Here is a 288,358-nt window from a genome sequence, read left to right as displayed (position 1 = left end):
AGACCGAAACGATGGAAACGACGTGATATATTAAATAAATCTGATCAAGCTTGTGATGATCACCGTCTCAAACATGAAAGTTACTCTGAGGTTGGTGGTAAAACGGAAGACACCAGAGATCATAATATTTATTATAAAGGTGCAAGGAAGATGGTGGTAGAAGAGAATGATTACACATCATGGAAAGATCCAAACATATTGGTTGACCGGCTAAGACTTCTACATGGTTCACTTTGTGCAGGAAACTATTCGTGCATCAAAGAAATATCCTTCATACTCAAGGAACTGAGGAATGCTGGCTACATACAATAATGGCTTGTTTTACTTGCATTTGTATAATGCAAAGCAATAAAATAAATAATTTAAATTATAACAATTTAATGTTTTTATTTCGTGTATTCTGATTTCTAACTAAGACTTAGATCTCGTAACTTGTGCTTCCTATTTGCCTTTTCGTTGTCGGTGCTTCCAAATGTGCTGCCTTTTCGTTGTCGGTGCTTCCAAATGTGTTGCCTTTTCGTTGTCGGTGCTTACAAATGTGCTGCCTTTTCGTAGTCGGTGCTTCCAAATGTGCTGCCTTTTCATTGACGGTGCTTCCAAATGTACTGCCTTTTCGTTGTCGGTGCTTCTAAATGTGCTGCCTTTTCGTTGACGGTGCTTCCAAATGTGCTGCCTTTTCGTAGTCGGTGCTTCCGAATGTGCTGCCTTTTCGTTGTCGGTGCTTCCATATGTGCTGCCTTTTCGATGGCGGTGCTATCTTTTCGTTGTCGGTGCTTCCAAATGTGCTGCCTTTTCGTAGTCGGTGCTTCCGAATGTGCTGCCTTTTCGATGGCGGTGCTATCTTTTCGTTGTCGGTGCTTCCAAATGTGCTGCCTTTTTGTTGACGGTGCTTCCTATTGTTTTTCCTTTTTTGATGGTGCTTCCAAATGTGCTTCCTTTTTTGTTGATGGTGCTTCTATTTTTTAATGTTGTTTTGACTCTAGTATTTTAGTAAATTGTTCTTGATTTGACTAGCGTATTAGTCAAGCCGGTTAATGTATACAAACGAGTCCTAGACAGCAGGACGCTCAGTTTGTTACTGCCGTCGACGGTGTACGGATCACCTAGTTTGTTTCTTCTGGTGCATAAGTCGTGTAATTGCCTGTTCTTGAGACTTTGATGGCATCTTTACCGACTTTAACGTCGAACGCGATGGAGGATGTACCATCGACTACGTGAACCATGACGTCAGCGCCGACGATGTTGGAGCAGATCCTGTTGGCAACGCCTCTGACAACACTGGAGGAGACTTTGATATGTGCTGTTCCACCATCAGCTGACGTTTCATCAGCATTGAATAATTAAATTAATGAAGAGTTTACTTCGCATCAGTGCAAATACTGTGGTGCATCATTTACTATCACCTCAAATGCTCGCAGACATGAAAGAAGCGGTTGTTCTAATAATGTTCAAAGAATACAATTTCAGTGCTATAAGTGCAATAAACTAATTTCACGTCTCGATAGCTTACATCGTCATTATAAAAATTGCTCCAAGACGTATAATGAACATGGTTATTGATTTGACTCATGTGATGTAGCGGCTAATGAGACTATATAAGTGATATGAACTTCAGTCCGTCTCTGGCTACGGTGATGAACGGCTCGGATAGACATTTAAAGTCATGTAAAAGGCTTAGTCCGTACAATAAGAAGACTGTTTGAATCGAGGAATCCAAAAAGGCTTTAGTAATTTGTCAGTGTTTTTTTTGTACTTGTAGTGGTGTATTGAATTAATGTAATAAAATTTTTTTAAAAGAACTTGTGGTGTTTTTATTTTCTCAAACCTAACACTTTTTTAGTATTTTTTTTAATTAAAGTTGTTTTGTATCGGCAAGGGATCGAACCAAGGACCTTAGTCGAGCCAATTGATCATTTTATTGTTTGCAAATTTATTTAATGAATTTGTAACTTTTTCCCGAATCTCTAGCATTACAATTACGAATTTCCAATATGGTGGTCTTGATGTTTGATAGGATGATGGTAGTAGATGATTCAAAGTCTCTTTACGAATGTTGAACATGGTTTATTGAAATTATTATTTTTTACATAGAATTAAACATTATTGCATCGATCGGGTATCGAACCGAGGACAGGAATCGATCGAATCAATATGTAAATTAATGAGTGATTTATTTAATGAATTTTGGATTTTTTCCCGCTTTTATAGCTACATTATTACATGATTTCAAGATGGCGGCCGAATTTCAAGATGACGGGTGGCACCTCCGTAATAAATGATTACTGTACTGTAGCAGGTTAGAATAAAATTATCCAGATGGAAATGTACTCTATAATACAAGTACACACACAAGATGGCGTACTCCGGCAGGTGGTGGCTCCTGGTAGCATGTACTGAACATAAATGTCGGATCCATGATGGTCGACAAGGACAAAGTCAAATTTCAAGGTCAAGGTTAAATTTCAAGGTCAAGGTCAAATTTCAAGGTCCAGGTCAAATTTCAAGGTTAAGGTCAAAGTTCAAGGTCAAGGTCAAATTCCAAGGTCAAGGTCAATGTTCAAGGTCAAGGTCAAAGGTGTGGTGACCAGATAATTATACTAACATGGTATCAACACACTCTAGCGGACGATAACAAGATGGTGATCTCCAGAGGACGAAGACAAGATGGCGGAAATGACGTCATACCATCTGACGATATATATGCTTTGAAAATAAGTGGTGGGAGTCAGTATGTCAGCATCCACCGCGGGGGAAGGATCGGTCATCATATTTTTTTTGCACTTGTCGGGTTTGAACCGAGGACTCTGAACTCCGTGTCGTAAAAGTATGTTTTTTCAATATTTTTGTTACATTTTATTAATCTAATTTTTTTATAATTTTTTTAAAAAAATTCATTAAAATCGGATAATAAATAAAAAAGTTAAAGATGGCGGCCGTAACGGAAATTGCAACGGTGACATCATCATCCAATATGGCGGAAAACACAATGCCGGAATGTTCGAGAACACACAATTACGTCATCCAAAATGGCTGATCCAAGATGGCGGGTCCAAAATGGACGCCGTAATCTACTTGTCCTGTTACGCCGTGTCCCGTTACGTTTTGTCCCGTTACGTTTTGTCCCGTTACGCTGTGTCCCGTTTCACTCATCCAAGATGGCCGCCGTGACATCACAATCCAAGATGGCGGACCGACAATCACAATCCACAGCCTTAAAGCCTGCCGCAGGACATACATTCGTATACTACTCTAGCGGTAAAACGAAAGATTAAAAAAGAAAACAGATTGTATCAGGAAAAGTCGGAAAATAATTACTTCATTGCAATCAACAATGGAAAACTGCAGTGTTTGGTGTGCATGCAAATAGTGTCAGTGCCGAAGGAATATAATGTGAAAAGTCATTACTCTATGTTGCATGAAGAAAAATATAAGAAACATGAAGGATAGTCTGGAATTGCATTGATTCAAGATCTCAAAAATAAACTCAAACAACAGATAGATATGTTTGATAAAGTAGCAAAGACACAAACCTTAGCCTTGCATGCATCATATGCGGTTTCCCTTGAGCTTGCTAAGGCTAAAAAACCTTTCTCTGATGGTAATTATGTTAAGAGGTGTGCTGTAGAACTGGTGAAGGCATTTAAGGATGCCAATATGGCAGAAAAATTTCAATCAGTGCTCCTTTCACACCAAACTGTGCAAATGAGGATTACGGAAATGGGGGAACAGGTAGCATTAACTTTGTCTGATATAATACATAGTAACTCACATTTTTATCTGTGTCTTGATGAAAGCACAGATCAAACTGATGTCAGCCAGCTTCTCATTTTTGTTCGTGTTACTGGGGAAGATTTTTCTACAAAAGAAGAACTGTTGGATCTTTGTTCTCTTCATGGAACAACAACAGGGAGTGACATTTATGAAGCAGTAAAAAAGTCAGTTGATAAAATCGGTGGTTTCGGAAAATGTTCAGTGATTGTGACATACGGTGCACCAGCAATGATAGGAAAAAAGGAATGGCTTGGTAGGACTTCTAAGGGAAAGTGGTGTAAATTGTCCCTTTTTTCATAACATCATTCACCAGGAAGCATTGTGTGAGAAATCGGTGAAACAAAATGAAGTTATGAAAACAGTGCTAAAAGTGATTAACATGATACGGGGTGGAAACAGAACACTTGTACATCGCCAGTTCAAACATTTCTTAGAGGAGATGGACTCAGAGCATGGGGACTTGCTTCTTTACAATCAAGTAAGGTGGTTGAAGGCAGGAAAAGCCTTAAGCATTTTTTTGGGCTGAGAATAGAAATTCCTGAATTTCTTCATCATTTTATTTCATTGGATACTACAGAACTGGAAAATGAGCTCTGAAACTCTTATTTTCTACGGCAACTGGCGTTCTTGATATTTATTACTGGTTATCTTAATGAACTCAACTTTAAACTTCAAGGCAAGGATCATTTGGTGTCAGATTTATTAAGCCACATAAATGGATTTTGCAATAGTTGAATCTTTTTTCAACAAATTTGAGAAAAATGACTTGACACACTTTCCATGTTGCAGGCAACTAACAGAGGAACTTGAAAATGACGAAGCACTGGATTTTTCTGAGTTCTGTGTAAATATTCAGAACATCATGGCAGAGTTTAAAACAATATTTCAAAAAAAAAAATTAAGAGCAGTATTGTGCTGTTTAACAATCCACTTGGAGTAGCAGTGCAAGAACAACCAGCAGATTTACAACTTGAGCTGTGTGACCTGCATGCTGATGCATTTCTTCAAGCGAAAACAGAAAAGAGAGCTGCATTGTTCAAACTTATTTCTAGCCAACGATTTCCCCAATTGTGTCATTTTGGACGTAAAATGACATCAATGTTTTGACGTGTCCCAGCAACAGCGTCCGGTGCTGGAGTGGCTTGAGGTGGGGTGACAACCCCCCTGGGCGTAGAGTGCTCACACGTCGTCGCCAAACAGCTCCTGCAGGCGGGCAGCACACCTGGCTGAGATGGGCTGGGGAGGGTAGGGGTCAGGTAAAGTACGGGTAAGGGGAGTCAGCTGGAGCCCTATAGCGAGCTCCCGAAGGCCACTCCACGGGGGGGGGGGGGGGGAGGTAGGAATCTAGAGCGAGCTCCCGAAGGCTGCTCCAGAGGAAGGGGGGAAAGGATTCTAGAGCGAGCTCCCGAAGGCCACTCCAGAGGAAGGAAGAAGGGGGGTGGGAAGAAAGAGAGAGAGAGAGATAGGATGAGAGCACAATAACTTTCCCACTGCAGTATTGCTTTCCAAGTTTATAAGCTAATTCACTTGGTGGGGAGCTCTGGCTAGGTCCCGCCGCCATTTCTTCATATGCTCAGCTGGGAGCGTGTGACAGCGATACAAGGAACTATTATGTTCCCATAACTCGCTAATACAAGATTGTGACCACATAACTTTATTCGAATCATTAGAAACGACGGCGGGGCGCGAAGTGTGCGATTTTAAGATTAAAGGTGGCTCACGGTCCAGTAAGAAGTAATTTAGCTGTCGCTATGGTGGTCGGCTTTAATTTATTTAGTGTAGATGTCAGGCGGGGGGAAGGTCACCCTTTCCCCCTCAGTTGGGTGGTTAACTGATTAATGGAAGTGTCATGATGTCTGTATTTAGAGGCTTGTAAATTATTGCATCAAAAGTGGCCTAGTTAATCTCGTTGTGTGAGTGTGGTGTTAAGCTCAAAGGACGCATGCGACAGCACAGTGGTTAGCACAGGTTAGGTGTCCCGCTGGGCTCGCGGGCTACTTCTGGTGCCGGTGTGACTGTCGTGTCTTCGTACACGGGCGTATGTGGTCGACTCTGTCCAGTTCGTCTTCATACCGGGGTGGTCTCGGGGGGCGTGTCTCCCTCGGGTGCTCCCCCGGTATCAGGAATCGGTGCTGCCCCCTTGTCGGGGAGGTTTTCCCCTGGTAGGCGGGCCAGCCACAGGTCGTCGCGTGTACCTTTCTGTCCCGTCGTCCATTGGTTCGCACTAGGAAAGTGGTCCTCCCGAGCCGTCGGCGTACGGGGTGAGGACCGCTCCACCTTGGGGCGAGTCCATCACAGTAGTTGCGAGGTGCATTGGAAAGTGGGTGCACGCAGATAAACACCTGGTCACCTACCCGCACTGTGGGTGGGGGGTGGTCAGTCGTTGGTGTTATTTCGTGGGTGTACCGTCTCTGACGTTGTCGAGCCTCGCGGTGTTCGGCGGCGCGTTGCTGGTCACGGTCGGCTGCGTCTTCTGCCAGGTGGGGTGCTCCATGTGCGGTCCATTCCCCCGGCAGTGGCAGGTTGTGTCCCTGCACCATCTCTGCCGGTGTGAGACCTGTGGCGGCGTTGGTGCGCCTTCGGACACAGAAAAGGGCGTCTGGTACGTGTATGTCCCACTGCGCGTGGTCCGCCCCCAGTCGTATGCGCAGTTGCGCCTTCAGTTCCTGGTTCCGCCGTTCGGTGGGATTTGCCCTCGGGTGGTCGGTGCACCAGGCCTTCCACTGGCGGCCCAGGAACTGACTGGCGTTGTCCGTTAAGATGGACTGGGGGTAGCCCCAACGTGATAGGAACTCGTTCGTCAGGATGTGGAGGAGAGTGGAGGCCCTGATGTTACTGCACGGGTATGCTTCGGTCCACTGTGTGAACAAGTCAGTCACGACTAGCAGGAAGCGTTTCCCACGGGGTGTGTGGGGGTAGGGGCCCATCACGTCCAACGCGATTGTCTGAAAGGCGGTGGTGGGTTCCCTAGGCCGTTGTTGTTCCTCCCCGTCCCGTCGACGTGCCTTCCGGCTTTGACAGACCTCGCACTCTCGTACATATTCCCGGACGTCATGGGTCAGGCCTGGCCAGTGGTAGTGGCGGCCCACTTCAGGCGGGTCTGGTCCGTCCCGGGGTGCCCGGCGAGGTCGTGGTCGTGATGAAATTGTAATGTGGCCTCTCGCGCCTCCGTGGGGATGTAGGTCCGCCAGTCGCCGTGGTTGCCCGGAGTCCACGTCATCACCACGCCATCCTGCACGCGTCAGGTACCATGCTCAGCCGCGGGGAATTGCCGACGCCGGCGGTCGGCATCGGGTGACGTCTCTTGGGCTTGGCATACGCGTCGGTACAAGTCGGCAGCAGTGTTGTACGGTCCCTCCTCGTCGTTGGCTTCAGTCGTGAGGCGGCCACACGTCGAGTCGCCGTGTTCGGGTGGGTTCGGTGTGACTGGTGGTAACATGGCGTCCCAGTCGTTGTCGTCCCGCAGTTCGGTGTTCTGGTCGGGTTCTCATGACAACAGGTCGGGCAGCTGATTATCGGTGCCGGGGAAATACTCCACCTCAAAATCAAATGATTGCAGAAACAAGGCCCACCGAATCAGCTTGCCCTTCCTATCCTGCAAAGTGTGTAGCCACGTGAGGCATCGGTTATCCATCCTAAGTGTGAAGTTTTTCCCCTCGAGGTGGGGCCGGTACTTCTTCATGGCCCAGGCCACGGCTAGGCACTCCTGCTCGTAACTATGATATCTGCGCTCTGCCGAGCCGAGCTTTGCACTAGCGTAGTCTGAGACCTCACACTCGCCGTTCGGGCCTACGTGGTATAGCACCGCCCCCACTCCGAGGGTACTCGCGTCCGTCTGTAGGTAGAGGCGACGTTCTGGGTCTACCCGCGTGAGCGTGTGGCACTGGGTGAAGGCCAGCTTAACCTCTTCGAATGAGCGCTGGGCGTGGTCGTTCCATTTGTACCGTGACTGGGGTGACAGGAGGTCCGTCAGGGGGGCTATTGTCCTTGAGAAGTCCGGGTTGTACAACCGGAGCCAGTTGATCAGGCCGACGAAGCGTTGGAGCGGTTTCCGCGTTCGTGGTACCTCGGCTTCGGCGATCTTTTTTGAGGTGGCCCGCTTGCGGCCGGTTACCCGCAGCGCTCACGACATGTCCCAGGAATTTGACCTCCTGTGTCCCGAGGTGGCACTTGTGGTGCGCCACAGTCAAGTGGTGGGTGGCGAGGCATTCTAGGACTAACGTAAGGTGCCGGATGTGTTCCTCCCAGTTCTCCGAGAATATAATTACGTCGTCGAGGTAAGCCAGCGCGAAGCGATCGACATAGCCCTCTAGTAAGTGCGTCATCATCCCCTGGAACGTCGCGGGGGCACACTTCAGACCGAATGGCATCGCTTGAAATTGGAATTTGCGGCAGTCGGGGAAGGTGAACGCGGTCTACTCGCGGTCCTCGGTCCGTATGGGGACCTGCCAGTACCCTGATTTAAGGTCAAGGGTACTGAACACCGTTTCTCGCCCTAGTCCTGCTACCGCATTCTCTACGCTGATCTGGGGTGGCGGGGCGCTAACTGTGATTGTGTTCAATGGCCGGAAGTACACGCAGAACCGTAGTGACCCGTCCTTCTTCGGCGCGAGTACAATGCAGGCGTTGTAGCGACTGTTCGACGGTTCGATAACACCATCCCGGAGCATCTCTGCGACCTTTTCCCTGATGGCGCGTTGCTCCTGGAAACCGTACCCTCTGGGGGGCTTGTACATCGGGTTGTTGTGGGTGGTCGGTATGTGGTGCTCGGTGACCGTAGTTCGTCTGAGTGGGTCGGACACCGTGAATATCTCTTGTCGCTCTGCTAGCACCAGGTCTACGGCGGCGCGGTGCTTGGGTGGGACATTGTGACGTATCTGGTGGAGTGTTACGGCTTCCGTAGTCCTTGCGGGTAGTGACCCGACCATATATACTACTAGCTGCTCTTGCGTGCCAATGTGTACTCGGGTGGCCTTGGTTTCGATTACGGCATCCTGCTCAGCCAGCCAGGGCTGTCCCAAGACTATCTCCTCGCGGAGGTCCTTGACCACGAGGGCGGCCACGGTGGTGGGGTAGCCCCTTATGCTGACCTGGAGTGTTGCTCGCCCCACGGTCATGCCTGGCCGGGTGTTTTTTGTGGCTAGTCGTAACTCCGCTTGTTGCAGTTGAAGTTTCCCGGATGGTACCAGGTGGGGGGCTACGAATACGTGACTCGTCCCCGTGTCGACTAGAGCAGCCGCGGCTCGCCCGTCGACCTCCACGGGGATGCGCTGGAGGCTGTCCCGGGGACGGGTCAGCTGGTACAGTTGGGGTGGCGTTTCCCCTCCCGTGGTAACCGGGGGGCGGTGGTTCTAATGGTCCGCCCCCGGACTGGCGTTTCCCGGCGGTTTATTCGTGCGAGGAGGTGGCAATGGGCATTCTTTGTGCCAGTGGCGTGTACCATTGGGGCAACCTCGCTGGCACAGTGGTAGTCCCGGGACGTCATGTGATGCCACCCTGGTGGATGTTGTGTTGGTTTGGGGTGTGTTCTCGATAGTCCATCGTCGGGTCGGTGGCTGGGCATCAGCTGCCCCCTGTTGTGGTGTTTGACTGAGGTGTTCCCGTCTCGTGCCCGGTGTGCCCCGTTGCCAGAGATCGCGCAGGATCTGCTCGATTGCGGCTGCCTGCTGTACGTATTCTTCTACCGACTCTGGGCGGCAACAACGCATGAATGGCTCGAGGCCGGTGTGGAGCAGAGCCGTCACGGTGGGTAACGCTGTCGTGGGTCGAGCGTGTGGGTTGATGCGCGCGAAGAGACGTAGTTTTTGTGCCACGAACTGTTCGGCCGTTTCGCCGTCTTTCTGCCGCTCGCCATAGAATTGCGAGGTGCAGTCGACCAATGCCTGGTCGGTGTCGAAGCGGCGAGTGAGTGCGCCGGCGAATTCTCCCCACGGCATGCCGAAACGTCCCCACAGGCTCCACCATTGGTGGGCTGCGCCTCGTAGCTGCCTGCTGGCCTGTCCCGACCACTCGTCTACGGGTATACCTGCCCGGGTTAGTCGTACTTCGCAGTTCTCCACGAAACCCCGCGGGTCCTCATGTGTGAGGCCACCGAATTCGGGTAGCGTGAGCTTGCCCTGGTAACCCTGGGGGCGATTGTACGTCACAAGATTCGGGTCAGCAAGTGGCGTTGGCTGCTGTGCGTGGCATTTCCCCTGTGTGGTGTTTGTGCACGTCTTGCATTGCGTTTCTGTCTTTACGGGTTGTGCGGGGTTCTTTCCCGGTAACTGTCCGTCCCACGGTTGTACCCATGAGTGGTCATGTGGGTCGTTACCGTGGGTGGTGCACTGACAGGTCATTTGCCATGGTCTCGACCCCGTTAATAGATTCGTTCCCTTAGGCCATAAGCACTGGGTGCACACGACGTCGGTGTTCCGGGTTTGCATGGTGTTCCGGTTATGTTGTGTGCCCTGCCGTGCCAGTTAGTTGGTTCGCTCGCGGCGCTATGCACGCGGGGTAAGTCCGCGCGCGGGGTCGCGCTTGCCGGCTGGGCAGGCGCCTGGATAGCCGCACAAAGCGGAGGCCGATAATGGCCACAGCGGAGGTGATGCACGGGTCGTTGTGCGCAGTGACAGCCGAGTGTGCCCGGACGACCGCACAAAGCGGAGGGTGAGAACGGCCGCAAGGGGGAGGGGTGGTGCGGATGGCCGTGCATAGCGACGGCCGAGGGCGCCCGGACGACCGCACAAATCAGAGGCCGAGGATGGTTGCTTAGGAGGAGGGGTTGGGCTGTGACATAGACTTCAGCATCGCGTGTGGCGCTGGAGATTCGAGCGTGGGGAGGGATGTGGAGCCCCTTTGTCCGCTTGCTTCGTCGCGCCGGCCTGTCTGGCCCTAATTCCCTTTGCCTGCGCAAAATGGCCGTCTCGTGTCCGTGCTGTGGCTTGGTGTGGCCGGGGGAAAAAATCTATCTTGATAATGGATAAAAATTTTCGTGTTTTCGTGAGAGTTCTTTGTAATTTTGTGTGAAGAAAATCTTGATATTTCCTGTCTTCGCCCCACGCAGTGGGCGCCAAATGCCGTCGTCCGGGGACTCGGGTTCGAGACCCGGTGTGGTTCCTAGCGGGAAAGGCCGTTATCAATGGAATGTTTCCGGGTGGGCGCCATACTAGCTCTGTTCCTAGTCGAGAGGTGGGTCGTGGAAGCGGTTGCCCCTGCGTGGCCCACTAGGACCGTCGGCAGTGTTGCGTGGAATATGAAGGATTCTCTACTTGGTGGGGGTTGGGAGTTTGTATGACTGATTAATTAGGCACTGAATTATAGTGGCAAATTACGTGCGCCGTTTATTCGTGCGACTGTGGGTTTGGCGTAATACAGTGAGTTACACACAACATCGTACAGAAGTTAACGTCACGCAATACACAAGTTACACATTACACAGAGTCACTCTAAAAATGTTACGTGAATAAGATGTTGCACAAAGTTACTAAAAATGTTATGTGAATAAGGCGTTGCACAAAATTACTAAAAATGTTACGTGAATAAGGCGTTGCACAAAATTACTAAAAATTTTACGTGAATAAGACATTGCACAAAATTACTAAAAATATTACGTGAATAAGACGTTGCACAAATTTACTAAAAATTTTACGTGAAAAAGGCATTGTTTGTGATTGGAGGCGACCAATCCCGTATGTCTTTGCTTCAAGATGGTGTTCACGCCCACTGTGGTGGAGCTCGGACCGCAATTAACTTAGTCCAAGTCCTACATTGGTGAGGTCAGCGCCGGGGCGCGCGACTTTAACAAAAGTTTAGGGTTTCGGGAGGCAGCCCGTACTGTATGCTGGTAAACTGCCCCGCGGACCAAGTGTGGTGCAGGGAGTTTAGAATTTACGCGGCCGGATTAAGTCCTAGACCGAAAGGTTGGACCGGGTACGCACGGAGAGCTTAATAAAAAAGGTTTCGGTGGCGTGACTATATTTACTAGGAGTTACTTCAGTGTAGACAAAGGATGCTGCCTCTCCGTGGGACGTGCGTCCGCCCCGGTCCACGAGTCGTGCTGTACTGCCGTGATGTCATGGCGTCCGGCCGAGGCTCTGTGTCCTCTCGCGCCGAGGTTGACCTCATTACGTTATTTTCCAAATTAAAAAGTTAACAAGAGATTTTAAGAGCGTTAAATTCTTACATTAATTATTCAAACTAAATTTAAACTACACATCCCTTCTAAGATTTAGATTTAGCATGTTTACGGATTATGTTTTTGAACTGTAAGTCACACCACAGACTGTTTGTCTTTTGCCGGACCGCTCTGGTGGGTAGTAAAAACCCAACATAGGGAGGTAACAATTATGTCACCTGAAACACTTAATTAATACAGGCAGAAGGCCGCCAGGGGGACACTCGGTCACGTACTGACACATTTTCACACATGAGTGTCCGGGCACTCCTACGTCGCATTTTCATTGAGAGAACGTTTAACCTATACGCAATGTTGTTTTTATTCTGCGTGTGATTTATCAGAGGGATTGACTGTAGTGTCGGTCTGGTTATTATGGGGCCGGATTCTACCTTGTCTTCCGCGGCGCTCGCCTGACTCGGGTGGGCCATGGCTAGGGGCGCGTTCCGTTAGCGGGGTCGAATACTGGCGGTTGCAGGTCGAGCTTTAGGGTGGCCTTCGGTCGGACGACGTCAACAAGGCGATCCTCGACGGGGACAAAGGGACATGGGGCGGAAAGACAACATTGTGTTTTTAACTAAATAAATAATATGCTACAAAAAATAAACTTCAGCTTGTATTTCCATCAAACAAATGTTACATATAATATTTTTTATGAAGAAATATTTTCAAATAAACTTTAATGTGATTGTTTTAAAATAAATATGTTTATATTCTAATCTTAAATTTGACGTCGTACCTCATCTTTATTTAATCTAAAACCCAGGTCACTATCCTGTCCGCGGCACAACATTCCGGCCATGGCCATTGTAGTGCCATCACTCGTCACCAGATGGCAGTTGTAAATATGAACAGACAATGTATTATAGTTATGTTAAGACATGTTATGATCGTAAATATTTATGAAGATTATTAAGTGTGTAGTGTAAGTATGTTTCATAACCTTGTAAATAACATTGTAAATGCAAAACATCCAAAGGGATAGCAATATGTAAAGTTTTAACACAAACGATTGTAGAAAGAAAATGTACATTCTCCCTCTTTCTAGTACCCAACTGAAACTGCGGGCATCCCTCTCTCCTACTTCCAACCTATCTGCTAGCGACTCTTCGTGAGACCGCGGGCATCCCTCCCTCCTACTTCCAACCTAACAGCCAGTGATTCCTTCTACCTTCCATCCCCGAAGACCCGATCTGCGCAAGAACGTCCTCGGTCAGCTGCATTGGGCCGAACGGTCAACTCCTGCCTCATAGTGTGATGCTGCTCTACCCAAGAGCTGGTGCTGGGCAAACACCACGACTACCGAGTGACGTCTACCCTGTTTCCACATCTTCATCAGAGACGAGGCCATGACAAATTAAATTATTAGTGTTTGGTTTTAGTAACAATTATATATATATATATATATATATATATATATATATATATATATATACATATATATATAGCTATGAAAGTTTAGAGTCTAGAATTATGTTTGATATACTACTTATCATTTGCATCTATATATTACAAGCAGATTTAAACACAACACAAAGACATTTTCATAATTTTATTTCAGCTAAGTATACAATTTCACCTAACAGATGAACCTAACCTAAAAATAACACTTGATAGCTAAAAAAAGTTTTTAAAATTTTAGTTTTGCCAAATAATTAAAATAAAGCTAACTGAAATTGTTAAAATAAAATAGATATGTATTTTGTTTTTAATTTTTCACAATTAATAAATAATACACCATTCTAGGTACCCGAATATTATAATATAATGCTCAACATTTCACTTATTTGTTACATATACCTATAAAACTTAGGTTTCTATGAACATAAATAATTTCAAATAATATTGTGTATGTTAATAAAAATATTTTTCATTCTTATGTACTGTTGTTGTAGACTGGTTGACTAGTCCCTTAAGTTGCTTCGGTATTGCCGGCTACTCAGGGGTTCGGTAGAGGGGGGTTCGGGCCACGTGGCCGAGGGATATAGTTACCAGAATTAAAAGAAAATCAAATACAGTTTCCAGGTCCTTTATACAGATTTGGGCAAACACTTTACATGGGGCTGCCGTGGATCCGCCTGTGACAATATCTATAGGGCGTAGCCCAGTTCTGCGCACTTTTATTATACTGAAATACGGAATGTCCCGCCCAAGTATCAAAGACTTAAACACACAATGACTCAAGTTCAATATGATATCTGACCAACTGTACAACATATTGACTGGGGAGACACGTAAGAAAACAATACTTGTGACGGCGAACGTCCAATTTACAAAAATACTCCACGACTCGCAAAACTTGAGTACAGAACACGTGTAAGAAAATGGCTATGACTAAGACGTGACTGGAAAACAATGCGACCGAAAAACTGAGGTTACTTCCGCACGGCACAGCTCAAAGCTACTGATGATACCGCGACCGTTCGAGTCCTCTCTTACCATCCCGGAGCGACGTCGCTCACACGTCCGCTGCCTCTCAAGCTGGGTCCACGACTGCCTGTCCCACCAGCGCGGAGCAACGCCGCTCCTGTGACCGCTGCCTCTCGAGTCCAGATGACGACTACTCTCCTCCTCCGCCTGGCGCGCCCGAGCGCCCGCATCTCTCTCCTCTGCCATGAGCCCGCAGAACACGCTTATTGGTCACAGGCGGAGACCACGGCCTAGGCGCCTGGTGAACAAATACAACTATGACACGTACATAAAATTCAAATTAAAAAAATTATTTACAATTAATAAAAACAAAAAATATATACAATAAAAATTTAACGTCAAATCCTTAACAGAAAGTTGCGCGTCGCACAGCACCACACTCCTGATGCACTTATAATGCAAGAGAGGGCGCTGACAAGGCATAACGGCCTGAAGGAGCCGGGGAGACACTTCGGTAGACGTCACACTGTATTTATTTATAAACTTAATTTAATATGAACCAAAAACGAAGAAAATAAAATGGCCACCGCTTTTAATTGAATTTTTAACGAACTCTCATAAAGTTAAACTATGCTTAGCTACCTGAAGTTAATGAAACACAAGAAATATATGGGAAGTGGACAATTTTAACAGTTTTTTTTAAGGGTTAGGTAACTTAAGCAAGTCTTAGTTAAACAGTGTTTAACGACAGCATGGTTAAATGGGCCCCTAGTATTAATATATTAAAGTTAAATATTCTCGATTCTGATTTGTGTATTGATTCTTGTTTACGAGCTGAAATTTTGAAAATTTTAACTTTCAAATGTAGCCATGTGTCTGGTTTTTCAAGTACAGTTGCATAACCCATTTACCCATAAATAAAAATGTTACACTAAATAAATTATTAATCAACAACGATTACAAATAGAAACCCATTTCTAAATGCAACGATACCTACGAATACAAAAATTAAATTGAAATAACATGGCTAACATGGCTGTTTTCTCGCCTCTTTTTATTAACTGTAATTAATGACCACTTATTCAATCATAAACTGGATATTACTCTAATATGTTCTCGTTGGTGTACACTTTAAGTTTTTTCAATTTTTAAACACACCTTGCAATGCGAGACTCCACAATTGAAAGAAGATCAAAACTTTCAGAATCCATTCTTAAATAGTGACGCTATCCCCGCTGCCTGTTTATGTTTTATAATTAAATATGAATGCTTGAAAAGATCTCAGGGTTTTTAACGGGGTTCGGCCTCGTGGCTGCAGGCAGGAATGTGTCTCGGAGTTTGAAAATTACGTTCAAAAATTACCTGGGCTGTTTAGGCCACCCAGGACGCCTTGTAAATGACTAACAAACAGATTACCGAAACACTGCACTTTATTCAACGTTGATACACTGATTGGTCCTGTTACTGGCCGCGTCCGTTGTCGAACCGCTGTGACACACGTATACACGTGGGCGAACAAATACGCGCGACCAGGGTAGATTGCAAAGTGAAATCAACGGGTTGAAGCGGTGGCTACGTGTCTCTGAGTAAGATTCAGCATACAGTCACAGAATTATGGTTGCAACAAATTATGTAGAAAAGTAAACGAATTGCGGAAACCCTGTGATTAGGGCGGTTTGCAGTCTAGCCTGCGACAAAAACTAAAGTCTCGAAAAGTTATGCGATCACGTTAGTGAGCGACGTACGCGTAAAGTCTCAATGCGTGGCAAGATAGTCACTTACAACACACGTTACCAATTACACTAAAACACGAAGAAAGTTACAATATGAAAGTTATTCAGTCTTTCACAAGATTCTCGACGATAACAATTAATTGGCTACTGAAGCCGAAAACTGCGTGCCAATATTACGCTGTCCTTCAACTGGACATGGCCTTACGTATTAAGTTAAAGATCCCTGTAGGGAATTATTATTAAGTTAAGAATCGCACGAAGTATCGTGAGATTGAAGTGGGGTCGGCGCCGAGCTGATTGAAAGGTTTGTAGAAACTTACACTATTGCTGAAATGTTGAAGAGAAACTAGGAGTGCTGGCCCGACGTTCGCGGAGCGTCCGACCCCTGAGAGCCCCCGACGAAGACTGAGCGCGAGACCGCCCGGCGGCCTCGCGCCTAAACGCGTGGAACGCGGGGAAACCGACCCGACCAGTTTTTGACTTAGAAACAAATTATACAACATATGCTTATAAGACAATTAGACATAATTTCCCTTACATGAACCCTTCTTTTAAATTGTTATTAATTTGGTTGTTCTAATTAACAAAATAATCAAGTGTTTAGTTAGGCGTATTGCCACACCCGGCCGGGCGCTGTCGTCGTCGCGGCGTTCGTTGCGGTGCACTTTCTTACACTTTGTGAAGATCACGCTCGGGCGTGTTCGTCGCACTTCGGAGCCAGTGTTGTTGTTGCATAACGACCTTTGCGGACCAGAGGGAGCACCGGCGGTTGGCGTCAATAGTTCTGAAATGAATCGGCATCTTCGTATCGAAGTTCATGACAAAAAGGGGTAAAACACCTTTTGTTTGCCGGGAAAGTATCCACTGTCTCGTCCACCATCTGCGTTTCCTTTTCTTAGATTTCTCTTATAGTTTACTGACACTTGCTACAATTGCATTTACAGCTTCAGCTTTTGAAACACTTTAATGCTTACTTAGTGCAGGCATTGCAAACACCTGGATAACGTAAATTTTAAACTGTATATGATTACAATATACCTAAATTTGAATATAACCTACTAAAAAAAGCCCACGTTCCTTGACCCAAATATTTATTTTTATTCTAAATACTGTCATTTACTGTTTTCTACAGAATGTTTGGTAAAACGAGCTCACTCAAAGAAAATTGATAGTGTGAAATGACTTCAAATATAATTTACAGTGCTCATCAAATAATATTGAATACAATATATTTGAAGACGTATTTCATCCAAAATCACCCTTCAAATTTTGTTGTCCAATATATTGGAGACAATATATTTGACAGTGTGACAGGGTCTTAAACGATAATCATAAATCATTCTATAAGTTTACATAGAGTCATACATGAATATTTCTTAATTCTTAATTCTTTATTTTGATTATAAACTCTGTTTAAGGTGCGGTGCTATCATGTGTTTGGGTCCCTAATAAGGCATGGGTGTGAAATTTACATGCGGATATATGATTGTTACCGGAATAAATATAGCGATCGCATACGAAAGAAATGAATCTGTTGCCGTGTGATTTTGCACCGCAGGCCATCCAATATTTCAAAAAAGTAATAAAAATATGTAGATAAATATTTATATTTGTCATTTGTTTTCGTTGAGATGTTGCATGCTGCAAGGAAGAATTTTGAATGTAATAATTATTTTAAGAACAGATTTTAGTCTGTGAATAATTGATATTGTAAGTATATGTTATTATTGGTTAGAATTAATAATACCATGCATAAGTCTTATTCGAAAAATTTTGTGTGTGCAATGGGGAATGCTTAACCTTGCAGAAAGAGTTTTTTTTTGTGTTATGTATTTTTATTACACTTGACATTGGTGTAATGTGTTGAGGAGGCTAAATGTTTGCACTTATAACTGAAGTAAATAGTTTTTAGGTGGGATCAGTTACATAATTTGTAAAATGGTTGTTAAAGTATTACAATTGCATGAAAATTCCTTCATAATCTGGACACAATTATGGTAGTACTCAGACATCATGGCTTTTTAGAACGGAAAGAAAAAATCGGAATACATGGTTTTTGCACACTGCACGTCCCTAAATTGACTCCGAAGGGATGGTTTCGTAATTCCTACTAGTTGGTGAAACAATTAATTTTTTATATCGTACATTACAATATCTGTGCTTTTAAATTGCTGCCACCATTCATTGCTTACCTCCAAAAAATAGGAATATATGTTTTCCATATACTTGAAAAGTTCCGGAATAAACCCGGAAAGGAAAGTTTCCTAATTCCTATTGGTTTGTGAAAAAATAACAGTTACAGCTACCATTACAATACCTATGTATTCACGCAATTGCCAATATTCATTCTTTACCCTGTGGGGGTTTTTTAAATTTTTTTGGAGAACTTTAGACAATTTAGATGTTTTTTCTTAATGAAATTTGTTTAGACAAGTACTTAATAACTATTACAATTGTAAGGAATTTTTAATGCTTATATTTCATGTTTGTTGTTTTATTAGAATAACTAATTGTATTACAAAATGTATGTTATTCCATGCCAGATCATTCAGCCAAGATACACATTGTCCACCCCACCATATCAGATTTGGATGAAATTTTGTACATGGTATCTTCAGGCAAACATAAGAACCCATATTCTTCATTTTTGGATTAGTGGCTCTAGTTTGGAATTTAAAGCCTTTCAAAGTTTCCCTCTGGTGGAATTCTTTTAATCCGCAACCAAATTTGAATGACACATCTTGCTTCAACTTACTTTTGTTATAAGAGTTATTAATGTAGAATCATGAAATTCACCATACTTATTCAGAATTTTACGTACATTTCAAATATCACTCTTAAAATGTAATTGAATGCCCATAAGTACGTGGAATTTATGTTAGAAGTGTAAAAAATTAATTACCAAAAATTGTCAACATCAGTTCAGTAATCCTATTGTAACATTTTTTTATTAATCTGTACAATCTTGGGCTTGAAACCATTAGAAAGAGCACAAAAATTGGTACAAAACGGTGAAATAAAATTTGAGTATAGCAAATGTGTTCGCTGAAGTCTTAGAACTTAAAAACTGTTTTTTTTTTCTTTTTTTTTTTCTACCTTTGGGGTGTTCAGCTTTTCACCCTTACCCCACCTAAAAAATTTTTTTGTTTTTAGAGTTTTTGTTAACTGTACATACAGTTTATATAAATAAAATAAAATTACAGAATTCCAGTAGTAAAAGCTTAGCCTGGTAGCTGTGCTAATGAAAAATGAATTTTTTATGATACCGGTGTCACTTGATGTTGTAATAACCTGAAGTAGGCCTACTTTAAGTTCTTTATCATTGTAATCTATGAAGAAGCTGATTCCATTTTGACCAGTTTGTTGTAATTTTTCTCTCACTCATGGATTTCAGTTTATAATGCACTCTTCCAACCTGAGTCTTAAGTTGCGGAACATCAACAATGCAATTAATGTTGACTAATGGCACCCAGCATGAATCTTCCTGGCCATAATTACAATGTTCTGGCCAGTAAAATAATTTAGCGGGCCAATGAGGATGCATTAACTTAATCATTGGATATTCATATTATTTTTCAAGCACTAACCCAATATTACATTTATCATCATAAAACGAACACGCATACGAATTGTTTTTAATTTTGAGGCGCTCTGTTTTTTCGGTCAAAGTGTAATCTAACGAAAAATTCTCATCAGAGCTAATTTGATTAACTGCTATTATAGTTTTAGATAGTGGGATGACATAGTGCAAGGGCCTTGTTCCAGACACAGTTGTGAACTCTGAGAAACGCTTGTTAAGCTTTTCTTCCACTGCGTGAACATCATCATCTGTGATCAGCGGAACTTAATTTTAGAAAAGTATTCATTGCAAAATTGAAACATCTGCTCAGTTGTCAAAATTTTATCTTTAGACGGTCTTTGCAAGCCCACACTAGATACTGTCCTTTTAACACATCCTCCAACACATCACAAGCTGTTTTACCATGACTTGTTGCATAAAAGGTCCAAGAAGCTTTTAAATCAATCTTCCAAGTGATAGCAGAGGTTGACCAAACTTTTAAAATTCTTGTATTGTGCTGCACAACCATCTGTGATGTACTCCACTTGATTAATGTAAGGAATTGTTTATGAATTAGTAAGCTCAATCTTCTTTAAATCTCATATACAAAGAAAATATTATGGTTTAGGTGATCTGAGATAACTCACAAAGACATATTACATGTTTCTCCATACTTTCTGAAGTATAGAATTACTGGATGTAATGTGCAAGCATAACGCACCCAATAATATGACAGAATTTCATCTTGGATAACAAAAGCAGCCAGTTTCTTCAAAAGCAGATCAATAAACTCACACAAAGGAAGGACCAACATTTGTAAATGGCTGTGATCAGTAGTTACCCATTGTGAAAACTGAATTTCATCAAAGTCAGTAAAAATGTTTCTTACGTATTTATTCTTGTACTTTTTCAGAATTTGGAAAGTTAGGACATATTTTTAACATGCAATCACAGTTTTCACTATCACATACCAATTGATAAGGTCTTTAGCTTTGATTTTTATTAATTCATAGCACTTAAAAGAAAGATTGGATTCTGGTGTATTGAGCAAACCCAGACCTAATGTGTATAGCTGTGACACACCATTTCGGCCGCAGCTAACAGAATTTAGAAAATCCTACTTTATCACAAGGAAATTTCTCTCTGTATGCTGTGCGTAGTTCCTTAAGATTGCAGGGTATTAGGCGCTTTTGTTCATAAAAATTTTTGTGTACACTAACCTTATCTTTGGCACCTGGCATTAGTCTGCTTTCATCTGCTTCATAAAAATTGGTAACTTTTTCAACAACTTCAACAAAAAAATTTTTGGTCCTTGCAAAGGCTCAGTATATGAAAGAGTTCCTTTTACTTTCACCAACTAGCATGATTTTCTTGCTATGTACTCAGAAACATTGAATTCTGCTGGAATTTTCTTTTGTGACCAGTAATTAGGTTCAACTGATAAAATGTGTTACTTCTTCCTTATGGATGTTGCATATTTCAATTTTTCTTTCATAAGACTGATTAGAAAAATTAAGTCACTTGCATTCCTCTTAATAACTGACTGCAATTCATCTTCTGGTAGCTTAAAAACTGCTGCTACTTCACTTTACTTTTGAATTTAGCTATTTTTCTTTTACCATACACTAATTTTGAACACTTTGAAAGTCCTTTTAATTTTAAGGGTGATACATCAAGAGTACTCATGCGTAAATTCATATCTTCCTTGTCAAATGGTGTAGTGTCACTAAGGTCTTCCTTCGTAGGTGTAAGCCTGTGAGGGTCTGGGCCTTCCTCTCCTTTAGAATTATTATGTAAATTTTCAAACTTTTGTTCTTGAAAGAACTTCGTCCTAAAGTTGGAATACAGCTTTTGTCCAGGAACTAACAAAACACTAGCTTTCCTTTTTATATCTTTGGCCATTTGAAGAGATATAGGTCTTATGCTACTTTGTATAGACCTTTTATGTTTCTTTGCTGTGTCACAGCATTTTTAAAAGCTTCCCTATAATATTTAATGTGGTGTGAACATATACTTGAATTTGAATGAAATGTGAATCCATCTATCCTCCAAAGCAGAATTTCTTTTTCTTCATTAGGAAGTTCAGAAATTATCTTCTTGTCTGTGTATGTATTTATATGATACACAGAATTAATAAAAAGACCTACACTAAACTTTTCATATAAACTGGTAGCCATTGTAGATTATAAAAAAAACTTTCGGTTTTACCCACTTCAGTCAGAAAATACAAAGCAAATAACTTATCAAAAATAAATAATCAAAACCAGCTACATGTTAACACTCAAACATTAACAGTCATAGATTAAAAAATCCCAGACAACTTGTTGAAGTACACAGAAAAATAGCAGCTGCTAAGACTCCCATACACTGGATAACCTGTGACTGGCTAATATTTTCTATGAGATCACCCTACAGTAAACATACAGATGATGCAATATATTACATCATCTACATTAAAACAATATTATGCAAACTGATTAAGTCAAAAAAACATTAATTGTACCATAACTATTCTTCAGACATTTTCTTCTCCCTTTCATTTGTATTTTTTATATATAGGCCTACAGTATATTAAATGTGCATTTCCAACAAGGCTAAATCATTATTTCAAACATTTTTGTAATAAAAATATTACTACATATTTGCTTTTACATATACAAATTATTTTGTATACATAACTGATTTATCTTAACCACTTCTTTCACAAAGATCTTACTTTTATAAAGAAGGGAAATAAATATTCACAAATTTTATTTCACTATTTTGTAGAAAATTTTGTACTCTTTCTAATGGTACCAGGCCCAAGATTGTAAAGATTAATAGAATAATTTTATAATAGGATTACTGAACTTATGTTTACAGTTTTTGGTAATTCATTTTTTCCACTTCTAACATAAATGGCACGTACTTCTGGACATTTAATTACATTTTACGAGTGATATTTAAAATCTACATAAAATTCTGAACAAGTATGGTGATTTCCACAATTCTACATTAATATAACTCTTATTACAAATGTAAGTTGAAGCAAAATGTGACATTGACTTAAGTTGTGGATTAAAAAAATTCCACCATTCAGAGAGAAACTTTGAAGGGCATAAAATTCCAAACTAGAGCAAATATTTAAAAAATGAGATATAGTTCTTATATTTGTCTGAAGATACTGTGTACCAAATTTATCCAAATCTGATATGGTGGGGTGAACAATGTGTATCTTGGTTGGATGATATGGCATGGAATGCCCCTACATTGCATTTAAAGTACCTACGTACTATTTTCAGTCACGCAACAGACAATTCTAATGGGAGGCAAAAATTTGAATAGAATTGCTAATATCGTACATTTTTATAAGGTATACGTGCTGTGCACTGAAGTTGCTGGCACATGGAATTTTGCAGTCTCTCCAAGGAATTCTTCGATTACAGCCGTTGTATACGAGGGAAAAGAAAAAAAAAACGGACTGAGAGCACGCTGCATTTCGTAGATAGACGTATTAGAGAGTTCTCCCATTAGATGGGGTTAGTAGATACCTTCACTAAACAGCTGCCCAGACGGCATCAGTTTGTTGGTTAACATTTGATCGTAGTATTGTTTTTTCTTACTGTTCTCGTGGTCCACCTTTGAAGTCATTAAAAGAACAAAGAGTTTATTTGGATTTTTGTTTCCTGCTTGAGGGATCGGCAATGGAAGCTTACCAAATGTGTCAACAGGCTTTGAAGGAGGATGCTAAGAGCCACATACAATTGTATGATTGGTTTGGGTGCTTCAAACGTGGTGAGATGAGTGTTGAAGTCCATGCTCGTTTTCTGGGCGCCCTTCAACATGTTGGAACAATGAAAACGTTAAAAAAATCTGCCAAAAAATCGAGGATTTTCTTTTCACCATCTATGAAATTTCAAAAGAGACATTTGAAGCAGATCAGCGTCGTGTTTAACTACACAGGTGTAGTTAAACGCGAGAACGAATCACTACGAACTTCAGAAAATGAAGGCAGCGTGCGGCGACGACTTTGCTGCGAATTATAAGGTTGAGAAATTCTCTTGTACCAGGACTCAGGTATGGCTGGCTGCACCATCATTTAGAGACGTTTGCACCATGAGTCGATAGCTCCGTCCCAGTGAACAATATTAAAATCACGCACGTAATTAGCGATTGATGTGTTTTTAATAATTTTGTTAGATACAACGAACTATTTCATCAAACTGTCGCACACAGGTCCAGTAGTCCTAGGAGTCCGAGTCTCGTGTCTGACTAGCAGATTAAATCGACTTTTGAAGATTAATAATCATGTGCCCAACGTAACTGAAAATACCTAGATTTGGACATAATTTGTTTTCTTTTAGACATATTCCAGAAATCTGTGTTTAGAGTCATGTTGATTACTATTGTTGAGTATTCTACCAAAATAAATATTGTTTTTATTTTATTGTGGTACTAATTATCACTAGGTTATGGTAATCATAACACAAGGCACCCAATCCCATTAAATATTTGTTTTTATTGTATGCTCATGATAATACAGAACAATTTGGTTACCATAACTTGGGGCATGTTACAGTGAGCCGTATGCTTACAGAGTTAAAGTGGCTACCCGAAGGTGGGGCCGTAAGCGTACACTGGGAAAAGGGAGGTGATTTAGGACATGTCTTGCCCTAAGTTCTTTATTGTAGAGGTTGTAGGCAGGCATGGTGAGGTAAGCAGATTGAGCGTCACACATCCTGGAGGAAAACTGCTGAACTATTATTTACCGTTAGGATGCCAAATTGTTGAAAATAAAGAATTTTTCTCTAGCCGATCTCTTGGAAATGAAAACAAATATAAAAAAACTATAAAACAATACCTACAATTCTGTAGTAATTCAGCATGGCTGTATCATAAAATCTTTTTGAAATTTTATTGTCCTGGAAAAATGACTTGCTTTATGTGAAAAAGCCATTTTATAAAAAAAATAATCAACAAAAAATCTACTCTAGATATTACTATTTTTAATGAACAAAGGATTCACTATTTGCTTCAACTGTGTAAAAAAAATAGTTTCGGGAGCATTATAAGAGGTCTTAATTACATGAAACTAACAAGATTTGCTGCTTTAACAAAATCCCAGTAGAATCGTAATGCCTTGTTTACAGAGAAAATAATTCAATTTTAATGATTTCTGTTTTTCGTAGCAATAAGAATGTCTAAAAATTTGGTTCTTTTTAAAAGTTGGGTAACGGCGGCTTTGTAAATTTCTGGAATGATGTAAGCTGAAAAACTCTGTTAATCCACAATTTTTTGTTTCAAGTACTATACTGACTGTTATGCTTCACATCAATTAAAGCTTGTATAGGACCTGGCGGTAGGTGTCAAATGTTCACCATTACATCATAATACATTGATAATGACTTAATGCTTTTGAGATAAATATTCTCTTTAGAGGAAGTCGCATAACAACAGTGCTTAATCGCCACAGCACTGATGTGGCCAGTAGTTGGTGGGGGTGGGGGGACAGTGAGAGGAAATCTTAACTTTTTTAAATGTGCCACGTGGGCAGTGTCACACCCTGGGTCGAGTGTAGCCAGTTCACCATGCCTGATAAATAACATTGCTCCACCAATCACCGAATGTAAGCTCTTCCAATGAGCCTCTTGTCATACCTTACTTTAACACTGGGTGTCTTAAAGCCAGCCTTACACTGCAGTCTCAGATAGGGCAATCCTCCTCCTTTACCTCAACATTATGCCTCGCACTACTCACTCATCCGCCACAAATATGATACCCAGATGTTTCTGTCCCCGATGCACCAATCTTCGCACACAGTCTGCTGCTCGCCGTCCACTATCGCTCGCCAAGGGGTCGCTCGACCTCTTCACTTCAATGTCCTCGCAGTTCGCTCCGAGTATCTGCTGGTATCGCCACCAGCCAGCAAACACACAGCACTCACAGTAAACCCACATCAATCACTACAAGCACACAACACTTACCTATCTCACTCCCACACTACTCACTGCAGGTTAGACTCCATCTTAAATACCTTTGAGTCCCGACCTGGAAAGATCTCAGAGCCTCACCAGAATCCCAGACTTACCACTCGAAGCTCCGAGAACAGTGACGTCCTAGTTACGCCACTTCATGCAGACTGGGCTCTGAGAATGTGCTGAACATTCGAGAGACGGGGAGAGAGGCGCAGCTCCTAATTGTATTACCGCAGAGGGATGGGCACTATCTGTCTGGAAGGTGGAATGCCCTCTGGATCTCTTGCTGCGCTGGCTGGCCTGCCTTGTTGTCGTTTCGCCATATTTAGAAAATTAATCTGTGATTTAAGAAATTAAGAATGTTTTTGTTTTGGCAATAAAACAATGGACTTTCAGTTGCTTCAGCTTTTCACAATTTTTTTTCTGTAAAACTACTGTAATAGGTCTACATATTGCCAGAATTACTTTTTAGGAAAATTGATTATTCCATGTAAATTTGGTTTTTGAAAACCCAAAAAAATTAAAGTTTTGTCAAATTTTTGAGTTTCCCCCCCTTAAAGATATTGTCATGGGGCTCATTGGAACTATACCACTCTGTAGTTCAATATAATAACTACAAAATAAAAATCAATGGAATCCGTTAAATAGTTTTTAAATGCCGCTCATTTGAAAAAAGTGCTTTTTTTCACCTTTTTTTGATTTTGAACCAACTTCAAAAGGCTATAACATGGGTAAAAAAAAATTTGTGACAAAATCCTTTTAGCACACTTCTTGTCTCCACTGGTGGTAACTGCTGTAATGTTTTTAACAAATCCTTGATGGTGACCTGACACATTTTCTTGCTAACTGCCTGAATTGAGGTGGAATGGCTCAGGCAAAAAATCATTTTAAAATGTTTTATATATAATTTTGTACTCTGAAAGAATAATATATTTTCCATACAAAATTTTTATTTAAATCTATATTGGTAATGAAAATAATTTTTTTTCCCTAAATTAGCTGGTTTAAAATTAAATGACTCAATTTTTAAGTAGTGTAATTTATTGAAAGATTTTTTGTTTTTGTTTTATGAGATGTGGTAACAGTTATGACTGCAGTAAAATTCACAGTTCACAGGATTTAATTTTTTGTTATTGGTAGGTTTGAAAAATTGTTCACTAGATATTTTTAGGGTTTTTTTTTTTGGGTTGGGGGGGGGGGGGGGGGGGGAGGCAAATTATTTGCCCCGAGCCTTTATTTTTTCATGACAGCCCGGTATAATTGTGTTAAATTGTAGCATATGCTTTATATTTTCTGTATTATCTTCAAAAGTGACCTAAGTGAACTTTAAGGCACATTCATGTCTTAAACATTATAATATTGACTATTGTGTGGCAGCACTTAACCTTTTATTAAACAAGTTGTGTCTTCTGACTTCTGAAATCTAGTTTCTATCAGATGTTCTTTGTGTGGCCTCACCATTTCCTTGTTGAGATTTCTGTCACTTATTATTATTTTTAATTGAGATGAAGACTTTTGTTGCTTAATTTTTAGAAATCTCATCACCGTTCTTGTAATTCAGCGTCCGCCAATGATAAAATAGTTGCCAAATAACAGTGTAAGGAATAACCATTAGTTGTGGTTCACACCAAGAAGTGGGTAGTGGATGGAGGATGGCAATTCTGTCAATGATGTGTCCACATACCAAATTGTCATGTGTTCAGTGTTTAAGATTCATAGTATCAGTTTTGTCTGTAATGAAGAGAGATTTAAATTTATTAATATTAGTGTTTGATTTAGCATATGGTAATAAGTTAAAAATTATGTTATTAATTTTGTCATCTATCATGATGATGATGATGATGATGATGATGATGATGATGATGATGATGATGATGATTATGATGATACCATTATATAGGGTTTACCCCTGAGCAAGCAGGGATAAATTTTTGGACTTTCTGTACTGTTAATTTATTTGCCATCTAGGTGTCTTGGATGTTAGTGAATATTTTACTTTTTTTGCATTCTTATATTCCCATTTATTTACACAATCACTAGAGATCTTTGCCAATTTGGTATGGTACTTGATATTCTTCTTATTCTCACCTGGATTTTAAGTCTGTATCTTATTTCCTACTTATGTTTTGCTAAAAAAAAGTCCATGTACCACTCAATAAGTTTGGTTGCATCCATTTATTTTTAATGGAAAATATTAAAAATGTGGCAGATATACAAACTCAACTGTCTGTGAGTGGCAAAATTCAAGCTTTTACCAAGATTTTTTTTTTGCAAATCCAAATCAGAGGAATTACAGAAAACTAAGTGGTTATCATAAATGTCTAAGAAGTTTGATTACTGCATGTGGTTGTGCAAGCACTGTTTTATTCAACTGCTTGGCCAAGTCTTAACTTTTGATGAATCTAGTAGTGTCCTTAATATTTATAAGCCAATGTTTGTGATTATTATAACATTGAGTGTTTATTTTTTTCAAAATTAAAAACTAGTTAATGGTTTGATGCTACTTCAATTTGTCACCTCACAGTTCAGAATAATTTAGAAAGTTTTAGAGTTATAGAGTAATGTGCTTATAAGTTAAAAATTTGGCTAACTTTAATATTGGTTGATTTGTTCACAGTGTAGGTGTCTGTAGTCATCAGTAGCTGGTCATGGGGGATATGCCAGGTGTTCGCACAAGGCTGCAAGAAAAACGCATGACCTTATCTGATTTATCACCCAAAAAATCTTTACGGAACACTGAAAAAATCATTAAAAATGATCGAGTGTTGCGTAGATCTCGTCAGTCCTCTTCTCCAAAGGCTATTGGTAAAAAAAGTAAAATAGATGTTACTGCACAAAATAAAATATCTGAAGTTGTGACAGATAGCAGTAATGATACCTGTGATGAAGAAAGCCAAGGAAACAAATTTGTAAAAAGCAGCCCAAATAAAACTGATTTGATTGAAAACATCCGTAAGTCTCCTAGAGGAAAAACAAAAAGCCAACCGAAAAAAGATATAATTCATGGATTTTCTTCAAATGAAAATCCTGTTCCAGCAAAGCCAAACACACCTTCTCGTTGCTCCGTGCGATTGCTAAGGGCTAGGTTGAGTTTATCAGAAAGTAAGATAGATAAAAAAAATACATCTGCAAATAGATCATCACTGCATACTGATGGTTCAAGAAAATTTTCTCATACTAGTATAAGCTCAATGAAAGCCAAACCCAATGAAAGGAAAATGCCAAGGAAATCTCAGAAAAGAAAGGTAAATTATACTTCTGACTCAGATAGTTTTGAGAAGAGGTCTTCTGAAAAAGAAAAAACTTCACCCTACAAAATTTCCTCAAGAAAATCACCAAGAAAAAATGACCTTGTACAACAAGACGAGATTAATTCAAGTATTGGGCCTTCCAATGAAAAACCTGTTGTGACAAGAAAATTATTTTATGAAAATTCTAATGCTTCAGACAACATGAGCATTACAGTGAGAGATGGCAAAGAAGAAACATCAGAAAAGCTAACTACTGATATTACACCCACAGGAACAGTTAGAAGACATCAGAAAAACCTCAACTATTCTCAGAGTTCAGATTCAGAGGATGGGAGAAATAGCCCACTAGACACTGCTACGTCAGTTGTGAAGTCGTCTACAGAAGAAAACAACTCCGTGACAGCATCACAGAGGCTATCTCCTGATAGTACCTCTGTGGGTAATACAGGAAGCTTGCAGTCTACTCCATGTAAGAAAAATAGTTCTGAATATGAATATTCTTCAGAAGGAACTTTTGAAGTAATTACAGAAAAGGCCTCGGAAGAAAGCAAAATTTCTCTGAGACTAAATCATGAGAATTCTGATACTCAAAAAAATTTTGGCAATGGAAACAAATCTAATAACCTAGAAATATCTGATTTTGATGATGCAATTAGTAATGAAAATCTTGTTTTAGGATTAAATAATGCACCCATGACAAAATGCAATATCACAGAAGACAAAAAGTTATGTTTAAATGAGGATAAATCCAGTATTCAAAAACAGGCCTCCTGTGAAAAAAATGTTTCAGAGGTTAATGAAAGTGATGAGGATGAATTAACTTTGCAATCTTTTATCTCTACGCGTGGTGCTAACAAACTGGTTGAAACAAGTGCTTTTGAGAGTATTGCGCCAGCAGAAAGTGGCCATTCAAAAGATAAAATGGCTAATGCTGACCAAGGTATATCTCATTCTCCAAACAGTCCATGTTTCACTCCAAAGAGTCCATTACAGTCTTCAAAGAGTCCATTACAGTCTTCAAAGAGTCCATTACAGTCTTCAAAGAGTCCATTACAGTCTTCAAAGAGTCCATTACAGTCTTCAAAGAGTCCATTACAGTCTTCAAGGAGTCCATTACAGTCTTCAAAGAGTCCATTACAGTCTTCAAAGAGTCCATTACAGTCTTCAAAAAGTCCATCCCCATTTTCAAAGAGTCCATTACAGTCTTCAAAGAGTCCATCCCCATTTTCAAAGAGTCCATCCCCATTTTCAAAGAGTCCATCCCCATCTTCACAGAGTCCATCCCAGTCTTTAAAGAGTACATCCCAGTCTTCAAAACCAGAGTCTTCAAAGATTCCATCCCAATTTTCAAAGGGGCCAAATAAATCAGATGATTCTGCATTGTATGTATCTTTGGATACTGGATTAGTAGTTGAACATTGTAATGAAAAATCATTTTTAAAATCAGACATTAGTTATAAATCTAAGTCTTCCCCTATCCAGAGCTCTAACAATGACCATTTAGAAAAAAATGAAGATAAGAATGAAGAAAGCATCAGTCAGGATGATTCAGATTTTGGTTGTGAAGTGATGAGAAGATTAATTGAAAGAAAATCAGTTGATGAGACTGCCAAAGTGACAAACTATGTCACTCTAGATTCAGATGAAAGTTCTGAATTCACTGTCATTGAGGTACAAACCCAGGAGATTAATCATAATAGGCTAGAAGCTGTGGCTGAAAGTGTAGAAAATTATATAGAAATAAAGGGCATGTCTAAAGAAGCAGAGGATGAGAGTACTGAAGATGAAAGTGGGAATGAGAATGAAGATGATGGCATTGAAATTATTGATACAACTGTAAAAAACAACAGGGTAGAGAACAAAGAAGTAGAAGTGGAGCCAGTTAAAAAATTTGATGGTCCCTCATTATTAAATAAAGTATTGGATGATGCAAGTTTAAGTTTGCATAAAGAAAAGAAGACAAAACATAAGTTGCTTATAAAGAAGTCTGTTTCACCAAAATGTTCAAATAATAACTTTCAAAATTCATTAACAACTGGAATTTTGGAAGCAAAAACTAATAAAATTTTGCCACAAAATCAGAGTGAAATTCATAAAAACATGAAAGATAATAAAACTAGTTGTACATCTTCAGTTAGCACCACAAAAGATTTAAATAGTACCAAAAAAATTTACAAAACAAAGAATGTTGCCACAAAATGTAATTTGTCACAAAACTCTGATCCAAATTCTAAAGTGCAAAACTATCTAGATTCATTCCACCAGCTAGCAAAGAAATTAAAGAAAAAAAAAAATATTGCAGCCTCTAATGTTTTGGAACCTATTATTGATATTTCTTCATCTGATAGGGAAGAGATTGTTGATTTGAACACAATGCTAAAGCATTCTGATACGAACACTATAAAATCAAAAGTGAACAGCAAATCGTCCGTAAGTGGCTCTAGAAATTTACCAGAAAGTGTTAGTGCTAAATCACATATTCAGGGTAAGCACGGTTTGGTCAGAACAGAAACAAAGTGTGTGGAAGACTTGGAGTCAGATTCTGATGCAGAATCAAGGAAGAGGATACATCAGAAGGCAGAGATGATGATTGCAGAGTACGTGGCAGAATCCGCAGGGTCAAACTCGAAGCATGCAACCAGTGACGATGCAGAAGTCTTTGCCAGTCTGCCAGGGAACGTTGGCTTCACTGCTCTCGGCAGGCCTGACTTGCAGTCGCAAGGGAGAATGGACAGCAGCTGGCAGCAGAAGCAACTTTTAAAAAAGCAGCGACGGAAACTTTTGGACCGGCTGAAGCAACAGAAGGAGGAGAAGGTAGGTTTTGTCAGTCACGGTGGCCATGCATTAGCATGAGCTTTCTGAAATAATTTCGTATTAAATTTCTTGTAGAATTATACTTCAGTACCACTTTTGGTTAGTTAAAATTGTTTTGAAACTTATATTGTGTGACATTGGTCCCTTGTTATTTTGTATATTTTAATCAAATGATAACAAAAACCATGCAAATACCTTTTTGGTAGACATATTTTATAGCCATTGCCTGCTATTGAATGATCGTTAAGATGGCCTCGATTCATAAAGTTACAGGCGCTCAGAAACGGTATTATTACCATAAGACAACTTATTATAGGAAAAACACTCTACAATGTTTTAAATAAAGTTTGTGACCTCCCCGGATGGTCAAATCACCATTTGATCCTCAGCGGAGCACAACTTTGACACACTCTGTGAAGAGTTGCGCTTACATAAAACAAGTTGCTAAACTTGCAAACTAAGTTTTATTCCAAAACACAGCAACTCCCCTGAACGCAGGTCCTAAATGCAAACAAAGATTGGCAGAGATACTATTAGGGAGAACTTTGTGGAACCAGGAGAAAGTGTATACTAAACCTTTACCAATTACAAGACCAATTTTAAATATTGTTATATCATGCAGAAGTTTATTAAAAATAACTCGCAATATATAAATACTTAAACTTAAATGGCTGCTACCATTAGTCATACAAATTTCTTTAAAGTCTTTAACAAAACCATTAAAATTATACATTATAATATTTTCCTAAAATATGCATTGCTAAAATACAAGTCTTGTGAGGAAACTCCCTCACACTTTGTAGTCAGATATGTGATAACTACACCTACATGTTTCACTAGATCTATTAGAATAGATGTGTAAATTTTTAGCTATCACATTGGACAACAGATTTATGGGACTTATATCATTACTGTAATATGAAATGGCATATAAGTTCATGTATCTCAATAGTAACTGTTCCACAGTTGTGTTATTCATCAGGTTGTAGCTGTATCTATCACCGAACAAATATTCAACTGAATTAATTATCATATATTTTTTGTTTTGTTTTTAAATTGAAGTAGAATTTGTACCTAATGTGGTTGATACTCAAAGAGTAAAAAGTGCATACGTTTTGACATGCTAACTTTTTCGATCTCTGTACAAGATTTACTTCCAGGCGATCTAGGTGCTCCATGTTTTAGTCACACCATCGAGCCACCGATAAGACCGCTCTGTACGTGACTGACGCTGCATCAAGATCTTGGTAACACAATGGAACGAGGTGTGGCAAGTGCGCTATCACTGCAGAAATAACCATGTATTCTGCTCAAGTGTATCAACGCCGGCTTCTGCCCGTGAGAGAACATGCCACAGCATACATAACTCTGTAGCAATATTGCAGAAAGTCTAGTTTTACACTTTCGACTCACCACCTTGAGTCAGCACGGCGATCATTTCAAGAATCTTTTCGTATGTGATCGCTTGGAGCTTTTCACGCAGGCTATCAATACAGTCAATAAGATATATTGTAAACGACGACCATTGCATTTTTACATATACGAAAGAGTTCGCGTTCCATCAAGCAGCAGTCGGATCAGCGACTGTGTGTGTCAGCTCGTCTCGAGCCTAACCCTACATGTTTAGGCATATCAAATATGGGACTCTATTTCGGAGTCGTCACTGGTGGCCCAGAAAATTCAGGACAGAGCTGGTCTCCAAATATGGTTTCGTTGAAGGAAAATGAGCAGTTACTGTGATATTTAATTTTTAATGAACTAAATGATGCAAACTGGCTGGAATTCACGAATATTTCCAGTTATATCATTGCAGTTAACAAAAATTATATTAATACCTGGATACCTTTTCGTTATTGTTGTCCCCATTGAACTACAGTATGATTACATTTGCCCTACCTACATTTAATTGTCACGCCAATCGGGAAATTATGCCGGATTTACGAAATCACATGGCAACCAGCCCGTGTAGTTATAGAACCCAAGATAAGGTGTTTGGAATAGTTGGTTGCTATGGTCAAGTGAGTATCTCTGAACATGAAGTCACAGAAGGGAAGTGACAGCGGTTTTTACGAACATACTTGCTGCCGCCTATTTTCACTGTCCAAGTAGTAGGACGATGATGGACACAGATTTCGTAATGTTTATGCAACATCACGACATCTATGTGTAGTGAGCATTGAGGCACATTGCAGCGCAGAGAACATATCAGATGTTCATACTTGCTGCTCAAGCAGGGCATTCCTAACATTACTATAATTGCTTACTGCTGGCATGTCAACAGATCGTAGCAAAGACTGTTCACGTCATGCTTAGTATCTTAACCTATGTCATGCTCGTGTTACATATACGAGAAATTAACACATACACACGCACATACAAGGACTATGATCTCAATATACATCATGAACGTTTCAAGATAAGGTAATGTGAGTAGCAAAGGTCTAAGAGCAGGTGAGCTTTGCCCAGGTATGGTAGATTGTTATTGAGAAGCTGGCACTAGCTTAGGATCGACGGTACATTAATAGAAGGCTAAGTTTTGCGACACGGGGTTCATCAGCTCTGCAGCAGTTATCTTGTCACCTTAGCAACACCTAGACATCTTTTGCAGCTATTAATGCCTAGAAACTATTCAGAAGCATGCCAGTAGGCTGCCAGGCCATCGTTTGCATTCTGAGGTCGGTTCATCCTAGTGCATCAGGTGCATATTACAATAGCAAAATTCCTACTCACACCTGAATCTGCATCTATTCTAGTAATTATGGCTCTAAGTTCTTGTGTTCAAGACAAAAAAACCAACTTAGGGAGAAATATCTGGGGTAGCTTCTAAAGCCTGGGGCTTTAAAACAATGTGTGTCTGTGAACAAAGTTTTTCTTGCATTAATTGTTGCAAATAACATTTCAAATTTTTCTGCAATGGCACCTAGGTCAGTCACGTTTGCATCCCCATGCAAAGTTATGCAAATAAAAATTAAACACTTCAAAGGGGATATTTAGGCGTCATGCAAAGAAACATTATTTACAGACTGCCTCAAAATTATTTAAAAAGGAAATATTATTCATCTACCATTCAAATTTCACAATAAAAGTTATGTTAAATTAATTACAATTAAAGACCATTTTACAGTTTGGTTCTCATGTGGAAGGAAACATTAAGTTGTAAATCCAAGTTCTTATGCGGGCTCACTACTCTCCGCTAGGAAGCACGGCTGATTTCAGGGTGAGTATTTGCCTTCGGTTGCGTTGCATATCTAGGCACCGCTCCTAGCTGACTTGTCCGCCGTCGTCCACCTCTGTGGAACAGAGCCCAGTGAGTGGTGGTTCCTGGAGAGCCCTGGTATGGCTCGTAGATGATCCCTCTAGTGGACTGCTCACTCACTTGCTTCACGAGTGGATGGTAGTTAGCTCTGGATTCCAATCAGAAACGTCCCCGGCTGCTCCAATCATCCAGGTAGTCCTCCCAATGTGTCTGATCTGGATTTGCAACTACCAGTGCAATGAGTTGTTATTCATGACTGTTTTGCTTGAAGTTGATTCCTCGGGTTGTGGTGTTGCTTCTCGCGAGTCACACGGCTTCCCAGCCTCGCTTTGTAGATGGCATTCATCCAGCAAGTCGTGGGTGTTGGACTGAAACCTGTGTGATGTTACTGGTAGCACCAGCGCAAACCCAGTGCCCATAGGCGAGTCCCTAGACACCCCTCTCTGGCGGCATCCGCTATGTTTCTTCGTCAGGCCGCCAGTGCCTCGATGCCCTCTGTGATGTTGGTCTGCTCTTTGGCGGGGTTTGGACGTCACACATAGATGCACCTCGTGACGTGACTTTTTATGTACTGAGTACCAGGCAGCCTACTTGGCTGCCTTATATAATGTCTGGGTGTAATGGAGAGAATGACGGAGAACATTCTAAGCTAGCTCTGCAAGTGTAAGGCTCACTGAACTTGGGTCTGTTTTATTGCATCATACTCGCTGCCGCATCACGTTCAGTGACTTGGAGTCAAGTAAGTCACTCTGCGACTCGAAAGGAGATGTTACAGGCATGCATACTGTCACAAACGTTTGGTGACAGTAAACTTAATTTATAAAATTTGTGCTTTGGCGTAAAACAGTGGTAGTTTTGAAAGGTCATAACATCTTAATTGCACATTGTACAACATTTTAAACACTGTCCACCTCAAAGTAGTCCCCTCCACTTGCAATACACCGTTCCCAATGTTTCTTTCATTTCTGGAAAGCCTCCTGGAACGTACTTTCTGGGATGGCGCGAAGGTCTCTTGTCCTGTTGTCCTGAATATTCTCTATGGACTGGAAACGACATTCTTTCAACGTGATTTTAAGTTTGAGAAGCAGGAAAAAGTGTGCTGGGACTAGGTCTGGAGAATGGGGTGGATGGGGCACAATAGTGTAACATTTTGCCACGTAGCTGCGGACAAAGAGTGACGCGTGAGGTGGTGAATTGTCGTAATGCAACATTAAAGACTGGTTACTCCACAATTCAGGGCGCCTCCTGCGCACAGCATCCCGCAAACGCAGTAGAATTCCCTAGTATATTTCTTGTTTACCATCTGACCGTGTGGTACAGATTCCTGATGGACAATGCCTTTGCATTTAACAAACACAACCAACATCATCTTGATCTTTGACCAACTCACGCATTTTTCTTGTGGACAAGGAGACCATTTGCCCACCCACTGTGACGACTGTACCTTTGTTTCAAAATCATAGCCATAAACCCATGTCTGATCACCTGTGAAGATGTTCTCAAGGAAGTTTTCATTGGCATTGGCAAGCAGTTCCTGGCTGATTTCAACACGGGTCTGTTTGTGATTTAAGTCAACAAACGCGGCACGAATTTTGCACTGACATGACACATCTCAAGTTTGTCACTCAAAATTTTATGGCAGGATCCTACGCTGATACCCACTTTATCTGCAACATCTCAAACAGATAAATGATGATTTTCACAAATCACACCACGAACTCTCTCGACATGGTCATCATCTGTAGATGTGGAAAGACGTCCAAGCTTGGGATCGTCACCAACTGACATTTTATCGTGTTCAAAATGCTTAAACCAATCATAGCACTGAATGCGACTCACAGTCCTTCCTGTATGCTTGGCTAAGCAATTGAAATGTCTCTGTAAAAGTTTTGCCAAGTTTGTAGCAAAATTTCACACACACACACGCATGCATGTGCATGCACCCACATAAACACACATGCACGTACATACACGCATGCTCATGCTCTTCAAGCTTTTCAAAGTCGCTTTGGCACTAATCGAATGAACGACTTGTGCATGCGCTGACTTTAGCGGCTGTTATTCTCCAACTAACAGTCATAGCAAAAATGCAATAATAAGTTACGTAAGAAAAATTAAAAAAAAAAAAATAATTAAATAATATATTACACAGGAGACAGGATACAAACCTGGTAATTTTAAGTCTGGCACTATGCATTTAACCACCGAGCTAAATAGATACATTAATATGATGTGGAATATTTTGGATTATGAATGATGTAATCAAAGTATTTTAATGCCTTTTAAAATTTGTATTATTTCTTTTTGTGATTAATAAAGTTTTTAAAATCTATTCCAGGAAAGTTTTGCTATCACAAAGAGTTATTTGCATACCGATATGCTTGGTACATCCCCCAATGTTCATGATACAACTATATACAGGTTAATGCCGCCACATGCTGTTCACTGTCTGGACGATTTCGTGTTGTTGGTAGTTTTATATTATGAATTGACAGACATTTTGGTGTTAAATTGTGTATTAACCCTTTAATTCACACTTTGTTAATTCATAAGATATACCTAGTTTAATTTTTTTTTTTTAACTTTTTAAATTTTTTGTGTTGTAATAATCTATGCCATGATTATAATATAAATGTATAATTAATTTGTAATAATTAATAAAAATATAATAAAATTTATTTATATTATAGCTATAAAGAAATAAGTTTACTAGAATGTAGGTACTTCTTAACCTACATCATACACAACAGTTTAAAAATAATAGTAATAAAAAAAATTAAAACACAGGAATTCACTTTTAAATTTACATTCAAGATACATGTACTCATAAAATATCACCTATGGAAATTAATGATTTATATTTCTGCAAGTAAATCACTATAGTTTTTTACATGCTACTATATTATTAAGTCAATACTACTAATTTTATGAGGATTCATAAAAGGATCAAACACTTTACTACAGTTATAGTACTAGCCACACAACGAATAAGCAATTTATATGACCGTGGTGAGTTAAATATCACATTGTTTCTGTGACTTTAGGCTGGAACTTTCAGGGATGTATGCTTATTTACCTCTTTACAGTTACATATTTTAAAAAAAAACTGTATGATAAAGTTTTCATCAAGGGCAGAACGTCTAGCTTTAAGAGAGAGTTATATTTTTGTATCATTTCATGATGATTAAAAGGCACATCTTTTGAATGAAATCTTTCAAAGATTGTTTTAAAAACTTTAATTTGTATTTTTTCTAAATGCTTAGAGTCTGTTTCTGTGATAAGAGTTCCAAACTTCAGAACCATATTCTAATTTTTATATTATGAGGACATAATAAATAGATATAATAGGAAATCATTGCTGCTAGCATATTTAGTAATGAACCTAATAAGCCCAAAAAACAGGATGTTTTACTAATTAGACTGTCTATTTGGTGATGAAGAAGTAGTTTTGAATCCAACACACCAGTACTTTTACCATAAGCTAAAACTTTAATGAAAATGTCCATTGGACGACTAAAACTAGGAGTCGGGTGGTCGCACTGCAGTGTTTGTGCTGCCCGCAGCTCAACCGCCTGAAGGAGCGCGTAGCCAGCAAAGAGGACGCCTCCTGTAGCAGCTCTGAGAGCAGCGCAGATGAGCGCGAGAGGAGAGACTCTGCACCACTCTTCCAGAACAGCTTCATCGTGTCTGACAACAAGGGTGAGTGGTCGCTGCTCCACTCCTGTCTTCCCAGGACTGTGTCCAACTCCCCGTGTTGAAATCACTTTTGAACCCTTCTCCTATTACATGGTGTTAACACGTTGGCTTAGGAGCCAGTCACCTCACGTCCATCCTAGGTGATCCGGGTTTGATTCCCTGCGAGATTTTTAACAAGTACGGGAAACATGCGCAGATGTTGCCGTGATCCAGTGGGGTTTTTCCCCTCATGCATTCATTCTGACATTTCATTCTCATCTCAAATCTATAATGATCTGCAATATGACAAGACGTTCAGCTCTAATTTACCTCATTAAACATTCTCATAAAAGTATCATCCAAAATGATAACCATCACCATTTGGTAAGATTGGTATTCGAGGATTGTCTGAAAAGTTTCCGACCTCAAACTAATGATGGCAGCACTCATCAACAAAAATTGGGGAATGTGTTTTGCTCATGCTTTGGAATGTACTCTCTGAAATTTCAGCCATTTTGAACTTGCATTTGTTTTTTAACAATTGTTTGTGTGTGAGTTGAAGCTCATGTTTTTGTGAGAATGGAAAATTGAGTATCTAGCTGACTTTGGAAATTTGTTTTTGAAAGGCAATACACTTGCGCTAAATTACAGATGAGTTGGGCGCTGTGTACTGGGACTCTGCACCATCATTTATCACAGTGAAATTTTGGGCATCTGAATTCAAGCATGGCCTACCTGCTTGAGTGACGATGAACTTTTGCGACATCAAAAACTGCGAAGGAAAAATCAGCTCCAAAAAAGTCAAAGACTGTTCCTTTGGCCTGGAAAGTGGTGGTGACAGTTTTCTAGGATAATCTTAATCATCATGAAAAAGGAAAAACACAACAGGTGCATACTATGCATCATTATGTGAGAAGCTGAAGGCATAAATTGCAGAAAAAAGGTCACATTTGCAGAAACAAACAATTTTGTTTCATCAAGACATGCACCAGCTCACACCTCAGCGGTTGCCATGGCGACAATCTATGAATTGTAGTTTAAACTGCATGACCATCCTCCTTACTCAGCAGATCTAAACCCAAATTACTTTTTTTTTGTTCCCTAGGCTAAAAGTTGCGCTCGGAGGACAGAGATTTTTTACAGAGACTCTCGCAAACAATTGTTAAAAATCAACTGTGCATCCAAAATGGCTGAAATTTCAGAGGGTATGTTCCAAAGCGTGAGCAAACACACTCCCCAATTTTTATTGATGAGTGCTACCATTTTCATGTTGAGGTCGGAAAATTTTCAGACAACCCTCGTATTTAATTGTGATCTTAGCTAGAGCATAAACATAATGTCTAAAAGAGAATTTTAAGATTTCTAAAAATACAGCATTTGTAAAGAAGAATAAAAAATACCTGAAATGTTATGTATGAGATCAGAACCAGAATGGGTGACAAAAAATACATTACAAACATTAATCCAGTACCATCAAATCAGTGACTTGATTTATTTACCTGTTATTTTAGAAAAAATGAAAAAATTTAAACAAACCTAAATTAACTCTGTGTAATTTTCCTTTTATTTTCCATTTTTTGATAAAGAAACAAATGTTCCAACTTTAATAACAGAAATTCCTAGGTATTTTCAAACATCACGTCAAAAATTTCTTTTAAAAAGGTACTTGTGAAATATGCAATAACTTTTATTGTTGGCAAAAGTAATTACATCCGCCTCCTGATAGTGGTTAGGCGTCTACCATTTTACAAGTTAGACAAAGATATGAAAATATAGGATGTAAAACTTTAGTGTTTGTGGTGAAAAGCAATACTATAGATTGCTGCTGTATTAGAAAAAAAAATGTAAATTTGAGACATTAAAATGTTTTCATTGAATAGTTGTCTGTTGTGTTACAGATCTCTGACGTACAGTTGGCCATTCTAAAATGCCGTCTTTTCCAGTGTTTTTAAATGTAAATAGCGGAAGAAACAATTTACATTTTTTTGTCAATGTAATGATTAACACTACTCAAAGAAAATTGCACAATTATAAATATGAAATTACTTTTGGAAGTGTTTGCAAAATATTGATAAGTGATTTTATGCTTATTGCACATGTCAAATATGTAATTAGTTATAAAAATAGATTGTTGTCTCGTCCTGTCAAGTATAAAGAACAGGAAATGGACATAAGTATGTTATAGCCATGAAAAAATTCTGATTCATTAAGACCATAGTTATGATAAGCTAAAATTTATGCATTGTTGATACTAGGTAGTTAAAGAGACCTCCCTCGCTTGTAAAAAAGTTCAGTTAAAAATGTATTTTTAGCACAGTGAATATTTCTTAGGAGGCAAAACTTAATGCTACTTAGCAACATATTGTACTTTAGAATTACATATATTTTGCAAGTTGCTTAATAATAATAATGCATCTAATTCATGTTTGTGATTTCATAGCATAGGTGCACAGAATAAAAATCTCAGATTTGCCCTCTTTGCGTAAAAGCAAAAAGAGTAAAAACTTTCATTCTGTTTAGTTCTGCAATTAACTTCAGAAAATGTATCCTCAATGTCAAAATAAAAATTTCTGTAAATCATGAAAGTGCATGACTCCTAAGTTTTCAGTCTCCTATGGGGATACATGTATACACACGTCCACATCAGTTTGAAGCGGACGTTTCTGCCGTCTTGTTTTCACACGCCATCCTTCCCCTCCTTTCCTTGTCTTGGTAGAACCCCTCCCCATTCCCCTCTTCCCCCTCCCTGCCAGCCTTTGGAGTGGTCACGAGAGCATTTAGCGCCGTGCGCCGATTCCCCACCCTTTCGTTTTGCGCACGCGCACTTGTTTTTGGCTAGTCTATATAAGGATCTGCAGAATGAATAGCAGGGTCTTATTCGCCTTAGTCGCGTTACTTGTCTTAGTTCTACTTTAGTCAATCAACCTTGTCTTAGTGAAGTGTAAGTTATGTCAGTCCAGTGTGATAAGATTTTCTGGAGATTGTCATTTTCCAGACTTGGGTTCGCGTAGCTGCCTAGCCTTTAATATTTCATTTCTGCAGGGGCACAGCAAACTTACGTGCTGCGCAAATTGATTTTTTTGCCGGGTCTAGTAGTGTTGCCTTTTAAATTTTCTGATCATGATATGTAGGGTTTTTGAGGAGGCTTTGCCTGGAGTACCCGCGGGTGCTCTCAGAGTGACGTTCGAGTCGGCCTTAAATGTGAGTCCTTGGCGTGAGCCTACTGGCCGTAAGTTGCCTTTGAATTGATGGAAGTGTTGACACGTGTCTAATTGTCTTTTGCTATGAACATTTGTTTGGGATTGGGAGATTTATCGTTTCATGAGTTAAGTTAATGTGGGGATGCATAAGTTCTTTACGTGTTTTGTGCCAGGCTCGCGTGTAGAGACTTTAGTAACTGTTTCAGGTTTTGGTCTCGTGTAAGCCAGCCCCTCTTAACATTTGTGCATGTTACTTAGCAGAATTAATTCGGGGCTTGGTTTATTGTGCCATGTCATGCCATGTTGAGGCATGCTGATTAGGCTCGCTTAAATTTTCTGAGCTATTTTTATCAGCTCGTTGACGTAACGTTACGTAGTTTTGGCCTACGTGTTTTTATTGAAGGAATAGTCTTTTTATTGCACGAGCGGGCATGTTAAGGTAGTTTGCTTTCTTTCCTTTTCTTAAAGAATTGTGTATTCTTTGGCAGTATATATATTTTATCACGTGTTCAAAGTAATCTCTCATATTATTTGCTATAAATGACCCGTAAGCATGCCCGAGTGGCTGTAGGAACGTATTACGTTGGAGGGGTTATGAATGTAAATTATTTGTCCTGTTGGACCCTTACTCTGTTTAAATGTAAAGGTAATTGTTTCACATGCTAGTGTTTGACTCTTTGTTTGATAACTTGTATTTAATTGTATTGATCTGGCTGACTGCCTACGTAACAAATTTATTATTTATTCTAAGTGTGTACTCAGCGATTAAGGTCTTTCTGTATTGAATTAAATTATTGCCTTTGAGCCTTATAAACAATGTAACTTATTGTGTTAGAAACTAGGGAAAAGAAATTAAGAAATTAAATCTGGCTTGCCAGTCACCTTGAGACTTGAGCCTTTAGCCTTTGTTATGTTTTGTAAGCATAGACACAACTTCTACTCCAATACTCCGTAGTGGAACGGAGCCACGTCTCTAGTCTATCTTAGTGTTATCTATTTGTTCTCTTACGAGCGCACATAGTTTGTAGTCCCTTAGTCTCCTCCGGGTCAGAAGCGGCTGCAAATGTGCTGCAAGAGTTTTGATTAATTACTAAATGAAGTGAATAAAGTACATACATACCTTTGTTGAAGATATTAAAATCATTAATGATTTGCATGGATTTTATCATCCTAGATATCTCAGGCTTGTGCAGCTCTATCTCTGTGGGGTAGAGGCCATTAGCATTTCTCAGGATTATTAGACTTCTGCCGAGGGAACCGATTGAAGGGGAACAGATGTTTGGTTCTCGCTCTCCCTTCTTTACAACCATACCTTCAAGGAACTATGACTGCTACCTGTAAGCAACTCGGTTCAGGTGTATTATTTTTGAATGAACATCTTTTGTTTACGATGTGTTGATGTTGCGACCATCTTTAAAAAGCTTGAACTGTTTGAAGTGTTTTGCCCATTTCAGTTTTTACAATCGTCAACAGGACCAATGCTAACAAATTTTACCTGCCGACTACTGTGAAAACAATTGCCTCAAACCGCATTCTCACAGATCATTTTCAAAAGTTATAATTTATGAGCTGTAGTCTGTGTTCACCAGTCACAAAGATTTAGGCACTCTATATTAAAAAAAAAACTTCTGTACATTAAGTATGTAGAGTAAGTCGAGGTGGTGATGTCATTAATGCATACCAAAAGTGCGTAATTAAAATTGTTGATGATGCAAACTGAATCAAATTATTTGCTTTAAAAATAGATGGCAGTGACTTTGCAAGGCCAGTCAGACAATGAAAATGGAAACTATCAGTTTTTACTTGTATCTTGGCAAACCAACATGAAAAAATAAGACACTTGAGCTTTAAAAAATTTTACGAGGAATTTAATAAAAATTTTAATGGGCCATACACTCATTAAGTTTATATAACATGGAGAAACCAGGTATGGGGTGACAAGTTTGTGAACTTTTGGCACATCTGGTCTGTGACTAGTGTACAGCAAAGTTGCTGACAGTGAATCTGGTCATACACTTTCGGGAACATTCTCGAAAGGTACTGGGACCATCTTAATGTAGAGTTAGGAGTCAGTGATGTGGTGTTCTAGACTGAGGTTCAGTGATCCTTGAGAATAGTTGAAAACATCAGAAAGAAACTAATGACAAATTGGCTGATATTGTGGGAAGGAGCTGGGCCAAATATGCAAACAGTTGAAAATCATTGGAGACTCAACTTTGTATGTGCAGATTGTCATCTGAGGATGTACATTATATTTTTGGTAATATATGGTTTATGCCTTTTTTACTACTAAAAGTACTTAGTTTTCTTTATTTTTTGGTGATTTGAATTTATAGGGGGTCAGGGGGTTATATTTTTGTGAAGAAGAATATCTTTATTTAAGCACATTATTCAAAATAATCTTTTTAAATTTTTTTCATATTTTTTTAAAAATATTATTTATGTAGTTTATATAGCTTATATAGAGCTTATATTGAAGATATTAGGGAATTTTATTTTAGTTTTACAGTGAAAATGTAATGTTTTGTTTAAACTATATAAATAGAAACTTAAACAGAGTTTAACCGTTAAAATAATTAGTTTGCAGATAATATTGATCAACATATTTTCTTAATTTGAATATTTATTCAATTTTATCATTGACAGTGATATACCTTATTTTGATTTCAATTACTAAATAAAGATAAATTTTTAAAATCTTTTTCTAAATGCATAATATGCTTCTTATTTGAGAATAATTGTCAAACAACTTTTTTATTGCAATTCAAATGTTGAACTGCACATCCTCAGTGAAACCGCAGAGGAACTGGTGGTCGTAGGTTGTCAGGTACCTTTCCGAAACTGGCAGTTGTATTTTGGTATTCATGAGGCAGCTAGAGAGCTTTAAACTTTAATCATTGTTTACTTACTAGCTTCCTAGATATTGACGACAGTCGTCGTACCCTCTCAGGTGCAGAGGCCGTACCTGGCCACCGACGGGGGCCTGAGGTAGTGTGTTTCCCCCCAGTGAAGTGCAACGGCCAGGGACGCACCCGCGTGCGCCCTAGCGGGCTAATGAGCCTTTTTGTGCAAGAGAGGATTCTGTGTTTTTGTATATTTTCCAAATGGTCACGGGCCTCAACGAGTATGTAAATATTGTATATAATTTATTAATTCTGTAAACTTGTTGTGATTAATGTTTCGTTTAGCTGTGAATATTCTGTGTTTCCGCAAGTATGCTAGTATGTAATTGCAGCCTGGCGCGCCGCGGGACGGGACCTCTCCCACGCCGGCCGATTTCCCCTCCCCTCCCCTTCCCGCAGCCCGCGGGCGCCGGCCCGCGGGCGGGCAGGGAGAGTCAGTCATGTTCAGGGCTCGAACGAGGACGGTCGTGTACGCCGCTCCGCGCTGCTCGCGAGGCGCGTACCCGGAGCTCGTGGCCAACCTTTCGTTTTCAGTTCTCGAGTTGATACGGCAGTCAAGCTGCCTCCGTGAGTCATTCGCCGCGTTACTGAATTTACGAGTCGTCGAGTGACGTTACTAGCAGAGTATTCTAGACCGTGGACGCGCAGTTGCGGAACTCAGAACTTCTATCGTCTTACGGAACGTTACGTAACAGGGCGCGCGCCCACAGCGCTTCTTCACGGTGTAACCTTAAACGGGATTAGTATTACGTATAACCACACTCAATCTGTGCCAGGACGTCATAACGGACCGTACGGTGTTACGGGAGTCTGGGTCGTCGTGGGAAGGGAGCTTGTTCCACGGCAGTTCCGCCAGGCTGCGGCAGGGTAATAAATCGTTAATAAAAGAGGCTCGTGAAATCGTCAACGCCAAATCGTTATTGGAACAGTTTACCAATATTCCTCTCCACCTAACTCCTCCCTCCAGGTCCCGCAGTTCCCGGTCCCGGCCACGTTGGCCTGGACCCACACCCCACAGAGCAGTACGGGCATAACTGGACAGTCACGCAAGCAGGGAATGGGCCTCAAGCCGAGGGACGTCAATATTATGTTGTAAAGTTTTGAACTCAAATCATATGACTGTGATATAATTAGTAATTAATTTTTGTTTATTGCTTCAAAGAAAGGATCGTGAGGCAAACCTTGACTGAAAGTTCTGCCTTGAAGTTACAAGTTGAATTGATGTGTTGTTACTATAATGTCAATAATAATGCATCCTTCATTTCCCCATGTCTTTGTTGTGAGATAATCAGTTTCTGCATACCTACCCACACAATAAAATACTTGCAGACTTTGTAAAATCATTAACAGCTGTTACTATTACATTTAGTCACGCAGTGATTTGTTTGGTTTTGTCACTATCCCGCCTAAATCACAGTACAGTGGTCCTCCATGATACTGCCATTTTGCATCTACTGCGAGGAACTGAAGTATTTTTCATTTAAACATATTTATAACAAGACACTATATCAGTGCTTAAAACATAGAAACAAGCAAAGGATTGGTATTAAATACTTTTTAAGTAATTGATTTTATCTCATTTCTTATCGACTATGGCACTGGAAAATATGAAACTTAGCCATTCTACAATCTTTTCCACAAGGAATTTGTTACAACTTCTCTCACATGGTGACATTTGATAAACACTCGTCATGAACACGTTTGGCTCCCTGTGGTAGACTTGATTGTATTGACCAATCACAGATTTCAGCAGACAACATACTTTAAAAACTACATAACAAAAGAATGTCAAATATTTTGCAACTATATACAAATGTGCATCAGAGTGGTACTAAATTTTAGTTTAATGTGTAAAATATTGTTCCAAAGTTTCCTTTGTATCATGCATTGCTGCTAAGTATACATGTGTTTTTTTCTTCCCTAACTTAATTTTAAATTTAAATGTTTAAAGCCCTGCTTGTTTTGGCACAAGTAGTCTCTTGATAGTTTTTAATATTAATTTTGATTAGGTGCTTTTAATTTGGTCACATCTGAATTTTTAATTGCGAATAATTTTTTTTATTTTCTCTGAATGTACATGCAAAATTATAGATGTCACTTGATTTCTGCAGATTCAAGAACACCTATGTGGCAAATAGCCTTTATGTGTCTGATTATAAAAGTGTTTATCCTTTAGTAGAATTTTTTTAGGAATACATATTCTTATTTTAATTTTTTTTTCTGTATAGTTGCAAGACAAGATGGTGGCAATTTCAATGTTACCAAGAAGAAGAAGAAGAAGAAGAATAAAAAGCAGATGAAAATTAACCAGCCTGTCAATGTTGTAGATGTCATTAAACTCCAGTGCAGGGCCACAACACAGGTAATACATTTATATGCACACATATATAAATATTCTTTGTTTTGTATAGTGTATGCATACAACATAAGTTATTGTTGCTGCATGAGACATAGCCTAGAAACACATGATGTACTCTGGCATTATAGTATGTAAGTTCTGAGCTGAAATCTTGGTTAAGTGTTTGTGTTATTTATTGAAGGAAATTTAGGTTCATTTCATTAGGCCATTTGTTATTCCTAGTTGTATAGTTTTCTCAGATTTATTTATTTACTTTCTTATTTTGTCATGATTACTATTTAATATTTCAAGTGACATAATAATTTTCTTCTCCCCCTCAATTTCATTAATTTTCTTTCCCTTCTACACTTTTTAGTATTTTTTTCTTCTTGTTAGTCAAAACTTTAAGTCTACTTATTACATGGTTCAGTAATGGTATGGAATGTTTGATATCCAGTATGTTGGTTTGATTTAGCAGATACAGAACTTAACTGTGTGGGGGGTGTTATGCTGTTTACCTCTCTGGTGTGCCACTAACCTTGTATCCTAATAATCCTTAACTGATTATATTGTGTAAAATTATTTATCAATTTGTGAATGTTTCTCGACTAGTGTTTAAATTTAGGAAATGTGTTAGTATGGGCAGAGTACTGAAATATTAGCGGGCACAAGAGAAAGAATGTGAAAGTGTGCCTTAATCATCATTAAGAAAACAGAAAGTATCTGAAGTTTGCTAGCAATAAACATAAACTTGAGAATGTTCTGCAACAGTACCATTAAAGACATCATAAGCATTTTAATGAAAAAAAATTACATATTTCACTTAGATGAGTATAATGAACAGAAATTACCTTATATTTTATTTATGTAACTACCTATATAACTAAATGACTTACCGTAAACTGGGGATACTTTGAACACGGGGGAAACTTTGAACATTTTTTCATAAATTGATATTGACGTCTATAGAAAGTTTTCCTGTCTAATTCACAGGTAAATGTTATGTTGGTATGTTTTTTGTACTATATTTAAGCATTTTGGTGCACCTGGCCTACAGAGGTTTTACTCATATCTCTTTGGTGGATATTCAAAATGGTTGCTAATTTTCACTAAAATTATTATCTGGGACAACTTTAATCTCTAAAAAGGTTAGTATATAAGTTAACCACTTTATTTATTGGTTTTCTCGTTTACAAAGATGTTGGTAATATATTTTACTCATGAACAGTGCATTGATTTGGAATATTTGCATGTTATGTTCAATGACTACAAATTTGAAATTTTCTAACCTAAAATGGGGTAACTTTGAACATTGTTCAAAGTTCCCCCAAGCCAAATAAATTATTTCATTCATTCCCTCTTCGCTATTTATGCTGTTTTACTATTCAGTTATGGTACTTTGTTGTTAAAATGTTATTTGTGTTGTGTTATATGAGTCTGTATTTTTTTGTTTGACAGATAATGCCAAGAAAACATTTTCGTAGGATAGATGCACGTGCATACCAGAATTATACCACACAAAATCTGGATCAAGCTCTGAAGAATGTGTTGCAAGGGAAAATGACATTAAGAAAAGCTAGTAAGCAATTTTCTATTCCATTGGGAACCCTAAGCCATAAGTTAAGAAATAAACACACAAATAGCATTGGACGACCATTAGTATTTTCTGCCGATGAAGAAAATAGTTTTGTTGACCACTTGATAAAGGTTGCTGAATGGGGATTTCCGTTTAACACATTAGACCTGAGAATGATGGCTAGTGCATATTTAAACATTAGAGGCCGCACAGTACCCTGTTTTAAGAATAACATTCCGAGTAGTGATTGGGCCTTAGCCTTTCTGAACAGGCACAGAGCCAAAATATCCAGACGTATGGGTCGAAACATCAGCATAAGTAGGGCTTCCTTATCTGCTGAAACAGTAAAGCAGTACTTTGACAATCTGACTGCTACACTATTAAATGATGATGGTACTGAAGTCTCGCCAACAAACATATTCAACTATGACGAGACTAATTTGTCTGATGACCCTGGCCAAAAGAAATGCATTTTTAAGAGAGGGGTCAAATATACAGATAGAGTTCGAAGCAGTACCAAAAGCTCAATATCCATTATGTTCTGTGGTTCAGCATGTGGTTCTATGTTGCCTGCATATGTTGTCTATAAGGCAGAGCACATATGGTCCACTTGGACAGAAGGTGGTCCACCAAACACTCGATATAATCGCAGCAAGAGTGGCTGGTTTGATATTGTTACTTTCAGTGACTGGTTTGAGACGGTGTTCGTTCCACATGTGAAGAACATTCCAGGGAAAAAAGTCTTGATAGGTGACAACCTGAGCAGCCATTTCAGCGAACGTGTTCTGAAGCTGGCACAAGAAAATGACATCGCCTTCACCTGTTTACCAGCAAATGGTACTCACCTGCTGCAACCTCTCGATGTTGCATTTTATGGCCCATTGAAGCGGTACTGGAGAAATGTGCTGGACGTTTGGAAGTCATCATCAAAAAAGAAATCCCAAACACTCAGTAAAGATCAGTTTCCACGATTACTTACCAAACTGTATGAGAAACTATACTCTAGTGTGGCTGATACTAGTAATAATTTGACTGCAGGGTTCAGAAAATGTGGAATATACCCTCTGAATCCTACCATGGTAATGGCAAAACTACCTGATGGAATTTGTGACCAGTCTACAGAAAAGGAACTTGCACCCAATGCAGTTGTGTCAGAGGCAGTCGTCAGCATGCTCAAGGAAATGAGAGGAGTTGATGAGCCAGTGAGAAGACAGAGGAAAAGAAGAATTAATGTTGTGCCAGGAAAAAGTATCTCTGCATATGACCTATTATTAGCAAGTAGTTCTACCCAACAGCAACAAAGCCAGAAGAGTATTGTAGAGGAAGATGACAATGGTACAAGCAGCGATGAAGATGTGTGTGCATTACAAGAAAATAGTGAACACAATCATAGTGAACATGAAGATGATGAGCATGAGTATGGGATGGAAATTTTGAATGGTTCCTCAGACAATGTTCTAGTAGAAGAGGCTTTTTGTTTGGTCAAGTTTCAAGTGAAGAAATCCGTAAAACATTATGTTGGTAAGATTATAAATGTGTCTCAAGATAATGTTGGATCAACATGTGATGTAAAGTTTCTTCGGCACAGTCATAAAATGGCACTGAAGTTTTATTGGCCCAATGTAGCTGATGAAGGAACAGTTTGCAAGGAAGACATAGTGAGGTCATTGAGTGCTCCAAGGGTTGATAGACAAGGATTTCTAATTTTCAGTGAGAATGAGCTAGATTTGTATCTAAAAACACTTCAGTAGATGCAGTTATGTGGTTTCAAACTCTGCAAAGTTGAAATTTCTGGACTAAGATAATCTGATATAAAAATAAGTAGTTTCTAAAAATTTACAAACAAAATTTGTGTGTTGTTGTGCTTTAAATTTAATGTTATGACATTATAAAAAAACATAATTTATTAATTTACTTAGTTTGTGAAACCTAGCAGGTGTTCAAAGTTGATTGTTAGCAATATTAGTTTGAATGCCAGTATAAAATAATGGTTGTTCAATGTTACCCCAATTGCAGGGAAACATTGAACACTGCATTTTTATTTAATTTTAATAGTATTTTTTTTTTATCTGACCAACTAAATTATGGTATCATTTTGGCTTCATGGTCCTCCTATTTTGGTGAAAAAATTTCAGTTAATACATTGTAAATATAAATTATATTTAATAAAAAAGTCAAAAAGTGTTCAAAGTATCCCCAGTTTACGGTAATGTATTTAATCTAGCTTTAGCATAAAATATTTTTCACTCTCACGTTGCTGCAAAATTTTTATTCATTTAGTGCTTGTAAGGAAAGCTAACACATGTGGTAAATTACTTTACAGTGGGAATTATAAGAATCGTAACAGAGATTTATTAATAACAATAAAGAACCAAAAAATAAATATTTCTATATATGTATTACTAAGTATAAGATTGAAAATGTAAAGTTTAGAAGAAACCTAGAACCTAAAAGAAAATTAAAAGAGCCCAGCCGATAAAGAACATATAAGCTTAAATTAAACTTGTGTGCAAATATTTTTAAATGACAAAATACTTTATGACAATTACTCTCACACTGTGCGAGTAGGTACCCATCATGAGTGTGATCATATCATATATAGGTATAAAATCCTTGTGGAACAGTTATTGCCAATATTATTTTAATTCTTCAACATGTTGAAATGAGAGTTTAATAATCAGTTTTGAAATATTCAGATACATACAATTGAACATGTGACCCAATCGGTAAAAATGCAGTTTGAGGGATTTTTTTGAAGAACACTGCAACTGATCTAACATAAACAACCTCTCTACCTTTGGTGTCATTACATACTTCATTGAGTTAAAACTTAACCCAAAAAATTGAAAGATTTTTGTAATATTCTAGGATTAATTAAAAGCTCTACCTAACCTAGAAAATAAAATGTTTGTATCTTATATCACATCAAATCTTATATCACAATACCCTTTTGTACACAATTTTAGAATAACTAAAGAAAATACCATTCACAGATTTTTATTGATTCTTTAAGAAAGCTCTTAAACTACACTTGTAAAATTCTTATGTCATGGCTTTTCCGAAAATTTATAGTAAAATTCTGAACATATCTTTTTTGAACACTAGTGATGGCCTTCTATTTACCCTAAAAACAGTGTTTCTCAATTCCTACTGGTTTGCTGGAAACACAGTTCATAGCTTATATTACAATACCTGTACATCGAGATAGCCACTGCCATTTATTGTTTACCCGTGTGGGTCTGTGTGTGTGTTTTAGACAACTGTAGTTAAATATTGAGAATGTTTGATAAGGTTATGTTAGCTACATTAAAAATACGGTAATGCTTCCGTATCACTTAACCAAGTTTATCTCTTGATCCTGTGGTTCATGATGCTTGCTGTTTTAATCTAGTATGTCGAAAGATCCTGCATATAACAAAAACTTGTCACATAAAATAAATTTTAATGGTAAAATAATTTTTTTTTATTCAACTTAAGATCATTATTCATTGTTATTTCAAAAGTTATTGGAGCTTTCGATGTATTAAATTAAAACAGCAAGCATCATGCACTACAGGTTCATGCCATCAGGATCAAGGGATGAACTTGAATACATGATACAGAAGAATTACTATAATTTTAATGTAACTAAGCTAACGTAATAAACTGTCAACAATGTTTAAAAGTATATTTTGTTCGTTACTGTATTGCTCAAAATAGTACTTTAAATGTTAAAATGCAAATTTCAGGACAAAAGAATTCATAATGCAATTATTTATTGACAAAAACAACAGACCGAAAATATAAACATTCAAATTTCCTTATAATGCAGTACAGTCATCATCAAAACTAATTTTATCATTAAAAGAACTCCATTGCTGACTAAAGTTCTCCAAACAAAACAAACAGACCCACACGGGTAAACAATAAATTACTGCGGTTACGTGAATGCACAAGTATTATAATGTAAGCTTTAGACAGTGATTTCTCAGTATTTACGAACACTGTTTTCGGGGTGAATTCAGGGACGTCTCTAGTGTTCTAAAAAGGTATTTTCAGATTTTTAAATTAAATTTTGAAAAAACCGCAAAGTAAAAATATTACCGTGCAGTTTTACCATGTGATCTAATATGATACGGTCTTGGTGTACTCCTTAAATAATTATTTACTAGTTAAACCTGCATAGATAGGCGAACTTAGGCACTTTGAAACACACTGTTAGCATAAAACATTTAGTACCTACTCAAAAAACAAATTTGAAAAAAATATATATTTAAAAGTACTTTTCACAAGAGTTTCAGAAAGTAAACATTAGTAGTAAACTGGTTCAGGGGAAAGTAGACCACTGGTACACAACTAAATCATACGTGAAATTAGTAATTTTCTGAACATTTCATAACTTTTATCTGCTCTCTTAACTACAGTATTGTTGTATTTGAAATTTCTTCAACATATAAATGGTAATTTGTTAGAAACCAGTAAGAATTTATAAATTTTTAGGTTAGAGGATCATCTTTAGTGTTTAAAAAAAAAAATTGTCAGAATTTGTTTTTTTATTTACAGAAAAGCCCCATTGTAAGCATTTTACCATTGCTATAATAGCATTTTACCATTGCTATAATAGCATTTCAACAGTTTGTTATGAATTACTGTTGTAAACTGTAGTTAACGTATCATAACCATTTGTCATTATTTGTGGTAATTTTAATGTACCCAACCTACCCTGACCAACCCAGGGTGGCCAGCCAACCGGGAAATCGGGAAATACGGGAAATAGCCAGGATTTCTTAAAAAAACCAGGAATACCTGGAATCAACCAGGAATTTTTATTAGAACCGGGAATTTTTTTTATGAAGTAACGATCGCAATAACATACGGCTGTTAAATGAGCACATTCATCACCCGTCAAAGCACGACAGTATGCTCGTGAGCTATATTTTGTAAAAGTTAATTTGTTAATATTGCATTTAAAAACTTTTGTAGTACATAAGAAACCGTTAACAATTCAGACTTCCATACTTATTATGTTTCTGTATTCAAAAGCAACAGCATTTTGGCTGAAAATGTTGTTGTAGGGTGGTAGTAATTTCTCGCACAGCATGTTGGTAGCACTAGTTTTGTATGTATATTTGTTTTTACTTTGCGTTCATGTTGTTGCGTCACGGTATCACGGATACTTTTCTCGAGTTTTTTTAAAAGTTTAGTTGTGCGGGACGTTGTTTTGAATTTTTTAATCTAACATGTAATTGGCGCAGACTATCAAAATGTCAACAAGTTCGGTCACCTCATACAATGACAAATATAATACGGAAGAGTTTGAAGATCCAAAGTGCAGGACAAACGCTATTTGCAATTTGTGTATGTTAAAATCAATATCGGTAGCATGGATGGGAAGAACAGCATTAGCCAGCCACGCAAGAGGGGCAAAACACGTGCGTTTGGTGTCAAGTAATTTTTGTGACGTGAGATTATAAATTTTTTTGTTGGTGGTAGGTTTTGTTTTAAGCAAGTTCATTGATTTAATTTTTAAGCCTATAGTTAAGTTGTCTATTGTTTAACACCAATAAAACATCATATTGTGTGTGCTTTGTGTAACAAAAATACAAATTGTATGCAAATATTGATAAAAACCACCCTTAAAAAAACCTGGAAAAAACCAGGAATTTTATTATCCCAGAAGAGTGGCCACCCTGCCAACCATTCACATGATTTAAAAATATTTTAATGTTGCTTTTTTTTTTCATTTCTAAGATGTTGAGCGACTTTCATTGACCTTGAATTCACCATTTCATAATTATGTATTTTTCATTTACATTTAAATTTCCAAGAAAAGGATGTATAGCTTAATTGAAAATAAAACTGGAGTTAAACTAACATCAATCAAGAGGCGATGCTGCAGATAGTTTAAGTCTCTGATATTTTTAATAGTTTATAATTCCAAATCTTAGACATTCCGCTTTCATTGTGGTCTTTAGCGGCTTTGTACAAAAAAAAAAATCAAATTATTTGTGTGTAATAAATTAATAAATTAAAATAATTTATGTCCTCTGAAAAAACTGAAACCTTAGATTATACAACCTATTATCGACGAAGGAAACAGAGTCTTTCTGAATTTTTAAGGAACGGCTAACACAGAGATTAATTTCAATGATTTGTGTGCTATATAATAAATTATTTCTTTAAATATTAATTTTTTTCATTTGTCAAGTGTCTTACAAACAAACTGATATTGCATGTAGTTTGTTTTTAGTTACTTATTACAGAATAGTTAACATACATTTTATTGGGTCTTGAATTAACACCAGTTGATAGAAGACTATTGAATGATATATTACTGTATATCGTGGGCTTACGAGGAAAAGGCACTAAGTCCAAAATGTATGTTTTGAGTAAAATGTATTTAAAAGTTTGAACTCTTCTCAAAAATCTAATTTTGGAAACCAACCAATAAACTTAAATTATTTTAAACATGCATTTATTCAACTCCTTTTAAAATGTTGTTGGAACTTACTAACTCAATCTTAAGTACACAGGAACTGACTTACTAACTGTAACTGTCTCTGTTTGGCTCACTTAAATGCTACTAAATAATAACTTAACACGATATTGCACACATTATTCTTCCTCGTAATACTCATTTTTAAGTTCAACAAAATCGGACCATTCTAATACAGTAAAAAGACACACAGAAAGTAAAAATGATAACTGTCACACTATTGAAAAATGTGTCACTTGATAGGTGTGTTCTTCTCAAATTTTGCACTCACTGCATTCTTAGCATTATTGTACATGTTAGCATAGTCTAGCTATTTTACTACGCTTTAAAGACACAAACTAAAAGTGTAACAAAGTGTGGCTTTTTATTACAATTCATAGACACAGGAATAACAAAAATGTTACAAAGGCTGGCTCTTTTATAACAATTTAAAGCCACAGGAACAATGACAACTGTCGCACTGATTGAAAAATGTGTCACTTGACAGTTACTTCACAAAACGTTGCAAATTACTGTATTAATTGGTATTGTGGTAATACACATTTTTACGTTTAACAAAATCTGGCTATTTAACTTCTATTTAAAGACGTAGGATCTGAAAATGACAACTGTCACACTGATTGATAAATGTGTAACTTGATAGTCTCACAAAACATTGCACAAACTTCCCTTTTTAGCAGTTATTGTAATACAAATTTGGAATTTAACAAAGTCTGGCTAAATTACTAAAATTTAAAGACACTGGAACTAACAATTTCAACTGTCCCTTAATTAAAGTACGACAATCACACTCGAGGCTAACTCGGCAAGTTTATGCACACACTCTGTCTTCCTAGTATAATCACTGTCATTTATAAAGATGAGTTTCTTCATCAGCTTCTTAGTGATCATCTTCTGAATCATCACTTCCACTATCTTCAACAGCAGGTCCTGGAAGTATGTCAGTTATAGTGTCAGATGTTGGTAAATTATTGTACCAACCATGTAGTTCTTCGGGAATAATACCAGATCGGCAGAGTTTTTGGAGATCGTTCTTCTTTGCAACACTGATTGGCAATGGGTTGGAGTATGCTTTTAACAACTGCTTTGGACATGCAGGCCGCCCTTTTCCAAGAACCCTGATTGCTTGATATTCACCAGAATGTTCGTACTTGTACTGTAAAACCCAAGGAGCTTCTTTAGAGTACTTGAAGCACTTTACTTGGAGCCATTTAACAGTAGCACCAGTAACATCTTTTGTTGTGTTTTTCATCAGCAACTGAGTCAGCTGTTAAATGTTGTAGAAATCAGAATATTTTAATTCCTTTACGATGTATGGCTCATTTCTCTTATTCCGAAGTCGTTTTGATCGAGCGATTCTGAATATTACCAACCAGTCCTGCATACTGTACACTGGGACGTATTTCTTAGCCTTTTCAATGGCACTGTGCATTGAATCTACTTCCATGTACGTGTGTCCACTCTCCAAGAACTTGTGTTCAATTTCTTGAAGATGCGTAGTTTGTACAGCATACAAAAGGAGTGCTGCAACATGTTTGTTCCTATTTTGGCCTCCACAAGTGTCCGAAAACAATGAGACCTCAGTTACCTGTTCCGGAAGGCCTGTCAAATAATCGAACAAACAAGTACCAATTTCTGTACTGCCCCTTTTGCCATTGATTTCTGTCCATGCAAAACAGTATGCCGAATTTGTGTTCGTGCTACACTCATAAACTGTGAAATTATAGGCACAGAGTTTTCTACTATAGTACAGTTGGCTGACATCTGAAGATGGAATTTGGAGCACTGACTGAAAATCAAATGTGGCTGACACAAAGCTTGGATCTGTTGTTGCTCTTTCTTTATCAATGGACTTGGCCGTATTGCATTCTTCTTTCCGTTTCTGATGTGCATGGTATTGTTCTTGAAGTCTTAACTTTTCTTCATGTGTGGCATTATCATATTTTGCACACAAACTGCACTGGTCCTTTTTCGGCTTATAAAATGACATGTTGTACTCGTTACCGAAAATTCTCCTGTATGTTATTTGAGAAGCAGGCATTTTCCCTTCGTTCTTGCATTTATCTGTGTATAAATGGTACATTTGTGCAATGCTAAGTTTGCTATCTAGGTATAAATGCTTTGTGGATTTCCTTGAATAATGTGATTCTACAACAGGAAAACTCTCAATATGGCATTTAACATCTTCTATTACTTCTGGTTTTGTCTTGTTTGCTGGTGGATGTTTTCCTCGCAAATCCTCACCTGAAAAACTGCCACACATGCTTTTGTGCTTAAATGCAGTCAGAATGACCTTGTTGCTAATGCATAGGGTTTTCAGGAAAAAAGCTTGGCAAACTAATTCTTTCTCCTTCTTGTTCAAAGAAATACTTTTTGGCATCTGTACGATGTGTGCCACTGTCCTGGCGGAGTCTCCTCCTCTCTGGTGTACTGCTCGTAACACAGTGAAGAATGAAGTCTTTTTGTCTTCGATAATCATCTAGCTTCCAGTAAGTCGAACAGATCTCCTTTCGTTTTTCTTCAGAAAACGTTTGAGCACATTTAAATCTACACATTAAACAGTTTACAGTTTTAGGAACTTTAGCAGCACGTTGCAAATGTTTTTTTATGAGGCAAACCACCCTTACGTTTTTCCTTTTCTACATTGCGCTTCCATTTGCTAGGGTTCCTTTTTCTCCACCTGCTTCCACTGCTAACATCTGCTCGAGCTGCGCATTTCTTCGGTGTTTTGTCATCTAAAACAAAGCAGAAGGGATTGATGGAATAAAATTTACTTTTAATTTTAATGTATATTACAATAATTTTCATACGCCTTATGTATTGACATTATAGAGTTACCTTCTGACATGTCAGAGTCAGGCTTGTAATCAGGATCCACATCTGAAAAATCACTTCCGAGAACATCATGACGTAAAGTGTTTGAAACAGCTTCTTGTTCGCTGGTAATTGATGAACTTTCTGGGGAATTTATTTGTGTGCTGCATCCTGGAACATAATTGTTGCAGTAAATTATATTCCAGTAGCCCGAAAACTATTCATTTGCAACACACATTGTCAATGTTGCAATTCAGTACGTAAGAATAGTTTTAATGAATTGATAATGGAAACTATCAATAAAATATTTTATCTACTTTTAATTCAGTGGTTTACTGGCTAAACAGGTAAACTCCAAAGCCATTGGTCTATTTACAAACATTTTTAATACATTGCGTGTTTACATGGGAATTCAATTGAGACTGTATTCAACACGATGCCAAATTTTGATGGATCAGTTAGATTTGATTTCCCATTTACATGAGCTAATTCAAAACAATAATCTCTTTCTAATTGTTTTGAAAATGGTAAAAATGGCAACTGTTTTACAGTTGCCACTAAGCTTTTTACTACACTATAACCTGAAATCATTAAACTTAATGTTAATTCCACAAATTAATGTTATTTAAAGAATTGCTTACCTGCTACTTCATTAGCTTGCTTCAAAGCTAACTCCACAATAATTCTTCCTCTATTCATTCTAGTAACACATTATTGTTCATCACCCATGTAAATTAACCTGACCTACATTAAACACTGTTGATCACTGCTTACTAGATCCCTATTGATCTATGTGATCGATTATTGACATAGTATCGATTATTGACTTAATGCATTCTGCTTATACAATTCATTGTAGATTTGAATTAAAGTATACAGACAAAAAGCATTAAGTGCACTTAGTGCTTTTTCTCTGACAATACGAGTCTACATCGGACTTAGTGATTTTATGTTTTTACATTGTTGAGGTGTTGTTATGAGATATGACTTAGTGCTTTTTCCCTGTACATAAAACACATACTTTTGGACTTATTACTATGAAAATATAATTTTCTGCATTTTTGGACTTAGTGCCTTTTCCTTGTAAGCCCACGATATGTGCAAAAATGTTTGAAACATAAATTAAGAATGTTTTAGCTTTGTCAAGATGCTATCCGAAGTCAATTTCGAAGACTATATTAGTGAATTGTTGTAATAAAATAAAAAGTTTTACTGTCAAAATATTTAATAATTTCACTATTTAAATGTTTTCTGAACAAAATGTCACCAAAGATGGTTATTTTTAATGCCTAACGTATACCCAAATAAAGCAAGAGAACCTATTAACACATAATATTTAATGAAAGTGCACTATGAGAAAGTTAAAATTATTCTTAATGGGTTGGAAATTAATTTTTATAAATATATCTTGGACATAAGTATGATCATGGACTCATGGTGTTAAATCACAAGCCTAAGCATTGTGTTGCACATGAGCCATCGTACAAATACAAGGAGTGCGATATTGGCATGATGTCATCTCACGCCTTTCAATCTGAGGAAATGTGTGCACTTTTTAGATATTGTTTGAGAATCAATCTTTGACTCTTAGAAAATGTATGCCAAAATTCTTAATTGAATGGAAAGTGTAGGTCTTATGCCCTAGTTTATAGTTTTTGTAATTATTTATATTAATGATGTTAATTTTGCTTTCTACATATGTTGATTTAGGCAGTTTGATTCTTTGATTACAGTAAATTATTATTGACCTACTCATTTAAATACACAGTAGAATAACATTTATTTTCAACACATTTTGGTATCATAATATGTTCGAAGTAACTCTTCACAAAAGGCTTGTTATTGACTTCAAATACTGAGAGAAAATCTCACGGTCCCCCTCAAAAAATAAGTGCTTTGTGGCACCCATGATAGCAAACCATAGAAATTACAAATACTGAAGCTTATATATAATTATTATGTCAGATGGAAAAACTGGAATGAAAGTTGACAAAACAACAAATCAGATGATTGTTTCGACACAGTAAACATAACATGTGGAGGGCTGACTTGCTTGACTGTGCAGTGGATCGTTGAAGACCTGGCGAAGAGCAGCAGCAAACTGAGGAGGCTGCCGGAGGACATTCTGAGCCAGTTGGACGGTGGTCAGCCGAGGCATTGCCTGCCTAAGGCGACCGCGGTCGTCAAGGACACGCACAAACAGACCAAGAGAAAACATTGGAAGGACACAGGTACAAGGGCTGGTTTGGTGGTTGATGTTTTCGAGGGACAGTAAAGCATGTCGTTGCTTAAGAAACAACACCGCCTATGTGACAAAATGCCAGTTTTTCAGGGGAGCTTAATAACTTTATGCGCCATGCTGAAACTGAATGGTAGCCGAAGTTAAAAAAAAAAAAAAAACATAGCAGCACGTTCTGTTAGATTTTCGGTGAATTTACTTTGTGAGAAAATTGCTGAATGCTTACGTTTAAATGGAGTAACAATAAACTAACTAATTTAAGAAAAAAGTCACTTAGGTGGTGGTGCTTCTTAAGTGATGATATTAACTCACACGGTTTAAACCTGTATTTTGATCATTAAATGGTTTCTTATGAAAACTTTTTTAGGTTTGTTATTGAAATACATACTAATTTTATTTAAACACAGTACTTATTATGAATAAATTGAAATTTAAAAAGGCTGTAAAATGTCTCTCATTTCCAAAGGAAGCATAATCATGGATTGGTGCCAATTTTTTTACAACCCACTAGCAGAAAGTCAATTTTCAGAAACTTGTTGCAAGGGAAAAAGTGATCTTTTTGATATATATAATTTATTTTACTGGCCATATAGTCTTCTAACAAAAGGTATCATAGAAGGTCATGTTAAATGTATTTTTGCACGAAAATCTAAGTGTAAGCAAAAAGTGACAAATTTTAGCTAAAAGTATGCACGCAATATGATTTTCATAGGCTTTTAATGGAAACTTCAATATAACATTTTATAGAGATTTGTATAATTACATTTATTTAAAAATTTGAGTTTTCTCCCAAGTATAAAAATTACCATAGAAGGGCAAAAATAACATTTAATTATGAATAGGGCTGTACATGTCTGGTTTATTGGTTGGCATCAAAATCCTGACTGCGGAGAATTACATTTTCTTATTTTCTGTTTCAACATTTTTGACAATCAAAAATTAAAATGTAATAATTTTTGTAGCCTACCATTTTGCTTACATGCTTTGTTTATATTGTAGTTTACCTTATTTTACAAATGGCCAGATATGATAACATTTCAGTCAGCAATAAACAGACAGTACACCCACCCCTCAAAGTAACACCCTAATTCATTCCAGGAAAACGAAGAGCTAATCAAAACAGTGCTGTTCAAATACGGTTTTTCCGTAGGAGAGTATTTTAATCAAAATAATTTGTTTTCCAATCAGGTAAGTGTGCTGGCTGACAAACATTTTAATAAAGACTCTAATCCCGTTAAAATCAATTTACAGTCTAAATACATTTGAAGTACATTTAAATAAATGTTGGTACATATTCTTTTTGAGGTAAAAAATCTAAAATTAGATTCAAAAAATTCATGGAGAGCATTGTTTACATAATAGGGCTTGGGCATAACATAAGCTCTAACAACATTTCCGATTTAAAAAAAAATAATTGTATTAATATATGAGATGTATTTATATTTTTATAAGATTTAAAAATCATAAACTAAATGTTTTCTGTTAGAAAAATAATTACACCTGTTAACATAATTCCTGACTCTTTTGTTTATAAATTTGTTTCGGCCATTATTTGTCACAAGTGCATCTTAGTAGCGCGAGGTAAAATAGCCCTGGAAGCTTAGAGATTTTCTCTCCAGAGTCTTTGCTGACATACGGGAAAGCGTAATATAAACGTTTGCTGAACACTTGGGCCTTCGTCAGAGATAAATATGCAATTAAGTAGTGGTGTACCGATGCGGATACCGATGAATCGTAATCGGCGATTATGGGTACTTACCGATTAATCGTAATCGGCGATTATCTCAACGATTACTTTGCCGATTATTTACGTCCCGGCGTAATTAAGTAGGTTTTTACCGTGTAATATTTTGTTACACATTTTAGGATGAAATACGGTAATATTTGTATATATTACATAATTCATATAACTGCGTCATATCATAATTACAGATATTTCGTTAAGTTTAATAAATCTCATTGCCTCAAACAATAAAAAAATGCATTTTTCTTACATGTTTATTTACGTTTCGTCTTTTGTTTAGTGGCCTTGTACATTACGTATAGCCAGAGAAGTAAAATAGATGGCACGCAATCAAAATACCACAAGCAGTTGCAGTGGATTCTATGACAATCGATCTTTTCGAGTCGTAGTAGTGGTTCAAATTCGTGGTCCCGATACCTTCTAGTTTGTATCACTGCGTTTTACAAACTCGTTATGGGCGTCTTTGGTAACATTATCCGTTTGTTATTTGTATGTGACGTGAAAAGTGAAAAAGTATTTATAATTTTATATATTCAGTCAACATAAATAAAATCACATGTGCTAGAATTGGTTTTTAGTCATTTTTATATAATTATAGTGAGATGGCGAGTAGGGAGAAAATAAGTGAAGTGTGGAAACATTTTTTCTATAAACTCAAGTGAACAAAATATAGCAGCATGTTTACATTGTTAAACGGTAATTTCTTGATGCAACCTGATGTGATAGACGATAATAATGCTGGTTTTCCGCAACAAAAACTTACCCATTGTAAATTACAATAATTGTAATTATTATTAGACTGTAGTTCAAGTTGTTTACAATAACAAATATTTAAATAGAATTTAATTTAATTTCCCCTTTTAATGACTTAATTGTGTATTTTATATATTTTTATACTGTTATTATAACTGTATTCTCAATTTTACTTAATCTTGTTATTAAATTCACATGGGAATAAAAAATTTTGTGTGCATTATTACACTTAAAAAAATTTCTTCATTATAATCGGTAACTGAATCGGTATCTGCCGATTATTGCTCTCATAATCGGTAATCGAATCGGTAATCGGTAAAGTCATATCGGTGCACCACTACAATTAAGGAAATAAATAGCTTTTATGGAAAGAGCAAAATATTTTTTTATTGATTCGTCACATTAATTTGTTATGTTGTATTTAATTTAGCACGACTAATGCCTTCCTAAAAATATTTTTGTTATCCAAAATCGCGTATTCTGAAGCGCTGGTCTCCATAAATAGCAAGGCTAATTTACTTAATGTTTTCCAAAATGTGTAGGGAAATATTCTTCACGTAATATAAATGCATAGAATAACACTCAATGATAAATATGTCACACCATTTATCTTTATAAGCCTACCATCGAATACTTTATATGACAAATTCGACACTTTGTAACGGAAGATAGTTATCATCAGTCGGCTGGTTGACTTAACGTGCGGGCATGACCTTCAACTCACGTCGTGTACCTTTCTGCGAATTTTCCAAACCATCCTTTCCTGGCAATGAAAATTATATTACTGTCCGGATATTTATATTTTCATTTTTAAAAAATTAAAGTGTTTATTCGTGTATCACCACGTGGTTCACATCAATCCTGTCAAGCCTGTGATTTATTTTCATTGTACATTCATTTAACAACCTTTTCCATGTGAATCATATGTTCATTTCTGTTCCGGTATCTAATGTCAAATATATTCCCACTAGTACAACCAATAGTATCAGACTTATATAAACGTTTTATAGAGTCCTTATTTTGTATGATTGTGCGCACAGTTGATTTGCTTAAAACTAAAGTGCGACAAACATAAGTGTGGCCTTCATGACATTCTGCATGCCATAGTACTTCTAGTTTTGTCTCAAATGCTTGAACACGATGCATTATGCTCTCACTTGGAAGTCATGATTCCACTATAATTCCCACTGCAGGTGCTTGCGCACGTACAGTTATCAGCAGACGAATGGGCTGACGTTTCTTTGTGTTATGCGAGTTCCCTGCCACTGGTTAGACTGAAGTTCATCACGGCCTGGTCTGTAGCTGGGTGATAATGGTGCAGGCACGGAAGCATACGTGTGGTCCTTTGCACTCCATAGCCCCAACTGAACTTGCCATAGCTGATGTTTGTACAACAGCCGATAACGTAGTCAGACCTGCACGTGAATCTCTTCCCCCCCTTGTATGGATAACTGTATGCCACGGCACATCTGTTGTTTACAGAAGTTGAAACAGACTTTGTGCCGTCATACCCGACTTTTTTTATGCCTGCAGAGATTTCGCGCTAACTTAAATTTACAGATGTGCTATTCAAGACTGGGGCAATAAAGTTAACATTGCGCTAAATGAATTCGGGCAATCTGAAGACGTGCTAAGTGAGGGATTGGTATACTCCATAAGTGCTGTTGCCATTATACGTGCATGAAAATAAAAATTCACGTAAAAGTAAAAAGCGCTACTTCGAATCTATTACCGCGCTTCTTCAAATCATGCCATAATTTATTGGTATCATTACTTAAAAACTGCGCCATTCGAACAGTGTTACATCGAGGAGCGGGTTTCTGCCAATGTATAATGAGAGGACTGAAAGTTACCATATTAGTTTCAACTTTGTTTGCAACTTTTTTTCTGTCTCTTTTGAGGCACCTAAGGCGCATTGATAAAATATGAATATAAGAAACACTTTAATTGAATATACTCAGAATATTTTTTTTAAAACTTAAATTTCTTTTAATATTGTGCAAATGAAAATTACTTCTGATATATATATAATAAAAATTTTTTACTATATCTACACTACTATTATAAAAAGGAAGTGTTTGTATGCAAAGGGTAATCTCTGTACTACTGATCCAATCCTGACAATTCTTGATGGTGATGACCCTAACGAAAAGTGCAACAGGAGTGATTGTATGTGTTGGCTGCATGGGTCAAGGTCATCTATGTTGGTCACCAAGATCATGGTCATTCAAGATGGCTTCCGGGTCCCCACCTGCAGCGCGGTGTCCCCATATGCCCTATAATGCCCTACAGCCACATTATTTACACTGATTGCACGCAACTAGCGACCACAGGAAGAATAAATATTATAATTTGTTACTGTACAGCCAAGAACCCAAACAATTTTAAATGGAGCTGTTTAATTTTTTCACATATATTATCTCACGTGCTATGTGTGTACAAGTTTGCAGACGTCCATTTAATGGCACAGAAAATATACATACTGAAATTATTCCACTGTAATAATCTGTGATAATTTCACTTTAATAAATTTTTTTTTTAAATTTAATTGTAAGGCATAGCTCTTTCGAATACGAGCATAATCACTACACTCAACCTCTGGGTGAAGAATGCAGACAACAATTTTCTGAATCAAATTTTAACATTGGGAATATGTACCAGATTTTCAATATTCTAGCTATAAGCTACAATTATTGTTTCTATTCTTATTTACCTTAATTTTATGACAATACATGGTGCTATAAATAATCAGTCCTGGAGCCGCATCAACATATAAACTTTCACCACTCAATCATTAGAAGTTTTTCCAACATTAACTTTTTTTTTAACAAAATGTTATATTTTATTCCATTCTTTTAAACTCTCCATAGACATACTGATTATAAAAAAAAATTATTACACTTTCTCCATACATAATTAATATTGCAAAGAACCATAATTTTTCCTATGTGCTAAGCTAATAATCATGCAACACTAAATTATATTTTGCCCAAAAAAATATAATTTCTTCTGTAATTTTACAATGCAGGAATTAGATGCTCATAAATGTACTAATAAGCTCTGTAACATATCAGTTACACAAGCTTTTAAGAGTTCTGTAAGTAAGCTATTTGAATGAGAACACAGAAAACAACTCTTTAACAGTAGTGTGTGTCATTCTTTAAAGACTGTTCTTGTTCTTTGTAAAACTTGAGATAGAGTATTTGTGGAAGGTTACTTTTCATTCCAAAATCTGAAGTCATTAGAGAGTAAAAGTAAATTTAACTAGACTTTGCTGAATGTGCCATAACAGTACACATAATTTTTTTTTGTTTGTTTGTTTAAACTCTATTACTGGATAGATAAAACAAACACACACAGTGGAATATATGATGTGTTTAAAATTAAACTTTATGAAACCATCATAAATTAACTTTTTGGGGCTGCTGTATATATTTTATTCAAATTCAACTCAAACTTTTTTAAATAACCCCTTAAACTCTGCTTGACTTGAGAAATCTGTACTCATTTTAATTTGCAACCACTTTTGATCTGAAAAGTGCCTAGCTCAGATTACAAGTATTTATTATTTAGTGTTGAGAAAGCTTTATACTGAAATATCATTTTAGTCTGAGCTATTTTTATTGTAAAACTAACCGTTTAGCCAAAAAGTTAAAAAAAAAAAAAAAAAAAAAAAAAACCTTTTTTGTGACCTCTGACCTTGAATAAAATTTTTTGCACACATGGGATCAATGGGGACTTTTCAGGATTTCATTAGAGTGGTATCCCTTACGTGCTTGTAAATTTTCATCTTGTGAATTAATGCAAGGGTACTCCTATTTTTTGGGCTAACTTGACCGGGCTAATATTCATTCAGCCATTTCCTTTTGGCTGAATTGTTTAGTTTTTGCAGTGGTTTGTTCGCTTTAACAAAAGCGCAAACTGTGTCCTCAGCTACTGTACGCCTTAACTTTCTTACGAAGAGATACTTTTCTTCTAAAGTAACTTTACGCTTAGTTCCAGAACCCAATACCTGGCATCTATCTTTGTTTACTTTGTGGAATTCTCTAAATTTACTTTTTTTTTTTCACTCATCTAATTTTTTTTTGCACCTTTTTTTTCCCAATCTAAGCGAGCATGTTACAAAACTTGCACATCATAATGCCTTTTTCTTTATTGAAAACTTTAAACCATTTGTTTTCATACTCTCTTAACTTTTTCAAAAACACAACATTCTGCATTTTGTACGCTTTATTAACACACCGTGAAACGATTAACTCTGGAAATGATCAAAGAATGCTAAAGAGATACACATTACATCAACTTGTAAATGTTAAAGAACTTATTGTTGTCAGCTACGCACTTATCTGAATAAACTCGTAGAGTATTTCTGTACCACTAATTCAATGTTTGACATTTCATAATAGTAACTAACAAAGCCAACTACAATTTTTCGAGAATGGCTGAATTGCTGGCATTTATCGCTATTCTTTACTCTATAGGCATATCAGAAAAACAAGCAATCAAGATGGCTGTGCGCGCATTACTGCTTTGTATTGGAAACCATGGTTTATACATGTTTCAGAATAATTCAACTTTTTTTTGCAGAAAAAAGTTAATTTCACGTAAATATCGCTATTCCACGTTATTTCATAAAACATTGCAAATTTTGCCCATCACAGCAAATTTTGTTAAAACGAATTGCAGTATATTAACTTGTAATCACGACCAAGTAAGGTTATTATTTGTATTACGTATCATGTGCAAGTGAATTCTTAAAATTTCACAATTTCATCATTAACAAAATTTGAACACCCCTACCCATTGTGAAGCAACATGCTAATTTTCTGTCGACATTCCTGTGGCTACACACTTTGTGAAGAAAGTTGTGTATGGTTCTCTTTTAGGCCACAGTGTGGATGGTTTCCACGTGACTACAGACGCCGACTTCATTCCATTGGAGACGGGCACGACCGTGCAGTTTGGGGTGATGCCCCTCAACAAGATGGGGAAGGCTGCACCGGCACTTGCAAAGGCGTCCGCCGACTTCCGCCAGAACATGCTGTACGGCAGTCGTATCCGGAGAGAGCCTGGTACGAGTGCTGCTTGTCGTAGATTATATTTCTGTTTTCGTAAGACTTCCTAGTAAAATGTTATCTGTTAGATTGGCATTTATGCCTTGATTGTGCTCTCAGAAAAAAAAATTGCAAGGAAAATACTTTTTTTTTTAAGATAGAAAACATATATTTTGTGCCTGCATTGTTATATTAGTTGCATTTATGTAATTTTTACAAGCTAAAAATGGTCAAAATAGTTTAAATAGCCTTGTTTAGATAGTATCTCTGCAGTTCATTCAAAGGTAATGAGACTAATATGTTATGGTATCCGTTGTTTACTTCTTGTAGCTTAAATAGTGTGTAATAATATTCTACCCTTGCACTCAGATGGATGCTGGCACATATACTTGAACACACACAAACATTTATACTTAACTGTCAGTCTGCCACATACACATACCTATTCTTACACTTAACTTTCTCACAAATCTCTCTTACCTACACTTTTACCTTTACTCTTCACACTTGGTCATGCTAGCAGATTTTCTCTTCCCCCCCTCCCTCATTAATGTAGCCTTTTTTATTATTAGATATTCACTAGAGCCAGGCAGGATGGAAAATTTTAGTTTGGTAAAATTTTGGGAAGGAAAATAAATTCCAGTGGGAAACAGGACTCGATTGTTAATTATTTGAGGTAACAAATTTCAGAAATTTACTCACTCTTTTAAAGGAAAAATGTTATCTTTTTTATTGCTAGGCCCAAATCTTGTGGTTATACATTGATAGAAGCAAATATATTTGAAGGACTGCAAGATACCATGAAATAAGACTAACGTTATTTAATTTTATAACAAAAAGCCTAATTTTCCAAAATAGTGACTAAATTAGCTCATATTTACCTTTTTAATTAAAGTTATTCACTCATTTGAGTTATTTACAATGACCACATACATATTTGTCAATATTATAAACACAGTTACAACATATTTTCTCTCAATTCTGGCACTTTAATTTACATTTTTTGATGTTGCTTTCAAAGTGCAAGTTGCAACCTGTATAGTGTCATAGTCTCATAGATAAATGCAGCAAGTAAGCTACAAGTGAACATGGTGGTAGACAGATTGTAACTATAGATTTAAATATTGTTTCCATTACCGTCCTCACATTTTGTCTATAGCATGACAGTTACAGTGGTTTTTTTTTTGTTGATTTAGTCCATGGTTGTAGCGTTTTTTTGGTCATCACTGGTACACAGACAAAACTGTTTCTTATGTGTTTAATATCTCTAAAGTGGGTTTTCTATCACATGCATGTATTGAATTATGATAAAATTAATTTTTTTAATATATATATATATATATTTGTATTGGATTATATATATATATGGATTATATATATATATATATATATAATTATATATATATATATATATATAAAATGGTTTGCTAACAAGTTTCGCATGTGGACATGCATCATACTACTGTAATAAAATTGGGAAAGGATAAAAGTAATTTCCTGACTCACATTTTGTGTAAGAAACTTCCTTGGTTTTTTTGTGAAAAAGCAGGGATCCCATCCAGCTTTAATATTCACCCATATTTGTGCATAACTAATAATATTTTCATTATTTGAGATGGCAGAAGCCAATTCATGTCCCATGAAATTTGAATGCAGAATGATTGTGTGTAGGCTGGTGGTTCTGTGGCTCCTTCCTCTTTCCACCATCAGCTAGTCCCCACTCGGGGTACTAGGCCCTCCGCCCAGTGCTTTGACAGACTCTGCCGTAAAAAGTTACTGGGAAGTCGAATTAAGCGATTGCACACAACTTGCAATGTTGTATAAAATGTTTTTACAGTTATACCTCTATTTACCTTAAAGACATAATTATTTGGCACATTGTGTTTATTATTCAGCATGGCCAAGTATTAAGGAAATCAGGCACAACAGGTCTTTGTGACGTCAATGCCACTCGCAGTTCTTAGAAACAAAATTCGCAACGATGCCAGTCTTACCTTCTGTCTTTACCTAAATAGCCTTTTAAAACATAAATATTAAGTTGTAAACTAACAAAAAAAAATAATAATTTTGCAAAAATAAACCAAATTGAACGTCTGAAAACCGTTGCCAGTGCGCACTGGCCACAGTCTTGTGGGTCCCTGCGTGATGTGAAGCACTGCTTACTGCTGTGACGGCAGCCATAGTTCTCAGCTCCGTCGCATGGGGGAGGTCCGGTCCATCTCTTGGTAGTGATCTTAATACTGGTCTAGGAGGTCTCTTGTGCTGGGGTGGTTTTGTTGGGCCTTGAAGAATTTCCACCCCCACCCCCCTCTCCGCCGCCGCCACCACCACTTTCCCTCGTGCTGACCTGGAGGTGTGTGGCATCATTTTGTTGGTGGTGCTGGTGTTCCTGGGTCGGGGAGACATACTTCTGGATTCCCCTTGGCTCTGTCTTCCCTGGGGGACTGGATGTGACATCTAGACAGAGACTTGGAGGGGTGGGGGAGGCTCACCGTTCGTCCTGGGGCAATGTTCAACTTGGAAATGGAACTCCCATAGCTGCCAACTCTGAGAAATCCAAAATCTTGAGGATTTTTAATTTGGGAATTTTTGCTGTGGTTTTCGTGAAAATGCTTAAATATATCTAACAAAATAAGATAGTACATATAGGCACTAATGTGCATAAATGCATATTTCACGTCAATCACTTAAAACTGTTTCCAACAATCAGTAGGAACAAATGCAAACAACTTACCTACATTAGAAGATCATAAATGGAAACCTTCACAGTTCACACAAAATGTTATTTTAACTGGGTTACATTTGTAGTGACTCTGCTGCTAGCAGTGCTTGATTTGTGTGATTGTGTTTGAAATGTGTGACTATGAAGAATTTTACTTGTTTTTTTCCAGCCAAGACCTTGTTGGATCGACAGTTGAAACTGAAAGCGGCCCATAAGGACAGTCTTGTCAAACGAACTCACTAATGAGGCTACACAGCAACCGGTAGACTAACATTGTTGTAAAGGAAGTTATTTAGAAAATTCTAATTGAATTTATGGCTGAATCGGGCCTGTCAGAGTAGAGCATGACTGTGAGTTTAATTTTCACACAATGTGTTGTGTTCATGAAGATTTTTCTGTGTGTACAACCAGAAATTGTTTTGATACTTTACTTTACCACCGTTTTTACTTCATGGCCAAATCACAGGTTAAAATGTAAATTAATTTTTTCATAGTGCAGTTAATTAAAGTTTAAGTAAAGGTCAATGCAAACAACATAGGCTTAATCCTTGCAATAAGCCGCAAAAATTATTTACTGTTGGAAATGTGTTATTATTGTCATTTTGAAATAAACATTCAGAATTTTATATGTTGATGATAAGTTATTGAGGTTTTATTTGTTTGAAAGTCATCTGATTTGTATTCACACACCCTGATAGTGTAATTGATCATTTGCATTATGCTAGTTGTACCAAGTTGCTGAAAAGAGTTTACACACATTCGTGATCTCTTTTTTTAAAGAGGTTTTACATAGATCTAACGAAGCTACTTATTTATTAAGGTTTGGGTTCACCCACCCAATAGGATTATTACATTTTTGTAGCATAATTTTTTTATCTAGACTATTTCTACAAATGTTCCACTTTATAAGTATTGCATTTTGTATTTCATTGCAAATGTTTAATACCATATATATGCGATTTGTTATCTGCTTTTTATAAAAATTCAAGCAAAAAATCATAATTAAAATTATGGTCTGATTGTGTTATTTTCCATGATGAATTTACAGCCAACGTTTGAGTGTCAGAAAGTCGGCCAAAGTTTGTAAATGTTGGAGGTTTTGAATTATGAAACAAGGATATTGTTTTGAAATTGGAGCAACCCTGCATTAAAGAATACCATAAACACACAGAACATAGGAGATACAATTACCGTATTTACGCATATAGGTCGCCATCGCATATAGATTGCACCCATAATTTGAGGTCTTGAATTTGGTATTTAAGATTCCCCCCCATGTAGGTCGCACCGGTAATTTAATGACGCGAACGGCCGGCGCGCCGTGCACGAAAGAGTTAACGGGTACTGTAAAACTTCGCTACTACGAGAGCTGATAATGGCGTGATAAATTATTGTTGTAACAACAAGTACTCGTAATAACCGAATATAGAAAATTGAAGTCAAGTTAGATTCCTGATTTCTTAAAATGTCTTAATTGTAGACTATAACTCGAAAACAGTGCTTTGTATTGAAAAAAGGAACAGAATAAAAGTTGTAGTAAATTTAATTATGAATAAAAAAGGCCTGTTATGATTTATTTATATCTACAGCGGTTTTCGTTATGGGTTCCGATAAATACTCAAGCTAAGTGAATTCAAGTCACGCGAGTTCGGCTATGCTAGCCGGCTGGTTGTTATTTTCGTTCAAAACGTGGCGAAGGAACTTGTGTGGATCAGGTAGAAAACATTCGGCTATAAAGGAAAGATATAAGAACAATGCTATCCTGAAATGCTATGACATGTTTTTGGAGTAGATAATCACAGCGACAGACCGGCAGGATGCGCTCCCGCCCTTGCCGTCAGCGATGTTTATTTTGACAGCTCACGCAATTATATTTTCCACGTCCCTTAACAGCGTAAAAAAAATAAATAAATAAATAAACAACACACACACACACACACACACACATTGGAATGCAGATGGAAAAGTAACTATGTATGCAGTAAAATAAATATATTTACGGCCCTGCTAAATTTTTCTATTCAATAAAATTCGAGGTATTAGTGATTTTTCAGCAGAAACTGCTGTGTGACTAATAAACAAATTGTATCATAATAACTTAAACTTACAAAGTATTTATTAACGGTGAAGGACAGTCGTATAAGCCCATAAAAATATTTATTTTACCGAGAATGGACTATACAACCTAGCTTTTGTCACACGCGGTGTGGGAGGGGAGGAGGATGCTGACAGTTTCTCACGCAGAAGGTTGAAATAAGGGAGGGAATGTGTTGAAATGTTAGTTGGGAAAGGGTAGGAAGGTGTTTTTACATGTTTTGTGGCTCTGGGAGGGATGAGCCTTGAAGAATTAGCAGGGAATGGGAAAGGTAAGCGTCGTGTCACGTCACGTATGACGTCAAGCCGCCGCTACCGCCAGCCTGGCCGGACGAGTTTCTTATGCTCTCGCAGAAGCTACCACAGTGGCTTTTCGTGCGGGCGGGTAAGATAACATGACAGCTGAGACTGCTTTTCGTGCAATAGTGGACGCGCCGAGCTCGGCTAGACACTGCCACGTGGACAGTCTAGAGGGGTGGTATCTATTTTTAGCCGTCTTTTGTATGCCTGCCTGCTTACAGTACAGCTCTTGCCAAGATAAACGTGAACACATAGCGCCCAACAAAGTGTAACAGACTTGTTTTTCAGCCGATTTACTCAAATTTTCGACTTTCTCTGCTCAAATTTTTCACAGTTTCTCAAAAAAAAGGTCGTATAAACGGAATGGACGCATCAGGGGGGTCGCATCGGCGAGAATATACTGTATTGCAAAAAAAATTCCTCAAAAATTAAAAAAAAATTTTCTTCACATATAGGTCGCACTTCATTTTTCCCCCATCAAATCTGGTAAAATTGCCGCGACCTATATGCGAGTAAATACAGTATATACTTTTTAGTCAATATTTTAACTCTCAAAATAATATTTATTTACAGTATTGTCCGATGGTATTACATTTATTTAATATTGTTTTGAAGTAATTTTTATCTTAAAAAAAAAAGAGCTGATTGGAAGTGTTTAATACATTATTTACACAAAAAAACAGCACACATATACCGTATATACTCGTGTATAGCACGCCCTTTTTTCCCCTCAAGTAAAGGAAAAAAATAAGGATGCGCGCTATACACGGAAAAAAAAAAAATTGGGGGGGGAGGCGGGGAGGAGTGGAAGTCGTTAACTGCCGGGTGACGGGTGACGTTTCTGGCCAGCCCCCACACATAGCACAAGCAACAAGGCCTCTCTTTCACACACACACGCACACACACAACCTGGTCTCTCTCTCTCTCTCACACACACACACACACACACACACACACACACACACACACACACACACGTGTGCGCGCGCGCGCGCAAGCTCGCAGGTCTCTTGTTTATTTTTAGACCTCACCCTCTACAGCTAGTAAAATAAAAGAGAGAGAGAAAGAGAGAGAGAGAGAGAGAGAAAATGTTGACACCAGTCCCCCCCTTCCACTTCCTTCGCTTCGTCGCAGCTGCTACCGGTGAGTCATCTAGTCCGTGTCACATTCCTGCCTGCCTCCCTTCCTCCCGCCCACGTACCAGTTGTGACGATACAGCGCTTCATTATCTTCCGTCTACACAGCAGAGTTTAAGTATTTTCCTGACGCATCACCACACATCAATTTAAATAATGAGGTACCACAAAATGTTAGTAAAATTTATTTATGGGAAAAAAAATTTCAAATTTTTTTTTCTTTGGAATTTGTTGCAAAAATCGTGGTGCGCGCTATACACGAGGGCGCGCTATACACGAGTAAATACGGTATATATGTATATATTTTTTTGTAAAATGTGTATTGAAAAAGCATAGTACACAGCTTATTCAGAAAATGACATCACCACAAGGCAATGCTGCATAGCACAAGTTCCTTCAAGCTCCAAATTTGGTTAATCTGTTGTTGCTAGATCAGTGTTGCCAACAACGTATGGCTTGCAGGGTAATTGCTAAAAAAAAATATACTGTAATTTATCATTAGTAGGGGCAAAGTGAATTGCAATGAAAACACAATAACACATGTTGATACGCCATATAACTCCGACATGCTTGTTAATACACTATAAAGCACCTCAAGGCAAATTATATTGTGGAATTAAGGCGATTGGTGCACGGTAAAAAACCGTCACAGGCCCGAAAACAATGAATTTTGTATCATATGACCACTAAAGAGTCTAGATGCCTATGTGGGTGACCGTTACTATGTAGGGAGGTCAGGAGCTTAGTTCCAGCTCGTCAGTGGCGAGATGGCCTTCATATGGGAAGGGTGTCGCTGGTGGTCGCTCTGCGGCCTGCCATCTAGCGGTAACTAACAAAACCTCGAAGATTGTATCTCGCTCTCCCTCTAACACACAGCCGATAAGGTTCTATCGTGCCCGGAAGAGGGGAAGGTTTAGCAGGTTTCTCTTTAACTCATCCTTCGCCATGGGCAGGCGGAATGGATTATTTTTTTGTCAGTAACTGCGCACGTGGCTGAGAGCTAACCTCTCCACTCCCGCACATTTTCTCACTCAACTCGCTCGTTCTCTCACACTATTTCAATAAATCTTTTCAAATCTTCAACATCAATACTTTAAACCATTGCGCTTCCTACGGATTAATTATATTTCATGCACGTGCCCAAATTCAGCTGCAAAAAAAATAAAACGGGTAGTCAATTTTTTTCTTCAAAAACCTTCCGAAACACTGTGTGTTAAAAAACATTCTGAAAGCCCATTTTTCTAGATAAATGGAAATTCTAAATCACCTACGCCACAAGGAAACATTGTGCTTTAATATTATGTAAAGAAAACACCTCTTAGTTTTATAGTTATGTAAAGGTGGTGTGATATGTTTTAGATTTCGCACCATCTTATCCATGTAGAAGAGTTACCCGAAAAGCTAACAAGACTATTGCCATGGAAATGGAAATATGGTTAAGGAAATATTTTTCAAATGTTTGTAAACAGTAAACAACATATAAAAAATCTTATAACTGTAAAATTAAAATACAAACAACCCTATGGCAAATTTAATTTCAATATGAAAAAGTCTACAATAATGTTTACAAGAAACGAAATTGCAATAGTAATAACAAAAATATCGCAATTTTGTTACATTGTTAACATATATATTATTTTTAACAAAGGCAATAAAAATGACATACTCAATATTTGGAATACAGTAAATACCTTAAGCCCTACATAATTGCTGCGATATTCACAATAAATGCTTTTCTTAAATATAGTAATTAAAAAACATCGTAAATAAATTATGAACATACATATTATGGTGAAGGAAAGTGGACACTATCACACTGAAAAATCTTAGAGGGTAGTTTTCCTCATCTTATTTCTTTCTTTGTGTTTTGGTCTTGTTCGTTAAAATATTTCATGTTCAAATACTTGATACGCATATACGTTCTTGTCCTGACAAAACAGTATATAACTTCTTCTGGATATTTATTTTCAGTAGTTCCGCAAATAATTTTAGTCAGTGATTCAAAAATCCGCTCTTTTTTGCACAAATTGTTGCCATGAACATTATCAAAACACATTTCAGCGATCTTTATTAATTCAAAAAATTCATTAGTGGGACATTTTAAGTTACCCTTTGATTGTACATGTATCCAGCTATCGTCCTCCGAATTGAAATCCGTAGTGCCAAGGTCAGGATATTTATTTCTGAAACGGTGAGCTATATAGCCAGAAACATATTTCAGCCCTTCAAGAGAAATTTCGTCACTTGAAAGGGGCCTGGCCTCTAAATCTAAGTCTATTTCTTCCATGTCAGCAAGATCTATTTCATTTAAAGGTGATTTCTCTTGAAATGTCTTTGTAAAATACATTTCCTTGCACAAAAGTAGTTCTGTAATTTCATTTTGATAAGCACTGTCCTGTTCCATTTCATTTGACGAAAAATCATTTACCAAACACATTTCGTCTGTCTTCTCATCCGTCTTCTCATCCGTGTTTTTCCGTTCAGCAAAAACTGCTGCAGAATGTTTTCACAATATGTAGTTTATAATTCTGTATTTAAAGTAAATGGGCGACAGATGCTTATTTTGATGTCCCATACCTCTAATATACAGAGAGAGAAAAAACCACTCTAACACATCTTAGTTCAGTTTAACTGTTAACAAATACTGTATTTACTCGAATAATTGTCGCCATCGCTTAATCGTCGCACCTATTGTTTGAGGTAATGAATTTGGTATTTAAGATTCTCCTCATAATCGTCGCACCCTAATTTATTGACGGCGACTGAGGCGCGAGGCGCGAATGGAACAGCCGTAAACACAATGGAACAGCCTGCTTTCATGTGGCGTGTGGTGCGATCGGAACAGCCATAAACACAATGGAACAGCCTGCTTTCACGTGGCGTGTGGTGCGATCGGAACAGCCGTAAACACAATGGAACAGCCTGCTTTCACGTGGCGTGTGGCGCTTCTCATTGGTCCAACCTTGAGCGGCATGTCCTAATTGGCCTTGTGGGAGGAAGGAATGTGTGTGGAAGATAAGATGCTGCGATGCCATTGTTTATCTCGTTTGCATTGGAGTGGAAAGTACCGCTAATTGCAGAGTTTGAGAAAGTTCATTTTGAGAAAATATGGGTAAATACTATTCGTATACTGCCGCTTTCAAGTTGCGCGTAGTCACATTTGCAGAAGAGCACGGAAATCGGGCCACGGAAAGAGAATTTTCAGTAAGTGAAAAACATGTTCGTGACTGGCGAAAAAAAAAGACAATTTGAATAACACGTGACGATAGCTGCGACTAAGATGACGTTGACGTCCCGGCAAATGAATCTGATACATCAGAATTTAGTTCAGACAATGAATAGATAAACTAGGTTAGTGTTCAGACTGAATGTTTTTTTAAATGTATTTTGTTTATTGATTTTTTCGCAATGTCGTGTTTATACTATATTTTTATTTTGCCAAACTTCTTGTAACCAAAAGTTGTTTTGTTTATTTTGCACGTATTGTAAATAAATATTACGTATAGGTACCATGTACCTAGATATTAACTTCTTTAATTTAGCATTTTCACGGGATTTACAAAAAATTTTTACTTAAAATTTATTTTTTTTTCAATTTTTCCTCAATGGTCGCACCTCAATTTTTCTCCTTAAAATTTGGTAAAATTGCTGCGACGATTATGCAAGTAAATACGGTATTTAGGTTAACAGGTCCTATACATATTTCCATATGTTTTACTGGCTGAGTTATACTGGACATTAATTAAATTGATCGCTGATATTTATACTTTTAAACGAAATTTTGGATTTATCATTTTACGTAAACTCTAATGCGTTAAAAAGTGTAACGCAACACTACACACTGGTAGTGATGTCTAGTGCACTGCCCTATGCACATTAGTTAACAAAAAAATAAAATGAAATATTAATTACTGATAAATAATACCTTGATGTCATGATACAAGTGCTTAACAGATGCTTATCTGATATTTATCTAAATTAGAATACGAAATAGGAAGACAAAATAATTAACTGATTTTAAGACTGATTTATTACTTACACAGTACAGTGCATTTTGAAGACAAATGGGTCTTTAGAAGCGAAAATCGTACTCGATTAAAGGATGGTATGGTGTTTGGTATATTAAGGTTTCCCTCAAAGTAACGGTTTCACAATGCTTTTAAGATATTAGTTACATCCCAACATAAGTTTAAACATTTCTCTTAAGAGTGTGCTTCGTAGCATTAAAAGATGTGCCTTAATTATTTTGCAAATTTATCATTGTTATGGTGACGATGTCAGGGGTTTTCGTAATTTTTTTTAGAAATATAGTACTGTATTAGCAACTACGTTAAGAACTGTTATTTTATTCACACAGAGAAAAGAAATACAAAATGCTAAAATTTGGCGTTTGTCTTTTTATATACTATATAGGTTTGTTATTATATGTGTGTTGTAATATGTATAAAAATGTTAAATATATTCAACAATATTTGGTAATTATATATATTAAAAAACTTTTATGTACACGACTTGAAACTACGTGAAAGGTTTTCAGTCTATAAAGGCCTATTCTATGATTTTTTTAAATTATTAATTCTTATGCAAACAATTAATAAAATTGAAAGTTTCTTACATTGTCAGTATATGCATAGCATTACAGTTATTCCAAACAATTCTCTACCAGTGTTTACCTAAGGTTTGCATGTTACGTTGGTTCTTCTACTAATACACGTATATTACAAGAGGTTTGTAATGATTAAATGAGGTAAGTAAGAATTCGTTTTTATAAACGTTGTGTATGAAATTATAAATTTTGAGACGTATAATAACAAAAATAAGTGCGTTCCGAAGACATATGTCGGTAGTGTTACCCACTGAAACATTATTCCCACTTCAACTCTCTGTAAAAATAAAAGTATGGGGTTGAATGCGTCAAAAGGGGTATATAAATAAAATTTGAGGCTTCTTCCTTATTTCATACGCTGGTGTCCCCCACTTATAATTGCAAACAAAAATTTTTCCTCGATGTTGTAATTTACTCTGCGTATTCACAAAAATTTTTGGCAGTAAATAGGTATTTAATTTTTAAAAATGAAAGCATTCATGTTTCGAAAAAAATATTAAAGCGATGTGGGGAAAAATGTTTACAGATACTCCAGTTGATAGTTTCGGAGCTGTTGCGAGTTTAGTTTGGAGGATTTTTCGGCCGCGCGAGGCAAGTTTGGCTCGTTTTCGTTTGCTTCCAGCGTAGGAAGCAGCGAACAAACGCCGATACCCGGCTTCACCTCGCATCCTCTGCTGGCCTTCCCTTGTCCTCTCCAGATGTATTACTGTATATTAGCTCCATGAGCACGACCTTGACAGACCCTTCGTTTCTTCGGCCTCCTCTCTCGTCTTCCCTCTACACCCCATTCTTCCCCCTCCCCACCCGCAGGCTGCGGCCAGCCGGCCGGAGCTCCGCCGGACTACCTGGTTCCGACAAGCGCCGCCCTCAGCGCCACGTCGCGGGGACATTCTTCCCGGCGGCAAGAGTTTTACACGCAGCACTAGAACTGTCACTCCAGAGGGCGTGTTTTGAGTCGGATCGTATCAAAAACAAAAGGATATGAAAATATATACTTAACTCAATATGTAGTGTTCTGCCAATTATGTTTTCATTTTCATTTAAATTTATTCTTTAAATCGCTCCAGAAGTAGTCCAGCAGTGATCAATGGAAATTGTCAATATTAAACTGTAATTTTGACGATGAAAATTTTTTTTCTTACTTTTATAGGTGCAGAAACCTATTCGTACACTTGTTTCTTGAACTATACTTAAGTTTAACATAATTATGTGTTTTATAAATAATTCTGGCTTGAAATAAAAATAAATGCATTTAAAATGACATAACTCAGTAAAAAAAAGTTTATTAAAAATATCCTAGGTATATTATGTCTTAAAAAGAAGCATCAAAAATAAATATGCACAGTTAAATTAGTTTTGTCGTAATATTTTCCATGCACCAATCGCCTTAAGTAGCATTTAACATTAAAAAAATGAATCTTTTAATTTTTTTAATTCAAGGAATTCTTTTATTTACAGACCAAAAAATTATTCTATATTGCATGGATTAGAAAAAATAATTCAATCTGTTTTATTGTGAATCTATTATTGAATCAAATTTAATTTAAAAAAAAAATTACTGTAACCTTCCACCATATAAATGTTCCCCCTATTTTGGTAAAGTATTACAAAACAACTTTTATAAAACTAAAACCATAAAATCTTGCCTCTAATCATTATATATATATGTTCATTGTTTTGCATAACACCTTTTATTAATTTTTTTTTCCAATTGTGTAATAAGTTAAAAAAAAATCTGTTACAATTCTAAACTTTGAGGTCGTCTTACTTTTTAGAGGTTGTGTGCCATTGCAGAGATTATGGAATTTCTAAGACGATAATGCACAAGCAGAAAAATTAGAATCACCTGTTCTTGAGTTGGTACAAAACGCTTTAAATAAATTGAGAGAGATTTAATATCTCAGAAATACATTCTCAAAATAAATCTGAATTCTTTATCATCACCAATTTTAAGCTCGGATTAAAGCTCAGTATTTAATTTTACTTTAGTATATTTTAGCAGTGTAAGTTTAATTTATTTTATTCATAACTTAATTTTAACTATAGTAACTTGAAACACAGTTCTCATGTTGATTAAGGTGTTGAATGTTGGGGGAAAAAAACAAGTGTTTTTGTTAGTCACTGACTAATGGCACATTTTTAGGGGGTGGGGTGAGTGTATTATAATTGTGCATTGACAAATTTTTGATCAAGGATGATGAACATCTTGCACATGGTTTCTGAGTGTGTGTTTCTGCGAGAAAGATGTTGCAATAGTTACCGAATGTATGCTGTCGCAGTCATCTACGGTTGCTGATTAAACCTAAAATGAATTTAAATGCTCAGGAAATAGAAAATTGTGCTGCGGGAGAAAGTACATCGTTGCGGAAATTTGTACAAATGACTAGAGGTCAAAAATAAGATCATTTTATGAGTGATTGTTAAAATAAATTTTTTATTTAAAGATAAAAATTTGTTGCCTGTGAATTTTCAGCAATCTTCTAATCTATTTCAGTTGTTATAGTCTTTGTAACATAGTATTCATTTCGGTGATTCGTGGCCAATATGTTAATGAAGCTTAACTGCATTAATCATTAAACAAAACCTTTGCGGACGGTAATCATTGTACATTTGTGATACTTTTTCCCTCGCATCACAGTAAATATGTTTACATTCACAGTTAATCGATAAATAAAATATTTACTGCCTGATATCTTATGACATTTATTTACATAGAGATTTTTTACAGGAAATAATGATAGATTTCATAGTACTCATGTGGCAAGAATAAAGAGTACTGAAAAAAAAAACTGGCAGACATCAATACCAGTAATGAGAATGCAATTTGTTTTAAAAAAAAACTTGAAGAGATATTATAATTTTTAATAGTTGCATAAGTTCAGAATTAAAATTTAATAGAAACTCAAAATATGGCCGCCTTTTCTTCTATCAAAAGTTTAGTGTGAGGCTTATTCAGGTAAATATGATACATCACTCTTGTTTAAAATACACATGGATGATGGGAATAAAACTGTAACATGAAAACTACAGTAGAACCTCATTTTTACGTACCCGCGATATACGAATTCCCGCGATTAACGTATTTTTTTACATGCACTGTCAATTTCCCTATACTAATAATGCATTCTTTTCCCGCCTTGTGCAAAAGCATTTCCCACTGTTTAAGTAGAATTAGTGCTGTATTTAGTGGCAAACCATCGGAAAATTTAGAGAAAACAATAAATTCTCAAAATGAATAGCGTGAAGTTTAATTATTAAGCGTTACTGCATGAGTGTATGGTCACCACAGCTTCGTTCGCCATTGTAAACAACTTACTTTTTTTTTGTGCCATGTGCTATTGTACACCATACGGCCATGTACCAAACGTATGGTGACATAAACATGAAAATTAATAAGTACTTTTCTTAGCGTTCCCCTTTAATCTTAAATGTATTATGCATGAAAATAAAGGTGAAAACTCACATTTTAAATACACAAAAGAGGGGATTACTGTTCCATTATTAAAATACGTTTTAAGCAACATACGAGTTTCCTAAAAATATGGCGTCTTCGTGCATATTCGGCGATGTTCATTTTAACACATTAGAAACATTCTGAAAAGTCAAATGGCTGCAATGAATATCCAAACAATGCAATGCCAATTTAACTTCTATTCCTCAACGTAAACAATTCTATTGATGGTGGTAGCTATCGTTTTATAGTATTATTTCTCAAAAAAATCTGAAATTAATAAAACTTTAACACGTAATTAAATACAAAGTTCAAAAATCAATTGTGTTACAAAATTTCAGCACCAAGTGGCTATATCAAGATGCTTCAACATTCTCATTTCTTACACAAGAACAGCAAATTTCATGTTTAACTTTCGGCAATAATGAATAACGGCGATATTGGATATATTTATAATTATAATTATGTGAGATAGTTAAGTTCTAGTTAATATATAAAAACGTAACCGTCTCTGACATATTATTTAGTGCAGTATATATTTTCTTATTGTTTCCCATATAGTGAGATGATAAAAAAAATTTGAACATTTCCCTCAATTTGCGTTTTCCCGGTTTTTACATATTTTATTCCTGGTCCCTTGAAATATGTAAAAATGAGGTTCTACTGTAATCTCTTGTCATTGCCACTGTTAAGGTGGGACATCCGTACGTATTTTACATGGAGAAATCTTACGACTTTCGTGACTTCTAGCTCAAAGCTGGATTATCCTATTAAAACGGCTTTTTTTCCTATCAAAGACAAAGGTGGGGAAAATAAAGCTATTGTCGAATTTTTAATATTACACAATTAGAGAAATAATAAAAAAATATCAAACTTGTTAAATTTTCAAGTAGCGAAAATTCGATTTTCGATACCATAGCTTCATTGGAATTCAAATTAACTTTTTAAAATATATACGTGATTGCATGTGTTTAAGTAACCGTTTTGATACAAACAGGCACGTAAAATTTAACTTTTAGTTCCAGGTTTTATCGGAAGAGAGCGCATTCTAAAGATGCTTCCCCCACCACCGGCGAGCTCATTCTCCTCCTGCGCTCTGTGGGGGTAATAAATTGGCCGGTATGTTAAGTTCGCGTTCCTTCCGTTCCTGGAACCGCTCGAAGGGAAACTATACCTTCACCTTGTCACACCTTTACCTAGATTCGTGATTCACAAAGCGCCCGTTTCATTTTGATCATACAGAGTTTTCGTCAGCTATCCTATTCTGTGCTTTGTTTTTCAATACTGAGTGTGCGGGTAATGAAAATAGACGGAAAACAAAATGTCTGAATCTCTAAAAGGGAAGACCACAGTTTATAGTCGTTGGTCGACTAAAGGTACACGGCAATTAAAACTGTCGACAAAACGGAAAAAACGTAGGCCACATAAGAATTTACTGGATTCTTGCAAGAGACGAAGGTAAGCTATAATACGGTTACGTAAAATAAACGTGCAAGTATCAAGTTTTATAAGCGGCAAAAATGTACATAACGCTATTCCAATTTTTTCAGGTTGTCAGATGAAACAAACACAGCTCATGGTAGACCCAAATGTACAGCTGTGAAAACAAACGAACTCGTGGAAATCCGAACGACTTAGGCCTACGTTAATTCGTCTCAGTAATTAGACTACGGTTTTATATATTCAGTGGAAAAGTATTAAACATCCCTACTAATATTATAAATGTGAATGTAAGTTTGTTTGTTACGCTTTCACGCGAAAACTACTTAACCGATCATCATGAAACTTTGTACACATTTTTTGGAGGTATTAAAAGTAACATAGGATACTTTTTATTAAAAAAAACAATACTTTTTTCCTAAGAGCAAAAAAATTGATATTTGTATGTATTATCGTCTGACTGCGAGTTTGAGTAATTTGAATCATATTTAACGCCATCTGGTGTTTCAATAAGTAAATTAAATAATTCACCAATTTAATAATATAATACCGGCGGTCAATTTACTATTCAATTTTATTTTTCTGTCACCGCCAAGCATTACTTAAACTTTTTAAATTTTTGAGGTTAGGTGTCTATTTTCTTCGGTGATTGTTGTTTGGACATTGATGCTGGTTATATTTTACTTTCAAGAGAATTTTGTAATTTAGTGAAAATGATGTGGATCTAATTACTCAAGTTTTCCGGACTTGCAGAAAAATTTGAATAGTGATCGGTGGTTGTACGCAAGAGCAATATTGGCGCCAAAAAATTTATATCGTTAATAAAATCTACACTTATATTTTAAAAAAGGTGCAAGGCGAAATGGAGTATTTGTCAATAGATACAATCATGAATACAGAACAAAGCACTTAATATCCTTCGGAGTGTTTTAATTCACTTGAACTTTCGGGTGTACCCTCACATAAACTTCAAATGAAACTAAATGAAGGCCTACAAGTTACGCTTATACGAAATCTAGATGCTCCTCGACTATGTAATGGAACGAGGCTTCGGATCACACAATTGGGGCAGAATATTAATTTTTTTATTATTCTACGTTAATACTTTGAACTTTTTAAAATGTTACGATTAATTTTTTTTGTAATAGTGAAACATATTTCAATAAAGCATGTTTTCAGTTTTTTAAGCTAAATCGGATGTTAGAATTTTTAAATACGGATGATTCCAGTCACGCAATAAAAAAAATTACCATATTATTTTATTTTCTTTGCAATGATCTTTGATACTTAAGGACATAACACGAGCGAAGCCATGGGTAAAAGCTAGTCAAAAATACAGTTGTAAGGGTTATTTAAATTTTTCATAACGATTGCAATTTTTATACACGTGTCCACACTTTTAAGTATTATTTTTGCTACGTTTGCTTGTAAATAAAACCTTGAGCCTACTCTAGCTAATTCTTCTCATTTGTGTTACCGTTTAAGGCAGTTTTTTAAAGTTAACATAAGTTGCCATATTCTATTCCCATCATTACTATTTGATCGTTAACAAAACTTGGGCACCTAGTAATAAATGAAAAAAAATAACAATTAGAACGAAACATTTTATGAAAAGTGAAAAATGCAAGATACGTTTTCGTCTTATTATTTTTTTTACGTGAGGAACACGCATGCAGACTTTGTCCCCCTATTTAAGAAACATCCTGTATATAAATGCTTATATATATATATGTGCTTATATATATTTATGCTTATACGTGTCTCTTGGTGCAGTTAACATCTTACTACACATCAGCTATATCATTACTTCCTGTGTACTTCTCGTTGATTTACATGACATAAGCATTGCAGTATTATATCGCTGACTGTATACAAATTGTTCAAATTAGGAACTGCAAGTTTACAACGTGCCATTATTTTATTTTTTATTTAACTGTTTTCTGTACAGATATTATTGAAATGTTAATTTGCAACGTACAACTTTTTCTTTATATTTTTGGTCGTTTGTTCTTGTTATATTTATCGACAACTATAAATTTTTTGTAGGCTGCTATTGTTGGATACTACACGAAGAAGGTGCTCTTCATTGGGGTGAAAAACAAGTACTGCACGATTTGCGATCGCCGCAGAGAAGAAAGGTGCAACTGCTGCCGATCATGCTTGTAGTAGGAACTGGGGTGTTCACCAAACATCAACAAGCATGGAATTGGCTATTATTCTTAAAAGTTTTCTTGCAAGTGAGGAAATGTATTCGGTGAGATACGCTAAAATTGTTGCAGATGGAGACAGCAGTGTATATAAAAATATTCTAGACGCAATACTTTACAAATCATTGACTGTAGAAAAAATTGAGTGCTCGTGCCACCTTTTAAGGAATTATTGTAATAAATTGAGACATATTTCAGCAACAAGTGATGGAGGCCGTTATCCTATTTGTCTTAGGAAGAAAATTGGAAATTATATTTTGCGACTTCGAATGGCAGTGAAGAAGGCTGCATAATACAGGAATAAGACCATGACAAATGATATTGAGCTAAGCATTTCCGAGCTAAGAAAGGATATTTTGAATGGGCCAAATCATGTATTTGGGAGCCATAGAAACTGTGCAGAACGGGGGTATTTCTGTGATGCTGCAAAAACAGAAGAAAGCTCCAATATCAATGATTTGATAAGCACTGGACTGTTTGAAAAAGTTATGTTGGCAGCAAAACACCTTGCCAGGAATACTCGTAGTTTGCTATACTGTATTGACAACAATGCTGCTGAACAGTACAATTCTTTCATTTCCAAATACACTGGAGGGAAAAGAATCAACTTTTGTAGAGGAGTTACCAAACAAGATGTGCTGGAGCAGTAGTACAGCATAACACAGGAACAGCTCACTACACGATACACAAGCAAATGTATGGCAGAAGTCCTAAATTTTTCTGTAAAAACGACCAACTTAAAAGGAAACGGACAGATTTAAAGATACATTCAAGAAACATGCAGAAGAAATATCCAAAGTAGTCCAAGAAATGCTCAAAGAAGTTGTTTTCGGGTTTTTGTGACAAAGATAGTTTTAATGGACCAAATGCACAACGACCAGACATGGATGATCAAGAGTTTGAGAAAGAACTCTCTTTATTTCTTGATTCACTGAGAAGAAGTGATGAACAAAGAAAAAACTTAGAAAAAATTACAGTAAGTACTTCAAAGTGGGAGTGGAGTGTGGTTGCAAGAACGAAGAAAACTACTCACTGCTTCACATTTTGGGTCAGTTTGTAAACGCCGAAAAACAACGAAATGTGACTCGCTTGTGAAAAGTATTCTGTACGGAACATCTATACGGAATGAAGCAATCATGCATAGTCGAGAAAACGATAAAGTATCACTAGAAGATTTGCATAATTCTTTAGGAATATCTATTCGTCCATGTGGTCTGTTTGTGGACGAGCAACTGGAATTTTTGGGAGCCTCTCCAGACGGTATCATAGATTATGATGTTATAGTGGAAGTTAAATGCCAATTTTCTTCAGCAGACTTACATCGAGAAGATGCGATAGCTCAGGGAAAGATCAAATCATTTACGTGCCAAGATGGAAAAATTGTACTAAACAAAAACCATGATAATTTCTTTCAAGTGCAGGGACAGCTACACATTACAAAAAGAAATTATTGCATATACATTGTCTGGAATAGGAAGGGTATGTATTATCAAAGGATAAAAAGGGACGACAATTACTGACATAAAGAAATGAAGGATAAACTTGTTAAGTTTTACATGGATTGCCTATTACCAGAGATAATTGACCCTAGGGCCTAGATACACACGTTCTATGACAATAAGAAATCCTGATTACATACTGAATGCTGGGAAGCAGTGCCCAGCTATTTCAGGATCATCACAGGATCAGCAGAGAGTTAAGTAAAACAAAACAAAACAAAAAAACTATATTTGTGATTATGGTGAGATATATTTCATAGTGACAGGTTTTCATAAATAATGGTAATAATTTAAAAGTTTTATTTTTAGATGTGCATACTTTCTTACTGTTATATGTTTATACTAGCTAAACCCGGCCACGCTTTGCTGTGGCACAGTTTAATATTAATTCATTGTTTAATTTAATATTTTACTGTGCATGGCTGTGGAATGTAATAGAAGAAATAAAAATGTGTTTAGCTTAAATATTTTTATTGTAAAGCTAATGGAAGGACTACATTCCTTGTTTTCCCATTTTTTGCATAAACATATAGATCAGATGGTTTACCGACTCTGGAGCACCCGACATATAACTGTCCATGAGAGAAGCATTCATTTTCTAAATTCAAACCGCACACTTGCAAAGATTGTCCTTGTGCTTTATTGATGGTCATAGCGAACGCAAGGCGTATTGGAAATTGAAGTCGTTTGAACTCGAACGCCATATCTGTCGGAATAAGTGGCATTCGTGGAAGTAATACGTCTTCACCTTTATGAAGTCCAATCAAAATTGTTGCTTCAATAAGATTATCCATTAATTTTTTAACTACTAATCGTGTACCATTACATAATTTAGGCTGACAGATATTTCGAAGCAATATAATTGGCACACCAATTTTCAAATTCAAAATATGTGGTGGTAATCCTGGAACATCGAGTGAATTGAGAAATTCCGTTGGAAAGTTCACTGCTTCATTTTGGTGCACTACTGAATCAATAGATTTGTATGTCATTGTTTCACCTTCGATTCTGTTTATAATACTATTGTTCATATCGTGTACGTCAACATTTTTAGCCGCTAGAATGGCTCTTTCGCTCAACCATGCATGATTTTTGAATTTTGTTTCGATGTTTTGGAATACCTTGTCTACTAATTCCTCTTTTGAATCTACGATGTTGCATAAATCAGATGATAAGCTGATTTTTCCTGTTTCTGGATTTGTAGGTACAGTGCCGTTACCAACTTCAATTAATTGTCTTGAAAATATGACTGCTGTTGGATCGTTCTGAAGTTTAACTCGCATATTCGTGGTTAAATGCATTTTTTTTTACTGTGCTCCAAAAATTTGAATATTTTTTAATTTAAACGTATTTTTATCAATATAGTCGAAAGAATATACTTTCAAATTAAATAAAGTTTTTTATTCTTTCTTGAAATATATATATATACATATTTGTGTAAGTTATAGTCGTCAAGGCACAATGGTCGAGTAGCCTGATGTGCTTGAACTTCGACAATATGGTACAGCATCGTCGAGCGTGGTCACAACTAATTTGGGTGACCATGATATTTAGTTATAGAAACTTTTTTTTCCGACTTTTCCGGTGGATTTTCCCAAACTTTTATTTCATATAAACACTCTTCTGTTAAGATGCAATGTTCTGTAAAAATTTCAATCCAAACCATCGTATACTTTCCGAGTTTTGCGGCCAAATACATACGTAAGCTAAATTTTTATATATATAGATAGGTACACATACTTATCAATCAACTACTTTGTTACTTTTTTTTTTCAGAATCATTAAAATAAATTTACGAATGAAAACACTTTAAAAACTTTCTCTAGTGCTTACTCGCATTATATTTACCTATATGGTTCTTAATATTTGTGGAATATAATGAAATTGAATGCACATGATGAGGTGCATTATACTTAAATCATGTTTGTGATAATTGAATTATATGTTGTAAATGTGTGTTCAAATGAATGCAATGTGCAAACTGAATTAATTTATAGAGTACTCCAGTGTTTGTATTATTTGCTGTAAATATGTATTGAAACGATGACTAAATATACAAATTGAATTTATGCTCCAACAAATTAAGGTTTATGTAGATTATTTTTCTAATTTTTCGGGAAATACGTGTAATATTTAGAAAAAAAATAATAGTATAAACGAAAAATCATTAATTATTTAATATAACAGAATTTTGTAACTACGAGTTGCAATATTTTTTTAAGGCAATGATCTTCAAATATCACATTTTTTGGGGGTATTTCATAGCAGACGGTATTGAAAATTTATTGTTGGTCATGTTGTTCCCAATTAGTTTGACTAAATTTTCCTATTCTTTCATGAGATTAAACCGTGGTTTTAACTGATTATTGAATGAAAAATGTATGACGAATTCAAAATTTGTCAATTTGTCGATTAGCCTATATCATTTAGGCCTAACCCTACATTGACATAGTTACAGTTATCGACATTTAAAAATTTGCTACTATGGAAAATCCGATTTGAAAGAACACAGTAAAATGAAATTTACAATATAGGCTACTCTGTTTGCGTTTTAAAGTTTCCTCGAAAACTGTACAAGTGTAATATCTTCGCCTTGAATGTATTTGTATTGAGTTTATTACAGTGTTCCTTTACTTTCTTTGAGAACTGAACCCAATGAGGCGTTTCTGTCGAATTTTATTTAGGTTCATTGTCATTAAAAGTATAAGTTAAATTATTTTTGGTTTTAACACGACACCAACGAATCTTAAAATACAGAGTAGGAACTGATATATGCTGTGAGAATTTATGTTAACAATGATTTCGTTTCTGTCCACAAATTTGCAGGCAGGTGAGTTTTAATATGTACAATACCAAATAAAATATTTAGTTGCAACATTGAGATAGTTTTTTGTTACTTTTATTTGTTTGTCTGAAAATTTTTATATTATACGATATTATATTACATGATTAAATATTATAATTAGCTGAAACGAGCACTAATCATAACAATTAACAGCGTATAATTACACTGTTATTGTTATGTAAAGTTCTGTTTTGTATTATGAATGAAACGGTATTTTACCTATCTCAAACAGCTCGCTAAACCTCTGAAGAACTTGCCAAGCCTCATATCTACGCTCCTATGCTTGAGATACACTGCATTTGCAATCATGTTTACAATATGAGTGAACATTATTACTAACTTATTTATCGAATGGTTTGCAGTTCGTGATTCTTCAGATTCCATGTATAGGTCAAATATTTTGTTACCTACTGAAACGACTTAATTTGATATGTTTTGTCATGAAATACAATGACGAACACTAACATATTCTTACCGCACCAGAACTTAACTAACTTTTGAGAAGTAGGTTCCTGTCAAAGTACACACAATAGCCTACATATTTCCAACCAAATTGATAGGATATCTATGTGAGATTATTGGTAAAATAAATATGAAAATAGGTAGTTTGGTTAATTACATTTAATTGTATCTAATGGTCAATCACGTCTTTAAATCTGTATTCAGTTTCAGGGCGAGTACAGATCAAAGCCTGCCTACAACCTACCGCTATAGTACAACAGACGCGGCCGACAAGTACTCTTACGATACAGTACAAAAATGCCAGTTTACTACTCTGCCTACCACAATGCACGAAAAACAACTGGTTTTGTTGCTGATACAAATGCTTAAGTAATTATTGTTTAAGGTATTCACACAATTATTTCCTACAAGTTGGACATTAACTTCAGTTTACACATTCATTTTATCAATTTTATTTTATGTATATTAAATACTTTGCGATGATATCGGAGCAAATAAATAGTTGGTTAGGATGAGAGAGTTTTACGGCTCCTCAATAGTGAGGTCTCGACAGTCGATGAAGGCAGAGATTCTGTTATTAACTTACCTAATATTTTGCGCGTTGCATTGAAAATCATACTCTTTACTTATCACCCTAAACAAATAACGTTTGTCCGCACGAATATGAGCTGCAAAGAATGTTTTCAAGATAATTAATTAAATAAATAAAAATTGTTATCGATGTTAATTAAACATTTATTTCAAAACTGATACACATTTTGTGTACGATAAATGCTCACTGACAGTTTACCAGTAGTTTGCAAGTAAACGCTCCACGGTCAGCTTATTGACGCAGCGCTTTCAAGGTCACTGGCCTATGAACAAGGGATGACTCCGCGTCTCCGCCTGTTCAAGGGACAGAGGACAGAGGAAGAGCGAGTCCACGCCAAATACCACACGGCCTCCTTCAACCCCCCCCCCCCCCCCCCCCCCCCCCGCGCGCTGCGATAGAATAACCGGTTTGGGGTGGCAAACAGCGTCTTCGTCCACCACCCCCGGCGGCTAGTAGTGGGGGTAGCTAAGAGTTCGGGTTTTCCACTTCCCCTCGCACCCTGTTCCACAGACACTGCGACAGCTTGCTAACGTGTGCCCGGATGTCCCACCTTAAATGTCTCAGTTATAGCGTAGGATACAAGAGGACATATTTACCACTGCAAGACACAGTGAAATACATAATCACTGGTATCCATACTCAATGTAGGTTTTCATTACTCTGTTTAATTTAATATTCAAAGTAGAAAAAGTAAAATATTTTGGGCTTTATCAGTACAAATTTATCTCAAAAAAACTGTTTGTGGCATTGAACACAATATTAGGTACATACAGTTCAAATTGTACAAGAAAGTAGTGTTGAACTACCTGTAGTGCTTTATCAGTTCTAACTTGCCACCGTGCAGGGCACAAGTTGTCGGCAGGGACCAGCCAAATTCGCAAGTTCATTCGCCTGCAGTCCTCGTAAGTGCTCGAACCTATCATCATCTGCTCATTTTCAGTGGCTGTTGGATCTCGACTAATTTGCCTTTGATTCAGTACTACTTTTGTGGTTGGGGATTGTTATTGACACAGCACAAAAGTTTCTACCGGTCGAGTTTCGGCCCGTGGCAAAATGAATTTGCGAATGCTCGCGATCCCCAGCAGTGAAGACTAGGAGGCGTACGTCTCGCGGAATCTCATCTGCAGGTGCTGGTACGCGGTGTAGATGCTGCCGTGCTTGGAGTGGTGCTTGGTGGGGCTGGCCGGGGGCTGGGGCGGCTCCGCGGCCTGCTCTTCCAGCACGGGGCTGCTCAGGGGCGCGATGGGCGTGTCGTTGTCCGGGTGCACGAAGAACGCGATGCTGTGGCGACCCTTGCAGTAGGCAGCCTCGTTCTCTGGCACGATCACGCGGTGCCGCTGTGAACAGACCGTGCACCTTACATTACCTACTTCACCTTTCATTGAACATTTTTATAATGCCTGCTGCTTAATATCTACATCTACATTCAATATTACTTTCATACAAAGCTATTTTTAACATAGCATGTTCAATAAGACAAGTTGAAATCTACTTTTATTGATTTTCTGCCAACTTGACAGTGAGCAAATTTGGCTGTATAGAGTCATTCTTGTTACGGACAATAAATTTTCCTAAGAAGGTGATTTTAAAAGTGTTTGGATAAATATGGGTATCCTGAAATTTCAGTAACAGGATATAAGGCATGGCTGGGCAAACCGCAGAGAAGTTTCAGAATTCAGCTAGCTCTGTACCCACCAGCCGAATCACCAAGAAATCACTGCCAGCTCTAGTATGCCAGAAACTGTCTTTGGCCTCGGTCTTACTCCTTCCCACAACCAGTTAGTGCTACACAGATTTGTCAAAATTCGAAACCAATTTCTGTGCGAACCCTAATGTATAAGCAATCATCATCCTCTTGAGTTACAAGACATGTGCTCAACCTGTTTTGCAATAATTAAACGCGTTAAAAAGGAAAAATGTTTGTACACTACTGTACTGGCTATTGGCTGCGAGTGTATAATGTTAAGGAACTTGCAAACTAAACTATAATTTTATAGTGTGATCCATGGCAGTGTGCGGTCGTATCGCTCGGAGTCAAGTGATACCAATCTAAAAATTTTATATGCATCTCTGAATGGTAATTAAAACAATGTTTAGGTAATATACTTCTTATACATGCACACAGTGAGGAGAGTTCTATTCAAACAACTCTTTTACCTAGTTTTTGTATACTTTGAATGTGGTATTTGGGTGCATAACTTTAAAATTCTCTATTAGTAATTTGAATGTTTTTGATTGTAATTTGATTGTTGATATTCAATTTTGATTCTGTTGTCATTTATGCTTGAAATGTATGCATTCACAATTATTGTGAATATTTAAAAATCATTAAAAATTTTGTTCATGTTATTGTTACAGGAAAGGAATGTTGTACAACCAGGTTCATATGTTTAAAATTTGAAGGAAAGTTTAGTTTGTCCTCAAAAAACGATTTTTTAAAAAGTGAGCAAGTCTTTCAGTATTAGCAAGTGATGTGTATCATGGGCGTCGCAACCGGGGGGGGACACACGTTCCCCACAATAATAAAAGTCTTCAATTTCGTCCCCTCCAATAATATATTTAGTTTCGTAGTTATATTAAAAATATGATTTCTGTGATATAACCCATATGTTGCGCACAATGCATTTAGTCCAATCGTGGTAATTTGAGCACTTTTTAATTCAATCTTCGTGTAAAATCAAAATCAGGTCCGATACCGAGGAGAGATACTATAATAATAGTGAATATAATCACTTTATTACTTATGTTTGTGTACATGTGTGAAATATTCTTAATACTGCTGCGGCATTTAAGTGTAACATTCAGGTTTCTCCTGAAGTTTAAATTAATGATTTTGTGTGGATATAGCACCAGCAGATAATGTTAACTGTGTTTTTACAAATTTGTTCTCTAAAAATATTTTTTTTTTTTCAAAAAATATATTATATATTGCAATAAAAATTAATTAAAATATTTAGGAAAGAAAAATGCCTAAAAACCACCTTTTCACTTCTTCAAACTCCAAATTTTTCCGGGGGAGGACCCCTGGACCCCCCGCTTTTTTTTTTCCAGGGGATGGATATTCCTCAACAACTAAATCAATTTAAGTCCCCCCCCCCCCCTCCCCCCCAAAAAAAAATATATCCTTGCGACGCCCATGATATGTATACATATAACCTCAGAAACAAGCAAATCCATGTGTTCTAATTTTGCAAATAAATTTATATTACAAAAATATGACACAAAAGTTAATGTAGAATTCTTTACAATAATGCCACGTGTGATATATTTGGAAAATTTTAATTTAAAACATAACTATAATTCTGTTTAAAAAGATCGTACTATTGATTTCTCAAGGCTAGCAGAACAATAGGAGTATTGAACACGTCGCATGTAAATGCCACCACATTGAACATGTGACATTTACCCCTAGACCGGAATTATCATCGTCAGCCTTTTTGAAGTTATACTTTTTTAGGCACGTCAAAGGTGAATTTTAGTACACACCAGAAATGCAATGAAATGACGCATTACACAATGGAAATTTAACAGGTTGAAAGTCCAGTCCACATGCATGCAGAAACTGCTATAGCCACAAACCAAAGCCGTCAAGATGGCAGACCCATGCACCCGTGCATGTTTTGCGAACATCGGAGGATGTACTAAAAGTATTGGTGTGCCAAAGTAAACATTATGGTAGTGAAACTACATATTCAGGAATATATTTTGTAAACTTGAGTAGTCATAAACAGATATAATCATAACTTTAAAAATACCTATAATTTATTAAACAGGAAAATTTTGTTGGAATAAACATGTCATCAAATATATTTAACATAGTGTTGGTTCTCTAAAGCATTACTAACGCGGCCCTATCTTTTTTTTTTTCAGTTTTTTTTAGTATTTTTGAAACCAAAAGTTGCAGTCCAATCGATACATTAAAACAAAACTAACTTGAAACATTTTAAACACATATTATAATACTAAGTATATGCATGTATATTTGGTTTTGCTTAAAAGACAGAAATAAATCTGTAAGTACCTCCTAGAAACTAACCTTAACTTAATGAGCTGTTTCAACATTTAAGATTTAACGGTAAAAATTACTTAAGAAATTCTTTTATTCAAAATGACATTGACTATATGTAGCCTAACAATTTCTCGTGTCTCTACAGTAAGACGAACACTGCACTAAATCTACATTTCAATATTAACTAAGGATTGTCAAAAATGTAATGCATATTTTTTAAGTTCTCATTATTTCTTAATTATACCATAAACTATTAAGGCTAGTTGTACATTTAGTATAAAGTTTCATTTGGCACACCAATATGCTTAATACATCCCCCTGATGTTCACGAAAGTTAATTTGTAGGGATTAAAAATTAGGGTCCAACATCTTTTCAAGATTTCAGCACCATGTTTACACATTTCCATTCCAATCGACTTCAGTTCCATTCACTAAGACTAAATTACTCCTACCAAATGTATACAGAGAGGTAAAATGTTTTTATATATATATATATATATATATATATATATATATATATATATATATATATATATATATATATATATCCTTTGTGTTGCTATCTAAAATAAGATATAAAAACTAGCGGCATATGTACTAATGCCAAGTCGCTATAAACAGAAGCTAGGAGTGAGTGGTTTGAAGTGATAAGGCTTAAATTTAATAAATAAGTTTTTTTTAAGTAATTTTTTTTTAAGTTGCACAGGGCTGCATATGTTCATAAACCTGTATTTAACCGTACATGTGCAATTATAACAGTGTGTCATAAATTTAGTGCACTGTTCCTGAACATTATTTTTGGCTGGAATAGTTGTGTTTCTTACTAGTACCCACAGTATTTTTTTTAAAACTACTAATTGAAGTGTGTTGCAAGTTGTTTTCAAGTATTTAGTTATGCTAAATGCCATGTTTTATCATTTTAATTTCTTGTTGAAAGGACATTTTGTTTTAACACTTATTCAAAATGGTTGTACTAGGTACATACCATTTAACATGAAATTGCAGACCGAAACAGGGTAAACAATCAGTGACTCCAGTTATACCTATACGTAAGCAAGTTCGCTGATATCACTGCCACAAATCATGTGGTGATCTGAGTTCTCCTGAGCAAATTTGTGATGTTTTATTACATTTAAAATTAACAGATTGACCCCTGATGCTTAAAAATAATCAAAAATTTTAATGGAAAATATTTAGAAATCATCCTTGTTGTTTTAACAACTTTGATTAACTCTTGTTACATTAGTATTCAGTCATGCTGAGAAACTGGTAAATTTCTTCAGAAAATGTATTTCAAGCACAGAACAGAATATCTGCTAGTTAATAACTCATCTCCATTATGTGCAAAACAGTATCTTTCAGTACGAAACAGTAACTTACAGTAATAACATTCTGAAAGTTATGCTATAATACCAGGTTAATGGTAGTTTCCTATAAACAGTATTTTTTGTACATACTTCAACATTTACCCAAATTAAAGCATAATTTGCATGTGCATAGTCATGGCCAAGGATGAACTATGGTGGTTGAAAAATCTGTACAAGTTTGCAGGTAGGATCATTCAAGCCAAATTGGAATTAAAATCTGCACACAGACACCATCTGAGTCAGGATCAGCATGGATGAGATGCAAGATGAATGCCACTCAGCATATCTGCAGACCAACCTGAGAGAAAACCCCACCATTTCTGCCAGTGAGATACAGTAGCAGGGAAATATATTAGAACTAGCTCCAGTACCCAGCGTTGCCCGGGCTGAACACAGGGTGAAAGGGACCTTTTTCGAAATCAGATGTAGTTAGTAATTGTCTTCTTAATTTGAATGTAAGTGTGCAAAATAATTAAACCGACAAAGTTAAAAAGAAAAGTGGGGTAAAAACTACTGAATCTGCAAGCTGATATTTTTAATTTTTGTAAGGCAATTAGCTCAAAATGATATATATTTGTTCATACATTATACTCATAGTATTCTCTGCTCAAGTAATTCTAGTTGTTTAAAGAAATACAGTGGAACCAAGATTCCACCACATCACAATTCTCCTAAATCTTTTGGGAGTATTGAGTTGTCTGTGAGAATCAGTACAATCTCTTCTAAGGGAACCTGACTGTCCCTATACCAAACAGATGTGGCAAGACTTAGGTCTGAAAAGCTTTCACAGTGTTTAAAAATGAACTCACCAGAGCAGGGTACTTGTTGCGAGTCCACGTCGCCAAGAGCTCCCCGGCGTTGATGAGGATGGAGCCCGGCAGATGGCCAACCCGACCCCACTTGCCGCCTATCAGCACCTGCACACAGGACAGAGGTGCTTGTCTGGAACTGTACACAGGGACAAGATTATATGTTGAATTGCGATAGAAACTAAGTAACACTGTAAAGCATGCCAATACACCACATAACACCAAAATGCAAGTTAATACACCCAGTGGCGTAGCCAGGATTTGAGTATGGGGGGTGTTAAGAAGCATGCCCCCCCCCCCCCCCCCCCCGTATTAAAGCGGGGGTTCCGGGGGCCCTCCCCTGGGAAAATTTGGATTTTAGGGTGTAAAATAGTGCTATTTTAGCAGTTTTCGATACTTAAATTTAAATATTGTAATGGTAAAAATTTTATTAATTTTAATATGAAATTTGTTTGAGTGATGAATAAGAAATTAATTAAAGATTTGGTGCTAGGGGGGGGGGGGGGGGGGGTTGAACCCCTAAAACCCCCCCCTGGCTACGCCCCTGAATACACCATATATCACCGAAATGCAAGTTATATAATGGAATCAAGCAGCATTTAACAAAAACTTAATTCAAATTATTATAAAAGTAGTCTTTAAATGTTTGAAATCTACGCCCCTGAATACACCATATATCACCGAAATGCAAGTTATATAATGGAATCAAGCAGCATTTAACAAAAACTTAATTCAAATTATTATAAAAGTAGTCTTTAAATGTTTGAAATTCAAGTAATGTCATTATTTCCGGACAAAATATTGTATCAAAGTGCTCAGATCAGGAATATGAATTTAAATTTTTTTATTGCTTACTTTGAAACCAGTTTATTACAAATTTTTTTATCGTAAAAATGTAACCATACCACTATTTTGTGGAATATGAACTACAAAAAAAAAATTTATTAAAATAAAAACAATGACACCGAAGTATTTTGAATTAACAACGAAATTGGGCTAAATATAAAACCATAAAATATTGTCCCTAGCGATTGGGTGATGCTGCTAATTAGCCTAACTTAAAAAGATAATGGAACACATACAAGAAAATTTTAATGTTGACTAACCTGCAAATTACGAACAATTTTATTTCCATGCGTGTGCGTGCGTATGTGTGTGTGTGTGTGTGTGTGTGTGTGTGTAAGGGGCCCCAGTTTTCTCGATGGTTTGTCACCAGCAATTCACTACTTTGGTTTTGTGGACAAGGGACAAGGAATAGCATGAGACCAGTAAGATATATGGGATGTTTCCTTGTGCTCCTTTTCACCCCCAGTACACAGATTCATTGAAGCTTCAGGAGATTTACTGGTACGTCCTCCACTTGAGAAAAAACTGGTGCCCTCTTAGTTGGCAACCTGCAACACTTGTTGACCACCCTTTTATCTACTGCAGACAGTCCACTCCACAATGTGATTGAACCTGAGAGTAGGAACGACAGTTCAGTGTACTACTGGTACAACTATGTGTTTGAACTAATTAAACAATTTTGATGATATATATTCCATCAGTGGTTTCAGCAAACAAATGAAACAATGAGAGTGAAATCACAATTGACCTGGTTGTTAAAAGAAAGTTTATGCTAAAATGTATTTATACAAGTCTTCAAAGAAAGACAGTATAGAAAAATGCAATATAGGAATTGAAAAATAAAAATTTAGATCCTGACAGTACCTACATAGTATGCAAAAACTATATTTTTTATTACACACAATTTGTGGTTTTCAAAATGAAAGTTATATTATAAATAATTAGAGATGGTGATTTATCGCACTTAAAATAATGACATTTAGCATTTTGAATTTGAAATTTAGCATTTTGTAGCATTTTTAAAAACACGATTTAGCCAATTCTCTAATTTTACATTACTGAAGAGAAGTATATTTTTAAAAAAGAAACCGTTGCTTGCCGTTTTAGCGACTTTTTTCCTTCAACCGACTTCTTGGTGAATCTTTTTTTTGCAGTCTGATGTCCCTCAGATTTAATGTGCTTTTCAAGTACATCTTTTTTTTTTCACTCCAGATGGCGATTACATAAATTGCGCATTAAAATATTTGTATCACTTTCGTAGAACTGTTCACTTTTGTATTCATTTATGCGATCGCGAATGGAAATGTCGTTTCGTCCCATTTTTACCTCGAGAAATAACGGTACACAACACATTCACGAGTATGCACGTATTTGTAAACAAACCACCTTCCACAGACTACACAAGAACACAGCTTTCACGTGAAACACAGCCAGAAAATGGGACTTACAATTGTTAGCGCGGGGAAGCAGAGATGTTGCAATATGGTGACCTAAAAATTTGTACTCTGCAAGATGACGGACAATCTTTCAGCTAGTTGTTCTTTGCTTTGTTTACAATCGCGAGGCACGGATGGCCATTCTTCATTCGTTATTTACGAACAATAGTTGTGAATGACGTGACAATAAGATACTTGTGCTGAATACGCCATAAAATGATGGTTTCTTTTGATACTGAACTGAAACGAAATACAATCAGTAAATAAATTGTGTAGAGTGAAGACGAATCTACGTTTTTTACCTTGATTTCGCATTTATCTCGGAATAGTATATATTTAGCATTTTATAGTGGAAAAAGTATAATTTAGCATATTTTCGCATCTATTTAGCAAAAACGAAAAAACACCATCCCTATAAATAATGAATTTAATGTGTAATTGAAACATTTTATTTCAATAGTAAGTTTGTGAAACTGTAAACTTACTGAAGAACATTAATGTTTTACAGTTACTCTACCACAATTAGCGATGAGCCACCAGTTTAGTGATCCGTGTAGGCCAGCACTGCAGGAGAACAGGTTTAAGTACACATGTTTACAAACGTGGAAAGTGTACGGTCACACGGCAGTTGGTATAAAGTGTGTTCAACTCCAAAAGCGACTGTCTACTGTCATCGAATGAATGTGTTGTGGATCCTATTTATTTGAGCAAGTGTACTTCTGTTTAGGCCTGTGCGAATAGTGTTTTTTTGATGCGAAGCGAATATCAAAATGAATACTAAAAATATTCGCGAAGTCGAATCGAATTGCGAATATATTTCTTGACAAGGCAATATTACACTTAAATTATGAAATACTGGATTAATAGGTAATAGTAAGGCTTTGATTCAAAGTTTTATCTGTATTATATTTTTAATAGTAACAAAGCAAAGTAATAAGCAAAAAATTGAATTCTAAAAATTACAATGAATAAAGCAAAACCTCTTTTTATGCAGTTACATTAGAACTACAAGTGTGCTTTGTTTTTTTAGGCAATTAAGTAAAAAAAAAATGAACTATCTAAAGATTTGTTATTATTGTTAAACATATCAAATGTCATTGTTAAACATATCAAATGTCATTGTTAAACATATCAAATGTCATATTTAATTTGCCTTCAAAAACACCAAATGTTCAACATGTTGAGGGAGAAGGCATTCAATTCTACTGGTAACAACACTACCTGCCACTGAAAACAGTCGTTCAGAACTCACTTGAGTGGCAGGAATCCCTAAATATTTTGCAGCTACAACAGACAAGTTTGGATATTTTTTATTTCCTTGATTTCTCCACCAACCCAGTAGATCGTCACTTCTTGAGAGACGCGGTTCACTGAGATAACTTCTTATTTCATCTTCTTTCTGGTTAGTGGCTGGTTGGTTGAGCAGTGAGTCAAGTGCAGCCCACAAAATAGATTTTTCTTCACTAGATTTTACAATCACCTTTTCATTTGCTTCTTTTGGTAAAATTTTTAATTCAGTACTGAGAATACTTTCTGCCTCAACATCAGACATCAGCACGCCCTTAAATCTAGGGTCTACTAGCATTGCAATGCAACTGACTTGCTCCTTCTTGAAATTTGGAAATCTTGACTTCAAGTTTTTGCACAATGCTTTGGCAAACAAAATACCATCTTTCTGCTGTTGTGCATGGCTCTCTAGGTTGGATGTTAGACAGTGGAGAATAGGTATTATCATTGATGTGGTTGGACAACTTTTGCCACTCATTTCTTCTGTTGCTTCAGCTAATGGTTGCAGCACCTCAACAATACTTTCTGCTTGTTTCCATTCTGATGATGACATTTCTGTACTACCACTGTTGGCATGTTCTGCAACCAAGGCAGCTTTTATTTGTAACAGCCGCTTTAACATGAGAAATTCAGAGCTCCTTGTGTCTACATTTTGTATTACCTCAAGCTGAGGCATATTTAGTTGTGCCTGGACTTTGTGTAGTCGTTTTCTAGCCGAACTACTCCTGTAGTGAGCAACAATACCTCTAGCCTTGCTCAGTAGAGTTTTCACACCGGGACAATTCTTTTTACTGTCTTCAATGGCTATTTGGAGGGTGTGGGCAAAGCAATATCGTGAACTTTCATGAAACAGTGAAGAGAAAGCCAGCTTAAAATTGGCTGCATTGTCTGTAATGGAAAATATGGGAACAGTACATGTTTCAGTACATATTCCCCACTCTGACAAATGAGACTTGATCGTTGTGCTGATATTAACACTCGTGTGGGACTCTTGCAAATGAAATGTAGGTAAAATCTGGTTGCAGGTAATGACACGTCAGGCTGACATAACTGTCAGTGGACCGAGATGTCCAACTATCTGATGTCAGAGACAGAGCTGATATTATAGGCAAATCATTCGAAAACTGGGACTTAAGCATTTCTTTGGTTTCATTGTACAAAGCTGGTATGTAGTGTTCTGAAAACGTTGTTCTGGAGGGCACTTGGTAAGTGGGTGCTATGTACTTGTTGCCAAGTAACTCCCTGAAACCTTTGCCTTCAACAAAGTCATAAGGCAGCATCTCAGAAGACAACATTTTTGCAATTTGTTCAGTGATGCTTTGTTCAGCAGGGTCACCTGGTTGCATTTTTTTGTGTTTGTTAACAAAATCGGAAATTTTTGGTTGTGTTAGGCCTACTTGAAGATTTTTTGATGTTTGAGACATATCTGAATTTTTGCATTCCTGTAACTTCGCATACAGCATCTTGTGTTTGTTTTGCAAATGGTTTTGCAGTGTAGTATAGTACCTAAAAAAAATATTAAATAACCATTTTCAGAAGTTTTGAACAAAGCTATTTAGTATGAAAATTTTAAGGTAATTTCTTAGAGTAGGTGCTTTCTGGAATAATTATAATTCTGCAAATATTTTTGAGTTCTACTAGGCCCAAAAAATTATATTAAGTATTTTTAATGTTGCTTACCTAACCTAACCTAACCAACTGTTCACAATCCATATCCTTATGTAGAAGAGATGTCGTTCTGAACTACTGTGCCAGGTTTAACGAGGAATGGCCTCAGACTGTGTGTAACCTGCAGTCACACCGACCTCCAGACCGCCCTCGCAGTCCTGCGTGAGGAGGCTGAACGTGCCGTAGTCGGCGTGCTCTCCGCAGCGCATCACGCCGGGCTTGGGCGGCGCCGTGAAGGGCGGGTAGTCCAGCAGCCGCATGCACGACTCGTTGCCTGGCTTCCACATACTGCTGTGGTTGCTCAGGAAGAAGTCCGGCGACAGTTCTGCAACCAACGTCAAGCTGTTAGTTCCTGGCGAGCATCGCCTGCAAGTGCACACATTCTGCTGTCTCGACTTGCAGCCAAGCATTGACCACTTAAAATACATGCACGTATGGTTACTAGCCTGAAGGGCTGGTTTGATTCTACCATGGATTGTAATCAATCTGCATTGATTCGAGCCCAAGAAGCAGTGGAAAGGACGAAACCAACCAACAGCTATATAAAAAAAACAATACACACACAAATAGGAAATGATACCAAGAAGGCATACTAAGTCAGTACGTAAAATATTAAGAGTTCTTAAATGGTGAAAATAAAAAAAAGAAGTAATTATTACAAAGATAAGCAATTGTTATTCTAAAATAAATATGTATATATAAATTTCAGAAGCTCCCAGTTTATGCATTACACTTGTAACAAGACATTACCAAATACGTTTCTTAGCTTACTGTCTTCTTCCATGCCTATATGCCATACAGAAATGCAGTATGTTATATTTTTAAATTGCTAGTTACAAAAGTGTTTAGATTAGCACGAATGCAATATAAGTGGTATATGTAAATTTTCTATTGAACCGTGTATACCACAATTTACTATGCAGCAGTGGTTGAGTGGCTACTGAATGGTAATGGGATAAAGCTAACATTAACATGACCTCAGTTTCCGGGATTGTGTGCATGTGTGTATGTATGTATATATATGTATGTATGTATATATATATGTATGTATATATATGTGTGTATATGTGCATATGTGTGTATATGTGCATATGTGTGTGTGTGCGCGCACATGCATGCATGGATGCATGCACATGTTAGTAATTTCTTTAAATTAGTAGGAGCCAGTAAACAAAAGTCAACAAAATTATTTAAGATCTTAGAGATGCATGTGATAAGATTTTATTTCATTGTTATATCATTGTGCAAGTGTTGTAATTTAAAATCTTCTATATTTTAATGCAAAATTATTACTTTGCAAAATTACTATGTTGCTTGACTTGGCATAAATATATATTTATTAACTTGGCTCAATTACCATTTGTATTGAGGTTACTTTCAGTAGCACCATTTTATATTATTTTTAATTAATTTATAACAAAACTGTGTTTTATATTCAAATTTAGTTCAAATAAATAAGTCAATTGAAGGACTGGGTTCAGTATATCTCTTCACCTCTTTAGCACATGGTGGAAAAAAATCCTATTTTGATTGCAATACAAGTGTTTGAGTATTTAGTTGTATCATAACTGTACTATATGGCAGATGCAGGTAACAAATTTCCCGAAGACAAAGCGAAAAAAAACAAAAAAAAAAAAGGAGTATTTTTTTTTTCCAGGACAGTGGGAAAATTTTGAAAAATTCTTAAATTCATCGTAACATTATAATAAACAATGGTGGTAACATTAGGCAACTTAAGATAGGCGAGACGCAAAGAATTGGCCTGTCAGATTCTTTCTGAATGTTTATTTACGAAAAAGGTATGAATGGGGGAAGAAAGTAAATATGAGAACTGTACAATTTTAATGATAAGAGAGTCTTTCCTACAGAAGTATCATGTTACTGTCTTTCTTAGTATCAATTTTACTAGTAATCAGGAGAAGAAAAAAACATGCAAAAACATGTGGTCTCCCCCAAGCACGTGCTCCTCACATGCAAATGCATGTGCACATGCATCCACACCAGGGGCGCAACAACAGGGGGGGATCAAGGGTATTTTGCCCCCCCTCTGAAACCTTGAAGTGGGGGCAAACGGGGGCAAAGAAAGTGCTGTGTAATCAATTTTTAGATAATAAAACTGCTTAAATAGCACCATTTTCCTCCTTGAAATACAAATTTTCCCAGGGGAGGACCCCTGGACCCCCCACTTCAATAGGGGAGGGATCGATGATTCTTTATAAAAAGGTATATTGCCCCCCCCCCCCCCCCTGGAAATTTAGTGTTGCGCACCTGATCGACACACATATATGTGCACGCACACCACACACATATGTGCATGCACACAGAAATATGCATACACAGAAATGTGCGCGCGCACACACACACTACACACAACACATACACAACACATACACAACACACGACATGTACACAACACACTACACATACACTACACATAAACTACACACACTATAAACAGACTACACTACCATAACTAAACACCTGGGAAGCAGCATTTTCTAGTAACAATTTTCACATCTGACTTGTACATGATAAAAAAACTTAATCCCCCTGCATCCACTTGTCTTGTTTTCCCCAAGCAGATAGTTTATGCGAGAGCCGAGAGCTAGAAACAGAGATAAGGAAACTTGAAATTATGAGTGGAGTAGTCATACTTTATGGGCTGGCGAAATTAGTCAGAGTAGACTCACTCTTATGAGTTGTAATTTGTGACTGTACAGTGAGTGCACACAGAATTGCTTCGCAGTTTGCTGGAAATAAATATCTGGCATTACTTAAGTGGTGTGTGTAGTGTATTTCATTGTTATATATTAAAAGTTAAAAGTATTATATTTTAACTCTGGATACCTATATTTCTTCTTTAGGAGCGGACCAGTAATCTAGACCTAGTAAATACCTGTTTATTACTTCAGAAGTCGTAATATCTAGTGCATATTTTAACCTTCTGGGGGAAGGGAGACGTACCTCAGTGCCCCCCCCCCCCCCAACTCTAAAGCTGCCACTGTTATTATTTACAGATAGTTCAAAAGCGGTCACACATCAAGAAACCATTCAAGTTAAAAGATGATGGAGGAAAAAGCACGGCAATTTGTACATACTGTAGAATTAAGTACAGCTTTCCTAATGCCACACGTATGACATACTACATTGTAAACATATGTATGTAAAGTCTCTTTGAAATTAAGAAACTGTTTTTTGGTTAAGAAGAGCAACACGGAAAGTGACAATGAAGCAGAAACTCCCTTATGTTTACATGAGCAGAATGAGCACTCATTTCAGCAATCTAATTAATTAGTATCTGTGACTGCAAAAGTAAGTACACTACTAGATGTAAAAGTATCCTCATTCTATGGTAATTGTGTTAGTTACTAAATTTAAAAAAAAAAATACTTTATTCATTTTTATAAATGCCAATCACTATTTTTATTTTCTTCAGGATACTGAATTGAGTACAAAATAAGCAGAGTATGCAAAAACAGAATCAAAATATCCATCAAATTCATCATCAGAAACAAACCATAAAAATCTACATTGAGAACTTTAACAACAACCCTGCCTCACACATCCACTCTCTCGTGTGTTGATTCTCACATTACTGGAACAGTCATGTGAGACTCAAACCACGTATTAATGTATGTAAAAATAGCTTACCACAAAAAGGTTCATTATCACAAAAAAAAAACCGTAAAGCAGGTTTAAGATTCTTTCTGGACAGAATTACACCAGATGAAATAAAACCATTAGATGAGAATATAGCACAAGCTATTTATGCATACTGTGCCCCATTGTCATTGTCATTGTTATAAAGTGTTTACTGGGATGAAGAAATGGAAAATTTATAGCCTTCTTATAAAAAACCTTCAACTCATGCTTTAAATATAATCCATATGCAAGAGTAAAGATTAATACAGATGAAATCATTTTAAATACACATTGTCTTGGTCTGATGACTAATGGTTGAACTAATATTTGTAGTGAGGGTGTTGTAAACGTCATCATTACAACACCTTCCCAATTATCTTTAAGAGCATTCAGCCTGGAGTGAAATGGAAAACTGGTGAATTCATTAGCAGTAAAATTGTGAAGGTGCTTGAAGAAATAGAAAATTGAAAATTTATATTGCTAGCAACAGATTAATCCCAGAGCCATGCACCTAGCATGGCAACTTATCATGGACAAATATCCTCACATGAGTTGTGTCAGCTGTGCATCTCATGGTCTTAACTTACTGTTTAAGGCCATAATAGAGCTCCATACAATGAAGACCCTTTAAAGGAAATTGAAGTATATAGTTGTCTATTTCAAAAACACGCATGTGATTCATGCCTTTATTGAAAAGAAATAAGTGAGGAGCAGTGGTAATTTGTTTTCAGAGCACCCTTGCAAACAAAGCTGCTCTACAACAAGCAGCTATCATTTATGACCTTTATAATATAAAACAATATGTTGTGCAGTCATAAATAATAACATATCTGGACACAGATAACAAGTCTGTCATAACAAAGTCTGAATCAGATAGTGCTTTACTGTCAGTAGTACCACACCTTTTATCTAGTGTAGAGTCCTAGTAACTAACTGGTGGTTCAAGTAATTCAGTAGTTAAACCTTTTAAATATATATGTCCACTGATAGCATGGTTGGAATGATGATCTGATGACGAGTCTGAGGACACATGGTTGGAGATCTGGTATCTGTGGCAAGTTCTTTGCTATGCTTACCTGGCCTTTGTTATTTGTTACTAAGAATGTTCCTCTGATGTTAATATGTGATCTGATCAGCCATATGCAAGAAGTATCTCTTTGTTTTACAATGAAGAGAATATTTCAACATTATGTATTAAAAAATATTTCAGTGGCATAAATTTAAATAACCCCAGTATTAACATCTGTTTTAACATCTTCAACAACCAAACTTCAAGAAGCCAAATCACAAATTTCTTACGGACACGTAAAGAATTTATTATGCAGCCCATACAGTGTGCTGCTAACTTGCAGTACAAATAAATTGGGTCAAATGATGAGAGAGAGTTATGACATTTGATTATATAACAATTATCATAGCATCTATGACTGGATGTTACATATGTTTTGTAGAATGGTGCCAAGTATAGGACTTATTCAGGATTTTGGAGCACAAAAACAATATGCAAAACTGCACAATATATATCATATAGTGGCATGGATAATACACCACACAGCCCTTATTCCACTTAGCAGCATGCCTGATGAACTTGCCACCATTATCAGTACCATGCGAAAGAAACTGGTCACAGTTTGGGGCGATTCACACAAAACCAGTATTTGCCACACAGCAGAAAAAGTGCATATATTTGTAGCAATAAGAAGCAGCCTCCATTTGAATAAAGTCAGTAGAAAATGGGGACAAAAAATGGAAAAATGGAACAAGAAGCAAGTGATATAGATGCGGTGAGCCCGACTGTAAGGCGGAGGTGAGCGCGACTGTAAGACGGAGGTGAGCCCGACTGTAAGGGGGAGGTGAGCCCGACTGTAAGGGGGAGGTGAGCCCGACTGTAAGGGGGAGGTGAGCCCGACTGTAAGGGGGAGGTGAGCCCGACTGTAAGGCGGAGGTGAGCCCGACTGTAAGGCGGAGGTGAGCCCGACTGTAAGGGGGAGGTGAGCCCGACTGTAAGGCGGAGGTGAGCCCGACTGTAAGGGGGAGGTGAGCGTGACTGTAAGGGGGAGGTGAGCCCGACTGTAAGGGGGAGGTGAGCCCGACTGTAAGGCGGAGGTGAGCCCGACTGTAAGGCGGAGGTGAGCCCGACTGTAAGGCGGAGGTGAGCCCGACTGTAAGGGGGAGGTGAGCGCGACTGTAAGGGGGAGGTGAGCGCGACTGTAAGGGGGAGGTGAGCGCGACTGTAAGGGGGAGGTGAGCCCGACTGTAAGGCGGAGGTGAGCCCGACTGTAAGGCGGAGGTGAGCCCGACTGTAAGGCGGAGGTGAGCCCGACTGTAAGGCGGAGGTGAGCCCGACTGTAAGGGGGAGGTGAGCCCGACTGTAAGGGGGAGGTGAGCCCGACTGTAAGGGGGAGGTGAGCGCGACTGTAAGGGGGAGGTGAGCCCGACTGTAAGGGGGAGGTGAGCCCGACTGTAAGGGGGAGGTGAGCCCGACTGTAAGGCGGAGGTGAGCCCGACTGTAAGGCGGAGGTGAGCCCGACTGTAAGGGGGAGGTGAGCCCGACTGTAAGGCGGAGGTGAGCCCGACTGTAAGGGGGAGGTGAGCCCGACTGTAAGGGGGAGGTGAGCCCGACTGTAAGGCGGAGGTGAGCCCGACTGTAAGGCGGAGGTGAGCCCGACTGTAAGGGGGAGGTGAGCCCGACTGTAAGGGGGAGGTGAGCCCGACTGTAAGGGGGAGGTGAGCCCGACTGTAAGGCGGAGGTGAGCCCGACTGTAAGGGGGAGGTGAGCCCGACTGTAAGGGGGAGGTGAGCCCGACTGTAAGGGGGAGGTGAGCCCGACTGTAAGGCGGAGGTGAGCCCGACTGTAAGGGGGAGGTGAGCCCGACTGTAAGGCGGAGGTGAGCCCGACTGTAAGGGGGAGGTGAGCCCGACTGTAAGGGGGACGTGAGCCCGACTGTAAGGCGGAGGTGAGCCCGACTGTAAGGGGGAGGTGAGCTCGACTGTAAGGCGGAGGTGAGCTCGACTGTAAGGCGGAGGTGAGCCCGACTGTAAGGGGGAGGTGAGCCCGACTGTAAGGGGGAGGTGAGCCCGACTGTAAGGGGGAGGTGAGCCCGACTGTAAGGGGGAGGTGAGCCCGACTGTAAGGGGGACGTGAGCCCGACTGTAAGGCGGAGGTGAGCCCGACTGTAAGGCGGAGGTGAGCCCGACTGTAAGGGGGAGGTGAGCCCGACTGTAAGGGGGAGGTGAGCCCGACTGTAAGGGGGAGGTGAGCCCGACTGTAAGGGGGAGGTGAGCCCGACTGTGAGGCAGAGGTAAGCCCGACTGTAAGGGGGTGGTGAGCCCGACTGTAAGGGGAGGTGAGCAGGGAACACTGACCGAGGGCCACGGCCAGGGCGCGCAGCAGCAGCAGCGCCAGGCGGCGGAAGTCCTGCGCCAGCGACGTGACGGCCGCCTGGAAGCCGGGCACCTCCGCGTCCGGCAGCTGTCCGTCCAGACGCACCACATTAAAGGTGTGTCGCACCTCCTGCAGATCCTTGTCCTCCGAGAACCTGTCGAAACCACCGCATCACCGCAACTTGGACGTGCAAATAGCAAACATTTAAATATTCTGGTTGCACATGTGCTGTTTACATGCAAATTTATCATGAGAACTGCGCTTAACATAACAGATATTTAACGACATAATTATTTAATCAGATGCAAATTCAAAAACTTTTAAAGGAGTGGCTGAAGAGGGCAGGGAGAAAGCTTGTATTTAGAAAGGAATGTTTTCCCAAGTATTTCTCTGAAAACTTTAATTTTGTCCAGGGTAAGTTGCGAGGCCATTTTGGCTTAAGAGTCTGAAATACTATACTTGTTTCCTTATCGCTAATTTTGTCAATTAAGTGTCATTAAGTTACCAACTATCACGCAAGGCTTGTTTTGTAAGCTTTAACAGTTGTACAGCTACTTTGGTATTTTCACATTTATTGAAAGACAAACATTGATTTTTTTTTAAATGCAAGCATCTGTCTTTCCTCCAAAACCACACATTTAAACACAAATAATGACATGAAATATATATTTACTTGGAGTAGTACGAAATACGTAGGGCATACGGATGCAATGTATTTATTATGGGACTACGGCTTGGTGGCTTAATCAACTGTGGCTTACCAATCGTCAGGAATCGACCATGTTCGGGCGTGTCCATCGTCCATTAACTATGATCGGAACCTCGGCTACCATCGTGGTGACGTCACATCCACCATCTTAAAATTAGCCATTTTGAAAATCTGTAATTATCCAAAATTATCGCTTATTAAAATAATCATTGATTCGATTGATTTCTGTCCTTGGTTCTATCCGTGACTGATGCAAAACAGTTAATTTCAGGTAAAAATAATAATTATTCAACCAAATATGACGAGAAATCATAATAACTGCTTAAATTCCTCATCCACCAGATGCCAGTAAACTACAGATGCCATCAAGGAAATTCGTAATGATTAACAAAGAAATTCAGGACAACTTCCCAAAATCATCAAAAACTAAGCTTTTTTAAAGAAATAATTGATTCGATTGATTTTTGTCCTTGGTTCGATTCGTGATTAATGCAAAAAAAAGTTAATTTCGCATAAAAAATTATTTAAAAAAATGAAGAAAAATCCTATAAACAGCTTAAATTCCTCATCCACCAGCTTTCAGTAAGTTACCCATGCCATCTTAGCTGGCATCTTGGAAATGAGTAATTATTAATCTAGAAATTCGAGAAAAATTCCAAAATCATAGAAAAAAATCATTTGTTAAATGACGTTATCCGTTATCTGACGTGGCTGGCCATAGACAGGAGGTGTCTGACCATTAACTACTGGATGTGCCTGGCCACTGAATAGACTTGCCTGGCCACCCACAGATCGTGTCAGCCTAAACATAGACAGGAAGTACCTAAACACCAACTGGACGTGTCTAGCCAGAAAACTGAATGTGGCTGACCACTAAATACGTGCCTTAGTACTACTGAATAGACATGCCTGGCCATCAACTGAATGTACCTGGCCGCCGATTACATGCCTGGCTAATAAATAGACATGCCTAGCTATGAAATGACGTGTCGTGCCACCTACTGGACTTACGTTCCTGGCCAGTGAATAGATGAGCCTGGACACCGAATGGACGTACCTTACCACCATCTTGATGTCTCTAGCCAACATCTGGTTGTGCCTTGTCGCTGACTGGACATGCATAGCTGATAACTGAACATTTCGGCCACAAACTGAATGTGCCTGGCCGCCGATTACGTGCCTGGCTACTGAATATACATGCCTAGCTACCAACTGGACGTGGCTGGTTAATCGAATGTCACATGGAGATGTCCTGAAAACACATGTCGAGGAATGCAAAGGACTCTCTTAGCCTTCTAAGAAGCCTTCGGAAATCGAGAAAAACTAATAATTTCCTTCTTTGTAGTGGTAGAAATTATGTAATAAATTTTTTTACTTTGTTATTTTTCTTGCACTTGTCACTTTTGTGGTAATTTTAATTAAGTTTTTTTGTTGTTGCTACAAGTAAGGATTAAAACAAGAGTTTATCGATGGTATAAATCATTATTTTAACAAACTGAAACTTATTTTTTTTATGATTTTTGGAATTTTTCTCGAATATCTAGAGTAATAATTACGTATTTCCAAGATGGCGGCCCAGAAGACATCGGTAGCTTACTGACATCTGGTGGGTGAAGAATTTAAGCAGTTTTTAGGATTTTTCGTCACAGTTTAATTGGATATATATACACACACACACCTGAAATTAATTTTTTGCATCAGTGAATGATTGAACCAAAGACAGGAATCAATAATTATTATAACAAGCTATTTATTTGTGGATTGTCGTAATCTTTTCCGAATTTCTAGCTAAAAAATTACAGATTTTCAAAATTGCAGATTCCAAGAAGGCGGATGTGACGTCACCACGATGGCAGCCGAGGTCCGGATCATAGTCAACGAGCGACGGTCACGCCCGAACCCAGACCCCTCCCAAACACACTTAGTTTTAATTTAGGTTAGGGAAAAAAAATTGCCCCAACATGTCCAATTCCTGACGATTGGTAAGCCACAACTGAGTAAGCCACCAAGCCGCAGTCCCATAAGAAATATATGGCACCAGTATGCCCTATTTCCTACTACTACTTGAGTTCATTACAATGAAATGCCACAAGCGGTGATTTTTAGTCATATAATAATCTTTTGAGCTCAAATAATTTAAACTTATAGTTCTAAAAGACGAGAAGATATAAAAAAAATTAAACTCTAAAAGTTAAATTGCTATAAAAATTCAAAAAATTATCAACTTTAGGATTATATAAGTGTTAAGAAGTAAGGTAATGAAATAAACCTATTAAAACTACTGTTCACTATTACGGGAACTAATCCAGCCATTTGTTAAGGTGAGCTTGCTGTATCACATGAGAATGTAGGTATAGCAGTTCGTGTTTAAGCACGTATCTGTTAACAATTATATTGTTACATGTGGGAAATAATGTTATAAAATGATAGCCCAGTTAAATAAGTACAGTTGTATTTATAAGATACGATTTGCAATATTAATTAAATTACAATACTTAAAATGACTGTCTCGAAAATTAATCACTCATTTAGACTGGTATTCCACAATACAATACAAAAAAGTGTTTAGGGTTGAATATGCTACACCTGTACTCTAACCATATTCATAGTAAACCATAGGACACGGCCAGTCCCTTATTTTCAGGGAACGAAATTTGGTGTAATATCCGTGACCTATCTGTTGCCCGAATTGCGCGCCTCCGCAGAGCTCACTTTTCGTTGATATCGTCCAGATGGCGGACCCGCATCTGACGCCAGTAACTCGTATATATTAAATTTCGTAAATATCAGTGGTTGTACCAAATGTATTGTTCTGCCAAATGAAATTTGATGGTAGCGAAAATATTCTGGAATTAATTTTGCACACTTTAAAACCATAACAAGAAATAATCGCAACTTCAAAAGTACTTGAGAAAATTCGTGTGATGGTGCTGCTATCTGTAGAATTTTTTCAATAAATGTTCTATCGACGGTTGCCAAGCGTTCGCTAGAATGCATTGAAACCAGTTTCTAGCCTCGCGCAGAGCACTGTTTATGAAAACGGTTGCCGATTTGATTCCGTACTGGGATTCGGTTGGATACGTTCTGGAATACGGCCCGCGAGTTAGGTTATGGTTGTGTCCCCACAAAACAGTGCTTATTCGCTACCTTACTCGAACGTCTTGGAATGCCGCCCTTAGTTCACAGTTTACTCTCCCCACTCGGCTCAACAGAGGTTCTCCCTATGCTCGTCTCTTACTGCTCTACTAACTCGTCCGTCGCACACAGCACAGACCCGCATGTTTCGCTCCCCGATGCAGCAGTCTCCGCACACGAAGCCCGGCGCTCATCGTCCTCTTTTGCTCACCAAGGGGCCACTCGCCCTCTTCACTTCACTTCTTCGAGGCAGGCATCGCCGTTTTTATACCTCTCAGCCCCCTTCTGGAATGGTCTCACACCCCTTCGAAGTGCTGCGTCATCAGGGTCAACTTGACACTCGAAGATTCCAGAACAATGGCATCCTACTTATGCCACTCCACGAGGCGGAGCTCTGGGAACGTGCCGAACCCTCCAGAGACGCATATGGTTCTCCGGTTTCAATGAGAAAGCACTGGGAAAAGGGTAGGGGGTAGTGAGGCACCATTGCTAATCGAAATAAGTGTGCAATGCTAATGAACCGCAAACACCCCCCCCCCCTTGCGAGTTAACGAGCCAAATGGTTGACTAGCCAGGCCACTAGCCTGCCTCATGGCCTCGCTTCTGGTATACTCGTAACTCTGCCCTCTCCTTAAACTTGTTCGTCCCGAACAAGTAGCAATTTGCTGCTGTTCCCCATGCTGTGATGCCATCCTGACAATCATACTGAATATGGCCCACTTCTTGACAGATGTAACATTGCAACTGTCCTCCAACTCTTCAGGTTCTTAGGTCTGCTTTAAAATCTTTTTGCACTTGTTGCCATGACCACTCCTTTTTCACCAGACAGTCCCTCTGGGTACATTCCCGTTACAGACACCTAAACAGAATATGCCCTAGTCCCTCGTAGGCGAAGAACCGAGAGCAAATTCCTTCTCTTCGAACCTGCAGATTTTCCTCATTTTTAACTTCATCTCATCGTTGTCCTTTCTTTGGTTTCCTCCCACGATTCGGGCAGTCGCGCTGAACATACCCCCATTCTCGACTTGTGACTATTCCACAGCTTTCTTAATGCCCCGAGGATATTTCCTTCATTAGTACTGGAACTGACATTCACATAGTGGTAAGGTTCTATCACAGTTCGTCTCGCCCTGATGCTCACATTTCTTGAAGCAAAGTAGGCAATTTCAATTTCCAGGTAATGAATTAAAAGCTTCACAGATATTTTTGTGGCAGGCCAAATGAAGGGTTCGTTGAATCTCTGCATCATTGAGTCCGTCTATACATGCACTGGTGGCTAGCTGCTGTCTGAACTCTGCAGGAGACTCTGGGTAGGCGAAGTGCACGAGTCTCTCGATGTCAGCCTCGAACTCCAGAAAGGTTTCCAAGGATCGATCTTGGGGTGTCTTCAAAGCAGTCTTGTACAATCGTCCATGTGTCAGTCGCCACACCTCACCTCAAGAGCTTCTAATAACACAACGTAGTCCAGGTCCGGAACTGGTACGGTCTGCAGTAGTTCAAAAAGAGGGGGAAGGGGGGTTGACTTCGCAAGGCCGAGACAAGTGCTGTACCTTTCTCTTCCTCACTACCACCATTTACTTCTGCAGCTGCATTGAAATGTCACTTGTACACCATCCACGAAGTTTAACCATCGAAGGCGGCCGGCTTGAATTTCAAATAATGGAATCAATATAGCTACATCAACATGTGTTAAATAGTTATATGACTTTTATAACAAAAATCTACAGTATTAAAATATAAATTAAGAAATGATCTTATTTATTTAAAAAAATCTCAAAATGATGTTAAAATATGTAATGATAAAAAAATATATGCGATATTTGTTTGAAGGAAACACAAGCTGAAGTTTACGATCCTTTAGTACATCCTTTATTCACTCAAAAATACACATTAAAATCGTTATAATCTCAATCATATTTATCTAATTTTTTTCTCGTATAAATTTTTAAGTAATTCATGTGGTATTGTTTTCGTCAAATAAGATGACACAATTGTGAAGCTATTTTGCTGTCTGCTGAACTTCGAGTAAGAAGTTAAACGACAATCGGGCGTGTTAAGTTAAGCTCTGGGTATCTATCTTAAACTCAAGTCACTAGTTTCTTTTTCTATTCTAACTAGTTGGTGAAATTCCCTGAACAAACAACGTACAATTAGGAGTTTATATGTTGTTTGTAGGTGTAGTCAGTACAGCTTTCTATAATAATAATTATACCAATAGTTAAATTTACAAAATTTAGACAATCATGCGTGAAGAACTATTCATTAAGCATGGGCTGCACACTGAAATATTTCTGCAGTTATGGTTCATAAATAATTTTTATTCTTGGCCAGATAATTAGAAAGACTATACTGCTATATATTTAAAAAAAAATGCAGTATTTGTAATATTACATGTTTGTTTTGTTTGGAATAGCGTTTAATAGTGTAATTGAATGGATTGCATTTACTTTATGTTTTAGGATTCATAAGGTGAAATTTAAAATTACCTTGTGTGTTATTTAAATAAAGCTTCGACTTTATTATTTTCAATATAGTATTAATCGTTAAAACACGTCATGTGCTGAGAAACAAACAAGTTTTCAAAAATGTAGTCTTAAACTAATACATATAGAAGAATCGTGGTCAAGATAGTTACACATCTCCCACTAACTGTCAAAAGTGAAAAGTAAGAGGCTGGATATAAGACCGTATGAAAACATTCACACATAGCCAAACACTTCACCATTCAACAGAACTGCCGAAACTCAGAACTGCCGCAACTCAGAACTGCCGCAACTTAGAAAAAATGCCGCAACCCAGAACTAACACAACCCATAACTGCCACAACCAGGAAATGTCACAACCCACAAATGACACAACCCAGAACTATCACAACTTAGAAGCAACAACTTAGAACTGTCATATCTTCGAAATACACAATGCCGAACCACATAACTCGGAAACATTATAACTTGAAAACACTCAACTTAGATTTGTCGTAACTTAGAAACCTACTACACTGAATCTCAAAACTTGTAATCATCGCAACTTAGAGAATAATAACTTAGAATCACACAACTTAGAAGAATACACATTGAAGCACACAACGTATAACTGTCACAATGTAGAATCACATTACTTAGAAGCAACTAATGCCGAACCACATAACTTAGAATCATCAGAACTTAGAAACATGAACTTCGAAAATTCTACAATATATTTTTCTATGTTAAGACAGCACCTCTATTTTCATAATAATTAATAAAATTGGAACTGGAATCCATAGTCAAAATAAAGTTTTAAATATTTATGGTAACGTTTATAGGCTTAAAAAAAACATTTTTGCTGAGGGTAATCCCTATATTTGTAATATCATCATAAACTTGCATACTATAATAATTTAAGAATTATTTGTACTCTATTGATTTTTTTTATAAAATCTATAATTAACACCTTAAATTAACATAGTGGAATTTTTATTTACTGTAGGTGTTCTTTGAAAAAGTAGCAATAAATTTCTGAAAATTAATGGGATTTTGTTCCTCTAACTTTATCAGATAGTTGTGTTAAATGGCATTACAATTTTTTTAGAATTTTTTCTGTAGTTTACAGTTTTTTTAATAGTTATTTTAACTACATTAAAAATACTGTAAATTTGTTTAAATTGTTGGTTAGATAAGCTACTTAAATGCCGTAAAATTATTTAAATGGTTGGTAAGGTTAGGTTAGGTTTGCTAGGAAACGTGGAAATACGTGTACAGTAAACGGTTAGGTTATGTTAGTGTTATTTAGAATACTTAAATGTGCTCTTCGAAGTTCTAAAACAAGTTTCTTCTTCTTATTATTCCAGAAGAGCACCTACTCAAGGGGATTACCAACTAATTTATGATTAATATCATACTCCATTTTCGAAAGCTGAGGTGTCCCGTGTCCATAAGTTATATAGGTAGAAGATGTGAAATAGATTCAATTTTTTAACCAATAAAATTAAGTATTGCCGAAAATTTTCAAGCATGAATAAGTTTTTCACAATGTTGGAGTAATATAAAAAATATATATATGCATGATTTAGAGTACTAGAGCAGCTATTTCAGAATTCAGAGAAAAGCCATTTATAAATCACCCATTAAAGCATACTTAAATTTTAATTATGCACTTATGTTTATAGCTCATGCAGTTTCTTCTACAGTATAAATCAGCGGGAAAAAACATATACATTATCAAATATTAGTAAAATGGATACCTACTGCATTAAGTAGTACATTGCAAATCCTGCACACGCCATAAAAACACTCACGATGAAAAAATAAAAGACTGTTGCAAATAATATGTTATAAAGCAAGAAACCAATTCTGCAATAACTAAAACGACTTGACAATCACAAATAAAAAAATAAAATATCCACGAAACAACTCTATCCAATAGTAGAAAATTCACACAAACAACCAAAACCTTACGCCTAACAAATCTGTCGAAAGACCATCAAAGGTGAACATGAACATCAACATGAACTAACGACCACACGATTTTAGAATATAAATAAACAAAATATCAAGAGCAACCATTCCCAGAGAGACAGATTAGTAACTAACAGCTCCTGAAGCCAGCAAGACAGACTGCGACCCTCCAACACAGGGGTCAGCTCCAACACTTTCTCAGGTAGACAAAGCTATAAAAAAACTATGATGGATGAAACCAATCAGCTCTTAGTAATTGCATATGTCGGGTAAAAGACTAGGGAAAATGACTGGTGGAGGAACACACCCTTTCGATGCCCCTGTGATTTAATCTCATGTTACAATTATATTCTAAGTTCAGAATAAAATGTTACAAGGTTTAAGGATTCCTTTTAGTATGCAGACATTCAGACATGCAGTTGGCAAAAAAACTTACCAACCACCTGCCTCCCATTTATTATTTTTTCTATTATCAACCTTGATGATCCTGTCAACCTGCAGGAATTTTATATTGATTGAAAAGATTAGTGCAAGATTAGTTTATATCCATTTAGGGTTTAATGAATAAAATATGTACAGAGTTCATCTACAGATATCAATAGTGCAAGTGTGATGCTACTACACATAAATGAACAATTACAAAACTGATACACTACTTGTTACAACAATAAACTATTCATATCATGTTACACACTATTTTTTTCTTTAATAATTTTATATTACATGTGATGTAAGTTACAATTATAAATAATTATCTATACAAGTAAACACAATATAAAAATTTACTTGAAATGTCTATAAATAAGTTGTATTCAGCAACACATGAAATTTCTCAACAGTTTGCTTGTCGGGAATAAATGGAACACCTTCAGTGATACCAATCTTCACTCACCGAGCAAAGATGAGAGAGGTCCTTGGTTTGACTCTTGGACAAGGCAGGAGTTACATTTGGCACGACGCTGATGCTGTCGGCGTTCAGGTTCACATTGTTCTCAATCGTTGAAGACTTTTGTGGCAGTGAATCAGAGCTGATCTGGAAGTTTCCAGAGATGATCTGGATGCAGTCCGGGTTCACCCGCACACAATCTGGATCCACCACGACACATGCCGGTGACGAGTGAATGGCTTGATTAGCTGAGGATGCACGATGATAAACTTGATTAATCACTGCAGGGAGTGGTGTATCACTTCACTCACTCACACACACACACACTCTCTCTCTCACACACACACACACATACACAGTGCAATTATAATCTGAACAGCCAAAAACCTCCAAAGGCATTTTTTTTTGTTTGGGGATTCAGAATTTTTATATTGTGGAAAAAATTAGTTAATTCTAAATAATTTTTCAAAATTCCTTGCAACCAGTTTGGATATTGTAACTGCTTGTGCCCAACATTACAGATGGATATCTGTTGTTGGGGTAAAAGGCTGCCATTTCTGCTTCACGAATTTTACATTTACCTTATACCAACATGGTTCAAAACACACTTAAGCTTTTTTTTATAGTTCATGATCTTAACTTATTATCCACTTACAAAAAATAGAGCACTTCTCACAACAGATAATTATTATGTTTGTTAAAATGTATTATTATTCAAACTGTTATAGACACCCTGTGTTAAGCAATTGAACAGTTAACATTTCTTAATATATTCGTGAACGTGCTAGAGAACAGAGATTGCTTTTACATGGTGTAGAATCTATCACACAATCATTTACAGACTAGAGCATTAATATTTCGTTTCTGTTCACCATTCGAAATAAAGGGTTTCTTCGGGTGGAATGCAAGATATATTGAATTTCTCTATAGTGAAAGGAAACCTTGTGCGCTTATGCAGAGAGTAATCACGCAATCCTCGTTCATACAGTAAAATGCAACGAATTAAAAGTTTTATATGAATCTTTTGAATTCAAATTTAAGCTAAAATTTACATTTTCATGACGTGTATAAATGCATGACATTATTGTGAATGTAGCCAGTGTGTTTCATAGGAGCATACTTTGTAACCGATGCAATATAGAATTGCATGTGTAGACACGGACTTCTCTTCCAAAAAATCATATAATATTTGCGCTTGCTTTACTTTAGCAGAAGAGTTTGGAGACAGGTTTCAGCGAGCCTCATATTCCTTCATAATCACCTCCGCATTTACTGTAAGCATGATCTGGATGGGTGTATGGCTCATAGTCCACATCCCACCTCCATGTACGATAATTCATGGTGTGAAGATCGCTTAGGCAGCCTCCCATCTACCAGGTTGAATGCTATGTAGTCTTTATTGGATTTGGAACAATTCAGGACGTTGAGGTTTAACTTCACAACTTGCATCGATGGCTTTGCTGTGCTTGCGTTGTGGTGGGACTTTAAACTTGAGAAGAATATTATCATATTCAGAAGTTTTCGCTATTGATATTTTTAAGTTCATTTATTTTGATTAAACGCAGCATGGTTGTCAAATTAATATGAGTAATATAACAAATGTGTTGAAATGAATAAATGTGAGTAAAATGGTACTTACCGCTCCTTGCCGGAAGTATCAAACTCCTTAGGAGGCAGTTACACTGCAGAAAGCTGCACGACGTATCCACCAGATGAAGTTACTGTTCCCAGTAATATATAGTGGATAAATCTATCACTCTTCAATCCAATTGACTAATGACTAATCATAATTGACTAATTGACTAATGACTAATCATAGTGGTTTAAACTGCAAAAAAAAGTGCAATAAAATATTGGTTTATTAAATCTGTAACTATGGCACCTCGGAAATGCAAAAACAATCCAAATGTATTTTGCTATATTTGCGGACAATATACAATAGTTAAGCAAAGATTAAAAATAACAGACTTTGTAACAAATGCTTATTATGCTTACTTCGGAATGAGGTTATGTTACCAAGAGAAACAGTGGGTTCCGCATACAGTATGCCGGCTTGTTGAAGAGTTAAGACATGGTCATTCGGTATTCCTATGTTGTGGTGGGAACAAAAAAATCATACAGATGATTGTTATTTTTGTTTGACCAATGTGACAGGATATAATTCTAAAAACCGCGCCAAAATTGTGTATCCTGATGTTTCCTCTGTAACAAAGCCAGTTCCACATGGACCCGAATTACCCATACCAGTTCCTACTAACACTAACAGCTTCGAAACGCATTTATCACAAAACTCAGAACAAAGTGATCATCTGCAAAGCAGTGATCAAATTTTTCACCCTACAAATGACCTTCAACCTTTAAAACAGCAAGAACTGAATGATTTGGTACGGGATCTTGGATTACCTAAGGACGCTGCAGAACTTCTCGGTTTTCGACTAAAACAAATAATGTATTAGGTGCTGCAACTACATTTTACTGGTATCGAAGCAGAGAACAAGAATTTGTGGAGTATTATAAGAGGATAATTTAGTATTTTGCTGTGATATTGGCGGTTTAATACAAAAATTCAATATCGAATACAATACACAAGAATGGCGACACTTTATAGATTCTTCAAAAATAAGCTTAAAGGCTGTCGTTTTGCATATAGGCAATAAATTTGCATCGATACATGTAGCTCACTCAGTTTATCTTAAAGAAACTTACGAAAACTTGAAAAATGTTTTGGAGAAAATAAAATACACCGAACACAAATTGTTAGTTTGCAGTGACTTAAAAATCATATGCATTCTTCATGGTCGACAGCAAGGCTACACAAAATTCCCCTGTTATATTTGTGAATGGGACAGTAAAGCAAGAAATTTTCATTGGGAAAAAAACTGATTAAAAAATTAGAATGGAATTGAAAGTTGGAGTAAAAAAATGTCATCAAACCATGCTTGATGGATCCCGAAAAAATATTCTTCCACCACTTCACATCAAACTTGGTTTGATCAAACAGTTCGTAAAGGCATTACCACAAGATGGAAATACTTTCAAGTATCTTTGTTCATGTTTCCCTAGCTTATCTGATGCGAAGTTGAAAGAGGGAATATTTACGGGACCTGATATCAGGAAACTGATTAGGGATACAGAATTTGAAAAAGTAATGACAACCTTGGAACGAAATGCCTGGCATGGCTTTAAAAATGTATCTAAGTTTCTAGGCAACAAAAAAGATCCTGCGTATAAAAATATTGTCCAAGAAATGTTTAACGCCTATAAAAATTTTGGCTGTAATATGAGTCTGAAAATTCATTTTTTTGAAGTCTCACATTGTTTCCCAAAAAAGCTAGGCGACTACAGTGAAGAACAAGGTGAACGGTTTCAACAGGACATAAAAGAGATGGAAAGAAGATATCAAGGCCGTTGGGACGTTAATATGATGGCGGACTATTGCTGGATGATACACAGAGATGAAATAAAAAAAATCATAAACGAAAACCAACAAAACGCAGCTTTTTTCAAAAAGAAAACTTTATTATTAATTGTTTTCTTCATGTATACCTTAACGTATTTTAATAGTTATAGACTCAACAAAACTTTATAAAATATTCTAAAACCATTCTCATTCATTTCATTAAATTTTTGTTTTGTTCTTTTTCGTATTCAAATACTATATCATCTAAATCTGATAAATGTGACGTGGTGTGTGTGTATATATATATATATATATATATATATATATATATATAAAATACGAATACCGTTTTCTATTACTTTTAAGACAATTAAAACAAATATTAACCATTTAACAAAAAAACTTTAAAAAAATTTGTAGACATGTGTTATTAATCAAAATCATTATTTGTTATTATTAAAGTTACTCAACAATTACTAATCACAGTCACAATCAGTATTTGTTATTATTTGTTAATATAGTTACGATTTTAATAATCGTTGAGTTGGAAGAACTGGGTTCGTATAGAGATAGCCCAATTATTTTTTTTGCACAGTTTTATTGACTGCTAATATTTGCAACACTAATACATAGCCTTATTTAAAATGCCTACGAATCAATTACTCACACTCAGTATTACAAGTCCTTACACACCGCACACCTCGCTGGGCCGCACACCTCGCGCAACTCTCGCCGCAGCACTCCTCGTGGACCTCCGTCGCTGCACTCTCATCGCACTCCGTCGCCGCCGTCGCACTTCCCTTCGCCGAGCCACACTGTCGTGGAGGCCGGCGTCCCGGCTTATATAGACCCTGGCGCCCTTCTAGAAGTGACGATCGTGGCTTGGGCCAGTCGCGTCATCCTGTGCCGACCCGACGCCCGAAGCGTCGAGAAGGGCATCGGAAGCTCGCGCGATGGCCCGCGGAATTCCCACAGGGAGGCAGGGCGCCGGGCGCGGAGCGAAGAGGAGAGAAAGAGGGGGGGGGGGGGGGGAGCGACAACCCTTGTAATCCACCCAGGCACGCGTGGCATGTCTTACTTCAATGGATGGCACATGACGTCAGCGATCCTGTGGGGCCGCCAGCCAGCACAGAACGCGGCGCGCGTCGCAACCCTGCTTGCGCTTGTAACAATATGTAAAATATGTATTGTATAAATAATTGAAAGATTAGACATCCAAAGATAGTTCAGTTGCGTGTGATACAAATTAAAAAATAATAGTTTTTCATAGCTGCAGTACACGGTGTTGCATGTGCTCAACACAGGATGATAGCCCTATATGACAGTGTGGTGGACATAGAGAAATAACACACAATCACTTTTTGTATGTCTACGACCTATGATTTTCTGTTTACCTGTGGCGATCGGTAGAACAGTTCAGAAGTTGATGCGCTCCAGTGCCATCTAGTGAAGAGTTAAAACAAAATGGATATCGCGAAAATATTTTCTGTGTTCAAATATTTACGTATATAAATTTTAATGGCGATCGGCCAAACAGTGTCGGAGTTTATAGATGTCATACATACATGCATACCAACATCTTATTTTTTTATATGAACGGGTGAGATTAAAAAGGGAAAGATTCCACATAACCAAACTTTTGGGAAACCGAAAAAAAAGTCATAGTAACCAAACTAAAAGTTGAATAATGAAACTTCCTAATAGAAGGTTGAACCTTATAACCTTAAGAAACAAACCATTATGTTGTTATAATGGCCGTGATATGAGTTTAAAAATGGTGGAATCGTTCCATTTTTGATCTCAACAGACATTGAAGTAAAAAATAAATATAAAAAGCAATGTTTAAGCTTAAAGCTTTTACTGTATTGTTGTTAAGCATATAAATTTAAACATTACTCACACATGTTATAATACTAAAATAGATGAGATATTGGTCTTTGCCTTTACTCACTGTCTTCGTTCGCATATCCACCAGTAGGCCACTCTAAAACGTTATTGTAAAACCATCTTGAGTGTTCTGGTACATATAAAACCACTTTGGCAATAACCTGGATTTTTTTCTTTTTTTTATGGGAACAATTCCATTGTATGCCTTTTCAACAGGAGGGTATGCTTCACCACCTCTGTACAGTTTAAAAACACCACTGTGCATGCAGCCTGTCTATAAAAGTGTGAGCTGTAACATATCCCCTTTTTGCTGCTGTGAATGTGTCTGTAGGTACTTATTTTAAAAAGGCTGTTTGGTTTGAACAATAGCACAAGCCTTTGGAAAAGGTCAGCCACCGGGCTTTGAAGTTCATAATTTGTTCATTGGATACAGATATCACCTCAAACAAAAGCTGCTTGGTTTTGGCAGTGCTAATCATATTCTTGTATTGATCAAGGGAATAAATCCTATAGTGGCATTTCATACTTTTCTTAATAATACCAAAGTTTCGTTCCTAGGGGTGAAAACTGTGTTCTCTAATGGGGAAAAATACATGCACTTCATTAAATCGTCTCGTAATGGTGTAAGAGATAGGAAAAATCTCACCAAAATGTAATTCCTGTTTTGCCCGGGACACGAGTCAACTGAACACGTGTCGAATTTTTACATGAGAGTCAACACCATTACTAATATAGTCATACAATAAAGAACACACCTCATTTGCTCCTTTATTTGCCACTCCTTCATGGTAGGTGAACATAGTAGCTTTTCTATCTCCTAAACTATGAACACAAAACACGTTAAGCCATAACTTCCTTAAATAAAACATTTGCTGAACAGGCATGCATGGCAAAGCAAGACTTTGCATAAAATTCAAAGCAGATTCCATGTACATAATTTATATTAGAGCATAGTAGTGTATAAATGGGGCTACTGCGCCTGGGTTCTGGGTGCGGATTAATGATTGTTTACATTTGTTTTTTCTCCGACCGCCATCTTGGATTGTGATGTCACGGCGGCCATCTTGGATGCCCTTGACCTTTGACCACGACCGCCATTTTGGATCCGCCATCTTGAAATCGAGCTCCCCGCTCACTAATGCTGCACCTTTCGTTACGCCCGCCACCTTGGATTATAGATCGTTGCAATGTTCGTTAAGCCCGCCATCTTGAATTTCTATAATTTTTATGCTAGAAAATCGGGAAAATTTTTAAAATTAATAAAACATTTAATTATTTAAATATATTAAAAAAACCATTGCACATTTCGGTACAGTTGCCATCTTGTATTCTATAAACATTGCACAATTAGTTACGCCCACCATCTTGGATGTGTATGACATAATCGTGTCATGTTTCGTTACGGACACCATCTTGGATTCTAGATCGCTGCAATTATCGTTACGGCCACCATATTATAAATCTGTAATTTTTATGCTATAAAAAGAGTAAATATTTTAAAATTCATAAAAATTAATTAATAAAATGTTAATAAAATATATTAAAAAAACTGTTGCACATATCGCTATGGTAGCCATCTTGGATTCTAGAAATGTTGCACATTTCATTATACCCACCATCTAGGACTGTGACATAATCATTGCACGTTTCGTTACGGACACCATCTTGGATTCTAGATCATTGCAATTATCGTTACGGCCGCCATATTATAAATATGTAATTTTTATGCTATAAAGAGTAAATATTTTAAAATTCATAAAAATTAATTAATTAAATTTTAATAAAATATATTAAAAAACTGTTGCACATATCGTTATGGTAGTCATCTTGGATTCTAGAAATGTTGCACATTTCATTATACCCACCATCTAGGACTGTGACATAATCGTTGCATGTTTCGTTACGGACACCGTCTTGGATTCTAGATCGTTGCAATTTCCATTACAGCCGCCATCTTAAAATCCGTAATTTTTATGCTATAAAATCGGGAAAAAATTTAAAATTTATAAAAAAATTAATCAAACTCTAGTAAAATACTATTTAAAAATCACTTATGTCACGGAGTCCTACGTTAGAACCCAGTGAGGGAAAAAATAAAAAAATGATGACAGATCCTTCCTCCACAGAAGCCACCGACAGACTGACCTCCCACCACTAATGCCAAGGTATCATGTCCGCCATCTTTTTTTTCGTCTGCTGGAGTCCAACATGTTGTTTTCGAGTGATAGAATATACTACCATCATATTAGTTTAATTTTTGTCCAATAGAGTGAAGTATTTATTATTACTGTGTCGTCCGCCATCTTGAAATTTGCATGCCATCTTGTAAATTTGCAATTATTTAACCAGAAATTCGGGAAAAATTCCAAAATTCATTAAATAAATTTGCAATTAATATAATGATTGATTGGATTAGTTCGTGTCCTTGTTTCGATCCCTCGGTGATGCAATAGTAATTTTAATTTTACATAAAAATATCAATCAATAAATCATGTTCAAAATCCTAAATTTAGCATAGGCTCTTAGTCTACCAGCCTTCAGTAAGTAGTTATTTCAGTCATCTTGAAAATTCGTAATAATTAATCTAGCAAGTCGGGAAAAAGTTCAAAATTAAAAAAAAATCATTCATTAATTTACTGATTGAATTGATGGATTCCTGTCCTTGCTTCGATCCTTGACCGTTGCAAATATTTTAATTTTATGTAAAAATACTTATTAAATAAATCATGTTCAAACTCCTAAAAGCAGCTTAAATTCCTCTACTACCAGCCTCCCATAAGCCAATAATGCCACCATCTTGGAAGTTTTTATTTATTGACCTAGAAATTCGGGAAAATTCCAAAATTCATAAAAAAATTCACTTATTAAAATTATGATTAGTGCGATAGATTTCCATCCTTGTTTTGATTCTCGGCCAGTATTAAGGACAACTATAGCTTAAAATAAATTTTATATTGTTTCCCATTACCTTTCGTGGAGTTTATTAATCATTCACTCTACGAAAATCATCTCTAGACAAAATAGTTGTCCAGCGATTTAAATACGTAGCTGCTATGCCTAAAATGGAAGTCTAATTTTTCGATAATTAGAATACATTCCGACCAGTTCATGTAAAATGCTATACAGATAGGCCAAGTGTCTTCAGACCACACCAGGTCATGAAAAATGTCAGTCGTATAGACCAAACATTTCCGAACCTCATGACCATCTTCGTCGAAAGCTAATATAACATATGTCAACCAGACAAGTCAAAGTCTTCGAATGGTCAGACCTAAAGTATCATAAAATCAATTACAATCAATTAGACCAACATATCATGTTTTATGCTTACAATAGGACCAAGAATCTCTGAAAAATGTTTTATCAAGACAAAGAGGTACAAAAGAAAAGAACACACAGTACACACACTGAACACACAGTACACACACTAAACACACAGTACACACACTAAACACACAGTACACACACTGAACACACAGTACACACATAGTACACACAGTAATAAACACACAGTACACACACTGGATGCAATGTACACAAAAAACATGCAATGTATGCACTGGACATGCAATGACCACGCATTGTACACGCAATAATAACGCATCGAGGTCAAAGGTCATCCAAGATGGCCGCCGTGACATAGGAGGAAAAAATTTAAACAATGATCAATCCGCACCCAGAACTCAGGCGCCGGAGCCCCATTTATACACTACTGAGCATATCTCTGTTAGTTCTTGAATATTCTTGTAAAATTTACATGCTTTCCTTGTATGAACCATCAATTCAGTTACAGTTGCTTATTTAGTATTGTCATTCAAAGTTGATGATTTTATTTTTATATTTAGGTCTTCACACGTGGAACACACATCAACTTGAGGCCTACCAAATCGGTAGGCATTGTTTTCCTTGTAATACGTGAAGAAGTACTCATATTTTACTATGAGTTCTGGATGTTTTTCTAGCACCAATTCGTACACATTTGTGCATGTCAGCCCAGCCTTAAATATGTACAGGAGTTGAAAAATAGTGGGAGGTTGTTTTGGGGTAAGAAACGATGTGTTCCTTTAGCTTTAATTAAAACATCATTGTGAATTTTGTTATGGTTATCATGTTTTCCCTTTATTAAGTAGGTTGCTCGTCTTTTGCTAAAATTTGTGTTAGCCGATAAGCCACCTTATTTGAAACAGCATGCAAGCTCATAAAAGCTTTACGGCAAACTTCTACTCGGTCGGAATATTTCATAGCAAAGTACTTAAAAGAGGAAGAAAATGTTTTTGAATCACGGCCTTTAGGCCGACGTCGTTCTATCAGACCAAACAGATAAGTATCTTGTTCAATCTTTGGTCTACCGCTATAAACATATTGAATTATCTTTCCTTTTTGATCATCATTAAAGTTGGCAGTGCACATTTTCTTGCATCCACAGTCGAGTCCAGTTTGCTTTTGCTCAACTAACCTGCCATGTCTTGTCACAAACTTTTCCCCTGTTTGACTTACTGTTTTCATTATTTCTATAATATTTCCGGATCCTCTTCTATTTTTCATGGGAATTTTTTCAGACTCTGAAGCGTCAGACATTGTTTGAAACACTTCTTAAATGGTAACACAATCATAAATAAAACAAGCTATTGATAACAAACATAACCTCAAAAGCAACACACGACTAAAAAGCAGGTGTGTTTAAATCACTGAGCGCTCTGTTGGCAGTAAAAAGAACTGAACACCGCTGAGAATAAGACGGGAAAGATTCCTGGAAGGTTTCCTTTCTTAACCTCAGTCAAAACTTAAATATGCTCCTACAGCATAATTATGAAAGGATCCTTTCCTTTTTTAATGCGAAAATATGTGTCTTAAATAAAGCAACACACTGGCTATTTCAACTCATGTTGGCCAAAAAAAATGGTATCTTTCCCTTTTTAATCTTACATGTTCATATATATATATATTGTTACGAGTATAATATGGGGTAACTGGTTTCGTAAGGAATAGCCCAAAAAAGTTTTACTACAGTTTTATTAAATAATAGTATTTACATTAATAATAAATAATTGTACTTAAAAAATCACTTTCACTTAAAAATGTTTATTCGCAAGTCACTCAATGTCTGTCAAGTTACACAGTTCACACTCATCACTGGAGTTAGGCTCGACAGTGATTCACCCCTTACCTCGCGCCTGTCACACAAACAACCTCGCACCACTCAGTCACACTGTCACGATCCCATCGCTCCTCGTCGCGCTGCTCTCAATGTAGAACTTCCCTTCACTCGCGGAACTCTCCGAACTCTTGGAACTCCCGCGGCGGCCGGTGTCGTCGCTTATATAACCGTGGCATCCTTCTCGAAGGGACGAGAGCGGCTGTGACGTGTCGCGTCATTCCGGACTGACCCGACGCCCGAAACACCCAGAACAACGACGCTTATTCACATCACTCCCCGCGGCGGCTTCTGTAAGCTCGGAATTCCCAGACAGCTAAAGATGACAATAGCTCGAGGCGGGACGGTGCGCGGGCAGCGGAAGGGGTGGGTAGCGAGGACCCTTCAGTAGCCGTGCGGGACCGCCAGCCAGCTCCGAACCTCGCGTGTATCGAGGTACTCTATTCGTAACAATACATAGTTCAACCAGCACCAGATTTATTTAACTACTTTTTTTCGAGGGTAGCTAAAATTTACTCAGAGGTGGCTTTAAGGGTAAAAAAAAACATTACTGGAGTCTACCAGTGTACTTTTTAAAACTATTGGATCTTTCAAGCAGACAATTTAAAAACATAATGCATCCGAAATTTGGTATGTTAAAATGTTTGTTCCCAGACTCTGGAACACCGCAATACAGTGGATTAATACCTAAATTTGATTCTCATCCAGCAGCCAATCAAAAATCTTCTCGTTCATTACACATTATGGTTCTACAATTAAGTATGGAATACAAAACGAAAAGTGATGGAGAAGGGGAAGGCGGAGAAGGAAGCAAAGAATGAAGAGAGGAGAGATGGTTGGGGAGAATAGAAAGTTATGGTAGGAACATAAGGAGGGGAGGGTGTGACCTTTAAGTAAATTCAGTACTCCTATGTTCCTCCTACTATCAAAGTTCTTGTTAATTATTTTAAATACCTGCTTAGTATAGATCAACCTGATTCACAAACAGGTTAAAGAAGATATTTAAAACTTTAATTTATGCCTGAAGAGACTGACATGTATTTCTAGGGTTATCAGTGTATATCTCTGACTCCAAAAAAAAAAACAATAAAAGGGTTGCTGTATTCTCCAAATCAGCTAGCACACAAGAAATGTATCACATATTTTATTACAAATAATTAATCCTAAATTGTAGTTACAATAGTTTGTAAATGGCACGTTAACACCCAGAGCTGTACAAGCAGTTGATGGTCAAGCTTGTTTTTTTCTTCTTTATTATTATGTTACTCACTTAAGATTAGCCATAAGTTACGTACAGGTTGTTCAGAAACACACTTGAAACATTTTGGGAAGTGATTCCATGTGTAAATTGAGATATAGTTCATAAAGCCACTAACCGCCTATATCAATTTGAAGAGTCCAGGAATAAAAGGATGAGGATCTATTTTAACCAGAGATTGGGATAGCTGAAGTTTTGAACTGTTTTGAGTTATGCAGAATCCCACCAAAGTTACACACTGGGATATAAGTGTGTGTGCATTTACAAGCAGTTTAAATTTTGTTGCACTGGGCAAGAAAGATTAGAGTCTCGTGGTTGTATGGTAAAAAGATGAGTATCAACAAAGACAGTAACACTACACAAGACGATCCAAACGCTCAAGTGGGTGTTCCTGGTAATATAAATATTTTTTTTTCTTTTTTTTTTCGGGGCTCCATAAAAAAATCGTAGCAGATTATAAGTTTGTGTATTCCACTTGCGCGTCTACCGACATTACCACTGTCACGTACAATATGGTTAAGTTGGAAGAGGGGTGAGCATTGATTTGTACAAGGAAAAGAGAGTCGTATGGGTGAATGCAAGATGTATTGAAACAATTGAGGTTATATAGCTACGAAACAGGGGAGGATTGTCATTGTAATAAAGTAGAATTTTTCATGTCGCTCACACCTGATGAGAGAAAATGAATTGTTTTGAAATTGAATGAATTAGTCATGTGACGAACAATCAATGATATATATGTGGGTTGATTACATGCAAGCCTGTTCAACGTCATCGTCCAAACAAAGCAGAGTAAGAGGCAGATTTCCATTCTTTTTCATATTCGTATAAAATGAGAGTTGTCAGAAATAACGATGTGTGTGGGGTACCGGTTTGCTACAAAACATTTTTATCATAATGTGGCATCACAGCAAAACATCTGCAAACCTTGCAAAGTGGACTAAAGAAAACAGGCTCAGCTCCTTTAGATAAGAGGGGAAAACACGGTGCAAAGGCTAACAGACATCCAGAAGAGACAGTGGGCTTTATTGTGAAACACATCCAATCAATCAAAATGAGACATTGTCACTATAGTCTTAAAAAAACACAGAAAATATATTTATCTAGTGAGCTTAATGTGACAAAAATGCATACCACGTTCCTGGAACGATTCCTCAATAACAAAGTGTCTTATGAGAAATATAGAGCAATCTTAACACTAAGTTCAACATTGCATTCAGCTATTCTAGGTTTGATAGGTGTAGTACATGCGATGAACTGGTGGTGAAAATTGAAAGTATCGAAAAGAATTTAAAGGAATTTATCAACACCCAGCTCACGTTAGAATTACGGACGTTAAACTTTGAAAAAGAACTTCATCTCAAGAAGGCAGACACATTTTACAAGCGGAAAAGGGCAGAAAGAATCGAATCACAAAAGCATAAAACCAAGAAAGCGTTTGTCATGGATTTTGGAAAAAATATTGCATGTCCCCAACATAACAAATGATGATGTTTATTACCGCAGACAGCTGTCATTTAATATGTTTAATATACATGTTCCCTCTACATCTCATGCTATCTTCTACATTTATGCAGAAGTGTATGGGGAGAAAGGAGCCGATGACATTTGCTCAATGTTTATGGTATTTTATTTTCAACCACATGAGCCTTGATGTTAAAGAACTGACAATATTCTGTGAGTAATGATCTGGACAGAATAAGAACTTCACAGTCTTTAGAATACTGCAATACATTGTTCATTTTGTAAAGAAAATTACAAAAATTAAAGTTATTTTTCCAGTTCGCGGACATTCGTATTTGGAGTATGACCAAAATGTGTATTCTGAACCATAAAACACACTTTAAGCTACCATGTGAATAGATCAGTGTTGTTGAAAATACCAGGGTTAAGCCTTCACAGTTTATGATGGTTTCTTGTGAAAACCAAGATATTTTCAAAAAGTGGACCGAGTTTCTCCCACATATATACATGCCTGAGTGTCCCTTTCAAACAAGGCCAGTGAAAGAATTGACTGTTAATGACCACCACTCACGAATGATGATTCATCTAGAAACCTACAATGGTCCAGAGATTCATGTTGTTATATCACAAAAAAAAATTATCTACCAGAAGGCAGCTTTAGACTTCCGTCAATAGCATACATGAATCTCAAACTCATCTCAAGAGCAAAATACAATGATCTGCACACCTCGAAATATTTTGTTTTGAAGCAAAAAGTTATTTTGACAACTTGACATATTTATAACATTCTTGTGATACATTTGACATGTAACAGCCGAGTATAAAAAGAATATGTAATTATAAATCATAAATATAATAGCCGACTACTGTACAAATAAATGTTCCCTCATCTTTCTAGCTTATTATGTGGATGTTTTATGGACCCTCATCATTTTTATTTTTGTACTCTTAATTTTTAAAGGCGATATTTGCCTAAGAAAATCAAAATGAGAAACAGCACTGGTAAAAATTACTATTTTAAATTGAATTAATATTCCAAAAATAATGTTTTATGCTTGATATTTTCACTATATTAAGAAACTTTTAATGACACGTCCATCACCTTCATCGTACTGTACACAACTTTGTTTCTGTCATCTGTTATGGATATTTCATGCTTTTTGACATGAATAAGTCTTTAAAATTGCTTCCATAATGGGAGGCAATTAAAAAAACTAAAGATAACAAAATCGGGGGGTAGAGTTTAGTGTTGCAGCTACATATCTACCATCTCCATCCAAAATTTAATTACACCACTGTATAGCTAAAAGATCAAAGAATTCGTTACGCTAAGTGAGGACTGTCACGCATCGCGCGCGGTGGAGGAGGAAGCGCCGCCATTTTGAGGTCATTTTGCTGCGTTTCGAGATTTCCATTTAGTATAACTTTTGACTCGGAGAAGCTACGACGTTCGTTTAGGTTTCAATCGCCAGATCTCGTCAAAATTTATCGATTGCATAAGTATATAAATCCTTAGTGTAAAATAGTTACAGTGAATATATATATATATAACAGGTGTATATATACACCTGTTACGTACACGTATTCACGTACAACACACGGCCGTGTCGATGACACAGCCATTTTTTTTTTTATGAGATTTGTGGCCTTATGTAAATAAACTACCCTCTGGCTAGGACGCACTGTTTCAGCGGCAGGGTGGTGGGATAACTTACTTCTCGAGGCCGGAAGGAACGTAGCCGTGATTGTCGGGAGGCTTCCTGATGTACTTGTGGGTGTCTTCATGCGGCAGGTCGCAGAACTTGTCCATAGCCTCGTACACCGCCCTTATCTAGTGATAAACAGAGAACAAACCAGAATACACATGCTATCGATGGACTTACTCCATCGGCATTTGTGTTGCAAAAAAAAACACCTGGTTTGGTATACATATAAACAAAAAAAAAGCGGTTTTCAAAAATCTACACTACTCTAAAAATTCTGCAAAAGGGATTAAATCAGTACATTAAAATATAAAAAATTATCATCAAAATGGACAGACAATGTATACAGTAAAATAAGAGAACATGCAATCAATTCTGGACGACCAACGACGACAGCAAAGAGCAACACTGAAGCAAATAACAAACCGACTTACGCACTTAAGACCACATGCTTCCAGTAGGGGAGACCGGGGCTATTTGTTACAAGAGCAAGTTGTCACACACTTTATGTAGACGTTTCTAATGGATAGAATGTAAATATCTTCATCCACAGATGAACTACATGCTGACCGCCGCTTTCTTTCTTCAGAAAAACTATGTTTGTGTGCATGATAAGAGTGAGTAAAAACGTTCTACTTCATCAGTCACGGCGTATGTTCCTTGACATTAGTTAAGAAATTTAAATATTCGTATTCTATAAACTTTTGATACAAAATAATGTACAGTAATATTATTCATTTGAAAAACTTTAGATAGTGTTGCAAAATAAATGAATTACGGTGTTCTGGGGCAAGTTATCACAAGGAACCAGGGGATAAGTTGTCACTGTGACAACTTGCCCCATGTAGCGAAGAAATGTTAAATAGCTTACTGACTTTTTTTTAAATAAAAAATATTTACATTAATAGTATAATGTTAGGGATAAGCATCAACTGGTTTTCATAAAGTGGCTCATGATAATGGCCAACGACTTACTTAAGGGACTCTTTTGAAATCATGATAAAACAATCAATCATACAATTTAACAATACGATTATTTTCACTTTTATGAACTAAAAAAAAGTAAGGTGCAATTATTAAGTTTTGCACAAATTATACTTATTTGAAGTTTTATTTGCTAAAGACATACATAGATATTTTTATTTTACTTTATTCTTATAGATGGTGCGGACGTGTAAGCAGAAGACTGATAGGGGAAAGCTCCCCGCTTGATGTATTACTAGGCGTTGCTAAAGCTGTTAAAGATAAAAATCACCCGATTTCCTTTATGAAAGCTGGCCAGTTGTTTGACATAACTTACAGAACACTAGCTCGAAACTATCAGAAAGTCAAGTGTTGGGGGGAGAACTGGAATCAGTTAATAGTTAACTACCGTTATTTGAAATACGTGCATGGTAAAACAACATTTTCGAAATCCAAGGAAATCATGAAAGCAAGCTCCACTCGTGCAGCTGAATCGTCTGAAGGTAGCTATGCATTTTGTTTTGTGTGTGAAGAACCTTTCAGACAGTGTTCCAGGAGAACAATGTCAAATGTGGGCTCACGAAAAATGTACACACAAGAGTAGCTCACAAATTTGCTATTTTGTGTGCCACGATTGTGAATCTGATTACTCGGAATAAAGTGTTTAGTTTAAGTTAGGTAACTATTTAAAATATTGTTTGGTTTTGTAATCACAAATAGTTTCATCAATTTTAACAGAGACAAGTAATGAACTAAATACTGTTGCAATTAAGTATAAAAACGTTTGATGTTAATTTTCTGATATAACAAATAATCATGCAATATGTGGTAACTGATTAATTTACTTTGTGACGACAAGCCCCTCACTAAGTGACAACTTGCCCCAACATTGGGGTAAGATGTCATACTTGCTGACTGGCCTTTGGGAGTGAAAATAAATAAATTTAACAGTGTGCTATCATTTGTAATAAATTTTCATAGTAGAAAAATATCTAATAAGTAATTTGTAATAACCACATCTGTTAACATTTACCATTCATAACGGAAAAAAAAATGTGAATTTTGTGACAACTAGCCATCTGCGACAATCGTCCAAAGAATATGTAATATATATATATATATTACAAATTGTAACAAGTTTATTAAATAACTATGTATTTTATATATTTATTTTTTAACTAAATAAGCTATTTATTTAAATCGTAGAGTTTCGTAGCCAGAGTCTAAATACAACTTGACATCTGGGTTGAAGTCATATTCGTGAAAATGAAGCCAAGATGTAGTTAAGTTATTTATTTACACTAATAATGAAGGCAGTTAACAATTAATAAAATTATTTGGCCCCAAATAACCAACCAAAATTACTACACCAGAAATTAAAACAATCAAGTAATTATCATCGGTTTGTCCTGCCTTCCTTCAAAAGGTTTCCTCTATGCGGTGTCACGGGCCTCTTCCAACGAAAGTTGGGCCATCCGTACAGTTCCTCGCCACAGGTCTGTATTTGCTGCCAATATACATGTCCCTGGCAATGACTGTAGTAAGTTGAGTGCTAAGCTGAGTGCTGGGCGTGTTCAGAATAGCTGTGAGGTGAAAAAACAAAGATTCACTGGCCCCAATTTGGATGCCCGAATCATATGCGTTCATGCATTTTTTAATTTCATAGCAAAATGCACATTAGATACATAAACAAAACCCTAGCAAAAACTTTTTTTATTATTAATTTTTGGTTGGGTAGGTTTTCGCATGTTTGCAATCGAAATGGATGAAAGATTGCTTCGTTTAGGTCAGCGACATTTAAAATACCCTAAAACCATGAAACTAACAATTCTCAGATAATGTTCTTTATTTCTTGCTATTGCGAGCGGTGAACTAACGTACGGGACTGATCGGGGATCAATGAGCGTTAATATGGGTTTACGGTTGAAAATTAAGAATTTAGAATTAGTCGTGTACTTAACATATGACAATTTACTTTGTACTGCAAACTAAGAGTGAGATCCGACATGGTAGCATCCAATATGGCTGCCATGACATCACAATGGTTAAGAGTCAAATATGCCTTGGTACCTATAGAGGGTGGGGGTCAGTTCCTAATAAATATTGTGAAGAAAATGTCTTTAGTGCATTGTCAACAGGGCACAAGTAAACTTGGTTACCGTAATACTTGTGCCATTTTGACCATGCATTAAATATCTGTGTTTTAATTTATTTACAATTGCTTAGCCGGAAATCAAACACAGTACTTCCTTAGAATGTAAAACTGCCAGTGCAATAAAATTCGAAAGTTAGGGATAAATATTTAAAGCGGGAGATTAAATATATAGTTCGTTAATAAAATGTTTTTATTTATTTGTCTTATATATAGTGTGCGGTACATGTAGGCTTAGAAAAAAAAAAAGCAGTCCATAATGGAGGGATTAATTACCTTGCCTGCCTATTAATACAGAGTGCCTTTCTGAAAGACTGCAGACAGTGTAATCCAAATGTACAATAAGAAAAGACTACTCATATGCGATATTTCCCAGTACTGTTTCAGGTGAACGTAGCTTAAGTCGCTAAGTGCCTTAGGACGGGTTCGGATCAGAATTCGGAGTATGCCGTAAATGTGGGCGCCTTTATTTTATTATATTTTGTATAGTTTCGTTGGTCGTCCGCTTCGGACTCGCAGGCGTAAAGCGGGAGCGTTGAAAAGCAACTATTATTTCATAACAAACTGGCCAATCATTATTAATGCTAAAGTAAAAATGCGATGAAACTATTTAAATCCGATGGAATTCAAACTCAAGGCATTGGCATAGGTATTTCTAGAATCAGTTTAAACGCTTAGCACCAATAAGCCCGCCGGCACAAGGTGAGAACGTTAATAACCTATAAAATAAAATAAATGTATCAAAACATTTTGAACACAGTCAGCGCTGTAATTAATAAAGATGAAATATTTGGTGTTCTAAAATTGAGACGACTTAATAGAATATTAATTTATTGTAATAAACGTTAAAAAGTCTACTTACAAGAGAATATAATGATTGGCATGCCAATCACTGCAATTATAATACGCAGACTGTTATTATGTCACTCTTTTTATAACATAGTTGGATTTGGCTCGAACCACAACAGAAAATATTTCCTATTCACTACGGAAATTAAATTTACGAAAGCGAGGTAATCCGAAAGTCCCTTAAAAATTAAGGCCTACGTAAAAAAAGTACATTTTAAGTTTATTTATTTATCAGTTCAGCTAGCGTCGGGCAAGTCTGTGCCTAGCCAGTGATTGGCAAATGAGTTCACTCAATTTAGACGGCTCATGAGGCTGTACTATAGAATACACGTACGGTTTTATTGATGTAGTCTAAGATTGTTTTGTTTATAAAATAGTGGGTAGAGACTCACCTACGACCAAACTTATGAACTAAAGCACTACAAGTGATAATTATTGTCGCTGTTTTAAATGACTAGCATTCGTGGTTTTCCACGTTAACAGAAGTTAAATGACAAGTTTCCTGCGAAATGACTATGGAAAAGAGGGAGATATGTCTATAACAATTAATGAAAGATTTTTACGTCCCACAGTTATAAGCCGAAGCTTCAGAGTACAAACAACTCAAGACAATCGTGGTCTAAATACCACATGAGTAGTATATATTGGCCGGAGCTGGCCCAGGTTCCTGGTTGAGGATGGTGAGGATGGGTTCAATGACCGACCGCCATTACGTCACGGCGGATATCTAATTATGACGTCACTGTTGCACTTTTAGTTACTGTCACCATCTAGGATTAAGACGTCACTGCGGCCATCTTGGTGCAAACATTCCTCAAAAATTTCCATTTTTCGTGGGAAAATTTCTCGTTTTGAGAGAACAATTTCCCGTTTTATTATCCAAAAATTCAAAAATCAAAATGCCTCAAAATAAATTTGCCTTAAAATAAAATAGAAAATTCATAACAGCGGCTTAAGACTCATAAAAGCAAGCCGCCCTAAGCCTTGACCGTTACTAAACTTGAAATTCTTTATTTTTGACCAAAAAATTCCAAACAAAATTCCAAAAATATATAATTGCTTATTTCAAATATTTAGTAACTTAATCTATTCCAGTCCTCGTTTCGATTCCAGGCGAGAGTAAACATGTAAATTATTAATAAAAAAATAGAAACTTAATTACAATTTAAATAAAATTGTAATAAATATCTTCTTTACGTCACACTCGCAATCTTGGATTCTAGAACCTCCGTCATTTTGAATAGTGTTGTCACGTCCGCCATCTTGAAAATCCGCAATTTTCCTCCATCCAAAAAATTAGAAAAATTTTTAATATTCATAAAAAAATTCAATTAATATAATTTTAGTAAAAACATGTTTGTCATGGAGCTCTGAGTCTTCGGTTCAAACCTGGTGATGTCATTCGATTAAAAATAGAGATGGATCCTTCCTTCACGGAAGCCACCAGCAGACTGACCTCACACCACTAATGCCAAGGTAGATATAACGTAAGCCAGTTCAACGTCATAGCAGTCATCTTGGGTCCGCGTTCTTCATAGTACTCATGTCATCTGCTAGAGGGCGCTGTCACCATAGACGTTTAATTTTGCCAGCTAGTGTGCAGTAATTATTTTATTACCTGGGCATCCAACATCTTGTTAGATACCTTGGCCGCCATATAAAAAATAATGTCATTGTTAAGCTACAAATTCGGGAAAAAAAATTACAGAAATCATTAAAAAATTTGCTTATTAAAACAGTGATTGATTCGATTCATTTCACTTCTTGGTTCAATCCTTAGTCAATAATTTTTTTATTTAATTAAATATCACTTCAAACTGCTATTAAAAAAGGACAAGTTCGAGAAAAAATCAACAATATCACAAAAAAAATTATGTGTATTCTACAAGTACAAAAAAAACAAGCAAATATCAAGCATTTATCAAAATCAACAATCTGCTTAGAAGGCGAAGCGAGTACTTTACATGCCTTGACATGTGTTTTCAGAGAATATCCACATGACAGTCGATTAATCAGGCACATCCAGTGGACCAGTGGACGGTCAGGCACTTCCAGTTTGCGGTCAGACTAACACGACTAGTTGGTGGCCAGGAATATCCAGTTGCTGGCTAGACACCTCCATCCAGTAGCCAGACACATCCAGTCTGTGGCCACGCAAGTTCTGATGTAAGCTATTTGTGTCAAGTTGGTGACCATGCACATCGGTCGGTTTGTCAGGCACGCACTTCCAGTCGGTTGGTCACGCTAACACGTCCAGGTGGTGGCAAGGCACGCCAAGTCGGTAGCCAGACACGTCTGTGCAGTGGCAAGGAATGCACGTTCAGCAGGGTGTCCCTTATATGAGAATTTTCTTTCTTTCAAATTTTGAAATGCATACCATCTATATTTTTTATAAATGCTAAACTATACTCAAATAAGAAATTTTATCTTTCTAGCACTATTAAAACCCGTGCCGACCAAGCCCCAAAGGTTTGCAAAAATCGTGTTTGTCCTAAAATTTCGTTCTCCTATAAATTATTAAAAATCAATTTATGAAGTAAATAAAAGGCAAAATGATGTTGCGTGTGCTCCGCATACGCACATCAAGATGTGTCGCGCGGCGCCGAACCGCGCGCCGATGCAACCAGCACAAGCCAAGTATTCGCGCGCTGCGCGCATGACGTTCGGAGCAGCTCGGGAGTCCTCGGGGAGGCTCGTTTTGGCGGGCTGCCAACCGGACATCGCCGAAGGCGCCGGTTCCGGTTGCCCCGACCGAGAACAATCTGCCATGTTCGATACTAGCAGTTCACAGAGTATAAAAGGGGTCTCATTTTCCGCTGAGGGAGGAGACTCGTCGCGACCGCCAGCGACACCAGCCGGAGGCCCTACTGGCCTTCCCTGCCGAAGGAAGCTACACTGTCAACATGTCTCGCCGGTCTGCCGTCACGCTGCCCGTCGGAATAAGCTACCACTTGGTAAAGTACTGTTTCGTCGTAGACACCTATAGACCGAGTGGGTAGAAAACTTAAGAGTGAGAAGAGGGGGAGTGGTGACGGAGGCAAGGCTTGGAGACGGCGGTGTGAGCTTGTGAGTCCCGATGAAAGACTTTACACCTGACTGGACACACAACAATTAGGTGCGAATCCCATTAGCAACACGTGAAGAATAATGCCAGTCCCCACGCCGACGAGTTTTTCTACCGCTACGATAGTTTGGGGAGATAGTCAATGGTAACCCCTGCATCGACGAATAAGAACTTCCCCGCAGAAATACGTGTCGACAAGAGTAATCTAAGTTGACGACTAGTTATATTATTAATTAGAGGTCTGCGTACCCTTGTGAAAACATGTATAGTGTTCCTTTTTGTATTAGTCATGTGTATAAATAGCATGTTAGTTAAACGATATTAATTATTATGGTGATGTTTGCTAACTTGCGCATTGACAGAGGTGTGTCGCATAATATTCAATAAGTCGAGGGGTCTTGTTATATACTTTCATTTGCACTCTGGAAATTAATGTACGTTAATTGCTTGTAACTTAGCTTTTGTTTTGACGGTGTACCCAGCGCCAAGCGCGGTGCCAAGTATGAGAGCACGGGCAATTGTGAAGTCAATTTGTTAAGCTGCATTCACGTGTCTCACGTTGCAATAATTCCTAAACTTTTCTGTTCGCAGACTTTTGCATCAGAGCCACGCCGCAAATATCAACTGTTTACATTGTTGTCATTAATGAAGTTGTAATGAATAATTGAATGTATAAGCGATAATAAATGTGTTGTTACCATAGAGTTGTAATACTATTTGATGACACTTCGCCGCACTCTGTTCCATTCCTACTCCTTGTTCCCCTCGAGTGTTTAACACGAGAGGCTACAATGAAAGAGAAATATTTATTGTTATTATTATTAAAACACATAAAATAACAATCAGCCAGGGTAATTTCTCTTCAGGATACGTTTTTAAAAGTGGTATTATCATCCCAAGAATAAAACTTAACATGAAAAAAACTGTCATAGATTTGAAGTCCAAAAAAAATTGTTTTCTCTAATCTAATACAAAATCATTCAGCATTTTATCTGACACTAAAACGGGTTAGTTATCAATAAAATAATTTAAAAAAAAGATCAAAAGATCACAAAAAAGTTCAGCTTACCGAAAAACGTTTGGAACCTTTCTTTCTTCGATGTGATATAGCGTTTGCCTCAATCTGAGATTTGGTCTCTTGTGTTGGCAATCATTTTCACCTTGGTTTGGTTATCAACTTAATTGTCAAAGAGTAATAAAACGACTGTCTCCTTACACAAATACCACACGCAGCTTTAGAAATCGTGGTCAACTTTTGCGTAATATTTTAACGCCTTCAAGCAGCACACATCTTGGTTAGGTGCTTTACATCGCCACTGTGCATTCGAGCCAAGGTTTTACATACAATGTGACGATAAACAAGCAAACATCTTGTAGGGCCTTTTTATCATTCACAGTCATTCTGAGTTGAGACTGAAACAAACATATTTTAACGAGTAAATCGCTCTCGCCAGCCATCACGCCTGATGCATAGCTCCAGGGGGCTTGATTTTTATATTCTTCTGTTAATCTTCTCCTAAAAACACCACACCTAGTTCGACAAATTCGCGATAATCGTCTCTTACAAAAGTTTTATCCAGTTCTGTCTTATAAAATATTAACAAAGATGTAATGTTTGTCTCAGCAACATGTTCTTTTACGAAATCAATACATAGCTCAACATAATTTGAATCAATATTTTTCCAATTGTCTCATTTTTTTTGAATGTCTAGGCTGTTAGTGACTTGTTTTATCTTGGTTTCGAATACAGTTTTTAATACCAACTCATAAAAGTAAGTGGCGACAAGCGAAAAGTAACAATTCTCGTTCTAAAGTTTGTTCCAAAAGAGCACAGGCCTCATTGAAGCGGCCAGTATTCGATGATGTGTCGCAGTACATTATTCGTACCTTGTCATTAAGGTTCCAGTCGTAGAGGGCAACTGAGGGAGCTTTGGCTTGATGTTTACCAGAAGAACTCTCGAGTTTTCGTACTACAAGAAGCTGTTCTCCGTCGTTAAACAAAGCGATAATAAGCAAACACTCTTCTTTTGAACTTCGCACATCCAAGCCTGGTAGTAGTTTTCCATCCCAATGGACTGTAACTACATCAGGCACATATTTCTGATAGTCAGTTTTTATAGCTTCAGCCCTGGATTTTCTCGTCCGAGTACGAATTCACTGGATCGAGGATTTGTTAACGGGGAAATCATCGCTGCTTAGACTAAGCGCTTCTACGACCGCATGAAGAATGTAAACAGAGTTTCTTATGCTTAGTTAGCATCGATCTAAAGCTGCGACAAGCTTAGGTGTTATCAAATTCTTTCTACCTCTTTTCAATATTGTTTCAGAGAAGAGAACCTCCGGCAAGCTGACTTCAGAGATTAAAATGTATTCATCTGAATCTTGTGGATGTTCCAAGATATGTGCAGTAGAAGTATATGCAACAGCCAATAACTCGATTTGTCCTTTTTTTTCCTCTTTGTGTAATCATCTCTCTTCTTTGTCCACCAACTTTTTGTCTACAACAACCAAGCAACCCAGTCAACCAGGTCCTCTCAGTTTCTTCATAAATGCTTTGTCTTCCTCTATTCTCATTCCCTCAAAGACATCGGCATGTGCAATATCAAATAAGTTATCCAGATATTTTTTTAAAAATTATTTTCGTGGTTCTTAAAAGTCTCTCGAGTTTACTTACAACTTTTTTTGCAAGTCTCCCCAAACATGATATAAATCAACGAGTTTCTTCACACAGTTAGGAAATGCTTTTGTGGAAATGCTTGCTTTTTCCCAAAATAGAATGCACTCCCAAATCAAAAGATTAAGCACTTTCATTGACAGTCAGCTTGACTTCGCGAATGTTGTAAAACAAGACAGCGAGTACTTGTCGATTAGACTGTAATTTTCCACAATTAATTTGACAGACTTTACTACAGGCATTTAACGAAAATGATGTACATTTACAAGAACATTGAACTCTGTAGGTTTCGATCGCCAATTTACGGCAGGCTTCATTGCCTCCAACTGTCTTTGGCTACAACAGCTCAAGCGACATTTTGCTACACGACTACAAGGCTACGAAGCTACAAGTCTACGAGGTTACAAGGCCACAAGACTGCGAGGCTTCGAGGCTACATGTATTCAATGCTCTAAATGGCTTTGGCTCCAACAGCTCCAGTGACATTTGGCTATAAGACTACAAGGCTACTTGGCTACGAAGCTACAAGTATTCAAGGCTCCGAGTATATTTGGCTAAAACAGCTACAGCGACCTTTGGTTACACGACTACAAGGCTACTTGGCTACGAATCTATAAGTCTACGAGGTTACATGGCTACAAGGCAATGGGGCTACGAGGCTTCAAGTCTACGAGGTTACAAGGCCACAAACAAGACTATGGGGCTATGGGGCTACAAGTATTCAAGGCTCCAACTGCATTTGGCTGCAACAGTTCCAACGACACTTGACTGCAAGGTTACGAGGCTATGAGGCTACGAGTATTGAAGGCTCCAACTGTCTTTGGCTCCAACAGCTTCAGTGACATTTGGCTACAAGACTTAAAGGCTACGAAGCTGCAAGTCTACCAGGTTACAAGGCTACAAGGCTACATGACTCCAACTGACTACAATAGCGATATTCGGCAGCGAGAGTTACTTTTACCTCATGCAAAAAAACTTGTCGCAAGTAGTTCCTATTCCCGCCAACAGATTTTGCCACGTTATGATTTGAGGTAAATACTATTTGTTTTTTTATGTGGAATGCAGGATGCTATCTTACGATCGCAAGGAAAGGAGGGCTAGGATAAACATCAAAGAGAAGGAAGTTCGTCTGGCACGATAGTGTTTCTCAGCTGTTACAAAGCATAGTAATTCTATGTGTTGTACAGGCAAACGCTCTTTCATTTGGGAAGCGGGATGCTCACTCACGATCGCAAGAGAAGGGTTTCGTTAGTCATTAAAGAGAAGGACAGGAGTTCCTCGGTTAAAAGAAACTCTGAATAAAATTGCATGTCTTATCTCAAGAAAAAATGCATGCAGGGATTGTTTTCTCAGAACCAGAGCACTCTGAGAAAATAAAAAAATATGACAATAATAATCAGGAACACACGGAGAAAACCAAGATGCGTCATGCTAAATTAAGCTCTATGAATTACAAATAATTATTTTTAAAAAATACAAAAACAATTCTGGTTTGTGATAGAACTTTATCCTCGCTGAACAAAGGAAAAGTTCACAAGCTGACAGAAGTTTTTTTTTTTATTTTTAAATATAATTTTTCATGATTCACTGAGCTTGATTTAGCAAGATGTAACTTTATTTTCTCCATGTGCTCCTGATATTTTTGTCAATTTGTTTGTTGGTTTTCTCCAAGTTCTTCTGGTCATTTCTGACGAGACTTATGTTTGTTTTCTCCGTGTGCTACGGTTATTCCTAGCGAGACTTCTGCTGATTTTGTAAAATTATGAAATTGTAAACTTGTAAAATTAGGAAATCAGCAATAAAAAAGTAACGTCTGTCAGATAAACATAAGGATAGTTAAGTCTAAATATCTTTACAGGCGAATCAACTCGGAAAATTCACGGGTCTCCAAAACTGTTAATTATTTTAGCACTGTGGGACGTTTTTAAACTCACTGGTCTGTGGCACTTCGTACATAAATAGTTTCATCTAGTATTTTTTTAATTATTAAATTATTTCCAATTTTTTGTAACTCACGATTAGCATTACTTAAGTTTGTATCAAAAGTTAATCCGAAGTTGATCAAGTAGGCATGAGACAAGATGGTAGTGATAGTCGAACACTCATTCATGTATTGATAACATATCAGTTGATTCTACGTGTGAACTGCCAGTCTCTCTCCAACAAAGCGATGTGAGTGGGTGTTTGACAAGCTTCTGTGCTCTCGAGACGTAATCGCAGGCGTCGAGAGGGTCTAGGTCCAGTCTGAAGTCTGCTTCTGCGGGTACTGGTGCGATGAAACTTTGATTCATTGCACCGCGGCACCACCTGCTCGCGGTGAAACTCACATATTTATCGGATTGTAAAACAAAAGTTAACTCTAATACCTTAATTATGATTTATTTATGACTATAGCCCGTCCCACTCTTAGATTGCAGTACACGGCTTATGGCGCGCGCTGTTGCCAAATCTCTAACACATTACGAATTTCAGGAGATGCGTGTCTATGTAATTTGGATCGAACAAGAAGCATTTTAAGATATCATATCGTAATTTATAATATTTTATACTATTACACATATAAATTTGTAATAATGCCACTTTTACGTAAATTTCAAATAAAAACTACCTATTGTAGACGAAAATTTCTTAGTTTTCTTTTCTGTTCTAACAATCCCATATATATATATATATATATATATATATATATATATATATATATATCACATTTTCATGGGCCCGATAAATACCGTATTTTTGGACAAGTCATGTCCAAAATTATAAATAAAATACGGTAATGGAAATTCTCGGTCGAGTAAGTTATGGGAAAAATCCGAACAATTGGTTCGAAATGGGGAAGATTTTTTGAAAAACAGAAAAATCGCAACAACTCCCATAATATGAATAATATCGAATCCGTTTTAACGTATGATAACTCGGATTACCTAATGCCGAAAAATGTTTTCTAAATACATTTTTGATACGACCAGCCATAACTGCATGGGTTCGAAAAAAAAATTCACCGGACAAAAAAACGTAACTGCCTTAGTAAACACCTTATCAAATCTGTTTAAATTGTTTGTAATAATATCATAATTATTTTCCAAAACTTTGTCTAAAACAATGTTTGATAAGATGCTTGGTGTTGAGGATAGAAAAATAATTCAAAATTTTGTACCATGATCGCTATTGAATTCCTTCGTATTTATTTCATACATTTTACATATTATGTTCAAGAATCGATTATAATATTTTTTGTTGACTAAGGAAGCCATGTATTTGAAATTGCTTGTAGGACAGAACCCCACTTATCTTAACACACGACCCTGTTTCCTCTTACGACGGCAGCGCGCGCTCTTGTACTGATAAGACACATCTTTAACAGCTATTTCCACGGAAACTGTAGAAGCAATTGAGATGGGGCTGCTTTTAAAAACTAATTCAATTTATTGTGAACATTTTTCTCGCTTTCGTCCCCCATCTATCTTTAACAGAAAAAAAGTTTTCCGCGGGTCAACTTTTTGATGTGTCAGGTTGTGAGAAAATGCATTTCAATATATTAAAAAAATTATTTAAGTGAAACCTGTACAGTTTTTGTCTTAACATTTGTTCGGTGGCGTCCTAAGTCATTAATTTACTAATAAAAAAAATCTGAATGAAATACACAAATAGGTTTTCTTTTTTTGATGTGAAACATATCGGAATACTTCAAAACAGTTCGCAGCGAATAAGTTATGTTTTTTAATTTTTTCGGACACTTAAAATATTGTTAAGTATTCAAAATAAGCATTGCCTGATGCGTATTTTGATTCTATACAATATGAAAAAAAGCTTGGTCCAAAAATTAAAATTTTAAATTTCGTTTGATATTTGGCAACAACGCACGAAGAAACAAGGACAGTGCTAACGGCAATCGGCGTGTGTTAGAGAGAGAGAGAATGCGCCCATTTACTTCCACACTGCAATCTAAGAGTGGGATGCTCTATACAGCCAGAGTATTTTAACTTCTGTGCCTTATGCCGGAATGCCAGGTGGGAGACAGCGGACCCCAACTGCACCCATGAGCCCTGGGTTACAAGTCAGGTACGCCCCGTCGGCCACCATGGGACCAGGGGACCAGGGGACCAGGGGACCAGGGGCTCGATTCTGATATGAGCGTCGTCGGGTTCCCGCCTGCGGGCCGTGCTATGTATTCTCAAACACTAGCGACAAGCCACAGGCGCTTTCTACAACCAGTGCGCCATTTTAAAAGCTCCCTAGATGCGAGACTATGCCCCTTAATGACAGTGCCTGAGGATGGTTCCATTTGACCAGTTCTTTTATTTGGACAGTTAACTGTAGCCTCGTGCACATGAGCTTGGAAATCAACGATATGTTGTCGTGATCGACGAGGTGAGGTCGAACTCCCGCCTGTGGCTTGTCGATAGTATTTGAGGCCCACAGGCGGGAGAACCCGTCATCGCTGCCGCCGAACCGAAATCGTCAACATGACGGACTTGCATGTTGCAGCATAAACCTACAAGTATTCCAATTCTTGAACATCGGGGGACGCGCCAATTGTACCTAGGGAGAGCATATGAAGATAAATTGTTTTGTATTGTTAATTCTTCTCGACTGTAGAAAACATTAACAATAATGCATAAGCGGAAATCAGTACGGTATACTCAGGGTCACATAGTTGTGAGCCTGAGCGATAAAAGAACGAAATTTGTCACCGCTGTAAAAGTCTTCTGTTATGGTTGAGACGGTGTGGAAGCAAGTAATCAGGAGTGGGGGGGGGGGGGGGGGGGAAGCAAAGCAGATGCCTCTAGAACCACAATGTTTCTCAATAATAATGCAACACGCTAGCCTCTTTAAATGAGTCAAGTATGGCTCATTTGTGGTAACTGAACATGCAAAATGAGAGAATGGCACACACGTGGGCGTAGCCAGGTTTTGTAGAAGAGGGGGACCGAAAGTTATAAGAATATATTTCAGCTAAACCTGTTTCTGGTGATTACAATGGGGAAGCCGCTGATGGCCTTTCGGTGCTTCTACGAAACCTGAAATTTTTAGATAAAAATGTATAGGTACTTACGAAAGGTATATCTTTACACTAAGTGCCAATGCTTATGGTTTTTAAGTCCTGGTATGTGCTACTCTCTCATTTTGCATATTTCATTTCCATAAATGAACCATACTTGACTCATTTAAAGATGGTTAGTTGTTGCATTATTATTGAGAAACAATGTGGTTATAGATGCACCTGCCCGTCCTGACTACTTGCTGCCACACCGTCTCAAGCATAACATAAGACTTTTACAGCGGTGACAAATTCGTTTCTTGTATGGCTCAGGCTCGCAGATATGTGACGCTGAGTATACCTAAATGATTTCCGCTTATGAATTCTTGTTAAATGTTTTCTTCGATCAAGAAGAATAAACAATACAAAATAATTTATCTTAATGTGCTGTCCATTGGAGTAGGTGTTAGTAAGGGAATGTTTAAAATTGAACGTTGTCCATTCACAGACATGAATAAGCATCAGAAGTACACTACATAATTATTTGATTAATATTCAAAGTTTATCCTTGCTCTGTACTTAACTGACTGTGAAGACTGGCCTAGTCAATTTGGTTTTACACGTTATCTCGTATTTTGTCAAAATGCGCCATTTAAAAAACGAAGGTAAAATTAAATAACTATATAGTAATAACGGGCGATTCATGAGCTGAGCCATCTACATTTAATTTTAATCCTATAAATCTATGAAATGGTTCTGCATAAAACATGGCATATTTCATGTATTTCCTGAGGTTATTAATAATTTTGGCCGTACAACATTACGCAGTTTGTTTTTGTAGCTAAAAGATTTTGTTGTGGCTAAACAATTTTGATACAAGATTTTTTATCCAGTCTTTAATAAGTTATAGTTTTTTGAAGTTTTGGGTAAATAGAAAGCCTGAAAAAAAAAAGCGCTAGCACACAAAATTCGTAAGTTTTATCGCTATGTATTTATAATTAGCACAGTGTCCTTCAAGTTTGTCTACAAAAAATAAACAAGTTCGAGTGATTGTTCACACAATTGCTTAATGAACTAGCGAAATTTTCACGATTCAGACAGCGGGACTGTAATTAGTGGTGATTCTAAACATTTTACAGTGGGAAGTCTAAATAAAAAGTATGTGCAAATTTCGTACACTTTGGTACACAAAAAGGACAATACCGATTAAGGTTTCGAAAAAAAGTTTCTGAATTGCATACCAGAATCGTCTGACGTGTAAGACTTTGTTAAGAAACACGTATATTATATGCACACTGCAGCGCAGTTCGGAACCACTTCTGTTACGGCAGGGATTTACGTCACACGTAGTTAACGCGGTTTCCGGACTACTTCGATGACTTGTTTGATGCTTACGACAAAGAGTTTTGCCGATGGTTGAGGTGGCACCCTCAACCGACGTACGTCATGCTCTACGGAACGCGGCATTCCCCAAAAAACTTTCACGTGCGCTGTACACTTTGAGATAGTTTATAATTCAAAACACTAGTTTTAAAAAAAAAGTGTTTTGTATTATCTCCGTGAGATAACCTTCAGCGGGGAACGACACGGATGAAGGGAACGCGGCGTCGAGATGTCGGGGTGTCAACTGGCGATCGCCACTCGTTGACAGCTCGGTCTATCAGTGAGTGGGGAAGCAGCCAATGACGCACTCAAGTACCGCCAATAACACTTCATTAGGTTCCACTGACGTTATGGACACGGTACACGTGCATACGAGGTTTCGGTCATCTTATGAACCGTTACCCTAGGCCGCGACCACGAAGGTCAACTACTGAATTGAATGGGTGGATAACAACAATCAAAAATATCAAAGCGACGCGTGCAAAAACAAAGATGTGCTTACTGCGGGAACAATGTACCTGATTGAAGAGTATCATAGGTACTTTATGACATATATTATCGTGCTAAATATTACCAAAACCCCATTAGATATTTTTTTGATGATGTAACTAATCAACAGGCAAAAATAATAAATTAGCACCAGTATCACTTATTCAATCAAATAATACCAAACCTATTACCATTTTAAAAAAAATTATGTGAAAATACGCGATTTATTTATAGCTTTATCTTAAGTACTGGGTATACAGGGAAAACCAATAACATGTACGTCTATTACGCTTGTTAGTACACATATGTTGAAGTTATTTACTCTTTTTGAATTGTATATTTTATGCGTGAAATTATCTGAGATTTTGTAGTATTTTTTAAAAGAATGTAAAGAAGTAATCTAAATCCACTCTTGCAAGGTAAAGATCTTGAAACTTGCTTTATTAGCTTGTGGGAAATTATTTTGTATTTACTGCTATAAAAACTAAATAACTTCCTTGTAACCCCTTTAGCTGTCATATTTGAAATTACGAAATAAACACTATATAACTATTCTCCTACCTTCCCTGTAAGTGCATTCAATGATATGATGATGCTACTCCATTTTCACTACAATTTTGCATAGTGGTAAAAATTAGTTTGAATTTTTGTATATTTACTATTTTTTACCAAATAACTTAACTCACACTTGATTAGCTTCGGAGATAAGATTTTTTTATGATTAAAATAATTTCATCCCCGTTTACACACTAAGATGTGAAATATCAAAATATCGTAAAAAGGAATTGTAATTTTGTAAGTAAACAATGCCTACATAATATGCCATCCCTTGTCGTCGGGGATACTGCCATTGAGGGGTGAGGAGTCTTTATTGTGGTTGGGACTGCCGTAGTTAAGACAAAATTTCACAGATTTTTTTTTACTGTAAAATAGTTGCGAATGAACACAAAAATTGTAGTTGTTTGTTGTTTGGGAAGCATAATTTTCAAAATATTTCACTTCGAAGTTTATAATTTAGGGCTTTTGTGTACCATTTTTTTTTATTAACTATCCACTTCTTCCCTAATAAATTGTATTTGATGTAATCTGTACCATCTGCACAACAAAATAACTTATTATGAAAGCAATAAATCAATTGCCGAGTGTGTGTTGTAGTCTTAAGTGTCGCTTGAATTAGGCATTAATAGTTTTGAAAAAACCACCATTAATCTCTCGATGAAAAATTTTCCGATTTTGTTACTTGGTAGTTTGAAACAATCTGTAAAATAACATCAGTTTTGATTTTGTTTTAGTAATTTGCTACACCCAAAAAATTCAGTTTTGCAACACGGAATTTGTTATATTTCAGTTGCCTACAACACACTTCTCTTGTACTGTACAGTATTTGAGACTGTGTAGCACGCACCCGCTGGCACCCCCTGCCTTTAGGCCGCGCGGAGTTGTTTCCCACCCCCCTCCCCCTCGATAAGCAGCAGGCTGGTGTCTGGCCTGGAATATTAGTGTCAAGGTTCAGAGTGAGCATCAATAGGAAGAAATAAAGTGAAGTTAAGTTTGCGGAAATAAATATATAAATGCAATTTTTATTTTATGTGTTAAATTTTCTTATCGATTTTTTAAATGAATGGGTAAAGAAATTCCGGGCAAACCTTGGGCTTCTCGGAAACGAAACAAACACGCGAAAGCTGCGAACAAGATATGGAGCAAAATAAGAAAAGCAAGTAATATTGACAATGAGGAAGAGAGGCGAACAAAAATATTAAATAAGTTCAGTTTAATCAAAATAGAAAAACACTTTTTTACGTGAAACAATCCATTTTAATATTTAAAGTAATTCATTTTTATTTTATGTCCTTGAGTTGTGTCGAAGTAAGAATTTGAAGTAGGTTAAAGTTAATGTCTTCCCCAATATGAATTAAAATTGAAAATGTATAATTAAACGCATATTTTTGCAATCATGGTATTGCAAAGTGTAGCTTCAAACTTATTGGCGAGAGCTTATATCCTCATACGGATTTAACGAAGTGTTAAATTCTAAATTTCAGTTAGTATTTTACTTTGTTGTTTGTTGTAGTTATGTATGTTCAATTGTACATTTAATAAACGAAATTTTATAAGCACACTGAAGTTGGCTACTATTGTGTACTCGGTAGAACGCCAGCTTATGGTGCAAGAGGTTGCGGATTCGAATACCGGCCACTTTAATTATTTTTTTTTGCTGTCATAGATTTTAGTTAATGTGTAAGCTGTTCCTATAAGCAATGCAGCTTATAAACCCAAGTAATACAGCTAGATAAAGTAAAGGTCCGCTGAAACTTGATTGATACCCTGGATTATAACATAAGATTAACAAATTTACAATTTATTCTTTCATTATTTGCTGTTTACTGTGTGCGACGCTACTTTCCTATTTGTATTGACAAAAAGAATTCTGAGGCTTTTACAACCATGGGAGTAGTAGCCAGAAGGGATAACTAAATTGAAGTATTTTAATTAAAATAAACAACAAAATGTATTTAGCAAACCTTTGTGTGTTGAATCTCAAGAACACAAATTTTGCTGAGGCATTTCAACGAATTTCGCTTGCCAGGAAGGTGTCGGACCCCACATAAATCTGTCTTCCCCCATGCTTTTTTTCAGTTTTCTTCCATGTGTTATGTTTCTGAACAGGTTTTGCCAGCTTTTCTAACACTGTCATAGCTACGCCCATGCTTACAGTGGGTGTATGTATGTCATTAGTCTTAACCATCTAAACTGTGTCATAAGTATCTAATTGTCCAATCAAATCGAAAAAGCAGCAGATCGTTACATTGTTTTGAAAACGTGTTCATACAAATTATATTTGTGATATACCACCATCTTTAATTGTAGCTGTTATTTTGATAACGAAGTCGCCTTAACTCGGTAAGTTGTACGTACCGATCATATAGAAATTATTATTCTTGAACCAATAGACAAAATAGTTGAGCAAAATATATTAATGGTACTGCAATTTTACACAATCTGAGTTGTACGTACTCTCACTCTAGTACAAAAAACATTAGTTTAAATTTAAAATACTCACATGGAAGTGAAAAGATGTGGTCATGAACCAATCTTTGAGCTACAAGAGATTTCTCTTGAAGATTTTCAACCAAAAAATCTTTGTTGAAAGAGAAACTTCTCTCTACCGCTGCATTTCCATGGAAACAAATTAAGAATCACTGGAAGAAAAGGATTAACTGTACATGTGCATCTTTTTTCAATTAAAATATTTTGCAGCTTTCAACACCTTGGGTTGTTCACAAAACTTTGCGACCTCGCTAAGAATCATCTCTTCATCAGCAGGTACCAAATGATTGTGTGAGATAAGTTCCTGAATAGCAACGTTAGCTCTAAGAGCTCTAACAGAGTCTCTAACAATTACTGAAGAAGACAAGCAAGTTGAGCTCAACACAATTATCTTTCTCAGAGGACTCATTTAATCAATTTTGGCAAATAAAGACAACATAAATTTCTTGCAGTCAGCCTTCAATTTCAGGGAGTAAAACTCCTTCACCTTTTTGAGACTGAAAGTGGCACCAAAACCAATCTCTACAGAAACAGTTTTTCGTACGATATTCTCATTCTTGATATCCAGACTCTTAAGAAGCATTTGAAATGTTGCCCATTACATTTTGCTTGAAAACCCTTCTTCGTATGTTTTTCATCCAAAGAAACAACTCTTAGTAAATGAAAGGAAGATGATCATTTCTCTGGAAATTTTTCAGAAATTTTTCCAGCTCCTCAGCAATCATAGGAGAAAAATACAGTTTGGCTTCCAGAACTGAATCTTCCAACAAAGCCTTTTTCACTGTGCCAAGGTTCTGGGTGTTGGAAGGGTTAGCAAGCTCTTTGTCTGCGAGTTTTTCTTTCTTTTTTCTTAAGAAATGGAATCATTTCTAGGTATCTTTTGATTACATGTGAATTTTCAGTCCACCGCAAAGCACAGAACGTTTTCGGAAAAAACTCTACAACCAGTAATCTAAGAATAAATAGCATGCCGAGATGGATAATTCTTAAACAGTTGATACAATGCTCCAAGAAACTGATTAAGTTGCCAACCAACCTTTGTGTTTGCAGTTTTGTAGTTTGATTATTTTCAATGATCAAGTGCCAATATCCAAAAGTTTCTTTTCATATCAAGCATACTCTATACGTAACTTGTGAAATTAGAATTCAACTTCAGATTTACATTTGGTCCATCAGTAGATAGTTGAATTAAACATTTTTGGAAAAGTTTGGCTTCACCAACACACACTTGCACTTTTTCAAGCAAATTTACAGCCGTAACGCTCAAGAACAGCAGATGTTAAGTATCGAGTACATGATACACTGATTTCTGAATCCCAATATTTAACAATATCCATTTACTTTTTTTGACAATATCATTCCGACTTTCATCAATAGATAGTGTAAAAAAAACCTTTTCTATACAGTATCAGACAATAATGATGAACAATGAGGGCCATATGTAACATTATATTATATGCTACGTTGTCCTTTTGTAATTTACTTTTCGAAGCTACAGTACTATCTAGAAACATAAATGGAAAAAGTTCCACTGCAGCTGCTCCTGAGCGGGTTGAATCACGAGTACAGATGCAATGAGCTTTGGTTGCACTATCACTAACAATGAGTTTGGAGAGCTTTTGTTCTTGATGGTCTCTTCTGGGATAGTACTATAAGATGTATGCTGTGAACTGGGGCTAGGTGCAGGATGAGATGAATCATAACTTTGCTGGGCACAGGCTCTGATGAACTAGTGATGGGTCTAAAAAGGGTCGCAGGTCCCCTTGTACAAAAAGAGCGCTTTTGCTGCCTGCCTAACGTTTGAACGTTAAGAAACTCACTTTTTTTCCCCTGTCTCAAGGATTTATTATGTCAATTCCAGAGTGAGAAACATCACATATTTTTTACATAACATACAAAAAGCCTAAAACGTATCCTTACCAGCTCTTAGCCACAATTTCCATTACTCCTCTTCCAACCAAGTGTCTTGAAAATGAAACTTCCCTAGCATTTTCATCGCTAATAAAACACTGCAAAATACCAGTTGTAGGAGAGCTGAAGACATCTACTACAAGTTTTTGAACAATTAAATTTTCACAAGCAAACACACAATGAAAATAAACAACAAAATAAAAACATTGAAAACACATTGTTTTCGTAAACACACATCCTTAAAACATGGTTACATCTTACAGGTACACTTATTACTTTTTATTGGTAACTTGTTACGCAGAAAACGTCAATTCCGCTATAATTTACTTATTTTTGCTTCTACTGCGTACAAAAAAATATTACTGTTAACCGCAAAGCCGTAGCTTTGAATATATATACTGTATAGAAGTCGCCAGCCCAGGTTAAAATTTCTAATACGGTTTTGAGGTAGTTGGTTAATTCACCGCCGCAATCGCCACCATCTCTAGGGCATCGACTTGTGGTGGTCCCTAGCGGACAAGTGTCGAACTCTTCAAACACCCCTTCCCCCTCCTGCTGAACGACGTTGAGCTGCAGTGAATGATGTATGAGGGGTGCGGGGTATGACAGCAGGCGACAGCGCTACGCTCTAACGTGTAAATAACAACTAAGACGATACAGGGCGTTACGACAGCGCACTGCAGCGGTGAAGTTCCCAAGCTGCTCATCATACGCTTCTGAAAGACGTAGAGTAAATCCTATCCACTCGCGACTTCTAAACAGTATATATATTCAAAGGCCGTAGTCACACATCGCACAGGATCGCACCACCATGTTGTCAAAAATGCTTCACTACCCATCATGCCACGCATAACAAGACACTTGCATGACGAAAAATATTTGACATATTATATTCTGTGATTACAGTCTTTGTTTACATTCAAGTAGGTTAGTTTATGCTGAGAAGTTGCAAAAAGAATGAAAATTTTAATATAAAATGAAGCTGTAACATATGATAAAAAAAACGCCTTTGTGTGCTGCTTTGCAATCTAAAAATATGGAAATCTCAAATAAGTATTTTTTGGCATCTATATCCCCCCCCCCAAAAAAAGTATACTGTGTATAGCTGTATACATTGAGTTTTTTCTCTTAATTTTAAAATCTTGTGCATCCTGAAATATTAAAAAGCATACGAATCCTTACATGTATTTTATACTGTTTACCAAATATATCAGCGATAAAGGGACCCCGTCTGGTCATGGATGTATCTTTGTCAGTGAGGCGGGATGATAAGCGCCACGCTCGCTACTGCTTCTAGCGCGGTGTCGCCTCTAAGCAATTTAACTAAGTGTTTTTGTATTATTTTTGGGTTGCAGGCAGGGGCGGATCCCGGATTGACTTTTGGCAAAGTGTGTGAGGGGGGGGGGGAGGCCCGTGCCGCCCTCTAAATTCGCCACTGGTTGAAGTAATATTAAGACATGTTACACTATTTCAAAAATATTGGAGGAGACATGATTTGTTTGATAGATATGATAGGCAATTTTCTTGAATAAAATACATAATATAAACTGTTAAAAGCAGTCTTATGTTTCTCTATCATTCAGTTGTTTGAATCATAGTTGCAGTTAATCATTTGCATCTAAGGAAGTTTAGATTGATCTTTGCTGTAACATAATATCCAGGGTGACATAATTTGAATGTGTTAATTTCCTTTGCTTTTTTTTTATAGGTACATGATTGAGTTTGCCTTGCTCAATCATTTCATATCAAAACGAGATTTTGTGAAAATTTGCCGCGAGTTCGTGAATGAACAGTGATAAAGTATAGGTACTTACTTGCTGGACTGCCGAACTCAGAAGTATCTCATTTTTGCTGTATCTCTCTTTCTTGAGACCACGATCCTTTTCGGTGTAAAAGAGCACTACTTCACATTTTTAACTGCCGTTTAGGATTAGAAAATACCTGTATTTTTGTTGTTGTTAATTTGAATTTCGTACAGTGGTGATATGACGGCCGACATATAAGCTGGCTGCCCTGCGCGATGCTGTGATTCTGCTGGAATTTCCAGTGGAATCTTCAATGCGAGGCTAACGGTTCTTTGTCAAGTAAGTGGTCGCGTGCCCTCAGTTCCTGGAAACTAAAGGTAGTCCTCCTGGGGAAGAGTGTAGTGTGTGTGTGAGGGGGGGGGGGGGGGAAATTGTAGCTGCGCATATAGCAGACCAGCCCTAAGAAGGCTGGGTAACGTACATTGTCGTCAAAGATGCTGTGGTTGAAAAGGCTGTAAGAGCCTACGGTTTCGGCGAGGATACCATGGTTAAGGGGCCCGCCTCGTGGCCGATTTTTTCACCGCTCGGGCTCAAGAGTTGTAGTTTTTCCTCCAAGCAGGGTGGCGAGTCGAAGAAACACTGAGCAGGGAGGAGGGCAGCTGGGGAGTGGAGGGGACACAGCTCCGGCCACCTTCCTCTTCCCTTCTTCCTTGACGCGACCTTGAACGCAACGCGGGAGGAGGGGAAAAGACAGACGCAGAGAATGAGAGAATGATAGCAGGCCGTGGTGATAAGGAACGTGTAGCTGGCGACCGCTCGCTTCCCTGTCCACAGCAATGCATATTTGTGTCCTGAATAATCCACACGCTAGGCTATCCCGTACAAGACGCACAGTATAAGCCTATATTACGCCAACAGTTTCCCAAATTATAATGCTCTATCTGCTTATTATAGAAACACAAGTCTTGCAATTTTTAAGATCGATATAACATTACCTAAAAGTACAGACCTATTAAATTACTGGTAACTGAATGATAACATTTTCTAGCTCTGCTTGAACCAATAAACATGCCCAGTTTAATACATTTTCCTGTCATTAAACTTTAGCGTAGATTTAACTTATATCGGTTTAAAAAAAACCTTGTTCTAAAGGGGAGTATGTGCAAGTAAAAAAGGTAAACATAATTTCTGATGAAAAAGAATTTTTGGAATTGGTTTTTAAATGACTTTGAAGAAAGCATATTTTTTTTTTTAATTTAGTTGATAACCTAATCTGGAACATATGTTTCGTACGTTGGCGTTTCAACTTCTTACACTTCAGAATTTAATCCTCCAGTTATTGTTTGTGAAGGTTAGGACCGCATATTCTTCATTTAAATTAAGCCCATTACACAGCTGCCAAATTTATGCTATACCTTCAATTATACCCATGGGGATAAAAATGAGCAAAAGTTTATCTAGCAGAAGAGAAGAAATAATTAGTTACTCCATTCACACGATACCTAGAATACTAACAGAAAACCTAACAACGCATTTGCCGACAAATCATGCTTTTTGGGCTAGGATAGACATGTTATTGTCCATTCAACCAATTACTGAAAATATATAAAAAATCTCACGGTGTATTTAAAAATAATGTAACCTGGTGGATGAACTTGGTATTTAATCTTCCTGACTTCACTTGCAAAAAATAAAACAAATTTGTGCGGTATTAAAAAAAACCGAGCAATTGTAAAATTAATGAAGTTTGCTCAAATGTAGTTTATTTATTATATATTCATAAGATAACATAAATAAGACAGCTCATTCAACTAATTCACAATATTAAATGTGCTATTTGTATTGTACTAATTCCAAATGGTCCCGATTCACATATTTTATACGTACGTACATACTGATTGGTTACTAACTTATTCTACTACTTAAAAGAAATTGTAATTAACAATTTTCGTTAACAAGTGAGACAAATAAACACGCTCAGTTTAATGTAGTAGTTCGCATAGTAAACTGAAATCTGAAGTGAAGGAAAACCATCGCATTTTCGTTTAGACTAACAGGTGTGGGGTTTCTATGATTTGCTAAGTTTATTCAGTAATAATATATGGAGAATAATTTCCTAATAAATTTAGATAATTAATTATTTGTTAAAACTACTTGTATTAAACAATCAAACCAAATGACTAAGCTATAAATTTAATGTTATTATAACAATAGGATAAACAAATAAAATGTTTTAGTAGGTATTTGCTGTAAGCATATTTTTTGAATCAGTAATATTTTATCGAAAAAAAATTATATTCCATTACCTAAGTTGAAAAATAGCGCGCTTTATAGACGCACAACAAAGTCAATGGGAACTTTTGTAGGAGATTATGTATTATCAGTAGAGCAATGCTGTAACTATTTTAGTTTACCAAATATATTTCAGAATACTCCAATACCATAAAATTTAATTTGGGAAACTAATACGTTTCCTAATGTTTGCATAAGTTAATATATACAGGTTTATGTTCTTACACGCGGGTCAATCATCTTGGCAACATTGGCTCGTGGGTAAAGCAGAAAAAATCGAACACGTTCTAGTACGGTTTTAGCTAATATTTTCGGTATGAAAACCTTTATTCCCAGTTACAAACCCCTTGAAAGGTTGCTGAAATGCTACCCACACGGGAGCAGGCGCGCTAACAGAAAATTTTTATGGAAACTGCTAAGGGAATGGGCATCGTAGTGGTCGCAATCATAAATGTATATATATACATTTGATATGTAAATATGTGTATGCATTTACATATATACATATAAAGTGTGTGTGCATATAAAACTAGATTTATTATTGTTAATTTTTTTTTCACATGTATTGTACAACTGTGGAGTTGGTTAAAAACCAGTGATTTTAAACAAGGGACCTTACAGTACAATAAGTTCAAATTAAATTTAAATCTACCAAATTTAGACCAAAGTATCACTCACTTAGATTTACTACACCTCTAATTTACGTCATAAACAGTAGGAAATCAGTCATGGCATATCTCATTTTTATGATTCATGCTTTGCCCAAATTTATGTTTCATAATGTATGTGGCAGTATTGTTTTGTTGTTTACTACATATTTGACACTCTACAGGTCCCATTTCTGTATGGTTCTAACTGCTACAACGACAAATATAATATGTGGTTACGCTAGATAAATTGTAATTATTTCGTATGCTTTAGCCCGAATCAAAAGGAAAGGAACTTGTGTGTCACTGTCATATTAAAACTTACTTAAGCTTTTCCTATTCAGAATTAAAGTAGTTCAATATTGCTGTATGCAAAGTTACTTGCTTACGCAATCCTCCAACATACACTGACTGAATTTCTTCATGGTACTTACAGGCATAGTTTTTTACTGTAACAATATGTAAAGCAATTTCGGTTGCGGACAATCCATTTATACAGAGAGCCAAGATGTTAAACATCAAAAATTACAACTCGATCACAAAACATACCACTCAGTCACACACTTCTTGATAGAGGTGCCTCACGACAGAGGTGTAAGATAGCATAGTTCGAGATTCTCAGCCTGTACCTAATTATTAAGAGCACATCAAACTCGGCATATAGACAGATTTACTTGGAAACAATAAAATAATAATTCAGAATCTAAATTACAAAACATTTCACAGTATTAACTTACGTGACATAGCGTTAGCCTAATAAACACTCTCCCCGAGCGACTGGCTCGGCTCGCCGGGCGCAGAGATGCACGACACAGGGCAAAGCACTCAAGGTCAAAATATCTAACGCGCATTATCTGTTTTGTAAAATGGCTGGCAGAAGATAAAAACAAAAATAATATACAGAATGAAGCACCCAGTGAAATACATTTTTTTAAATATAAACATTAATGTTTATTTTCTTATGAATAAAGTACGATTTTTACGATTTTTAGAAGTTGAATAAATGCTCTTAAGTTAGATGAAGTCATTATATTATTTTCAGCGAGAGCATTTTGAAACATTAGGCAGCGCAAGGAGCCCCGATATATTTGTATGCAACTTCGTCATATTTTTTGAATAGCCTACTATGTCACAATAAGTGAAAAAAATAATGGAAATAAGAATGCAATTCGACGATATTATAAGGGTTATATATTTACTAGCTGCAGTACCCGGCTTTGCCCGGGCTGAACACCGGGTGATATATTGTCCGCGAGTTACAGCAAAATGGATAGCGATATGTCCAGTGTGTTGGACATTAAGAAATGATACATAATTACTGTTTGTGTATCTGTGACCTATGATTTTCTGTTTACCCATGGCGATCGGTTGAAAGGTTTAGAAGTTGATGCGCTACAGCGCCATCTAGCGGCGAGTTACAAAAAAAATGGATAGCATAAAAACCTTCTTCATGATAAAAACACTTCGATGTGCCAAATTTCATGGCGATCGGTCAAACGGTGTAAGAGTTTATCGACGTCATACATGCCAACATCCAATTATATATATTCTTATATTTCGAAATTTTAGGGCTTTCACTTTTGCGGAAAGTGGATGTTCAGGACCTCGAATGGTTTGGAACACTCCATCTCGAAAGAAATGATATTTGAAATTCCTGAAATTTTCGAAATTTTGGGGCTTTGTCCCCAGAGGGGGAGTGGTGATTTTGAGGACCCTGAATGGCTGAGAAACAATAAAAATCGAAAGAGAATGATATTTGAATTTTTTTAAATTTTGGGGTTTTGACCCCTGAGGGGGGTGGGTGTGTTGTTGAGGACCACGAATGGCTCGTAAACACTCCAAATCGAAAGAGAATAGGCTTTTGGAAATTTTCCGAAATTTTTTAATTATTGGGTCTTTGACTCCTTGTGGGGGGAGGGTAGTTTGAGGACCCCGAATGGCTTGGAAACACTCCAAATAGTAAAAAAGTATTCTTAAATTTAAGAAATATTTCGAAATTTTGGGGTTTTGCATCCCCCCCCCCCTCCCTCAAAATTGGGTGGGAAGTCGACTTTGGGTAAAAGTTCCACCATGCCCCGGACACTTTAGTTCGTAATGACTTAATTTTAATACAATTTCCTCCAATTTTTCGAAATTTTGTGGCTTTCACTTTTGTGGAAGGGAGAGAGAGAGGGGGGGGGGGGGGGGGTGGAGGTTCAAGACCTCGAATGTTTCGAAGCACTCCATCTCGAAAGAATAGATATTTGAAATTCCTAAAATTATCGAAATTTTGGGGCTTTTTCCTAGAAGGGGGGGGGGGGGGGTGTTCGAGGACCCTGAATGACTCGAAAACACTTAAAATCTAAAAAAAAAAAAAAAGATTTTTTAAAAAATTTAAACTTTCGAAATTTTGGGGCTTTAACCACCTGGGGGGGGGGGGGGGGTGATGTTGAGGACCCCGAATGGCTCGGGAACACTCCAAAACGAAAGAGATATAAAGGAATATAAGAATGTAGGCATTTACTGTACTCCTATCTACCATAATAACAATATTGACAAATAGAAAAACTTATTACCTACCTATTAATAATTTTCTAAATAAATTAATAAATAACTCTATGTTTAAGAATTTACGTACATACATAATATTAAACTTCAAACTATACAAATATAAATATTAGTAGGCCCTACCAACCTATGAATAAATTTCGAAGAAATTTATAAGTTTACGAATTTATATACCTACTTAATATTAAACTTCAACCTATCCACACAATAAAAACCTAAGAATATTAGTGTAATTATTTTTTTTTATTTGTCATAATACCTAAAATACGTATGTTTCCAAAATAAAACAAAGTATAAATAATGACCAATTTGACAAAAAAAATTGTACAACTCGAATGACATTGAAAACATACACGTGAAATTTAAAAGAATTATGAGTGCCCTAGGTAGGGAGAAAAAATATAGAAGAAATTAAATTTAATAAATGGGTGCGTGTACTTAGGTACGCGCATGAGAAGTTATACTTCTTTGGCATCATTAAAAAATAGTTTTTAATTGCATGCAAAAATATTGCGTGGAGTCCCTCCGCGCGGAAGAAGTGAAACTTCGTAATGTGGAAATGAAAATAGGAAGGGGTAGAAATAGATTTTTAGTGAAATCATATTGTATCAAATCAAAATAAAAAAAATTAAGGAAATAAATGTGTAACGATTCATAGATTGATCTTCAGAGAGAGAGAGAGAGAGAGAGAGAGAGAGAGAGAGAGAGAGAAAGAGAGAAAGAGATACATATTGAATGACTATAAAACTTACTTTTTTATGAGAGCAGATTTTCATGAAATAAATCATGAAATCATTCAACGATAAAAGCTGTTTATTTAACTAAGCGGACGGGTTCGCCCGAAGGAGAAAATTGACGCGGCAAGACCTCGTGGACATAGAGAAATGACACACACTCACTATTTATGTGTTTATGAAACATGATTTTTTTCTGCAATTTAAATTGTAATATACAAAAACGGTATTGAAAATTGAAACAAATATGGTGACACTACAAACTGTCAAGATCTTTATTTTTTTCTTACTCTCTACTTAGTTCCTTACAATAGAAAAACGTAACGTAATGGCTTGAAAGCTATTGCACGGCAGGCATAGAGGAATGACACTAACAGTTTGTATATCTATGACACACATTACATAAAATTAAGATATATTTTTTTAACACGTTTAATTTTTTTTTTTTTTTTTTTTTTTTTTTTAGACAAAATATAGCCTATGTCCATCCCCAGGATATAATCTATCTCCTTGCCAAATTTCATTACGATCCGTTCAGCCGTTCAGCCGGGAAAAGGTAACAAACAAACAGACAGACAGACAGACAGACAGACAGACAGAGTTACTTTCGCATTTATAATATTAGTATTGATGAGAATATTTTAAGGAAAAAATATTAACTAAATATTTTTGACAAAAATATTTTTTTTTTGTGAAGACGCGTCGTTGTAGATGGAAAAGAAAGGTCCATTTACAGTTCAAAAATTTTCATTACAAAATTTTAAGTTTTCCGTACCATGAAACAACTAGGGTCGGCGTTACATTCTACATCAGCATACAGTGTGTGCGAAAGATTCATCCTTGGATCGTCTTTCATCAGATACACATTCCTAAAATAATTTCATTTCTAATGATGCATTATTTTTTAATTGCACGTTTCTTTTGAATAAGCACAGCAAGTTTAAAAGGAATGTTGCCTCAAATTTACATATATACGTATTACAAAAATTTAACGAACGATTGTTTCGTCAATAGGCCCTACACGTGTTATTATTACATTATAGGAAAGTTTCACAACAAATGCTGATAATCCTTCGATTGTTTAATATTAGTTATATAGAATACGTTATACATAAAACATGTAAAAACGACAGTGTTCATGAATTTCGTAAATAGAAAAAACCTGATATACGACAACGGGCCGGTTTTATTAAAGCTTTAAAATTGTTATTATCATTAATATCGATATTAAAGAAGGTAACATAAAAAAATCAATTTTAAAATTTGAGATATTTGCTAAATATTTTCATTGCAGGGTTTTAGGTGGTAAATGTTTTTTTGTATAATTCCAAAGCAAAATTTAGGATTGCAGTTAGCGTAGCATCGGTAGGCAACACGTAGTTCATAGTCAGCAGTCCGGAGTCGCCAGTCAAAATTACATATCATGACCAAGGGAGTATTTGATTAAACCACATCATCGCGAAAGATTTTCTGATAGGTGAAAATATTTTGGCAGCTGGCGGTCTGGCAAGTTGTTTCGGGCCGAAGCCCGGCCGAGCCTCACCACCTCCACCTCCTAGGACTGAACCCGTGAGGGTATTCCAGGAGCACTAACTTTTCTTCTTTCATCCTGATGTCACCTGGTCTTAATGGCATCAGGATGTTTGGCCTCGGATGTTCATATGCCATGTTTTTGAATGGTTAAACACCATTCGTTTGCCTCAACCAGAAACAACTTATCCATTCTGTTTGAGCCGCCGTGCCTGCAGCCAGAATATAGCTTTGTCAATTTTATAAAATACTTTGTCAGTTGCATCCATGCAGACTTTAAACACGACGGCTGATGTTAAAACTCTTCAGTCATTCCGCGTGGGATCTCTTGTATGCCATTGCTCCGGGACGGTCTGGCAGTCCGAAATGAAGTTAGATGATATCCCACTGCTCGACTGGCGACTGCTGGACTGCTGTCTGTGGAACAGTTTATCTCCGACTGCCGCCTGCCGGTTGCAAGTTGTCAAACTGCGGACTGCGCATTGTGAATAAGGTCCTAGATGCCGAAACGTCCGGCGTCGCCTCTTCGTAAGCAAAAGAAACTAAAAATTGAACATTTATATCCAAATGGTTTTATTCTGCGGGCTATAATGTCAGGCATGCAGTCCGACTGCCGGGCTCGGGTGCTTGATGAGAATGTGACGTGAGACGAGTGGAACGGTATGTGCACAGACGATAACTTTTTTCCGCAATGCGTAACACGCCAGCGCACAGAGAGGTTTAAGTGACACGAGATATTAGTATAAACACAGCGTCGTTTTTTTCTTATTTTAGCGGCGGCTACACATTACACGTCTCTTAGTAACCTGTGGAATTCGTCAAGGTTTTACAATTAGCAGCGGCGATAATGCAATATGATACTTTTTTTGAACCGCTCTCACGGAGTTCCGTTTGTCAACTGTGAGTCTGAGCTTAGCGAGATTGACACGTGTACGTCTCCGAACGCATACACTTCCAACTTCCAGAACCGCACGTATGTTGCTAGACTCCGACGTTTATGGTTTGAATCACCGGGAAAAAACATAGAAGTGTGTACTAATCGTACGGCCATTAATAACATGCAACAAATGCTATTTATGACTTATTATTCTTGTTTTCTGTATAAAAATTTTCAAATGTGTAGAGGTGTTCCCACTACAAACTATCACAGTCAGCCATGGACAGCCGGCAAAATACTATTTGTTTTAATTGTGACTATAATGACAAGCTTCTATGTCCAAATTAAACTTACACTGTCTGAAATACTGCAATATTTATGCATGTTTGCACACACCGAACAGTTTGTAGCTAATTGCTTTGGGCACCAAATTCTGCTTACCAAATAAGAACCCCCACCCCCCTCCAAAAAAAAAGGCTCTTCTTATTCTTACGTTCATTCACAATTGAAGTTAAAAAAAATACTTTTTTAAATGTTACGTGAAATTCTTTATTTCAACTTGGCGTTTTTAAAATGGTTAAATGCATATTTTGGTTAAAAGTGTTGATTGCATATAAATTTATACCATTAAAAATATTAATGGCCACATATAAAATAAAATTAATAAATACGTAACTAACAAAGCCATATAAAATCGATTTGAATATATCACTTGTATAATGAAATATTACTTATGCCCAACGATTTGGCGTTTACTTCCTTTAATGGTTTTGTTCTTCTTCCGAGGTGCATTCTGTCGTAACCTTGCCTTATGACCCCGCCTGCAGTCACGCTGAATTCTAATGTCGTTCGGCCTCAACACAACTAACTGTGGAATACGCGTGTACTCAGCCCGGTCTGGTGTCCACAGGCCCGCCCTAGCCGGGGTGAGTATTCAGTCCGGGCAAGCGAAGCACAACTGAAAGAGGACAGGAAGAAAGGCAGCGCGGAGACCCCCCTTCATCCTGCCTCGTCATCCAAGGTCAAGCGGCCGTGGCGGCGCCACATACCGGGAAGAACATTCGCGCAGCACACGTCGTAGAAATCACGGTTTTTCTCAAAATTTTCCGTTGTGACCTAGTGCAAATTATATACGCAGCGAAAGAGAAAGGATTGGTTCACGATCCAAAAGTGGTTTTACGCAATAGTAATGAAAACTGTGAGCTTGGCGTGCCTCTGAAAATACGCTAATTAGGCTTATTCAGCATGCATTTACTAATCGACTATATGTCTGAGACATCTTAAACAACTTTAGGATCATGCCCGGTACCTTAATCTCTTTTATATCCGAAATCGGTAATCGCATGTCAAATAGTTTCGATAAAAACAACTGATTGTTAAACCTCTGCAGCTCACTTTGCACTGCATGTAGGCGGGCCCCTTAACAGGGCTGCAAGAGACTAGTACCTTGTTTTCAAAGATGCCACGGCTAAGGGACCTACCTTGGCGGGGTTGCCATTGCTAAGGAGACTGCAGGTGTCTGCCTCGTAGGAGGGGATGCTGTGGTTGAGGAGACAACGGGGTCCCATTCGGTGAGAGTGGGAGAGAGAGTGTATGAGAGAGAGTGAGAGTGAGAGTGAGAGAGATGTTGCGCTGCTGCGGTGTCGCTTGGCCACCTGGAGAAATGTTGTCTGTCCCAACAGGGTGTCTTGGGCATGCACAGCGGGCTAGAGTATATCAGCGCGCGCAACTACAACACCATCCTCGGAGGTTGCATACCTTTGTTATTGTGCAAACGTTTGGGTTATGGGCCAATATACCGTATTATGGTACAATCTAGCCTCCATTCGTCATTCATGGAACGTGGCGCCAGTCGCGCTCTGGTTGGTTGCGGAGGTCGCATGTTAGCAGGGCTACGGCCGGTTTGCGCCTCAATTCTCTTACATTCTGGTTCGAGCCCAGTCTCAGCTGCAATGCTTGTCTACTACGGTAACAGTGCAGCTTGCCACATTATCGCGTCTTGACTGATACGTAGCCTGTGTTAATTTATGTGTGTGTGTATATAAATATATATTTTTTTAATTTTGACAACTCTTGGCTAGTTGCTGCGCGGCTTGTTTCGATTCAAAACTACATTATACAAAAACATATTTAATTTATTTAGCTGCAAATTCTCCCGCTATAAAAAAAATATATTTGTACTTTTCAAGAAAATTATTTTTTATTTTTACTTACTATGACTTATTTTTACAGGGGTATTAGATATTTTTTGGTTACATTTCTCAAACTCTTATTTTGTTGATTTTTTATTTGTATTTTCGTGGTTTTAGCTAGAGGTTCTATTTAACAGTTGAAGTATTATTTAAATTTATTTTTTGTTTTGTTGTTGATATTATTTATTACATTTTCAAAAAATTATTTTATTTATTTTTTAAAGCTAATCTTATTCCTACTATGTTTTCAATTTTTGGTTGAGGATATCAACCTCAGTATCTTCAAGCTTGTATATATTATTTTAGTTTCATACTTTTATTTTCTCTTCCAAATTTTTTTTCTAGTTAGTATTTTTATTCATAAATTGATATATTATAATATAGTTTATTTATTGAATTTAGTTATGTATGAAATCAACTTATTATATTTTTTCCTTTAATCACTACTACATATGCTGTCAATAATGTTTCAACAAACAACTATTTACTTTTTTAGTTTAACCTTTTTATTAAATATTTTCTTTAGTTTGAGATCATACGCGGGTATTTCTTTTAAGCAAATATGACTTGAGATATTTTTTGTTTACAAGTTAAATTTCTTGATCAAACATTGAAATTATTTGATTTTCTTCAAATATTTTTGTTAATCAGTTAATATTCCTGGCCATACATTAATTTTTTTTCCAGCATTTTGTTTTCTCCAGGTAATATTCCTGTTCATATATTGCAATTATTTCTCTTTTAAAGCAAGTATGACTTCAAACGGTTAAGACAAGAGTAATTCTTGTTTTTTGTTAAACATGTGTGTAACTTTTCTTTTTTACCTATTTTTTTTCTTGATGTAATATTCTGTATCGAGTCATGTTCTATTCTTCTGAGATAATGAGGTCACCTCTCGCCGAGCTGGCCACAGTATTATTAGCTGTTTGCTTGTGGGTATGTTATTTGTATGGGGCTAATGACAGTTTCTGGAGGGCGTTAATGGAAAATGGTTGTTTGTAACGGCTTGTTCTTCAGAATGTATTCCCAGGGTATTTCCCAGATCACCGCCCACGTGGTTGCGAGTGACGGCCTGCAAGATCATTCTGTTTCCGAGACCACCACAGTCACCGTGGCTGCTTACAATTAGGGTTCAGAACCGGGAAATCCCGAAGCCGAAAGTACCGGGAACTCCCGTACTTTTCATATAGTAAAATAAACGGTTTTTTAAAATCGATTCCCAGTTCTTTCGGTGCTTTCGGGACTCGATATCGACAGCATAACATTTTTTTTATAGCCCGCTAAGGTTACTTTATCTCATACTCTCTGATGGTGAGGCAGTCTCAGCTGAACGGGGAGAGAGGGAGAGAGCGAGAGAGAGAGATAGAGAGAGAAAGAGGAGGAATGAGTGTCGCGTCAGGCGAGCGTGTGTGTGACTGTGGTTGTTGCGCCAGTATTATATAAATAACCATATTTTTTAAGTTTGCTGAGAAAACAAGACATGTTATGTTAAGTTAGTAATTCTGTGATTTTTCATGCGTTGAAAACTATCTTTGTTTGAATGTATTTTTTTCTTCCCAAAGTTAAAGATTGAGAGTGAGGAGACTGAGAATATTTGTTCACTGCAGTAGATACTTTTTGCTATAAAATTTTTTATCAAAGTGTTTATCGTTTTACTTTTGGTCACTAAAACTTGTTTAATCGTTCAAAACAACTATTGTTACTTCAATCACCGACTGCTGCACCATTAATAAAAAATAAAAATACCTTGTATCGAAAGTACAGGGAATTATAGGTTCTGTTGAAGACTAACGCCCTGAAAATCGGCTACGGTTCCGAATACCCTACTCACAATTTTTTTTTAGCCATAAGGGTCCCGTCTGGTTAGGGATGTTCCTGATGTGTCGGTGCGGCGGGATGAAAAAGCGCGACGCTCGCTGCTGCTTCTAGCGCGGTATATATAGCCTCTAAGCGCAAAGTTGTGAACTGTAGCGCAGTCTTCTCGTCGTGCATAGGACGACTATGGAATCTGTGCGGTGACCGTAACATTATATGAAATAGAAATGAAGATAAAGGTGTATTGTAAGTCACTTAAGTGCTTTCAAGAATCTGTACCGGTTGTTTTATGCCTAAACATTACTCTGAAAACACACAATTTAGCCATTTTAACTCTTCTAAATATACAGATTAAAACATTAATCCTGAATCAAAACTTATTTTTTCGGCCCTCAGATTTTCGTAAGCGGAACCCACTAGCAGACCTGCCAACATTCAAATTTAAAAAATCATGAGGTCCTCGATAAAAAATTTCAGGCCCATAAATACAGGTTAGATATAAAAAACAACAAGTGAGAATCTTAAAATTTAAGTGACATACCTGTACATATGTTACATGATCTCTGCTTCAAAATTTATTTCAACAAATTATAGGTTGCAGATTTAATTTAGTTGAACATAATTTAGCGCTGTCGTGTAGTGATCATGCAGGGCTGCAACTAAAAATGATGTAAAATAACATTCTGCTCGTGTAACACTATTATCACTGTTCACAGCAAAATTAATTTTTTTATTGGAAGCAATACACTTCACGTGTTAGTTGTGTTTGTTTGTAGTGACATGTTTCACAATGTCTCCTCTTCCACTATGCGAGATAGAAAAATCAGCACGGCACACGCTACAAAACTCAAAATTGCTTCCTTTACGTGACTCGAGTATTGATGGAAACTCGTTACTGTAAGCTTTCGTAAAACTTGTTTTGTAACTTTTACAAACAGAATCTTGGGGCCCCGAAAAATCGTGAGGAAACACTATTTTGGCGTGAGGGCGTGAGATGGACCTTAAAATCGTGAGCCTCACACCAAAATCGTGAGAGTTGGCAGGTCTGCACTAGGATATATCTTGAGTAGTTATTCAAATCGCGGTGTTTTTTTTCCGAAGCTCTGCGCACCGCATTCGTGGCCGGGTATGTTTGGGGCCATAATGTGACTGAGTCGCGAAGATGGTTACTGTGTCGATGACGCCTCCGCCGCTCATGTTGCTGCAGTCTTCCCCGTGGAGCGGGGGCCAGTGAAGACGGTCCTGACCTGCGTCCAGCCTTTTGAGGGCCGTCGTAAGAGATGGAGACACGGAAGATGAAGTGAAGCTTTCGTGATTCAACTTACGATTCACATTCACAAATCGGATCTGGACTGTGATGGAGACAGTGCGGTGGGGGCAGTAAAGAAGAAGACCTGTAATTTTCTTTTGTATATTGGGTAGGTAGGCTTTTGTATTTTGGTTTAAATTAGTTTAGGGGTTAAGCCACCAGTACTGTCCACTTCGCCATTCAAGGTGGGGTCTTTTCCTAGTTCCCAGATGGCAGGGGTGGAACAAAACTAGCACACTCTAGCATATGACATGCTACTAAAGATGGCCGACTCTAGCGCTCTCTAGTAGCCTGTGCTGGAATTAAAGATGGCCGAAAGTGGTGCTATCTATCAGGTACTGTTTGAAATTTAAATGTAGTGCCTTTTGGCAGAAACACCTAGAATTAATGATGGTTCCTTCTGGGAAAATAATTTTTTTTGAAATTTAGATGTGGCATCCCTACCAAATATCACAAGTACCTACTATAGCTTTCCTGAGACATACTTTGAAAGAATATATTTACGCTTTAGAGATGTTATTTTAGTGTTGGTGTATATTTTATCTGTACAGACTGTAATGGACCATTTTTTTGGGAATAAACATTCTGGCAATTTGCATGATAGTGTCGATACAACATGGTGGTGATGGCGTGCAGTGCGCGGATTTTCTCAAAGACTATTGCAATGAATGATTAACTTGATGTAATAGCATATATTGCTTACTTATTTCTTTATATCCCAAATTATCTCGTAGCCTAATGGCTACAAAGTGCCGTCCCTCGGGTCAGTGCCGTCCCTCGGGTCAATCCCGAGCCACTGACTGCACTTAGGATATCTGTACAAAACAAAATTCAATGGCGATGTTGGCGACATCTACCTCCAAACTTCGGTACTAGCATGGCCCGACAGCAAATCAAAACGAGCTGGCAATCCACTGCAGACTACGAAATGCCGGCGCTGGCGGAAAACTAGATCAATTTGTGTGAGATGCTTAGGATGGGTGGGGAAGGTGCCTGGGCTCTGTGAATCCGATTGTGTAGATACTTATTTGATCCAAAATCTGCCCACTCCCTACGTGTTTTGTAGTTAACGATGCTACAGAGGCTTACCTTGTCTCGAATGCCGTTAAGGGCGCATAACCTTACCTTTTCGATGAGGATGCCGTGTAAAACAAGTTTGCAGGAGCCTACCTTTTCATAGGGGAAGCTGGTGGCAAATTAGTCAGCAGGAGCCTATCTTGTCGTCGGGAATGATGTAATTGACGACTCTGCTGGGGCCTACCTTGTCACGGTTGCCATGGTTGTTGAGTCTGCACCGTTTTACCTTGTTGTCGGGGATGCCTTTGAAATTGATTCTGCAGGTGCCTACCTTTTCGCCAGGTATGTCGTAGTTGACGAGGCTGCAGAGGTTTACCTTATAGTCGGGTATGATGTTCTTGACGAGGCTGCGGGGGCCCACCTTTTTGTGGAGGATGCTGTGGTTATTGAGTCTGTAAGGGCTACCTTGTCGTCGGAGAAGCTGGTGGTGAACGAGTCTGTAGGGACCTTATCATCGAGGATGCTGCTGATGAGACTGCTGAGTTCTACCTTGTGCTCGGGGATGCCAGGGTTATTAAAGTGCAGGGGCCTACCTTGTCGTCGGGAATGCCATGGTTGACGAGCAGCGCAAGGCCCTTCTCGGACAGGGCGCGGTGCAGTTGAGCAGCTACCCGACGCAGGCTGGTCTTGCAAGGTGCGGCCATTGTCGTACCTGAAGTCAGGCGAGACACTGTTACAACGCACCACATTGATATCGGGTGAGACATGAGAAATATGCATAAAGTTGGTCCATCATTATATTCTATGATTACAGCATTACAGCATACACTTATGATTGACATTTCAGTAAACCTATTATTGGTGCCATGATTATGTGAAGAGGGTAGTTGTGTTAATACCAACACTTGGGTGTTTTAAATGTATGAACACCGATTTAAAAAAATCTAGTGGTTCGAATGCAACTAAAATATTAATAATCTGTCCATAACCATACGATTCAATCTCCATCTTAAACCTTACATGCCCATGCTTAGCCACAGCCAGTTCACTTCAAATCGATGCCGACTGCATGTATATGCAAGGGGTGCCAGAGTTATCAGAAGTTACTCTCGATAAAATTATGTTTTGGTGATAACTGCACAGTTATAAACACAACTGCAATAGCTGGTTCTATTTCAATGGGTATGGATCATTAACAACTAGTTACAATACATGTCCAGTTTGACTTTCATAAATAAATATTCAGTACATTAAAAAAACTATTACTCCAGGGGAACATAGCAACAAAAATAAAGAAAGCAGATGGTGATGCTGGAATTGCTTCAACATGCGGTAAAATGAATAAACATGGTGTGATTGTACTACGTTGCTTATGTAAGCTGGTCATGTGGTTATTCGATAGGAACAGGGGCGCAACAACAGGGGGGGGGGGCAAGGGTATTTGCCCCCCCCCCTTCTGAAACCTTGAAGTGGGGGCAAACGGGGGCAAAGAAAGTGCTGTGTAATCAATTTTTAGATAATAAAACTGCTTAAATAGCACCATTTTCCACCTTGAAATACAAATTTTCCCGGGGGAGGACCCCTGGACCCCCGCTTCAATATGGGGGATCGATGATTCTTTGGAAATTTTGTTGTTGCGCCCCTGGATAGGAATCGCATCTCTCTTTCAGGTGCAGTGGACGTATACTTTATGAAACCTACTGATATAAGCTTCTTTGTTAAAATAATAAAAGTTTTAATTTAAAATGTTTATATATAGAGATTATTATATAGAATATGTATTTCATGTGTGCTCAAAAAATTTGAAATCGCATGTACTAAAAAAATAGGAGAAAATATTATTCCCGTGAAACCTGTGTTGCTAAAAGAATAGAAAACCAGCAAAAGTCAGGGAAATTCAGAAACACAAGGAATAGTTGGGCAAGTATTTAAAAATTCCTGTTAATTCTTGGTTTGGTAAGGACGTGAACCTGAATATTCCGCTGATACATAGCGTGTTAGTTTTGTATGCTTGCTTTTTTAATTTCATATCCCCATCATCCCCCCCCCCCCCCATTTTTCATTATTTACAAATAAACTTTTTGCATAATTGAGAACGAAGTCCTCTTACACTCTTACCGAAAAATAAAATGTTTAAAACACGCACAGCATAACTATGTTTTAGCAAACAGTGCGCGTGATATTTAAGGGTGCCATTCGGCTGGTGCGCAAACCAGCTACATCGTGAATAGCATATTGTTATTGCTCGTAGCTGGGTTGCAACATTCGGAAGTATACTGTTGCTCGCTCCCTTTCCACTTCCGCAGGATAACACCCCTCCCTTTTGCTATTCTAAAATCCCGCTCACTCCCTACGGTAATGCTGGCCTTGAGACAACCAACAGAAACCTTGTCATTTGCCCTGCATCACTCTTTTGATTCTTTAGTTCACCGTAGTTACTCTGTGTGCCATTTACACACAGCGCATTTTGTGTTAGATATTATAGTTAAGAACAATGTGTTAATACTGTCAGGTATAGTGAGGCATTGTTTATCTATCGCACAGACAATGATGATCACTTTATCCATCGCACAGAAAATGATGATCACTTGAGTCAAAATGATATGTCAGAATCAGTCTTAGAAACACAGGTCTGAACTCTTATGTTCTTTAAATGGTTCTTGCCACGGGGAAGATTGATTAAAAAATTTTTGTGGACATGTGCTATTGCTGCTTTGCATTGAGTTATGACTACACAAAAAAACAAGCCAAAATCAGTCGATGTCAAACGGATTTCCGCTTGTTTTCTGGGTTTGTTGCATATTCATGTGTTTTAAATACTTTATTGATGTTTCTCTACAACGTACAGTGAAACCAAAGGTACAGCAATAGCGTATGTCCAAAAAAATAACTCGATTTTTCCTTTGCAATAATCATTCAAATAACTCCTCAGCAGTAGGAAAATATGTTAAATAGCAGATGCTGGAGCCTAGAACCACCAGCCATCTTCATGACCTTGACTTGGACCATCCGCAACCAACACATTCCAACACATCATTCCTAAACGTTGCACTTTCCGTTACTGCCATCACCATCAAGCAAACCACTCCCTGGATGTCATCGTGAATTCTAAATTTTTCCTGTTCTCTCATTCCACCTATAGCATAGGCATACAGGGGTGAGGACAGTTATGACATGTGGATATTTAAATGATTTGCAGTAAGGATGTATTATAATGGTAAGGATATGTAGTACTAGTTTCCATTTTCGAAATTTCCTCCCATTTTCTGATTCCACCTCTCATAGGCATATAGGTTCGTAACAAGTAGTGTATCAGGAGAACCATTAAGTTTTCCTTAGTATCTCTCGATGTCAGCATCTGCCACCCAGGAATTGAAAGGAGTTGGGAAGTCCACCATTTAACAAAAAAGCCATAATTTCTTCGTTTAAGAACTTCCTCCACAAAATACATGTTATATTTCATTGTAGGCTGGATCACTTCGGCATAACAGATCCCTCGTTGAGTGTGCTCCATATATTCGAGGTAGTAGGTCCTAGGATCCGATTCACGAACATGTCACATGTAAACGTTCGGGGCTCCAATCTTCTCGAAGACACCTGTTTTCTTGGAAATATACACAATAGTACCAACATTGGTTTTAAGTTTCCATCGCATTCTTCTTTCTTCGTGTTGGGAAATATGGTCAGAAGTAAGCATTGTCCTTTATGTCTTTTGGCTTCACTTTCATCGTACAATGTACTGCGGAATTTTACTTGCTTATAAGATCTTACAATATATCTAACCATTTGAAATTTCCTTTCGCTGTGAACTGTTGCCAAATGTTAGTCCAAAAGGTTCTGTTAAACTTCTCGAAGATGAAAGCTTTGACATTACTAAATGTAGAGTAGTGGTTGATAACATTCTTCTTAAAGTCATGAAGATTTAATTGGTGAATTCTTTGCCTTGATCTGTTTGTATGTACGACAGCCAAATGGCCGTCATAACTTTTGTAATGTCATCCGCCTTATTCGATCTAACAGGTCTGGCTCAAGCAAACCTGTTTTACACGTATATGACCATCAACATGCACTTGAAGCCTTTATTCATTCGAGTATAATGTATTACTTTAACAAGGTCTGCCTGGAATAAACAAACAAGTATATGCACTATAACTTTGTGACTAAGGTATTTTAACCTTGCAGGAGCGTGGAGATTCTGCCTGATACCTAGTGGAGTATTTACTGTGAAAAAAATATAGACACCTTTGATTAATTACTCGATAGGCACGACATTGTCGTGACCTGTGTGCCCAGCGCTCTGTGAGGCCAATAATATAATATAATATGAAAATATTTAAATTTTATTGGAAAAATTGAAAAATGTAATGTTTCTTCTGATGAATAAAAAACAGAGTAGATAATTAATTACGTGCTAGGATTTTCGTAAATGTTTATTTTATTCAAAATCTCATCTGATTATGTAATTTAACTGTTTAAACACATTTAATTTATGTAATTAATAGTTTAATTTTGCGAGAAATATTGAAATTAAAATGTAAAAAAAACTCCTAACGGGTATCAAAACCGAGCCGCAGATTTACAGCCAATGCATGTTACCACTAAACCACGCCGCTGAATTATCAATTGAAGAAAAAATATCTGTTAAATATTATCTTTGTTAGATCAAAACTTTAAAATACAATCGCGGCAAAAATACAAGTTATTGATGTGTATTAAAACCCTACAAAACTTTCAAATAATTTAAAACTCTAAACTTTACCCGACGTTTAAAACGAAAGTTTTTTTTTACCTATTTTATATGAAACTCCCATTTAATCTAGTGATAATGAAGGGGGCACCAACTACTAGCTCCGTTAGTTCGCAGGCCGTCGCGAGCTTATCCAAGAGGCAAAGGATAGCAAGATGCCAGACATATCTATATGACCGTGTTCCAAACAAAGGAAAAATGTGTGGTTGGAACGCCTGAAGGGTCCTTCAACTCACTCTTTTGTGTAGATGCCAGGTGGTCGTCCGCGAGTAAGAAGAGGGGGAGGGAGGCGAGGACAGCTGACCGTCCGGCTTCTCCCAGTGCTATAGCGCAGTTCGTGCTGACAAGCTACTGAATCCTTACGAGTGGAAATGTCGGATAGTGAGTATTATTTGTGGAACAGGATTGGAACATGGGTTTCTAAAGTTATTGAATTCCACTAATTTTCATATTAGAACTTTCTATCATTTTGAATCCCACCAATTTTTATTATGTGATATCGAAAATCCACGATTATTAGCCATTAAAAATTATAAAAAAATATTTAATTACAATTTTAACAAAAAAACTTGTGTCATTAACCGTTGAGAGTCTTCGGTTTGAATGCCAACAAGGTAATTCAATTAAAAATGGCGTCACGCACATACTCCATTGTGACAAGCCACATTCTGACCCCTCACCACTTTCGCGTGAATCGCGATATGGCTCGTTATTGCCCTCTACCGTACGATGCATTAATGGCAGGCCCGTCCAACTGTGGGAAAACGTGCGTTCTACCTTTGAATATATATACTGTATAGAAGTCGCCAGCCCAGGTTAAAACTTCTAATACGGTTTTGAGGTAGTTGGTTAATTCACCGCCGCAATCGCCACCATCTCCAGGTCATCGACTCGTGGTGGTCCCTAGCGGACAAGTGTCGAACTCTTCAAACACCCCTTCCCCCTCCCGTTGAACGAACTGGAGCTGCAGTGAATGATGTATGAGGGGTGCGGGGAATGACAGCGGGCGACAGCGCTGCGCTCTAACGTGTAAATAACAACTAAGACGATACAGTGCGTTACGGCAGCGCACTGCAGCGGTGAAGTTCCCAAGCTGCTCATCTTACGCTTTTGAAAAACGTAGAGTAAATCCTATCCACTCGCGACTTCTATACAGTATATATATTCAAAGGTTCTACTGAGTTTTCTGAAAAAAAAAAAAAAAAAAAAAAAAGGTCTTCGGCTCGAGAATGTGTACCTGTACTTCAAGTCACTGCAACAGCCATATACCAGAACCTGGCTACTATTCTACGATCGGTGGAAGACCTTGAATATTTTCTGATTAGTGATAATGTAGATGTGGTGCCTCCTAACAAGTCAAGAGCCAATTCCATGTTTGTTTTAGACGATGTCGTATGCGAGAAGCACGGCATAATAAAAGAGTACTTTTCAATGGGTAGACATGAAAAGTGAACTGCACACACCTGTGTAAGACATATTGCAGAATACCGAAACATCTGATCCATGACAATGCAATGTGGTTGTGTTGGTTTGCATGGACGAGCTTAATTAACTTCATGCTTACTACGACCGCGTAAACACTGTTTAAAGAATTCAAAGACATGTGCTTCTTGTGCTGGAAAGACAAGCAAGAATTCCTAGTTATAGTTGAGAGATGGCCTCTATATAAGGGCAGGTACAGACAAGGTTTCAGAAGAGGACTTTCGAGTAGCAAGTCTCTGCACAAGAAATAATTACGTAATCACGAACACCAAGTTAATGTAATGGTCCGGCCATACTTGAGACCTTTCACGAGTCGGAATAATGACACGGCCTATGGAGTGTACAAAAAACAATAAATTGTTCCTAGGCATTAAGGAAATAAGATTTTTTGCCAGTAAATATCGCATGTGAGTATAATGAGCATATTGTTTACAGAAAACAAAAATGTCACCGAGTCTTTAAGTACTCGCCAGTGTGGTGTAAACATCTTACCTCGGCAACGAGCAAATTCGTGCGTTCTCAAGTTTTCATGTTGAAAATAAAATTATAATACGAAACTCTGACACGAAATTAACATAGAATTCTTTAAAATACTGCTGATTGAAATAAATAAATACTGATATATAAAATATTAGATTTTACAAATTACAAAATTTCTAAATTCGAATCATACACATAATTTATGCGCCTGCCGCTAGATATCGCTGCCTGAACCGTAAATGTTGCTTGCCACCATCACGCGCAGACAGCAGTACCTACGAAACAGATAAAAATTTCAAACTATTAAAAACGGCTCCAATAAAAGTGAGAAAGACTTGAAAAATATCATAAACCCCGGCTTTATATCTGATTTTCAAAATGAAATTTTATTAAATTATTCACCAAAAAGTCAATACTATAAAGTTATACTTCTATGTATTACTAAAATATTAACATGCAACACTTCAAAACACATATTGTAGCACTATATATATGTTTGTATATTTGTTTTGGCTTAAACGAATGAAATCAGTCTGTAAATACTTCCTACAAACAAAACTTAACCTTATTGAGCCGATTAAATATTATATAATATGTTATAATAATATTCAAAAAAGTGAAAAACATTTCCGGTGACGAGGTTTGAACATCAAAATACACCCTTGAATTTTACAAGCGCGCGCTCAAACGCTGTGCTACCGAGCTTATTGGGATTTTGCAAGGAAAACATGTATTATAATCATTGTAATGCAAAAATTTTTTTTTACGTATTTTAAAACTCATTATTTTTACTATGAATATTTTAGTTTGCCAAATATATTCCAGGGTAATTTAACTATCATAAAGTTTCATTTGGCACACCAATACGTTTGGTATGTCCCCTAACGTTTACGAAAGGGACTACATACGGATTTATATTGCTACACTTGGGTCCGCCATCGTGACGACCTCGGCACCATGGTTACTTACGTTCCATCCGCGTATAACGAGAGCTAAGATGTTTACACACAACATTTTTTTTAGCTTATTTGACTGTTAGCGCGTGGTAGGTGCTCGGGAGGCTTCGCGACTTCCGCGGAAACGTGTTCGCTAATTGGTCGGCGACGTCGTCCCCCGACTCCGTCACGTGCAGCGAGCGAGTGGCCGCATGCAGCCTGCAGCCTGCAGCCAAGCAGGCTTGCAGCATGCATACAGCTGGCACGCCCTCGACCGCCCTGAGGCGAACAAAGAGAGGTGGCACGACCCAGTTGTGTGCAGCCCGGTTCACTCGAGAGAAAGCTCCTGACTGTGGGCGTCTTATCGATGGTTTGATTACAGACAGGATAAGCGGCCAGCGAGGCGTGGCGTGAATCAATCCATCTATCCCTTTATGCTTGAGGCATTAACTGGTGAGCCATATTTTCGTGACCCTGCCATCTTATTTCGTGATAACTGTGGCTTTCGTGGTTTTCTGGGCCAAGCTGGTCTACACAATCTTGTTCGTAAACAAGTCGGTGACTGCCATCACATACTACATTCTATTCGTTTTGACGTGATTTTAACACGCGCTTTTTTTAAGAATTCCTTATAACAAAGACGATTTTACACCTCCCTGAGTAAAATATTATCCAATAAAGAAAGTAAATGTGTGCCGCATATCCTACATGAGGTTAACACATGTCTATGGAAAGTTTAATACTAAAAACGAATAGAGAAAAAAAAAACATTTGAGCCATTTAATTCTAAAAACGATTACACTTTGCACACGAAACTAGAAAATAAAGTTCTAACAGTGACGCGAACATATTACCTACCTTTTTATTCAGAAATCACTAATTATTATTGATTAGTTATTCAATAAAACTTTCTCCGTACTCTGGGCTTCGTTTAGTGTACTTTTGTGAACGAAAAAAAAAAACATGCCGGCTGCAATGTAATTTTAAATATATCTAGTTATTTTTATAGTCGTCTGGATTGTGAACTCTGAAGTAGATGAAATGTGTATATAAGAACTGAACTAGTTATTTGTATAAATCACTTCTTGAGTCCCCTTTTAAATGTTTGACTTCGCGAAAAAAAAAAAAAAAAATCACAAGGGACCTTGCTGATTCGCGTTATTTTTAGGAACGGATAGCTTGCAAACGTAGTTGAAACCTTGGAAGACCTAAAGCCAACAACAAAATTATACAGAATCTAAGCCTGGCACAAAAAGTAACGCGAATTTCACAGGCCTCTACTTACTATATTCGTCTACAGCGATCAACGTAGCTGCGAATCGCCTCCTCAAACTAATTTCGGGCACTGGAAATTGCGCAATAAGTACTATTCGTACCGCATGTGCTCAAAAATATGTTTAGCTGACTCTTAGGTAATATATGCCGAGCTGGACTTATGTTTGGGCATGTACTTTCGTGTAGTGTAGTGTATATTACTACAGTGTTGCCATGTTTGTTGATAAGTTTGTGCTGTCTTTGAGAGAGGCAGACTTCCCGCTGGTCTGGGTCGCACATGTTCGCACACTGCGTCATCAGCAGACTTGTTGATTTAATATACTTCAAGGAACGCGAGCATTTTCTACGCCCCAACCACCCATATGGAGTAATTAATAAATATAGTTAGTTATGCTCATCACTTTCCACTGACTCTGTAACGTCAAAGATATGTATACGTTGGAAACAGGATCATAGAGCACAAATATTAGCCTACTCCATAGAGATTTGTATAAAATTGAAAATGGAAGTGTAACACGCCTTAAATATTAAAGTGTTTGTTATGTTCATTATTTTTCAATGGACGCGTTAGGCGACTTACGAATAACTATGCTTATAATTACTAAAAAGGCGTATATCTCAAAAATTTTATCTCTAAACGAAAAAAAATTATTTTTCCTTTTAGGAAATCAAGTTAACGTCACTGGGAATCTTTTGATATCTTGAATTTTGTACACATGCCCTTTCTAAAATCTTTGTTATTTTTTAAATATGCTTATATCTTTACATTTTATAATTTTATTTGAAAAACCGTTGGTATTTTTGTATTTACTGTATATAATGTAGCTTTGTACGCCCAAAGGTTTTTTGGCAGATTTGCTTTTATGCCCCTTTGAATTTTTATATTATACTTATTCTTCTTTAGTGGTCACTTAATTTCTTGCTGCTAAAATTATCAGTAAATAGCACAGATACACTTTATATATATATATATATATATATATATATATATAATTTTTTGACAAATAAGAAATAATTTTCATTTGCAAATCGCCTCCTCAAACTAATTTCGGACACTGGAAATTGCGCACTAAGTACTATTCGTACCGCGTGTGCTCAATGATAGTGTTACGAACGCAGACAGGACCGCGACACGAACCTGGTTTTGAGCTGGATGGCGGCCCCGCACGGCCACTGACGTCATGCGCATTGACGTAAGGCATGCCACGCCGCTACCCCCTCCACCACCGCTCCCCCCACGTCGTCCTACCTCGGCACCTTTATCTATCTCTGAGCGGCCTTGGGAATTCCGCGGGCCGCCGCGTAAGTGGCGTGTGCGAGCGACGCGATTCTCGACACTTCGGACTTCGGGTTGGCTCGGGATGACGCGACTCGCCACAGCTGCTCTCGTCGGTTCGATAACGGCGCTACATACTACTTTTTTAAGCAGTGACGCCGGCTTCTACGGGAGTTCCGAGCTGATTCCGAGCGAAGGGAAGTACGATATCAGCGAAGAGGGTGAGAGATCCTCTCTCTGAGAGTGGCGCGACGCGGAGTTAGACTGGATCGTGAGAGTGCGTCGACTGAGTGGCGCGAGACTTGTGTGTGTGTGTGTGGACAGGCGCGAGGTAAGCGGCGAACCATTGTTGAGCCTAGCTCCAGTGAGGAGTGCGAACTGTGGAACTTGACAGTCACTGAGTGACTTGAAGATAAACATTTTTTAAATGCCAGTGAATTGTGATCGGACATTTTTAAGTACAACTATTTATTAGTAATGTAAATATTAGTAATCAATAAAACTGTAATAACAACTTAATTGGGCTATCCCTTATGAACCCAGTTCTCCCCACATTATAAATCGTAACAGTATGTTTAGCTGACTCTTAGGTAAGATTTTTAATAAAAATTTCTTGTATATTAAATTAAAATGTGTCATTAAAATGTGTCATATTCATAATTTTTCAACGGGCGCCTTAGGCGCCTTAAAACCTCCTAGTTGATAAATATTTGGTGCCTGTTGTGGTTGAGGCATAAGTATTCTATATTGCGATCGTGTAAACACATCTGTATTTTAACTTGAGGTTAAATGTTTGTCACATATGTCGTTGAAGCCCTAAGCGTTGGGCATAGTTATGCAGTGTTTTCTTTTATACATTCCCCGACTTACTTTTTTCGCAAATTTTACATATGTTTACGCCATACCACTGCTTGTTATTTATAAAAGCTATCTGTAAAGAGCTCTGATCGGCGTTGCGGGCTCTGATCGGCGACAGGAGCTCGTTCCGCCCTTGATGGACCGGTTGTGTAATGGAAGTCTGCGACTCGTTTGAAGGAAAATGTACGTTATGTTACGATATTTTACCGAACACGAGTGAGGAGAAGCAAGTGTTTTGCAGACTAAATTGTTCTGTGTATTAATATTTTTTTACTACCAAATAATGTGCCTGGACTTCTTGGAAGAAGCATTTCTTCAAAGTGGATTAAAATACCTGTAAATAATTATCCATGTATAAGTAACGTTATCTGGAAAATGCAGTAACGTTATCTGGAAAATGTTTAAGTTAGATTAATACAGATTACAACCGAATAAATGTATTTTGAAGTGATAACAGAAACATGCCAAAACTCATTTTGGATACTGTGTGTTAATCCTTGTGGCCTGATTGTTGATGCGTTTACACAACCAGAAGTACCGGAGCACATTTTGTGAACGTCCGCTTCATGAACACGAAGTCATTAAGTCGAGTGCGTACGTGAAACTTCAGCGAAAATCTAGGATATCGGTAGTATATAAATGTCGGTCCAAGCCCATGGTCCAGGGTCTGGATTGTGATCGCCGAACCGCCATCTTAGATGACTTCGACATATAAAGATGACTCAAAATTCACCCAAATTACCCTAAATTCGTCGAAATGACTTAAAATTTCCCGTTATGAAGAAAACATTTCTCTCTCAAATCCTTTTTTTTTTTTAATTTTCCCTAAATAACTTAAATGTTCCCTTTTTGGGGAAAAATTTCCTTTTTGAAAAAAAAAATGAAAGGCTTTAAATGTCCCTAAAGGGGCTTAAATTATCCGCTACTATCTTGGATTATAGGAATTGCCTCCTTTTAAAAGCCCGCCATCTTGTATTCTAGAAAGTTCCGCCCTACAGGTCGCTATCTTGAAAATCTAAATTTTGACTACAAATTTGTAGAAAAAAATTACAAACTCATATCAAAATATTTAACAGGAGTTTGAAAAAAAAAAAACACTAATGTCATCAAGTCCGGAGTCCTTGGTTCAAACCCAGTGAGGGCAATTTTAAATAATCCATCCCTAATGGTGTCCACAACAGACTGACACCCACTGCCACTACCAAGAAATATAATTTACTCCAACAAATGTCGTCATGACCGCCGTCATTGATGAGCCATTTTCTATTTTCTTGTCTCCTAGTGTGTGCTGTCGCCATCTTTGTTTATTTTTTACCCCCTATAGTGCAGTAGTTTTAATCACCAGATCATCAGATGAAGCATCCGCCATATTGTCGGCCATTTTGGCCAACATATTGAAAATCTGTAATTATCAACAAAAAATTCGAAAAACACCTAAAACATTAAATTTTTCTTATAAATATATTGATTAATTTCATGTATGCTGTCTGATTCGATCCTTGCTTGATGAAAAAATGTGATTTACATTTTAAAATTAAATAATTGAATTAAATATTATGAGATTTCCCGAAAGAGCCTTAAATTCCACCTACCACCCTCCAGTAATCTGCTGATATATTTACACCATCTTTAAATCCGTAATTTTCAACGAAAAAAATTCTAAAACAAATCATTTGAATATTACTAATGTATTAAGTTCACTTATTGCCGTACTTGGTTGAACCCTTGGTCGGTGCTAAAAGTAAATAAAGCTTAAATATCATTATTTAAAATAGTTTTTACAATTACCTTTTGAATGGCATACTATAGATCCCGTGGCTCAACACTTAACTACAGGACACAGAGACTCTGGACCGTCGACTCTTCAGTCCTGACTTCATACAATACATGTTCCTATAAAAACGCAAATTAGGAAGCACATTCATCAACACGGGCGCACATTTATAAAAAAAATTCGTTCATCTGTCAAAATGGTCACACATTAATCAAAGGACACATATTTGGACGCACATAAAAAGAGAATGGTGGGATACTCTGCTTGGTTGAGATCAGTACACACGATTGGAGGGATAAGATCTGAGGGATACACTGGGATACGATCGGACAGGACAATTTACCTTTTTTTGATTAAATTATTTTTAATTTTTTTTGTGAAAATTTAGTATTTTCATAGAGTAAGGATCGTATTAGAACCACAATGGATGAAATTAATCAATATATTATTGGGAATCTTGTTTTATGTTTTTTTTTTTTTTCAGATTTGGTTGATAATTACAGATTTTCCATATATCAGCCAAAATGGCCTACAAAATAGCGGACGCTACGACAGCTGACCATCTAGTATTTGACACTACAGCACTTTGGTGGGTAAATATAAACCAAAATGGCAGCAGCACACTCTAGCAGACAAGAAAATACAAGATGGCTGATCCAAAATGGTTACCATTACATTACACTAGTTGGTATAATGTATATTTCTTGGTAGTCGTAGTGGGGATCTGTCTGCTTGTGGACACCATGCGGGAAGAATTATTTTAATTACCCATACTGGGTCCGATCCAAGGACTCCGGACTAAATTACGTAGGTGCGATTTTATTACATTTTTATTTAAAATAATATTAACTATTTTTTATGAATTTTAATAAATATTTCAGTTTTTTTTTTGTAAAAATTAAGATATTTTCCAAATAGTGGCCAATGTCTTGTGATATGGCAAAACCTTTTAAATCCAAAATATCGGACTTATAAATGGCGGGTATTTCCAGTATCCAAGCTGGTAGACATGGCGTCATCAAAGATAAGGCTGGTGTCAAGGTTTGCTGGAGGTTGGTAGGGGAAAATTGAAGTATCTTTTAGGACATTTCAAGCGATGTACATTTTTGGGAACCAAAATAAAAAAAATTTCCCTCAAAAAGGAAAATATTTTCCCTCGAAAATAGAAAAATGGAATTATTTGAGTTATTTTCATTTTTGAGTTTTTTTGGTGCATTTCGCCCCGCCCCTCCCCACAATGGAATTTTTTTAAGTCATTTATGCAAATTCTGGGTAAATTTGTAGTACATTTCTACAATCTAAATAAATTTTGGCGAATTTTGAGTCAATTTTTGACCAATATATCTAAAAATTATGTGCGCAACTATTTACGCGCATAGCTCAACTGATATTACTAAAACTTAAAGTACCCCAAGCGTGGCTTTGCATGTACAACTTCATAACTAAACATAACTAAAGACCATGCCACATCGCGCAATAAAATCATCGGCACTCCTGCAGTGTAATTAGTCCTCTGTACCCGCGCGTTACAACTGACGCGCCATGACCTTGAAACCCACAACTCAGGAACAGCTAACAGTTTATGACTGCTAAACGAGCAAAAGTTTCCTCTTCTACTTCCAACACGAACAAATTACAGTGGCACACGACATCAAAAACCTATCTCGTTTCGTGCGCCACTGCCAATAAAACCATAGTCAAATTTTAACGAGTTTACCAAATAAGTCCAGTCGCGTCAAGGCAGGGTTCCTGACTCTCGACACTCCCCACAGCAGTCCGATTTTGGGCCGATCGTTGTTCACCGCCTCACACTTCTCGCCACGGGGCACGAGTCTCCCCGCGCGAGTCTTCCAGCCGACTCTCAGCGCCGCATGCGGCCGTCGCCCGAATCACACACACCCAAAGATACTCCACTCCTCCACATAATGTTAGGCAAAATCGTCGCAAAAGTTCGTTTCTAAACTAGCTCATTTATAATAAAACCAATCAAAGAAGCAGTAATTAAATAAATGGACATGTCGGACCAAATAAATAAAATGTGGCGCGGCATCGCCTCAAATTATAAAACTAAGAAGAGTTTACAGTGGATACCAGATTCATTGGCACAAAACAGGTAATTTCAGCAAAATGAAATCCAAACATCTGTATTCTTTCAAGACTTCTGCTATCGCACCAGGGGCCGCAATACGCACGACTAGTGAGCTTGGGGCAATTAGACCAAACCATAGAACGTAAAAGGCCGAGTCACACATAACTATAGCCCGTAAAAAAATAGCGATTTCAATTTATTACCTATAGGATATACTTGATGATCCTGTATGCACTCGGGCAAATTACAACTGCTCATTGGTTTCTGACTCGTGACACGGTATTTTTGATGGAGGTTTTTCACTGTCCCACAGTCCTTCAGATAAACTGAGGCCCAATCACTGAAGCAGCAAAAAGGGAAAAAGGCGTTTGGTTTCTAGCCTTTTGCGAAATAAATCCGCGAATTTTTCAGGTCTCCACGCATAACCTCTTATGAAAGCATCACCCGTCAACAGCCAACGAACCAGCGATATTTACTCCAATATGCAAAGGAATGTGGAGTCCAACCGGAGAGTGAAACACGCGAAACGTTCCACTCCCTATCCATCCATCAGTCCAACCTGTCTCGTATGGTAGCGCTCCTGGCTGGTGAGCCCGATGCCACGGGAATTTTTCACTCGAGAAAGATTTCCTTTCCATGTTCAGGACTGGGTGTTGTGTTATCCATTCACATTCACAATGCGGAAGGCAATGTCAAACCACTGCAGAGTTACCCTGCAGCGACAGCCTCGGGCATTGTCCGGATTCGCCAGGCTCGGAAATGAGCATCAACGATCGCGACTGGAGTGTATATTACATGCGGCATTTTGAAACTTACACTCACCGACGACTGAAATCACGAAATGTGCCGGCACCTGGCATATGCTTCGTGACATTGCTGTTTTGTAGTACCTTTGAATATATATACTGTATAGAAGTCGCGAGTGGATAGGATTTACTCTACGTTTTTCAGAAGCGTATGATGAGCAGCTTGGGAACTTCACCGCTGCAGTGCGCTGCCGTAACGTCCTGTATCGTCTTAGTTGTTATTTACACGTTAGAGCGCAGCGCTGTCGCCCGCTGTCATTCCCCGCACCCCGCATCCATCATTCACTGCAGCTCAACGTCGTTCAACAGGAGGGGGAAGGGGTGTTTGAAGAGTTCGAGACTTGTCCGCTAGGGACCACCACAAGTCGATGCCCTAGAGATGGTGGCGATTGCGGCGGTGAATTAACCAACTACCTCAAAACCGTATTAGAAATTTTAACCTGGGCTGGCGACTTCTATACAGTATATATATTCAAAGGTAGTACTTAGTTGGCATCAGCCTTGGTGTTCACCACGTCACGCGAACTAAGGCACGAGGGAGGGGGAATATCTCACCGTATCTGCTAGGCGTTCCCAAGGTCATCAGCAAGAGGCGTCGACAGTCCGCTGGCGCCGTTAGAAAGGTCGTGCGAATCACAAGACACGACCAAAGCTTCCTAGACACATTAGCTATTTCAGAAGCTTTTATTCCTTCATACTCACAAGTGGACGAAAATTACTTTAAATAATTTTAGGTTTTTTAATTAGCTTTCCTACCACAAAACAAATTTTCCCCGCCCTTTCCCCCCTGCAAATTTATCTTAAATATCATAATGAAACACTAAATATGCCGGTTTGGACAATTTTGTAACAATAACCATTCTGTATTCGGCATCAATTTAAGAGAATTCTTAACCTTTTTAAACTTAACATGAAACTATGATTATAACTTAAATGAGCTTAGTTGAAAATGTATACATATAACGTACTTTACTTCATATTTTATAATACTGTTACATAGATTGTAAAAACTTAAAAAAAAATTAAGTTCACTTGCACTGATTTCCTTTATACGACATAAAAAATTAAGTCATATTTCCTCCAAAATAACACAAAATTTATTATATACAGCCAGTAATGAAACTAACATAAAGAACATGATCTTCTGCAGCTTAACTATAGTTATAATTGGTTCATGGTATGCCATTTCAGCATTGGCACTTATTTTAATTCGTGTCAAAAAAATTGCACGTTTTTAAAATAATTTTCTTTGTTGACTTAAATAAGTTTTAAATGTCATTATTTATATATAATGTTATAACTTAGTAATTTCATTACTGCTATACTATGTTGTAATAGTAAAATATTGTACTAATGTATTTATTTTTAATTTGAAGACTTGGTTTTCGGTATTATAGTTCTTTCCATTTAACTCTGTTTGAGAAACGAACATTCACTGGTGTCGCTAACTTGTTCTAGAGTGCGCCTTTTCATGTATGTTATCTTCGAATTTTATAACTGACTTAATGATTTTAGCTAAGTACACCTTTTAAATTTCTTTCGAAACTTTTTTTTGTTATGAATCTTACAATATGGCTTAAATTTTTTTGCTCTACAACTAGCATTTAAAATTATGTAACAACTTAGTTTCTACAGCCTTCGGGCGGTTCGCGGCTGGCTCCGCTATTATCCTTGCCTCGGTGTGCTGATAGTGCGTCCAGACACACGCTGCAAAAGCGATAAGTCTATTTCAACCTTAATCTTCTTCTGTTTGGACTTGGAATTAATATTTTCATACCGGCCAACGCAACGACAGTGTTCGTCCTTTCTTTCTTAGAAAATTCATGACATGTTTAAACATGTTTACCATTCTTCTGCATATGATATATATATATATATATATATATATATACACACACACACACACATATATATACACACTTCTAACTATTCCAAATTTTTTAATAAGCCTAGCGAATTATTAATAATTGTTTTTACTTATTTTTTTTCTCTTTGTAATATTGTTTCTCATCATGGCACATAACTGATCAATCTTAATCAATTTTCAATAATCTAATCAATCTTAATTATGTTTTTCAGTTTTAATATATAAAGAGATCAGTATAAAATAATGATATTAATGAATACTTTTATTTATTTTATTGAGACATTACATTTGTTTTATTTATGATTACATGCCATGGACCAGAAGTATTTTTTTTGATTTCATCTTTTCAGTATTTTATATTTGATATTTTAGTAATAGTTTACGTACTTGATATTATTGACAAATTTCAACTTTCATGCATAGTAACATATTACAGTAAATTTAAACGATCCGGAATTTCTGGGACTTTCATAGGCTGTAGTGTATGATTACCTTCAGTGTCACCCATTGAGGTTATGTGGGACGCTACGACAGCTGAAAATCGTCCAGTTAAAAATGTGTCACAATCATGAAATCAATATTTGAACTTTTGTATAGTGTCGATATGAAAATAATTGCTTGCTTCAAAAAATAATAACTTAACTGCCTAAGCTAATGAAACAAATAAAATAAATCCATTTAATTAAAAATTTGTTTGATTTTGAACGGTTTCGTTGATCTTCAAGTTTTATTAAGTACAGTATATTTTGTAGAATATATTAGACATTTTAACAAGCTTTTTATTAACTCAAAACTTTAGTTTTCTCAATAGTTTTATCAAAAAATTACTTTTACCACAACTGATTTTCAGTAAACAAAAAAAAATGTACAGCTATAACGTCGCTTTGTGGCCTTGGGCTTACCTATTTCGACAAACCTAACACTGTTTAAAGAAGAAAGATCTTAATGTCCGGAATATCTGCAGATTTTAGTCTACGAGCTTACAAGTTGATGGCCAAAACCTCATTTCAGGGTTACGAAAATGTGGGGGGGGGGGGGGGGGGGGGCAGATAGAGAGAGAGAGAGAGAGAGAATCAGACTTTATCAGTGACAGACAGATATCGCACGCGATGATCCGGCAAAACTAGACAACCAAGATAACCCAATCTTTCAACTCCTTCTTCCACACCTTTTACACTCCTATGAAGGCGTTTCAAAAGAAAGTTGGTAATTCTGAGCACCAAACAATAGTTATTAACAGTGATTAAATGATCCAGAACTTTTAGAAGGATGTGGCAGGAGAAACCCATTATATCTCTGGAATATGCAATAGTGGGAGAGTCATACATGGAATGAATCCCATGAGTCAATTTCATTCGTCTGAAAGACAGTCTGTTAGACTGTAATTATTTTTTCTATTCCGATGCACCATTCAAGTGCGGGCACGTGCTATAATATATTCCACCTTCACTGGACCCTTTCAAATCCTTCCTAAAGATTTATTTAAGTTAAGAATACGAGAAAATACTAAACTTATTTTCCTAGTATGTTATCGACTGGAAAAGCGTCAACCTGTTTATTTTTAAAATGGATTTCATGAATTTTGTGCAGTCCCGGTCAGGGATTAAGGAACTGTTACACAAGTGCAGTTGCGTGTCTCTTCTATCGGAGCCAATAAATACAGATGCCAAAAAGGGGGGGAGGGGGTGGGGAGGGTCCTTGGTGTCAAGGCCCATCCGTTCCAGGAGTTAAAATATAAGAAACACAAGAAAATTATATATATAATGAGACAATCTAAGTAATTTAGCTACATGAGTTTACAGAGAGATTATTTTAGAATAATTATTGTAATCCTTAATGGGCTGCAATAATGTTTTTTCCTTTCAATTATAGCCCGATATGCCTGATACATAGAAGCTGTAGGAATTTTGTTTCCATGTAATCTATATTTAATGATGCTTTGCATATATGCTTTTGACTTGTTTTAGTTAAATCAAATAATTGACATAATAACAAAGTATGGAAGACAATGAAATAAAAACCAAAATATATAAATATTCAGGTTTCTTTTATTAAGCAAAATCATTACTTTAATTTCTATGCGTGAACGTTGGAATTTAAACGGTTACTAATCCCCGAGATTTCAGTGTAACAATAAATATTTATTTTATAATTCAACTATAAAGAAAACATTCTCATAAAATGATATAATAGTTATACTGGACCGCCGCCTTCACAAAACCCTGGCTACGGGCTTGGGTATGTCATTTGATTGGTCTACATGACCACTATCAGGTGCTGATGAAGCAGTTCCGTGGAGCTGATCTGTCCGACCCGACTTTATAAAAAATTGAACTTTTGAGGTCAGTCAGTTCAGATTGAACATTATGCATCTGATGTTAAGAGCAGTATTCGCCAATTATAAGAGTGAAGAGTACAAATAAACTGCAAAATTGCGCTAAAATAATATTACCAAACAAATAGTTCAACTTTTATCAATCAGTCTTGGGCACAATTTCATTGTAGTGCCTATTTCTGTCAAGTTACTTTCAAACTGAAAATCAAGTACCGGAAAATGCAAATAATTTACAAAAGAATAGAAAATAATACCAGGGTTTACAAATGAAGTAGAAATCTTTGTAAAATTACAATTAAAAAAGTATTGAAATCCCATCAATTACATCCAAAGGGCGCAAATCTGTAGGATTCGCAAGCGGGGCCCACGCGGCTACAAAGTTTTGCGCGTGAAGTTTAACTGACACAAGACATATCTGGATAGGGTGCTTGTGTGTTGTATAGTGCCCATATTTAGGCTAATATGCATGCAATATGTAGGAAACTTTAAAATATACATTTTTTCCCCCATAAAACACAGTTTTGACGTTTACGTTTATCAAACCTGTTTCACAGTCACGCTTTTGAAAGAGCGAGCGGACCCCCTCAGTGAGCACCCCCCCCCCCCCTCCCCAAACGGGATCTACGCCCATTATTATATCAGTATATCCTGCTGTCCTCAACGAAATATCATGCAAACCAAATGCATCAGCCAAGGAACTGTAGCAAGGCCCTTTGTCTTCTGAAGTAGACCTACTTCAGGCGTAGTGATGCACCCCTCCATCTTCCCCCGGAAAAACCAACGGTCCGCAGATAGTGGGACGAGGGAAAACTTCGCACGGTTATTTCTGCTCCAATCCAATGGCAACCACGTGGACATCTTGCCGCGAGGTCTCGTTAACAAATAATTTTAGAAACTCTATAATTGCCGATGTGTAAATCTGTGTTTATATCGTCCGCAACGGCCTTTTCGACGACTAAAACAGCTGTATCAAGTGTTTTCACAGTAATATTCAGGAGTAACAATATAGAGGCTTGTTCGGATTAGTTAGAAAGTATAGAGCGTCCTATGTGGAAGTAAATTGAACTTTCTCTCTTTTTCTAACACACGCCGACTGCAGTAAGCGCTGTCCCTGTTTCTGCGGACGTTGTTGCCAAATATAATAGGTATTTGGAAGTGAAGGAATTGGATATTGTTTATTTATTTATCAAGTGAACATTACGATTCGTATCAATGAATTGTTTCTTGTTTTAAGTTAAAAAGAGACTATTTATTATAGATTTATGAGCGTAATAGTACTTATAGACCTAACACATAATCAATTACTATAATAGATTCTTAAAATGTTTTTCGTGCACTTAGAATTCCAAAGGAGTACATCCACTTGAACTTCTTAACGTGTTAGAGATCTGGCGTGAACTGCAATCTAAGCTTAAGACGGTCTATAATTTGTTTCGAAGACATAAAAACAATACTATGTGTTTATTACTAAACTATTATCAATGTATTTTTAAAATTACAGATGAATTTTCAGTTATTTTAATAAACATATCTCAAATGCTTTAAACGGAACTACTGTAAAAGCATTTAATCTTACTACTAAATGTTTCTGCTATAATAATAATGTTAATAATAATAATAATGTAACTTTAAAAAAAGTATCGCACTGTGATTTATGTATATTTTTATAAAAATAAGTAAATATAAAAGTTTTTACTTTATATATTAAGTTAAACATAAAAATTCTTAATTTTATAAAACAAAAAAAAATATTTAAGAAATACGCAATCATTTTTTGTCAGCAAAATATGCCATTCTAGCACGGTCTCCGAGCAGGAATACTTCGCCGGCTAGATACTGTGCACAGAAGCGATGCGTTGTCAAGGCCACCCTTATACACGCCCCCTCATGCCAGTGCTTGCGAGAGTGCAAGTAGCTTCTAGCTGTAGATGGTAGGTATGCTGCTCTCAGACTAAAAGGATAACGAACTAAACAACGGCAATGGCGTGACCAATGTGTAGAGACCTGCCAAATTCGCGGATTCATTGACCTCCAGGATAGACTCTACTACACTCTACACACTCGGGCAAATGCCACCTGTTCATTGGCTGCTGACTTGTGAGCCGTCTCGACCGAGTGTCTGTGATTTGACACTTCTTTGAGCGAGGGTCTCTAATTGGCCCTCATTACTCCAGATTAACAGTGAACCAATTGCAGAAGCAGCGCTAAGGTATAATTATTTGAATTGTAGCATATCACGAAATGAATCCGCGAATTTTGCAGGTCTCTACCAATGTGGCTCGGAACATCCCACAGTAAAACCAGTAGTCTGCGACGCTTACGACAGGAGTTAATCTTCTGCTATTAGACAGCTTTCTGTCTACAGTATTATCATCAGATTAGTTACTAAACGTGTCAGCGAATGTTTTCCTGTTACTGAGAAGTCTGCTGATAAGAGTTACGTAGTTGTTTTCGCATGCATTAAGATGGCGCCGTGAAAGATTAAATCACTAAGAAAAGTTAAGTCGTGTTCGAATTACCAGATTTTGTGACAAAATAATTCGTGGCCTGACTTTGTATTCAAAGAAAATTATACTTTCGTGAAAAATTACACAATACAGCATTACATATTCTCGGCGTTGGTTTTAAACTTTATAATAAAAGGGTGCGTTATGAACTTATTTTGAACTTTAAAGTAAAAGTCGTGATTAAAATGAGTTGTGGTTAAAGTGAGCCGTAATGCTTGCTTGATTTCATTACGATTATTTCAAATAAAACTTGAAGAAGGGGAATAAATTACTTTTTAGTATAATTAAATCTGATGCATTATAGAGATCTATGTTATAAAATTTCAATCCATTTTAACTTTGATACTTTTTGGATTCACGTGAAAATTGTTCAGTGACAAAATAATCATGAAAGCAACCTACCAAATCCTAAATAACAAAATTACGAACTGACTAATTCTAACACACCCTGAACAGTAATGGCTAAAGTGTAGTCTAGTATTGAGGCTATATTACACATATTGTTAGATAAATTTGCAAGCCGTTATAAATGTCATGGGCTTAGACCCGCAGGGGGAGGGGGGCAGCCATCCTGGTAACTGATAAACGTTATCCCGTGGATCCTGGGAATCCAACAGATGTACGCCCATGAATGTAGTTACAGACAGGCGTGTACTGAATATAAAATATTCCTTCATAAACGTGTGAGATTAAAATACATAAAACCGACTTACCATATCACAACTAAGTGTCGCAGAGACACCTGTATTTCGCGAAAACTTTTCGAATCAAAGTATTTCTGAGAACGTAGCTTTTAATTACTGTTATTATTGGTAGTCAACAAGGCGAAGTTATTTTTAAGCGAGTTATGACACACACTAAAATAGTCGCCGCGGTCTTACTGGCCCATTGAAGTGTGGAAAAGCACATTTACCAACCATTACCAATTATAAAATCATTTTGCATAAAAACACAGTGCTTCGAAATCTAAAAAGTACAAGTGTCTTTATGAATTAAAAATTAAAATTATGCAGTCATTTCCCAAATAAAAATTAATTTTCGCGAAAAACATTTATTATCATCTTGCTCGTTTAACACACACATACTCGACTACTCGGTTTTGTGTTTCATTGCGTTAGCAGCGAAGAACCGCTGGCAATGTCATTGCTGGCAGGACCTGGTGGCCTGACCTTGTGTGGTAGTAGTTCCCGACTCAGGATGTACTAACATGTAATATGTTCAATATCTTTCCTCTATGGCAAGGGCGACCATTTCATTGAACGCTTGGCATTTTGTGTTTCTCTCCTCTTCACACGGAGATCTTGCCAGTCGTGCATTCAATGCGTCGTACGAAAACGGACACACGACTTCCAAATTCACACAAAAAAAAAACAGCGATATCATTCACGATTTAATTTATAAAGGATGAAATGCCTGAGCTCAAGAAGGCCAACAAAATACGGAGCTATAAATATATAAATAATGGAAGTTAAATAATATAAAATATGATACCTCCAAAGTTTAACGCCATTTCTCAGTGCTCCAAGGTTGGTCTATTCCGATCTATGATTTGCGACAGAGATACAGAACGTAATCCTTTTTTAATCGTGGATGTATTTAGACTATGTATTAGATGTTCGTTTTTAAGTCGAAGCACTCTGGTTAGCAATTGGATTGGAAAACAAAACAATAGATGTCTGCATAAAGGTTAGTGATAAAAAAATATATCTAAAGCTTTAGAAAGGTACTCGCAAGGAAGGATCAATGGTGTTAACAATACATCAGCACGGAATTAGCGTTGAACTTCATTATGACATAAAATGTTTTTGTATCTTGATGATTCGTTCTCATTTTGTCTTTAATTATTAATATAACAAAGATTGCACGCACCTACTCCCTTGATGTTTTACCTCTATAACTTTAAAAGGTTTGCCTAACATTAGTATTTGATTTAAGATAGATCCTTGTTTATATTTTCCATCACTGTAAAACCTTAATGTAAACGGGTACCTAACACAAAATAATATTTAATTTTAGGACACTAAATGCGAATACCTACATAGGTATAAATAGGCAGAATACTATTTTGTTTTGTGGACTTTTTGTGTAATCTCATTCCTTTAAAATTATATCCCTTACAATAGTTTAATTTGTTTCACTTAATTCGTTGATTCCTCCGATATATTTCGGAGACTAAATTTCACATATTTACAATTTATTTTTCACGGTTGTTGCACTTAATAATTCCACTACCTTAAAAATGGTTTCCTTGAAGTTCACTAGTTCATCGGTTAGCAACGCCCGTTTTTAAATTTCCAGTTACTGTGTCGTAAGCGTCATTTCATAAGAAAAATGGAGCGTCTGGCTTTTTGTCACCCTTTTAATATTCTCAGGCTCGAAAGAGAAAATTATGTTATGTTCATAACTGGGCTGCTATATTTGCTATACACCAAAAAGGTAATTAAAATAATCGTGGTTTGATTGTACAGTCAACAGAAACGTAAAGAAAAAAACTACTTAAAAGTCTAGTTACGTTTAAGAACTAATTCACAAAGTTCCAAACGCCTGAACTTGAAAAGAAAACATATTTGCCATTCGGAATGTATGTGACACATTAGCTGCCTCGCTGTACCTCTACCGACCGAAAACCCACACGCAATATCTAAAGACGCTTAGCGAACAAACCGCGCAAACACCCGACGGTTCAAGGGAAGGGAAAACGCTCGCTTGTGCACGCGCGTGCTAAAAGGAAAAAAGTATACCTCTCAGACGACATGGCTCACTGAAGCAGACGGCCATTAAACCTGATAATTTATAGTCGCCTGTTCGCTTTACGTAACACTATCAGCCTAGAAGGGATTGCTACGCCGCGAAGCAGAGTGCAGACGTTCATGCACATATTAACCTGTCACGCCTACGGAGTGAAGAGAGGGGCTTCACCGAAAGAAGAGGAAAAGAGGAAAATGAGTCCCGAGCGCCTTACGTCACGCACTGAGGACGTAGCGGAGATACTAAAGATACTACCCGTCCTGAAAACATCCACCGAGGACGTGGCTGAAGTACGACATATATTACACATTCTGAAAACATACAGCTACACGAAACAAATAAAATGTAAGGGGTTAGGGAATGTCGGGAGTTCAGTGATCTCCGCGTTAAGGCCCCCATACACGATCAGTCCGAACTCTCAGTTGGGACTTTCAGTCGGAACTGATGGACTGACGAACTGCTCATCGAATTTGACTGTGGGCTCAAGAACCTTCAGTTCCAACTGCCGTGTGTGGGAACAGCAGTCCATCATCCGATTGTCGTGGCAGACATATTTGTTTATACTCTTTGGTTACTTTTCCCTTTTTGTTTTACTTTTTTTTTTTAACTAAAAGTACAACTGAAATTACAACATTCAGAGATCCTGCACATACAATGATGAAATGATACATCCAACAGCAACCGTGTGTGGGGAAGTCTTCAATTCGATCCAGACTGACAGTCCGGGCTGAGCAGTCCGAACTGGGAGCTGGACTGAGCGTGTGTGGGGGCCTTGCAGGCTGTGACGGCTGCCGGCTGCCGGCTGCCTGCTGAGGCGGGTGTCGTGACTCGGCGCCTCTCCTCCAACTGGCACGCAATTGGCTCCGAACCCTACCGGGGCGTGTCGGACAACCCCTGCTCCAATTGCGGGCGTAAATTAATCTCTCGGGTGTTCAGAGTTTGAAGTGTTAAAAGATCAATCCGCAAATTTTTCCTGTCTATAATAATTGCAGACCCTGCCACATTACGTTGTACTTAGGTTCAAATATTCTTAGCGAAAAAGAAAAAAGAAATGGTCATTAGACTGTAATTAGGCTGTAATTAGGGCGGGGGAGTGTTCATAAAACCAGTCACATGTGTCCAGCCCGATGAACTTTGCTGTTATCTTGAAAAATCGGGGTGTATACTCAACATGCAGATGTTGACTGAAAGGCAACACCTGATCATCCAGAACCTGCTGGTTCATGTTAGTGGTCACCGCAGTGAGCCCCAATCCATGATACGAAAAAAAAAAATCACCTGAACTTGCACACATCCAGATGAAATGCTTCATTTGGCCTTCGGTGCACTCTACAGCGTGCGTCATTGGAATACAAGCAAAAACGTGATTCGCCAGACCAGATTACATTCTGTCAGTCAGCCACTGTCCACGTTCAATTATATCTAACTCAATGAAGACGTGCAGCTTTATTTGCCTGTGTGAGAAATGGCCTCTTGCGAGGTGACCGACTCCAAATGTTCGTTGCATGCACTTCCCGTCGCAATGTTCTCTCGCAAACAGGGTAAGATGGACCTTCATTCACTGACTGTGGCAATTCCTGTCGGGTTTGGAAGCGATTCTGATTCACAGGCCGTGAAACGCGTCTCCGGTCCCTCTCAGTCAAGAACTTCTTCCGACCACAATTCTGATGTGTTTCGTGGCCACGTGTAGTACACCACTGCTTGTAAACATGTTGAACAGTCCGCTGCGAAACACCAACAAATCCAGCAGCTTCACGCACTGTATGGCCATGGGCATGGCCAAACACGATTGCCCCTTTTTTCCACTCTGCCACATCCTTACATCTACCAATGTTGACCTAAACTGTCCGCTTGAAACATCAATGTCTCACTGATCGCTACTGCCTTATGCTTACGTAGAGGCAGTGCGCGTGCGGTTGAGCACGGGACACGTTCGCTGCGCCATCTGTACAGGATTAACAAGCCATCTGCGCATGCGCACCAGGATGGCTAATTTTTTGTCCATTGAGCTTAGTTTCAAAGGTTTAGTGGGAGGGCTCTCAACCGCTAGAAAGCGCAAACTTGGACACATCACAAATATATCAGGACTCTACTACGTGAGCGCGATAGTTTCGTGAGTGCTAGTGTCGGGCCATTTTAAGTGCAAGAATCGTCCACTAGGAACTCTAGTGTCACTTGTTTTTATTAGAATATGTTTTATTTGAAATGCTGGGAGTGCCGCCATAAAAATAGTTACTAAAAATGCACCATGTTGAATTCAAAATATGTACATACCATGTGCTCGGAAATTTAAATAATTACTATTGGAAAAGATTTAAGTATCGAAAAGACTGAATGTGAAGAGGGTGGAATGATAATGGTAGATGATGTTAAGGTCGATTAGGGTATCAAATAAACTGAGGTGAAAAAGGGGGTAAAATTACTATGTAGTCTGCTAGCAGCTGCCTCTTGGACGAACTCTAGGAGGGGGTGTAGGGTTGCAACATGAAATGTGAGGTATAAAATAAACCGATAAGATACGAGGGGTAGAATGGAATAATCGTCTGCTATGGGCAGCCATCTTGGATGCCACCAGTATCAGGAGGGGATGGCTCGAGATAGAGGGCGCGACCTGACAAGTAGCGTACCAAATTAGCTGGATTGCCGAGAGAGGTGGGTATGAAACGTCGTCTTAGGGGGGCAGCCATCTAGAACAATGTCAGGATGGAGTGACACTGAGGTTGCTGATATATTTTAACACAAAAAACCACAAGTTTTGGACTGTTGGGTTCGAACAAGGCAAAAACAAAGGTTTATGTGTAGTCTACATGACCGGTGCACACTTAAGGCAGGTAGGTTAGTAGTGCAAGTAAGTACATAAAGCGACCCAGTTTAGCGGCCGTTTCTAGACCCCACCCCTTCCTTCCCCTAACGCCCTCACCCTTACCATCTCCTCCGCATGTGCTCGAATATCCTTTTTTTTTACATCTACGTAAGAGCATTTCTTTCATGCTGCGGCTGTGACATTAGTTTTACACCCAACCAATTTTCAAGGAGTGATAATATTTAAAAAATATATATATTTTTTTTTGTATGTAGGGCATTTAGTTTGTAGCTTCTATGTATAAGTACAGCTTTTAAGCATCGTTTTAATTATTTAAGGTACACCTTTATGGTTTAACAAATAATAAAAAAAATGTTTCGTGCCTGATCCTTGGTAGTCACGCAGTCGGAGATAATCTTATTGCAATTATTTATAAAATAAAAAAGGCCACTGCAATAGAGTTCTCTCTGCAGTCAGAATAACGGTCGAAAAAAAACCACAAATTAATTGCAGAGCCAGCAATTGATCTTTTATCTTTGCTTATGTGAGGTACGTTTATCTTTGCTGACGTGAGGTACTTTTATCTTTGCTGACGTGAGGTACGTTCTCTTCATCGTTCATTTTGCCCAACCAACAAGCTTCTGTGTGCTTTACAAGCGCCTGCTTCCTATTATAGTCAGAGACAGATTCAGAAGATCGTGCCTCCCACGGGAAAAAAAATTCATTTATCCAATGTAGATCAGAAAAAATAAGAGAAAAGAGGGGGAAGCTTCAGCTATTCAATATTTCCCTTGGATACGCAAACTGTAATTTTCCGCGACATTTAGAACATGGGTAACTCACTTCTATCACGCAAAAACTAAACTTTTTTATATTAAAAATGTTTTTTCCCCTCTAAAAATATACTGTTATTAGAAAGGAAAAAGTAACATCCCTACTAATATTATAAATGCAAAAGTGTGTGTCTGTTTGGCCTTCCTTCACGCAGCAACGAAGCAACGGATAGACATGATTTTTTTTTTGCATATAGATATTTTATGGGCCGGAGAGAAACACAGACTACGTATAATTATAGAATTCAATCCCTATGGCAGTATAAAAGGGATAATTCGGTTTTATAATATAAAATCATAGGATGTAGGTCATAGACACACAAACAGTGAGATTGTGTCATTTCTCTATGTCCGCCATACGGTCAAATAGTAAGGTTTGGCAACTTCCCATCCTTCGCCTTAGCAAAACCCATTCCATTGTGAAGGTCGCGGTTGCTAGCAAACTAAAGGCGCTAATAAAAGTTTAGTTTAGAACTTCGTCAATAGATGACGTCTTGAATTTGTAACGCGCTATCGATTGGTGCGTACGTCAAATCTTGCTTACGGGTTACCTGCCTTCCCACAAAATGAAGGTGAAGATTTCCGTCTCGGTTTTGCTGATGCGTAGCCTTGATGCAATGAGATTGTGCAATCAATGGGACTTTAAAATCAAAATATCCCGTTTTTCAAGCGTATATGTCCTACAGACTTGAAACTCGGTAGCGATGTTCTTTATTTCTGATGTGTTTAGCCCGGGCAACACCTGGTATTTATTACATATTTGCAAAATATATATATATATTGCAACTAAATTCCAAGAATAAATATGTAAAATTACATAAAGGAAATCACAACAGTGACTGAAAGAGCACAGTAATTTAAATTTTGGTCTCAAAAGTTTAGATACAAGTGGGGACGAACTTTAGGTAGCCACGTCTCTGCAATCTCGCTCTTCGACAAACTTCACAGTCCGCGGAGGTATCATAGATCGTTTTTCGCTAACGAGCAGAAGACGCCTGAAGGCACGCGGCAGTGCCAGCACGTGCCTTCAGCGTGCATCTTAGCCACATCTTCTCGTTAGCGTTCTGATCGAGCTTTTGTCTCCGGTACGGACTCAGCAAGACGTGGCTCTCAGAACTATCAGGCGAGGATGGCGAGACCACATCCGGTTGGGGATCCAACACGCTTCAGATTGCACCAAGAGACTAGCAGGACAGTCGGGAACCACAGCGGCAGTTCCGCTGAACCTGCGTGTCTGGCGCTGCAAACACACTCGCAGCCACTGCCATTCCGTGCATGTCTGGCAGGGAACTCGCACGCACAAACTCAGAGCAACATCTGCCCATTCGTCTGCCGGTAAATGTACGTGCGCAAGCACCTGCAATTTGAATAATAGTGGAATCATGGCTTCCAAATGAGAGCGTAATGCATCGTGTACAAGTATTTGAGACAAAACTAGACGTGCAGAATGTCATGAAGGCCACACTTTTGTTGGTCGTACTTTAGTTTTACGCAAGTCAACTGTGCGCACAATCGTACGAAATAACGACTCTATCAAACGTTTGTATAATCTGATGCTGTTGGTTGTACTAGCGGGAATATATTTGACATTAGATAATGGAATAGAAATGAACAAATTATTCACATGGAAAAGGTATGTTAAATGAATGGTGCAATAAAAAAAACATCATGGGTCTGACAGGATTGGTGTGAACCAAGCGATGATACGCGAATAAGCACATTAAACATTGAAAAATTAAAACTTAAATATCCGACAGTAATATCGGTTTCACTGCCAGTAAAGGATGGTATGGAAGGTCGTGGGATGATACGTGACGTGAGTTGGTCACGCCCTGGCGGGCAAGTCAACCAGCCAACTGACGATAAGTAGGTACATAACCACCTATCTCCCCTTACGCGGTGTCTTATTTGTCATACAAAGTATTCAAGTATTCGATGGTAGGCTTATAAAGATAAATTGTGTGGCACGTTTATCGTATAGTGTTATTCTACGCATTTATATTAAGTAAAGGAATTTTCCCCCTACAATTTGGAACACATTAAATAAATTAGCCTTGCTATTTATGGCGACTAATGCTTCAAAATTAGCGAATTCAAATAACACGAACATTTTTAGGAACGCAGTAGTCGTGCTAAGTGAGGGATAGGGTACATTTTTCGAAATGGTGTTACAAAATGTAGGTATCATTTGATACTTAAAAAAAACCGAACCTGTTTTTCTCTTAAAACGGTCATTAATAATTCTCCCTTTAAATGGGGAATTTTCATTTAATACAGTTTTTTGGACAATCACCATTACAGTTTTGCACTGTTTGTCATGGAAAATTTAAAAAAAAACTATGAAAATAAAAAATTCACAGAAAAAGAGACTGAATCAACTGATGTCGGACAAACAGACCAAACGATGAAACTGAACAAGTATTATGGACAACACGGCGACGAAAGCACGTACAAAAAATGTTCAAACCCTAACATCACAAGAATTCCATTGAAGGAACTTATAAAACATAATATAACAACACAGTCTCATCGTTGTTAGCCCACTGTGTGCGTATGTGTTATTATATTATTTTTCATGACTAAGTTCCTTCAATGGAATTCTTGTGCTGTCTGATATTTAGGGGTTGGACATTTTTTTGTCTGTGCTGTCGTCGTTGTGTTGTTCATAATACTTGTTTAGGTTCATCGTTGGTTCCGTTTGTCCGACATCAACTGATTCAGTCTTGTTTTCTGTGAATTTTTTATTTTCATATTTTGTTTTTCGGATTTTTTTCCATGACAAACAGTGCAAAACTACAATGGCATATGTCCGAAAAAAAAAACTACATTAAACTATTCTCACACTATCAAACCACACAGTATAAAATAAAGAAATTTAGTTTCGTAACGAATTTTATCAGGATCTATGTTATTATTTGAATTCTTCGTGTTCAGGATCTACGTACGTCTAATTATTTCATCCGTTTTAATAAAATACTGTCTAATTTTTATTTTCGTGTCGTGATATTCATGGCACAAAATTAAGGATTTTCATAAGAATTTATTAGACGGCAGGTGGTGTTCGTTGGTGGTCTAGAACAATGTTAGGTTAACCAAGTCGTTTCCCAATACATAATAATCTTTGGCTCGTAAAATCGCGATATTAATTTAAACATATTCCCATCTAATGCAATACACACTAATGAGCTTTAGTTGAAGTGGTAGCTACAAACACCGCAAATACGCAAATAGGAATGTATCATCAACTAGTGCCTTCAAGAATCAACTGATAACATTCAAAGAGTAACATTGTGTGATTCGTACCTTTATTTAAAAAATATTTGTAACGTGGTTTCCTCAACACTACAATGTTTTATGGGCCAAAATAATAATAAGAAAGTAAAATTACAGTTTTTTTACAAGTCACATTATTAAAAATTATTTATAGCTAGCTAATGCCCGGCATGCGTTGCAATGCCTTTTTGTAATTATTTTTTTGCAATTTTTGTTAAGTTTGTACGTACATACATGCACACATACAAAGCATCTCTATCACTATTTATCTCACTGTAACTCTATCTCACTCTTAATATCTCTCTATTTACATTCATCACTCCATATCACTCCATCTCTCTCAATCTCCATATCTCTATCTATATATCTCTAAATCTCACTATATGTATCAATATCTGTCTTTTCTCTATATGTATCTTCATATCTCTATATACAGATATGTCTACATCTATATAAATATAGCTGTACAATTCTCTATATCTCTAACCCTTTATTTTCATCTCTTTATATATCCATATCCATTATGTACATATATATATATATTTATATCTCTTACGCTATATATATCACTATATATAACTATATATATCTCTGCATATCTCTATATCTATATCTCTCTCCATCACTCTCTATATCTCTATCCCTCTATCTCACTCCGTCACTCTTTCTCTCGCTTTCTCTCTAGGTACATCTCGACTCGTACGCCACCATTATTAGTCGGACCATAAAAAAGAGGACCTGACCTAAAGTACTTGCTGGTAATTATCCGATACTACTCGCGCGCCACCTTTATTTTTTCTTAAAAGGGTTAGTAATATCGAAATCTCACCTGAACAGAAACCTTCCTCGTGTTTTAGGTAAAAAGTAAGAGAGTTGGTGTATACAATCTTTGCCATTTTAATACTTGTAGTCAAAATAAGAACGACCTCCAACCCTTATTTTTCCTTCTGCATATCAAAACAATGTTTTGCTTATAATGAAGTTTAACCCTAATTTCTTGTAAATGTGTTGGTATTGTGTTTCTTTAGCAATATTCACTACATGATCGCATATTTACTTTTCTTCCTAGTGAGTTCTTTTCAAGCTATTAAACAAAGTTATAGCATATTAGCCTTTATACAGCTACGATTTTTTTTGATACCCAATTGCTAACCAGTTGACTTCATCTTCAGAACAGACAACCACTCCATAGACTAATTAATACCTCCATGGTTTCAAAGGTCAAGTGTGCAAAATTTCATAGATATCGGATGAACAATGAGTTATATTGCAATGAAATTTTTTTATCAAGAATAATTAATATCTGCTTTAAGGATTGGTTTAATCATAATCTCACCTAGACAGTACGGTAATTAACATTACAACGATTTCCCGTCCTATACGGTCAAATGTTTCGTTCCCGCCAATATAATATGTTATTTTTATTTATTTTTTCCCGTGTAAGATGTTTCCCATAAACTTATTTTTCCGTATAAAACGATGTATTTTTAAGTTGAAAACCATTATTTGTTATATTACCGGTTACTTATTTAATTAACAGAAATACTAAGTTGGCGATGTCTAACGTTTCTTTCGAAGACGTTTTCAATCTTCTAGTCTTTATCTGTAGCGCATTCATATTTGTTTAAGTTGATTACAGCAAAGAATGCGCTCGCATAGTCCAATATCGATATCGATAGCTCGCCGATTGCATGCAACGCGTACGCTCTGTCTCGTGCCGAGTGAACTACATTTAATAACCCGCATTCTTTCGTGGTTAGTCTGTACTACGACGATGGAATGCCGAGATTTCACCACGAATAGATAAATTATGCTATAAGGTTTTGTTTGATCGAACTCTTACCTAGACAGTGATCCTACCCTAGTTTCGAAGGTCAAGTGTGCATAGTTCCAACTCAATCGGATGAACGGTGCGCTATCGCATAGAAGACGAACACAAATTAATTTTTTATATAAAAGATTCATCTCTGAATTAGAATGGCACACTGATGTTGGTATGGATGGACTTTTTAGTACAATAAGCGCATCGTAGGCCCTATCTAGTATAGTCCCTGGTTCACAGCTCACTTTCAAGTCAGCTGACCGTTGAAAGACGCCAGTCCTCACCCTCGCACCATCTAGCGGATAAACGTCACTTCTTAGTAACGTAAGAAATTAAAGTCTTTACAATCAATTCCATTCGTATTAACCTTTCACGCAGCCTTCAAATTAGATTTATTTATACCTTATCAATAAAACCACAATAAAATACAAAATAGTTTAAAAAATAACTTCAGAAATTACTAAAGCTAAATACGATTACCAACTTAACCAAAGGTCAACCTTAGCTTACCAACAAAAGCCTAAAAAAATTATTACGTAAAATTAACTAACCTAAATGATATAAAACATTACCATTTTATTTTCAAAATTAAATTAAATAAAACAGTGTATTGCTTAATGTCTTAAAATCTGTTTTGTCCATCGCGCACTCGCAGACCAGAGTTACACTTGAAGTCCGGTCTTATTACTGGACAAACACTCGGTGCACCATCCACGTGTGACGTGTTCTTCAAAGCAGTGGTTTATCTGTGTTAGTGAGGCGGAATGATACGGGCGCGGCTCGCTGGTGCTTCTAGCGCTGTAGTGACTCTGAACTGGAGCGCAGTCTTATTTATTTATTTGACTTAATTTCGAAGTTAAGTCTTTTAGCCTTCTCTTACTCGCAACCAAAGAACTACACAGCTACAAAAATAATACTTCATAAAAATACAATACTAAACTAACCTAAACTAATAGCTTAAGGACTAAAAATCCAGACATTTGCACTACTTAAGAACATTAACCACCAATGTTAATAACATTAAAAATTAAAAGAACTTAAAACATGAATACAGCAGATATATAAGTGGTTACAAATATTAAATGCATGCACATAAGCGGAAGTGGTTGTGGAATCGCTGGCAACCTCGCGTGTGAACTTGGGAGTGTGTCTCTGAGCCTCGCACCTCTGCAGGGAGCTTGTTCCAGTAGCGCGCCGCAGAAACAGCGAAGGAGTTGGAATAGTGCTGCGTCTTGTGGGCGGGGATACAGAGTTAAGGTCTGGTTTCAAGCGTGTATCTGATGGCTTGGGAGGTGCTGCAAAGCGGTTTGCTCCAAAGCAAGTCTCCAGCGATCATGTGACAACCAGATATTAACAACTTTTTCAAACAGCATATTCTAGGTATTCAATTTGAATATTCTACAAATAAAAAGATTTTAAAACCAGTGGGAAAAATAAATTATGTTCAAGATTTCAAGAGTGAAAAAGCTACGTACGGTACCCAAGAAGTAACGGTAACAAAGATTAAATCCAAATTGTGTGTTCCAGTAATCTTTTGCTTCTACGCTTTCATCGGCTTACATCACTGTTGTGATGAATGGTCGAATGGTCGGTAGTAAAGCGTGAAAATGTTGCCTAACTGAAAGTCGGCTTTCTCCATCCAAGTGGACTATCGCCATTTTTCCCCCCCTCAGCAATCTGACATACAGAACATCACTGTAAATTAAGGGCTAAGTCAAGTGGAACCTGTCACTCCAACAGGGCATGTGTACACATTGAGTGAGTGGCACTTTGAGGTTATAAATCATTTTTTACAGAGAAAAATCGAAATCAGTTGTGCGAATCTAGTGACATTTGATCACGAATTTATTTAACTTGTGTGACTTAATGTTTAGTAATCAATTAAAATTATGCATTTTTATATAAAAATAGTAGTGCAATAGTGTAATGTGAGTTTTTAAGTGGTCAATTATTAAATTATTATGTTATAAACTGTAGTGATAATATAACATTTTGATTTGTGCCATGTTCTAAGAGCGAAGTAAAAATATTTTAAGATAAAAAATTAAAAATACGAAAACCTAACTTTTCCACAAAATAATAATACTTTAATACAGTACCAGATTGCCGAATTGTTTTATTGTTACCAATAAAATTACACAAATAAAACATTAATTTGCATTCAATTTTTGTTTTGTCATGAATTTAATAAAATATGTTCTCCAAGATGATTATTTTTTTATCGCATAAGACACACTGTACTAATAAATCAATTTTTAAGGATGTGGATGTTAGTTTGTTGTTTTTTTGTCATGTTTATTTGAATTTTACAATAAACGTACTTATACATGTTTATTAGGTACTACATTTTATTTTAAATATGATACCATTCTCGTCCCAAAGTTAAATTTGACAGTAAAAGTTACGAAACTGCTTAATCAACAAATATATTTTCCACATTAATTAAAATTGTGCTTTAAACATTTTTTAATAATGTTTTGCCAACTTTTCAAAAATGTTATTTTTTAACACAGTTGCTCATGCAGCATATCAAATGGTATATATTTTTGAGAACTTTTAACCGAGCACTACTTAAGATTTCTAGGTATAATGGTTAAGAAACAATAGCTATTTTACTGAACCAATGTTGAACCAAAATAGCAATATTTTCTCGTTGTAAATAATTTATTAAAGAAAACTATTCATTCAAAAAATCTAAACAACACATATTTTTGAGGTACTTCATAGGAAAAATGTAAATACCAATTATCATGGAACTCTAATAAGACGTTTAAGTTCCAAATTTTTTTTTGTTAATGAGAAATAGAATGACCCTTACACGATACCTGACATATAGTTAGTTATGTTGGCATTAATTCATGTGCATTCAGAAGCGAACGGCGTGAAGATGAGCGAACGGCGCCAAGATGAGCGAACAGTCGGACAGTCAACGCGAGGGACGGAATTGCCAGGCGACCAAACCAACCATAGCCCACTGAAGATAAATAGCACGATTATTGTCTTCTGTGCACTTGGCCATCATATGATTACAGTTTGCCAACATTACTGTCAAAATCAGTTGAACGTCAGCAAAGCCATCTGCTTTTATTTACAAAATTAAATAAGGTTACGAACAGACGCGCTCATTTGTTAAAATTATCGACTGCACAGTTATGTTTTAATGCAGAACATATTTTAATTATCTAGTCACGAAATATCGAACACATACTGCATTGGAACTCGGGCACACGGAGTGCTACGATATTTTGTAACTCCTAACAATGGAACAGTTGATTCGCCATTAAACCCGTGTTTGACAATCCAGTAGGCGTTAGGCAAGCAGAGACCGGAAACTTTCGCGGATTCATTTCGTGACAGGCTGAAATTCAAACATGTGTACAATTCTGCTGGATTTTCCATTGGCTTGCAGTTTAACTGGAGCGCTCTGGGCCAATGAGAGACTATCGACCAAAGAAGCTACCCAGTGGAGACGCCTCACAAGTTAGCACCCAATGAACACGCGTGTTTGCTTGAGAAATGCAGAGGATAATGGAGGCTATCCTAGAAGTCATTGTTTTCGCACATTTTCCCGGTATCTATAGCCAAGTATGCCGGGAGTTGTTGTCCAGTAAGAACCTGAACTCAACGCGGGAAGCGACCACGCATACATTAACGCACGGACACCGCGAGAAGCCACTTCAGATACAACTCACGGTCGGCGCCACGTATGCGGAACGTCCGAAACATCGGCTGAAGTGTAGTGCTTGCTTTGTCGAAACGTTAAGGCAGCGACAGTGTCGCAACGAAGGAAATTATAATTTACAGCCTAAGTTGCTATTTGTCATAATAATTAGTATTTCCCTTTTAATAAAATAAGTTAATAATATTTACAGATTATATTTATAAAAAAACTCCATACACGTAATTTAATCGTATACTACTTTTTATAATATATATACATGCTAGTAGTGTTTAGTTATTTTTTTTTAATGTAATGTGTTGCGGCTGATAGATTGGACATCACCCTTCTACCCTTCACATTCATTTCTCACTCTCTCATTTTCCTTCTAAATTTGTGTTGTGTTGTTTATATACTTGTGTAGTGGCAGGCTATGTTAGACTATGTCTGTTGGCTGCAACTACACACGCTGAGTGATCACGAAGCGCGGGGACAGAGGACCCGGTCCCGCGAGACCCGCCGTTGCGCCCCGGGGTGGTCCACGCTCGGCCCGGCACAGCCTTGTCGGCGGGGCGGGAGCGCCGCACAACCACGACTCCACGACTCCACGACTCGCCCGGCACACGGCCCACCAAACAAACTGTGCGGCTCAGAAATTCCCAAATTAAAAAAAAAAATTAAAGTTTTCAATATGTACGAGGAAAACACATAAATATTTCTTAAACATAACAACATGAATAAAGAAGAATATTTGGTTCAGAAAAATTGGAACTGGTGAATTAACGGAGTGGCGTATTTATCATGATCATGATGGCTAGAGACATGGAAAATTCGCGGGTTCATTTCGTGTTACGCTAAAATTCAAATAATTACACCTTAGTGCTTAGTGCTTCTGTCATTGGCTCACTGTTAATCTGGAGGACTGAGGGCCAATTAGAGACCCTCACTCATAGAAGTGTCGAATCACACAGGCCACCCAGTCGAGACGACTCACAAGTCAGCAGCCAATGAACAGTTGGCATTTGCCCGAGTGTGTAGAGGATATTGGAGTCTATCCTGGAGGTCATTGAACCCGCGAATTTTTCCGGTCTCTAAAGATGGCAAAATATAATTTTGGAATAATTTTCGCCGGTTTTAAATTATTGTGGTCGCAATGAAATAAGCATGTTTTCAAAGCAAAATCTTGTATGTGCTTTTATCGGGTGTATTGTTTTTGCAATGGAAACTGAGGTTATGATTTTCAACGCTCAGACATTGCAGCTAAGCAGCTTCCAATATTTGAAACAAATGATAAAAGCATTTTAACATAGTTTTTTGGTTGTTCCGTATTGAAAAATAAATCATCTTAAACGTAAATACGGTTAATATTCACAGCAAAGAACCACCGCACAAAAAAAAATCAAGGTTGCAAACATTTACTTTCGAAAAGTTAACGACTTTCAAGTTGTTAGGTTGCCTCTAAAGAGCTTTAAGTTTTAGCACTGAGTTGCCACTCGTTATCTTCCTTGCTTGGTGCGACAGACGTTCTCCGCGCCTGCCTGCTCGCATGATTCACCGTCACCAGTCACGTGTGCTGACTAGCGCGTGCCCGATGGCCCGAGGACAGCACTAACAGCGGCACGCCTCGCCTAGGTGCGTATTAGACTCGTAAAGCTGGGTGCATAACTGAAAAAAATGACGGTAACAGTAGGTCGTGCGCACAAGATTTGACCGCCATGTTTTCGAACCTAGTGATTCATAATAGCTAGAGACCTGCAAAATTCGCGGATTCATTGACCTCCAGGATAGACTCTACTACACTCTACACACTCGGGCAAATGCCACCTGTTCATTGGCTGCTGACTTGTGAGTCGTCTCGACTGAGTGTCTGTGATTCGACACTTCTTTGAGCGAGGGTCTCTAATTGGCCCTCATTACTCCAGATTAACAGTGAACCAATTGCAGAAGCAGCGCTAAGGTATAATTATTTGAATTGTAGCATATAATGAAATGAATCCGCGAATGTTGCAGGTCTCTAATAATAGCACATAGGACGGTTGTGTTCATGGGGGACTGGTCGTGCGCATAGGAGGGAAATAAATATATTTTATTTCTGGTACGGACACATGGCGCCACAACCATGACAGTAGAGTACGAAGCCATTTTGACGGGACTAGAGAACTGTTTATATTTATTTATCAATCATACTGTGGCAAGAAACTGTCAAGATATTACAATGCTCAGGTGTAATTCCTGTTTTAAAAATTAATTAATGCCATTACTTATAAATCGCTAGATAAAATTTAAAATTTAAAATGTCGTGGTTAGAATGGTTAACTAAATTTTTTATACAACCCTTATTTATTTCTATGTTGAAACCTATGCTTACACATTTCTGGTCAGATGTCACGAGATAATCATTTGGTAGTGTTACTTACATCTGCTGTATAACCTTCCACTACGTGTCAGAATAATTATTACTTTCAGCTGAATTAATGCATTCGAGTGTCTCTATCGCGTAACCAAAACTGGGCGAGTTATATTTTCCTATGCACGCACTTTTCGCGCATAGCAGAACGCCAAAATTGGTCTTAGATGCACTATGATTATCTGATACACTGCGAATTGTTTCCAAGGAAATGCGTATTTCACTGACGGCGCAGTTTTCCAATCATGGTAGTCACAAACACATAGTTTGGAAATTATTTTTTACACCAAATACTGTGAGGTTAACTGTAGACTGGTTTGTATGATATTTAAGAAATTTTTTTTTTGTTAACCACTAACCTTAAACAATTATATTGTTAAGAAGTTGCTTTCTTTTTTCATATTTATTGAAACGAACATACTTTAGAAACATACACCAGAAACAAGATGGCGACATACACCAGATGAAATCAAGATGGTGGCACCCAGGAACAAACTGGCTGCCTCCAGCAGACACTGACGGTTTCATCGTAATGTAAAGTACAACGCACAGGAGTAAGGTGTTTGATGATGTAATAGTAAAGGAAAGTGGAATGCACAGGAGTAGGGCATTCGATGATGTCATCGTAACGAAAAGTGCAACAAATGCGAGTGGTGTGCTCGATGTTGTCATCGTAACGAAAAAGTGAAATACACAGAAGTGGTGGTGCTCGATTACGAGTTATGGAAAACAAAATGGTGGATGTAACTTAATTTTTAAAAATGGTGGAAAGCTCTAGAAAACAAAGAGGAAATGAGTTAACTAAAAAATTTTCCTTTTTATTTCATACAATGCAAACATTGCAACTTTATTTTCTGTTTTTTTCTTGTCACTGCTCGTATAGATACATTGTCTCTTTAACATGATGCAAGTCAATTAAGTTCTTTATATAATATATATAATAAAATGCCACGAGTAGGCGGAACAATAAAAAAAGCGTTATCCTTTTTTTTGTTATTTAGATATAAAAATAATACAAAATTTAATTATTTGTGTAATACTCTTTTCGCGAAAACATAACATGTTCACAGAACCATTTTCTAAACCAATCAGTAGACATATTTTCAAACAAAAATAAAATCACAGAAAAATCTGTTAATTGAGAATCCGGCACCACTAGCATTTTACTGTCATTTCATGAGAACGTTCTATTAAAGTATACCGTGTTTGCAGTATGCTGACAGGAATATTTTCTCGTTCACTAATTTCAAAATCGCCAGCGAGGTTGATGGCACCGAGTCAACTTCTGCATTCAGACCGAAGAGTCTCCTGGATGAGAAGCGCGATACCTTGGTTGCAGGCCAAACGCGCATTTGTAGAGGGATTTTCTGACGCGAATAGGATGGAGAAAAGGATGTGGACGGTGCAAGGAACTCGTCGGGGCCTCGTTCCGTTGAGCGGGCTCCACGTGGCGGCGTGCGGCTCAGGTTGAACCCTGCCATGCTGCAGGGATAGGCTGGTCTCGGCGGTAGGGACCCGCCTGCGCCTGACGCCATCCCGACTTGCTGGCATCTAGTAAGGAAGTATTTGGGCATACGGCAACACAACGGGGTTTGAGCTTATTGTTGTGCACCGCGCCACGGGCCATTTCAAGTACGTATTGTTTTAATTACTTTTGTAAATCAATGTTGTTAAACAGTGTTATGTAAGTTATTGTTTTAGCTGTGTAACTAAATATTTATGAAGTGAAACTTCTTTGAGCGCGATAAGAGTAAAATTTCAAGGCCAAATATTAATGCAACGTTTTCGTAAAACATTGTTGAGAAACATTGCTGTGAAACGTTTATAACGCGAAAAGGACAGAGAATAGTTACTTGGACAAAGAGATATATACCTAGTCGAGGTTTGAATTGCGAAAGAAGTTTCACTTTTATCACGTGTACTGAGCGACATGCGCTGCCATCTATGAATCTACAAATGAAGTAACATGATCGAAAGTGCGTGACGATACAATGTATTGAAATAATCGATTGTCAACTGTTTTTTTAAGCTCGAACGGAGGCACTAGATATAGTCAACTATCAGTCTCGCATATTATAGTATTAATACTAATAAACGTGTCAAGACTTCTTTATTGCCTGGATATTCGATACAATTTTTGAACGCTGAAAGGTTTATGTTATATAATGGATTATATTTTACCAGCTAATTGTTTATTTTTTCAATTATTATAGAAGGGATAATGTGGTAACACATTACAGTGAAAAAACTCTACATTTAACAAAAAATAATATTAAATAACAATTTTTGGTTATACTAGTATTTATTATTTAATTCATACACTTGATTCTATCATAAACATTTAAATTATTATTTACTTATAAGTATTAACACACTCTATGAATTTACAAAAGAACTAGAAAAATACAGTAGCGCTATCTATCGTGTCGATTTGAAACATTACTTGGGTACATATCGGGCTAATTTAGTTGCCACTCGTTGGTTCTGCCCACCGAATAACTAAGTAGTTCTACGAAGGAGCGAGCGAGTGGCGCAAAGGTGAAACGTTGGACTCGCTTTGGGAAGGACACGCGCGTGTTTTTGTATACCTATAGCACGCCTGTGACAGGTAAAAAGATAGATAAAAAATATAGATAGGTAAAAAAATATCTTATGTTTTGTAAAGATAATGATTTAGATAGGAAGATACATATGTATGTATATATATAGAGAGAGAAAGTCAGAGAGGGAGATGTAGAGATAGTGAGGGATATATACATATATATAGACAGAGGTAGAGAGTGATATGGAGAGAAATGGATAGAAACATATAGAGATATAGATTTATATACAGATAAATAGTGAGATTTATAGAAGGACATTATATTATATATATATATATATTAAAGAGAGAGATGCTTTGTATGTGTATACCTACTTCAAAAAATTACAAAAAATTGAAAGAGGCATAGCAAGGCATGTCCGGCATTGCAAGTTTAAAATATATCAATGCACTGAAAATATCGAGCTTGTTACATATCAAAGGCGGATTCAAAAAGAGGGAAGCATGAGGGGCTGAAACCCCATTACCCTTTTGATCTCACAACGGTTGATACTGCATTTCGGCGGGGGTGGGAAATGGTATAGGAAAAACATTAGTTTCTCAACCGAAGGACGCCTCTCTCATCCCCCCCCCCCCCACCGAGCTTTTATGACTGCAGCCAAACACCCCAGCGAAAAGGATCGACGTCAGAGGCGAATCTCGAATGTAGAAGCGAGATAGAGACTGCGGGACTGACGCAGAGTGCACTGACAAGTTCCACGAGGCCTCAGTCCCCAGACACTCACGCCACTTACAGAGCAAGCACACTGTGGTATGAGTTCCAGCACGGAGCAGGTGCACTCCCCACTGGCCTCCTCACAACATGGGGAGGAAACTTGCAACAGGCTGAATTCTTCCTTCCACCATTTCTCATATATTCCACGGATTGAGTACAACAATTTGTCTCTCAGATTCTAACGGCCAGTTGCACCATTAGAGTTCATGCGTGATCTCAAGTCATTAGCTGGTTTGATCATCGTTCCACCACATTTTCTGTTTCACTACCGAGTTGTGAGCGCTGAGCGAAGATCACTGGGAACTTCGGTGTGAACAGACTCTCGGGTCGGTTCACAGCAATGATCTCGGATCAACACCGCGCCAGCAGACATGGCCAGCATTTGCACGGACTTTGTGCATGTAAATTTAATCAGACGTGAATATTAGAATATGATTTTAAAAAAATTGCAGATCATATACAACACACGTATAAAAAAATTACTTTTTCTAGTGGTACAACCTCTTCTCACGTGAAATGCTCATATTTTAAATGTATGAAATGCGTGTTAAATTTAATGTTTAAATATTTCATTTCGTCATGATTACTTTCCATGTTATATAAAAGTTTTCTTTTTAGTCAAAACCTATTCATATTTCTGACTTTAGTTTTGCATTAACTTTTAAATACCAGCACGCGTTTTCAGTTATTAAAATTCAAACGATAAGAGAGCGACTACATCGTATCAACCATTTGTTTGCCGATTCACGATGGTCGCGACTAGTGTGTTCCAGCCCACCAATAGAAATGCACATAACATTTCTTCGACAATGTTGCTACCTGTTGTAGATTGGAAATGCATGAATTATGTATTTCGCGCAAGCTAAGAACTTGTAGTCCCAGTATGTGTTGGCGCAACGCTTAGAAAAATGATCAGGATCATTCTTGGGCTAAGAGCAGAATGGTGCAACTGACCATAAGAAGTATCTGACGGTGCCAGCCCCTCAGGATCGCAAACCAGCTACAGTGCAGCCAACCACACGCAATGCCGGTTTATAGGGCATCTGTGGATGTGAGTGCATTTCCCACCAAAAAAACAGGTTAAGGTTTCTAATTTTTCCAAATAAATGCACGAAAGCGAATGAATTTTTGCTTTTTGAATGTTAACACGAGGTAATGTAAAATGTTGAATCTTCGTGGGGCTGCACATCTTTCCCTGACATGTTCGCGAACGGTACAAAGTTAGTCTGAGCAGACTGGTGTTTCGACAGACTCGCTTTTTATGAGCACTCTGATCACCGTGGCCCCCACTGCGGTTACGCCCGCGACGCGACTCCGACGGCTGAACAATGAAACAGCTGACCCGCGTATCCTCTACGGCCCACACAATCACGTACCCCTCCCCACCGCCTGCTGCAGCCAAGAGACGGGGCCGATAAGAGACCCGCAAGAGACGCGCCATTGACGGGTGATGTAACGCTGGCGGGCGCGAGCGCAAAAGAAGAGGAACAGTCGGTCAGTGTCAAGGATGGCTATCCGGCGACTGGCGCAACTCTGCCTTCGGCTTATCTCAGCCAAGCGAATGGAGTTAGGTCAGCAGTGCCTTGTATTATGTATGGTAAGGAACGAACAAAATGACGTAACACCGGGCACAAATTTATAGTACATTTCTTGTAACACTGGACATTCACTACTTAAATTAGGTCGAAACAAGTCCGTTTAAGGGCCCCGCCTACCTGGACAAACATACGGTGTGCAGAGCTTCAGGAAAAACGCGATTTGAAAACTAAGAGATATCCGAGTAGGGTCTGTTTATGAAAAGTATTTTAAAATTCACCGAGGGCTGATAAGTACGCCTAGTTTGGTTTCCCGGTTGTTTTAAAACAGTATTTTTAAAAGAGTTAAAATGGCTAAACAGAGTGTTTTCACAGTAATTTTTAGGCATTCAACAACCGGTACAGATTCTTGAAAACACTCAAGGGACTTGAATTATACCTTTATCTTAATTTCTATGCCATGTATACATATTACGGTCACCCACAAATTTCATTGCTGTCCTATGCACCACTAGAAGACTGTGTTACCGTTCACAGCCATGCGCTTATAGGCGATACCGCGCTAGAAGCACCACGAGCAACGCGCTTATCCCGCCTCACTAACACTTTTGCAGGGGGGAGGGGGAGGGAACCTTATAGATGCATGGAAGCCATGAGCGCTAGAAGTGCTGAAACTTCACAGTCTGGCTCCAGTTCTACGTCAACTCACTATCAGCACTGCATGCAGCGCTGCTGCTGCCCTCTTGTGTTTTCTACATGTAACTTGATAACTAAAATATGATACGTAAATTCGCAATTCGAGGTGCTTTACTGTAAAAGTGATAAAGTACAATCATTACAGGTTATGTTGTTTTTTTTCAAATTCACATAAACCTGAAAATTCAGTTTCCAGCAGTGCTAATAGTATCCAGGATAATATGCACAATGTGCATCCGCAGCCATAAGGTCCTCGGAGTAAATATGGAACAAGCATGGCGCCCAATAGCAACGCAGTTACACGACCTTCCGTAACGCTCCGAGTTTTACACTTATCTGCGTTATGATACTTTTGGTTACGCTCTGGTGACTCATCGGCTCGACTTACCCTACCGGATGTGAAGAAATCTCATTTGAAATGTTTTTATCACATGTTAACAATAAGAACAATTTCCTTTCCCTCAGTCATCACTTTATAATTAACGAGTTTTCGCGGTTCGGCTTCGTTGAAGTAAAATAATGGTGCATTTGCGTGCCACTGTGGCTCTACCACGGCGCATGGTGCACGAGGTTCAGTAACTGCGTGAGGACCGTCACAATGGTATGTCCAGCAGCCCTGCGGCCGATGGACAGACGTCTGAAGGCGCGCTGCTCGTAGCGCCGAGCAGGCATGTGTGTTGATAGCTGGGGGAATGTGCTGATGGCCATGCACCTGGACATTGAGGGTTCAGCAGACTGCAAGTAGATAAGCTTCGACCACACAGAGAAAAATAAACAGAGGAAAAAAAAACAGTTTTGTAATAGGATTACAAGGCAGCAGTAAACTAACGATCTGTACGCAGAACATTTTAAGTCGTAGTTTTTAAACAGTGGAAAGTTTGCGGGAAGTTTGCAATCCAGCTTTGTGCTTACTCCATACTGACAGTATGGGACTGTTGTGGGCTCACAAAACATGTGCAACATCTCTGTGCACACGTATTGAAATATGTTACCAATATTGCAGAGATGTAGAAACACACAAAATGAACTCCCAGCATGTCATTGTGACCAAAACGCCATCAGCCGAACGAGATGCCTTGGCTAACGAACTAATGACTGTTTTGCAGATGGTAGGTCATGTATAGCTAGGGGCATGTATTTTCCGCGAAAAATTTTGAGACAAAGTTACCGTTAAAACGCTCTAGCATCGTCTTTGTTTCATGATTGGTTGGGTTTATTTTCAGATACACGTCTACTGCTAGAACACCAATCACAGTAACTCAGTGCGGAAGCAAACGCGCCTCGAGTTGCCAGGTCTAATAAGGTAATGGCTTCTCGTGCAGTCGGTCGCCAATCACAAGAAAGAAGCCACTGGCTCACGCATACCTTCTTGCAGTCTAATTGGGCGTTACGAGATATTTTCGCGAAAAATGCATGCCCCTATAGTAGTTGGAAATAGGGGGTTCAAGAACAGGCGGAGGATCGAGGATCCGGCGGCCATCTTGGATGACGTCATCTAATCCGTATGCTAATCCGTATGCTAATCTATGCTAATCTATGCTAATCCATGCCAATCTATGCTAATCCATGCCAATCTATGCTAATCCATGCCAATCTATGCCAATCAGTATGCCAATCTATGCCAATTCGTATGCCAATCTATGCCAATTCGTATGCCAATCTATGCCAATTCGTATGCCAATCTATGCCAATTCGTATGCCAATCTATGCCAATTCGTATGCCAATCTATGCTAATCCATATGTTAATCCATGCTAATCCATATGCTAATCCATGCTAATCCATCCGCCATTTTATATTTCTAGAAATTTCCACCAACTTCGAATCGTGACGTCACCGTTGCACTTTTCGTCATGGCCGCCATCTTGGATTAGAATTTTTTTTTTTCGAACTTTTGAAATTCGATGTAATCATCAGCCGCCATCTTGTTTCGTCTGCTGGTGGCCGCCATCTTGTTTTCGTCTGCTGGTGGCCGCCATCTTGTTTTCGTCTGCTGGAGGCAGCCATCTTGTGACGTCATATAGTTCTGTTGGTCGCCACCAGATAGCAGCAGGGATTATTTTATTTTAACTAAAATATTATCAGTGCCGAGGCTGGGATTCGATCCATGGGACGTGAAAACGTCCAGGATGTCGTGGTTACGAGGCGGACACCTTGACCACTAGACCACGAGACCAATTGGGATATGGTGGAATAAATAATCTATATATGCTACGTACTGACGGCAAGTTTATGATAAATGGGGGAGGAGGGTGTTTTTGCCTTCCTTAATGCATACCTAAGGCCCCACATTTTAAATTAAAATTATTATACAGCCGCCATCTTTAATTCCAGCACAGACTACCAGATGGCGCTAAATTCAAAAATTAGTTACCAGAGGCGCCGCCATCTTGGTTCTCAAGTTGGCTGGTAGATGTTGCTAGTATCGCGCGCCAAATTCAAAAATTAGTTACCATAGGCGCCGCCATCTTGGTTCTCAAGTTGGCTGGTAGATGTCGCTAGTATCGCGCGCCAAATTCAAAAATTAGTTACCAGAGGCGCCGCCATCTTGGTTCTCAAGTTGGCTGGTAGATGTCGCTAGTATCGCGCGCCAAATTCAAAAATTAGTTGCCAGAGACGCCGCCATCTTGGTTCTCAAGTTGGCTGGTAGATGTCGCTAGTATCGCGCGCCAAAATCAAAAATTAGTTGCCAGAGGCGCCGCCATCTTGGTTCTCAAGTTGGCTGGTAGATGGCGCCACCGTCGCCATATTTTAGTTAATATAATCGATACCAGATGACGCCACCATCGCCATCTTTAGTTCCTAGTGTTGCTACCAGAGTGTGCCACCGTCGCCATCTTTAATTCTTAAAGTTACTGCCGGAGTGCGCCACCGTCGCCATCTTTAATTCTTAAAGTTACTGCCGGATGGCGCCAAGTGTTATGCAATGTGTAACCAGTCGAGATAAGTTTGGAACCTGTAGCCATATTATTATTAATTAATAATGTATGTTTATTAAATATGATAGAGTATTTATAAAATATTGGTGTTGTGTAGAGTCTCTCTCTCTTCTTCTCGTAGTGGCGGAAGACATCTCGAAGGTAGTGTTAGAATTTATGTATTAAAGCAATCACTCTAGCTGAGGAGACTAATAACTTATAGTTACAATTCAATAATATCGGCAATTAAATGTTTTGATATTAAAGCAAACAACGTAAATGTTAAACACATATTTATTTAAATCTTATTACAAACAGCAAGGGGTAAGAACAATCGATGATTTAAAAGAAGTAAATAACGAGTAATAAAATCACTTAATATTCACACACTACACATCATAGTGACAAAGGCAACATTAACTCGAGACCCAATTATACATAGTAGTATGGGTGGTCGAATAGCCAGAATTTAAGTAGCTGAACATTACAATGGGCGCAATGGAATTTGCCATACAGTTTTATACATTTATCCAGGCGGTTTCCATAAGTCTTTAAAAGTTTGTTGAAGCTAGGACAGTTTCTTTCATTATGTAAATCAACAATGTTGGCACTGCACAGTTCACTAAAGATACTTTTCTGTTTGTCTCCTAGGACGTATACTACATCTCCTTCTTCAGGGTTGACGATGTCACATAACACTGATGAGATTTGGTCAAAGCTCACTTCACCTTCGTTCCACGAGAGTCCATGCACTTCATAAGTCAGTTTACGATTCTCGCTTTGCGACAGCCTGTCTAGTTCGGACCAGTCACATGGTGGTTTGAATATGTATTCATAGGTCCTCAATACATCACCGTCCTCGATGAACATTGCTGCAAGTTGCTTAACCACATACCCCTTTTGTGATGTGAGGCACTGAATGTTGCAGAGAAATAATGTCATTTTTGCCAGTACTCACGATAACTGATGTGTGAAGCTGTGCTAGCTCTGCAAGGCTGATGCTAGTTCTACAGGTATGACTGCAAGGCTGCAGTGCTGATGTTGTCTCTAGGATGCTGAATGTCAGACTGGTTGTAACAACCTTTGGTGTCGTAGTACACACAAATTTATAATTCGTCTTCATCACTATCCCCCAAGCCACTATCCGTTCCTTCATCCACATCTTCGTTCGCCTCTTGCGCTTTCTTTGCGGCCTCGATGCAGGTCATAACAGCCTGATATAAATAGGTAATAAATTCCTCTTCCTCAGGGAACTCAGCGAGAATGTTGAGCGTGGAGGATGTAAGGTGGTAATGTATATTATTAAAGTCCATACCTATGTACCGACGTACTACCTCCATTACAAATTCCCGAACATCGTCCATCGTAACACTGTTTAAATTATAATCGCAAACACTCTCCGCGTAAACACTGGTGGAAGCCATGATGATAGGAGCGTGGTTAGAAGCAGACTACCACGTTAGCATGGAGATGTCGTCAGAGCCCCCCACACCACTGGGTGGCAGTTACGGTGACTCCAGAACTCGCTCGAAATATCCTGCACAACACATTCCAAAAACATGATGTAGCCTATGGTTGACGGCACAAACACCCTGAGTGGCTCTGTGTGTTTCCTCCTGCCCGAACACGCGCTGCTGTGAAAGCCTCTTCCCAAGCACAGACGTCACTCCCGCAGCAGACAAAACAGGCGTATGCTACAGGAGCTAGAACAATTGAATAACCAAATATATTTAGACTACCCAACTACATAAATGACATGAGATAATTCCTGTGCGATAATCGTACTTTAAATGTTGTAATGTATGTATAAACATTAATCATTCCGAAGTACTTGAAAAAAAAAAAATGTAAGTGAGGTGCTATTCACCTTTAGCGCTTCTCGATTTCTGTATCTGCTACCCACGAATTAAATTGAGACGGGAAACCCCACCATTTCACAAAAGACCGGCCATTTCTTCGTTTGAGAACTTTCTCCACCAAATATGTGTCCGGATACATCGTAGGCTGGATCTCTTCAGCATAGAAGCCACCACGAATAGGCTTGTGGTCCAAGTCTTCGAGGTAGTAGGTCCTGGGTTCCGATTCACGAACGTGTGTCACACGGAAAAGTTCAGAACTCCAATTCGCCGTGAAACCTTTCTCAAAGACACCTTTCTGCTTGGAGATTCTCACAATGTCACCAACATTAGCTTTATGCTTACGTGTATCTTTCTTCTTCGTGTTGGTGAATACAGTCCCAAGTAGACGATCATCCTTTACATCTTTAGGCTTCATTTTCGTGGTAGAATGCACTGTGGAATTATATACACTTATAAGTTTCGACAAAAGATCCAACCAAAAACACCTCAAAGTCTTTTACAAACATAATATTTATTACTCAATTTCTATCCTACTACAGAATCACTTGCGAAAGCCAGCAATCTTATAAACATTTAGCCCTGCATAGACGTGCAACGACTACTTCTTAGCTCCAAATGGCTCCAAATGCTCCAAACAGCCTTCAAATGCTCCAACAGCTCCAAAAAAAGGCTCCAAATGCTTGACAGCTCCAAATGGCTCCAAATGCTCCAAACGGCTCCAAATGCTCCAAATGCCTCCAAATGGCTCTAAATGGCTCCAAACGCTCCAAATGTCTCCAAAAGGCTCCAAATGCTCCAAACGGCATTCAAATGCTCCAACAGCTCCAAAAAAAGGCTCCAAATGCTTGACAGCTCCAAATGGCTCCAAATGCTCCAAACGGCTCCAAATGCTCCAAATGCTTCCAAATGGCTCCAACAGCTCCAAAAGGCTCCAAATGCTTCAAAAGGCTCCAATTGTTCCAAGAGCTCCATCTTCAATTGGTTCCAACTGATTCCAATTACTTTTCTTATCGAACTTGGCATGATTACTAACATGTCTTTATTAGTATACATTTTGACTGGCAGTGGTAACGTATTTTGCACCTTTAAGTTATAAGTTTTATTTAGAAATCAGATTTCGATAAATGGTAGATACCATTTGGAAAAAAAATATATTAATTTATCTTCAAGTTTATACACATACATTTAATTTAAGCAATTATTGTATGTAGCCAGCTTCCCTCAGTTCTTTGAGTATGAAGGATATTTCTTTAATGTTCGAATAGTTTCCTGCACAAAGCGATCCATGTAGTAGTCGTAGCCTGTCAACCAATATGTTAGGATCTTCCCATGAGGTATAATCAATCTCTTCTGCTGCGTTCATCATCCTTGCATGTTTATAATAAATATTATCTCTGGTGTCTATCGTTTTAACACCAACCTCAAGGTCACTTTCGTCATCGTGCCAGTGATTATCACAAGCTTGATCAGGATAATTTATTTTATTACGACGTTTCCATCGTTTTGGTCTCAAACCACCATCACAGTCTTCACTCTTGCATGCTTTTGGTGCTTCAGCACAATACTCAATCATGTCAGCCTTAGATGTGTCAGCACAGTCTTCGTTCACGCCAGCTTCTGATGTGTCACCACAGTCTTCAATCATGTCAGCACCACAAACTTGATCAGGATAATTTATTTTATTACGTCGTTTCCATCGTTTTGGTCTCAGACCGCCATCACAGTCTTCGATCTTACCTGCTTTAGGTGCTTCAGTACAGTACTCAATCATGTCAGCCTCAGATGTGTCACCACATTCTTCAATCATGCACGCTTCAGATGATTCATCAAAGTCTTCGACCTTGTAAGCTTCAGATGGTTCTCCATCTTTCTCATTTTCATGGAGACGACTAGATATTGGAGTAAATATATTTTCATTTCTAATGTGGTTACAACTACCTTCGTTTGTTTTAAATTTTAAATTATTATCTTCATCTAGATCAGTAATTTTAGCATTAGCTTTTTCGCCTTCGTTCCTCTTCCGCGATGTTGTAGCCCAGTCTTCGTTATCTTTATTCATCTTAATTGTACAGGTCTTGTAATGTCTATCCAAGTAATATCTTCTACCAAAGGATTTCTGACACTGACTGCAATGAAACGGTTTTTGACTAGGACCCAAATTACACTCGCTTCTCTCATGTCGTTTAGCATTCTTTCTCAAGGTAAACACCTTGCTACAGTATCTACAGTGATGACGTATTGATACAGCGTCAGATCCTAAATCGGAATTCATATTAGTTACCGAGACTAATGCCAGATGCAAACTAAGAGTTTTAAATTAGATATATTACTTAAATAGAATTTTTTAATTATTTCATCAGCGAGAATTAATTTATCTCATTCAAAGGTACTTGTTGCAAGTAGTTCTGCTTTTCAACAACAGATGACACCACGTATTGCTTGCAGGTAAATAATATTTCTTTATTTCATGCGGGATGCAGGATTCTCACTAACGATCGCAATAGAGGGATGACATCGCTAGACTCCAAGGAGAAGGTAGTTTGTTCTCCCAGTTAGTGTTTCTCAGATTTCTCAGGGTATATATTATTATTTGACTGAATAATGATTTTTTTTTAAATTCCACCTAATAAAAATAAAATAGAAGCACTCAGAGAAAACCATCAGGGATGATGTCGTTTATAAACATCATAAATTACCATTTTTTTTTAAATATTCCAAATTTAATCCTGCTTAAGCAAAGAGTTCACAAGCGGGCTTGTGAACTCTTTGCTTAAGCAACATGAGAGTTCTAGCACAAGCGGGCTTGTGAACTCTTTGCTTAAGCAACATGAGAGTTCTAGCACAAGCGGGCTTGTGAACTCTTTGCTTAAGCAACATGAGAGTTCTAGCACAAGCGGGCTTGTGAACTCTTTGCTTAAGCAACATGAGAGTTCTAGCACAAGCGGGCTTGTGAACTCTTTGCTTAAGCAACATGAGAGTTCTAGCACAAGCGGGCTTGTGAACTCTTTGCTTAAGCAACATGAGAGTTCTAGCACAAGCGGGCTTGTGAACTCTTTGCTTAAGCAACATGAGAGTTCTAGCACAAGCGGGCTTGTGAACTCTTTGCTTAAGCAACATGAGAGTTCTAGCACAAGCGGGCTTGTGAACTCTTTGCTTAAGCAGGATTAAATTTGGAATATTTAAAAAAAAATGTTAATTTATGATGTTTATAAACGACATCATCCCTGATGGTTTTCTCTGAGTGCTTCTATTTTATTTTTATTAGGTGGAATTTAAAAAAAAATCATTATTCAGTCAAATAATAATATATACCCTGAGAAATCTGAGAAACACTAACTGGGAGAACAAACTACCTTCTCCTTGGAGTCTAGCGATGTCATCCCTCTATTGCGATCGTTAGTGAGAATCCTGCATCCCGCATGAAATAAAGAAATATTATTTACCTGCAAGCAATACGTGGTGTCATCTGTTGTTGAAAAGCAGAACTACTTGCAACAAGTACCTTTGAATGAGATAAATTAATTCTCGCTGATGAAATAATTAAAAAATTCTATTTAAGTAATATATCTAATTTAAAACTCTTAGTTTGCATCTGGCATTAGTCTCGGTAACTAATATGAATTCCGATTTAGGATCTGACGCTGTATCAATATGTCATCACTGTAGATACTGTAGAATATTTAATAAATAACAAAAAAAATTAATAAAAAATTTTAAATGACAAAATAAAATACAAAAATACATAAACAGATTCTGCTAGCTTGTGAACTTCTCATTGTTGAGCAAAGATATAGTTCTAGTACAAGCCAGAATTTTATGTATTTTTGTATTTTATTTTGTCATTTAAATTTTTTTATTAATTTTTTTTGTTATTTATTAAATATTCTACAGTATCTACAGTGATGACGTATTGATACAGCGTCAGATCCTAAATCGGAATTCATATTAGTTACCGAGACTAATGCCAGATGCAAACTAAGAGTTTTAAATTAGATATATTACTTAAATAGAATTTTTTAATTATTTCATCAGCGAGAATTAATTTATCTCATTCAAAGGTACTTGTTGCAAGTAGTTCTGCTTTTCAACAACAGATGACACCACGTATTGCTTGCAGGTAAATAATATTTCTTTATTTCATGCGGGATGCAGGATTCTCACTAACGATCGCAATAGAGGGATGACATCGCTAGACTCCAAGGAGAAGGTAGTTTGTTCTCCCAGTTAGTGTTTCTCAGATTTCTCAGGGTATATATTATTATTTGACTGAATAATGATTTTTTTTTAAATTCCACCTAATAAAAATAAAATAGAAGCACTCAGAGAAAACCATCAGGGATGATGTCGTTTATAAACATCATAAATTACCATTTTTTTTTAAATATTCCAAATTTAATCCTGCTTAAGCAAAGAGTTCACAAGCCCGCTTGTGCTAGAACTCTCATGTTGCTTAAGCAAAGAGTTCACAAGCCCGCTTGTGCTAGAACTCTCATGTTGCTTAAGCAAAGAGTTCACAAGCCCGCTTGTGCTAGAACTCTCATGTTGCTTAAGCAAAGAGTTCACAAGCCCGCTTGTGCTAGAACTCTCATGTTGCTTAAGCAAAGAGTTCACAAGCCCGCTTGTGCTAGAACTCTCATGTTGCTTAAGCAAAGAGTTCACAAGCCCGCTTGTGCTAGAACTCTCATGTTGCTTAAGCAAAGAGTTCACAAGCCCGCTTGTGCTAGAACTCTCATGTTGCTTAAGCAAAGAGTTCACAAGCCCGCTTGTGAACTCTTTGCTTAAGCAGGATTAAATTTGGAATATTTAAAAAAAAATGGTAATTTATGATGTTTATAAACGACATCATCCCTGATGGTTTTCTCTGAGTGCTTCTATTTTATTTTTATTAGGTGGAATTTAAAAAAAAATCATTATTCAGTCAAATAATAATATATACCCTGAGAAATCTGAGAAACACTAACTGGGAGAACAAACTACCTTCTCCTTGGAGTCTAGCGATGTCATCCCTCTATTGCGATCGTTAGTGAGAATCCTGCATCCCGCATGAAATAAAGAAATATTATTTACCTGCAAGCAATACGTGGTGTCATCTGTTGTTGAAAAGCAGAACTACTTGCAACAAGTACCTTTGAATGAGATAAATTAATTCTCGCTGATGAAATAATTAAAAAATTCTATTTAAGTAATATATCTAATTTAAAACTCTTAGTTTGCATCTGGCATTAGTCTCGGTAACTAATATGAATTCCGATTTAGGATCTGACGCTGTATCAATACGTCATCACTGTAGATACTGTAGCAAGGTGTTTACCTTGAGAAAGAATGCTAAACGACATGAGAGAAGCGAGTGTAATTTGGGTCCTAGTCAAAAACCGTTTCATTGCAGTCAGTGTCAGAAATCCTTTGGTAGAAGATATTACTTGGATAGACATTACAAGACCTGTACAATTAAGATGAATAAAGATAACGAAGACTGGGCTACAACATCGCGGAAGAGGAACGAAGGCGAAAAAGCTAATGCTAAAATTACTGATCTAGATGAAGATAATAATTTAAAATTTAAAACAAACGAAGGTAGTTGTAACCACATTAGAAATGAAAATATATTTACTCCAATATCTAGTCGTCTCCATGAAAATGAGAAAGATGGAGAACCATCTGAAGCTTACAAGGTCGAAGACTTTGATGAATCATCTGAAGCGTGCATGATTGAAGAATGTGGTGACACATCTGAGGCTGACATGATTGAGTACTGTACTGAAGCACCTAAAGCAGGTAAGATCGAAGACTGTGATGGCGGTCTGAGACCAAAACGATGGAAACGACGTAATAAAATAAATTATCCTGATCAAGTTTGTGGTGCTGACATGATTGAAGACTGTGGTGACACATCAGAAGCTGGCGTGAACGAAGACTGTGCTGACACATCTAAGGCTGACATGATTGAGTATTGTGCTGAAGCACCAAAAGCATGCAAGAGTGAAGACTGTGATGGTGGTTTGAGACCAAAACGATGGAAACGTCGTAATAAAATAAATTATCCTGATCAAGCTTGTGATAATCACTGGCACGATGACGAAAGTGACCTTGAGGTTGGTGTTAAAACGATAGACACCAGAGATAATATTTATTATAAACATGCAAGGATGATGAACGCAGCAGAAGAGATTGATTATACCTCATGGGAAGATCCTAACATATTGGTTGACAGGCTACGACTACTACATGGATCGCTTTGTGCAGGAAACTATTCGAACATTAAAGAAATATCCTTCATACTCAAAGAACTGAGGGAAGCTGGCTACATACAATAATTGCTTAAATTAAATGTATGTGTATAAACTTGAAGATAAATTAATATATTTTTTTTCCAAATGGTATCTACCATTTATCGAAATCTGATTTCTAAATAAAACTTATAACTTAAAGGTGCAAAATACGTTACCACTGCCAGTCAAAATGTATACTAATAAAGACATGTTAGTAATCATGCCAAGTTCGATAAGAAAAGTAATTGGAATCAGTTGGAACCAATTGAAGATGGAGCTCTTGGAACAATTGGAGCCTTTTGAAGCATTTGGAGCCTTTTGGAGCTGTTGGAGCCATTTGGAAGCATTTGGAGCATTTGGAGCCGTTTGGAGCATTTGGAGCCATTTGGAGCTGTCAAGCATTTGGAGCCTTTTTTTGGAGCTGTTGGAGCATTTGAATGCCGTTTGGAGCATTTGGAGCCTTTTGGAGACATTTGGAGCGTTTGGAGCCATTTAGAGCCATTTGGAGGCATTTGGAGCATTTGGAGCCGTTTGGAGCATTTGGAGCCATTTGGAGCTGTCAAGCATTTGGAGCCTTTTTTTGGAGCTGTTGGAGCATTTGAAGGCTGTTTGGAGCATTTGGAGCCATTTGGAGCTAAGAAGTAGTCGTTGCACGTCTATGCAGGGCTAAATGTTTATAAGATTGCTGGCTTTCGCAAGTGATTCTGTAGTAGGATAGAAATTGAGTAATAAATATTATGTTTGTAAAAGACTTTGAGGTGTTTTTGGTTGGATCTTTTGTCGAAACTTATAAGTGTATATAATTCCACAGTGCATTCTACCACGAAAATGAAGCCTAAAGATGTAAAGGATGATCGTCTACTTGGGACTGTATTCACCAACACGAAGAAGAAAGATACACGTAAGCATAAAGCTAATGTTGGTGACATTGTGAGAATCTCCAAGCAGAAAGGTGTCTTTGAGAAAGGTTTCACGGCGAATTGGAGTTCTGAACTTTTCCGTGTGACACACGTTCGTGAATCGGAACCCAGGACCTACTACCTCGAAGACTTGGACCACAAGCCTATTCGTGGTGGCTTCTATGCTGAAGAGATCCAGCCTACGATGTATCCGGACACATATTTGGTGGAGAAAGTTCTCAAACGAAGAAATGGCCGGTCTTTTGTGAAATGGTGGGGTTTCCCGTCTCAATTTAATTCGTGGGTAGCAGATACAGAAATCGAGAAGCGCTAAAGGTGAATAGCACCTCACTTACATTTTTTTTTTTTCAAGTACTTCGGAATGATTAATGTTTATACATACATTACAACATTTAAAGTACGATTATCGCACAGGAATTATCTCATGTCATTTATGTAGTTGGGTAGTCTAAATATATTTGGTTATTCAATTGTTCTAGCTCCTGTAGCATACGCCTGTTTTGTCTGCTGCGGGAGTGACGTCTGTGCTTGGGAAGAGGCTTTCACAGCAGCGCGTGTTCGGGCAGGAGGAAACACACAGAGCCACTCAGGGTGTTTGTGCCGTCAACCATAGGCTACATCATGTTTTTGGAATGTGTTGTGCAGGATATTTCGAGCGAGTTCTGGAGTCACCGTAACTGCCACCCAGTGGTGTGGGGGGCTCTGACGACATCTCCATGCTAACGTGGTAGTCTGCTTCTAACCACGCTCCTATCATCATGGCTTCCACCAGTGTTTACGCGGAGAGTGTTTGCGATTATAATTTAAACAGTGTTACGATGGACGATGTTCGGGAATTTGTAATGGAGGTAGTACGTCGGTACATAGGTATGGACTTTAATAATATACATTACCACCTTACATCCTCCACGCTCAACATTCTCGCTGAGTTCCCTGAGGAAGAGGAATTTATTACCTATTTATATCAGGCTGTTATGACCTGCATCGAGGCCGCAAAGAAAGCGCAAGAGGCGAACGAAGATGTGGATGAAGGAACGGATAGTGGCTTGGGGGATAGTGATGAAGACGAATTATAAATTTGTGTGTACTACGACACCAAAGGTTGTTACAACCAGTCTGACATTCAGCATCCTAGAGACAACATCAGCACTGCAGCCTTGCAGTCATACCTGTAGAACTAGCATCAGCCTTGCAGAGCTAGCACAGCTTCACACATCAGTTATCGTGAGTACTGGCAAAAATGACATTATTTCTCTGCAACATTCAGTGCCTCACATCACAAAAGGGGTATGTGGTTAAGCAACTTGCAGCAATGTTCATCGAGGACGGTGATGTATTGAGGACCTATGAATACATATTCAAACCACCATGTGACTGGTCCGAACTAGACAGGCTGTCGCAAAGCGAGAATCGTAAACTGACTTATGAAGTGCATGGACTCTCGTGGAACGAAGGTGAAGTGAGCTTTGACCAAATCTCATCAGTGTTATGTGACATCGTCAACCCTGAAGAAGGAGATGTAGTATACGTCCTAGGAGACAAACAGAAAAGTATCTTTAGTGAACTGTGCAGTGCCAACATTGTTGATTTACATAATGAAAGAAACTGTCCTAGCTTCAACAAACTTTTAAAGACTTATGGAAACCGCCTGGATAAATGTATAAAACTGTATGGCAAATTCCATTGCGCCCATTGTAATGTTCAGCTACTTAAATTCTGGCTATTCGACCACCCATACTACTATGTATAATTGGGTCTCGAGTTAATGTTGCCTTTGTCACTATGATGTGTAGTGTGTGAATATTAAGTGATTTTATTACTCGTTATTTACTTCTTTTAAATCATCGATTGTTCTTACCCCTTGCTGTTTGTAATAAGATTTAAATAAATATGTGTTTAACATTTACGTTGTTTGCTTTAATATCAAAACATTTAATTGCCGATATTATTGAATTGTAACTATAAGTTATTAGTCTCCTCAGCTAGAGTGATTGCTTTAATACATAAATTCTAACACTACCTTCGAGATGTCTTCCGCCACTACGAGAAGAAGAGAGAGAGACTCTACACAACACCAATATTTTATAAATACTCTATCATATTTAATAAACATACATTATTAATTAATAATAATATGGCTACAGGTTCCAAACTTATCTCGACTGGTTACACATTGCATAACACTTGGCGCCATCCGGCAGTAACTTTAAGAATTAAAGATGGCGACGGTGGCGCACTCCGGCAGTAACTTTAAGAATTAAAGATGGCGACGGTGGCACACTCTGGTAGCAACACTAGGAACTAAAGATGGCGATGGTGGCGTCATCTGGTATCGATTATATTAACTAAAATATGGCGACGGTGGCGCCATCTACCAGCCAACTTGAGAACCAAGATGGCGGCGCCTCTGGCAACTAATTTTTGATTTTGGCGCGCGATACTAGCGACATCTACCAGCCAACTTGAGAACCAAGATGGCGGCGTCTCTGGCAACTAATTTTTGAATTTGGCGCGCGATACTAGCGACATCTACCAGCCAACTTGAGAACCAAGATGGCGGCGCCTCTGGTAACTAATTTTTGAATTTGGCGCGCGATACTAGCGACATCTACCAGCCAACTTGAGAACCAAGATGGCGGCGCCTATGGTAACTAATTTTTGAATTTGGCGCGCGATACTAGCAACATCTACCAGCCAACTTGAGAACCAAGATGGCGGCGCCTCTGGTAACTAATTTTTGAATTTAGCGCCATCTGGTAGTCTGTGCTGGAATTAAAGATGGCGGCTGTATAATAATTTTAATTTAAAATGTGGGGCCTTAGGTATGCATTAAGGAAGGCAAAAACACCCTCCTCCCCCATTTATCATAAACTTGCCGTCAGTACGTAGCATATATAGATTATTTATTCCACCATATCCCAATTGGTCTCGTGGTCTAGTGGTCAAGGTGTCCGCCTCGTAACCACGACATCCTGGACGTTTTCACGTCCCATGGATCGAATCCCAGCCTCGGCACTGAAAATATTTTAGTTAAAATAAAATAATCCCTGCTGCTATCTGGTGGCGACCAACAGAACTATATGACGTCACAAGATGGCTGCCTCCAGCAGACGAAAACAAGATGGCGGCCACCAGCAGACGAAAACAAGATGGCGGCCACCAGCAGACGAAACAAGATGGCGGCTGATGATTACATCGAATTTCAAAAGTTCGAAAAAAAAAAATTCTAATCCAAGATGGCGGCCATGACGAAAAGTGCAACGGTGACGTCACGATTCGAAGTTGGTGGAAATTTCTAGAAATATAAAATGGCGGATGGATTAGCATGGATTAGCATATGGATTAGCATGGATTAACATATGGATTAGCATAGATTGGCATACGAATTGGCATAGATTGGCATACGAATTGGCATAGATTGGCATACGAATTGGCATAGATTGGCATACGAATTGGCATAGATTGGCATACGAATTGGCATAGATTGGCATACTGATTGGCATAGATTGGCATGGATTAGCATAGATTGGCATGGATTAGCATAGATTGGCATGGATTAGCATAGATTAGCATAGATTAGCATACGGATTAGCATGGATTAGCATACGGATTAGATGACGTCATCCAAGATGGCCGCCGGATCCTCGATCCTCCGCCTGTTCTTGAACCCCCTATTTCCAACTACTACCTATGTATAGCATGTATCTGACAATAAAATCTTACAAGACATCACACGGCATGCTTGTATACTGAAACGTCCTTAGCAATACCCTAGAAATACTGACTTTAAAATACAATACCACAGAAGGCGAGTGAGGCCGTTCCCAACCAGAAATTATTTTGTACAATGCACGTTTCAGACGTTAGTCTTTTACATGGGTAACCGTATGGTTGTACAACTAGTCCCTTTAGCGTATTCGAACGTTAATATTCTTTTTAAAAAAACCTCAAATGACCTATTTATCTTTTCTGTTTGTACTACACTTGCTAATACTTTCAAGAAAATTAAAACATATAGAGTAATTTTAAAATTATTTAAAGTAATTTTTCAAAACATTTTGTTCTTCTTCTGCATGTTTGACACAGTCCGCATAGGAAGGGTGCACAAGGTCTTTCTGTGGTAAATGCTCACAAGTGAACATTGCAATTTGCATTTTGAGTTAATGTTTTTAATTTAAAGGTAGAGGCAGGTAAAAATTCGCGAGTTCAATTACCTGCGAGTTAGATTTGGGAGTCGATTACAAACAAGGCCTCGGCCATTAATAAGTTTACTAGCCAAAATTGTTTCAGGTCGAGTAGAGGGGTTATGATCTAAAATTACTGAGACATCGCGGAAAAAAATCAAATATTTAAGACGTAGCATATTGTTACGATCGCGCTTGGCTGCAGTGCTTGGCGTCGCCGCGCTCGTTCGGCCTGTCTGCGCCCCTTTACACCCGCATCCTCTCCCTGGTATCTCGTGTCATACTGTCTCGCAACATCCTGACCGTCGCAGCGCGCACCTGCCTCAGATCGAGTTACTTAAAAGAGGCCGCACTGCGGAATAAAAGGATTCAGACATGTTTATCGGCGCGTTTTGTGGGAACCCGATGCTTGTTGCGTTTATCGGCGTTCTTTGAGCAGCCGCCGCGTCCTTCGAGGACTCACGACGCGTTTCTGGGCATTTCGACGGCGAAGGTCGCGCGATATCTCGGAGACATGCCCGATTGTTCTGGACGGGAACCCAAGGGCTATATAAGGAGGTTGGGCCAACCTTCGAGGAGGAGTTCAGTGGGGAGTTCTCCCGCGGCGGAGCTTCCGGGCGATAGTGCCGCGGGTGCGGCAGAGTGGCGAAGTCCTTGGACGAAGGTTCCAGGGCAGAGAGTCTGAGTGGGGAGTTTTCCCGCGGCGGAGCTTCCGGGCGATAGTGCCGCGGGTGCGGCAGAGTGGCGAAGTCCTTGGACGAAGGTTCCAGGGCAGAGAGTCTGAGTGGGGAGTTTTCCCGCGGCGGAGCTTCCGGGCGATAGAGTCGCAGGCGCGGCGGAGTCCCGAGTGAAGTTCCGAGTGAGGCGTCGAGTGGGATCTCGGCGAAGGGTGTGACGGCGGCGTCGGAGTGTGGCGACGGAGTCCCGCGGCGGAGACCCACGAGGGGTGCTGCGGCGTGAGTTGCGCCAGAGGTGCGGCCCAGCGAGGTGTGCGGAACGAGTGACCAGGGAATTGACATTTATTAGAGGTGGGTTGGGACAGCAATTTTCGGTATCAGTCCCAACCTGATACTGATACAGTGATGTACCTAGGTACAAGTCTCTGATACTTCTGTATCAGACGGTCCCAGGAGGCAACAAAGCTCCGCGTACGCAGACCGTGCGACCGGAAGGAGAATCTGATACATTATTTATCACGCCCGGTAATTCTCTACCTCTGTTACTCTCATGCCCGCCTGATACAGCCAGTATCAATCAGTTCAACATTCACTGCAGTTCGTCCTGGCCGTGTATCACCATGTACATTGTTGCCGGCTGTCATGCTTTGTAGTTAGTATCTTTATAGTGAAATAAGGAATGGATAAGTGCACGAAAAAGACTTCATTTGTGTGGAATTTTTTCACGGAAAATAATGAGTTTGCTAATTGTAATTTGTGTAAACAAAAACTGAGTTATAAATCATCGACTAATCTGAAGAAACATTTGAAAAAACATTGATATAGTATGCTCACTAATGTACCTAACTGTTTTTTTTATTTTTTATTTTTGATAAAATCGTGAATTTTTAATGTATAAAAAAAATGTTACTAATTGTTTTCGAAAAAAGAAAGTCCATATGTTGATTACATCTGTTATTAGTGTCAACTGAGAATTTATTTGCATTTTCATAGCTGTTAGGTGCACAAATATAAATATTATATCTTGTATTAATGTACTTTTTAATATTAAAATTTCATTAGTTTTATTATTGAACGAGACGGTGCACGCACTGCGCACTGAGCGTACTTTGAAGTAGGACAATAAACAAAACGACTTGTAACCAGGGCTGCCACTCTGATATTCATGAAAAACCTAGATAACCTACAAAAAAAACCCAGACACATGGGTAAAAAACCCAGATGCGTCTAAAATGCTATCGTTGAAAATGTTTGCGTACTAATTCAAATATATAAACATAACTGGTTTTAATATAAAACAATTAATTACCTTACAAGACTGAAAACGGTTAAATACAACCAATACAAGAAAATTACACTGCAGCAAAATGGCTGTATAAGTAATTCTTGGACCAGTACATATCATAAAAAAACCTACAAATATATACATGACAAAACAAACACCATCACTGCATCCTTTAAACCGGTAATTGTTTTTATAAAACTGCATCATGTACGTTAGTCTTTATTCAGAGTCTGATTCTACAAGATTGGTTTGAAGGTTAATTGTTGCATTGGTTTTGTGTTCTGCAAGCCTCTTTGAAGAATGTGTCTAATTTAATATTCGACTTAGCTTCTTGAAAACTAGTTTTGTGTTTATATGTATTTTTGTGTGTGAAACACATAGACTTGTTTGCATTTATCAAACAGATATTGCAACAGATACAGTAGCTACTACCTTTATTATTGTTTTAGGTATAAAAATAATTAAAATTATAAAAAACCTAGAATTGTTGGAATTCATTATTTAAAAACCCAGAAACCCAAACACCATTGGAAAAACCCAGATCTGGGTGGAAAAACCCATGAGTGGCAGCCCTGCTTGTAACAATATCGCTTTGCGCCTCTCCTTCAAGGCTTCAACGCCTTCCCCTGCGCTTCCTCCCCTACATTCTTTCCCTTCTTTATCCCTTATTCGTCGTTCCTGCTCCCTCCCCTTTCACAAGCTCCGCCCAAGTGACCGTCATCTGCGATCGGGTACTGCGCTCATTGGCCGTGGTGTTGTTCCAGGTGAATTCTGAACTGATACTAAAGTCTCTGATACTTTTCAAGTGTACTCGTTTGCCGTTCCTGATACAGGCGCGTATCAGTGCCAAAGTATCAGGTTGATACTTTTCGACCCACCTCTAACATTTATTTAAGTGTAATTAATTATTTAGAAGATTATTTGTAAGTGACAAGTAGTGGTAATAAATAAAACTGTGTGTGTGAAATAAAATCTATTAATTGGGCTATCCTTTACGAACCCCCGTGGAAAATCGTAACAATATCCTGGAATGAATATGCAACATTTTGTGTTGTATAGCTATTGCGCAGCATGGTTGCAATCTTGTTTTCATAATATTCGCACACTTATCTAAGACTTTTGAAATCAATTTTTAAAATTAACTAAAGATGAATGAAAGCTTTCGCTGTATTATACTACTTAGATGGCAACATATCATGAAACTCAAAACAGGGTCAAGATAAACTTGCGTGACTAAAAAATAAATAAGAATAAAAGTTAGCCTCTCCCAATATATTCCCTCAAACCGATTGTATTTTCATTTATTTCATGTACCCAATTATTTTTTTAATAAATTTATACGGTTTCACTGCTTATTATGCATTGTATACTATATTTTGTTGTAAAATTTTTTTACCATAAAATGCTTACTATTATTTGCCAAAATTCAGCATGTTATCACAAAAAGGTTTGTTTTGTGTGTATCTACAGCTCAGTAATGAACACAACTTAATTTCAACCATTACAGTTACCAAATACAGTATATCCATTAAAGAATGTTCCAATAATTAGTTTTTAATAGTATCAGCTGAAAGCGTTATATTGTGTTGGTTCAAGGTCACAATTAAAGATTAACTCGAACAGTTCAAGTTAAGGGCATGCGCGAGTACTGCTTTGTTGTTTTCTCGCTTGCAGCGCCACCTACGCAAAATGGTGACTCCTGAGCATAAAGCGTTTTGTGTTCTGCAATTAGCTAAGAGTGAATCTGTAATTACAACCATTCCCACTAGAATCTCTTTGTATGAGAGTGGTTGAACGTCGAAGTCCCTAACACATTGGATTGGTCGTAATGGCCGTGAAGACAGAGCTCTTTCACTGGCCTCCACGTTCAGCTGACGTAACGCCATGCGATTTTTTTTTTCCTTTGGGGCCATATAAAAGATCCTGTCTACGTTCCGCTGCTACTTAAACATTTGCCAGAATTAAGACACAGAATTGAAGAGGCTATTGTTTTCATTACTCCGGACGTGTTAGCCAAAGTGTGGGAAGAATTGAACATTTAGGTTGGATGTGTGCTGTACAACTAAAGGTGCACATATTTGGACATTAGGAAGAAAAACAAGGTTAGTTTACCTTCAATTTGATGTACGATTTGTTGCCAATAGTCTAAATTAAACTGTTATAATATACCATTGAAATTGGGACATTCTTTTATGGACATCCTATATTTCTTCATGGCAATCTGGAGCTAAAACACCGCCATATAGAAACCCAAACATGTCGCTGGACTACTAACTCCTGCACCTGGTCGACAGCTGGGAAACGCTTGGTTGGCTACTGCTCGGGCCCCTTGCCAAAAACACTTGAGAGGTAAGCAAGTTTCTTCCATTGGCTCGAGGCCTTCAACAGCGTGTCAAATTGACGATATCTGCAGAAAAAGAAACGCGCCAATGTTCGAAGAGGTGTATAAGCTGGGCGCACAACTAAAAAAAATAACACTAACATTTAACAGTAGGTCGTGCGCACAAGATTTGACCATGTTTTCGAACCTACTGATTCACAATAGCGCATAGGACGGTCGTGTGCATGGGCAAGAGGTCGTGCGAACAGGAGAAAAAGTTATATATTTTATTTCTGTTACGGACGCATAGAGAAAACGCCAATGAGAGTAGAACAGGATGCCATTTTGGCGGGAGTATAGAATTGTTTTAATTTATCAATCATATCGTGACAAGAATTTGAGATGTTTAATACTATTAATTATATGAAAATTTCTAGCAATCAATTAAAATAAAAAATAAATATTTCATGGTTATAATTGTAACCCACAATTTTAAATATGTAACCAAAATTAATTTATATGTTAAAAAAAACTTTGTTCACAAATTACTGGTCAGATGCCACTGGGTAATCATTTGGTAGTTAATATAGTTATTTACTAACCCTACCAACAGATGATGGATGTATTATATATTTCATTTGTTAAAATTAACAGTCAGACTTCAATTGTGAAACGATTTCGCACAGGTCGTTTGCACAGTCGTGTACACGGCCTGCCATGATCTAAGATGGCGAAGCAGAACGAGCCTGCAGGGTCAGGAGCGCTCGCACGGCCCCCCCGGCAGTGTAAGAGGAAGGAGTTGAAGTGGGGCCGGCGGTATCGCCGAAAGAGAAAGTCGCTCGCGCAAGTGGGTCTGTGGGGCGGCCCCTCCGCCCACGCAGTCTGCTGAGCCTCGCAGTCTGCTGGGCCTCGCAGTCTGCTGGGCCTCGCAGTCTGCTGGGCCTCGCAGTCTGCTGGGCCTCGCAGTCTGCTGGGCCTCGCAGTCTGCTGGGCCTCGCAGTCTGCTGGGCCTCGCAGTCTGCTGGCCCTCGCAGTCTGCTGGCCCTCGCAGTCTGCTGGCCCTCGCAGTCTGCTGGCCCTCGCAGTCTGCTGGCCCTCGCAGTCTGCTGGGCCTCGCAGTCTGCTGGCCCTCGCAGTCTGCTGGCCCTCGCAGTCTGCTGGGCCTCGCAGTCTGCTGGGCCTCGCAGTCTGCTGGGCCTCGCAGTCTGCTGGGCCTCGCAGTCTGCTGGGCCTCGCAGTCTGCTGGGCCTCGCAGTCTGCTGGGCCTCGCAGTCTGCTGGCCCACGCAGTCTGCTGGCCCTCGCAGTCTGCTGGGCCTCGCAGTCTGCTGGGCCTCGCAGTCTGCTGGGCCTCGCAGTCTGCTGGGCCTCGCAGTCTGCTGGGCCTCGCAGTCTGCTGGGCCTCGCAGTCTGCTGGGCCTCGCAGTCTGCTGGGCCTCGCAGTCTGCTGGCCCTCGCAGTCTGCTGGCCCTCGCAGTCTGCTGGCCCTCGCAGTCTGCTGGCCCTCGCAGTCTGCTGGCCCTCGCAGTCTGCTGGGCCTCGCAGTCTGCTGGGCCTCGCAGTCTGCTGGGCCTCGCAGTCTGCTGGGCCTCGCAGTCTGCTGGGCCTCGCAGTCTGCTGGGCCTCGCAGTCTGCTGGGCCTCGCAGTCTGCTGGGCCTCGCAATCTGCTGGGCCTCGCAGTCTGCTGGGCCTCGCAGTCTGCTGGGCCTCGCAGTCTGCTGGGCCTCGCAGTCTGCTGGGCCTCGCAGTCTGCTGGGCCTCGCAGTCTGCTGGGCCTCGCAGTCTGCTGGGCCTCGCAGTCTGCTGGGCCTCGCAGTCTGCTGGGCCTCGCAGTCTGCTGGGCCTCGCAGTCTGCTGGGCCTCGCAGTCTGCTGGGCCTCGCAGTCTGCTGGGCCTCGCAGTCTGCTGGGCCTCGCAGTCTGCTGGGCCTCGCAGTCTGCTGGGCCTCGCAGTCTGCTGGCCCTCGCAGTCTGCTGGCCCTCGCAGTCTGCTGGCCCTCGCAGTCTGCTGGCCCTCGCAGTCTGCTGGCCCTCGCAGTCTGCTGGCCCTCGCAGTCTGCTGGCCCTCGCAGTCTGCTGGGCCTCGCAGTCTGCTGGCCCTCGCAGTCTGCTGGGCCTCGCAGTCTGCTGGGCCTCGCAGTCTGCTGGGCCTCGCAGTCTGCTGGGCCTCGCAGTCTGCTGGGCCTCGCAGTCTGCTGGGCCTCGCAGTCTGCTGGCCCTCGCAGTCTGCTGGCCCTCGCAGTCTGCTGGCCCTCGCAGTCTGCTGGCCCTCGCAGTCTGCTGGGCCTCGTAGTCTGCTGGGCCTCGCAGTCTGCTGGCCCTCGCAGTCTGCTGGGCCTCGCAGTCTGCTGGGCCTCGCAGTCTGCTGGGCCTCGCAGTCTGCTGGGCCTCGCAGTCTGCTGGGCCTCGCAGTCTGCTGGGCCTCGCAGTCTGCTGGGCCTCGCAGTCTGCTGGGCCTCGCAGTCTGCTGGCCCTCGCAGTCTGCTGGCCCTCGCAGTCTGCTGGGCCTCGCAGTCTGCTGGCCCTCGCAGTCTGCTGGCCCTCGCAGTCTGCTGGCCCTCGCAGTCTGCTGGGCCTCGCAGTCTGCTGGGCCTCGCAGTCCGCTGGCCCTCGCAGTCCGCTGGCCCTCGCAGTCTGCTGGCCCTCGCAGTCTGCTGGGCCTCGCAGTCTGCTGGGCCTCGCAGTCTGCTGGGCCTCGCAGTCTGCTGGGCCTCGCAGTCTGCTGGCCCTCGCAGTCTGCTGGGCCTCGCAGTCTGCTGGGCCTCGCAGTCTGCTGGCCCTCGCAGTCTGCTGGGCCTCGCAGTCTGCTGGGCCTCGCAGTCTGCTGGCCCTCGCAGTCTGCTGGCCCTCGCAGTCTGCTGGCCCTCGCAGTCTGCTGGGCCTCGCAGTCTGCGATTTTGGTTTGTGATAGAAAATAAGCAAGTGATTTGTATCAATAAAATTACAGATTTCATACATAACAAGTTCAAATTTTAATTTTTTTTTTTTTGATAGCTGAGTTGTCTGGTTTTGGTTTAAATTTATTTATCAGCCGACAAGTAATATCTTGTTATCGTAGCGAGCTAGTGCACAAGTCTTGATGATGATGATGATGATGATGATGATGATGATGATGATGATGATGATGATGATGATGATGATAATGATAATAATAATAATAATTATGATGAACAGCCCATAGGCAGTGATCACGGTGTGACCAGGGCAGACCAGGAGAGATGAATAGACAGTGTCCATAAAAGAATGTCCCAGTTTCAATTGTATATTTTAACAGTTTAATTTACATATTTACAACAAATGATACATCAAATTGAAGGGAAACTAACCTAGTTTTTCTTACAAGTTTCAATGTGTGTCCCTTTAGTCCTTTAGTTACACATCCAACCTAAGTCCAATTCTTACAACACTTTGGTTAACACGTCCGGAGTAATGGAAGCTAAAGCCTCTTCAAATCTGTATCTCAACTCAGGCAAATCATTATCTAGCGGCGGAACGTAGACACGCTCTTTCATAAAGACACAAAGGGAAGAAAAATTGCATGGCGTTATGTCAGGTGAACGTAGAGGCCTGCGAAAAAAAGAGCTCTGTCGTCTCGACCATTACGATCAATCCAACGGTCAAGGACTTCGACGTTCAATTACTCTCGTCCCAATGGGGAGGGGCCTTCATCCTGTTGCCAAATAAAGTTTACAGGTTCACCCTTTTCTAATTGGGGGAAGAGCCATTATTTCGGGCTGCAAGCGAGAAAACGAAGGAGTATTCTAGCATGCGCTTATATAAATTTGTTTTGCGTTACTATTTTAATTGTGACCTTGATCCAATACTCTAAAACGAATACAGTTAATACTATTGAATTCTGTAACTGGGACATTCTTCTGTGGACTTATTTACTGAAACTGCGTGACCAAACGAAGCTGCGGGAACGAACCGGCCCAGCATTTTCCTGGAGTGATACCGACAACCGCGCCGCTCCGGGTGGCCGGATGGGGAGTCAGACCTGCCCGCGTCCTGCCGGATGCAGTCCAGCATTTCCCCGCTGCTCCGCCTCGCTCCGTGCTTCTTCAGCCACGTGCAACACTGGTGCTGACTTCATTCCAGCTCTGACACACTTCCGTCTCTGAAACGTTCTTTTTTCGTTACTGATCCTCGCCGTGCTGTGCAAGACTGGGCCACTGAGCCTGCAACTCCTGTATTGCATAAACGTCCGCGGTTCGAATGAAAACAGTCGAGGACACAGCTGGAATAAGGACGCATAAACAAGAATTGTGTTTTGAGTAAATTACCTCCAAATTTCATACAGCACTGTGCGTATTTACGGAACATACTAAAATTACGAAACACTATGAAAAAATATTGCATATTATGTCGTTTAAACTTTAAGGAACACTTGATCGCAATAACCAAAAATATGAAGGCAAAATATAGTTATAGCTAACCATGTTATGCAACCATACATTTTTAAGTAAAATAATCTCATTAAATTGTCATGCAAATGATATAAAACTTCTTTGGTATTAGTAAGTAAAACAACATGGCAACATTTTAAAATGATGTATACAGAAAGGGGACATACACGCAAGCGCCTTTATACCAGAAACGTCCTCAATTATATTAGGCCTATGTCAAAAACATTGTTACGGTATAACAGGTTGCAATGTTTTATAAACTGTTTTGGGGCAAAAATAAATAAATCGTTGTGTGTACTAATTGACGGCTTAGGTAAATTTTATTTGGTTAATTATCCTTCTACTAAGTTAAAGTAGCACAGATATAACACGGACTTGGGCCCTCTTGCACAGACTGAAAAAATTTACCGGATAAATGAAGCGCCTAAGCATCTCTGCCAATGAGAGCAACTGCCTGGTGCCCGCCGACCGCTATGTCGCTACCTGAGTTGTATCGTGTCACACACCACGCCTGAGCTAGGCAATCAGAGTAAGTCGCAAAACAGTACGTGATCCGAGCAGAGGCGAGTCTGAGCTGGCACGTTTCTGCGCTGTCGCTGCTGTGTTCGGTGCGTGTTCCGTTTAGTCTTGGCCACGACGCTTATGTGTCACGCAGCTTCCGAGAAGCCAGCAGCCCTCCCACTCTTCGCGCTTCCTTTTCCCGTATGTGTCCCATTTCTGACAACGCAAGAAATTGCAGGTCAAGTGCACGGACGCAAGAAAACGCAAGAGCGCAAAGACGCGACAAGCAACAAACGTAACAAAACTACGGTAGTTCATTAATATACGCAAATAATCAAGACATCGCCAACGCTACAATTTGAAACTGTAAAAATGTAGGGAAAAAATTCTTCATCAAGCATCTTTTCCGTAATATTTATTCACGATTTGAAAGCGTTATTTGCTTTCACTGTGCGAGTAAATAAATTCGTAGCCGCATACAAACGATAAACCTGTTTTTTTAAATTATTATTTCGAACACTTTACTTCAAATATAGAAGACGAAAATGTAAGCTAAAACGCAATAAGTTAAAAGTTTGCCGATTGGTGCTTCTCTGCATCTTGCGTAATTTATAAGCGGATACATTAACTTTTTTTCATATAACGTTTTTTTTTTTTTTTGCGTTTCTTGCGTAATGTATAAACTTGGTCTTACAACAGTATTACTATAGAGACAGTGAATTTCGTACAGATAATTTTTGTTTAATTCTTTATTGAAATCCTTTTAGTGCATTTGATATTCTAAATTCATTTATTTTATTGTTTTTATACTGATCATAGCCATTCACTGCCGAAGTGAGTGGATTTATGAATGATTTGTAATTAACGCAGCAATGTTTTTTTTTCCTCGCGTTAACAGCTGCCGATGATAAGAAAGAAAAAAAACTACTTGGGTGTACAAACAATATTGAAATGTCAGTTAAAAGTTTAGCTAGATTTACAAAAATCATTAGTTCCAAACACTGTCAGGAATCAATTACGTCGATTACGTGAAAAGATCATTTTTTTATACATAAACACATTATATATCCGAATTCCGACGCACAAAGCATTATAGTTAGAGGTTAGTATTTAAAAAAACTTCCATTGCATCTACGTGCAGATTAAAATTTAATACTCTAACACACGAACAAAAGAAAAAGCCAACAAGTGTGTGCCTTTTTTATTACATAAGATAAATTTGACAGTTTGTTGACCATAAGCTAATGAATGGAAAGCACGTGAGGGTACTAAAGTCAGTTTAACACACTTTATGTTTCAAACATTAAAAAAGTCATGTTACCAACTTAGACACTATGAAACTGTAAAATACATCCAGCCATTACAGACAGGGGCATCACTCCTCCAGAGTTAATTTCAATAATTGACCATCAAAATAATGTTTCTTGCGAGTCTAGAGTCTGCAGAACAACCCTATGAGAATATATCTACTTTCCGTACCTACATTTTTCTGACAGTGATTATTTATTTTTGTTCAGGTTTTCCTTTTTTTAAATAATTTACACTGTTTTACAGGAAATAATTGTAAAACTAGTAAAAACAAGCTTTTAGTGTAAGTGCTAACTGTTACGTGCGGTATTCTTGTAATATACACCACTGTATGAAACTCAACAAAAACATACTCGTCAGTGATGTGGTGTAAACATCTAACCTCGGTATCGAGCAAATTCATTTTTTCTCGCGTTGCAAATAAACTGATAAGACGAAACTCGGACAACAAAATTAACATAGAATTCTTTAAAATAATTCAGATCTTGATAAATATACGAAAATAATTAATTTTAAGAGAAAGCTGTGATTTTTTTTCCCTAGTCTTAAAACCTGGCAATAATTCTGTTTAATAAGATAGTAATACTCATATTGATATCTCAGGGCTAGCCGAACAACAGGAGCACCGAACGCGTCGCATGTATACGCCTCAACGCCGAACCTGTGGCATTTCCCCCTGGCCTGCGTTTTTGAGGTTATACTTCTTTAGGCGCGTTGAGGGTAACATTTTAGTATACACCATTAAAGCAGTAAAATAAGCGCGCATTACACAACGGAAATTTAACAGGTTACAAGTCCAATGGACATGCATGCAGAAACTGCTACAGCCACATAGCCGAAGTCATCGAGATGGTGGACCCACGTGTGGCAACATACGCACCCGTATGTATAAACTTTCGCGAACATCGAGTTATGTTCTAATATTATTGGTGTGCCAATTTCAACTTTATGGTAGTGTAAATAACCTGAAATACATTTTGTAAACTTGAATAGTCATAACAATATATACTTTTAAAATACCTATTATTGTTGGAACAAATTTTCGTCAAAGATATTAAACATTTTATTTGTTCTCTAAAGCATTATGAACGCGGCAATATCTTAAATATTATTCAAACTAAAAGTTGCAGTCCATTAGATACATTAAAACAAAACTAAACTGAAATAATTTTTAACACATTAATATAACACTCAGTATATTTATGTTTTTTTTTTTTTGCTTTGTGACAGAAATAAATGTTTTAATACTTCCCATAAACAAACTTTAACCTTATTAAACTGATGCAACATTTAAGATTTAACAGTAAAAATTTAAGCATGAAATTATTTTATTAAACATGGCATCGAATATATATAATTTAACAATTTATTCTGCCTCTACAGTGGAAAGAACGCTGCGCTATCTCTACATTCAATGTAAACCAGGAATTTCAAATGGCAATGCGTATTTTTAAAGTATTTATTATTTATTAATGACTCAATTATAATATGAAGTATTAAAGTATAGTTGTACTATTATAAAGTTTAGTTTGGCACACCAATATGCTTAGTACATTCCCTGATGTTCCCGAAAGTTAATCTATAGCGATTGTTATTTTTGGGTCCACTTTTTTTTCTTCGGAGATTTCTGAGACTTCCACAGATGGCAGCAGTGTGTTTTACACATTTCCGTTCCAATCGACTTCTGTTCCATTCAAGAAATTACTCCTACCAAATGTATGTATACCGAGAGCTAAGATGTTTACGCATCAAAAAAAAAATTAATTATTTTAAAATACAGGTCTTACACACCTTTAAGTATTGATTAATAATTACATAAAACCCTACTAAAAATTTAGAGCAATCTCACTATCAGTTAAATCATCCAGCCATAGATAGATATTTTGATTTAGAAACTATCTTTTTTTTTTTTTTCGGGAATCTCGTATTCCTGCACCATGACATAGCTAAGCTCTTGGTTAGCCCCAGCGAAGTGAAATTCAGTTCATCGCGTTTCGGGAAGCCGACACCTCGCCGATCTAGCACAGGGTAGTGAGTTCCTTCGCGCGGTCACCTTGCAGGTAACCCCGCTCGCACCAGCTCGCGTTGCCAGGCGTGGAAAGTGCATAATGCAAGGCAGATGACGCATTGTCTCGCTGCACAGGTTCTGCAAGTGAACAAAATGAAGGTTACAGAGGTCGTGTCCCGAGAAGAGACTGACCAATTACATCATTTTACAGGCAGTACATAGAATAGCTGTTCAAATATATTTCTTTCTCAAGTTTATACGAGGGTTTTTTTTTTCAACCTCCGATGGGTTATAGAAAAAGACGTAGCCTTTTCTACAGTATCAATTCGGCTACACATGGAGCCTTGAACCTGCTACAAATGTAGCCTCGGCTAAATATAATCTACATATGTAGCCTCAAACCTGCTACAAAAGTAGCCTCAGCTAAATAATTGTCAAGTTTGAAAGAAGGGTGGAAGTATTAGAAAAGGGGGAAGTATGAGAGAAGGAGGGAAAGTATGAGAGAAGGAGGGAAAGTATGAGAGTAGGAGGAAATTATGAGGAAGAAATGAAAAGGAAAAGATTAGAAGGGGGAGTAGGAGAAAGACAGGGAAGTAGGAGAGAGGAGGGAATTAGAATATAGGGTGAAGTAGAAGAAAGAGAGACGTAGAAAAGAGGTAGACGTAGGAGGGAGGAAAGTAAGAGAAAAAGTAGTGAGAGAGGGGGAAGATAGATAGGGGACGTGGGAGTGAGAGGGAAAATAATTAGAAAGAGGGGAAAGTAGGAGAGTGTATTAAGTGTGGGAGATAGATTGAAATTAGGGGAGATGGGTGGATGATGAAGTTGAGTTGAGTGGAAGAAGAGGGAACTTGAGTTGAGTGGAAGAAGAAGGAACTTGAGTTGGGTGGAAGAAGGGGAGGGAGTTGAGTTGGGTAAAAGAAGGGGAGGGAGTTGAGTTGGGTAAAAGAAGGGGAGGGAGTTGAGTTGGGTAAAAGAAGGGGAGGGAGTTGAGTTGGGTAAAAGAAGGGGAGGGAGTTGAGTTGGGTAAAAGAAGGGGAGGGAGTTGAGTTGGGTAAAAGAAGGGGAGGGAGTTGAGTTGGGTAAAAGAAGGGGAGGGAGTTGAGTTGGGTAAAAGAAGGGGAGGGAGTTGAGTTGGGTAAAAGAAGGGGAGGGAGTTGAGTTGGGTAAAAGAAGGGGAGGGAGTTGAGTTGGGTAAAAGAAGGGGAGGGAGTTGAGTTGGGTAAAAGAAGGGGAGGGAGTTGAGTTGGGTAAAAGAAGGGGAGGGAGTTGAGTTGGGTAAAAGAAGGGGAGGGAGTTGAGTTGGGTAAAAGAAGGGGGGAGAGTTGAGTTGGGTAAAAGAAGGGGAGGGAGTTGAGTTGGGTAAAATAAGGGGGGGAGTTGAGTTGGGTAAAATAAGGGGGGGAGTTGAGTTGGGTAAAATAAGGGGGGGAGTTGAGTTGGGTAAAATAAGGGGGGGAGTTGAGTTGGGTAAAATAAGGGGGGGAGTTAAGTTGAGTAAAATAAGGGGGGGGAGTTGAGTTGGGTAAATAAGGGGAGGAGTTGAGTTGGGTAAAAGAAGGGGGGAGTTGAGTTGGGTAAAAGAAGGGGGGGGAGTTGAGTTGAGTAAAATAAGGGGGGGAGTTGAGTTGGGTAAAAGAAGGGGGGGAGTTGAGTTGGGTAAAAGAAGGGGGGGAGTTGAGTTGGGTAAGAAGGGGGGGAGTTGAGTTGGGTAAAAGAAGGGGGGAGTTGAGTTGGGTAAAATAAGGGGGGAGTTGAGTTGGGTAAAAGAAGGGGGGGAGTTGAGTTGGGTAAAAGAAGGGGGGAGAGTTGAGTTGGGTAAAAGAAGGGGGGGAGTTGAGTAGGGTAAAAGAAGGGGGGGGAGTTGAGTAGGGTAAAAGAAGGGAAGGGAGTTGAGTAGGGTAAAAGAAGGGGAGGGAGTTGAGTAGGGTAAAAGAAGGGGAGGGAGTTGAGTAGGGTAAAATAAGGGGAGGGAGTTGAGTTGGGTAAAATAAGGGGAGGGAGTTGAGTTGGGTAAAATAAGGGGAGGGAGTTGAGTTGGGTAAAAGAAGGGGAGGGAGTTGAGTTGGGTAAAAGAAGGGGAGGGAGTTGAGTTGGGTAAAAGAAGGGGAGGGAGTTGAGTTGGGTAAAAGAAGGGGAGGGAGTTGAGTTGGGTAAAAGAAGGGGAGGGAGTTGAGTTGGGTAAAAGAAGGGGAGGGAGTTGAGTTGGGTAAAAGAAGGGGAGGGAGTTGAGTTGGGTAAAAGAAGGGGAGGGAGTTGAGTTGGGTAAAAGAAGGGGAGGGAGTTGAGTTGGGTAAAAGAAGGGGAGGGAGTTGAGTTGGGTAAAAGAAGGGGAGGGAGTTGAGTTGGGTAAAAGAAGGGGAGGGAGTTGAGTTGGGTAAAAGAAGGGGAGGGAGTTGAGTTGGGTAAAAGAAGGGGAGGGAGTTGAGTTGGGTAAAAGAAGGGGAGGGAGTTGAGTTGGGTAAAAGAAGGGGAGGGAGTTGAGTTGGGTAAAAGAAGGGGAGGGAGTTGAGTTGGGTAAAAGAAGGGGAGGGAGTTGAGTTGGGTAAAAGAAGGGGAGGGAGTTGAGTTGGGTAAAAGAAGGGGAGGGAGTTGAGTTGGGTAAAAGAAGGGGAGGGAGTTGAGTTGGGTAAAAGAAGGGGAGGGAGTTGAGTTGGGTAAAAGAAGGGGGGGGAGTTGAGTTGGGTAAAAGAAGGGGGGGAGTTGAGTTGGGTAAAAGAAGGGGGGGAGTTGAGTTGGGTAAAAGAAGGGGGGGAGTTGAGTTGGGTAAAAGAAGGGGGGAGTTGAGTTGGGTAAAAGAAGGGGGGGAAGTTGAGTTGAGTAAAAGAAGGGGAGGGAGTTGAGTTGGGTAAAAGAAGCGGGGGAGTTGAGTTGGGTAAAAGAAGGGGGGAGTTGAGTTGGGTAAAAGAAGGGGGGGAGTTGAGTTGGGTAAAAGAAGGGGGGGAGTTGAGTTGGGTAAAAGAAGGGGGGGAGTTGAGTTGGGTAAAATAAGGGGGGGAGTTGAGTTGGGTAAAATAAGGGGGGGAGTTGAGTTGGGTAAAATAAGGGGGGGAGTTGAGTTGGGTAAAAGAAGGGGGGGAGTTGAGTTGGGTAAAAGAAGGGGGGAGTTGAGTTGGGTAAAAGAAGGAGGGGAGTTGAGTTGGGTGAAAGAAGGGGGGGAGTCGGGTGAAAGAAGGGGGGAGTCGGGTGAAAGAAGGGGGGAGTCGGGTGAAAGAAGGGGGGAGTCGGGTGAAAGAAGGGGGGAGTCGGGTGAAAGAAGGGGGGAGTCGGGTGAAAGAAGGGGGGAGTCGGGTGAAAGAAGGGGGGAGTCGGGTGAAAGAAGGGGGGAGTCGGGTGAAAGAAGGGGGGAGTCGGGTGAAAGAAGGGGGGAGTCGGGTGAAAGAAGGGGGAGTCGGGTGAAAGAAAGGGAGTCGGGTGAAAGAAAGGGAGTCGGGTGAAAGAAAGGGAGTCGGGTGAAAGAAAGGGAGTCGGGTGAATAAAGGGAGTCGGGTGAAAGAAGGGGAGTCGGGTGAATAAAGGGAGTCGGGTGAAAGAAGGGGAGTCGGGTGAAAGAAGGGGAGTCGGGTGAAAGAAGGGGAGTCGGGTGAAAGAAGGGGAGTCGGGTGAAAGAAGGGGAGTCGGGTGAAAGAAGGGGAGTCGGGTGAAAGAAAGGGAGTCGGGTGAAAGAAAGGGAGTCGGGTGAAAGAAAGGGAGTCGGGTGAAAGAGAGGTATTTGGGTGGAAGGAGATCGAGGGAAGGTTTTAATGGTGTGAAGTTGCTCAGGAGTGAGGGGGATATGAGGAGTCATTCTTCGAGAAAATATCAATCATAGATAATGAACTAAAACATTAATTAGTTTTTATAAAGAGGTGGCTCCAGGGAAGATTGACAAGGGGGGAAAGGGGCGTATACTCCAGTAGATGATGGGAGTGGGAGGAGAAAATATAACAAAAAGGGTAGATTTATGGGGGTGTAGGGGGTGACAGTCATTATTACCATAGTTTGCATATTCTTTGTGGTCCCAGAACTGACTAGCGCCCTCTACTCTTAATCTATACAATCAAATAGTGTAGTATTCCAATGTATTAAAGCATTGATACACCGTAAAAATCTTGTATATTTAAATTGCCATAATAAGTAAACAAAAATGTTTTGGAACTTTTTTTCCAAGAAATGGACGTTAAAAACGATACATTTAGTAATTGTATACATTTTTTATGCTCATGAAGGTCTCACAAACAAAGATGCAGATTAAAATTTATAATACAGATATGCAGTGTATCGATTTGTCAGCCGAGTGAAAAGTTAGAATCCAACTGGCTGTTCGAGCTGTTCAAGGTTGTCTCGTCCCTGGTCGGCTTGCAAAAAGTTTACCGTTCCGAACATTACGCACAAAAAAAAACAGTTCGCGTGTTGCAAACTGTCTCTCTGCGATTAATTTTCTGGGAAACTTGAGAAAGCGTGAAAAACTACTCGAAAAATTGTTTTAAAATCATTATTTAGTAATGTAAGATTTTATTATTAGCAACCTATGAAGATGTTTGAACAGCAGTCTGTAGCAAAGACTTTACTACTTTTGAAGTAGGGACAGACTATTATTATCCGACATAAGGGAAACAAGCAAACAACAAATTATTATTCAAATGATTTGTCATAAAATATTTTAAAACAAAATTGCATATTTGATTAGTTGCAAATATATATACTCGATAATTTTACCAACATTTTTTTAAAATTGTGGTGCACATCAGAAATGATCTATTGCAACCACATCTGCAGTTGAAGTGACTAATCAAAAGGCCACAAACCACTTTTAGGTAGATTAAAAAAAAAAAACTTATTGTAGCCTTTACCATGATGCGATTTTCGGAAAATTTCCATATAGTTATTCGTTTCATGGTCCATAGACCTATAAAATCTCGTAGTGGAAAATCTCAGTCGAGTTCGTAAATGTGCAAAATCCGACCAAAGGGGTAGAAATAGGAAAGGTTTTTTAGAAATATGGAAGAGATCACATCCGTTTGAACGTATTATAACTTGTAGGAGTAATAACAAAATATTTTGTCTGGATACGGCGTTGCTACGACCAACCATAACTGCAAGGGGTTGAAAAAAACAAGGGCTGAAGGTCAAAAATTCATAACTCCCTTCGTAGGCACAACATCGAATTCGTACAAATTATGTATTAATCTTATAATTTGTATGTAAAACTTTTGTCTGAAAATGTTTTTGATAAGACAAACCAATGTTGCAGGGGGTTGAAAAAATAAAGTAAAGAAACACAGTTGTGAATACTTGAGTGAAAAAAACAAACCAGAAACAAAAAAGAACATTAACATAAGCTCGAGCGACCAGTTGTATAAGAATGTTGCACTACAGTACCTACATAATTTGTAACAAATCTGCCCTTTAGGCATTTCGTTAACGGGTTAGCTATCGCCTTGCATATGCATGCTCTAGAATTGTCGAGTCTGCCACCTTGTGATTTAGTCTCTACCAGCACTGACTGGCGAATGCCTAGTGTGTTCCTCTACGTTTCCGGATAATTCAGCATAAGGTGTTAAAACCCTTAACTTATAAAATGTTTAATATTAATATAATTTATAATATTTCAACTATTCGTTGAATAAATTATGTGAAAGGTAAATTTAACTATAATTGTTATAAAGTAAATGTGTGATATCAATCAATGTAGCGATCAACATGTGGAGAGAAACTGCACCCAGGAAGTGAAAGCAATGATTGGCCAGCAGACATAGGGATAGGGTGAGTCCTCAAAGGGCTAGGTAAGAAAAGGAGGAAGGATGTGTATTTGTTAGTGAGGCGGGACGATAAGCGCCACACAAGCTGCTGCTTCTAACGCGGTATCTGCTCTCTGAACTGGCGCGCAGTCTTCTCGTCGTGCATAGGCCAACTGTGGAATTTGAGCGGTGACCGTAACATTATATGGCGGAGAAATGAAGATAAAGGTATACGAATCTGTACCAGTTCTTTTATGCCTAAAAATTACTCTAAAAATACGCCTTTCAGCCATTTTAACTCTTATAAAAATACAGTTGAAAAACTAATTCCCGAATCAAAACTACTATCGGTCCTCAGCGAATTCTTAAATGCTTTTCGTAAACAGACTCCACTTGGATATCTAGAGTAGTTTTCAAATCGCGTTGTTTTTCCTGAAGCTCTGCGCACCGTATGTGGCCCGGGTAATTTTTCTGGTTATCACCGGGCAGCCAGTTCGAGGTTACGGCGGACTTGGAAGTTACAACTATCCCGAAAAATGCAATGAGTAAAATATAAAAATCCTAATAAAAGTATAATTAATAATTTATGTGATAACAGAAGTCTCATTAAAGTAAATATTTTAATTTGTGACTGGGAAAGTTTTGGATCCCAAATAGCAGCCACTTGATCGGGGCTGCCGCTTCTGGAAGGTTATGTATTCTGGTCTGTAATTGTTTTGTCGCTCAGGTTTTGGTATATTTATTGCCATACCGGAGTCCCGCAGACCGTGTTTACACACACGTGGCACGTCACAAAAGTAACAATAAACCTCGCGTTTCACCTTCACTTTACGAGTCGTGCTACGCACAACGCGATGACTTGTGTTAATAAACAAAGCGAACTATGCCACAAACCCAGGCACTAAAACACCCACTCGCCAACTGGCGAGAGTAAAAATGGCAGATACCAGCAGAAATGATATTTATTTACATTTTCTGGACAGTAAATATTTATCAAGTAAAAAAATGCAGAAAGTAGGTAATGAGAACTAAATAATTTTTTATGCATTATAATATTTGGAAAGTATTAACATAAAATGCATACAAAAACTATTCTCATGAGAGTTGAGAATGCACTAAGAGTTCAGTGAGAATTCTTTTTCAAAAAACCAAAGAAAATGCTGTTTCCGATTAAGTTGTATGCAGTACGCTACACACACACACACTTCTGACACGTACCTCCATTTATAGGCCTACCTAAAATCAAATATTTCTATCTACATGTTAGGCATTATGAATATATATATATTTTTTTTTTCACTATACACGTTTAATGCGAGTTCATATATATATATATATATATAACATATTTATATATATACATACATATAGAGAGAATTTTCTAGAAAATTATTGTTCCATAAAGAATGATTGATTAACCATGGGAGGGTGTTGTACCTTGGACCATTTATCATAAGAATCGAAATTATCGAGTTATAAATACGACATTTGCTGTTTTCTTGGACGCAATTAACTCTTCAATGTGTTTTCGTTGTATCTGCATCGGTATAAACCCACGATCTATACACAAAATATTTCCAGAAACAAAAAAATATTATGTTGCATAGTGGATCATGGTACACGATGCTCATGTACCTTGGGACAACCATCCTGTACCTTGGGCCACATTAATAAAGTAATAAATAGTCGAGCCTATGTAATGCAGTATATTAGAACTATAATTAATAATAATTATTTCATATACTGTAGCAAAAAACAATACAAAAACACAAATATAACATTTTACAAACATAGTGTACCTTAAAAGTAAAAAAAAAAGTATTCAAAACAAAATATTTCTTTCACTGTTAGTTAATTCAAAGGCACACATCCATAGAAGTAATGTAAATAATGTCACAAAATATACGATGAAAAATTCGGACAAGTATCCTTTATGTTACCTTAAAAAATTGTAAAAAAATGGCTTTAAAATTTGTTTGAAAAGTTCTTATTTATATGACTATGCCCCACTGTTAATCAAAATATGATAGACCTACAAGAAAAAGCCTATTAATAGGTAATTAGGTTATAACATGAAACACAATAATCACAACTATATGTTTTCCAGTCGTTGCCTTCTACCCCAGCGCACAGGAAATGAGTCCAGCAACCACATTTAATGCATCTGCACCACTTTTCACCACTACAGTCAGCCTTCTTTGAATTCCTGCAGTAAAGACATTCTTCATCAGCACTGTTCACAGTTGCTTTATCGGTAGATTGTTTTACGTGAAAAACAGTGTCTACATCTTCACTTTCAGATGACAATGGATCCAGTAATTTCGGCTTCTTCGCCATGTTGGGAGGTACCGATATCTTCTCAGAATTTTCGCTTTTAATGGCTGGCTTTGATTTAAGCACTTCACTTAAATCCTTGGCAACTTTAAAGAACTTCTGTGTTTTTCCTTTGAAGTTTGTATTTTCCCTTGCTGCTTACCTTTATGTTGCTTTATAGCTTGTTTTTCTGGAGTATCCGTAGTTATCATCGTCTTTATAGATATTATTCCTCTGTTTGAGATTTTCCTTGGTACAGCCTTCAGATATGGCAGATGTCTTCAGGGGTGACCATTTTCTTTTCTTCTCTTTTCGTGTCAGGTGTAACACAGTGGACAGCATTATTGTGAGATTGTCATGATCTGCTGGGTGTTGGTTAATTGAAAGCTGTACAGGTTGATGTTTCCTGCGCCCCTGATTCCGTAATTTGGTTCTCTGATACAGTTGTATGCTTTCCTGATGGGTTTTCTATGGTCCGATCAGTAACGTATGCACTCAAAAAGTCGTAATCGGAGAAGATTCCTGATTTTCTAAACCCAGACAAAATGTTATTTGGTGTAAATGCTCTTGGATAAGCCACCCCCAAGGCCTCTGCTACTATATAAATGTCAAATGTGTTTCCCTTGTTGTTATACATCCATTCACTGACAGCCTGATTGTAATAGGTCTTCAGTGGGCCATATACAGATATGTCCAATGGCTCGAACTTGTGAGATGTGTGTGGGGGAAATGTTACCATTGTTGGGATGCTGCAACCCCACACACGAGCATTTCTTCGCCATTGATGGTAATCTCGTGTACCATGGACCACTGGTCCAAGGTACAAGATGCATTTGTGGCCCAAGGTACATGATGAAGTATTTTTTAACACAAATGGCTACTGTCAGTCTAAAACACGACAGAAAAATAAATGCTTATCATTTTTCACTTACCAAATAACGAGCTATCCAGTAGTGGTACACAACACAATGTTTATACATGTAGTTTAAATGAAAAACGCATCCAACGGGATACGAAAAAATTTACTTCAAACAACTTAAAAAAACTTTTTACTGCAGTACTCATGATTCTTATACTAGCGAATCTCTACTCAACCTGGCGGGTGAAATCGTCACTTAGAACGACAAACTTCATCCAGACATCGCTAGGTCGCAGCACTAGCACAATAATCAAACTGGCCCAAGGTACACCATGGTCAAGGTACAACACTCTCCCCTATATTACTTTCGTTTACTTTCGTTGAAAGACACCATAAAGAAAACCCGGTGCGTGTTACTGTATCTTTTAAGAATTCTGTCATTTGGAACATGTGAAATCTCAGAATATAATATGGAATTCATAACAGGTAACGCTATCTATGCGGGAAATCCAGGGACAGCGCTCTCTACGCTGCTAGTTATACAAGGAGGAACGCGAGCACCCTGGTAGCAAATCTGAAATTAAAGGCACTCACAGCTGACTGTATAGGATACCTATATATATTTTCAGAAACAAGCGCATGCGCACACTCTGTCTTATTCTTTCGTTCATCGATCTCTCTAGGTTCTTGTATTTTGAAATGAATACGTATTGAAAATTGCTTCCATAATGGGAGGCAATTAAAAAAAACTATAACAAAATCGCGGGATACAGTTTGGTGTTGCAGCTACATATATATCATCTCCATCCAGAATTTAATTACACCACTGGATAGCTAAAGGATCAAATAATTCGTTACGCTAAGTGAGGACTGTCACGCATCGCGCGCGGTGGAGGGGGAAAAGCACCACCATTTTGAGGTCATTTTGCTGCGTTTCGAGATTTCGATTTAGTATAACTTTTGACTCTGAGAAGCTACGACATTCGTTTGAGTTTCAATCGTCAGCTCTCGTCAAAATCAATCGATTACATATATAAATAGTTAATGAATATACATGTTGTTAAAATAAAAACTAGCGTATTTTATATATTGTATAGAAAATATTACCTGTTACGCACACGTATTCACGTACAACACACTGCCGTGTCCATGACACAGCCACACCCAATTTTTTTAATTTTTTTTTTGGGGGGGGGGGGGGGGGGGGACAGACCATCGCACAAAGTGGAGAACGAAAACAAGACCAGCAATGTTTATTTGACCAAGTACCCATTCTCCGTTCTTTTCGTGCCAGAAACGTTTCACAACAATGTTTCACGAAAACGTTGCATTAAAATTCGGCCTTGAAATTTTTCACTCTCATCGCGCCCCAAAGAAGTTTCACTTAGAAAATATGAAACCGGACGTATGTCTGTTATCTTTGCTGCTTTCTCTCGTCTGTGCCTGTGGCTGGAAGGTATGTGGGCTGCCTCCAGAATAACAGCACGAAGGTCACGCTCGCTGGAAACGCGAGGAGACGTGCCGCTCCTGCTAAACACGGGCGCTATCAGCTCGGCGGACGGCCCAGCGACTCCGTGGAGGCCAGTGTCTGGCGCGCGCTGCCGGCGCCGCAGAGGACACCGTCTGGTCGCTCGGTCCGAGCTTTGAATATATATACTGTATAGAAGTCGCCAGCCCAGGTTAAAATTTCTAATACGGTTTTGAGGTAGTTGGTTAATTCACCGCCGCAATCGCCACCATCTCTAGGGCATCGACTTGTGGTGGTCCCTAGCGGACAAGTGTCGAACTCTTCAAACACCCCTTCCCCCTCCTGTTGAACGACCTTGAGCTGCAGTGAATGATCGGCGGGGGGTGCGGGGAATGACAGCGGGCGACAGTGCTGCGCTCTAACGTGTAAATAACAACTAAGACGATACAGGGCGTTACGGCAGCGCACTGCAGCGGTGAAGTTCCCAAGCTGCTCATCCTACGCTTCTGAAAAACGTAGAGTAAATCCTATCCACTCGCGACTTCTATACAGTATATATATATGAATATATATATATATATATATATATGAATATATATATATATATATATATTCCAAGGTCCGAGCGATGGGAGGAACGGAACGTCTAGACCTCGTCCGATATACTAAACAGAGGCGTTGCCCGGGCTGAACACAGGGCGCAGGGAACTTTTTTTTTATATATAAATCACATACAGACAGTAATTGTCTTCTTAATATGGACGTCAATTTTCCATGGCGATCGATTGAACGGAATAGAAGTTGCTGCAACGCAGCGCCTTCTTCTAGTGGAGAGTTATAGCAAAATGAATAGCATGAAAACATTCTCTATGGAAAAAAAAAACACTCAGAGGTGCCAACTTTCATGGCGATCGGTTGAACGGTTTAGAAGTTGCTGCAACGCAGCGCCTTCTTCTAGTGGCGAGTTATAGCAAAATGGATAGCATGAAAATATTATTTATGATAAAACACTCAGAGGTACCAACTTTCATGGTGGTCGGTTAAAAAGGGTCGAAGATTATCAACGTCAAATAAACCAACATACAATATATATATATATATATATATATATATATATATATATTACAATTACATACATTTGTTTTACAGCTTCATATAGCTGACTAAATACAAATACGTATTAGTTTACTGTAATTAATTTAATTCTGGGACCTTCGGCTGTTTCATGTATCGTTTGCAAATATGTACTATTTTGGAAAAGTAGAAATAAAATCCAATTAACATTTATTGGATGTAATTTATACACAATCAACTAATAGAATTTTTCTGTATTTGTGTTTGTAGTGCACATTCAGTCTGAAAGAATCGCTAGTAGTAACCCAGTAGAGGAGTGTTACTAACAGGAAAAAAAGAAAATAATTTCAATATTCATATAATGGCTTCCGTCCTATTCCCAGCCACAGACGAATACCGGCTTACACAGAAAGGTAACATAAATCTGAGTCATATGAGCGAGTTTTCAATGCTCGCCGATGATGTGAAAACATCTAACCTCGGTAACAAGCAAATTTATGTGTTCTCATGTTGTAAATAAATTTATAATACGAAATTCGGACAATAAATTCAATGTAGAATTCTTGAAAATAATGCCGACCGTGATAAATGTACGGAAATGATTAATTTAAGGGGAAAACCGTAATTTTTTTTTTTACCTTTTTTAAACCTTAATATAATCCGGTTTAACAGGATGGTAATAACCGAGCCCAGCCCATTTAAGGTTAGGCTAATTTTTCTCAAATCGGTGATTTGATGCACTTCGGCCTTTTTCGGAACAGCTCCGATGCACATCGTTCGCACGGTGTGTAAGCAAGTGTGTAGACAATACTGGCTTCATTCTGGTATTAAATTCCGTGCGACATTCTACTAAAATATACCACTACGGTCGGGAAAAAAAAAAAAAGACAGTTTAAATTAGCGCAAATAAATCAATCGCATAGTTTTCATGCAAACACTGGACAAGTAAGAAATAAGTAATAAATACAAGCAAATTAATGACGAGTCGAACAAATTTTTAATCGTGACAAGAACAGAATAAAGGAAATATATGTTTAAATGCAAGTTACCATTTGATATCGTTATAACAGTTTTGAGCAACAAAATGTTTTGTTTGTTCAAATGTGAAACTTTGACAAATAAACAGTTCAGTGCATAGTTAGAACCCCCACTTTTGAAAATCGGCGAAGCAATAGGAAACTTGCATTTTCTTTACGATAATTAAATTATTTGATAAGATTTCATCAACAAAAATTTTCGATTTATCATCTTGTTTTTTTGCAAATTGAATTTTATAAAAGTGTGAAGAAGCACTTCCAATTAAATAATTTGTAAAGAAATGTTACAAACTTGGATATTTTTAAAATCATTCGTTTTATCATCGGTATAACAGATTCCATCAAAAATAAAATTCATACATTCTAAAGCCATATTTAATAAATCATTAAATATATGCACTGCAATAACGAAAATAAATATGGTCGTATATGCAAATAACTTAAATTATTTAATAATTTGGCATTTTATTAATTTTTAATTAAATACTTCTATATAATAATGTCGGTTAATTTTTTTGTTATAATTTTCTTTTTCATTACATAATAGGTACTTTACTTGGGCTCATATAGCGCATCAAATAAGTCTTTCAAAAAAGTGTTTGCATTAAAACTGTTACAGAAACTCATATATAATGCAAAAGAAAATCCTAAATAGGGGGGGGGGGGGGGTGTATTTTAATCATTCAAAGGAAGAATTGGCTTGACGAAAAATAGGCTATTAGTTATAGCACTAACTTCACATTTCTTTACGTTTGATTATTAACTCCTTAAAAATAAGTATTGTAAGCATAATAATATAAAATTGGTACAACATAAACTTGATATGCATAATAATTCATTATAGTGTGCTTCAAATACGTGCCAAATTAGTCCTCCTACCGATGCTTGAAAATTTTACAATTATGTTTTAGATTTGATCATCCAGGCCATGCACTTGAACACCGCGCCCCGCCCCTGACTTGACAATAATTTAAAACACACTCCTGAAACATCACTTCAACTTAACAAATTTGGAAAAAATTTAAGGCATTGGTACAGATTAGGCGTTTACAAGCACCCAAATGAATGAAAAAATAGTAATCTGGGAGAAAATTTCAAAAATGAGACGGACTTAGGAATAATATCATGATTTATACGAAACTCTCATTTAACACAATGTAAATGATGGGTTCAACTACTACTTAGTTCGCAGGCCGCAGCGGGCTTCACTATGCCGGCGAGACACGCCAAGGCAAAGAATTGAAGTTGCAAGTTGACCGTGCACTTGATATATTAATTTCCGCTACGCCGCACCTAAACAAAGCTGCCATTTCTTTCACCGAGTAAAGTTTCAAATTATTAGTTAGTATTATGGGAGCTGAACATCCCACGGTATTGGTAACTAACTGCCTGTAATATTCCTTGGAGCACTCCATGTCGCTTGCTTCCCAACCAGCGTGGGAGGCACGGTGACAGGATTCTCGGGAAAGAGTGACTGATTCGACACTGTCGTGCGACGTCTGTTTAGCCGGTGTAAACACTCGGGGCTCGGCGGACATGTCGCAATCCACATGTTGCCTCGGTGGAAACGCGCCTTAACGCACGCAAGCTGCATACATACGTGCGCGCAAGCAACGCTATGGAAATCCATTTTGAGTTGTGTCGAGTTTCTGCTCGTGTCAAGCATCGCGGCCTTCCCTCGCCGTGAAGCGCGCGGCAGACCACGCTGAAGTAGAGCTCCATAACTGGTTCTCGTGTCGCCCCCGAGCAGAACCAGCTATTCGCCTCCCCCTACCCCCTCCTGCAGCTGGACGGACAGGTTACACTGCCCGCCTTGTCCGCGAAAGTATGTACGGGGAGGGGGGGAAGGGCCTCAGGCGACAGACGCAGCAGATGTATCGGGTGTCTGGGAAAGCGACCTAGCGGAGCCACCACGGCGCGCTCAAACCCTCGTAGACGAGACGGGAAGGGGAGCCGACCGCAGAGCGAAGGCCTTCCCACAATCAATTATTTACTGAATTCAACGTATTCAACGACATGCATGAACGCATTTCAAAGATTGGATCACACGAAAATAAAATCTATATAAATAAAGATGTAAACGTTCGTTCGTTCAAAACCTTAAATCTGCGAAAGGTGTTCACACAACGCGCGTGTTTTTATACACCTATGTCACACCTGTGACAGGTAAAAAGGAAGATAAATATAGTTAGGTGAATGTATATGTGTGTGTATATATATAAATATATATTTATTTATTTATTTATATACACACACATATATATGTGTGTGCATGCGTGTTCAACTTCTGTTATGCAAAGATAAAGAGGGAGATATACAGATAAATAGAGATAGCGCGAGGGATATATATAGATAGGGAGATATATTGAGATAAAGATAGAAACATAGACACATAGAGAGAGAGAGAGAGTGATACGGGGAGATATGGATAGAGATATATAGATACAGAAAATAATATATAGAGATAAATATAGTGAGATTTATAGAGGGAAAATATAGAGAGATAGAGATAAAGAGATATGCTTTGTATGTGTGAACCTACTACAAACAAATTACAAAATAAATTTATAGAGGCATAGGATCGTATTCCGGGCATTAGCTAGTATGAAATAAATATCTGCGAAATCGGCTTCATTTTCCTGACTCCAGATTAGCATACAGACATGTGCATAATCAAGTCGATGTCATATGTTGATAAGCTGCTGCTACATTTCACCTTCTCTTCGGGTCGCACATGATTTGGTCAGCTGTTGTCAAATAGTCCATGTTCCCGGTGTGCTAACTTTTGCAACCTAATCGCCAAATAATAAAGTAAATTTCACAGATCTCTTTTTCGTTCTCTGAAAGATTCTTGCAATGGGGAATACTGATTTACAACTTCATGGAGCCAGCACCATTCCTGGTTTTACACTGTCGTCACAGAACTACCTGACGCAAGGGCGACACAAATGAGTACATAAACACATACTGTATTGAAGTGTTTTTTGTAGTCGTACTTCACTGAAAAGTGAAGGTCAAACACATCTCATGATGTCGGTGATTCAGTTTTAGTTCAATCACAAATTGCTACGAATTCGGTGCCATTCTCCGTCCTTGTGTTAAAAACAGATTTCCTTTTAGCTATTGTCATTAATTCTAGCATGTCCTTACTAATTTATTGTTCATTTAAGAACAGTTTTCTTGTTATCTTTTAATATCATATTTCCTTAATGTAAGTGGAGTTTTTCATGCTTCTTTTCCCTGCATTCTTATAGCATCAGAACTTGGACATAAGGTCACTGTTTGGACTACAAGCTTGACATTCAATAACAGTAACAGTACGGTTTGGAACTCTAAATATATGATTGTTGTCACCAACTGCGTGGCTACACAACTTATAATTTACTTCTTTAAACCAGTTTGTTTATAATTTAATTGAAGATTAATGTTTAGAGTTTTTATTCGCAGAATGACAAATATCTGACTTTAATGGAACTAATGATTAATTTTATTTTTGATGCTATAATGGTTGCAATATACTCTATTTGATTTCTACGTCTGTATTTCAAATACATGTGTAATACATAAATATATCTTAATCACAAAATTTGAACTTATAACTTTGAATGTTCAAAGTAATTTTTTGCTAACTAATGAAAAATATTTATAGTCGATAAGGATGGAAGGGGGGAAAATGAGAGTCTTTCAGTATTCACCAGTGATGTGTACAGGGTGTCTACCAGATCTAGTAAATGAAATTCCCTGATTTCTCCAGGTTTTCCAGGTCTAAAACTGAATTTTTCCAGGTTTTCTTACACAATTACGACATTCCACGAAACTGAAAAAACTGCATAACAATACATTGATGGGTTTCAAAGTATTTCAACTTACTTAAATTAGTAAAAATATTACCTTCTTCTAGACGTGGCCAAAGTGACTCAATTGATGGCAAATAAAACATGCTGCTACAAATATTTCACACACAAAAAACATTAGTAAAAGTAAGCTCCCGTCAATTTCGCAGTGACTCAACTTTTGCGTCTATAGCACTTGCTTCAGAACAATCCAAATCCAACACTCGAGCCTTCTTAAACTGCAATGCCTTGATCTCCTCTTCAACTCTTCTTTTTTCTGCCTTCTTCTTGTCTGTAGCTTCCTTTTTTTTTGTTTTGTTTGCAGGGCTTCCTTACACCTACAACTAGCATTTCTTACATACTGTAACATGGACTTGATGATATCAACATGCTCTACACCTCCAGAACGTTGAACAAAGTCATACACTTGTCTTTGTGCAATCAGTGTTTCTTCCTGCAAGTTTTCAGTCAGCATATTAGAATTCACTGAAAATCCTCTTTCTAATGATGCATTTCCATCATCATCCTCACAAACTTTAGAAGGCCTGTTTTGGCAACTACTGTTATGTGCCTTAAGAATGAGCATCCACAAGTGATCAAGGCGCCCATCTTCTCGAGAAAAAGACGAGAACAGTGCTTCAGAATCTTGCGAGGAACATACCAACTGATATGATCACTCAATGTTATCAGCTTCTTGTCCTGATAGCCACCTGTTTCGAAGACAACATTCTAAGCTGTACTTCACACGCTGTTTCCTCACACCCGAATTTAAAGCCATAGACGGACATAAACAGGAAATTCCTTTGGTAAGTTTGTACTTCAGGGGACTTTTGTCTTGAAGTTTTTTTACCATAACCTTTGGACAAGTCCTAACATCATTTTTCAGTAACAGGACAGACTTTTCTGGTACTTTTTCATTCTTGATGGCATGGCGTACTGCATAACCCAACTTGATATTGTTAGCAGTAAATAGATTTTCCTGGTTATCTACATCCAATTGAGATACATTGTGTTTTTCCCTAAAGCTCTTCAGTACCTCTGGTTTCACAAACTTTCCTGCCAAAGCTAATAAAATGTCTACCAGTGAATCATACAGAAAAGGTGCCATGGGTGCTTCACTTTGGAACATTGTAAGAAACAATTCCAGCTCTGATGCCAAAGAGTGGAAGAATGTAAATTTTACTTCTAGAAGATTATCTTCAAGAGCACTTTTCACTACTTTGAAAGACAGATGAAATAGAATCTTCACTAACAAATTTCTTTGGAACATTGTAAGAAACAATTCCAGCTCTGATGCCAAAGAGTGGAAAAATGTAAATTTTACTTCTAGAAGATTATCTTCAAGAGCACTTTCCACTACCTACATTGAAAGACAGATGAAATAGAAACTTCACTAACAAATTTCTTTAGGTGGGGTAACGTTTTCATGGCACACTCAGATAACTGCAGTAATTTCTAACGATCTGATTGCACAAAATTTCTTGGGGAAAAGCTCTGATCTAGTTATTCTAATGTAATCTGCCCTCCTTGCAGGTACATGCTTAAACAAAAAGTAACTGTGCCTCAAAAAACTTACAACGTCCCATTGTGTAGCAGAAATTCCAGTTTTCAAAGTACCCTGGACCGTATGAAGCCCACAGCTACCAATTTCTAGCAACGATGGCGAATCTTCACCAAAAGTGACTGTGATATGTATTTTCAAAGCTAACAAAAATGCCCAGTTTACGTTGGGGGCATCCATAATTACTTAAAATTAAATGCACCTGTCGGTGTAATCCGAACGCGGGAAGCACATGCCGCAGCACGTACATCAGCAGGATAACAGACCAGCTTGAACCAGTTTGTATCATGTGATTTAACGCCACTTCCAAATCCGATGGTAAATAAAAGAAAATGGATGTGGGAACTGTTAGTTATTTGCCATTCAAATATAAAAATGGGAGGGGATACACTTGATGCTACGTCAATGCAAGCTGATCAATAAACAAAAAAGTATTGCCAACTACAACCTACCAAACAAAAATTCCCTGATTTTTGAAAAAATTCCCTGATTTTCCCCTGATTATTCCCTGATTACAATATTCCCTGATTTTTCCAGGTTTTCCAGGTTTTCCAGGGTCAGTAGACACCCTGTGTGTAACATCTAACCTATAGTATCATACAACACTGAAATAATTATTGCATTTAATATAGTTTACATTATTATTTCACAGCGTATATGTAACGTATTAGAACAGCCACATGAAAATGCATCGCGCTGTTCAATACTGCTGTTAGCAGAACGTACGGTAAATAGCTGTGTCTTTTCTCTTTCTCGCTTTTCAGACGTAATGGAAGTGTTTGCGCACGCTGACCCCTGCACAAACGCCAGCTGTAGGCCACTCCAAAAATTTAATGGCGCGCGCTGCTCCTACTTCCTGTTACACATTTCCGTAGCATTCACGAAATTACTCCCACCAAATGCTGTATTTATATTGTCGCGGGTTGAAATTTTGCAGGGTTGTTGAAATCAAATTTAGGGACTTTACTGACGGGACTCTGGGCTGGCTGCTCTGTTCACTCGTCAGCGCAAGTGGCGTGACCATGTAATTGGGGCACGGGGCCGGCGCGGCGCGCTGCGGGCTTGCAGAATTTTGTTTGTTTGTTTGGCCGCGCGCTGGCGCAGCCACGGGCCGCAGTTACTGGGGCGCGCTGTCGTAACAAGCCGCGCGGTGTGGCCTGCACATTGGGGTAGAGGGGGGGTAGTCTTCCCAGATGTTCTAGTTAGTTGTTTAGTAAATTTGACTTCAATAACGAGCTTTTGTTATGGTAGGCGCGGCAGGGCGCGCGAATTTAAGCGCAAGTGAGTGGTGACTCGGGGCTCACTCAGGCGGAGGCTATGCGTCTCACCTGTGGTCACGAGTTGTTAGTTCGTTCGTGATGTAGGAATTCAGGCTCACTCAGGCGGAGGCTATGCGTCTCACCTGTGGTCACGAGTTGTTAGTTCGTTCGTGATGTAGGAATTCAAGCTTTCGGGCGGAAGCTATGGTCGACGCCAGAGGCCACGAGTCGTTTAATTTAAGTTAGGTCATAATGTAGTCGTCAAGCTTTCGGGCGGAGGCTATGGCCCTCGTCAGGGGTCACGCGTCATAGTTTTTAAAATGTAATGTTCGTTCGGGATTTCAAGGGCAGGAGAGGCCCCTACGTTATTTTTTTAAAGTAATCGATCAAGAAAGGCTTTTCGGAAAATGTGAGTATGGACTTATCTTTGTTTTAATTTTAAGTATTAATTATGATTTGAGGTATTCGGAAGGACTAGGGAAGTGTTTAGTGAAGTTCTCTCATTCTCTCTCTTGTAAGGTCGTTCAATCGTTAAGGAAGTAAAGAGATTATTGTTTTAAATTGTAATCCCGCTATTTAAATGTTCTTTAAAATGATGTTGAGTATTTGACTTTAAGAATAAAATAATTTTAATTAAGTATTATGTTATTTTGCAAAATCTCCTTAGTTCAGCTCTCACCAGACATCCTGTACGGGATGACGAACCTATGATCCTAGGTACAGTAAAGTATTTTATGAAGTTAAGACTAGTTGATGCCAAGCGAGTTGTTTCTATGTAAAGAGCTACGATTCTCTCCCCCCTCTGAAAGTGGATCGTGACAGAAATGGCGGTGGCACCGGCTAGGTGCACGTGACAGAAATGGTGGAGGCGCCGGGTAGGTTCTATTTCTGGAGAGAGAGAGAGGTAGATTTTTATGTTTATTATTAAGTTAGTTTCAGCTTCTGATAGCAGGTTATTAAGAGTTTACTTGAGGAGTGGATTACGGAATTTAATCTAAGTGGAGGAAGTCTTTGAGATTTTTTTTTGACGTAACAGATGTTTATTTGAGTATACTTGTAAGGATAAAGTTTATAGTGATAAGTTGTTTTAAGTCGTTGAGTTTATCAGGGATTTTTACGTGAGGAGAATACGTTATAATTTAAATGATTAATAGAGATAATGCAAGTGGTTTAATTTAATTGAAATTAATTTTAAGATTGTAGGTTAAGAGAGTTAAAATTTAAAATAAAGTTTTTTTCGTAAATAGGAATTATTTTCAAGTGAAGTTTGTTTTGCTGTCGTGCGCGTAGGAGACGAGACGTACGAATTAAATCAGTCGAGGGAAGGATAAACGTTAGAAAGGAATTAAAGAGAAAACGAGAGTTTATGTAAAAGAGAGTTATAGAATTTATAGTGATGTTTTGTTTTAATTAGAAAAATGTTGAGAGTTGTTTCAGAACGACACGTCAGTGGACGTGGCAGAATGAACACGTGACGGGGAGGTGCTGAGACCTAGCGGAGAACGGAGGAACCGCAAGCGAGGGTTGGCGCACCTGATGGAATTCGGTGACGTCACGAGCACGTACAGAGACGTGGACGGCCGTGACCTTGTTTTGATCAGCTGTACGGTAACTTAGCGATAAGAAAATAGACTATTGGTTAAATAAATTTAAATTTAAGTGTGTTTTAGAAGAAGAGGAACTTTCAGTATGTAAGTAATTTATTTTAAGAAGTGTATGATGTATAGGCTAGAAGTGTTTCGTTGTAAGTTGTTTATGTTTTTGTTAGTTAAATTCTACCTCGGTTTTAAAAATATTTTTTTGGGATTTGTAAACATTATTAAGAAGGTACACTATAAAATCGATAAGCATTGAGAAAAGTGGGAAGGATAGTTTTTGTGTGTAGAGGGAATTTACTCCAAGGGAACAGAGAGACAAAATTAATGTTTTCTTTAGGGCGAGGGACCCTAAGGTGAGGTGTTGTGTCCCTGGGAAGAAAGGGAATTGTAGCGCAGACCATAGGAGATGGGCTGACTACGGAATTAAGGGTCAGGAGAATCCTGAGAGTTGTGAGTAGTTTGGGGCAGGAGTTCCCCATGGTAGTACCGAAGTGGCTATCCTGTATGGGATAGGGTACCATTTCAATGAAGTTTGTTGGTGGGGTTAGAGTCCCTTGCTGTGTAGTGGGCCTATAGCAGATAGGCACTACAGTGAAATTTTTGGTTATTTTGTGAGGTAAATTCCCTGGAGGTTAAGTAAGATTGGATTCAGTTAGGAAGGAGGGAAATGAGAAACATTGCTGTAGAGAGTTAGTGTACTTGCCTAATGTGAAATTGAATTTTACTAAATTAATTTAGGAGAAAGTTTTGTTCGGTAAATAAATAATAATGGAAGATAGCTAGATAATTAATTAATTTTTTTTGAGTAAGGTGTTTTAAGTAATGAAATAAAATAAGGTGAAGTAATTTGAATAATTGGGGAGGAGTTTCTTTAAGAGTTTAGATAATTGTTTTTGAATTTATTGAGATATTCAGCCAGTGAAGTTTGAGTGTGAGAGATACAGTGAGATTTTAAGGAAATCGGTTGTTTATTAATTAGGACAAATGAGATTTTATGATTAAGAGTCAGTAAGCATAGTTAAAATTTACGACATGATATTTGTTGACAGTTTACAGTTATTAAGGAGAAAACAGAGTAATCTATTTATTTTTATTTTAAGGGTTTGAAGATAAGATTATGAATTTTTTTTTTGAAAGTTTCTTGGGCATGTTTGAATAATTTTTATTTGGATTTTAAGAAATTACAGAGAAAATTTAATTGATTTACATTAGTTTGGAAGTATGGAGGTTTAGTGTTCGATTAGCCCTAACTTGATGGTCGGATCTCAAAAGAATGCCGTAAAACCGATAGCCAATTGAGAGGAATGCGGTAGGCGCTTATGTAGAGAGGGGTTGTGGGAAAACTCCTTGGGACTGATGGCAGATCAGGGGCCCTAAATAGTGTGTGATGCTGTAAAACCAGTGCAGGGAAAGCCTGGTATGCTTAAATTTTTGGGCACAGGTTATGTAAACCTGGGGTTCCATGGGATTTAGTCATGTTATCTGCTGTGGGACATTGAGATTTCCAGGCTCCATAGTAAAGTCAATGTAAATTTTTGTTTTCTTAAAATAATAAATTTGTTTTTAATTTATTTGAGATATTTGATTTGTAACAGTGAATACAGACCCCGAGGAATAAGAGTTGTCATGCTGTGAGAGGAGAAGGTGGTAGGCCTAAAAGGGTACAGGCACCACAGAGGTTATGTGCATTGCATAATTTAAATATAAGGAAACTTGAGAATTTGAAATTTTGTTGTTGGGTTGGACACCCATAAGAAGAGTATAGGCAGAATTTTTATTGTTATGAGATGTCTAATTTAATTGAAAAGAAGAAAGTTTAAAGATGCAAGGTAACATTATTATTGTAATAATTGAAAGAGATTAAGAGGTAGAGAGAAATAGGCAGTTTTTGTTTGTAAGTACTAAAGTTTACATATAGAAATTTAGTAACTAAGAATGAATAATAAGTTAAGTCTAGTGTAAAAGTTTTTTTTAAGTTTGTTAAGTTAAGAGTCATAAGTAAATTTTTTTTGAGAGAGAATGTCTTTGATAGGAAGTATTAGAAACTTATGGGAATTTTAGGGTAACATAAATAATGTAGGTAATGAATAATAAATAGATGGTAGGTCTTAAGTTAGGATTAACATTTGAAGCAGAATTTAATTAAGAAGAAGGAAAATAAATAGGCCTAATGAAAAGAACAAAAAAAGGATTTTATGGTAAAGCATTTTTTTTAAGTAATAAACAATAAATAATAATGTTGTTTCAGGGTAATGTGTACTAATAATACAATTTTTTTTAGGACTAAAGAACAGGAATTATGTAATTTAAATTAACATGTATTTTTGAAACTGTTACAGATTCCTTAAGATGAGCTGAGCAGCAGTCCAGTTTACAAGATGACAAGAGTTCGAGAGACAAGATACAAGATCACTGAAACAAGAGCCAAGACTGAAGATTCAAGAGAAGAGAAAGCTGGCAGCCATGGACTTACAAGTGGAGATTAATAAGGTCATGTAAAGTTTTATTTTTTTTTATGGAAGACAGTAACTGGAGTTTTTTTTTGTTATAAACATTATTTACAGAACTTTTTAGGTTATAGTAATGTAATGGAACTAGTGAGTTGTGGTAGCTGTCAAAAAGAACTAATACCTTAAGTTTAATTTTTAAAGTTAATTTTCTTAATTTACAGAGGGATTAGTAGTTTTTTTTAAACCTTATTTAGGTTGGAATTTAAATACAATAGCTTATTATAAATGTGTACGAACAGTTCAAGTTCACAGTACTGATAGGTAGGTCAGATGATCTTATTGATTTTGATGATTTGTTGTTTTGAGTTGATTTTTAAGTGTTGTGAATTAGACAATGAAATAGTTCTGAAAACTTAAATTATTTCAAGCTAAGAAATAGTAAAGTTAATTGTAACTCAAAGGACACCAGAATTTAATTTTTTTTTGAATTAGTAATGTTTGAAAATTTTATACTTTACAAGAAAGGTTATAAACAAACAGATCGGATGGAACAAGGATGCAGTAAATCACAATTTCATTTAGAATTATTGATTAGCTTTTGAGGTTATGAAGTAAAAGTAATTATAGTTTAAAAGTTTGAATAAAAAAAAATGTTTTTTTTTATTTGTTTGAAATAGAAAGTTTAAAAGTTAATTAGTCATGATCTAGGTGGGTGATGGGGTGGGAATTGGCCACTCTTTTTCCCTATAACCTCCCTAACATGGCCTTCTATTACAACTAACAGAAATAAAGAAGAAGAAAAATGAAGAATTATTAGTTAGAATGTTTCTTTCATGAAGATACCTGATGAACTTTTACTGTTTGGAAGAATAGAAGCAAGGTTAGTCAGATATTTTTACTCAGAAGAAGAAGAAGATAAAGCAGTTTTATGACTCGACAAGCCAGAGATTGGTGTTTCCCCTCTGCGCTTCTATTGACTACGTTGTTTACTCTCATGGGATAGCTGGTTCGGCACCATGGAGAGAGATTGGTGGGCATTGTGGTTGCCCCCAGAAGAAAAGAAGAGTAGAAGAGGTTATGGGTGGGTCATGTGAACTGACCTTCAACCCAGTTACTTCGTGGGGACTATTTGCTGTATAGAGAAGATCAAGACTCAAGAGTTAGGGAAAATTATTGGAGGTCATGTTTCCCTTCCTTAAGTTTTTCCTATCAAATTATTTGCCTGATTAGATTATGCTAAGGGTGGGATACTTTATGTTAGCAGTTGAATTAATTAATTTTATTTTTTTGTGTGTTTGCATCCTTGCCCATCGATTGCAGTTTAGTAGTTAGTTTTGTATTTGTCAGGCGTGATGGTAATGCCTGTTGATGATGTTTCAGAATTGTAATCTGTTCGTGATGAGGATGGCACAACTCCGAAGCAGATGTGGGGAGAAGTTGTGAGCTGCCCTGGAAGCCAGTCCAGTAGCTGTTGGAGTTGAGTGGTGTTTGCTGATGGCCAGCCCAGGGAGCTACTCTTCTCGACAACACTGACTTCGAGGAGTTGCACCAACCTTCACGAGATAAGAGTTTAATTAATTGAAACCCTGTAAGGACACTTAATTTTTTTTGAAGAACGAAAGAAGTATGGTAATAAACGGAAACCGAAAAAAAAAAAATAATAATAATTATCAAGAATTTGCACATTGTTTAACGAATACTGAGAAACTAAGAACAGTAATTTAATTTGTAAAGAGAGCTTCACTAACAGAACAATTTTTTTAGAATTGAGAACTCGAGCCTCTGAAGGTTCCTGTGAGAACAAACCAGATAAAAGTTTTACATTTAATTTTATGAATACTTGTTGTTTTAAAATAAATCTTATGCAGAATCTAGATGTATGTTCAGACAGCAAGGAACTAAGAAAATTATTATTTTTGTGAAATGAGGAATTTATAGTTATGGTTTAATGGAAAAAGACAATTTGTAATTTTGAGGTAGCTCGATGGGGCTCGAGCTCTGTGAGGGGAGGGTTATGTCGCGGGTTGAAATTTTGCAGGGTTGTTGAAATCAAATTTAGGGACTTTACTGACGGGACTCTGGGCTGGCTGCTCTGTTCACTCGTCAGCGCAAGTGGCGTGACCATGTAATTGGGGCACGGGGCCGGCGCGGCGCGCTGCGGGCTTGCAGAATTTTGTTTGTTTGTTTGGCCGCGCGCTGGCGCAGCCACGGGCCGCAGTTACTGGGGCGCGCTGTCGTAACAAGCCGCGCGGTGTGGCCTGCACATTGGGGTAGAGGGGGGGGTAGTCTTCCCAGATGTTCTAGTTAGTTGTTTAGTAAATTTGACTTCAATAACGAGCTTTTGTTATGGTAGGCGCGGCAGGGCGCGCGAATTTAAGCGCAAGTGAGTGGTGACTCGGGGCTCACTCAGGCGGAGGCTATGCGTCTCACCTGTGGTCACGAGTTGTTAGTTCGTTCGTGATGTAGGAATTCAAGCTTTCGGGCGGAAGCTATGGTCGACGCCAGAGGCCACGAGTCGTTTAATTTAAGTTAGGTCATAATGTAGTCGTCAAGCTTTCGGGCGGAGGCTATGGCCCTCGTCAGGGGTCACGCGTCATAGTTTTTAAAATGTAATGTTCGTTCGGGATTTCAAGGGCAGGAGAGGCCCCTACGTTATTTTTTTAAAGTAATCGATCAAGAAAGGCTTTTCGGAAAATGTGAGTATGGACTTATCTTTGTTTTAATTTTAAGTATTAATTATGATTTGAGGTATTCGGAAGGACTAGGGAAGTGTTTAGTGAAGTTCTCTCATTCTCTCTCTTGTAAGGTCGTTCAATCGTTAAGGAAGTAAAGAGATTATTGTTTTAAATTGTAATCCCGCTATTTAAATGTTCTTTAAAATGATGTTGAGTATTTGACTTTAAGAATAAAATAATTTTAATTAAGTATTATGTTATTTTGCAAAATCTCCTTAGTTCAGCTCTCACCAGACATCCTGTACGGGATGACGAACCTATGATCCTAGGTACAGTAAAGTATTTTATGAAGTTAAGACTAGTTGATGCCAAGCGAGTTGTTTCTATGTAAAGAGCTACGATTCTCTCCCCCCTCTGAAAGTGGATCGTGACAGAAATGGCGGTGGCACCGGCTAGGTGCACGTGACAATATATATTTATATAACTAAGATGTTACACATTTAAAAAAAAACAATATTGTAAAACACAAAGGTCGCTTTAACACACTAAACGTGCAAAGTGGGCTCCTTACTTTGTCTTTATTATGGGGTGTTTAATCTTTAATTTGATATTTGATATTATATATATAATCACACATAGTTGTTCTCTATTAAATCATCAATATTTTTATATTACACTACCGTATTACTGTACCTAAGTACTTATATCACTATTGTACTGGAGTGGATTCATTGGTTCGTTGATAATCTTGAATTACCATTTTTGGTTCTGAGTACAATTTAGAGAAGGGGTTATTTTAAAATCTTTAAATGGCTGAAACTTTTAAGCATAAATTTTAGGGGAAAACGGTAAATTTTTTCCCATTTGTAAAACGTAACTATAATACTGTTTAACTCTATAAAATTATCGAATTCTTAAAAATAAAAAATAAAAATAAAAAAAATAGTATTTAGGTACACACGTTGGAAGTTATACTTCTATGGCATTCCTAAAATATTAACCTGAAACATTTTAAAACACATAACACTAAGTAAATGTACGTATAATATATGTTTTTGCTTAAACGACTGAAACTTGTTTGCAAATACTTTCTAGAGAAAGCTAGAATCTTATTGGGTTGATTCAACAATTGAGATTTAACAGTAAAAATTTCATAACGAATTTTTTTTTTTCCATGGTGTCGAATATAAATGTAGGCTAACAATTTGTTTTATCTATACAACTAGCTGCCCAACCCGGCTTCGGGCTTCGCACGGCTATACTAATGGAAAAAAATTAAGCCACATCTCCCATTTACATTAATGGTAAATAAAAAAATTCCAGTGAAAATTTATTACAATGCTGTATAATGTACCGGAGAGAAAATGAATAGCACCGATGGTTTCCCGACTCGTGCACGCAACGTACAACTGATGTACCCGTACATCGCTACGGCAGTCTACAGGCAGATCACTCTTGCGCCGCTCATTATACATGCCCCTCCTTGTGGGTACGCCACTGCCGCGCGATGCCCGTTGCCATGGAGACGCAGAAGGCATGAACAATGCAAAATCCTGTTCTCATGCAGACAAAGTACCCACTGTTGCCTGGTTTTAAACACCCATGGGATCTAATTTTCGGAAAATGTCATCCTGCGTAACATAATGTACATTACTGTGAAGTTTCAAGTCTGTAAAATATATATACTTGAAAAAAAAAAAAAGGGCAATTTTTGATATTTCAAGTACCCGCCAAAATTTCAACGGTGATGAGGACTGCACTAACAATGAAATAGTCGTTGCCATAGAGACGAATGAAGCATCAACAAAGCAACAGCCGTTGCCATGGTGATTTCCTACCAAAAACTGGAAATTCTGATATATTACGCCCCCGAAACTCCCCTTGGGATCGGATTTCCGCAGAATCCGTTCTTAGTGAGCGTCTACGTCACAAAATGAGTAACTATGCTAAATTTCAAGTAAATCGGGTGTATAGTTTTAGAGATCTCGTGATGAGTGAGATTTTATCCCCTTGGGGGTAGAATTAATCAAAATCCTTTCTTAGCGGATGCCTACGTCATAACATCTACCTGCATGCCAAATTTTATCCCGATCCGTCCAGTGGTTTGGGCTGTGCGTTGATAGATCACTATGTCAGTCAGTCACCTTATAGTTATATATATATATATATATATATATATATATATGATGAACGCTGCGCTATCTCTACATTTTAATGTTACCGAGAGCTTAAGATGTTATACATCAAATATATGTTTATATCTTTAGTAATATACTATATATTTTTTTAGTAATACAATAAATATTTTTAGTAATATTTGTAATAATATGTTTATATTTTTAGTTCGAGTTTGTCTAATTTGGACACAAACCAGCACGAAGGCAACAAAGCTTATCTTTTTGGCCCGTGTAACCTTTTAAAAATCTTACAGTCAGATCCCAGATGTTTTCTGTGATTTACGTCAGCTTTTAAACATGTTTTTGTTTCTTCTTTTTTTTCCGCACTGAGAACTGGAGGCGAATTTCCTCGCAAATACTGCCCAGCATAGGAGATATCCACGGCAGAATACGAGTTAGCTGAAAAAAACTAATCGAAGGCCAAACTGCAGCTTTAGAATGCACAGTTAATGGCGATAATTGCAGTGCGCGTAAACCGGTTGAGCAGGTGCGACATCAGTGCACAAGGAACAGAAATATTACGCGAGCCAAAACAAACTTCGGTCAAGGTCACAAGTATTAAAAAATTGCATACTACAGTGTGTGGGTTGCAGTTTACGTAAACCACAGACTAGTGATGGATATAAATTGAATGCGTAAGCTGTGCAGTAGGACATTCTGAGCGGACGCAGCTGGTGCCTTGTTGATGAATGCTGTTTGTACATACTTGGGATGTTTATGTTTCAATGCAGTGAGCATTCAATAGTATTTCCTTACTTGTGCATTAAATCAATTATTTACCAGTAGGTACTTAATAATAAAAAGAACCTATGTCTGTTCGAGTACTATCTGTAAACAAACGCCCGTGGCCTTACATCAGCTGGTTTTGAAAGTTATGTCGGGAGATCGTACGTCAATGTCAGCCATAAGCAGACAAGAATCGGGGGTCAAGTTCACTAAACGACACGATGCATTACATATTAATTCTATTGGTTGGAGAGAAAAAAAAGTAGGAGAAAATGTATGACGTTATGGAGGTTGGCAAAATATGACAAACTTTAATAGATGAACGTAGGAAAACATTGAAAACTAAATAGCGCCGAGAAAATAAATGTGAGTTTTGGAGCGATAGTAGCAGTTTTGGTACGGAATATCTTTATAACGGTAATAAGTACACAATAAGTATTTAGTAGGTAGTAAGAAATGCAAAGTGATGATGAGTATCGCAAGATCGTGTTTATTTATATTGAAATAATATAACGGTATAGTGTAGAGAATTAATGTGTTGTATAAGTAATAGTAACCAGGAAAACGATATTAAGTGAATTAAATGGTGGAATCGCAAAGTTTTTGACGTACATTTTATATATACAAGAGAAATATTGACAGAAGCTATTATAGCCATTAAGGAAAGAAAGTTAAGTTTCTTTTTTTTATGATTTTTAAATGTTTGTGATTTGTAGTTGTATTTTATGTGCATTTCGTTTGCTACATTAGATGAGAGGTGTGTTGGGCGATTCACTTGCGATGTTAGGTAAGTATTTGCTTTCTTTGTTTAGGTGAATCATAAAATTTATTAGGTAATGTAAAAAGTCTCGTATTACTACGCGAAATAAAAAAAAACAATTCTATTTACAAATACTTAAAACCCTTTAAAAATTACGTTTCACCAACTAAATTCCTTTAACCAATACATGTAAACGTTTTATTTTATTTACATAATTATATACTAAACGTACATATTTGTATGTACGGTAATAATATAGGTATGAGACAAGAGGATTGATTTCATAATTTTTCTTAGGGCGTGAGTATATTAGTCGCAAAGAAACACAGAATTTTTATTATGTATTGCACAGTTACTGCTCTATTGCCCCCAAAACAATAGGATTAGGCGTCATTTAAAAATTACACTCTTTTGTTTATATGATGTATTTATATTTAAACAGACTCACGCTTTTGCCAAAATTACCAAATGTAAGGTAGTAATTGATGCAGTAGTTTTTTTTAATTTTAATACTAATTACAATACCCAATACTTTTGGCATTAAAACTCGAAGTGCAGTAATAATTGTTCCGTATCCCGTAATCCAAGTTTATACCTATATCATGCTGGCGTGATTATTAATCATTGATCCTATGGTACATGTTTTAAGTTTGGACGTAAAAAGAACCTGGCCTATCAAAAACTGGGATATCACGAACCAGCAAATTATGTCAGCTCTTGTGGAAACATTTTCTTTCGTATTTAACTTAGTATCGCTGTTCATCGTAGTATTACGTATTTTTGTTATGACAGCATATTTCGACGTACTAACTTAAAACAGCTAACATGTATCGTAGGATCATAACTTCAGGCTCAAAGGATAAATTTGGATACGTGATACGGAACGTTGTGCTATGTTATGTTGACATCTATTTATTACAGTACTTGTGTTGATTCCAGAAATAAGTTACTGTGAAGCTATCTTTACACATTCTACACCAATATGCACTCTCCAGTCCTGCATAACCCCGCTGTGCACTCTTAGTAAAATTTGCTGTTTTAGTTTCAAAATACGTGGTTCAAACCTATTAAAGTATTACCAGTTATGTTTATATATTAGTTGCACCAACAATTCGGCTTCAGTTAAAACGAACTACGTACGTAGACTTTTTTTAAACTTGGAATTAGCGCGAAGCGACTTGAATATGTTGATGGGAGCCAACATGAGAAATAAAACACTGTCTTAAGCACTAATTTGTTTTCTACAAAGCGAAGAAAGAATAGTGATAATTTCAATGTTAACTTCATACAACTTCTTTACTTTAAAAACACTCCTTTGAAAGGAAATGTTTTTTTTTTTTTTGCAAATATAATTGACTGACATTCCGTTTTCAAGATGTATATATTATTATCTTCAGTGCACTCGTAAGGTCTAGAAGCACCGGTGTTTAAAAACTGTAAGTAATCAAAAAACTATACAACTGAAAAATGTTTTATCGAACTTTATATAATTATTTTCAGATTTCCCTTACATCAACACTTGTTTTCAGTACATGTAATGTTCTGAAACAAATTTTGGAGACCAATTATAAAACCTACTAGTTAAACAACAGTGTAATTTTAGGGATTGAACATGAATAACAGCTCATGAAACTACAAGAAAATATAATATGCTGACTCGGGAAATAAAACTTTGTATTTAAAACTTTGCTTTGCAATTTACATTAAGTTAACTTAAATACGAAATTAATTTAGCTAAGAACATGGGCAAGTACTCACTCATATAAGACAGGTCTATGATAGGGATCTCAGCTTTCGACAGTAGAGTCTCCATTTTGTTGCACACGGATTGGTGAACCAGGTGAAACTGTTTTTCTAAAGCACGCGCCTTTCACTCACAGCCACGCTGTCGAGTCTCAACCTCCTCCAAGTACGAGTCGACAATCAACTGCCAACAGTTTCAAACCGCGCGTCTCTTGTCCTCGCTGTTTCCCCTTCCACCTTCCGGGAGCAAGCAATCCTGCCAACTAGCAACGCGCGCGCGCTTCGACTGCCGCCAACCATGGAAAAACTAAACCTTCAGCAAGTGACGTTTTTCAACATACTGCTATCAAAGTCGCGGTAGTTAATAAGGTAAAACAGCTGCAAACACGTGACGAAAAATTTAGGTTCTCATAAAGCATTATTTTTGAAGTTATACTTCTTTAAGCACGTCATGAAAAAATGATGAGAGTGGTTTTTTACGATGGCGCGCACGATGCAACAATATATTCACAGGATGAAAAAAAAGGGTACATATAAATAAACAAGGCGAACACACGTGTTGCAGCTCCAACCTTTTATATCCCAATTCGTAAATATTGTGGGACGCACCACTCGTATTTGTGTGCCTAAAGAAAAATGTTATTAGCATAACTATTCTCGAAAGAAAATTGTACATTTAAATAGTTAAAGAAATGATAACCCTAAATTTTATAATACGTAAGACTTTTAGCTTTATTATTTTCATCATACATAATTTCATTCCATTCATATTATGCTTTGGTAGTGCAATAACAAAGCGTATGTAAACAAAATTTATGCAATTGTTTTTGATTTGGTTCAAATCCCGTCACCTGAAAAAATTAATTTTATATATAAATGAACATTACAGTATACAAATTGTACTTTAAGCAAAAATGACATTATTTTTGTTCTTTATCTAATAATAAATTGCCGTAATAGCTTTTAATACATAGCTTACTTAGTATGTTGGTTCAGTTATTTCATACTATATAGTCTTTATTTGTTCCTTATAGTAAAAATATATAATATCAGCACAACAACCTTGAACAAAAAAGGTAACTCTGTAATTGAATACACCTACGTTTGTATGTAAAGGAGTATCCAGAAATTCTTCATGAATAAACGAATTATTTATAGAAACTACACCCCTGTTAAATGAGGAGTGAGCTGGTTTTATTCATTAAGAATATAAGAATGGTGAGCATTACTATTGCGTTAAAATGTGCTTGTTCCTTTGTCTCAGCTTTTAAGGTTTTTGACGTGACAACGTCTAATAAATCGATGAACGCCGGCTGCACGCACGAAAAAGTGTCCCGTTACGCACATTGTCCCGTTACGATGTGTTCCGTTACGCTCATTGTACGCTTGCGCCGCATCTATCTCTCTTCCACTCGATTGGAACAACCATCGATTTGACTTTTTCGAGGCACATTAAACTTGAAACACTCCCATTCGTTTCCTACTTTTCCTATCATCGTCCTATCCTTAACAGAATAATACAGATTGGAAGAGGTTAAATAGCAAACATGTATAAAAAAAATTGGTTGTCTGTAAAGTCGGTTGACGGACGATAGTTTAACGTGACAACGTCATAACAAAACATTGATGAAATGATTGCAACCTTTTATGAATAAAATTGAATCATTTTTATTGAATTATCACTATTTTGTATGGATACAAAGGAGTGAAATGAAATCTACAATTTAATTGATAAATTTACTTTTATTTGCACTCATTAATTCAAATATGTTTATTACTTTAACGAAGAGATTATTTTAACTATAACTTTTATACATGTTTGCTATTTAACTTCTTTCAATCTGTGTTATTCTATTAAGGATAGGACGATGATAGGAAAAGTAGGAAACGAATGGGAGTGTTTCAAGTTTAATGTCCCTAGAAAAAGTCAAATCGATGGTTGTTCCAATCGAGTGGAAGAGAAATAGATGCGGCGCAAGCGTACAATGAGCGTAACGGGACGCAGCGTAACGGGACGCAGCGTAACGGGACAATGTGCGTAACGGGACACTTTTTCGTGAGTGCAGCCGGCGTTCATGGATTTATTAGACGTTGTCACGTCAAAAAGTTATAGTTAAAATAATATGTTCGTTAAAGTAATAAACATATTTGAATTAATGAGTGTAAATAAAAGTAAATTTATCAATTAAATTGTAGATTTCATTTCACTATTTCTTTGTATCCATACAAAATAGTGATACTTCCATAAAAATTATTCAATTTTATTCATAAAAGTATGCAATCATTTCATCAATGTTTTGTTATGACGTCACGTTAATCTATCGTCCGTAAACCGACTTTACAGACAACCAATTTTTGACGTGACAACGTCTAATAAATCGATGAAAGCCGGCTGCACGCACGAAAAAGTGTCCCACTACGGATGTCCCACTACGGATGTGCCCTGTTTGCTCATTGTACGCATGCGTGGCATCTCTCTTCATGCTCATTGTACGCATGCGTGGCATCTCTCTCCAACTCGATTGGAACAACCATCGATTTGACTTTTCAATCATATTTTCGTCGTTTGAATTATTAATATTATGTAATTTAACGATCGTCCACCGATTTTCAGCACAATCGGTACGGTTATTTAAAAGTAATGTTGAATATTCAAATACGTTTTGAACCAACAATGGTGTTTTACAGTTACACATAATAATTCAAATTACACCCGGGATCTTTTGCACAATGTTTTAAAAACTATTGTAACACATTATAAATAAGTTTGGTGTATTTGGGATGAGTATTTGTTATAAAATCGTGTTATAAAAACGTGTTATAAAAACGAAATAATATTATTCCCCTACCCTGAAAAAAGTTTATAAATATGAATATATAACATTTGAAACTATCAAGTTTCAAGTATGGCTTTGTGGCCATTCGCTCAGCATCGCAGACTTCCAATTGTAAAGGATTTCGGTTCGAATCCGGGCAGGTACACCATTTTTTTTGTACTTGTAAAAATAAATACGGCGCACGCAACATTTCAATAGTAACAGAAATATATTTGAATTAATGAATGCAAATAAAAGTAAATTTATTAATTAAATTGTACATTTCATTTCACTCCTTTGTATCCATACAAAATAGTGATAATTCAATAAAATGATTCCAATTTAAAAAAAATTCTTCCTTAAAGAATATAATATTTTTAATGCCTAAATGGTTTGGTTGCAAAAACCTATTACGGCTCAGTCTCAGGCCGAATATGATATTTCCTTTTCTTCTGGATCAATCATTTCATTAATGTTTTGTTATGACGTTGTCACGTTAAACTATCGTCCGTAAACCGACTTTACAGACAACCAATTTTTTTTATAGTTTCTCAAACTATTAATAAGTAATTAATAAAAATTAAAAATATAAATAATATATGTTTCCATTACATTATTTTTGAAGTTATACTTCGTTAGGCGCGTAATGAAAAAATTATGAGAGTAAAATTTTATGGTTCTACACACAAATAAAAATTATAATTATATATGGGTTTTTATACTTTAGTTATTGGTATTGTATACTGGTCCATATATTTAAAAACATTTTTTATAGTGAATATTAGTGATAGAATTTGTGTATTAAACTTTCAAGTGCATTTATGTAAGTTATTTTATATTCCTGCACATAAAACGTATTTGCATTATAAATTATTTCAATATTATTTAATAACTATTGACGTGACAACGTCTAATAAATCGATGAACGCCGGCTGCACGCACGAAAAAGTGTCCCGTTACGCACATTGTCCTGTTTCGCTGTATCCCGTTACGCTCATTTTATATTGCTCTTTGCTAACCTGAACCTCCTAGTATTGCGACCGAGTCCGTGGCGTAATTCTGTTTTCATGCATTTCAATGTAACATTTTCATAAAGGAAACTTTTGACTTGTATTTAGTTCTGCAAAAAAAAAAACTTATTTAATAAATATTTTATATTTTCTGGGCAATGTCCTAACGACACTCACTTACTTTTAGACTTGTTATTTAGTTTTACTTAATTAAAACAGTTGCCTTTGTGAAAAAGCTAAGTTATATATTGTTAAAATTTTCTGGTTAATTATATTTCTTACAAGTCTTAAAGTAGTGTCCTTAAGTCACGATCCCCAAAAGAAAAACTCTACATTTATTATAGATAGTATTTGGCAAAACTGAAAAAAATTACATATTAAAAAACAGCAGATTCAGGGCTATGTATATTTTATATTAGGACTGTTGTATAGGTATCTGTTTTGTATGTAATGCTCACTATGTTATAGATATCGTAAATAATTGCATTATTGAGGTTAAACGTATTTAAAGCTGGTAGCTTGAGTCAAGGCGATGACTCATCAGAGCTCAGCGACAGTGCAATTCTCACGAGTCGGGCACTCGTAGGAGGAGTGGGTAAGGGAGAGGGGAAATAACAAATAAAGTAGAGTCGGACGTACCTAAAAATTAAATGCAGGTTTTTCGTTGCCATATTTGTTACATTTGTGAGCTTCCCCTGTGGACCTATATTGTGTAGGTACTAAATTGTTTAGTTTATGATTTCGGGTAAAGTTTAAAAAAAATTTATTGTTCAAGAGGATTTTTGAAGAATAAAGTATCACTTCTAACATGAGTGATGATCACATAAAAAAATTAGTTATTAATTTTGAAGAAGTTATTTAAAAATATAAGTGTATAATATAAGTTTAATTTAAATTGACATTATTTTAAAAATAATAAAAAGAAACATTAACATGGTACATGTAGATTAAGGGTGACAACAGAAGTGTCATTGAACAGAGATTTATTACTTTTGTCTTAGATGTTCAAATTTATGTCCTATACTTTAGGAAGACTTTCAGATGCAATTCAGTATATTAAAAACCTGTTATTATATTAAAATATGATCGCAAAGTTCATATTTTTCTCTGCCTGAAATAGCACAGTCCTCTAACCTCAATATCACCAGTATCATCTTCGTCGGTGTCTGTTAATATTTGATCTATTTTATTTCCACATTAAGCTTGCAAATTATACTTGTAAAATATTTTACAGCCATGTTAACAGTAGTAGGTATTGTATGAGACCACGTAGGTTAACAAAAACTTTAAGAAACACGAGGGAAAAATTTCTTGTTGAAACACGTTGTGTCATGTAAACATGTAGTATGGTTAAAAGTGATTGGTTGCAGTTTTTTTAATTAAACATCTGCTTTTATTTATTATTCAGCTACAAGAGAATATACTTGTTACATGTAGACATGTAGTGTTATGAATTAGGCCAGAACTGACTCAAAATTGTAAAATAACTTTATATGAACATATTTTTTTTAATTCTATGTACACGCCTTAGACGATACTGAGAAAATGAACTATATGAAGTGTTGAGCCAATCATTCGTCACCCATTTCGAAAGATGACATTGGTATAGGCCTAGTGGTACAATTAGATTGCTGTATTATGAGTGGAAAATGTACTTGAATCGTTGTTAGTTTAGGAATATATAATTGTGCTTGATAAAAAATATAACTGAATTCTAAATTAATATGGTTGTCAGAAGTTAAAACAAATGATAAAATAAAAAAATGCTATTTCGAAAAAAACTGAAAATGTAAGTTACAATTTTTTTTATAAAAAAACATTTTAATCTGTAGTAAGATTTTATCTCCATGCTGGTTATTTTAGCCTGAAGCTTCAGGATTTTTGGTCACTCGTTACCTTTTGTGCTGTAAAAATTTCAAGGCTATAAATTATCACATTCTTTTTAACGCTTTAATAGTGCAGATTTGCAACCCCCTTAGTGAATTTTATACCTGAAACAATTAAGGTTAAATGAGCCGTCTCATCTACTAACGTTCCCCAACTCTTATGCAGAACATACCAGCTGGCTCATCTACTAGTGCAGCCTCACCAACTCTCTAGATGACTTGAACTTCTGCATCACCAAAGATAAGAAGAGAAGTCTTATTTACTTAAGCAGTCTTTCTCTGCCACTTCACTTCAAACACAGAAGCACACCAGAGTAGTTAAGATGGCTCCTCTAATAGTGCAGTCTTTCCGACTCACTCGCTGACTTCGGCCCAGCAGTACACAAGGTAAGAAGAGCCGTCTCATCCACTAAAGCAGTGTCAACAACTCTATTGCAGACTTCGATCCCAGCATCACACAATATGTAATTGCATAAGGTGAAGTTAATATTTTTTTCCTGATAACGTGTGCATTTGAAGAAAAAATATGAATTTTTTCTTTACTTTCATTTATTATTGTATTTTTTTTTATAAAAAATATTAATTCGTGTCAGTATATTGTTATTTTTTGCTACTTAAGACAGTTGTTTTAAATGTTGAAGATAACAAATCCTATAATAATTTAGTATGTATTAAAGTTGCATACAAATGTGAAATATCGTTAACTCTGCATTTCAAACAAGGATGTTATTATATTATACCACCGCACAAGAAAGGTATCTGGTGCCCTGCTGTACCCGCTGCAAACAGCTATCAGACCGGCCGGACACAGGCCGGACACAGTCCCTGCACCAGTGGCTGCAGTGAGACAGGAAGGTCGGCAGAGGCTGAAGAGAGGCATCTTGCCACAAGAGGCGAGCTGAAGAACTATAAGCAGCGAGGCTTATGGAAGAAATGTAATTGTTGTGCATAAGCCTCATGAGAGAATGTATTGATGAGGTACCTTAAAACTAGTCCAGGCAAAGCTTTCAAAGCAATGTCTTTTTTAATTAAAAAATGGTTGGATGGGCATTAAGAGGTAACTCACAATGTAATAAAAAAATTCTAACCCATCCCAAGCTGTACCTCCCGAGGTGATGTGGGAAACAGCTTCATCTACTAGACATCCCGAAGACACAGGAAGGGAGGTTGGACGGTGGACGCCTGTTATCGCCGGCTGGACACGTTCCGCAGCTCAGTTGCATGCTGCTGCAAGCATGTTACAGTGTGTGGTGCACACCGCTTCTGTTCGCCCCGTCGACAATGGCAGGCTGACAATGCGCAGCTCCCACAGCTTCAGAGTACTATCTGTTCCCTTCCTACTTTTAAGTTTCCCGAGCGTGGCCACCTAAGTTCCTACCCCCTCCCTCTGGTCATAAACTTTGCGCACCACAATGCACGTGAGGTGTCTCCTCCTCCCCCCTTCACCTGACACACCATAGCTTATACGAGGGTTTTTGTTTTTCAACATCCGATGTGCTATAAAAATAAAGACAAATTTACGTAATATTGTAATTTTACTACCAAAAGTTCAGCAGGGTCTTACTTATTTTTCTACATAACCGCCAAAACAATCGATGCATTTGTCATATCGTAACACAAGCTTCTCGATGCCTTCTTCAAGGTGGATGGACTAATCGCGCGGCGCACTGGCTCCCGCGTCAAGACTTATCACAAGGATTGCGAATAGTGGGGCAGGATGCGCCGCGTGATTAGTCCACCCGCCTCACAGCGGCGTCGTGAGGGAGAGGGAGGTCCAGGGGCTGTCCTGTATCTCTCCTCACTGGCTGCTGACTTCTTCGAATAAGGCATCGAGAAGCTTGTGTCACGATGTCACAAATGCCTCGGTCGTTTGACGATTATGCAAAAAAAAATAAGTAAGACCCTGCCGTACTTTTTGTGATAAGATTGTAATGTTATGTAAATTTGTCTCTTTTTTATATAGCCCATCGGAGGTTGAAAATGAACAGCCCTCGTACATCGGTTCACCACTAGGGCATCCTACGACCTCTATTGGGAATAACTTTAAATATTCTCGTCACGGCTATTCATACTTTCACAATTCGTCTGCTATTTCTTAAAGTACTGTTTCCCACAGTAGTAAGTGGAAATCTACGTCTGAAATTAACCCCCTTTATATTAATTTCTAATGGTTTTTCTCTGTACCATATATTTCTTTATATTTTTTCTACCCTTTACCCCTTTTTTTGGTATCAAATTCAGGCATTCCCATTCCAGAGATCTTATCACTCCACTGGCTGCTCAGAGTTCTCCGGATATGACTTTTCGTCGTCGGCGGTGACACTGATTGACCATAGCAGCTTTTAATGTTAAAAAATCTAAGGAATGTGTATTTTTATAAAAGTTCTAAGGGTAAGCCTATGAACAGTTTCTAAACTATAACTCTTCAATAATGGACATAATTTATAAATTAAAAAAACAAAGTAAAACAATTTATTAAAATTATTTTTAAACACTTTGATTACTTTTAATTTTTGCATAATAATTAATGCATGCTTACATTGGCCGTAACACAAATACGGTACCTAGTTGTTTGGAATTAGAACATTTTATTATCTACCTTATAGTTAAAAGACTTCATAAAACTAATGAATGCAAAATAAATTAAGCGTAGTCTATCACATTGTCATTAACATATGTTTTTATTTTAATTTTTGTTGTGTGTTTTTTGTAAATTTTAAACCACATGGAAGACTTTTTAGAGTTGGTTTCATGTATATACTTAAGTTAAAATAAACAGTTATATATATTATTTTGTGAGCCTATAATTTGTCACAAAATAGCATGTGCAACAATCAAAACAAAAATCTATCAAATGGCAGCCTGACAATTTTCCCAATTTAAGTATGTAAGTGATGTTGAATTTGTTCAAACAGCTTGTCTCTGTCTTGGAAAACTATTGTGTTTGTTTCGTCTTTTAGTTTTGCTGTGTTTTCGTCTCGTTTCAACTGTTGTGCTGGATTGTTTCTGTTTTGGAAAACTATTATGTTTGATTCGTCTTTTCGTTTTGTGAATTTTTTTGGGGGGTTCAATTCATCATTTGTGGTTGTTTTTTTTCGTTCTCTTAGTCCATTTTTCTTTGTTTTTCTTTGTTTGTTGACCATATTCCTGTTATGGAATATTATGTGGTGTATATATCCTGTTGACGACAGAAATTTTTGCTTAATTTATGTTTTTTGTCTTTTGTTTTTTTGTAGTTTTCTTCTACAGACATACATGTGCTTAGCAGTGGCGTATGTCCAAAAGCTTACATCAAGTCAAAATTGATTGCGATTATTCGATGGAGAAGATTGCATATTGACTTCGTAATTTAAAGAAAAAACCATGGGTGCGTGCCCGCCACACGTGTTACAAGTAAAACTTCACACATAAGACAGACAGGAGATTTATAGAGTACTCTCTAATATTTTAAACACACGGAATCATGCGTTGAAAATAGCCCTTTATTTACTAGTGCCTGTACATGTCTTCAATGGAATCTAAGAATGAATTAATGAGTTTACAATAGCTACAATATGATACATTACTCTATTACAAATGTCTATACATATTATCAAAATTATGATGCTAAGACCAGATACAACCTCAGAGTTGAGAATTTAAAGTTGCGAATTAATTTGCGAAAGTATGCGGACGTATGCGAGCTTAGGCAAAATATGCAAAAGTGAACAAAAGTAGGGAAATCTGTAACCGGGTGTAAAACTGTTTCAATTCAAATTATTTTTAAAACCATCCGTTATCGAGCAATATTCGTTACATATGTTAGATACGTTACACACGTTAACTCCGTTACCTACCCATTTCCGTGACCCTGTGATTATGATATTACTCTACAGGCTGTAAACAATGTTTCACCTAAAAACTGTTTATAATAGACATACATGAACCCTGAGCTAACCGTGCCACAACATTATTGAACAGGCTGTATCTCGGGCATCAAGCGTCTGGGTGACGTGCAGCACAATGCCAGAAACACTCGGAGAAAGAGAGAGAAAAGACCATTTTCTAAATAAACATGAATTAACAAAATTATTATGCACTTCATAATAATTGCTCAGGATATATATTATTGCTGATCAATCAAAAAATATTAATTAACAACAACTATTACTCACTGTTGAAATACACAATAAAGAAAAAAACTGTGCGTGTTACTGTTTCTTCAAACAATTCCACCACGTGGAACATGCCATATCTCTGAAAGAAATATGAAATTCATAATAGATATCTATGCGGAAAACGCATAAACTGTCTCAACAGCGTTCTCTACGCTGCTGGTTGAACAAAAAGGAACGCGAGCGCTCTTTTTAGCAAATATAAAATTCAAGGCATTCACAGCTGACTTTATAGGATACCTATATCTATTCTCTGAAACAAACACATGCGCACATTTCGTTCATTTATCTCTCTTTTATTTTTTTGAATGGGAGACAAATCATCTCACAAAGAGGAGAACGAAAACGTGCCCAGCAACATATATAGCATAGTGCTCTCTTCATATCTCTTTGGCCAAGTACATATTCTCTGTTCTATTCGCGTCAGAAACGTTTCATTAAAATTTGGCCTTGGAATTTTACTCTCATCGTGCTACAAGAAGTTTGACTTCAAAAATAAAATAGCGTTCTGTCAAAAAGTATAAAATCACTTGTGTTCAGTGCGCGCTCGTAGACCATAGAGTACCATACTGTGAACAACTGGTATGACCTGCGTATGCCTTTTGAAACTAGTCATTTGGAGCCATTGAAGCAATTGGAGTCAAATGTAGCCTGTTAGAGCCAAATGAATGTAAACAGTTGAAGCCTAATGTAACCAATTAGAGCCAAATGCGGCCTGTTGGAATAATGTTTGAATATGATTGGTCAAATAAAAATTACACACGATAAACACCCAAAAATAAATGAAAATTATTGTTTTGACTCACGTATTAATGCAAATTATTTTTGTTTCGACGCATGTATTGTACGAGGACGGACCAGACAGAATAGTAGCCAGTTCGCTTGTGGCTTTGGTAGAGTGCGATCGTCTGGTTGTACTAGCCGGGTACAAACGATCAGCGACTATTTGTGAGAACTCAATGGCCATCATACCAACTGCGGCAGTGATTTCATTGATCAAAGCGGCACCAATGTGCGATGCCCCATCAAACTCTGCCTACTGTGCTAACGCTATAAACATGAATGTGCTTGGGTGTGTGATATGTGACTGTGGAAAGCCTCTAAAAAATGTCCAGTGCTATGTGCTGCCATTTATTGCAGTAGAAAATGCTCCTCTGTGTAAAAAAAATGCTGTATAGTTATATGCTGTCCTGATAAACTAAAAAAAAATATGTAAAGCTCAAAACTGAAAAGCGATTGGCTCCGTAATGTCACAAGACTTTCGCATGCAGATATGGGTTGTCATTAGTGTGACTCTCGGTTTGCCTCTTATGGCAGAAGAGTGGGGACACACTCTCCTGGTAGTTATTATATATATTTATTCCTTCACCAAGATTA

At 37.9% G+C, this 288,358-nt stretch overlaps 2 protein-coding genes across 3 annotated transcripts; one reads left to right on the top strand and one right to left on the bottom strand.

Annotated features, from left to right (window-relative positions):
• The first annotated feature begins 17,615 nt into the window (after positions 1-17,615).
• Positions 17,616-70,996, top strand: LOC134531004 (uncharacterized). 2 transcript variants are annotated; one of them, XM_063366429.1, is made up of 7 exons: positions 17,616-17,739; positions 28,160-31,607; positions 38,427-38,562; positions 46,870-47,003; positions 59,910-60,075; positions 67,467-67,652; positions 70,526-70,996. In XM_063366429.1, the coding sequence occupies exons 2-7, from the start codon at positions 28,191-28,193 to the stop codon at positions 70,597-70,599; spliced, it is 4,113 nt and encodes a 1,370-aa protein (XP_063222499.1). In that variant the 5' UTR covers positions 17,616-17,739; positions 28,160-28,190; the 3' UTR covers positions 70,600-70,996. The 2 variants fall into 2 exon arrangements, with proteins under 2 accessions (XP_063222499.1, XP_063222500.1); XM_063366430.1 differs by lacking the exons at positions 17,616-17,739; positions 28,160-31,607; positions 38,427-38,562; positions 46,870-47,003 and adding an exon at positions 53,694-53,966.
• Positions 70,997-91,633: 20,637 nt separating this feature from the next.
• On the bottom strand, positions 91,634-277,344 carry LOC134531006 (uncharacterized). Its single transcript, XM_063366435.1, has 7 exons — positions 277,131-277,344; positions 172,283-172,401; positions 133,483-133,598; positions 109,419-109,591; positions 102,548-102,735; positions 97,174-97,281; positions 91,634-92,325 (listed from the first exon to the last, which is right to left on the bottom strand). Exons 1-7 carry the CDS (start codon positions 277,183-277,185, stop codon positions 92,080-92,082), a joined length of 1,005 nt encoding a protein of 334 aa, XP_063222505.1. The 5' UTR covers positions 277,186-277,344; the 3' UTR covers positions 91,634-92,079.
• Between the last annotated feature and the right edge of the window lie 11,014 nt (positions 277,345-288,358).

This window comes from Bacillus rossius, chromosome 3 (genome assembly GCF_032445375.1).
Source record: "Bacillus rossius redtenbacheri isolate Brsri chromosome 3, Brsri_v3, whole genome shotgun sequence".
Taxonomy (NCBI): domain Eukaryota; kingdom Metazoa; phylum Arthropoda; class Insecta; order Phasmatodea; family Bacillidae; genus Bacillus; species Bacillus rossius.
Note: the sequence above shows the minus strand (reverse complement) of the source record. Positions and strands in the feature narration are given on the sequence as shown.

Bases quoted from the DNA above. Each gene is read 5' to 3' on its own strand.
- LOC134531006 (XM_063366435.1), bottom strand. From the start codon at position 277,185: ATGGAGACTCTACTGTCGAAAGCTGAGATCCCTATCATAGACCTGTCT. The intron at 172,402-277,130 runs GTGAGTACTTGC...GCCTGACTTCAG, and splicing joins CATAGACCTGTCTTATATGA to GTACGACAATGGCCGCACCT. The intron at 92,326-97,173 runs GTGAGTTCATTT...GTCTGTTCACAG, and splicing joins GCAACAAGTACCCTGCTCTG to CGGCACCGCGTGATCGTGCC.
- LOC134531004 (XM_063366429.1), top strand. From the start codon at position 28,191: ATGGGGGATATGCCAGGTGTTCGCACAAGGCTGCAAGAAAAACGCATG. The intron at 38,563-46,869 runs GTGAGTGGTCGC...TTTTCTGTATAG, and splicing joins CATCGTGTCTGACAACAAGG to TTGCAAGACAAGATGGTGGC. The intron at 60,076-67,466 runs GTACAAGGGCTG...GTTCTCTTTTAG, and splicing joins AAAACATTGGAAGGACACAG to GCCACAGTGTGGATGGTTTC.